Consider the following 211808-nt stretch of genomic DNA (forward strand, 5'->3'; position numbering starts at 1 on the left):
GTGAACACATAACAGTCCCTCCCGCAAAGCATGATGGTTATTACTCAAACCCCACCCACGCCACAATAGTATTATACTTTGTACAAATTCTAATTTTTGTTGTCACATACACAGTCATATACAGTACGATATGCAGTGAAATGCTTACACGACCGCCAGTGACCTTCAAAAATAAAAATGTATTAATAAGAAATAAATATGAATAAAAAATAAAAACAATAGAAAATAAAATTTTGCTAGGTAAAATAAAATAAAAATATTTCTTGTACAAACAAAAATATTCTGTGCAGTATAGAAACTATGGAAATTTTTGTGTAAATAAAGAAAAATAACTGGGGAGATGTGCAAATATGCATGAAAGTGACTTATTAAAGTGACTTGTGTGCAATGATCCAAGAAATGAAATATAAATATGAAGTGTGTATGAATGTGTCCATAAGTGTCTGTGAGTGTCCAGGAAGCCACGGGAGGTTAAAATCATTAAGTTTTTTTTTTTACTTCAAAATAAATTAAGTTCATTCAAAATAATGAAGGTGTTCTTTTTTGTTTTTCTTGTCTTTGATCAAAGTGCCATACTGTTCGAGCTCAACCTTGAAAATGATGAAAGCAGGGTTCCATCTCAGTCGGGGACGTGAAATTTACCTAAAATAATCAGCAATTAAATTATATAGGAAATATTCTTTATCATTCAATTCCACTGTCCACCATACAACATTACATCAAATATGTATTTATTTTTCTTCTAATAAAAGTCTGTATATCTGTCCAGAACACATTACAATACACAGGGGGAAAACAGGTGAGCATTATAACTCCTGTCACAAAAATGACATAACTCATTTACAACAATCATAAAAGTAATGTATGTTTAAAGTATAAATCTCTGCAATACTTCTTTCTTTCTTCGGCAAGGTAACACTTTACAACATACATGTTAAACCTTCTTTAAATTGACGCAGTGTTTATGTTGGATAGATGAGATTGCAAGGTCGACGCGGTGACGTCAGAGTAAGCTCGCCCCTGATTGGCTGCTCCCTGAAGTTGTGGAGCTGTAAGGAGGAATCCAATTGGCTGAAGTTGGTAGACGTTACTGTGCCGTGTGTTGCTCGCAGATGTTTCATCGTAAACATAAACACCGCCATCGGTGGTCTTTAATCATTTAAAGTCTGTGCGGGGTGATTTGATATTTTGTAACGTTTATGTAGGTTTAGTTGTCTGTGGGGTAAGTATTTGGGTACTACACAGGACTCACACTTGGAACGAAATGATTGAAAAACGTTTGGAAATGCTTTGTTAAAACCATCACATTTTAAATAGATATATATATTTTTTTTTAATTAAAAAAAAAAAAAAAGGTTGACACTTTATGTCAAAATACCCTGTGTTTTTGTTTCCTCGCTATTGTTACAATGTTAGTTGGTTATTTTTTAGAACTGACCCAGCAGTTCCAGAACTTTCCACCCTAGAGCTGAGTTTGGTTTAATAGTCTCACTTGTTAAATACCTTTAAATTAGCAGCTCTTGATTGAGAGAACTATTGGCCACAGACTGAACCAATGGCTGATAATCAGCATGTCTCTTTCTCTCTCTCACACACACACGAGATCTTCTTTCTCATTACTCCTGAGCACAGAGTGGATGTTGAGATGAGAGTGACCTTTGCAATTAGAGGAGTTGGTAGTTGCACGTTTGCAGTAGTTTGCACTGAAGTGGAGTGTTTGATCACCAGCTCCCTCTTCATGCAATTTCATCCTGCATAGACTGCATCGTTAACTCCGATCTCTTCTCTCCCAAAGCATCCTGACACCTTTCACCACAATGGAGCTGGAGGGCCAGTGGTGGAAAGGCCAGCTTGCTGGAGATATTTACCATGCTCTACGCTACAAGGTCCTCATTTATTTAAAAACTTTTTTTCCTTTCCAACACTACTGTTGTTGACATCAACCATAAATGTTCATGTCTGTGTTTGAAGGAGCTGAGGTTGCCTGTATACAAAGGTCAGTCTCCGCAGCTGAACCTTAGGCGCTACTTTGCAGACCTCATAGCCATAGTGAGCAACCGGTTCAGGCTGTGTCCAGCAGCTAGACACCTGGCCGTGTACCTGCTGGACCTCTTCATGGACCGATATGACATCTCTGTGCAGCAGCTCCACATGGTGGCTCTTTCCTGCCTACTTTTGGCCAGTAAGTCGCTTGCTGTTTGCTTTGCATGTTTTTTAGTGGGTGGGTGAGCAGGCAGGCGGTACGGTGGTTTGGTGGTTAGCATTGTCGCCTTGCACCTTTAGGTTTAAGGTTTGATTCCTGGCCTTGGTCTGTGTGCATCAAGATTGCATATTCTCCCCGTGCTTGGTGGGTTCCTTACAGTCCAAAGACATGCAGATTATGCTAATTGACGTTCCCAGATTGCCTATAGTGTAAGAATGTGTGTGATTTTGTGTGGATGCCTTGTGCCCCAAGTCTCCTGGGATAGGCTCCAGGCAGCACCCCCCAACCCTGTATAAAGGATAAAGCGATATAGACGATGAGTGAGTATTTCGGGTTGTGCATATACTGTATAGAGGGCGGCTGAAAAACTCTGCATAGCAACATCAAGTCTACAGATGTTCAGTCATCAAGTCCAAAATATAAATCACCATATGATGGGTACAACTGATAAAATGGCAAATGCATTAATGCAAGTTAAACTTTGAAACCATTATTTCCCCTAGGTAAATTTGAAGAGAGAGAAGACAGAGTGCCGAAGCTAGAAACTCTCAACAGCCTTGCTTGTATGAGCTCCATGAACCTGGTGTTGACCAAACAGGGCCTGTTGCACATGGAGCTGCTGCTCCTAGAGAACTTCCACTGGAACCTTTATTTACCCACAGCTGCCCACTTCATCGAGTATTACTTGTCGATTGCAGTCAGTGAAACAGATCAACTTGATGGCTGGCCAATGGCATGCTTAGAGAAGACATCGTTGTATATGAACAAATATGCAGATTACTTCCTCGAAGTCTCTTTGCAAGGTACAGTTGATTCACTTCATTTTATATCCTTTCATAGCTGGTTTTGAAGGGAAACATCTTTTTTTTCTTACTAAAAACAAATAACTAAAAGTATAGGTTATAAATAAAAATATTTTTGGAAAAAAATGCTTTTCTATTCCTAGACCATGCATTTCTGCGATTTGTGCCATCATTGGTAGCTGCTGCCTGTGTGGCTTCATCTCGGGTAATCCTGCGTTTGGCTCCGACCTGGCCGCCTCGTCTGCAGCGCCTGTCCGCCTACGCCTGGGAGCAGCTACTGCCCTGTGTGGAGAGACTGCTTCTGTGAGTGACTGCTGTATCTATGCACGTTTTAGTTTGTTGCATTTTTTTTTTTTTTTTCATACAAGATATAATTGTAAAAGTCAAATTAGATTCAACAATATTTCAGCTGGTGCCACTACAATTACATATTTCACTCAATACTTGTGCCTTATTTTCTTCATAGTGCCCATGATAGTGATGTGAAGGAAGCCAACAAGCAAAAAGGTCAGCTACAACAGCCTGGTCCACAGTCAGGACAGGCCACGTATCCAGCGCAAAGCCAGAGTACCACAGTAGCCCAGTACGTCCAAAGGCCAACCTTGCAATACACCCAGCAGAGCTGCCAACCTCTGCTGGTCTCAGGTCACACCTCAAATACGTACCTGTGCCACAATGGTTCACTGCAGACGTCTAGTGGCCCATCACATGGACAAGCACAGCCACAGACTATCTCTGTACCAGTGGATACTACAATTAAGATGCCGAGCATGTCCTACCACATGAACTCTGTTTACACGTGCACAGCACCGTGCTTTAACAGGTGATGGCAGCTGAATGTTGGCTACGCTCTTAGTGGTTACTTAATGAAGGGAATGCCGACCATTGAAGTGCAAGCTGGATAATTTAAACTCCTGATTCCTGTTTTAATTTTAAAAAAGCATTGAAGTGATGGGCATTGTGTTAAGTAATGTAATAGCTGGACAATGAGGCACAAAGTGAGCAAGTAGTGCTATCCCGTGAGACTTGCTTCTTTCCTTCAAATTCCTTCTATGTGAAGTTTGTTTTCATTTCCTTGTGTTTTTGTTTTTTTGGGGGTTTTTTTTGCACTGAGAACAGTATTTTTTTATATTCTTTCTACTTGAATAGAAAAATATGGTGTGATTTTTATCAACACCTGCGAATCTATGCCACTGATAGCCAGATTACCTCGAATGTTGAATGTAGGCTGTTACCCTGTGATGTTGCAAATGCACTTTGGTACCAAACATATTTTTAAATAAATAAAAAATATGTGTACTGTAGCTGTACAACATATTTTCTGTTGCATACGGCTTTATTGATCTGACCCTGCTTTTCATTTATTTTGAAAATATGCTTAAGGCATGAGTTGCATCCCTCACAGTGTCAGTCCTCAGATCCTGAGCTTGGGTTACTGTCATTTTCATCATGATTCCTTTATATCATGAAAAAGGTGCAAATGTTCATATATTTATTACAGGTATCAGATTAAAATGTACTCATTAGGCTAACACTTAATTCATTAATGCATCTGACAAAGATCGACATTGAATGTGCGAGGAAGTTACACTTCGCTAGTAAAATTTTAGCCATCTTTGTTTTCATCACTGTAATTAATTGAATTGGATCCCAACCCCATGTGATCTTTGCTGGAGAATTTGCTGGCATGATTCCAAACTAGAAGGTATGTCACTGGGATAGACTATGAGGAAAAGACACAGTGGGAAACGGTGTTTCATTCATTCATCTTCCATACCACTTATCCTGTACACACACAGACACACAATTTGGGAACATCAGTTACCCAGAGAAAACAGAGCCTGTTCAATAAAAATAAGAATGTACCTCAAAAAACAGGGTACAGGAAGCATCATTCAGTTAAGAAAGCCACCATAATCTGAGGTTTCTACATCATTACTGATTGAAAACCTTCATTTATACATGGAATTTTTTAACCCTTTGGGTATAGTTTTTATAATTTGTGCATTGATAATTCACGGTGTTTAGACGACAGACTATATCCAGTTGTTTGTAGTATCATGGTGTAATGTGGGTGGATGTGGGGGTGGGGGGATTTCTGTCTCATGAATGAGTCATTTTAATCTTAGGGTCATGAACTTTATACTTTAGAAATTCTGCCATTTCAAGTATCAGCATGACGGATCATTAAGAGTAAACACATAAAAATTCAACCTTGGACAGTTTGAATATTTAGTGGAATTTAACTGGGTGTGTTAAATCAGGGCTGCATGGTGGTGTGGCCTCGCACATCCAGAGTTGAAGATGATGCATGGAAGACATGCAGAGTAGGCTAATTGGCATTTGCAGACTGGCCGTAGTGTGTAAGACTGTGCATGTTCTACTTCTGACACTGCAGTGTTTGAATCGCTAGATATAAATATAGCCAATGTAATCGTCAACAAGTCAAACCGCATAGTTGAGATGGGGTATAGCAGCAGGAATAACAGAGGGGTGCGGGTTATTGGGGACGGGGCTTGTAGGATGACTTTCACACACACACACACACACTAACGGTATGACTGCTGTCTGGCCAACGGATTGAATTAATTGTCTGAATAACGGATTACATTTTTAAAACTATAACTAAATAACTGAGTACTCAAATGGCGGACCTAACGCATTAGATTACTCCTTATGTCAAAAAGGTAATCCAAGTACTCTAATGCGTCCTAGTTACCTTGTAACCCGTTACACCCAACACTGGTATTACAATATGTTCTCCTACAATAGCTATATAGCTGATACATGGGCTCATGATCATCAAAGCAAAAGCAGTCAGACAACTTCACACTTCATTGCAAATGCATATCGCTGCCGCCTTTCCTCTCACACCCACAAATACTTCAGTACACAAGAACCAGTAATAGATGCAAAGTGAGCAAACACTCTGTGTCTGCCAACCCCTTTTTTTATTTTACCTTCTAGCCCTAATCTTGAACAGCTGACGAGCTGTCAGACAACCCTCATTACAAAGCATCTATGTCATGAAGGCATGTGATGCCAGTTCATTTATTTCAGCACAGATATTGGCATTTTATTCTACATTACACCATTGAAGACAAACCATGTAGTGGGAGACTACTCTCGGGTACCTGTCCGCATCTGGAGCAGTACCTTTGTATAGATACAGTAGCACCATTTGCTTTTAACAGTTGTTGGAGATTCTGGTCCTATTGACTTGATTATCCCAAAACTGCTGGAGATTCTCAGCTGCTCATCCATGTTATGATTTTCGTAATTCTCCCACCTCTCGAACACTCCCACGTTTTATTTTAATCTAATTACTGTGCGGAGGATGACAATGACCACAATGTTACCACCACCCCCTCAGCCTGAACTGCTGACACAGGTTCATCTTGGTGATGCATTATTCTGCACTCTACCATCTGCAGAGGCCTGTCTTTGGCTAACAGGAGTAGAGCTTGATGTGGCCTTGTGCTTCTGTAGCACACCTAATTCAAATTTGCATCCTGTATATACAGTATAACTCTATAGTCTGTTCCCTGTAAAAATCCCAGAACATCAGCCATTTCTGAAATCCTGAGACAATAATGTTATGCATCACACTGTTATCACACGTTTGGCTATTTGGAAAATTACCTGGATGAGCAGGTTTTTTTAAATAATATACTTACATTTACATTAGGCATTTGGCAGACAGTCTTATCCAGAGCGATTTACAAAAGTGAGAACATGCAAACTCCACATGCACAGACCTGAGGCTGGAATCGAACCCGTACCCTGGAGGTGCAAGGCAACAGTATATATGCAAAAGCTTCACGCTATGTCAAGTGTCACATTTATTCTCTGAACCACCATGATAGTATGATGTAACTCATGTGGAGTTTAATTAGGATTTATTTTCGGATTTATTTAGGCTTGGTGCTTTGGTGAGAAGTTAGTATTTGTCTGATGTGATGACAGGAGAGGAAGAAAATAATAATAATAATAATAAGAAGAAGAAATAATGGGCAACATTTTCAGCAGAATGTCTAACATCACTGTGGGTAATGTAAGGAAAAGGTTAACCAAAGTCTGCCTACGTTATTTTCTAGCAGCCCCTGTGGAGGAATAAAAGGTCTGAAGGATCTGTTGGCCAGAACTATACTAATGACATTTTCATCACTGTGGTAACCAGTCTGTTCTCTGGGTAGCTCGCTCTACAGCACCTCTACCGCACACACGGTCCAGAAGCCTGTCGTGCTCTTGTGTGAGGAACTGTGTGCTGAATTACCCATGACTCATTGCTTCCGCTCATGATTATACAACACAGAATATCCTCTGTGTAAGAATGTCATAGTGAATCGAACATTTTAAAAACGAATTCTATGCAACAGTTTCATGTTTATCACCCACTTTTAGAATACATTGCCCTTCATTTAGAGGGACTCTTTAATGACAACGTGTCCACTTTGAGTGTATGTTCATCTGCACTAACAAAGTGTATAATGAATTCCAAGGTGAGCATAAAGTCCTGATTTTAAACATTTTACCCAAAACGTACTGTATGCTAGAGACAAACATACAGTATGACTTATAAATGCTGTAATGGAAAAATGTTTTATTAATTGGTCTATGTGATGCCACATTATTCAAGTTGCTATGAATATTGTTGCTCGAATATGGTTTGACCTTGAATAAGATACTGTATAATTGTACGTAATCAGGGAAGGACTCTCTAATCACCAATCTTTAGCAAGATGCAACATTAAAACTGACAATACAACCCCTAATTATCGCTTTCTAAATGATAATATTTACAGCCCATTGGCTGATTCATTTAAGGATGGATAAATTTATATTAGATTATCATGATTCTAATCAATTATTCCTTTTTAGACCGAGGAGAGGGAAATTTCGCTGTTTCTGCTGACGTGTTACATAAACAACCAGTTTATTTATCCTATATGTAGGCACTTTACAGCCTGTCAACATTACGACCATCCATCCATCCATCCATCCATCTAGGAACCTCTGTAGTTCGAATAGGGAGCAGAGAGACCAGTGGTGACCATTGTATTTATTCCAATTTTTAGGCTCTCCAGTCAACCTGGGGTACATGGAGGAGAACATTATGACCACCCATCTAATACTGAATGGCTCCTGTCAGCGATGACCAAAACACTGACACCTTTCTATCACAACCAGGATTACCCTTTTCACCAATTTGAGCTACAGTACATCTATAGAACTTCCCATAAGAGCTGCTTTTTTCAAGTTGCCTCTTGTCATAGTACAGTAGCAACATTTACAATATCTCATTACAACGGGACCTGGGAGTACGTGGGATGTCTTAGGCAACAAGAGAACATTATGTTCCTGAAGTTGATGTGCAGGGGAAAAAATGGGCCAGTGTAAGGATTTGATAAGGTAAACATATAAAAAAGTCTCCAGCAATTCAACATCAGAAAACAACAGAATATTAGACTGAATATATGATGCATCTGTCCTCATTTGTGACTGTGATGTAATTCACAAGAATTATTGAACATGCTTAAGTTATACTGTCTTAATCCCAGTGTTCATGGACCAGCTTGCATCTTTTATGGACGCTCAGAAAAAGTTTGCATGTTGAATGTATCATCTGTGAAAAGGCAAACCAGTGACAAACCAAAAGGGGAAGGTTTACATATAATTTCTGCTGCTGGTGGAGTTCTTCTGATGAAATAATGTGAACACATTCATGCCTTTGTAAGAGTTTCTCTGATATAGTCACAAGTATATAATGTTCATCCTCTGTATATAATGATGCTTTGTGCTCCAAGCTGAAATTATGGTCCTCTTGTATGATGGTGGGCTGGTATGTGTGCTGAAATCCTGCGGTTATAATTATGCAATAGATTTCCAGTGAAGAAGAAGAAGAAAAAAAAAGAAAGAAAAAAAAAACAGGAAATTCTGCTGTACTAGCACTAGGGTGTTATATATATATACTCCATTAATGTATATATATATATATATATATATATATATATATATATTATAAACTATATGTATGAACTACCACATGAAATCATCTCTACAGATTACACAAACAAGTCAGACACAACCTCCGTTATCTGGTCAGTGATCTCCTTCCTTCTCCAGCATGTGAGAGCTGCACAGTTCCAAGAAGTGCCTAGTTGAAACAGTGACCACATTGGGACTCTCAAGGTGGCAATGTTATAATATTTTTATATTCAGTGAGCTCCAGTCGTTATTGGTACCCTTTGTAAAGATGAGTATTTTTTTTATTACAATAAATTGATTTAGACTTTTTTTTTAAATGACCTATAACCCATGTTTAACAAATTGTTGTTGCCCTGGTGGTCTGTCCTTTGGTGTGTCGTGCTAGATAAGCTGCCAAACAATTAAAATTCTTGCTTTGAGCTCTGGGTTTTGCCTGTGCAGACTGTATTTTTTTTGCTGAAAAAGAATAAACCACTATAAAAACCAAAGAGCTATCTCTGAAGAAAAAAAGCAAGTCTGAGCGACTTAAAAAAGGAAGACTGATCAGAACTATTACACAAGCATTGGGCGTAGCCAACAAAACATCTTGAAAAAGAATAGAACATTTCAGAAGGGTTAAATTTTTGTGATGCATCAAGCAAAGAGAACAACTAAGGAAATTTGAAATGACTGGAACTGGGTTAAGAAACATCGAACACATAAAAACTGATGAATGGAGTTTTTTGAATGGAAAACTGATGACCTGAACACTTAATAAAGCTGCATGGTAAAAACAAGAGTTAAAAACCGTATCTATGTTTAATAGTAAAATAGTTTAACAGCATTTCCATATACACACACAATGTGATGAGGATTGACAGTATTGGGACTAAACAACTGTGTGGCCATAAGAAAACCACGTGTTAGAGAAACTAATTAAAAAAAGGCATAAAGGTTGGACATTGGAGCGATGGAAAAAGGACACGTGGCATGATGATTTAAGAGGGACCTTATTCCAGAGTGATGGGTGCATCAGGGTGTAAGAAGGGAGGTGATATACCCATCATACAGTACATAGTGCGCAGTGTACAAGCATCTGGAGGGAGTGTTATGATCTGGGGTTGCTTCTTTTGGTCTGGTCTAGCCTGTGCAACCTTATGTGGCAATTAAAACGTCGTCTGACAACATTAAAACGTCGTATGACCAGGGCATCACATTACTGGAGTATTTCTTCTCGGATGGCTCAGACATATTCCTGGATTCAAACTGTGAAAGAGCGCTCCTGGGAGCATGAGGAACATCACATTTTCACGCATAAACCGGCCACCACATTGTGTTAAAGCTAAACGTGATTAAATGGAATCTTAGTGTGTGACATTTTTTTCTCTTTTTTTCATCTGCCAGTTTATTAAATCAGAAAAACTAAACTACAGACCACAATAAAGGCAGTTTAATATTAGGTACTAATCATCTCCTCTCTATACTGTGCAGACTAGTTGCTAGGAGATGATTTAGTCATGTGACTTACGGGTCACACAGGCTGAAGTACTGAAGACCCAAATCCCAACCACTCCATGTAATGTAGTACTTAGATGTTAATGGATGGTGTTTCAGCCTCAAGCAGATCTCCATGGTTCATTTACTGTCTCCCCATTATAGAGCTTCAGCAAAAACACGAATTCTTCAGAAAAGGAACAAATATGCTGCACACATTTTTCATTACTATCTTTCAATAAGAGACAGATTTCAGTTCAGTGGTGTTCTGATGTGACATCCTTTTGGAGCGAGGTTTAACAATGATGTTTTGCTAAACATCTCAATACTTATAATTGTGATACTCTTCATTTTTCTTTTGTTGTTAACAGATATCTGCTCCTGGGACTGGAAGACTCAGAAGCTCCTTCCTAGAATCCATGTCATGTGCTGTTAAAGAACCTGATTGTGAGTGATTTGCTTCTAACTATTGGTCCTGTATATACTTGCATACTACTTTTTTTTTTTTGCTATATGTTTATGTATATAGTGACATATATGATAATATAATATACAGTACATCATACTGTATAAATTCTTTTAGCTGACTCTTTGTATATACATAAAGCTTGGGTAAAGTTAAGTCATGCAACAGGACAATGATCCAAAGCACAGCAGTAAATCTACATTAAAATAAATGAAAAATAAAAGAATCAAAGTTTTGCAAAGCCTATACTTAAAGTGCAGACCTCAATCCAATTGAATATTGTGTGACATGGCCTTAAGAAAGCTGTGCATATGTGAATGCCCAAAAACCTTAATGAACTGAAGCAATGTTGTATGGGTCAATATTCCTCCACAACTATGAGAGACTAATAAAGTCATAGAGGAAATAATAACTTCACGTTATTGCTGCTAAAGGTAGATATACAAGCAATTAACTCAGTATGGTACTTAGTATTGTCCATAGGTTTTATTTTTGTGTTCTTTTTGGCTTTGGCATTTTTGTTAAATAAATAATGGCACTGTGAAAAAGTGATCTGTTAGTGTTTGCCTAGGTGTGCCTACTGGAAGCGTCTGCAAAGCATGTACAGAATATAAAATGCAACATAAATCAGTTGTCATAGCTTAGAGTTTCTGCATTTAACACTCTGTTGAAGTGATTGAACCATCAAAGCCACAGTTGAATTGCCAGTAAGGCTGTCCATTTTTACATTCCTCAGTGTTATGCCTGGATAAGATTCTGCCTTCCTGTCCAGCTGCTTTAAATGAACTGTGTGCTGCATTAATAATGTCTAACATGTAAATATCTTCACTTTCCATAAAAGTGTTGCCTTCGTGAATTGATGGAACAGTTCAGCCAATTCACAATTCTCCCCCGAGCCCAAATATTGTCTACAGCCTATACTTTTTAAAGCTTCATAGGCTGTGCAAATACTAAGTATTAAGTATGAAGTATCCAAGTACTACAAATATCATCTTTGTCTCCGTAGCACCATTTGTAGTGAACCACATTCAGTACACACATTTTATAGCATAAAACTAATAATAATGTGTTTTGCAGAAATGAATGAATGTGTATTGCATATTTAATGCACAATAATGTTTTGGATTTCTACTATAATCTGAAGCATTTCTTTGAGGTCAACCTCTCATCTGATTCAGGAACACACACTTTGTGTGGAAACGAAAAAGGTTTTTTCTAATTTTACATTTTCATTTTACTGTTCATTGCTACACAATGGCGTTATTATAGTTCCTGAATCACCAAGCTAATAAAAATGCTAAAATTAAGTGTACAAAAAGCTTTTTGTTATTCAGAGTACAATCTAGGGTGACTGTAGGTACACTTTTAATTTCAGTGAGGCTTCTTGACCTGTTGGCTAGATTACCCTTGAAGCTTCAGTGCCAAACTATTCAAGCAAAATATCTCCTGGCTGACTGACTATATTTGTACTTAGAAGGAAGCTGTTTAAATTGAGTTTTGGTCTGAATTTCATTTTGGGCTGCTTATTTTAAAGTAAAAAAAATCTTGCAATATCCAGGACAAAAACAAGGCAAATGTTTTATCATAATAACTAGATGGACTTTGCCTAAAAAATGACTATACAGTAGGATGGTTAAGTTCAGAGTCAGAAACGGTGCATTATTTTTGTATAAAAGCAGGTTTGGACAATAATTCCAGCTGTAACACTGTAGAATAATAATTTCATATTACTGCACTTATTCTAATATGTTTGTGTTTCTATGGCAGACGCTCGTACAGAGGGGACTGGTATGACGGATGATCCACATACTGTAACCCACAACTAAAAATACTCTGCACACAGAGAGGAAGTGCGGAGGCTAATGGACTGGTGTAAAGACAAAAACCTGTTTCTGAATGTTGATAAAACAAAAGAGATGGTTGTTGAAACCACATTCTGCCAACAATCAACAGTTCCTCTGTGGAGATCGTCAAGAGCACCAAATTCCCTGATGCCCACCTGGCAGAGAATCTCACCCGGTCCCGCAACACAAGCTCTTTAAACCAAAAAGCCCAGCAATGTCTCTTCTACCTGAAAAGGTTGAAGAAGGCCCAGCTTCCACCATCACTGTAAAAAATAAACTGTTGACTTAACTTAAAATTTCAAGGCAACTTGCTGCAAAACTTTTTTGAGTTAAATTCAAATTCTGCGCGTGACCTAAAATAGAAGACTATGAATAGTAAAGGAAATAAATATGAAAATTAAAATATAGGGTAAATAAAACTAGGAAAGAATAAAATAAAATATAAAAACTAAAGTTAAAAAAAAATAATAATAAAATAAATAAATAAATAACTGTACAACAAAAATACACAATATAGAAAATATTTGAAGAATGTATGAAGAAATATAGAACAATAAGAGCAGCTGAACGGGTAGGTATATATTTATGTAATTTTTGTGTGGATAAATGGTAGAATAAATGGTAATGAAAGAATGGTAATGTTCAACGTTTGTGCAATCCACATATTTAAAGTGTCTAGTGCAGTGCAAAATATGCTTAAAAGTGATTTATTTAAGTTAACTCAACTTTTCTTGACTTAACTCAATTTACTGTGTAAAGTCAGATGTCTCCCAACTTATATTCTTTTATTAAGTTTGAAGTGTGTTGATAGTTTAAAAGACTTATTAATTTAATAAATGTGAACTTGTCATAGGTTTTTACATCCCAGGTTTCAAAGATGTGTTTATATTTACTGAAGCAGGTTTTTTGTTTTTAATTAACAATGTAATGAAAGAGGCTGTAACTGCATGCCTGAAAGATTCTTCCAAATTTTATTTTAAACCAAAAGTAACACATTACAGCTACATTCCTTGACTGTCAAATAAAATTAAACTAAAAGAAACATGACAAAATGCCTTTAATGTTATTTTAATGCGGCAACTTCGGAACCGTCACAGCACGTCACGTATGCTCAAACTTCCAAACCATTTTCTGTGCATGTTATATTGCATTAGCAAATCTGTTCAGTAATTAAACCTTAACTTGAACTATGAAAGTTCACTAGTTTCACTAGTTCAGTCAGCTTTTTCATGTCTTATTGTCCAGATTACTGAGAAATATTCATTATGCCAACATTTTGCCAGTTGGATTTTTTACAGTGCACTGATTCTTACCATTCTCTTTGGAGAGACTATCAAGAGCATCCTGAGCAGCTGCATCACTGTCTAGTTTGGGAATTGTGCCATCTTGGACCGCAAAAACCCCTCCACTCAATACAATGGGACTGGACTGATAAACACACAAACACATACATTCACTAAGATGAACACCATCTAGCAATTTCACACACCCACCTACACAACTGTTTTTTAGCACAATATGTACTGCTGCTATTTAAACATTTGAACTGCATTTACCACCTCATGGGCAATTTATTGGCACTACTGTACCTCTATCCTGCTCTGTGTTCTGGTCGGCGCTACATTGTCATAGAGTACTGCATTGTGTCGTATTTGTTACAGTTTGCACTTTATGGTAGCTTTTTGCCTATTTCTTAGGTAGTTAAATGGTAGTGATTTATTGTCTTAGCTAGTTAGCTAATTAGGTGTCTTAGCTAGTTTTGTTCATTTATGTTGATAATGTTGGTAATCTTTTGTAGCATATTAACATATATAACGATGGCGATGAAAAATGTTTACATATATTTTATGAACTGTACCATCTTGATCCTGGAACAACGTTGTTTTGAACTGTATATGGTTGCGATAACAATAAAAGCTTACTTGACTTGACTTAATTTGACTTAAAACTAATATTAAATTGTAAAAATCATTTAAGAAATTACACAGTACAGTGAAAGGAAATTCTAAGATCTGTGATTTTATCTTGTGTTAGCAGATACATGTTTGTTTCTAGCAATGCTACAAGCAGGCAAAGTAGAGCAAAATAGGTATAACCACATGGTACATATAACCTATAGTAATTTTCCTTAAAAGCTTCTTCAATCCATTAGGTTAATTAGCCTTCTGTGTGTGCTTTCCTGTGTAATTATATTGACCATAAAGTCCCCTTAAAAAGTATTGGAAGGGCAAAGTCAATTATTTATCCCACCTAAGGTCTGGATTGGCACCCAATGCAGGGTGTACCCCACCTACACAAATTGCTCAGTGTTGAATTAATCCTAAAAGCGGCAGTGTTTATATAACTCAAATAAACTGAGTGCTCCGAGTTCACTAGGTTAGGCTCCAGGCCCCCCGTAGAATAGGACAGCAGTGGTAGAGTGGTACAAACTGTTCTTTAATATCATTGGACAACAATTTTTTCAAAAGATTTGAATTTTTTTTCAATTTTTGCTTCAGAGACAAAAGCTGCTAATTATTATATAATCTAATGAGCTAAAATACAGAAACTTCAAACTATTGATTTAAATTTTATGCCCATATAACAGTAATTGTTACCTACTCCCATCACCACAAATCATATTAAACATCATATTGTTTATAAAAAAAAATGCAACAAAATGGTGTGCACACGTTTGAATTATGTTAAGGTATTGTGTATATTTATTTTATTATTATTTTTTTTTAAACATGCCACCTTCTCTAAGAGTTTCTTTTTTCTGGCCTCCTCCTTCTCTTGGGGCTGCTGTTCACATTTGTGGCTGATTACTTTGAGCTCAGAGTCAACTTTCTGCTTCATCTCCTTCTGGCTCTCGTCAGACATCCGCAACTCAGCTTTTTGCTGTGGTAAGAACATGGAGAACTATAAGATGTAACTAAAAGTGAATCCCTATTTTACATATGGTCCATTTAACAAGAAAAAGAAATTGGGGCTGGAACTGAAACTCAAAAAACAAAACACAGTTTAAACTAACTAGATACAGATAATGATCTAGGTCTCATGATTATGGGTGTGGTTTGGAGAACAGGATGCAACACAGCAGTATGGCTTCCTTACATCCTGCAGCTTAACCTCATACATAGGTTTGTTGCATGTGAGACACAAAAACGCCTGTGCCTTTAGTGTCTCCTCATAGGGCTGGAAGGCCTGCATTCTCCAGACATAGTGTTAATTATAATCGAGGGTTTGTTCTGGGAATTAGCCAATCTTTTTAGAAATGCATGAGTTTCACTAGTGTTTAGACACCAACAAGGTAGAAAGTTTTCTCAGTGTGCTGGAGCCATGATCGGACTTCGCATCTAAAATGCTGGCCTCTCTCAATAGCCCAAACTTGGAGCAAGGTCAGAAATTTATGAGCGATATGATAATAACTTCCAGCCAAGTTCCTGTAACGTGCAACTGGTAATTGTGAATAACTGAGTATACAGTTCCCACAGACAAGCATGTCTCTCCCGAAAGTTATCTGTTGATTTATAAGGTTCAAGTGTTTCACTCACTGAATGTTCACAGAAAAGGCGAACTTGGGTGGGATTGTGATTCACAGACGTTCACAGAGTTCGAAATGTTTGCACCATTCAGATGTTTTAGTGCAGTCAAGAGAATCATCACCATACTGTGCTGGAAATATTTATTTCCAAGAGTTTTACTCGAATGTCTCTTATAGATAGATAGATAGATAGATAGACAGACAGACAGACAGACAGACAGATAGATAGATAGATAGATAGATAGATAGATAGATAGATAGATAGATAGACAGACAGACAGACAGACAGACAGATAGATAGATAGATAGATAGATAGATAGATAGATAGATAGATAGATAGATAGATAGCAAGCAAACGCAAACGTGGAATAGGATCCATTCCAATAAATAATCCATTCTGTACTATGAAACATAAAGAGGAATTGTGTCATTTAAAAATTAATAATTTTTTGCGATGTATCACAAATGAGTAGACTCTCTTTCAACAGTCAACATGCCATCAAAATGTACATTCAAACAGATACAAGGACACATGCTGCTGTAGTCATTTTCGATTTTGTGTTGTAACACATGCCATCAAGTCTTTTGATTCTGTAGAAGTCTGTTTTTTATTTAATGCATTTACACATAGAAGAATGTTTTCAAATTCCATTATCTGAATAAATCCCTTTGAATGCATTAGCATTCAGGTAATCAATGAAGCTTATATATTCCTGTGCTCTTGAGCAATGTCAGTTAGTTTATTCTTATTTGTCTGGTGAGCATGAATAAGTTCCCAGTGTGCACCAGAGAATTGTATTTTTGTACACATCCCTTTAGGAGCTGTATAGAAATCTACTTTTAAAAATATTTTTTTAATAAAAACTATTTTTAGTGTTAGTTCTCTCACTTCACTAAACTCATGTTAGACTGTACAAATTGCAAAGACTGTAAAATTTCACTTTTGTTGCATTAGTTGCATTACTCTACACAGAGAGAATTGCAGGGTGTTTAATTGTCCTTTTACATAGTAACGTTCAGAACGTTAACTGTTTACTGTTTACTGTTTCTCCTCCAACTACCTCAGTTCATCACCTTTTACCACAGAGTATTGTAATGTCATGTTTGTCGCATTGTTACTTTGTCGCTCTTGTTTGCACATGCAATTGCATGTGCACTTTATGTTGTTGTTTTTTGTATAAAAAAAATAGACAGTTCCCAGCTAGCCAGCTAATTAGCCAGCTCTAAGTTAGCTAGTTAGTTTTTTTTTTTTTGTTAATTTACGTTGTCATCTGTCTTGTCTCAGCTAGCCAGCTAATTAGGCTTCTTAGTTAGCTAGTTTTCTATTAATTTATGTTGCATGTAGCACCTTGGTCCTGGAGGAACGTTGTTTCGTTTCACTGTACTAACTGTATATGGTTAAAGTAACAATAAAGCCTACTTGACTTGACTTGAGTATTTTGTACATTAAACAATCAGTCAGTCTGCAACTAATTGATATGAAGCATTAAATATACTATGTGATTTTGTACACTTCATAGTTCACTTTACAAGATTTGAAAACGTTCTCTATCATATACACTCACCTAAAGGATTATTAGGAACACCATACTAATAGGTTGTTTGATCCCCTTTCGCCTTCAGAACTGCCTTAATGAATTCAACAAGGTGCTGGAAGCATTCTTTAGAAATGTTGGCCCATATTGATAGGATAGCATCTTGCAGTTGGAGAATTTTGGGATGCACATCCAGGGCACGAAGCTCCCGTTCCACCACATCCCAAAGATGCTCTATTGGGTTAAGATCTGGTGACTGTGGGGGCCATTTTAGTACAGTGAACTCATTGTCATGTTGAAGAAACCAATTTGAAATGATTCGAGCTTTGTGAAATGATGCATTATCCTGCTGGAAGTAGCCATCAGAGGATGGGTACATGGTGGTCATAAAGGGATGGACATGGTCAGAAACAATGCTCAGGTAGCCCGTGGCATTTAAACGATGCCCAATTGGCACTAAGGGGCCTAAAATGTGCCAAGAAAACATCCCCCACACCATTACACCACCACCACCAGCCTGCACAGTGGTAACAAGGCATGATGGATCCATGTTCTCATTCTGTTTACGCCAAATTCTGACTCTACCATTTGAATGTCTCAACAGAAATCGAGACTCATCAGACCAGGCAACATTTTTCCAGTCTTCAACTGTCCAATTTTGGTGAGCTCGTGCAAATTGTAGCCTCTTTTTCCTATTTGTAGTGGAGATGAGTGGTACCCGGTGGGGTCTTCTCCTGTTGTAGCCCATCCGCCTCAAGGTTGTGTGTGTTGTGGCTTCACAAATGCTTTGCTGCATACAGTACCTCGATTGTAACAAGTGGTTATTTCAGTCAAAGTTGCTCTTCTATCAGCTTGAATCAGTCGGCCCATTCTCCTCTGACCTCTAGCATCAACAAGGCATTTTCGCCCACAGGACTGCCACATACTGGATGTTTTTCCCTTTTCACACCATTCTTTGTAAACCCTAGAAATTGTTGTGCGTGAAAATCCCAGTAACTGAGCAGATTGTGAAATACTCAGACTGGCCCGTCTGGCACCAACAACCATGCCACGCTCAAAATTGCTTAAATCACCTTCCTTTCCCATTCTGACATTCAGTTTGGAGTTCAGGAGATTGTCTTGACCAGGACCACACCCCTAAATGCATTGAAGCAACTGCCATGTGATTGGTTGATTAGATAATTGCATTAATAAGAAATTGAACAGGTGTTCCTAATAATCCTTTAGGTGAGTGTAAATCTTCTTATCATATATAAATAATATACGAACCTAATAGTTTAAGTTCAAGTTCAAGTAGGCTTTATTGTCATTACAACCATATACAGTTAGTACACAGTGAAACGAAATAACGTTCCTTCAGGACCAAGGTGCTACATACAACATAAACTTACAACATAAATTAACAGAGAAGCTAAACTAGCTAACTAAGAGGCCTAGTTAGCTGGCTAGCAAAAACAAGACAGATAGTCCTAACATAAATTACAACATAAATTAACAAAAACTAAGGAAGATTATCTGCAGGTTTTACAGACAACATAAAGTGCACGTGCTAATGTGCAAACGAGCAACAACAAAGTGACAGTGCAACACCAATATACGTATATTAAATAAACACTCACATAAACATTAATTATTTAACAAATGCAAAGTCTAAGACTATTTTAGATACTCTGTTTAGAATAGACTGTTATTCACTTTGGGATGCTGTCCACATTTATGCTTTGAAGAAAACTTTGCCATAATTGGTATAAGAAGGATGTGATTTTGCACTTACAGATGGTTTGAGACACCACTGAAAGCTAAAAATGTGCTTCTTTCTGCTGCCTCACTCATCTCCAGCGACTTGACAGGCTTGCTATTTGCAAGCTTTTTGGGGTCAAACTCTAGCTGTTTTATCCACCTCCAGTCAAAGTCTCTTAGCCAAGATCATGCTGGTTTATGACAGAGGACATGAGCCACACGCACAAGCTGTGAAGTATAAAACCGCAGTGTTGTCATGACAACTTTGCCTTCTGATTAAATCCAGTAATTCTTACTGTGAACTAGTTTACTTGAGAATGGTTTGAAGAAACCTCGGGGTCTGTGAGTTGATGCACTAGTGGCAACGGTAATCTACTAGGCTCATCCTTGGCCCAGGACACTGTATACTGTATAGTGTATATTGCATAAACTTCTCTGAAACAGCAAATTCACTTGTCTCCATCCATAGTCTGAGTATACAGAATATGACAGCACTTGGATTGTTAACAGTATTAGCCAATATTCTGTCTATAAGAAAAATGAAACATTTTAAGACTTAGGTTTTTTCAGATTTATCGGTATAGAAATGTTTAGCGCTAATGTGTTAGACGTTTAGAACTATTTTTCCACAATTATGATACTGCTATCATTTTGTCCTGAATGTTTTTAAATGTATTAAGTTGCACATAATAAAATATTAAAATAAGTATAAAACAAAAAAACAAAACAAAAAATCAATATCTGGCATAGTGTATCTGTAGAAGTCATGGAGTATCTGTACCATTAGTCCCGCTTACAAAATTTTCACCAGAACTTCTAGTTTATCTTAGGCCAAATTGCTTTTCTGTCCACTTGATTCCCTTACTTTCGTATTTTTTTTTGTCATTTAAAAATGACACTTAATGATTAAAAATCAACAGGGTGCATCAATGTTGGTAAATTATGTTGTTATGCAAATAAAGGACTTGTGAGGACACTCTCATTTCCACATGGCTATAATGTCGTCTGATAGTTTCAATGGCACTTTTAAGTTTATAACATTACTACTCCACTTACATAATTAAACTGCTTTTTCCGGGTTAATTTCCATTTAAATTCTTCTAAATAAAGTAACCTGCTGAACACCTACTACTGGTGAACCTCTTTGTAATGAGACTAGACATATCTTCCTCTTAGTAATTGGTACATGGACTTTCATTCACTTTCATAGTACATTCATTAATCCATACACATCTAAATCCATAGCGGGATATGAGCAAACAAACTCTATTCAACCTATGTGTTGATTTGGACAGTGTAAAGAAACCAGAGGAACCAAATGAAAGTGGGCACGTGGAGAACTTGCAAACGCTATGCACACAGAACTGAAGGCGGGATTTAAACTTCAGCCCTGTAAGTGGAAGCAGTAACCTACCATGCAGCTAACCAGAAGTGCTAACCAGTAACTTACCATTCTGCATGGTAATAACTTCTTTTGTGGAGGTCAAATCCAAAACCAGTATAAAATGCTTCTGGGTTTAAGTCTGAAATAGCCCTTCAATCATGGAAAAGGTTCACTGACACCTTGTTTAAATATGAAACATATCTTTATCATTATGTTAATGACCTGAACATCTTGAACATAAAAAATTATACCAATAGATTTGGCTATTGGCTTCTCATATCTCTGCATTCTGAGTGTTTTTACTTCACCATCTTTAACTCTGGTTGTATCGGAGGTACTGAATAGATAGACAGACAGACAGATAGATAGATAGATAGATAGATAGATAGATAGATAGATAGATGGATGGATGGATGGATGGATGGATGGATGGAATCCTAGCCACTAATGGACCAGGTATACATATGAACAAACAAGAATTAATGCAACTAATTAACATAAATAAAAATGCAACTGATTAACATAAATAAAAATTATTTAATTGCAGCACTCTTAATTCTTAAATCTGATTGGACAGACGGTGTTGATTCAGCAGCAGCTCTGACGGATGTGCCAGCTGCAAGGCAAATCATAGGTTTACGAAGATTAATGTGCTTATTTTAATACCGTGTTATTTTTCATTGTGAAAGCTAATTAACATTTACATTTATAAAAAGCCTCCCCAGCATCTGCATCAGAGCTAAAGCTGTCATATTTTAAATTGGCAACCTTCCCTGTTTCTCTCTACTATTACAGTCTGTTTTTTTCTCATTAGCTTTAAGACAACCGGCTACTGTAAGTACAACTGCTTTAAATGACTTCATATCTGCCAGGAGAGACCAGGACCTTTCACGTATTTCCTAAAATGTTAAATGTACCTAAACTGATCAAATGTATGGCTTGTCATTCTTTAATTCATGACTAACAGTAATTGCTGGTAAATTGCAGTGACATGAACAGCATTCAAAAATGGGTGTGCTGTTTTAAGCACACCCATTCATGTTTTATTCATTACATACTGTTCATATGATTTGTGGATACATTAAGGAGTTGCTGCTTTGCAGCTGGTGTGCCAATATAGCCAATTGTGTCTCTTTGATGTCATTCAAGATGGCCTCAGTCATAGATATCTCATATAGCTAGATTGGACGTGTTGCACTAGTGGTCAAGCAGCACCACTATAATGGACAGTGGTACATTTACTGCTAGTGAAGCCATACCTAATGCATTAGTAAAGAAATCAAAAGGATTAAAGTGCTAGACTATCAACTGCTGTCACTATAACAACAGTTACGGGCATGGGAAAGACTTTAGGTCTCACAACTAAGTAAAGCATTTATACATAGCTGTCACCAGTTAGTAAGAAGCACCTGCAAATTACTGTAGGTGAGAAAATGCTCTAGTAATACTTTAGTGACCAGCCGTCTCTTATAGCGTTTGTGGCCTATAGCAGAAATCTTTACTGTTTATTCAGTTTTTTGTTTGAAAATGGAGTGGAAATGGAATTGGATTAACAATGTAACTAAAATTCCCAGAGATAATCTACGAATAGTCACTCTGATCATGAGATTCTCATAATAAAATGTGCTTGTGACTAGATAAGATGTGATTGTAATACATTGTGAAATATTCAACATTTTGTGGAAGTGATATTCTAAAGTCCCTAGCCCTATCTGCCCTGTGGATGTTTAGTAAAAGAGACCCATACTGTAGGTGTAGGGTAATAGATTAATTTTAAATTGTGATGTATAATTTGAGAAAAGATAAAAAGGCTAAAAAGGTTGATATTACATAACACATTGATATTACATCACCTATTTGTGAGTTTAGACAGTATATAATAACTAGGTCAGTGCATGCTGCTGACAGTGACACCATGAATCATGTCAGGCAGGAAGGCAGTTTTTGCTTTTGTCCCAGTTTGGTTAATAGTGCTCCTCAAATCTCTGTACCAGAACAGCGCTTGGTTGAAGTTTTGTAGGTTGGTGAACTTCAACATTGCCAGTTTGACACCGGCAAAGCTTCTTGCAGTTTTTGGTGTCACTGAGAGGTACAAGCTAACCAGAGGAAGAACTGAGTTTAGCATAGCAGGAGAGCTACAACAAAGTGTTTTTATATATAAAAAATGGCTTCCTCTAAGTTATTATGAAAGAATCCATCCATCCCTGCTTTTTACCTAAAAACAGTAAAGTAGTAATACTATTAATAAAATCTTCGTAAATGTTAAGAAAAATTCATTAAAAAATAAATAAATAAGCACAACAAATTCCTACCTGATGATGTTGTCACACATACAATGTTGACTATATAATAAAACAGAAATTCTGTTTGCTTGGGCAGTGGCCAGTGGGCACAGCATGGCTGGTGCACAGGTGGTCATAAAATAAAAATAATTTTAAGAGGGACTGAAAAAAAAAAAAAAATTTTTATTCTATATGATTCAGCTTTTTCAGTTGACTATCATCAAAATATGAATTATTTCTGATTTCTTTTTTTTTTTTTTTAGAAAAACACAATATTATGTGCTGGACATGTTTTGTCCCAGTTCTCAAGAATGACTGATATTCCACAATGATATAATTAAAGCATGTTTTTGAAGTGTTTTGTTATATGTATATACAGATCGAAATATCAGATTTACATATGTATTCAGCGTACTAAAAGCACCTTTTCCAACATTAACAGTCTCAAGTCTGCTTGTGAATGAAGCTTGGTACACTTTTCTTTTTGAAGTTTCTTTCATTCTTCTTGTTATTATCATTAACTACGTTGATCAGGCAGGGTGATTGCACAGCCATTTTCAGGTCTCTCCACCTCGAACTTCTGTGTACACCCAACCACACACTCAACTGTTTCCCTTCCTCAAACTGTTTATGCAATGTTGAAAGCATGAGTTTTATTAAATGCCTGTGTATGCTGTAGCATCATAGTTCCCTTTCACCTCTAACTAAGAGACCCAGATATGTTCCAGCATGTTGCAGCACGCACAGCATGCAACAAACCAAGGTCCGTGCAAGACATACTGTAGTTTGCCAAAGTTGGTGTCAAAAACCTTGACTGCCCAGCACAGACCTCTGACCTTAACCCTATGGAATACATTATTGATGGATAACCTGGAACAACAACGATGTTTCAGGCCTCCTTGCCTGAGCTTAACCCCATGATTATGTGGCTGATTGAGCACAAATCCCCAAAGCCATGCTCCAAACTGTAGTTGAAAAACTTCTAAAACCTAAAGCAACCTAGACAAATACCAAACCATCTTAATATAAGGATCTTACAAGGCTGAAGAAAATGTGATGTTTATAGAAAATGTTTATAAAAAATGTAATGTCTATAGAAGCCATGGGGTCTCATGAGACTACAAAAAAACATAAAGTATAAAAACTTGTATAAATAGTTTAATACTAAATATATTGCTATACATTATACTGTATATTAATATACACTCACCTAAAAGATTATTAGGAACACCTGTTCAATTTCTCATTAATGCAATTATCTAATCAACCAATCACATGGCAGTTGCTTCAATGCATTTAGGGGTGTGGTCCTGGTCAAGACAATCCCCTGAACTCCAAACTGAATGTCAGAATGGGAAAGGAAGGTGATTTAAGCAATTTTGAGCGTGGCATGGTTGTTAATGCCAGACGGGCCGGTCTGAGTATTTCACAATCTGCTCAGTTACTGGGATTTTCACGCACAACAATTTCTAGGGTTTACAAAGAATGGTGTGAAAAGGGAAAAACATCCAGTATGCGGCAGTCCTGTGGGCGAAAATGCCTTGTTGATGCTAGAGGTCAGAGGAGAATGGGCTGACTGATTCAAGCTGATAGAAGAGCTACAGCAGAAGACCCCACCGGGTACCACTCATCTCCACTACACATAGGAAAAAGAGGCTACAATTTGCACAAGCTCACCAAAATTGGACAGTTGAAGACTGGAAAAATGTTGCCTGGTCTGATGAGTTTCTGTTGAGACCTTCAAATGGTAAAGTCAGAATTTGGCATAAACAGAATGAGAACATGGATCTATCATGCCTTGTTACCACAATGTAATGGTGTGGGGGATGTTTTCTTGGCACACTTTAGGCCCCTTAGTGCCAATTGGGCATCGTTTAAATGCCACGGGCTACCTGAGCATTGTTTCTGACCATGTCCATCCCTTTATGACCACCATGTACCCATCCTCTGATGACTACTTCCAGCAGGATAATCACGACGTCACAAATTGGTTTCTTGAACATGACAATGAGTTCCCTGTAGTAAAATAACCCTCACAGTCACCAGATCTCAACCCAATAGAGCATCTTTGGGATGTGGTGGAACGGGAGCTTCGTGCCCTAGATGTGCATCCCACAAATCTCCATCAACTGCAAGATGCTATCCTATTAATATGGGCCAACATTTCTAAAGAATGCTTTCAAGGCAGTTCTGAAGGCGAAAGGGGCTCAAACACCGTATTAGTATGGTGTTCCTAATAATCCTCAAGGTGAGTGTACATGATAATATTATAATAATATTATTAATATTACATTAGCTTAATATATATCAAACTGTTTTTCTTTTCCTAAAGTATGTATAAAATTTTTGGCAGATTTATTGTCCAAAACTTTTTACATCATTTGAAATATGAATGCCTTAGTAACTGCATGTCCTAGGCAAACAAGAATAAATAAGCTTCATGTTGATGGACATTATAATACCAACAACCTATTTAAATGAATATAGATTTTATAACAAAAATTATATATATATATATATATATATATATATATATATATATATATATATATGAAATTTTTGTTTAAAAAAACTACATGTGCAAAAAACTACACTATATAATATATTTAAATATAACATAAGTACAATATACAGTAAGTGCTGAGCTGGATTGAAATATTGTGACTCAATTTTTATTCACACCTCCTATGTTGACAACCACATCCTGACATTTTTAGCAAAACGAGACACGAGTTTCTTAACTTACTTTCCTACATATCTCAAAATCCATTATAGTTCATTTATTATAAAGGCAATTAATTGAGAAGATCTGTGCATGTAACTATACATCATTTATTTATATCCACTTATGAGTACACTTTTCACATTAAATGTTCTTAGAAGTGTGGTCTTCTCACGTTCTTTTCATTGTCATAATCTACAGTCAAGCGACAGCTTTATGAAGTTAATACAGATACTTCACAACAAGGTGCAAACCACTGTTAACACTCAAGAACAGAAAGGTCGGAATAGACTTTGCTGGAAACTTGGCAGATTCCTTTGGTTGATGAAACCAAGATTAACGTTTCTTTTTACCAGAATGATGGAAAGAAGAAACATATCATAATCAAAAGCATACCACATCTGTCAAACATGATGAAGGCAGTGTTATGGTGTGGATATGCAAGGCTGCCAATGGAACAGGGTCACTAGTGATTATTGATGATCTGAGTGCTGATGAAAGTAGCAGGATGAATTTTGAAGTGTATAGGGCTATACTATCTGCACAGATTCAGCCAAATGCTGAAAAACAGATAGGATGCCACTTCATATTACAGATGTATAATGACCCAAAACATACAGGGAGTACAAAATGTACAAAATAAAGTACAGACTATTTCAAGTATTTCAAGAAATATTCTTAAGTAGTATAAATAAGTAAGTAGTATATACTGTATATAAATATTGAAATATCCAATTTACAGATGTACTCATACCTATCACTGAGTACTTGGTTAAAGCACCTTTTGCAGCAATGTAGGTCTGAAGTCTGAATCCAAGAGAATCCAAAAACTTATTCAAAACATTTTAAATCAGTGATGTGATGTAAAAATTCCACAACACAAAATTACTTAAGAAGTATTGTATTATTCATTTCCACTGATCTAATACAATTAATAATTGCATTTCCCCGAAAAATCTAAATTAAACTGCATGCCTGGAGTTATGAAGCAGCTGTTGCACATTTACCCACTTCTGGAAACCTCATTAGCTCTTTTGAAGCATTACAGAAATTTGAAAATCAACAAGAACAAAAAATGAGTTATATCTAATACATATATCACAAAATACCCATCACTAGAAAAACATTTTAATAAAACAGATGCAAAATCTGTCTTTAGTTCTTCCTGATGCGTCATACACTGTCAAACAAGCTCAGGATGATTTATTGGATCAGCAGATCCAGGGTTTAGATTGCAGATTAAAAATTAGATACAGGTTACATAGTTATCCAAAACATCTGATTATATGGAGAAAGTTACTTCTTATACAATGCAGTCATATGTGAGTCAGGTATGAGTCAGTTGTAGTTTCCAAAGTAGGCCAGTAGTCTTTGAATTGCACTGATTAGCCGCAACATAAAAAATATTAACATCAGGTTTTGGATTCACATTAACAACTACGATTTAGGTTCCCCTTGTGCCCAAGGGGTGTATCTCTGCAGGGCCTCTAGGGTAATTTGTTGGCAGCAGATCCTTTGGGTGCCCCAGGTTGCGAAGTGGGGCCTCTGTAGATTGGTCTTGTGTCTGGTGTATCCCATGGGTGCTTGATCAGATTGGGATCTGGGAAGTTTGGAGAACAAAGTTTGAAAAAGAGGTGGAGATCACTATAAACCACTGTTTAATTGTAATAGTTGATGTAATAGTTGATATAATAGTTATTATTTAGGTATTACATATATTTATATATATATATATATATATATATATATATATATATATATATATATATATATCATTACCACTTTATACTGTAGATCAACTGGCTTAGCAATAAGAATAGCAGAGACCAGATACTTATGTAGAATTGTACATAGCAGCAGTGACGAGTAATATTGCACGATATTGCTAAATGATTTTACCAAATGTTATTGCTAAATTATATTACATATGATATTGTAAATTGATATTGCACAATATTGCACATGATATTCCTAAACAATATCCCTATAGTAATGATATTGCACACGATGTTGCTAATAGATATTGGACATAATATTACATATTACATAATACGATATTGCACGATACTGTTAATTGATTTTAATTAGCTGAACACAGGCTATTCAGGTGGGTACACCATATGTGATGCGTGATAAGTCATTTTCTGGTATTATTTTTACTTTAATAAATTGATCTATAAATGGCTATTTATTTATTTATTTTCTTAAAAATGTAACATTCACTTATGTCATGGGGGGTCTCCTGGAGCTTGCACGAGGCAGGGTACACCCTGGACAAGATGCCAATCTATTGCAAGGCAAATGCATATGCAAACACACACACACACACACACACACACACAGAGAGAGAGAGAGAGAGAGAAAACCCAGAGTCCTTTAAGGAAACCAGAGTACCTGGGGGAAACCTACCAGTCATGGGGAGAACATGGAAACTCCACATGCACAGACCTGAGGTGGGAATCGAACCCGTGACACCTTCAGGGCCACCTATTCATGTAACAGTAGTTTAGAAATGTTTCCATTTTCCACCAGTTTGCAAAAACAGTCTACCATTTTGAGTAACTTGGCATTTGTTTTGTCAAATGCTAGTTAGACTAAGCAGGCTTTTTCAGCAAGGTGTATATAGACCCTGTGCTAAGCTCTTTAGGTGCATTTGCAACAGAAATGTAAAGAGCTTATGGCAATGGGTGTAACAATTGCATTTGACTTGTGAGGAAAGGAATCCCATATCCTGTCAAGGATTTTTTTTGTCAAGCCGCGTGCTTCCTCTTGACATCTGCGCTCTGATTGGTCAGCGGAAGGCCATGTAACCAATCAGGTCGCAGCTGCTGCGGAGGAAGGAATAAATACAAGATGGCTCCTCATATAAAATCAGCCTCCCGGCTTCTCTTTTGTGCCCAACAAAATTATTTTTCTTTACTTATTCGGTTGAAATATCTTTTTGGGAGAAGTGCCGAGGGTTAAATTGATGTCTGTGGTGTTAAAGTGTGACTCGCTGTTTTTGTGTGTAAGGAGATATTTAAGAGAATCCGCGGCGTCTCTTTTTAAGCTAGTGTGAAGCGGCTGTACCGTCGATACTGTGCTGTTCGGATGGTGCGCGAGGGATATCGGGCCTTTCTGCATGCAGCACGCGCTGGCTAAACATCTAGCTAGCGCTATAGTGCTACACCGGTCAGTTAGCGGACTGATAAAGCTAAGCTAATCCGCTTCCGAGCAATTAATGTTACTGTCCGCTATTCAACATCCCTCCAACGGACCATACTTACATTAGGAAAACATACACTTTACTTTTTCACCATGGCTGTCTCGAGGTGAGTTCATTTTTCTTGTTTATTTTTTTTACTATATCACCCAGGCTAACTCTTAAGCTAGCAAATTAGCAATGTAGCTCCCGTCCCGTTGCTAGCTGAGGTGATCCAGTGCAGCAGGCTAGCCTTGTAGCTGGGACTTAAACAAGGCCACATTTTTATGCTTTTTCAAGTGGATGGTAAAAATAATCGCGAGTCATTATAAGGGGAAAATGTGGATTTAACAAGGACGGTGTTTTTTAACTTCGTGGTGAATATTCTTACAAAAACATGTCGCAGTGTAATGTTTATTGTTGTGCTGGGAAACTTTATAGAGGCCTCGTTATGTTGGAATATGATGCTAGTGCTGATGACCTTATTCACGGTGCATTAGACATCTTATGTGTATAACTTGTATAGTGATGGTGTTAGTAACGATAGAATACTGATACTACATTGTTAGTCGTGCCCTCTGTTATTTCCGATATAACGTTAAGCTTGGCTACATCTTCTCCACCTGACCGCAGGTGATTATAGTCGATTAAACCTCACCCCAACTTGTTAAACGTGTGATCTAGAAGAGCTGTAGCGAAAATGTGTCTCCATGATTCCCCCCCCCCAAGTGTGTGTTCAGGATGTGTGTAATCATGCCTGCATCGCTCCTGTTTGCTGAATTATTTGGTCAGATCCTGGCAAGTGTGGGCAGCCAAGCTGCATCATCTCGTCTATTTTTATACACAATAAAAGCACAGCGTACCTCTTAACCAAATACTTTCTAACGAATCTCAACACTAAGGTGAATCAAATGGTCTTTAAGTGTCTGGAAAGTGAAAGGAAAGATGCTGAGAGCACACTTGGCCGTCATGGACAGGATGGAAATTCCAGTCTTCTCTGAATGACGATGTCTCAGTGGGAGGATGATGCTGTGGTTGTGTTTTTTTTGTTTGTTTTATTGGATTTTTGCAAAATTGTACAACGTTTTGTACAGAGTTCCTTGTATACTTTTTCTTGTCTTGTATTAGGACCCAAGAGCTATGACATCAGCCCTTATACGTCATAATGTGTTCGTCTTGCATGTACACACCAATTTTTGATTTATTGCTGTATGCAGTGCAACGGTTTGTGTATATATAAAGCTCTTTCCAATTGGTATATAGACATCATTGAATTTAAAAGCTTTTTATTTGCAGACCTGTAAATGTATTGCAATGCGCAGAAAAAAAAATTAAATGTTGGTACTACGATCAGCGATTATAATCAAAACTTGATTAGGTGGTGGTGAAAGGCTTGATTTATGAAAAATATTAAGTGTTGATTTGTAATAATTACAAATTTTATTTCATGTGCTTGGGCAACTGCTGTGTAGGGGAAATGCCTATGAATGATTTTAGCAATTTATTCTTTACAAAAGTCAGTAGAATGCACATGCGTATAAAAATGACAGGTCAATGCAAGTTATCGACACCAAATTCCACAACCCTTATTCCAAGGGGGAGGGGTGGGTTCTGGTGAGTCTTGTATAAATCTTCTGTCTCACTGAGCTAAATTGAGAATTTAGTACAAATTTACCCCGCTTTTTTTTTTTTTTTTTTTTCTCTCTATCCATTTTTCTTTCTATCCTCCCCCTTTGGAAAAATACTTTCTCTGTGTTGTGCCAAAAAGTGAATGGTTGCCAAAATCCTATCGGGGAGTCCAGTCAGAAAGCGTTCCCACCGAGCCCAATCAGATGTTGGCAGTCATTCAGTTTTTGGCACAAGTCCCTGGAAGTATTTCATGTACTAACTAATGATTATAACGATTATTATCATCATTATTATTAGATGATGTATTGGTGTACTCAAAGTGATGATCGATTATGGCATGGCTGTCGACTCCACTACTAATTATTATAGATTTGGATTTTCTTTTAACAAATTGCCGAGGCAACCAGGCATCCAAATCCATTGTCCCTATGCGCCACGTTAGTCTCTGTACCAAGACAGTCACCCTAATGCATATTCTTAAACATGACCTTTTCAACATTAGCGAAATCACTGAGCATGGAGGACAAGGCTGTGGAAAAATCATTGAGCCTTGTCTGGAAAGTGTAGTAACCCTCTGAACCCCTTTCCTTTTTCCGTTTAAAGCGTCAAAACCATTTCATCACTCAAATGTCCACAGCTATCATGCCCTTGACCCAGCTATCATGAACAGTCTGTATGAATAAATTTCGACTTCTGAGACTTGAGGTGCTGGTTGGTGTGCTCTGAAATGTGCTCTTGTCCACCTACTCTTTATTCCCATCGTTTAAGCTGTATCTTCACCTGATAAGATGCCGTGTAACGCGGTGTTTCCAAGGCTGATTGTAACATGCTCCACTTTTGACATGGTGCACTTAGAAATGTATAAGGTTTGATACAATATTGCAGGTTGTTTTCTTTAGGCTTAGTGCTTTATCGGAGAGAGGGATACCTCTCTGAATGCAGGTGCGCGGAGTTAGTGAAAGTGATGTGGTTACGGCAACCCAGTTTACACATGCTGCAAATATCTTCTGTAGGTGTTTAGGGTTTGTGAATAAGCCTTTGTAGCCCCTCTTTTGACTTTTTTTTTTTTTTTTTTTTTTTTTTTTGTGAAGGGTCAGTTTAACTAGCTAGTTATTATAATTTTGTTCCTTCCGTTAAGTAAAATATAATCTGACAATGAGATGGCGTTAGCTGATCGTCCTGGTTTGGTGTCACAAAACTGAAACAACTCTAGGGTCTTCTCCAGGTCAAATGTCAAAATTCTACTTAAAAAAAAAAAAAAAGATTAACACCAAGCGTTTGATGAGCCGACTTTCAGCACTGTAAGTAACTTTTTTTTTAAATTCTTTTCCCTTAATCTCAGGCTTGAGCGTCTGTTCATCTTGTTGGACACTGGCACGACTCCAGTGACAAGGAAAGCTGCCGCTCAACAGCTGGGAGATGTGGTCAAGCTTCATCCACATGAGCTGAATAATCTGTTATGCAAGGTGATCTTTCCCTTTTCTTTTGACATCTTGCACATCATCTAATGCAGCTTTTTTTTTTTTAAAGGCTTGTTTGTTTTACTTGCAAGCTCTGTTTTTAGTTTTACAGAAATGCAATTTATAGATGTGGAAATGCTAGAGGCTTATCGCTAATCTGAAGGTTACATCAGTGTTTAAATTAGCTATTCTTATTTTGTGTGTGTGTGTAAGTAATGCACAGAAGTAGCCTAGAAATATTACATGCGTAGACACAAGGCGATGCTGCGTGAATATGGTTTATCTTGTTCTATTTTCTTTATAAGGTTTTAATATATTTGAGGAGTCCTAACTGGGACACGCGAATTGCAGCTGGTCAGGCAGTGGAGGCCATAGTAAAAAATATTCCTGCATGGAACCCAGCTCCCAAGCCAAAGGAAGGTAAGCACATCTTCCTGTATTTCTCTGTAGGTTAGCCCCTTCATAGATTGGTCAAGATTCACTGTGTCCTTTACTACAGAGCTTCATACTCATGTTTGTTCGTGACTTTGCTTGTGATGCATGATGTTGTTGCAGCTCTGTAGTCAGTATTGATAACTAGTTAACACGCCAGAGTGAATGCTTCTGCTCAGCAGAGTTCCTTTTGTACAAATATGTAACGCCAAGGACAAAGAGAGAGATTAAACTACCTGGTGACATTTAGGAGAGATTTACCTTGCCAACATTTTAAGAATATTTCTGTAAACTTGTGTAATGAAAAATGACAATGCAGTGTGTCACTAGATCGAATGCATGTTGAAGGTGGAATTAGATTTGTGTGGTGCATAAAATCAGCTGAAAGGTTTATGGGGAAAGTTTTTCTATGAGTGAAACTCCAGTGGGGAAACGGTGAAAGTGAAGTGAGATTACTCAGCTTGAACTATGTACAGCCATCCGCAGTATTTGTCAGCATGTTAAATTAAGTGAACACGTAGGTGTCGGATCACATTCAGGCAAAATTTGTAATCATATTCAGTCCAGTTGCAGTCATTTTTCAACCCCATTGCAAATTGGGGTTTGTTGGAAAAATTCACAAACTGTCAGCTGTTTCACATCAAACAAGAACAGTTTGATTAGCTTAGCACAACTATTACAGGCATTTCTCCAAATTCAACAAAAAATGTAACTTTTAATGACTACTGCAGTTTCAAAATGGTTCAAATCCCATGTATATAACCCGTCATAAGAGCAGACATTTGCAAAACAGGTGTTGTCTCAAGCATATCTGATGCAACTAATTAAGAATTTTGAGAGAACACAAACAGCGAGGGGTTTGTGCAGTGTCACATCGATATTTCTGCATTTTATAAATACGGCTTGGGCAAAAGAATTGGCAAAAAAAAAAGGTAGGAGAAGACATCCTTGCCTTTCACAAACTAGGAAAAAGATACCAAAAGACTGAAGAATTTGACATTGAATGTACCTAGGGACACTGTTGAAAGCATAATTTATAAGTTCAGAGTTGAAAGAACAATGCCTGCACTACATGGACATGGCAGATAAAGGAAGCTGTCAATAGCTGCAATTAGCTTTCTGAAGAAAAACCCTTGAGTGACTGCAAAAGACCTATAGCAAAACTTGTTGGCAACGTTTCAGTTTGCACAGTATGGCGCATATTAAACACTAAAGGTTTTTATGCCAAACCTTGAAGATGTTTACCACCATTGACCCAAAAGCACAAGATTATGCTCAAAACCATATGCATTGGCCACAGAAGATTTGCGATTCTGTTCTGTGGAGTGATGAAACACAAATTTTGAAACATATATACTGTATATATTTTTTGCGGCATTTTTAGTAAAAGAAGAATGATGCATGCACTAAAAAGAACACCCTGCCTACTGTTTGTGATGGCGGTGACTCGTGATGTTCTGCCTTCTCTGGCACTGGAAACCAGCAGCATGCGGAAGGAACTTTATTAGAGAATCAGAGAATCCTAACATCATGCCGTCTATGTAAAGCTTGGATGTCATTGGTTCTTCCAACAGAATAATACCCCCAAGCAAGTCCACAAAGTCTTGCAGAAAGTCCTGGAAGATTGAAGAGTGGCCTGATTTGAATCTCATAGTACATCTCTGGTCTGATTTAAAAAAGATCTTTACAGCACGCAAATCTGAGGCCATTGCCCATAGAATGAGCTAAGATTCTTCTTGAGAGATGTAAAAAAAGCTGTGGTCTGGCTATGCAGCAAGTCATAACAGCAAATGCATGCTCTATAAAGTAATGCAGATTCTTGTTCTGAAGGTGTCAACTAATTGAGTAGTCATCAAAAGTTAAATTTTTGGCTGAATTTGGTGAAACCACATTATTTGTGCTAGCTATTTTAAAGTATTCTGAAATGAATGGTCTTGAGATTACAACGTTACAAAGTATATTCTGTCCTGTGTAGAGTCCCATGTAGAAGACATGTCTCCAGAGGACGGCTCTTCAGACAGACTCAGTTTTTACAGGTTTGACATCTCTCGTTTGCTCAGACATGGAGCGTCACTGCTTGGGTCGGCCGGTGCAGAGTTTGAAGTGCAGGATGACAAGTCGGGTAGGTTATGCATAAGCTTGGACATGCTAATAATGAAGCATAACTGTCAGGTTTTCTTGTTTGTTTTTTTGTTTTTGTTTACCATCCCAGTGTACTTTTTGTTCAGAATTTGTTTAGACTTATTATAAGGTTCTTTTTTTTTTTTTTTTTTTTTTTGCAAATATTACTTGTTAGTGTTCTCTTCTTTCCCCACCTATATGAGTAGTAATGTAGTAAAGCTTTGCAAGTCAGATGGCTTTCTTTGGGTTCTTTTGCATTTGACTAAAGCATAAAATAAACAAAAGCTTCTCTAGTATTGGAGATCAACAGTGCATACAGTTTGTTTACCATTTGTCTGAATTGTGTCCAGCTTCATTGATGATGCAACAAATTTGCGTTGGCAAAACATGTAGATATAGATTTATTTATTTTTTAAAAGCTTTCCTAAGGACTTGTGTAACTCCAACCTATTTAATCATGATCTGTTAATGCTGTAGGTTTTGCCTTAGGTTTCAGTGTCTTTTTATTAAACTTTAAAACTTTAATTCCACTTACTTACTTCCATCACAGGTAATGAACAAGCACCAAATTATTATCCACAGCATTTAGGATGTTTAGATTATCCTGTTTTTGTCTTTTAAACAGCTGAGGTCGACCCCAAGGAACGTCTGGCCCGACAGAGAAAATTGCTCCAGAAGAAACTTGGTCTGGATATGGGTGCGGCTATAGGTATGGATACAGAAGAGCTGTTTAATGATGAAGACTTGGACTATACCTGTTCCTCCAATGTAAATAGATCCCAGACTGGCAAGGTTGTTGGGTTCCAGAGTCTCCGCAGCCATACGGTAAGACTAAATTACTCTTCACGATTAAATTGACAAACAAAATGTATATATTACGTTATATTTGCAGGTGGCATATCTGTTAGCACTGTGGCCTCGCCCCTCCAAGGTCAAGGATTCAATTCCTGCGTCGGGTATCTGTGTTTGTGTGTGAGGTTGGCATGTTCTTCGTGTGCTTGGTGGGATTCTTCTGGGTGCTTCAGTTTCCTCCCACAGTCCAAACACAGAGTTGGCTTACTGGCGTGTTCAAGTTCTGCATAGTTTAATTACCCTCTGAATAGTGAGAAATTCCATGGCTTAAGAATAAATAAATAATTCCATGTCTAGTCATCTTTAATCATTCGGTTTTCACTGTCGAGCTACAGCAGAGGATATGCTACGGAAGGTGTGAGGGTTTTAAAGATGCTGAACCACAGCTATTTCCTCCCTCCATTTGTGTATTAATTCTGCACTTATTTATTTAGGATTTAAAAAGCTTAACAGCATGTAAAAACAACAAAAAAATCAATAGTGAATAATCTTTTGAAAAATACAACATGACTGCAAATAAAAATCGGTGTGAGGCTTTCAAAGCAGCAACAAATCAAATGTTAAATTTTAATCGATCACATTTGTAATACTGTCAGAAGAGAAATTAATTTCTACTTGGATCCTCTTCGTTCACCTCTCTGGAGCCCTCATTTACCTCTTATTGGGTTTCTGCTTGGCTGAGGGCTGTGGCTTTATCTGCTTTCTTTGATAATTAAATTAGAATGGTTGCTTTGTTTCTGTGTGCATTAGACTTTATGGCGTCCCAGGACAAACATGCAATATGCAGCCATGTGATCCAGAACCAAAAGATTCGCCATTTTGTCATGCCCACCACGGCTTATACAGTGAGGTTGCTGGCAACAAGACCCTCTCTAACACTTGTCTTTGCCTCCTTTTGAGGATTTCGTGGCAATGTGACATTGAATTTTCGTTGGAGACTGATCTCCCGCACTGCTACTGTAATTTTTTTTTATTTACAAGGGCAGGTGCTGTAGTACAATTACTAAAAAACAGTCACTACACTTGGACACACAAAAATGCTGAATAGTACACACGCACATGGTTGTGGACAATACAAGTGGCGCACGTAGTATAAGACTGAGCATGGGAGACGGTTACCCACAATCCCGCAGGGAGATAGAGAACCACTGCTCAGGTGTGATCATGTGACATTTGGCAGACAAAGTGGTACTGCTAGTATTGCAAGAACTTGCTCGTTTATCAAGTTCAAATTTGTAAATTTTTGCTTGTCTTGCATAACACTCACAGGCCAAGTTACTCGTAATCCAAGGTTTAACTATACAGGGTTATTTCATGCTCAGACAAAAACTACTGGTGTGCCTGCTGCGTTAAAGAAAATTGTTTTATTTCTTCAAGCTGATCAGAATTTCATTGTGTTGAATTGCATGGTGCATAACTTTTTTTTAATTTATTTCTTTTGAAGAAATTATCTTAAGGACTGCCACTAATGTAGTAGATGTGACCCATCATCCTGTCCATTTACTATTTTATATTGTAGAGAATATTGCCTTGTTGTTGGGTTTCAGCAGTGTCTAAACGAATGTCTCTCCTCCACAGCCCATGCAGGCAGCAGAGTTTATAGATTCAGAATTCCGTCCCGGCATGAGCAATCGTCAGAAGAACAAGGCTAAAAGGATGGCCAAGCTGGTAGCAAAGCAAAGATCTAGAGATTTAGACCCTAATGAAAAAAGGTACCACCATCTTCAGTACCATGAAACATTCCTTCTACTTTTGTATTAAAGTTAACATTTTGAGTCACAGATCAGGCAGACAGCTTCTGCTCTGTTCTCATCCTCAGCAATGACAGCTTTGAAGGAGAGCCTGAAGAGAAACGGAGGAAAACTACAAACGTAGTCATCGAGCAGCCGGCTACTGAGAACAAAGTCTTAATTGATAACATTCCTGACAACTCAAGTTTGTTTGAGGAGGTGTGTTAACCAAAATGCACAGTTGAGGAATCTATACCTTCATGCACTCGCATATAACACACACTTACAGATCTGTACTTGCACTTGCATACATGCTGGGATGCAATCTGTAATAACACCCAGTGTAAGCTGTGCCAAAATATTGTAGTCGTGTTGCTTGTTAAATGTCGGGCTTCTGCTTTTAGCCTTTTAAAACATGCCCTGTTTGGATCATCACTTAGCACTGATTAGCTGAAATGGGTGTCTCTGCAGTAGGGGGAGAATTCCTGCCTACTGATTTTAGAGCGTAGTTTAAAATTTGTAAAAGTTAAGATTTAAAAAGTATGTAGTTCTTTAATTTAATTATTATTTTTGTCTCTGTAAAAGACTCAAGAATGGCCTCTGGAGAGTTTTTGTGAAGAGCTTTGTAATGACCTGTTCAATCCATCGTGGGAGGTACCGTAACTATATATATATTTTTTTATTTTTTTTTAATCCATAACAAGGTAGCTTTTTATGTTACTAATTAATTAAACAGGGTACTAGAAACTTGACTTGAAAAGTGGTGTGTGTAACTACAGGTGAGGCATGGTGCAGGCACAGGCTTGAGAGAGGTGCTGAAGTGTCATGGTGCAGGAGGAGGGAAGATGGTGGGCAGCACTTCAGAGCAGGTAAAAATGAAGTACTTGCATTGCTGTTGCTGTGCATGAGTGTGGGCTTTTGTTTTTTTGTTTGTTAGCATTAGGGGTCATTATTGATGAATTTGGTATCCAGTGTATCCTCTTTATTTTGTTTTGTGGGTTGAATAAACCATACAATTGCTCTGTTTTGAAGAATCTGTATTGATGCATGTTGACCTCCTTCTTCCCAGGCACCGTAGTAACATGTCACGCGTAGTGACTGTTTTTTTTTTTTTTTTTTTTTTTTTTTTTTTTAATGCATTAAAAGAAAATGAATACATTTGTTGATGGCATAACAATCTTATTTATTTATTTTTTTTTGTTTCTTTTTGTTCATATACTTTATTTGGAAAGGGTTTAAAATATATATATTCATTCTCTCTGCAACGTAATATTAATATAATCCTACAGTAGTTTCATTTAATTATACATATGTTGGGATGTCAGTCATGGCTACTTGTCACCAATATCAGGGTGGTGTAAGAAACGGCCATTTTTAGGACAACAATGTGACAGAAAATTATTTTTCAGCATGTGCCCCTGATTACTGCTGCTGACTGTAAGACTGTAACAGTCTTTAAAGTATGGGATAACTGACCTTTTCACACATGACGAGGAATGCATAGGTTTATACGTATGACTTCTGATTAATGATTATAATTCATAATTATAAAAAAATGGCGCTTACTTTTAAAATGGTTTGAAATCTTTACAGGCAAGGTCAATTCTATTATATAAGCTATGATGTCTGTAAGATTTCAATATGTAATTGAAATGTCAGTGTAACTGGTTACATCTGTTTGCTTTTCACTGCAAATCTGGTAGAGGACTTTTTTCCCCACAAATACCAGAAGTTTAGGATGCTAATCAAAGTGTTATTGCTTTTAGACTTGCTCTGTGATAGTGGCTTGTTGCAGCTAAAATTAATGCAGACCCTGATGCAAGCCTGTTGCTTTGGTTTATTTATTTATAGATTTTTTGTTTCATGTGTAGTTGTTAATTGGGGGGGGGGAGGAAATGACAAGAAAATCCAGTTGCTCAGCTAGCAAAAAAAAGCAGAAGGTGAGGGGGGTGGAATGGGGAAAGTACCAGAAAAGCCGCAGAGAGGAACGAAAGGCCGCTTGCTGACGTTCTAAATTTGATTCCACCATCTATGAATGCAGTTTCAGAATTTAGCCAATCTCAAGGTCAAAATACCCTTGATTGCAAATATGTGAAACCAGTTGTAGAGAGGCCATTACAGTACCCATTCCCAAAAGTAAATTAAAAGAAAAGGAACAAATATTATACAGCTTTGCATTAAAAGATTGAATAACTGAGATGTGGCGTGGCAAAGCAAAAGACGAGAGAGAAACAAAGAAAACTTGAGAGGAAGAAGAGTGATCCAAAAAACTTTCCAGTAAAAACAGGTAATTGAGAGACTCACTAATGCAGAAAGAAGATACGGGTATTCTTAATACCTTTTACATTAGCCTTTGATTGTAAAAGTAGCGCTGTGGTGTAACAGGTTTAATGTTTGGTGTAACCAGTAATTTTCACAAATTTGTGAAATTTTATGTGGATTTAATTGTACTATTCTCATTGGAGTGCAATCCTGACTGTCAATTTTTTTACTTTTTTTTTTTTTTACATAATTTGGCAAGTTAACTCATGTGGATTTGGCCCTGCCAATATTTGGAAAAGGGTATAAAAGTTAAATTCAGATTATCCTGCTACAATTCTTTTTGTCTATATTATTTTAAAATATACATTTTATATGTACTTGCATGTATTCTAGGTCATTAAAAATGAAAGCTTTATTCAATTCAATTCAATTCAATTTTATTTGTATAGCGCTTTTAGCAATTTTCATTGCCGCAAAGCAGCTTTACACAGTCAGAAGAATTATTTAAGTTTGTATGAAATGTGATTTTGTATGAATTAAAATGGTCAGTTTGTCCCTGGTGAGCAAGCCGAGGGCGACAGTGGCAAGGAAAAACTCCCTGAGATGATGATAGGAAGAAACCTTGAGAGGAACCAGACTCAACAGGGAACCCATCCTCATTTGGGTGAAACAGAGAGCAGTAAATGATCTGCATTTATACAGTGTGTAGGGTGGGAGGCAGTTCAGCTATAATAGCTGATGTTAATTGATGTTAATATGGAGTACAGGTAGTTATTGAAGACCCAGGTAGACTTGTAAGAAGGTCCAGTCATGAACTATCGAACTGTCAAGTCCCCAGAGAAACAGTTGCCAACACCAGTCAAGGCCAGAACCATTTTCTAGGTAGAGAGAATCATTCCCAGACACCAGACGCATCCCAGAGAGACACACGGGGCATCCATGTGACGAGATCTTCAGCCAGAAGCGGGGCACCAGGATGGGTCAGACATGTGTAGCTCGACAGAGAGAGAGAGAAAGAGTGAAAGGGGGAGACAGGAGGAGACAGGAGGAGAGAGGAAAAAGAAAGAGGGGGGGAAAGAGGAGAGATGGCAGTTAGGTATGGTCACAGTCACACAATGTATAATGTGAATGTATATTAACTGTAGAGTGCAAGCAGAGACTCCGGCAGGACTAACTATGACAGCATAACTAAAAGGGAGAGCCAGAAGGAAACACAAACATGAGGGCTTCCTGACATGTAAAGCAAACAATCACCTCACCGTCAGCAAACCTGAGTGATCAATGAGAGTGAGGAAGACAGCATCCAAACATACCAGTTCACCATAATACTCTACGTCCATGAGTCCCCCAGATCTGCTCCTTTACCTATGGCAAATCTATTTATAAAAATGCTTGGCTAAATAAATAGGTTTTTAGCCTGGACTTAAACACTGAGACTGTGTCTGAGTCCCGAACACTATTTGGAAGACTATTCCATAACTTTGGGGCTTTGTAAGAAAAAGCTGTGCCCCCAGCTGTATTTTTCATAATACGCGGTACTGACAAGCAGCCTGCATCCTTTGATCGAAGTAGGCGTGGCGGATCGTAAGACACTAGCAGTTCGCTCAGGTACTGCGGCGCGAGACCATTTAATGCTTTATATGTCAAGAGTAGTATTTTAAAATCAATGCGAAATTTCACAGGGAGCCAATGGAGTGAAGATAAGATAGGGGTGATGTGCTCATATCTTCTGGTTCTGGTGAGGACTCTCGCTGCTGCATTCTGGACTAGCTGAAGCTTATTTATGCATCTAGCTGAACAACCAGACAGTAAGGCATTACAATAGTCCAACCTAGAGGTGATAAAAGCATGAACTAGTTTTTCTGCGTCGTTTAGCGACAATAAATTTCTTATTCTGGCAATATTTCTGAGGTGAAAGAATGCTATCCTGGTAATATTATCTACATGTGTTTCAAATGAAAGGCTGGAATCAATAATCACACCAAGGTCTTTCACTGTTGCATTTGATGAAACAGAAAGGCCATCTAAAGTTACGGTGTGATCTAAAATTTTACTCCTAGCTGTATGCGGTCCTATGACTAGAACTTCTGTCTTATCCGGATTTAGCAGAAGGAAGTTAATTAGCATCCAATTTCTTATGTCCTGCACACATTGCTCAATTTTAGTAAGCTGTTTTTTCTCATCAGGTTTTGCTGAGACATATAACTGTGTATCGTCAGCATAACAATGAAAACTAATACCATGCTTACGGATTATGTTGCCCAGAGGAAGCATGTAAAGGGAAAAAAGCAGTGGACCTAAAACTGAACCCTGCGGAACGCCAAACTCCACTAGAGAACATGCAGAATAATCACCATTTAAGTCTACATACTGATAACGATGGGTCAGATAGGATCTGAGCCAGGAGAGGGCTGTACCCTTAATTCCCACTACATTTTCTAATCTGTGAAGAAGAATAGCGTGATCAACGGTGTCAAAAGCTGCACTGAGGTCAAGTAGTACAAGCATAGTTACACAACCCTGATCAGAGGCCAATAGAATGTCATTTACTACTTTAACGAGCGCTGTCTCTGTACTGTGATGAGGCCTAAATCCTGACTGATACAGTTCATGTATGCCATTTCTATGTATATATGAGCATAGCTGCTCCGCTACTATCTTTTCCAGAATCTTAGAGATAAAGGGGAGGTTTGATATTGGTCTGTAACTGGACAGCTGACAGGGGTCGAGGTCAGGTTTCTTAATTATTGGTTTGATAACTGCTAATTTAAAAGATTTTGGAACATATCCAATGCTGAGTGAAGAATTAATTATTCTCAACAGGGGTTCTATTATTGCTGGTACTATCTGTTTAAGAAAATGTGTCGGTACAGGATCTAATATACAGGTTGATGAATTTGAAGAAGAGATGAGTGAAATTAGTTCATTCTCTTCAAGGGGAGTAAAGTATTCTAGGTTCTGATCTGACATGGCTAGATTAACATCTGCATCAATTACATTGTTCGGTTTCAAAACCTCAATTTTATGCCTAATATTTACAATTTTATTATTAAAAAAGTTCATGAAGTCCTCACTATTGCATGATGTTGTTGTGGAGATTTCTGCAGTGGTCTTATTTCTGGTTAATTTGGCTACAGCATTAAATAAGAATCTAGGATTATTTTTGTTATTTTCTATAAGAGTGGAGAGATATGTTGATCTAGCTACACTAAGAGCTTTTCTATAGTTCAGGATGCTCTCCTTCCATGCTATTTGAAATACTAGTAATTTAGTTTGACGCCATTTACGTTCTAATTTCCGAGCGGTCTGTTTTAAAGTGCGCGTGTGATCGTTATACCAGGGAGCAAGTTTCTTATCTCTAATAATTTTTCTTTTGACTGGAGCTACATTATCTAAGGTATAGCGAAATGTCGACTCTAAATATTCAGTCGCCTGATCCAGTTCTGTGGGGTCAGACGGTGATCTAATCGAAGTTGGGAACTCTGGGAGATTACTGATAAAACTCTGTTTGGTAGTTGATGTGAATGTACGTTTCATACGGTAGCGCGGCGCTGTGTGTACATTATTATTGTGACACACTTGAATTGAGACAAGATAGTGATCTGAGATAACTTCAGATAGTGGTATTGTGAATAAATTTCTTATACTTAATCCAAATAATATTATTAAATCTAAAGTGTGACCTGCTTTATGAGTGGGTCCTACTACACACTGATTTACTCATACCAGAATCCAGTATAGACATAAATGCAGTTCTCAGAGGGTCTTCTGGGTTTTCAAAATGAATATTAAAATCTCCAGCAATTAACACTTTGTCTACAGAAACGACTAGATTTGAAAGGAAATCTGCAAATTCACTAAGAAATTCCGAGTACGGCCCTGGAGGTCTGTAAATGACAATTAGCGGGATCGACTGAGCTGACTTAATATAGTTAAATACACTTATGTTACTATAAAGAATTTCAAATGAATTAAATTTGTGTCCGTGTTTTTGTACAATAGTCAAATTATCATTGTGAATAACTGCGACACCTCCCCCTCTACCAGTTAACCGAGGCTGGTGTATGTAGCTGTATCCAGGAGGACTAGCTTCATTTAGAGCTACATACTCGTCCTGTTTAATCCAGGTTTCTGTTAAACAGAGTATATCAAACTCCTGATCTGTGATAATTTCATTAACTATAACTGCTTTAGATGCGAGAGATCTAATATTTAACAGTCCTAGCTTCAGATCAGAGGTGCCGGCTGCGCATTCAGTCTGATCCAAGTTTGTGGTCTTTATGTTAATTAAATTACTAAAACAGACTTTCTGAGTCTTTCTAAATTTGATTTTAGCTCGGGGAACAGACACAGTCTCAATAGAGTGAACCCTGAGTGACGACTCTATGCAGCTAGCAGACGGTTGGTTTAGCCTGTCTGTCTGCTCCCTGGCCTGGGCTCTGGATTGTCACCGATTAACTAGGCCTTTTCTAAGACTATGAGCTATACTACAAGAAATGAGAGCAGCACCTTCCCGAGTGGGATAGACACCGTCCCGCCCTAACAGGCCAGCTTTGCCCTCAAAGGTCTTCCAATTATCAATGAAGCCCACGTTGTTTTCGGAGCACCACCTGGACATCCAGCGGTTCAGCGACCATAACCTGCTGTAAGTTATGTCACCACGTCTCATTGGAATGGGACCAGAGCATACTACTCGATCGGACATCGCCTTCGCTAATTTAAACACCTCTATAAAGTTATTCTTACTAACCTCTGACTGACGAAGGCGTATATCATTAGCTCCAGCATGTACCACTATCTTGGAGAACCTATGCTGTCCTAGAGCCCTAAGATTACCTGCTATGTCCGGTGCTCTGGCTCCCGGGATACACCTAACCACTGCCGCTGGCGCCCCTAAAGGTCTAGCTAATTTCACATGTCTCAGTATAGAGTCTCTAGAGGCTTTATTGTTATTGTAAACGTAGTGCCTGACTCTCAAACATCTGAGTTATGGATTTCCGCAGATACAGACTGCAGTTCTACTTCCAGTTCAATCACAGAAGTAGCTCACAAGTATTGTACAAAAAATAGGCACTGCAGTTTGTCAGGTACCAATATTTACAATTTTAGAAAAAAATTTCAGTGTATGAGAATGTCTAAATTCCAGGATATGTAATGTGTTTGCATTATATATTGGGGTTCTGGGAAAAATTAGTCTGTCTCAGCAGTTTCAAAGAATCAATCCGGAAGCACGATGATGAAAATTGGCTGTATTATTGGTGTCGAGGGCGTAAAAGACTCACTTTGTTGGACTTGAGAACAAATCGGACTTACAAACGTGCTCCCATAACGGGAATCGTTTGTAAGTCGGGGACTACCTGTACAAGTTGAGAATAAATTCAATAGAATATAATAACTTGTCATAAGTCATGTGTGTTCAGGCTGAATCTGGTATGGGAGATTGAGGATTTTGAACCTTTTTGGACTTTCTTAGAATTCTGGACAATTTTTGTTTTATTATTAACACAAAAGTGGGTCATGCAAATATCCCATGCAAAAGTGAGGTGCCCTTCTAATATTGTCATAATCATAAAACACTAAGAATTGGAAAGTATTGTTTCTAGGATTTTTTATTTTTTTACCATATACAGTGTGATTACACAGAGATCTGACAGGTTTTTATTTATTTTTGTATCTGGTGACTGCAAAATAGCATTTACAGTATGTAATTTGGAAGACGCCCTTATCCAGAACGACTTGCATGCATTTTGTTATAACCTGAGCAGTTGGGGGCCAACAGTGGCAGCCTAGTGGTGGTGTGTGGGTATTTTATTTTTTTAAATAAACCTGGGAGCTTCTGATCCGTAGTCCACCATGAGCTACCCTGTCCGCATTTTAACCTGTTTTCATGTATTAATTTCTAAACTTGCTTTCTTAGTTAGCCCAGCAGCATCAAGACTGGTTGGAGGACCTGGTCATCAGACTTCTGTGCGTCTTTGCTCTTGACCGCTTTGGAGACTTTGTGTCTGATGAGGTAAAACACCCTTCTTGTGACCTAATGGAATTTTTTTTATTTTATTTTTTTTTTTATCCCAACTGCAACTTTCGGACTTCCTTCCTTTTTTGTGTTAAAGCGGGCTCTTCTGGTTTTTACTATTTTGGTCCCCTATTAGGTTGTTGCTCCAGTCAGAGAAACTTGTGCACAGACACTGGGCGTGGCCTTGAAGCACATGACTGAATGTGGTGTTACCATGACAGTGGACGTTTTGTTGAAGCTGCTTACAGAGGATCAGTGGGAGGTTCGGCACGGCGGGCTGTTGGGCATCAAATATGCCCTCGCTATCCGACAGGTAAGAAGAGCATATATTTCTGGGTGTGGCTTTGTGCGGGTCAGTGGATGTTTTTGTGGAACATTTTTAATAAAACTGTGACTATAATTTCAGTTTTTAACTTGACTGTCAATTCTCATTAACACACAGGATCTTATTTCACAACTGCTTCCTCGAGTACTTCCTGCCATCACAGAGGGTCTCCAGGATCTGGATGACGATGTGCGTGCAGTAGCAGCTGCTGCTCTTATCCCTGTAGTGGAGGGACTGGTGCAGCTTCAGCCTGCTAAGGTCAGACCATAAATGTGTTCATCCCAAAATAATATAATACAAAAATAATACTAAATGCCATGGTAATTCTTGCAGCGTTAAGTGTCTTACCCAGGCTAGCAAATAATGTGTTCTTTCCATCTTTTTGTATATCTTACATTATCTTACACTATGTGGTATAGTATTATGTTTATTAGTAAGACTAGTTCTTTAGTTAATTAGCCCTGTTTAATTATATACTGCCATTTGTTTGAATCTTGCAGGTACCTTTTATAGTGAACACACTGTGGGATGCTCTTCTGGAGCTTGATGACCTCACAGCCTCTACAAACAGCATCATGACTTTACTATCGTCCCTGCTCACATACCCTCAGGTCCTTCAGTGCAGGTAAGACTGCAAGCCCACTTTAGCACTTGTGTGTTTGAACTCTAACAACTTGAATAAAAATTTTGTTAAATGTAGCATCTGTGCATTTATAAGTCTTTGCTCAGATTAATGGTTTAAGTCACCTTGAAGAAATTATGCTATTGATTTTGGCTGTTTATTGAATCACGTTAAAGTTAAGGTAAGGAGTAGAGGGCTTAAGGAGTTGCTCAAGGTCCTAACAGTACTACTACCGGAAAATTTTGCTGAACTTTAACCACTTTCTCTCTTTATTTAAGTGGGCAGATCAGACATGAGCACATTAAATAACAACAGGATATTATTTAGTCTATGGAACTTTTTATATACACTTGCATGACGTGGTACCTTATAATGCTGTGTCTCTGCCAATAGTTCCCAATCCTTTTGTTTGTAATTATGTGCTCTGTCCTCTGCTGTCTACTCAGGGTTTATATTAGATATTTTAAAGTGGTACTGCCTAACAAACTTTTATCACACCCAGCATGCAGCAGTCCCTGACCATTTTGGTTCCTCGAGTGTGGCCATTTCTTAGGCACACTATTGCTTCTGTTCGACGTGCTGCCTTAGAGACGCTTTTCACTTTGCTGTCCAAGGCTGATCAGGTAAGATGAGTGTAAAATGTATAATGTAGCTTCATAAAGAATGCTGAACTCTTTGAAGAGAGGTGCAGTCGACCCCCGGCAAAGTCGCGGTGCAGTCAGTCACGGATTTTTCTTTAGAACCAAACTAATAATTGTTTGTGGGAACCCTTGCAATTTCTTGAAAACTGCAAACATCTATCCTTCCGTGACAATTTGGATTTTCTTTTTCTTTCTGTTTTAACACAATTATTAAAAACAATTACAATATAATTTTGTACAAACACTAACGTAAATTCAGCAAAATTATAATGGTTGTGTGTTTATTTAATTTTATTTTTTTGTAGAGACAACACAAAGCAACCGTAGAGGAAAACGTGGCTTGGAATGATGAAATGTATTTACCCTCCTTATACCAAAGAAAAAGCACTTGCATGCATTACAATTATGGATTACCCTTTAAAATTTTTATATATATATATAATTTTTTTTTATATATATATATATATATATAATTTTTTTTTTAAGGGTGATGTATTGAGCTGAGTTTGAAAGTGTTTTGGGAGCATATTTGGAGCCATATTTAGGGTTTAAACTATAAATATAGGCATTTAGAGGCATATTTTTTTGACACTGTGTTTTTTTGTAAAAATTCATGAAGTTTGCGAATTTCGAGGGTCGACTGTATTAAATTTTGCATTTCAGTCATGCAGAATTATAGAAGCTCATTCTACTTAGCATTTTGCCTTTATTAGACATTGGATATGTAACCTAACTTTTGCCCTTTTATCAATCCATAGAAACTGTCTTTCTTCCATTCAGATATACCTCACTTCTTTGTAAATGTTCCTTTTGCCTTCAGACATACCCATGGACAAATAAAAATTTTTTTGCTATTCTTCAAAAATTTTACAATACTGTTAAGTGGTGTATAATAAAACCTGTCAGATCACATATCCCACATAATCCCAGAAAATATCCCACAAAACAGTGCTTAAAACCCATCACACAAAACTGTTTAGAAATATTCTGGGAAAAAAAATCAAAGCTTGACTTGATGTCATTAAAATGTTAACATTTATGAAAAAGGGTGTATGTTTGAGCTGATTGCATACCACATATTGCAGATTTTCTAAGTTTTCCTCCAGTTTTTTTTTTTATGCAAGTGGAGTTACGTTTGCTTTGTGTACTTCCTCAGAGCTGTGCTATGTGGTTAAACCCCATCCTGCAAGACATGCTCAGGCACATATTTCAGTCGTGCATTCTCGAGAGTAACCAGGAAATCCTCGATCTTATCCAGAAGGTGTGTAATGCAGCGGACACACCCACTCTTGTTTTTGGTAACATGTTTTGTGTCCTATAATATGCTAAATTGATGCCTTTTTTTCAAATTCAAAATTCTAATTTTATTTGTCACGTACACAGTCATACACAGTACGATATGCAGTAAAATGCTTTTTCGACTACCAATGACCTTAAAATAAAAACTTAAACATAAAAATAAATATAAATAAAAGGTAATACGGTAGATAATAAAGTTAACTGGTAAAATATACTGTACAAGTAAAAATAAAGACATATTGCAGTAAAAGAAATATTGCAGATAAATGAAATTACCTAGTAAAAGTAAATTTTACTTTTTGTGGTCAAGGTCTGGGTCGAGCTGTTAAAGCAGGTCCCTCAGCAATATGTTGTAGCAGCCAGCTGTCCATGGATGGGTGCCTGGCTCTGTTTGATGATGCAAGCACCTCACATTCCCATTGACCTCAACATGTTATTGGAGGTTAAGGCTCGATCCAAGGTGAGTTCAAGGCACATCTGATCTGTTTTGTGGTTGATTATTTCATGAACTGCTATTCTCTTGATGATTTTACACCATATAAACCCTTAGGAGTCTGAAGGTGTTTTGGAGTCCTGAAGAGATTCTGACATGTCCTGACATTCATGTATTTTACATTTACTTATAAACATATAAATGTCTAAAGTCTGATATTTTATTCAGCACAAACTGCGCAACAATAATGTATGAGCAGCATGTATGTACATGTTTGCATATTGGAGAAAAAAAATGGTTATGCGTGATTTTTGAAAACAACTAAAAATAAGTCACTGAAATAAGACCACAAAACACATTTCTTTACAAGATTTTTGTGACCTGGATCTTGTAGTGTAGAGGTTTTACTTCAAAATGATGTGACAATCATCTCGCTCACTTATTTACAGAAAACAATACATTCAGTAATGCTGTAATTCACACCAGAGAAGACAAAGACCTGCATAATGAGCTGTATTTACCTCTTTCAGTCAGGTATGGGACAGAGGAAAGTGTTACGAGAAAATAATTTGAGGACAGAAACACATTTCTTTGTTTGTGGTTTATTTAGAATAACTTAAGATTCACTTGCAAAAATTCCAGGAACAGTTTAAATAAAATGCTAAAATAAAAAGTGCAAACAATATTCAGGGTAAATTGGTGCAAACCAAAAACAGTGTAGAAAATAAAATGTGCAAAAACATACATGCAGTGTAAAACTGCAAAAGGCACAGTACAAAATTAAAATACTGAAAAAAAGACTGACATTCAGGGTAAAACAGTGCAAGATAAAAAATAAAAAATGTGCAAAACACACATGTAGGTAAGCGTTGGTGGCAGCAATGTCCAAGAAGTATAGAAAAATCGTTCTGTACCACTTCATTGTTTTGTGCTGTGCAGTGTAGTACTGTAATAGCTGATTACATAGCTGAGATCAACGCCCCCCATGTACTGGTTGTACACAGTCAACAGTGCAGGACATGGAAATGTCTTTGTAGTCCATGTACCTTGTGATTTCACCCTGATCTTCACCATGTCTACTGTATAAGCAGAATGGATGGTAGAACAGACAGATACTTCTCGTGCGTCCATCCACTTCACAAATACAGGTCCATCTGAATGGCGCTTGCGTGTCCTGATGTGAGGTGCTGGTGAAGGCAAGGGTGATGCAGACACATTCCTAAAAACAAACAAATAAAAAAATGTTAGCATGTACTGGGCTCCGTTCTTCGTACGTCGCTAACTCTGTTATCTGGATTTGATTGTTGTGGATTTGTCCTTAACTTGGATTGTTTTGTTCTTCAATGCGCTTTTCGCATTTGTTGTCATAGCAACATGTCTGTAAGCTTGAACCTGCTCGGAAGCAGGTTTATTTCATGTAAACAGGATTTAGGCTGCGCTCCTGGCGGGTTGTGATTAGTTAAAATGGTGCGGTCACATCTGATTGGTTAAAGAGCACGACTGACTCGCGTGGGAAAAGAAAAGTGTGTATCTATCTATCATAAATTCATAGGTTTATTATTATCAAATATATTACTATTATAATAAACAGCTGTCAAGACCATTAATACAAACTCTTGTATAATGTTTATTTTGTGACACATTTTTTTTTTTTTAGGGGTTTGTCATAAATATGCTAATAAATATTTATATATAATATAAATACAAAAAAATTATAATGAAAACTTGGATGAAACTAATTTTATTATAAAATAAACAATATAAAAGTATACATGTATTTGAAAAATATATATATTTCAATTTTTTTTATATACAACATATTTATTTTTATATTGCTTATTTTATTTTATTGTCTAATGTAATTTGTAAACCATGAATTTATGTTCTAATATAATGTTTAATACCGATTATGTTGGGGGGGAGCACTCCATGGCAGTGGGGCATTTCAGCGCATAGCACGTGTTACAAAAAAAAAATTGAGCCGCTCTTTTTCCATTTCGTCAACCAATCGGAGGGCTTGTGATCAGTGTTTCTGCTGTTGATGCATATCGCCTTTTAAATGAACGCGCAGTAATCCTAGACAACTACTGATCATCAACAACAGGTGTGCTTGAAGAACCGACTTAGCCGGATCGTAATTAGCACGATGATCTCATCTCGGATGTGTCAAGCGACGTATAAAGAACTGACCCCCGTTCAGAGTAAATGGAAGTGCAATTAATAGGTATGGACACAATATATACAGAGTTGCCCAAAAAATTTATCCTCACTTCAATATGAAAAATATACACCTCTCTTCTGTAGGTCACGTGACCGCATCAATGATGATACACCTGACATTTTTAAAGGAAAGATAATACTACACACTGCTGCCATTATTCAATCTGAGTTTTAAAAAAGGCCATAGATAACAATTGTGAAAGTGTATATACATTTTTGTGCCCCTCTGTATTTGTTGATGGGCAATAGACTGGACAAATATGTTGGTGGACCATAGACCATGTAGTGACTCTCAAACATTTACACCCGAGACATTAGCAAACACCATCCACTTGGCATGCTTTACACACATTTAACACATTCTAAACATTTTCACTTAAGCAGGTATTTGTAAATAGAAGCTTAACAAAAGGCATTATATACATGTACACCACAGAAATATTCATAAACATCTCTTAGCTACATAAGGCAGTATTTTAGCCAACTGGAGCTACCTTGTTTGTGCTAAATAACATTACCAATAGCAGTGTTATAAGCTAACCAAAACGAAGCCAAATATATATATTAGCAACCATAATCTAAAGCTATCCAAAACAAGGTGAAATACATTAGAACATTTACAAACATCTGTAAATTCCATAAGACATTAGCTTAGCCACCAGGAAAGTTTGCTACATAAGCCAACATGTTGGCAGTGTTATCTACATGCTACACTAAATTATGTAAATGGCATTGAAAGCCAGTGTGCCACATAAGCTAACAAAAGCTAGCTAAAGTGAAGAAAATATTAATAATACTAATATTAGTTTAATATTATCAGAATAGGAGTTGTATAAGACTTAATAACTTACCCACTGTCATAGCAGCTTGCTTGAATGTCTTCTGCTGGATCTATTCTCTCTTCAAAATGCGTCAGTCACACAATCTTCTTCTGAGGAAAATGTAAACCCCCTTCTCACTGTCCCGAACATTTTGAAGCTTCCAGAACATTCTGTAGCGAGCGCCATCTTCCAAACATGCAGAAAAACTCACTGAATCTGTGTTTTCTCCATGTAAATGGCGTGTGGGCGTGTCCTGCCTCGGGTCATTAGCAGATAATGAAGTGCGACAGAAATTCTGTGCTTCTCCTTGGTTTCATACAGATTACATAAACTGATATTAGTTTCCAATGTGACATGCATCATTTAAAAGAAGACCCTTTAAGCTTTCTATAGATATTTCCCATGTGTGTCTGTGCAGTATTTGCAGAGTTTTAGTTCATTTTAGTGATGTGTTTCAAAAAGATTTTCGCGAAGACCGAGGCTAAAAGCGCACCCTGTTTATTTCCTTTATTTCACAAAAGCACAATGTTTTGTGGATATTGTGAGTATACATGAATAAAAGTAGACCCTTTACAGATTCAAATGATGTATTACGCTTGTGTATGATCAAGCATGGCGGAGCATTTTAAACTCCTTTCACGTTACCAGAAAAAAAAATGCACGTGTGCCCGCCACCGGGTCCACCGACTACTAAGGGTTAATTATTTTGATTTATCAGAAAAGCATTAGGGTCCCGATAAAACAATCATGTACAGTGATCGACCATTAAGTGATGCTTGGGCTACAAATGAATAAAATGAATACTAGCTCACGTTAAATTTTAAGTCAAATGAAAATCTGGGGAAAATATAAATACGTAAAATAAATTACTTTTGGCAACCACCACTTTAAATAATTTTTTTTATGCACCTTTCCATCATCAGTAGCATTTCTGTTTAAGCTTTTAAAGCCATATTTGCCAAATTGATCATTAGTCTAATGCTAGTAGAGCTGACTGTGTGTATTTGTGTTAAGGAAAAGGCGAGTGGGAAGTCTCGGCAGGGTGGACAGCAGGTGAAGGAGATTGTGCAAGAGTATATCGGAGGAGCCGACACGATCACTGAAGACCCAGCCTCGAGAGACTATGTAGTGACTCGTGCCAGGCTCATGGCTGCCAAGTATGTTTTTTTGTTTTGTTTTTAGTGCATCTTTTTTCCCCTCTACCTTTTGGCTCTTTATTTCCTTTTTCTGTGGGTTTGGATGAATTTTAAAAAGTTGCTACTTCTTGCCTCATTGTAGCAGTGATTTGTTATTCCAGACTGCTGGGAGCGCTGTGCAACTGTATCTGTGACCCTCGATTAAATAACTCTACTCAAGAAATTCGACCGGCAGAGTCACTGGCTCAGCTTCTCCTCTTCCATCTCAACTCTAAGTCGGCTCTTCAGCGAATTGCTGTGTCCATAGTGCTGTGTGAATGGGCATCCTTACAGAAGGTAAAAGGGGCAATGGTCTTTCCTTGATTAGGAATAATTGACATTTTGGACATTTGAGTGTTTGGATGTAATGTTATTCTACCTCTAAAGATTTCCTCATGGATTTCAGAAGCTTACAACAATCAGTTTAACTACTTGCCTTTTTTTTCTCCCCTTTAAATTCCTAAACTCCCAAATCATTGTTACTTATAGTTTCTAGGCAATATAATACTAATTGTATAAATGTGAGATGCATATGAACTATTAGCCTTGTTTTTCCCCCCACCAATAATTATCTCCATCACAATTCGTTTATCATTTGATAACATTAACAAGAAACGGACAAGATTGCACTGTAGGTTGTGTACGTTTAAATCAGGTTTTTCTGTTTCTTTGTAGGAGTGCGAGATGGTGTCCAGTGTGGTCCAGCCTCGTCTGCTGGCCATTCTGTCCGAACATTTGTACTACGATGAAATCGCCATCCCCTTTACACGCATGCAGAATGAATGCAAACAGCTCATCGCTCTCCTTGCTGACGCACATATCGATGTGAGGGAAAAAATCAACTGCAATGTCTTCACAATCGATCAGGCCAACGACTTGGTTAGTGTTGTCCAGATCATCGGTATGGCTGTAATGCGGCCGTAAGCCAAAAAAAAAAAATCTTTTATCACAGTGCGCCATGTAACGGCCACCATTCACCAATCTCCATTCCTACCAGTAATTAAAATGTCTATAGTAGCAAGTAGACAAAACCGACCCCCCCCAAAAAATAACCCTAATTTTTACGATTTTAAGAATTTGGGATCAATGTCCAGAATGGAATCAATGTCTAAATAAACTGCATGAAGTAAATCCTGATGTTGGAACAAAACTTACATTTCTTTTTAATAATTGTTTGAATCAAGTCATTTATACAAGATGCAGAATAGGAGGACACTAATAAGAAACACACATTTGTACTATCTGGAGAAAATTTACAGTGTAAAACTCTTGTTTGTCAAATGTTATACTTGTACTCTTGTGTGGAAGTTTGTTTTATTCTGTTCATTCAATTTTAGTTTTAAAAGTTCTTTAAAAAATAATCTTATTTAGTGTTAATATTGAATAACAAAAACTGACTTTCAACTTGAATATAGTTGTAGAAGCTGGCATAGTGTAAAGAAAGTCCAGTCGGGCCTTTTTTTGAGATTTTTTTTGAGCCATTCAGTGTGTGTGTATATATGTGTGTGTGTGAGATATATATATATATATATATATATATATATATATATATATATATATATATATATATATATATATATATATATATATATATATATATGTGTATATGTATATGTGTCTTGTGTCTTCTTACACAATTTCTTGATGACCTTGCTTGTCCTTCCCACCCCCTGCCCCCCTTCAGGTGACCACCATCTTTTCTGAGGCCACAGCATCATTAAACTTGAAATCTCGGCAGCTGCAGTCATTGGAGAGTAAGCGGCAGCAGGCGTGCTCTACAGTGGCAGAGACCAGTGCTGAGTGGCAGCAGATGCATCTACGTGTGCATACTTTTGCAGCATGTGCTGTGGTGGGCCTGGCAGCACTGCCTGAAAAGCTAAACCCTTTGGTGCGCCCACTTATGGAGGCTGTTAAGAAGGAGGAGAACACACTGGTGCAGGGGTATGCTGCCTCCAGCATAGCCCGCCTGCTCCAGCTCTGCACAGGCCGCACGCCTTGCCCCAATTCAAAAATTATTAAAAACCTTTGCAGCTCTGTGTGTGTGGACCCCGTTCTCACACCCAATGCAGAGTGCCCTGTTCCGCCACACATGCCTCCAACACAGGATGGCTGTAAAAGTAAGAACAATTAGATTTTTCAACTATAGTGATTTGTATTTTGATTTTTACCTACCTTTTGAAGGACCTGTAAAAAAAAAAACAAAAAAAAAGTTATTTTTGGTTAATTATGGCAATAAATAAAAAAATTAGTTTTTTTTTTGTTTTTTGTTTTTTCTTGTAGCAAATATATCAGAGAAAGATGGCATGCATCACATGGTGAATAAAACAAAGGGCATCATCACCCTTTACCGACATCAGAGAGCAGCTTTTGCCATCACCAGCAAGAGAGGCCCTGCCCCCAAATTGCAAAAAACGTCACCCAATGATCTTTCCCCAGGCACCTCCATCTCCACAGAAACTGATGAGGTTGGTGGGGTTTAATCTTCTGTGCTCTGATATTATGACTACTGTAAATTTTTTGCTGGGTAATATATAGGTTGCAAGGCTTTGATTAAAAAAAATTTTTTTACTTTCCTAGAGCAAGAAGCCAATCCTTGTCCAGAGGAGAGGTGCAGAGTTCTCAATGATGACCATCGCTAGGCACTTTGGGCCTGGTCTCGTCAAGGATTTGCCCTGTCTTTGGGAGTCTATGATTGGTCCGCTGAAGGCTCTGGGAGACATACTAGGTTGTGGTAGGTGTCCTTAATGGCTGGTAAAGTAATAGGGTGTAAGGTAGGGCTGCACGATATATTGAAAAATTATCGTTATCGCGATAATGGTATACGATATCTGTATCGCAAAGAGTTGCGATAAATAAAATTTATGTGCCAAGCATTTGTGTCCAAATTTGACCAATCAGATGGGCCCTTACTATCTTAATACCCACTTATCTTTAAACTTAATAGTATTTTCTTATTTAATTTTTGTTTAATATTTATAAAAAAAAAAAAAAACAGGCAAGCCAAAGGAAATATTTTGTTTAAAAGATGCTCATGGTATGGTTACACGTTAATAAAAATTAATGTTTGAAAGTAATTCATATTGTGTTGGCAGGTCTATGGTAACAGCAAACAAGAAATCAAAATATCTGCTGAGAGTTTTAAGTCATTCATAGTCTTTTAAAGTCTAAATATTTGCAACTTCCTTGACATATAGTTTCTTTTAAGCCTGAATTAGATTTAATTACATCAGACGAATATATATTACCTGTTAATTTTAGTATGATCATTGCATATATAAATGATTTTTTTTAAATGGGCTATAATAAAAAATGCATTTCTCTAAGGAAATGTTATATAGCAAGAAATGTAGTTATCGCAATATTCAACAATATTGCATATCGCATATTTTCCTAATATCATGCAGCCCTAGTGTAAGGTATAACTGTATTTAAACATGCCTTTATTGTAGATTCCAGGCAGCTCTTGGAGAAAGGTGACATGGTAGCTCAGGAGCTGGTCAATTCTCTACAGGTTTTGGAGGTCAGCACAGGAGCCATGGCTCAGGAGCTTATATCTCTGGTAGGTGCACATTCTATACCCATAAACCTGTTTATACTCTAATTCAATAACATAATTAAATCTATACACTAACTCTTGGTTAAATGAAATGTATGTCTTTTTCTAGCTGTTGGAGCAGCTGCCTCTGCTTTGTGCATGTCTCCAGCACCCATACACATCTGTGCGTCACATGGCTGCTCGCTGTTTTGGTGTGTTCAGTAAAATCGCTACTATGGAAACCATGGAATGCTTCCTGGAGCAGGTGCTACCATGGTTGGGGGCGATTGATGACAGCACCAAGCAGGAGGGAGCCATTGAGGCAATGGCCTGTATCCTTCTGTGTGTGCGTGCGTGTGTGTGTAAAACATAAAATTGTGAAGTTGGCGTTTCTGTACGTTTTAAGATCTTTGCAAAAAATTATTTGGGCGACATACAATGAGTAGGGTTGGGTATCGTTTTTTTTTTTGGTTTTTTTTCGATACCGGTGCCAAATCGATACTTTTAAAACGAAAACGGTGCCCGAACCGATACTTTACAAAAGCCACAAAATAATGGTGGATGACTCAAACACAATTTTGTTGAACAAAAAATTTAATGCTTAAAATTGAACAATATCTTAAAAGTTTAAAGTATATATGAATATATAAGTACTGTTGTAGTACTAGCTGGAAAGCCATAATTATAAACAGAATCTATGTTACATTAGTGTTTGACCATTTGTTAGCATGAATGCAAGATTTGCATTTTGTAATTAACATTACATTAGCCTACTACTAACCTGCGAAAAGGCTGCTGTCGTCATCATAATCTGTGGACTTCCTTTTGCTACTGTTGGTATGACTGAGGCTGGGGTCATCCACACCGATAGTGCAAGCTGTCAATCACGGTGCATCCCTCTGCTTTTAAGTTTATTCCGTGTACCCTCCAATGGTTCATTAGATTTAACGTGTTCTTTTAATCTACAAAAATATCTGAATCCAGAGAACAAATATTTCAATCGACAGTTCAGGCATTTAAGTGGCACCGAAATTCGCGTTCTGTTTAGGTCCGGTAGGTACTGGTGCCATATTGGCATCGGTTTTAGGTACCCAACCCTAACAATTAGTAACATTGTATGAATGCAGATCGATCACTGCTATGTTTCACCCAAATGACGATGGTTTTCCTGTTGAGTGTGGTTCCCCTAAAGGTTTCTTCCTATTACCATCTCGGGGAGTTTTTTCCTTGCCGCTGTCGTCCTCGTCTTGCTCATCAGGGGCAGTCTTATTATTTTGATTTATACACGTTTACATCTCGTACAAACTCAAATAATTATTTTGATTTGTGTAAAGCTGCTTTGCGACAATGTCGATTGTTGAAAGCGCCTTACAAATAAAATTGAATTTATATAACCAATCGAGACGGTTTTGGGAATTTTTGTTTGCTCATTTATGCACGCATTACATACAAACTACTGAACAAATTTTAATGGAGTTTTCACAGGTGTATTTGGCTAAGCTTGAGGTAACAAAAAGTTTACCTTGAAAAAAATCATTAGTTCATTTAAAAATTCAACAGATGGTGCTGTACTTGTAAGTCTGAAGCAGTAAATGGTTACTGTATTTCTTCATAATACAGCGTAAGTGTTGTTGGTCCTTCACTATAGCTCTCAGGTGTGATGGAGCAGCTGGATGTGGACATCATACCCTACATTGTGCTGTTGGTCGTTCCTGTGCTGGGCCGCATGAGTGATCCTAGTGACAGTGTGCGCTTCATGGCCACGCAGTGTTTTGCCACGCTCATACGCCTGCTGCCTCTGGAGGTGCGTACTTCTCATTGCATATTCTATGAACAACAGTGCCTACAACCTAGCCCAAGGCAGGGTACAAGCTGGATAGAGTGCCAACCCATTTGAGCGCACAAGCACACTCGCACATCTAATTATATGTACACCATATATGGAATGCTGAAGGAAACCAGATTACCTGAAGAAGGCTTACTAATTGCACGCACGAAGTCTGGAGACAAGATTAGGCGTTAGGTGACAGTGCTTACTCGAGGTGTGCGATTCAATTAGTTTAATCTATCGTTTGTAGTTCGATTCTGTTTGGGTCAGACTTGAGTCAAGATCTTACAACTGTTAAATGGTTTAAAATTGACGGATTCCTTAAAATTGTACCACAGCTTTTTGCAGAAGAATTAAAGAGCTTGAACCGTTTGCAAAGTGCTTGCAAAAATACTCTAATTTTATGAGATTACTTCGTGTTGTGCGTCTTGTTTTTTTTTTTGTTTTTTTTCTTTTTCTTTATGGTTGGTGCAAAACCATTTTGACTTGAGTATAGAACAAAAAATTTATTTATAGGATTAGGAAAAAAAAGATTAGCGCTTTGTAGGAGATGAATGTTTAAACAACACAAGTTACATAGCATTCTTTCAAAACCTTAAAAAAATGTAGCTGCTTGACAATTCGCACAATAAAAAGTGCTATTCAGGCATGATTATATTTTATAGTATGCGCAAAAAAAAAACAAATCATTTTAAAAGAATAAGATTTTAAAAAAGGTACTCGCAGTGTGTACATGATTATCCCTGCCGGCCACCTAAATGAATCAAATCGAAAACTGCAATTTCCCAAACCTATGATTCACCCCAAAATAAATTCTGTATCTCACAAAATAGGTAGGCCATCTGCGATGTCAAACTTTATTATAGTTTTACTATTTTCTTTAGATACAAAAGTTTGGTGCCACTGGCTGACAGAACCAGTATCGAAGTATCAACATTCATGAATCCAGAATCGTCTTCTGATTTTCTCACTTGGTTAAAACATTCGGCCTGTGGTACATTTCTGTCCCTTGCCTCAGCAGTTTGCGTCAACAAAATTACACGTACAGCATGCAAATGCATGTTAGCAGGGTTTTTTCTTTTCCTTTCTTTTTTTTTTCTTTTTTCTTCACTGCAGACAAACTATGCTAGGGTTAATTTGAAACTGGAATGAAACCAATTGAGATAAGCATGGACCATACCACTGAGGGGTAACATATGGCCTACATGCTGCAGATGTGAATTTTTTAAACACAGTAAATATAACTAAAATGCCTGAATCTGACATTTGTTTTTATAAGCGTTATTAACTGTCCACATGAGGCACAGTATGGGCTTGGTTGGAATTTGTGCCTTATATATACAACTCATTTACATTGTTAACCAAATACGCACATTCATGCAGGGAATATGTTTGTATGATGCAAGTGAATAAATGGATGTTATACAACTTTGCAAAAAAAGGCTGTTTTATTCTACTCTGCTTTGCATGCAAAGAGAGTAATGTAGTGCTTATTTTCTTATTGATGTCTCCTTTATAGGCTGGCATCCCTAACCCACCCACCATGTCAGATGAGCTAATTCGTCAGAAGGCGAGAGAGCGTCACTTTTTGGAGCAGTTGTTGGATAGCAGGAAGTTGGAGAATTACACAATCCCTGTCCCTATTAAAGCAGAACTCAGGAAATATCAGCAGGTAGGTGGTTTTGTAATCTTGCCCTTTGCTTTATAAATGTCTGTCTGTTTTCAAATGATAAATATTCAACACAGAATTTAAATTAAAGTGTCATAATGGCGTATTTCAAATTGGGGGGGCCTTTTTATGCATGTATTTGTTGACTTGTTTTGGGGGGGTGGGGGTGTTAATGTAGCCTCTTCTGTATGCATTTGCATATTGCTCAAGTGTACTGAAAGCTCTCCTGTGCTGCACCACTCTGCCTGAGTGCTGGGTGAAGTATGGGCTCTCTGCTCTTTCTGCATTTCAATTAAACCTGTGGCCACTCAGCATTTCATCCCCTTTCCATCCCCACTGTCAATATTACAGATGGCTTTTGCCTTTAAATTAAAGCATGCCAGAAGGGTGTGTGCGTTGATGACAAATTACATTTATACCAAACAAGTGCAAAAGCGTCTCACGTGGCCCTCACTGAAACCATACGTAGAGTAAAGGATCTGCTCGTGGACTAGCTAACTTTGCAGATACTTCTCCCTGCAAAAGTACAGTAACAATTTAGAGAGGATAAGAACAAAGTTTGTTGAACAGGTGACTGAGCAATACACAGTTAAAAAGAAGGAAGACATTTTAAGTGAGAAGCGAGTTCAGGAAGCAGTCTGATTCTATGCTATGTGCCGCCCTTTCGTGGCTTATAATAGGCATGTGACTGGACTGCATTCTTCCTAATTTAGTTACATACTGTATATGCTTGATTACTTGTCAAACTCGGTTATGATTATACAATGATGCCTCGGATTGCGCGTATCGCTGTTCAAAGATTTTTAATAAATTTTGACTTGAAAAACGACTAAGTTTTGGTTTACGAGTACCGAGTATCACGTGTCACGCATGCGCTTCTTGTTTTTCGTGATCACAACTGAGCCAATGGTTTTTCTCTCGCGCACGCTGCGAAATTTTGGGTAACCGTTTCCCCTACTGGTTCTTAGTGTGTGTCTCTTACTGGTATAATTAACATCAGTGCACGCGTGTATTGTTCACTATAACACTGTAACCACGTGTGTATGCGCACGTAGAGCATCTTTTGGGTAAGTGTGTGTACAGGGCGCATGTACGGTAGTGTTTCTTATAACACATTGTGTGCGCGCATGGGCGTAAAGCAAAAGAAACTCTCGTTAGAGAGGTTAAAGATACATTTTCTGTCTCTCCCTCAGCCTGCCTGTGTGTGCAAGCGCATAATTTGACACTGTGCCCCTTCACACATACAGACACACTCGCCTTTACACCCCACTCCCTCCTCCTCTCGCCTTGCACGCACGCACACACACACACACACACTCGCGCTCTCTCTCTGCTCTACACAGAAACACTGCTCTGTCCCGATTCTTTTCAAAGGTAAAGTGCAGGTTCATTTGTTTGTTTTACTTTACAGCAGTGATTCCGTTAGTATGCGCTCACACAGCACCTGCGCGCATTAACTGAAACACTTATCTGTTGGTGTTTTTTTTAAAGGTAAAGTGCAGGTTAATTATTTTTATTTTTACTTTATATTTTGTATTAATTATTTTTGAGTTTCCATTATTTCTTATGGAAAAATTTGCTTTGATTTATGAATGTGAGCCCACTTCTGGAACGAAGTATGCTTGTAATCCAGGTTTCGAGTTCTGTGTCTGTGGATCCCTCAATTACTCTGAAATTGCTTTTAATTGGATTATAATCCACATGTTCTGAACTTTCTATTTATTTATTTTTTTTGCCATTTTATATATACTGTAGTGCTCTGGCTGTAATGTAATACAGGACTGCTTGAATTTTGTTTGGATGTATGTGTGAAATGTATGTCCACACAGTAGAAAATAGTTTTAGTCAGTAAAAGTTTCATCGACCACTGGCTGGAAACTTCAGAACCCTTTTATACTAGTTTACATAGTTCAGTATATAATATCAGTACTACAGATTTGACCATATTTTTTTGAATGACACTAAGGGGGGAAATGATTGCTATAAGTTGCCAGGTAAGACCAAGGAAATTTTTTTTTTTTTTTTTTTTTTTTTGATGTTAGTTTGTTCTATCTTCATCAGGATGGAGTGAACTGGTTGTCCTTCCTAAATAAATACAAGCTGCATGGAATCCTGTGTGATGACATGGGTTTGGGTAAAACCCTTCAATCCATCTGCATTCTCGCTGGTGACCACTACCTCAGGTAATTCTCACTGCTTTTAATTGGTTTGACACATTATGGATTAGGGGTGTAGATTTCTTAGAATATTAGTGATGTGATTTGAGCATAAATAACAGAAGAAAATTATGTTCCTAAGCAACAAAAAAGGCCAGACTTAAAAAGTTTCAGGTAATTTATTACCTTGTCAATTGTTTTGGGGAACACTGTGTAAAATAATTAGTTTTATCATTTGAAATATGAATATCTGAATAACTACATGTCATAGAAAAACAAAATTAAATAGGCTTCATGTTGAAAAAAATTTGTTTATAAAAATACCAACAATGTATATTGACTTTATATTACACAAATGTTCAGTATGCGCACTGCCTCTGACATGACACGCATCAAGTCTGTAGTCCATCTCCTCCCAAACACGCTGTAACATATTATATACAAGTTTGTCGCATAGCAAATCAGAATTAAATGTAATACTATAAACTTAGTTTTTACACATCTCATTAAAATATGAGATCATTAAAGCAAGAACTGGCCTAATGTTGTTAGACTACGAAATGATGTATAAATACAGGGTGTCCCAAAAAATTTACATTTATTTTAGTTTCAGTCATGGCCCTTTTTCTTAAATGTTCCTGTTTTTTTTTTTTTTTTTTTTTTTTTATATGTCCATTCCTTTATTTGTTTTTGGTGCAGAGCACAAGAGTATGCCAGGACTAAGGCTGCCGACTGTTGTCCTCTGCCCTCCATAGTTGTGTGCCCCCCTACTTTAACAGGCCACTGGGTGGATGAAGTGGGCAAGTTCTGCTCTAAGGAGTACCTGAACCCTTTGCACTATACAGGTCCTCCTACAGAGAGAGCACGGTAGGATTCCTCACCATCTACTGCAGGATTGTTGTTGTGGACAGTCATTAGCAATTTCTTACAGCAGAGGTCTGCTAAAAAAAATTTATTTAGTTGACTCATCTCTTTTACTGTTTCAGATTACAGCACCAAGTAAAAAAGCACAACCTTGTGGTAGCATCATACGATGTAGTACGAAACGACATCGACTTTTTTAGGTAAATACCTTTGCATGCTGTATGTATTGATTTCAAAGAATCAGCTTTTTCTTCTATTAAGCCCAGTGTTTTTTCTCATCCTAACAGGAATATTAAATTTAATTACTGTATCCTTGATGAGGGTCATGTTATTAAAAACGGGAAGACCAAACTATCCAAAGCTATCAAGCAGCTGTCTGCCAACTACAGAGTTATCCTCTCAGGAACTCCCATCCAGGTCAGTGTAAAACAAATAAATGCTTATTTTGGTGTACATTTTCGCTAGAAATCATAGAAGGCTCTCCGACAAGGAGCACAAACCTGGGGATCCTTTTAAGAAACAATCATGCTGCCATATTTAGGATCTACACATGGTTTCATATTTCTATATATTCAATACGTAATTTGTGGTGTGTGTGCATATTATCAAGCGGGCAAACTTCATCTGAAGGACACATCTAAATATCTATATTTGCAGAGACACAAGCAGTATAAATAGAAAACTGTAACATACAAGAAAACCAACCTTTGCTTATTGTACATTAAGAAATAAATACATTTGAAATTGAATGTAACTTGCAGTCAAAGGAAGGTTTTCTGAAAAAGTGTTTAGGATAGAAAGTAAAAAACTCTTGTCCTTTCTCTCTCATCCTTTCTCCTCTTTAGAATAATGTTTTGGAGCTGTGGTCTCTCTTTGACTTCCTTATGCCAGGCTTTCTGGGTACAGAGCGCCAGTTTGCTGCTCGGTACGGGAAGCCCATCCTCGCTAGTCGAGACGCCAAGAGCTCTTCCCGTGAGCAGGAAGCAGGTAGGGGTTTTTTACTATTTCCTCTGTTTTCAACAGCGTGTCATTAATCTTTTAGCCAAGACCTCATATGTTTGTTTGGTTGTTCTGTAGACTGGGGCTATGTTTAGGTGATGGTTGATGTCTTTGATAGATTCTAACTGTTAAACTGCTGTTCTTTTAGAGCATTTTTTACACTTTGCTTAAATGATTGTTTATTTTTCTAGAATTGATTTATTTGGAAGAGAGCATCATTGTGGGTTGCGTAATTTTGAACATTGATTTTTCTTGTGCTCTCAGTTGTTTGCCAAAAAGAAAAAAAATTATAGGTATTTTGTCATGTTATAAAATGGCATTATAGTACCAGTAATTATGTAACAGTCTGTCGTCTGTTTGTGTATGTATGTATAAATGTGCATATAAAATGCGCCTTATTGCATAATGTACCAAACTTTTGGGGCAGATGGTATCAGGTCTGTTAAATGTCTTGGACTGTTTGTAAGAGCCTTTAGTGCTGGTGGTATATAGTAGCATATTTTGTGTCCCTTAGGGGTTTTGGCTATGGAGGCTCTGCATCGGCAGGTGCTACCCTTTCTCCTAAGGAGGATGAAGGAGGATGTCCTTCAAGATCTGCCACCCAAGATTATACAAGACTATTACTGCAACCTGAGTCCCCTACAGGTATTGTCATTTGCATGTACACTTACTTATGCAAGTAACTTTTACTCTCTTATGGCCTGCAAAGAGTAAAAACGCAATTTTATAAGTGAGTACATTACAATGTATGATCAAGTGTTGCTTACTTTTTTTCCCTTCAGTTCCTTTCTCCCCTCTCCCCCCTCATTCTCTTTTGTAATCTTTTCCTTCCCCTTTTCTCTGCCTTTAGGTTCAGTTGTATGAGGACTTTGCCAAATCTCGGGCAAAGGTGAACGTGGACGATGTCCTCTCCCCAACAGCCCAAGAGGATGAGGACAAACCCAAGCTGAAGGCCACTGGACATGTGTTCCAGGTGAAATATAAGTGTTATATAAGGCTGTTAAACATTATATGCACTTTCTGCTGGAATGTTTAAAACGAATTCTGCTTTGTTTTTTGAAAGAAACTTAGCTAGGCTTGCTAGTCACTTATGTGCAACAGTGACATGATGTCAGAAATTAAAGATATGAGTCTTTGTCTTATTTTTGTCACTATATTATGTAAATTTTATTAGACATTACATTAAATACAGCTACTGAGTTTGTACTAAATTACTTTATATATTGTGTAGGCTCTTCAATACCTGAGGAAGCTTTGTAACCATCCAGCACTGGTCTTGACACCTCAGCATCCTGAGCACAAGCGCATCAGCGAGCAGCTCACCTCCCAGAATTCCAGTCTCCGGGACATCCAGCATGCACCAAAACTCTCTGCACTTAAACAGGTAAAAGCATGAAGATCTAAAGAGCTTTCTTTTTTTAGTTCATGTAATTGCCTCTCAATGCGCAGAAATATTCTGGTGAGCATTGTGCTGGCAAAATTTAAAATGCATTTTAGCAATAGAAACCGACCAAAAGCAGGTAGTTAAGTTGTAAGTGGAAACCCAGGACATCTGTAGATTGCCCTGAGAAACTGTTAGTTATAAGGTGACCGTAGTTAGATTGATGGGTTTAATTTAACATTTGACAAGACCAGCTATTGCAGTACAAAAACCCTAAAATGTCAAATAACACATACTCCAAGACAATCACTTACTTCATTTGAAACAAGTAAAAATTAACTGTGCACGCATTAAATTAATATACAGGCAAAATATATGTAGAGAATATGTAGATGTTGCAGCCATAGGCAGAAAACAATGCAGCGGTGAACTGTTCCTGAATATTTTAGTTAAAATACGTGTGATGGCTACATCATGCCTCTCGCTCAGTGTTGATAGAGTTGAAGTCGGAATGCCTATTATCTGTCTGCATCGCTTTTGGATTCCCCTTAACTCCTCAGAGAGACCTTTAGGTAGACCACCCCACACTGGATAGTAAAAATAGTAAAGATAGTATATTCTGGGGCGCACCTTTGAAATTATATACTTAATGTGGGCATCCCATGACAAGTCGGAGGATATTTTAGCACCAAGCTAATTGAAAGGTGGGAACTCTACTAATTGCAGGTCCTGAGATAACAGGAGAGGGAGGGGAGGGAATGTTAAAGATTTGAATATTATTTTTTACTGATCTGCATCATTTAGTAAAAAAAACAAAGGCAATTATTCTAGTTGTTTAATGACAAATTACTTATCACTGACATCAGAGTTGAACTCTTGAATTAATTTTCAACATGCTATCTCATCATGTAGTTGCTGCTAGACTGTGGTCTGGGCTCGTCCGGCTCCTCGGATGTCAGTACAGAGGCAGTGGTGGCTCAGCACCGTGTGCTGATCTTCTGCCAGCTAAAGAGCATGTTGGACATCGTGGAGCATGACCTTCTAAAGCCTCAGCTGCCTACAGTCACCTACATGCGTCTGGACGGCAGTGTGCCTGCAGGCCTGCGCCATTCCATTGTCTCCAGGTGACAAGTTTTTATGAATGCGAGTTTATACATCGATGTGTACACGCAATGTGTATCTTTATCGTCCAAGATTTCTACCTAGTATTAAGATTTTAGACGAACCAGAATCCATGTTTATTTTCCATTTCCATTCTTTGTGTCTTTACAAAGGAATAATTCATTTAAGCCGGTCATAGTTGAGCCAAATTCCAGATGTCTGACGTTTAAATATGTTACACGGGTGTAACCTAAGAGCATAGTTAAACTAACAGTACGTCATTTTCTCAATATAATGGCTTCTGCGATTTGGTCACAAAGATATTGAAAGCACTTGTTTTTCATATCTAATTAGAAAATGTGTGTTGGAAGGAAAAATCGGAATTCAAAAGCCAATTGATTAATACTATATTGTCTATAAGGTGGCCCACGGGTGATTCGGCAATTTTGCAGGACAACAGCTCACCTTTTGCATTTCATTTTTTTTTTTTTTTTTTTGTCTTGCAGGTTTAACAACGACCCATCAATAGATGTGCTGCTCCTGACGACACACGTAGGTGGTCTGGGCTTGAACCTCACAGGAGCTGATACTGTGGTGTTTGTGGAACATGACTGGAACCCAATGAGAGACCTGCAGGCTATGGACCGTGCTCACCGAATAGGGCAGGTTAGTCTGTGTGTATGTGGTGCAGTTATTATTAACAAATGTCACTGGTATTGATAAGAAAAAATAACCTTGGGTACGTTTGGATTTCAGAAACGTGTGGTGAACGTGTACCGTCTGATCACTCGTGGCACTTTGGAGGAGAAGATCATGGGTCTGCAAAAGTTTAAGATGAGTATAGCTAACACCGTGATCAGCCAGGAGAATGCCAGTCTACAGAGCATGGGCACAGACCAGCTGTTGAACCTTTTTACTCTGGACAAGGTAAGGGTGCCTCTCGTCATTGTCTTTTCTGTTTTATTAATCTGTATTATATTCCACTAATAATGAGAATAATGGGCCAGTGGGAATAAAAATTTGCATTATATAAACACCGTTATTATATAAAATTAGATTCTGATTAAATGTTTTGTGCATGGGTGATTCAATCTCTTGTGGTTATGGAGATATTTCTGAAAAACCATTTTTTGGGAGTACCCCTTTTTGACCCCCCAGAACCCAAGGTCTGCATTTATATGTCACTCAAAAAAATAGGGGTAACTTTACATCACCTCATCTTGAAAATAAATAAAAACCAGAGTTATGCCCTGTTTTATAGAAATCTTTAAAAATAAATTGTCCAGGTTTTGCAACATTTTATGATTTGACATACAGAAATGTACTGCAATATCTGTAGAATACTTAATGCATACCCATAAAATCTGCTCCTTTCAAAGTAAAAGTAACCTTAAATTCTTCTGTAATGCATATCTAGTCAAAGACTGTTTCTCTTGGAGTTCTTTTAAATAAACAGCTTGGGCCTTGGCTGTATAGTGATGAGCTGTGCAGGAGTCACATTTTTCACAAAGTCTCATAATAAAATCAGACACAAAGACATGTCAGAAATTTTGCCATGGCTTTCATGATTCCACTGCTTGAACTGAACAGTGTCATCTGGGTCCAAATCAGCATTTTCAAATATACCATCAAGATTAGGGCTGGGCCATATTATACCTTTCACGGTAATACCAGTACAATGTTAGGCAATGATAAGAAAATGAAATATCGCGATTGAATAGGGGTAAAACGCGCAGTGCCTTTGTTTTCGTACATTTTTATGGGGGAAAAAGCATGGCGGCGGCGGAGAATGAGAAGGGCGAAAGCGGATCGTTGATGAACCAGAATTGGTTTGTAAAAATGGTGCAACTTCAGTAGTGTGGAACTGGTTTGGTTTTCACCCGTCAGATACCCAACAAAGCACAATTTTTTGTAGAACATAACATGCAAGCGGGTCGTCGTGGCGAAGGGAGGAAACACCACAAACCTTTTTTATAATTTAAAGCAGAAGCACTTGTTTGAGTACAACAAAGCTGTTAAAGTACGTGAAAAACTTCCATGAGCCGTAGCATAATTTATCCATGTTTTTTGTTTGCTTGTTTTGTTTATACTCAAGAGTTTTGAGTTTTATTATTTGACCTATTTATTTACCACACTGCAGTTTTATGTTGCAAAGCAACTCTTTTTAAGTTTTGTGTATATTATACATGGTTATGCTCAGGATATGTCCCCATGTGCCCATTTCCACTGGAAATGCCTTTTGGTTAAATTGTCATCAAGGAATTTGCATTTGCACTGTTAAAATTTTATATAGCTTTAATGTACATACAAACAGCTGCTAGTTAATAGAAAATAAGTTGATGGTTTTTTTTTTGCACTAATAAAGTTTTGGAATTGTAAAGTATTTTGACTGGTGTCAATCATATCGTCAATTATATCATTATCGCAAATGTTCAAATATATATCATGATAAATATTTTTTGGCCATATTGCCATTCCCTAATTAAGATAATCAGATACTTTTGATTGGGGGCCACTGCTCACGCCTGTGCAACATATAGTCACGAGAATCCAAAGAACAGACAAGTTTTGCCATCAAGTCTTTGTAATCAGATTGTGATTAAGACAACAAACTACATTGGAAAGATTCAGTAAAAGAATTAACATAAATGAAACACACTCAATTAGTACGAAGAAAAAGATGATGCAATCATCAAGTTCCTTGAGTGCGAGGTCACTCATGGAGTTGGTTGGAGATGATTCAACTTTCTGATCAGTATGAACCTGAATTGTTCAGTTACAGGATACTGTTTGACAGTGATACATGTATCTTACATGTACCACCATAAAATAACACATTTACTGGTAGATAAGGCCTATTGTGTAGATCCATGTACATTCTCTGTATATAAAATGTGTATCAAATCGTAAAACATTTGCAAAACCTGGACAATTAATTTTTGATGATTTCTATAAAACAGGGCATAACACACCTCTGGTTTTTATTTATTTTCAAGATAAGGTGATGTGAAGTAACCCCTATTTTTTTGAGTAACATATATACATGCAGACCTTGGGTTCTGGGGGGTCGAAAAGAGGTACCCCCAAAAAATGGTTTTTCAAAAATATCTCCATAACCACAGGAGATAGCCAAATTCTGATTATGGAATCTGAATCTACATACAAAAGTACATAAATATACCCAGTTTCATCTCCATATGACATATAGCAAGTGAGTTATCTAGGAAAAGAGGATTTCAAAAAGGGGCGTGGCACGTCTTAAAGCGCGTCGAGGCCAAAAATCAAGATGGCTTTTTAACAAGCGGGAGTTGGGACAAAAAAAAAATTGGGGGGTTTTATTTTCATGCCAATACCAACAATTGGTGAAAAAATCAGCAAAATCTGAGAAGTGATGGTGGAAAATTTCTCTTCCACTGGTTCATTTGAGATGGAATCACCCGCATGTAAACCTCAACTTAAGGTTGAAATCTCTAACTAGTGATTTTAGTCAGATGAAAGAAATCTTGTCCATGTAAATGCAGCTATTGCCGCTGTATCAACACTGTACAGTATAAACTCTTCACATAACCACAAGCATAAGGGTCACCGTTTATAAGGGTCGCCATCATCTTAGTTAGGGCATGTATGTGCCCAAAACTTTCCTCCTCATGTCAGTGTGGGTACAAATGAGCCCTCTCATGTTTCATACAGTGGGACTTTGTGAGGGGTTTCCTCTGTGGGAGTGGGAAGGATTTATTAAACACTAGTGCTTATGTCTGTACACAATAGTGTTAAGTTTTATACGCCTTACCATATGTACATGTGAATCAATAACCCCAGAAACCGGGCAAGGATCATTTGGGCTAGACGGCACAGGGTTGTCTGCATAGCACGGTTTTAATAATACATAAGTATATATTGAAGGGGAAGTCCACATTTTAAATTTGTTTTTGGGTGTTAATAAAATAGCTTAACATAGATTTTTTTACATCCTGTGAATCTGTCCAAGTATTACATTTTATAGACCGCTACAAAGGAACTAATATTGCGTTGTTAAATTCAAAGGAATTTTATGGCCTCCCATGCATTATTTTATACAGACTCACTCACATGTCATAGACTAGCTGATTGGGTGTCAAACAGAAAACTTTGCAATTAAATGAAGATTCTCATAATGTGAAATGTGCATATTTTGTCTAGAATGTAACTACTTTTATTGTTTCTAGGACAATAAAGTTGACAAGAGCGAAATGGCGTCATCCTCCTCCTCCTCCTCCTCAGGGAAGGGCAGTATAAAGTCTGTACTGGACGGCCTGGGGGAATTGTGGGACCAGCAGCAGTATGAGGCAGAGTATGATCTGGACAATTTCATGCTCTCGCTGCACTAACCCAGCACACCCTACTCGCAGAGCCACCCTCTTGGGATCGACCACTTCTATTTGTTACAGACAATAATGAGTAATCATCGCCCTGAAGAGAATGAAACACCGTCTGGATTTAAAACATTTGGCCATGGTACCTTTTTACGAAACACTTGATCCGTTATGTCAGTCTGGACTTCAGTAGAATAGAATTTGCTGTTCAAAACCTCACACTCCATATACACGCTATCGGACCCCACACTGCCAAGCTGAGGAGGAACGCACTGGGATTGACTCATTTCCCCTCCAGTCTTGGTCCACTGATTTTATTCTCTCACATGCTGTGGGATCTCCCTTGTATTCTTGATCATGAACAATATCCTCGACTAGTCCTCCTGCACTTATACAGTCTTAAAGCTTACCTCGAAAGGCCAAACACCTGTCAGTATTGGATCTTAATAGGCATATAAGCCAATATACAAAACATAGGATTTTGTATATATTGTTTATTTTTGTAGACTGCACAGCCATCTTAACCAAAAAGGCTTCTGGAGCCTTGTATCTTGAACACCAGGGGACACTGTACACATACATTAAACAAGAAGAAATGAACTGGAATGAAGAACATTAATCATCTTTTCCACTAGGGGGTGATATTTCCCCCCTTCCTTTCTGATGCACAGTGCCTGTCAGTTCTCATCCATGTCTGTAGCTCAGTTCAGAGCATCACCCCCGGCCTACCATGACACACACTCGCACCCAGAGTAAATGTGAAAAGTCTGGCATGTGCAAGGACACCGTGCTGGCTGGAATCTTCGGTCCTGTTCACCTGGCAGATATAGGATGCTCGTGGAACCTTGTCGGATAGTTTTAAAAAGAAAAACAAGGACTTTGTAAATATGTCTGTAATTTGCCTTCTTTGCTTAAGCCAATAGAATTTTAATAAATTCTAATGAGCTTTCTTTGATGACTGTCTGTTCTTTAAAAAAAACATTTAAATTCAAATTTTCACATACACAGTATATGAAGTGAAATGCTTATGACCTAAAAAAAAAAAAAATCCTTATGAAATTACTGAATTATATCAAATTATAAATATGAAAAAACTTTAGTTGTAAAAAGACTTTTATTTCCATATTTCTCTACATTTCTAATTTGTAAAATGTTGTGCACAATAAAGCAAAAAGGGTGCACCGTGGGATTTTTTAAAACTATTTTATTTGTTTTGTAGGTTTTTGGTAAAATCTTGATATGCAAACAGGAGTATTTCCTGTAACTGATGAAATCCTGACATCTTCACACTGAGACAGCATTCCAAACATGGACATGATTGTGATGGCTGTCCGCTTAAGGCAGTTTGCGTTGTAGCATCAGCGCATCTTGCACTGTTCCTGTAACAGCACGCCTCTTCATGTTGTATTGCTTACTTACAGCGTTTCCCTTATTGCATGTGCAGCATATAAAATTTGGAATGGCTTCTGACGGTTACCGTATGTGATGAAGGATGTTCTTCTGTGAGCCATGGTTCAGTTTACAGCAGGTCATACTCTCTTTTCTAGTAAGACACAGCTGCATACCTTCCATACATTGGAAATGATTATGATTATTGGGCTGATCGTCAGCTCTAAACTGAATACCAGCCTTAAACCTAAAGTTTAGAAGCACAATAAAAAAAGTGCTTTTTATGCTCTAGCTGTATGATTTCCCTTTACTGTAACTAATCACCATGGACATGTTTTGGTATGATAATGCTTCTGCGCACAAAGGGAGCTCCTTGAAGACCTTCATTTCACAGCTGCATTGGTTTAGTTTTGTATCTAACTAGTGCCTTTATGATTCATCAAACCTTATAATTGCATTTAATTACAAATGTCAGATTAGACACATGGACATAGTACATATAATAGTATGTTGTAGGTGGATCTGTAGATTAGTTGTAAACCAAGTTCTCGGTGTGTGTGTATATGAGGGAGAGAGCTGTGCCTCCACTTAGGCCTTCTTTTAGCATTGCTGTCTCAGCTCCTGGCTCCTTACACCATAACCCTTAGCAAGAGATTTATCCCTACAAACATTTAATGCTCCACTCACCATATTGGACTTAAGAAAGAAAAGTGTTTTTTTGGCACAGCTGCTGATGATTCTTCATGTTTTAAAATGTATATATACTTTAAATGCACATTGAGCACTGAAGAGGTTAATCAGTGGTTAGGGTGTGGGTCAGCCTGCTCGGAGTTTCATTAAATACACAGGCACTGACATTATTTTTATAAAAGTAAACAAAAAAAAGATGCATGTAAATATTAAAAGTTATGGTGTATGCTCATGCAATAAGGAGTTACAGGAAAAACACAGAGGCCATGCAAAAGACGACCACACTTCACAGCATCATACAACCATGTTTAATAAGATCTGCTTATTAGTACAGAAAAGGGGGAAATAATGAAGGTGGGAACTACAAACTTGAAGCAAGTTGTAAGCAATAGCAGCACTGCCCTCCATGTATTTTTGTTTAGTTTTTTTCTTTTTTTATATCACAGTTTAACTACGTCAGACAAGCACAGGTCCAAATCAACAATTTCAAGATAGAACCTGTCATTAGTTATAAATTAAAACAGGAAACGTAGAAAAAGAAATCAATCCTTCATGTAGATAGTTATCTTTTTTATATATATTTCACATGACTGATACAAAGTGGGCTGCAGATCCACCCACAGAGAATGAGCATGAAGCACAGGTGAATAAATAACTACCCGAATCTAGAACAGGAAATATATAGGCATCTACAGAGTGTGTGAAACAGTCACCAGGACGCGGCATCTCTTTTGTCTTCTCCTCTTCAGCAGCTCTTTAGTGACATTATTATTATTAGATTCCTTTAGGAACGAAGGGGAACAAAATGAGTGCAGTGAGCAAATGATGAAATGACCAACAGTTACCAGTGAAGGCAAATTAAACATTCCAGGAGGACACTAAGAGGTTAGTTGGCAAGCCTGGGATTAGGGAACGAAAAAAAAAAAAAAAAAATGGATAGAAAAAGGCAAGCTAGAGAGGACATCCGGTCTCGTTTTAAACTTAGCGCTGAAGAGCCGACCACAACACCACAGCTGGAGCATTCCCTCTAAAAAGATAAGGGTGGCGTCTTTAAAGATTTTTTTTTTTTTTTTTTTTTAAGTGAGCAAACATGAGTTTAACTTAAACAAACTAGAAAACGTGATGAATCAGTTGCATATCTATGTGCTGACCGAGATACAGTACAGTGGATTCCAGGACAATGAAAACCAATATATAGCAAATATTTACCCGGGTTTAGTTAGAACGCCGTGGTCCAATCGCAGGGTCGCTGATTAGGTAAGAGCATCAAAAGGCTTGCTCAAGAGTTCTACGATCTTTCCGGCACTCACGCCGGGTTCAGACGACATTATTTATACAACCCTAATGTTAATGTCACCCAGTGCCAGATTAGGATTTTTTTCGATGGTATGACTCCAGCACTAAATCTAATTTGGGACAACTAAACCCAGTTGTCCCATGTTACTGATGGTGACGCAGCCCACCTGTGGGCATCTGCGAGCTCATGTATGTAGAAGAGGGCAAGACATCAGGTTCATTGGAATGTGTTGCACTTCAATCTGTTGCTACAGATGGAAGGTTTGGGAGTGAATGCTCTCAGAAAGGTGTTGTGATTCTCTTCAGCTCAGCACATCCTGGGCGTTTCAGTGGCAGTGACTGGAGTGGTAGTAGTTAAATCACTGTGTAGCTTCCACTGCATCACAACATTCACCTCAAATCCGCTCCTTTCCGTCATGTCGTTTTATTGCCCATTCAGTCCATACATTACCAATCAATCATTCTCCATTACCCAAAGACATCAATTCCCACTCATGAAAATCCCCCCCCCCCTTTATAACTTGAGATCATCGTCACACTAACGTAAGCAACATCAGCGAGTTAACACAAAAGCATCGCATTTCAAAAATCTAGACATTTTAGTAACGTTACAAATGTTTTCAGCTTCATCAAATAAAATAAAAACAAAAAGATTTTTTCTTAAAGAATTAGCATCATAAAATTAATTTATTCCAAGTAAAAATACAAAATAATATTAACGACATTGACCAGGTATGAAAGTCTCCCCCAGAAATAGCCAATATTAATGGTTGAGAAATAAATCTGTAAAGAAATATGAAATTAAAAAAAGAAGAAAAAAAATATGTAAATGTTTTAATTCCTTTCTTTTTTCTTTTTTTTTTTGCAAAAAATCTCTAAAAATAATGAAAAATTTCTCAGTATAAAGGCTACATTACCACTGGAAGGTACTAGCGTGTAGAGTAGGTAAATACACAGTAGAAAATGATTTTAGTGAATCACAATGCTTGCAATGAAAATAAATCTGCAATAAAGATTTACGCGTGTTTTTTTTTTCTTTTTTCTTTTTTACAAACAGTACAAACAGTATTGCACATTACAACAAAGAATCGAGGTTATAGCCTTAAAAAAATGGGACTAATTCAAGTCTTAGGTGAATAGAAGGCCACCGCGCTGCTGACGCACCTCGGGGGCTTTCGATCAAGTTACAGCTGAAACTGTTCGGATCTTTGTGTGTGTTTTTTTTTTTTATTTATTAACAAAAAAAAAAAAAAAAAAGAACGTTCTTTCTCTCCATTTTTTCTTCTTCTCCATTTAGTCAAGAACCCTCGAAGATCAGTTTAGCTTAAATTAGATCAGGTTAACAAAGTAGGGCAAATTCGCTTTTACAAAACAAATGGGCTACATTTAAGAAACATAAAAAAGCTTTTTGTTTAAAAAAAAATTATAATAAATCAAATCACAAACCAAAAAAAAAAAAAAATTATTAGTTTCACTGGTCAGTAAATGACTGATTATAAACATACAAAACCAAGGGAAGTATCGTCAGTTGGCTTTTCAAGCACCTAATGGATGTCGACTCCACGTATTTTGTTTTTTTTCCTTTTCTTTTTCTGGAGTAGGATTTTATATGAACTCTTTCTTTTTAACACTGTGGCGTTGGGTGGCGGTTCTCCCTCTCCGTTTTTTTTACGCCGTGTTAATGTCGTCTCTCTACTTCAGCTGATTAAAGTTATAAAGCTCTAGCTCCTTCAGTTGCTTTTTTTAATTTTTTTATTTTTTTTTATCTTTTTTTCCTCAAAAAAATAAAATTAAACATAAAAGCAAAAACATGACAAAAATAAAATTAACCATCTGTTAAATCATTTTCTTGCTAATTTAAATTAATATATTTTGTATTTGAATAAACTTACTTAGAAAATATTGATTTCTCTCCTATTATATTTCAAAATTGAGGTATTGCAAAAGATCACGTCAGTCAGAAAGCACACAATTTCTATTTCTCTCTCTCTCGCTCGCTCGCTCTCTCTCAACAAAAAAATAGCTGACTGATAGCTAACTATCTAGATACAAAGAGTAGTGCATAACAAATGTCTATTACAGAAAAGGAACAGATCTAGAAAACCCTTCTGGGTTGGGAAGGAAATATCACAAACCCCCCAGAATTCACGTCCATAAGGATCTTCATTGCTATTCATGATTAGTTTTCCTTTTTTTTTTCTCCATCAGTAAAAAAGTAGCTCTTGTTTTACATCTTTTTTTTTTCTTTTTTCTTTTTCAAAAGCGAACAAAGTGTTCCATCCTAAAGATGATGATTTAGGATTTAAAAACCCGATCCACGGTTGCTCCGGCTTCTTCCAGCCAGACAAACTAGTCACTGCTGGAAGAAGGGATGGGACGATTTTACGCTTCGCTCCATGCAACATCGCCCCCCTTCACCCCCCTCCCGCTCCCCCGCCGAGCTCGGGACTGTCGCAGGCTCGTGAAACCTCTCTCTCACTCTTAAACGCATCACATCAGCAGCCAATACTTGTTTGTGTTCTCCTAAACTCCCACTCGTCCTCTCTCAAGCCCATGCCATAGTCTTAAAAAAATATCCACCATCATTATTAGCAGGTTGGTTCTATTCTTCAAGCTTTGCAGGAAAATCTGTGTATATATATATATATATATATTTAGATATATATATAGAGATGTATATATAAATGCAGCGAGCACACAATGTTCTTGTGACATTAATCGAAAGTGCTGCAGTCACACTGTCTGAACTCTTTATGTGGGTCTTTAAGGGGAAAAAAAAACCACACACACACACACGCACGCATCACTGCAGTATTTTCTTTTTGTCTACTAATCACTTCCCTAGTCAGGCAGAAGCGACGAGGCCTGACGTGGTGTTAGTTCTACTGAATGGTGTCGGTAGTTTGTGTGGGGGGATTGGGGGGGGGGGGGGGTTGAGTTGTTACACATCCTGTATGAGAACTATCAAAAGTGTGTGTGTGTGTGTCAGTGTATACGGAATAGAAGGACAGGGAAGACTGTGGTGTGGTGTGTGTGTGTGTGTGTGTGTGTGTGTACTGTATACTCTGGTTATGAAGTTTTCACAGGACTTGTTAGACATCAAGAACAGTTAAAGCGAATCACAGTTCTAGGCATATATACTCAAACCTAACTACACACTGTATAAAAAATTGCACAATTATATTAACAATCACTGAAAAAGAAAAATGTTCTTCACCACCTAGACAGAGTTTTGTTTGAAGGCTTATCCTACATCTAGGCCTTTTTAAATCAGAGTTGCGGTTTAGTTTTCTGCTCACGCTTTTTTAGCTTTTGACATATGATATGGTTAGCGAGACAGAAACGAGCCAACGAGCGAGAGCTCTCGCGGCGTCACCACCTCCTGTCCACTTTCCTGCTCTTTTTCTTCGTCTACAATGTGCAAAGTGGGCCAAGATGAATAAAAAGACTCGATACTGAAAATTCTATTGCATGCAGCGACCTGATTCGGATAAACATGCAGTTCAGGGGCGAATGCTGACTCCGCGGCCCGCCGAGGCCGACGCTCGCTCTCACGCCCGCCTGTTCACTTCCCAACCAGGCGCCCTAACCGATTCTCATCCACTCCCCAGCCTGAATAAAGTACTATGGTATACATCTATATACCATGGATTTAGCAGCAAAAGCTATTGCAGCATTACATGTACATAACACTAAAAAAAAAAAAAAAAGAATTAAAAAAATAAAGGCCTAAAAAATATATATATATATATAAGCGAAAGAAACTAAATCTGATTGTGCACGAGTTATTAACTGAACTGTTTCCAAAATGAAGAGCAAAATAGATGTGTGCCAATTTAAGATTAATTTAAGATCTTTTTTTTTTCTTCTTTTGCCCTTATTTATGTTTGTCAATTTTATGATTTTCACCTTTGGTAATTTTTGTTCCGTTACATTTTGTACTCAGGGCAATGATGCAGGTTTTTAGAAAACAAGTGCATGGTCTGTTAAAAAAATAAATTAAATAAAAAACTAAAAAAGAAATTTTAAATACATGCTGTGTGTATACATGTATGCATGTATGTAATATAAATACATGCACACATACATGCATCACATATACATACATATATATATATATATATATATATATATATATATATATATAGTCTCACTCTTGTCTAATAATGTCCTATTGGAAAACACTGAAAGACTAAATCAAGACGAAATCTGTGTAAGCTAGAAAAAAAAGAAAGAAAAAATAAAGAAAACAATGATGTCATGACCTAGCTAATATCAAGTGTGTACATGTGTGCCAAAGTGCAAATTTCTGAGCAGAAAGACTCAAAATTCTTATTCAACTGAATGTTCCTTAGCAGAAAGTACGGTGGACAAAGACTTTAAGAACTGTGATTTTTTTTTTTTTTTTAAAGAAAAGATAAAAGAAGACCCATGTTATTGTCGGTTGTAGTCATGGTGATGGTGATGGCGGTGGTTAGTTGGTTGGAGGGGATGATGGAAGTGAAGAAGTGAGGGGAGGAGGACTGACTCCTCCATCAGCTCCAGCGGAAGGAGACGTGGCGTGGTCGGTCTCCTCCCTCCTTCACCAGCGGTTTGTGGAACTCGCGGCCGGCGCGCGAGTGGATGCTGGCCCAGCAGTACTCGCAGTAGTACTGCAGGCATGTGACGTTGGCACAGAAGAACGGGGCGAACTTGCCTCCGCAGCGAGCGCCCTGGCACTCGTCACACATCTGATCGTCCAGCACGTACGGCTTCACCTCCACCTACAGCCAGACACATGAGATTTGAATCAGCAGTGAGCGGGTGGAAAGGAAATGGGTATGTAAAGTGTTGTGAAGAAAAAACTAAATAAATATGCATAGGTGACATTTTCCAGCCAGGCTGGGTGCTCCACAGTACCAGGGGGTTATCAAGCAAATTCATGAAAATTCCAGTAAGTTATGATTTGGCATAAATGTTGGCACTGGCGTACAGATGATGTAAAACTACATACTGTAGAGTAAAACCTTGGATTGCGAGTAACTTGGTCTGCAAGTGTTTTGCAAATTTTTTAAATTAATTTTACCTTGATAAATGAGCAAGGTCTTGAAATACGGGTAGCATGTATAAGCTTTAGCTCCTGAGCGTCACATGATCGCAACTGAGCCAATGGTTCTTCTCTCGCTCATGCTGCTGGATCGTGGGTAATCGTCTCCCATGCTCGGTCTCGGCTCAATTTTATATTAATAATTTTTTAATTAATATTTTGGAGGTTGTGGAACTGTCTTCAATGTTTAACTGTGCACTCTTTGCTGTTTTGAGGACTGTTTATCATAATTATGTGTTAATCAATACATAACTGTTTGTTATTATTTTTGTGTAGCTGCTTGAAGACAATGACCATTGTTAAAAGCGCTATATAAATAAAATTTGATTGAATTAAATTATTATTATAAAATATAATAATGGCCAAAAAAAAAAAGTTTTTGTTTATTTAATTCAAAATGGCTAAGAGCCTTTGATGGGGTGATTAATTCATTACTACAGCGATTAATGTCTCAGAAGACATACTGTGTGGTCATGGAAAAGATTTTACTCTGTTGTAGAAGAATCATATTATTGTCCTGCATCAAGAAAACAATTCAGTACTAAGAAAATTTTCTGATTCGGATTTGTCATGTGGTAGGATGAGTTCAGATCGACCCTATTCCAGAGCGATGGGTTCATCAGGGTAGGAAGGGAAGTGCATATACCCATCATGCATAGTGGCCACTGTACAAGCCTCTGGAGGCAGTGTTGTGATCTGGTGTTGCTTCAGTTGATCAGGTCAGTAAAATGAAGTCAGCTGACAACCTGAATGTACTGAATGACCAGGTTATCACAACTATGGAGCTTCTCTGCCATGATGGCACGGGACTACTCCAGGACTCAAATTGTCAAAGAAGAGTGCTTCTGGAAGCGTCCAGTCCTGACCTGACCTCAACCCCACTGAAAGTCTTGGAAATGTGTAGAGAAAACTTTATAGAGTGATTGGACTCTCCCATCATCAATACAAGACCTTCCACAAAATCTAATGCAACTATGGACGAATATAAATATTATACGGTTACATAAGTTCGTTAAAACAATGCTATGCCGTGAACAGACTGTAATTAAAGCTAAAGGTGATCAAAAGAAATATTACATGTGCAATGTTTATATTGGCCAGAAAGTGTATTAAAATAATACTCTATAATAATAAGTATTAAAATAATTATATTCTTTGATCAGTCAAATCAAATCGATAAAAAAAAAGTAGGTGTTTGTAGTCGAAATGCCGAGACAGCACACGGCATGATAAAAAGACAATTACAAAAAACTCTAACCAATAGAAAATAACATCCAGTATGTAACTTGTTATAATAATAATTATAATAAAAATAATTATTATAATACATGAATCATTATACAGTTCATCCTAATTGTTTATGACAAAGATGATCATTTTAAGCTCCATGAGAGCACATGCCCATGTTAAAGAAAAGGCACGTGTGCTACACCGCTTTTTTAAATCCTAAGAAAACACAAAAGTAAGACTTTTTAACATTTGCAGAAAGCTATTAACGTGTGTATCTTAAGCCCTATAAGTTAAGCACTTAAGCACTATAATTACAGGCTTAGACACCAAAAATGTATTAGTACCAAAACTGATCCGAGATATAAACCCGAAACCTTGCCTCTGTGTCACATCGCTTGGCCGAATGAAATGTCACGCTCACCTTTGTGACACGCAGCTGCAAAAGTAATTACGCCTAGCCTTTTCTTAAATATCACACCTCAAAGCACAAATCCAGCTTCCTTACTGACTCATCAAAACCACCAAACAGAAAGAAATGAGGAGGGAGGAAAAAAAAAGAGGAGATGCAGACACCGAAGCGAGGCCGGTCTGATGCTCTCAGCAGGAACCGCAAATGAAACACATGTAAGTGCTGCAGGATGAAAACACCTTGTTTTTGGTGGAAAGCCAGAATTCAGTGGAAGTGAATACAATAGCATTTAATACAAGAGACTGCTAGGCGCACACACACACACACACACACACACACACACACACACACACACACACACACACACACACACACACACACACACACACATGCATATATGCAACTCGAGGCATTCTGTTGGGCCAGGAAGACCTTCAGTCTTCATCTGCACAGCGTCAGCTTTGTCCTACAGGATGACGCACTTAAAATAGAAAGCAGCTCGACTGCATACGCATGCGAAAGCAAAAGCAAAACTATCATTAATTCGAGTGTGCATCTCTCTCTCTCTCTCTCTCTGTGTCTGAGTGTGTGTGCTCTCTCTGTGTGAGCGTGTGTCTTCAAGGGTTTATCAGTTGTCCAAAAGCGGATGGTCAAACTGATTACCTCCTGCTTCATGCTTTCCATTCGTAATGCTGGAATAGGAATTGACTGTGAGGTGATGAGAGTCTAAAAGAAATCCGAACAACTGCCTGGAACTACATTGTTTTGTCTGGATCATCGATAAACTCCAAACATGCATGCAATGTGAACTGCCAGGATTAGAGTCCAAGGCCACGACCCTCAGTTGTCCTCCTGCATAACACTATCGTTAAGTTAAAATGTTGCCTTAAATTTATTCCCGCTGATGATCAGCACTCGTACATGAAAAAAAAAAAAAATCAATTTGGTCCTTTGAGGAAACAAAGGGTTCTGAGTTTGTTACACTGAAGTTTGAGAGCTTGTTTGCGTTCGGGGAGCGAAGTTTTAGAAAGAAAACAACATTTACTGAGAAGCATGGAGTTTAGCACAATAACCAGGGGGAGGACAGGATGGGATGGAAAGGAAAAAAAGAAACTTCGAGAGTTAGAGGGGGAAAGAAATAAAAAAAAGGAAATAAAAGGTAAGAGGTAATGAAGGAGAATTGAAATTAAAAAGGTAAAAAAAAAAAAAAGAGGAGAATGAATGTAGTATGGCAAAAATATATTAAAAAAGAAGAAAGGAATAAAGAAGGGAAGAAAAAGACAATGATGGACAAAGAAAGAAAAAGCAAAATAGGGTTAAAGAAGAAAGAGGAGTTAATAAGGAAAATAAACAAAAAGAAAAAGAAGGGAATGAAAAGGTTAAGGATAAAAGAGGAGTTAATACGGAAAAGAAAGAAAGAAAGAAAACATAAGGAGGAAAGTATGAAGGCAATAAATCATAAAAAAGGAGGTGAAGAAGAAAGAAAGACAGAAAAGAGAGGAAGGATGAAGAGGAGGAATGAACGAACATTAAGGAGAAAAAGAAATAGGATGTAAAGAAAGTAAGAACAGGTTGCAGGTGTGTGTGTGTGTGTGTAGATGGTGGAATGTGGGGGTCAGGTGTGTAAGAATGAGAGCACAGAGACTGGGGTGAAACAGATAGAAGACTCCATTACACACACTGCTGAGATCATGAGTATGGATTCCACTCTCTCAGTCTGAACATGATCTCTCGGTTTGGAGAGATAAAAATCATTTTTAACATACAATACCCTGCCTGAGCCCGCTGGAGCCCTGACCACACGTTGGAAGTGTGCGAAATTTAATTAAAGAATGTTAAGAGCAGAGAAGAGGCACGCAGCGCCGGTGCGCTCACCCGCTTGTCGATGTCGTTGTGCTGCAACTGGACGAATCGAGCGCTGATGGCAGCGATGTAGCTCTGCTGGTTAGAGAAGGCCACTCGACCTGCTCCTTTAGGATACTTCAGCTCAGGGTCAGTATCAATGCCGGCATAGCACACACCTCCATACAGTCGGTCCATTATCATCGCCAACTCCACTACACACACAAACACAGAGAGAGAGAGAGATTGTGTGTGTGTGTATTATATTACAAAATATTTTCAAAGATCACAGAACACAGACACACATCTAAAGAAAATCTGACCTTGCCCCCTTACCTGCACGCAGAGGTCGAGGGACTCCCCCTACAAAGATGGTCTTGCGAGGGTCCAGAGGCTGAGAGCCGTCCATCACAAAGTCACTGTCGCTCAGATTCCACGGGCGGATCTGGACCTGAACAACACAAGATCATGTCAAGATCATGAAGTCTCAACTTCAAAAAACATTAAGGAGAGTCACTGCAAATGTGCCATCAGTTCACTGTCTCATGATCAGACATTATATACATGAGAGAGAACCTAAGAGGAACGGTGAGGCTACAGGGAGCGGAGGTAAAGAAGGTGCAGGACTTTAAGTACTTAGGGTCAACGGTCCAGAGCAACGGAGAGTGTGGAAAGGAGGTGAAGAGGCGGGTACAGGCAGGTTGGAATGTGTGGAGAAAAGTCTCAGGTGTGTTGTGTGACAAAAGAGTATCAGCGAGAATAAAAGGAAAGGTGTACAGGACAGTGGTGAGACCAGCAATGCTTCACGGCTTAGAGACAGTGGCGCTGAAGAAAAGACAGGAGGCAGAGTTGGAGGTAGCAGAGATGAAGATGTTGAGGTTCTCCTTGGTGGTGACAAGGATGGATAGGATCAAGAATGAGTTCATCAGAGGGACAACCCATGTTAGATGTTTTGGAGATAAAGTCAGAGAGGCCAGATTGCCACAACAACATCATGCAATAGTGAGGACTTCATGAACTTTTTTAATAATAAAATTGTAAATATTAGGCATAAAATTGAGGTTTTGAAACCGAACAATGTAATTGATGCAGATGTTAATCTAGCCATGTCAGATCAGAACCTAGAATACTTTACTCCCCTTGAAGAGAATGAACTAATTTCACTCATCTCTTCTTCTAATTCATCAACCTGTATATTAGATCCTGTACCGACACATTTTCTTAAACAGATAGTACCAGCAATAATAGAACCCCTGTTGAGAATAATTAATTCTTCACTCAGCATTGGATATGTTCCAAAATCTTTTAAATTAGCAGTTATCAAACCAATAATTAAGAAACCTGACCTCGACCCCTGTCAGCTGTCCAGTTACAGACCAATATCAAACCTCCCCTTTATCTCTAAGATCCTGGAAAAGATAGTAGCGGAGCAGCTATGCTCATATATACATAGAAATGGCATACATGAACTGTATCAGTCAGGATTTAGGCCTCATCACAGTACAGAGACAGCGCTCGTTAAAGTAGTAAATGACATTCTATTGGCCTCTGATCAGGGTTGTATAACTATGCTTGTATTACTTGACCTCAGTGCAGCTTTTGACACTGTTGATCACGCTATTCTTCTTCACAGATTAGAAAATGTAGTGGGAATTAAGGGTACAGCCCTCTCCTGGCTCAGATCCTATCTGACCCATCGTTATCAGTATGTAGACTTAAATGGTGATTATTCTGCATGTTCTCTAGTGGAGTTTGGCGTTCCGCAGGGTTCAGTTTTAGGTCCACTGCTTTTTTCCCTTTACATGCTTCCTCTGGGCAACATAATCCGTAAGCATGGTATTAGTTTTCATTGTTATGCTGACGATACACAGTTATATGTCTCAGCAAAACCTGATGAGAAAAAACAGCTTACTAAAATTGAGCAATGTGTGCAGGACATAAGAAATTGGATGCTAATTAACTTCCTTCTGCTAAATCCGGATAAGACAGAAGTTCTAGTCATAGGACCGCATACAGCTAGGAGTAAAATTTTGGATCACACCGTAACTTTAGATGGCCTTTCTGTTCCATCAAATGCAACAGTGAAAGACCTTGGTGTGATTATTGATTCCAGCCTTTCATTTGAAGCACATGTAGATAATATTACCAGGATAGCATTCTTTCACCTCAGAAATATTGCCAGAATAAGAAATTTATTGTCGCCAAACGACGCAGAAAAACTAGTTCATGCTTTTATCACCTCTAGGTTGGACTATTGTAATGCCTTACTGTCTGGTTGTTCAGCTAGATGCATAAATAAGCTTCAGCTAGTCCAGAATGCAGCAGCGAGAGTCCTCACCAGAACCAGAAGATATGAGCACATCACCCCTATCTTATCTTCACTCCATTGGCTCCCTGTGAAATTTCGCATTGATTTTAAAATACTACTCTTGACATATAAAGCATTAAATGGTCTCGCGCCGCAGTACCTGAGCGAAATGCTAGTGTCTTACGATCCGCCACGCCTACTTCGATCAAAGGATGCAGGCTGCTTGTCAGTACCGCGTATTATGAAAAATACAGCTGGGGGCAGAGCTTTTTCTTATAAAGCCCCAAAGTTATGGAATAGTCTTCCAAATAGTGTTCGGGACTCAGACACAGTCTCAGTGTTTAAGTCCAGGCTAAAAACCTATTTATTTAGCCAAGCATTTTTATAAATAGATTTGCCATAGGTAAAGGAGCAGATCTGGGGGACTCATGGACGTAGAGTATTATGGTGAACTGGTATGTTTGGATGCTGTCTTCCTCACTCTCATTGATCACTCAGGTTTGCTGACGGTGAGGTGATTGTTTGCTTTACATGTCAGGAAGCCCTCATGTTTGTGTTTCCTTCTGGCTCTCCCTTTTAGTTATGCTGTCATAGTTAGTCCTGCCGGAGTCTCTGCTTGCACTCTACAGTTAATATACATTCACATTATACATTGTGTGACTGTGACCATACCTAACTGCCATCTCTCCTCTTCTTCTCTTTCCCCCCCTCTTTCTTTTTCCTCTCTCCTCCTGTCCCCCCCTTTCACTCTTTCTCTCTCTCTCTGTCGAGCTACACATGTCGTTCCTGAGCTGCCAGTGATCCAGACTCCCTCTGCCCTCCGGACCTGTCTGACCCATCCTGGTGCCCCGCTTCTGGCTGAAGATCTCGTCACATGGATGCCCCGTGTGTCTCTCTGGGATGCGTCTGGTGTCTGGGAATGATTCTCTCCACCTAGAAAATGGTTCTGGCCTTGACTGGTGTTGGCAACTGTTTCTCTGGGGACTTGACAGTTCGATAGTTCATGACTGGAACTTCTTACAAGTCTACCTGGGTCTTCAATAACTACCTGGACTCCATATTAACATCAATTAACATCAGCTATTATAGCTGAACTGCCTCCCACCCTACACACTGTATAAATGCAGATCATTTACTGCTTTCTGCTTCACCCAAATGAGGATGGGTTCCCTGTTGAGTCTGGTTCCTCTCAAGGTTTCTTCCTATTACCATCTCAGGGAGTTTTTCCTTGCCACTGTCGCCCTCGGCTTGCTCACCAGGGACAAACTGACCATTTTGATTCATACAAATTCACATTTCATACAAACTTAAATAATTCTTTTGACTATGTAAAGCTGCTTTGCGGCAATGAAAATTGCTAAAAGCGCTATACAAATAAAATTGAATTGAATTGAATTGAGGTGGTTTGGACATGTTCAGAGGAGAGATTGTGGATATATCGGTAGAAGGATGCTGAGGTTGGAACTGCCAGGCAGGAGGTCTAGAGGAAGACCAAAGAGGAGATTTATGGATGCAGTGAGAGAGGACAGGAAGTTAGTTGGTGTGAGAGAAGAGAATGCAGAGGATAGGGTTAGATGGAGGCAGATGATTCGCTGTGTCGACCCCTGAAATGGAACAGCTGAAAGATAAAGAAGAGAGAGAGTATACACTGATCAGCCATAACTTTCAAACTAGGTTCCGGTTTTTGCCACTTGGGAAGCTCCGACTCCTCACGGTCTGGCTCCATGGGACCTCTGGGGGTGTGCTGTAGTGTCTAGCACCGGGACGTTATCGGCGGATGCTACGGGCTTTTTGAAAAGGGTGGAGCCTCTGCAGATCAGATTTGTCTGGATCACTCAGATCGGATTGAGGTCTGGAGAATATGAAGGACGGGTCGACCTTGAACTCGGCACGGCAAGCTGTTAGTGTTGCTGTGATAACGTTCTCTCGTAGCCAGGCTTGAGGTCTTATTTGTCGGAGATGAGCCTTGGTTGCCCAGGGATCCTGTCACCAGTTTACTGGTATATAATTGCTAATCAATGTTATTGAATTCACCTGGTGGTGGTGGGAATGTTATGGACTGATCTCAACACTCACTCTCACACACTACTTTATTCAACTCACTGGTTTGTCTTTAATGGTGGGACTGGAGACGCACAAGTAGAGTTTCCCATCTTCCTCAATGCAGGCATCAATGAGAGCCTGAACTGAACTCTCTTCCTGGAAAAGCAGGAAGGCATAACCTGTATAAGAGAGAGAGAGAGAGAGAGAGAGAGAGAGAGAGAGAGAGAGAGCTGCATTTACAACATGAAAACAATCAACTTTGACATTTAATCCAAATGTAACATAATAAACAGAACTAATGATTTCTTTAAACCACAACTATACACCATGGATCCTTCTGTTTAACCATTAAAGCTAAAAACATCACGAGATATACGAGGCGACGGCTCCAAACTCCGTCAATTTTACTGAAATGGTAACAAATCGTCCGAATGAAGTGTTGTACGGACTAAAAGCACTAACAGAAACAGCGGACTTTGTGGCGACGTTGCAAGTTTTGGGGAGTTTGTGTTCAATCGGGACACGCTAGTAGAGGAATGCACAGCCGTCATGTTTTACCCTCCACATTCCACAGTAGAACTACGAGCCATGCAGGATCATCAGGAGAGGCGAGGGAGAACAACACCGAGTCAGTCGAGAAGTAGCTGTGCAAAGAAAGAGCTGTGTGTGTGTAAGTATTTCAACAGATAAGGGAGGGTTTTTTTTCCTTAAGAGGAAAGAAAGGGAGAAACATCAGGTCATGACATTTTCCTAATGAGATGAGAGCCACCAGCTGTAGTATGTTACCTTTTCTATAATAAGAAGAAATTAAAATGATATATGCACCAATAAAATTATGGAACAGCTTTCTGTTAGAAGACGGTTTCTTATTCCCACAACAAGCTGTGCTTTTCTGTCATATACGTAAGGTCAATAGTTTATAAAAAATAATTAGAGAAAGGGACGATCATGGATTAACTGTTTAGCGCTGCTAACGTCGTTCCTCCGCGTAAAGTAGGTTATATAAAAATATATAGGTTTAATGAAAGTCATTATTATTCTCACTCGTGTTTATTTATTAAATCTCCCGATGTTCAGTTCTGTTCAGTCTTTATTCGTCACGTATACATGCATGTGATAATGCACGGCTAACTTTGCTAACATGCTAAATTTCATGAACAATAATTAAGCATCATCATACGACAGGGAGTGCTGTTGTGCTTAAATATCAGTCCAAACCCCAAACAGCTATACAAACACCATTTATTATCATCAGATAATGATTTGTTTATGTAATCAGCTATTTTGCGCCGCCAATACATATTGGATTCACAATACATATCACAGATTCACAATGACTTGCAAGCAGAAACTAAGGATACAAAGTGTTGCTAAGATGACATAACATCATCAGTCTTGTTTTCTCTCTTCCTTCTGGTACTCCGGACAGTACCGACTGACTTTCACCCATGCTGCGACCGTCAGTTAGTGTAAATAACAACTGGTGGAACACCCATGACCCCGAGTGATACATACTGTACAGTATAGTTAAACATCCCAGTGCCGTTATGCTCTATATCATCACTCATTGGAAAGCCTCTCGTCCAATCAGATTACTCGGTCGGAACTTACCGTTGTATAATAAACATTACAATGCAAGCATTGGGAAATTAAATTGTTGGCAAAGTGCTGTGGCATAAGAGGAACGCAACACCGCAGGACAAGTAGCAATAGGAAAGTCCCTGTGCCATGGATTATTTTTCTATAACGGCATGTCCAGTAATGTTTTATTCCCTAATGAAATGGACTGAGCTACAAACATGAATCATGTATTTTTATACTTGTGGCACAATTTCACCACAACTCTGTCAAAACAAAATCAACCTCATTGTAACCGGATTATAACTTGGGTACCGACACGTCCACGGACAGCGATAGAGAGCGAAAGCAAATCTTTGGGTCCATGCAAGCAAACGTCCTCTGAAAGCCTGAGAACGGGGATCAGGGCCAAGGCAGCAGGGAACTGCTATGGCAGAAAGGAACACCATGTTCTGTCCGAAAGAGGAAGGGGACAGGAAAAAAGAAACGAAAAAAATGAACACAAAATACAAGCAAGAGTTTAATAAGGCTTTAACGGAGTGACACGGATCTTAAAATCTGCTCAAAAGCTCAACAGATTCTGAGGTGAAACAAAGTGCAAAGTAAAGAAGACGACAGGTATAAGAATAGAAACTGCTGAAAGCGTGCGTTGTGTATTTTGGGGTGGTGAGGCTAGACACGGTTTGGTCAAATACTCCCAAGCGGCACGGATTGTGAGACGCCACCAGCACAGGCCTGCAAGCCCCGTGAGTCCGGAGAGCAAAACTGATCTCTCTCTCTCTCTCTCTCTCTCTCTCGAGGAGGAGGAACTGAATGACAATCCCTGTCAATCAAAGTGACACTGACCAATCACAGGCTTCTGTGATGTCACAGATGCAAAAGGGGGCGGGGTCAGTGATCGCTCCAAGCACGCACTGGCAGCTGCCCTGTGAGCAGATCAATAGATGCTCGTGTTAAAAAAAAGGATAACAAAGAAGCTGCAAGTTTTACTATAATGAGCGACGGGAGAATTAACTGGCAATGACCAAATTTTGGGGAAAAAAAAAAAAAAAAAAAGGTTAAACACACTAACATGTACACACACAAAAAAAACCATGAAGCCTTCAGCCTGCCAAGTCAGCAGAGTTGCACATGATCAGTCAAGCATCGGAGTGACCCTGTGTGTTTGTGCATGTGTTTTGAGACTGTGCGTGTGTGAGTTTAAGGTTATGCTAAAGTTTCTAAAAGTGTGAACATGAAACTCACAGGCTATTTGGAGAGAACAGCTGTGCTACTGTGTGTGTGCAGGATTATTCACAGGGTTTTCTCTCCCTCCCTCTCTTTACACACACACACAGAGTGCAGTAGCTTGCGATGAGATTTATAGCTTCACCACTCAAGTGTATACATGTTGATACACAGTAGGACCATGACGGATTTCACCGCTCTTGGATTTTCATAATGCTTCAAATGTCCCCCCAAAAAAATCTGCTTCCTTAAGTTTTCTTAAACAAACTAAAGAAGCATCATATAAAATCATTACATAAAAAAAACAGTTCATTCTTAAAACCTGGGGTTACACTTTTTCTGTGCATAAAGCTCTCATTCCAATAGAAATATGACGCACTTATGCACAATATACTGTAATGAGCAAACGCTGTGAATGGGAAGCAGTTCGCGATTCATCGTAACTGTGGGAATGATTACAGTGATGACGGAAGTGCTCTCATCCACTCATCTGTGCTTAGATTTATAGCACGGAGGAGGAAGTGGAATTAATGCTCAAACAGCACAAAGCAAAAAGCCCTGGATGTCAATACACTGTAGCAGACAGTCCGATCAGACGACGGTTATAAAACACACAGCCACGTTGACAAAGTACAGAGCGAGCGTGAGTGAGGGAGTGAGGGAGTGAGGGAGCGAGCATGGCTTGACTACACAAACAGGTTGATAATGAAAACATGGCTTCTAAAAGAGGACAGACAGCCAGCGCTGGAGGAGGGACGCCGTCAGACAGAGCTGTACTGTCTGGCAGAAAAAAAAAAAAAGGGCAAGATTTAGTGTGAGAAGCAGTTTTACAACCTGAAATGACGTTGAAGAGTCTTGGAGAATACGCTACAGCTCTTAAGCTGACTTGCTCAGGGGAAGCTACAGATACTTTAAAGGACTTTTTTTTTTTTTAAATAGGTGAAATGGTCTATTACTTCAATTAATGACATGTAAAAAAAAAAAAAAAAAAGACCAAGTATTTGCCGGCGCTTCAGGAACTGGACCACTTGCCATGATTGATAAAAGCATGAATTCTGCGCTCTACCTGAAATTCCTGAAGGAGAATGTCCTCAAGCTCAAGCGCACTTGGGTTATGCAGTAGGACGATGTTCTGAAATACACCAGCAAGTCTGCTTCCAAATGGTCGTTAGTTTATGCGTGAAAACCGCCCAAATGTGGCGGAATTACAACAATTCTACAAGAAAGAAATGAGCCAAAATTCCACCACAGCGATGTGAAAGACTGATGGCCAGTTATCGTAAAAGCTTCATTGCTGTTGTCGCTATTAAGGATGGCACAAGCAGTTATGAGATTTAGGGGTCAATTGCTTTTTCACATGGCTCCAGGCAGCTGTGGACAGCTTTTTCCCTCTAATGAAATGAAATCATTTTAAAAACTGGACTTTTATGTTTACTCGGGTTATCTTTGTGTAATATTAAAATTTGTTGGAGGATGAATTGTTTAAGGGTGACCAAAAAAAAAACGAGAAGGAGCAAAAAAATGCTACACAGCATGGTAGAGAGTATCTACTGTATCCATCCATCTGTCCATCCATCCATCTACAGCCTCTGTAGTCCAACTAGGAACCGTGGAGGCCAATGGAGACTATTGTATTGTGTATATGTGCATGTGTGCATTTAACACCATTGTAATTGTAATTTGGGCAAAACTTCAAAATCAGTCGGTAATAAATTCCAACATAAAATATTTTAAATATAAACTATTTTTATGAATATATTTATTATTATTATTTTTTTTTTAAGTTTTGCTTTTAACCTCTTATACAGAATGACTAAGAAAACAGAATACAGAAAAGTCGGACTCCATAAGCGAAAAAGCAAAGGCTGAAAAAGTACATAATAACGAGTTCCATTTCATCTTAGATTGTTAACTTTGATGCCGTCTTAAGTGTAAAATGAACAGAAAGGCCTATAGATCCACATTTTTGGTCCATGATATACTTTAATGGTTTTATTATTTTATTTATTGAGCACAATGTATACTTGCAATAATCTAGAGAGAGAATTAAGATGTTTAACACTGGAAACCCAAAGACAAATATGTACGATGAGAATGACAGCTGAAAGAAAGTTCTAAAAACACTGCCATCTGTTCCAGTGCCTTCAGGTGCAACATACTGAGTTACACCATGATGTAGCCTGTCCTTATTCTCACTCTATTCCATTTAAAGTGAGGAAGTCGGTTACGTTATTACTGAACACTGCGATCTGTTCGAGAGTGATTCAAAATACACACGCGCATAGCTGAGAACCACATGGTACAAGTTGGGTATTGCTTCTTGCCCGCAAGTGGTGCAGAGCCACAGTATGAGTCAGTGAGTTGCACCGGGAGCAGTTGCAGAGCAGTTACGGGCCCAAAGACACATGGGATCGTTTTACACAGTATGTCACGGAGAAGTGTGCGGGATCTTCCATTCGCTAAGCCTGAACTTTTTACAAAGAGATAAGATTAAATGACTACTCCCAAATCTGCAAGGGTCAGACTACTGCAAGATACAAAGTAAACGCTATTCTAGAATGTATACACTTCTTTTTTTTTATTGTTAATTTTATTTATATTAATAAAAAAAATGCTTTATGAATAGCCAATCTAGTACATAAGTATTCAGGCCCTTTGTTATGATGCATGCAGTTGAGCTCTGGTACATCCTACTCCTACTTAGTGGTGCTTGAGATGCTCCTACAACTTGCCTGGAGACCACCTGTGTCTGACTGAATTCATTGGACATCATTAGCGAAGGCATGCACCTGTCTATATAAAAGGTCTCACAGTGAAAACAAAGCTGTGAGGTTGGGGAAATTATCTTTAAATAGGGGATTGTGTCAAGACACAGATCTGGCCCAAAACTGAAAGAACCCAATAGCACGATAGCCTCATTCATTCTTAAATGGAAGGTATACTGAACCTCCAATCCTCCCATATCCAGCCCAATCAGGGTGAACGACCTCAGTCGGAGAGGTCACCAAAACCCGAAGTGTCACTAAAAATAAGATCCTCAGTTCACATGTATAGATGGGAAAGACTTGCGGCACTCTACAATTCAGGTCTCTATGGTACTGTAGACTGGTCAGATAGAAGCCATTTCTCACTGAAAGGGACATTGAGACCATGCTAACAACAAACATCAAAAACATGCCTCTCAAGGCATCTAGTCTGACAAAACAAATATTGAACTATTTGGAATCAGGAAATCAATCAGGCACTGTGCATCACCTTGTTTATATCATGTCTACCGTTAAACATGGTGGTGGCAGCATCATGCGGTGGGGAGTTTTTTTCTGCTACAGAGACGGAAAGACTTGTCCGTATAGAGGGACAAATGGATGCAGATAAATAAAGAGCTATCCCGAGTGAAAACCTTCTCCAGATTCCCTGGGATCTTAGGCATTACTGCCAAAGATGCTTCAACCAAGTACTAAGAGATGGGTCTTAATACCTATTTAAATAGAATATTTCAGTCTTTATTTATTTGGGGTTCTTTACATAAATTAACAAAACATACCAAACACCTGCTTTTATAGGGAAAAAAAGGGTTTGAATCTGTTTTACACAAATAAGCATGAAAAATTACAAATGTGGAAAACTTGAAAGGGTTTGACATTTTTCCTTAAGCACTGTATAAAATACACACGCATAAGCAGTAAGATAAAATTTAATTAGTCACACAAAGTAAACACTGTACATCACTATGAGCAGAGCTGAAGGGAAAACATTTTTTAGGAGAGTAGGTTTAGAAGATGAGGTACGACTCCATCACACTGCTAATCTCAGGAGAGGGAACCCTTTCCTCTCATACACTTCCAGATCACATGACTCCCGTACAAGGTCACTGCTTTCTTCTCAGCTCCCAATACAAAGCTATTTTAGCCGCATGTTTTCTAATTCCCTAAAAAGGATCAAGTGATGGAAAAGGGAGATGGAAAGAAACAGGAATTCTTTTCAGGCCTTCCCCAGATGAAGCACATTAGCCTCAGGCTGAGGAATGTGAGTCACATCCAGCACAGTGTTAATAGTTTCCTTGATATGACACATGGAGTGTTATGGAGGAGCTTCCTCCGAGATGACGCAGGTTCTGGCTCATGTGCTGAGCTCTGATCACCTGGCCAAGCCAAACTCTCTCCCACTGAACCGATCACTCAAGGTACTGAGCACAAACAGTCCTCCCTACCAGCTACACCTGCGGGAAGGGTGTATTATGTGTGTGCCTGGGAGACAGACGGGCTCTGTTGTGCTGTCTGAGCAAGCATGCTTGCCTAAAAGTGTCTGTGCATGTCACCGCCACAGTGCAAACTGGATGAGTTTAATTCACAGAAGATACACAAAGTGCATTACATAATTGTAAAAACATAATGTCTTTCAGTTTAAAAAATGAGCTACAATGCGCTGTAGAATGCAAAAAGCCTTATTTCCATTGAAACAAGGGTTCCATATTCAGCAACACTGAAGTTGAACTCAATATTCAATTCAGTTTTATTTATAATGTGACCTGAGGAAGAAAACTTAAGAGGAACCAGACTCAAAGAGAAGACATCCTGTTCCGAGTGACGCTGTATAACGCAATTACAAGTCATTATTCTCCTTCAACCGTACATCATCGGGACAGGCACTTCAATACAAGTATAATCATTTTACATTTTATTAGATCTTAGTACAATTGCACTAAAATTATTTTTTAATAGGGGTGGTTAACCCCAGGCACTTGCTGCACAGTTTTAAATTCTCCCCACTGGTGACACACCTAATCAGATAATTAAGCCCTTAATGAGCTCGGTCAGGTGAGTTGAAGGCAGGACAAACAGTAAACAAGATATAGGGAACATAAGCTGACATTCAATTCTTATTGTGTAAGACTTATCAGACTATATGATGTGGGGGTAACAACAACAACAGGTGTCTAGCTCTGTTTAAGTAACCATGTAAGGGAAGTGTTGCCAGAGGTGAAGTACTTCTTTAATGCCCTTAAGTAAAAGTAAATGAGCATATTTTACCTATATGTACTTAATACTTAAGTAAATTTGAAGGTAACTACTATTGCTCAAGCAGACATGTAAATGGGGGACTTAAGTACTAATTGCCCTAGGGAATCTTTACTTTTCTTAAGTACATGATTTGCGTAGTTTGCCCTGATGAGTAAAGATTTTGTGAGATGGAAATCCCTGGTAGGTAAGGATGTTGTGGTATAATGGACTGTGACCGGTAAGGTTGTAAAGGAACATTAACCATGGTTGAGGAGGTTGGGGGACGGTAACCCCACTTGGGTGAGGACGTTGGGGGACGGTAACCCCACTTGGGTGAGGACGTTGGGGGACGGTAACCCCACTTGGGTGAGGACGTTGGGGGACGGTAACCCCACTTGGGTGAGGACGTTGGGGGACGGTAACCCCACTTGGGTGAGGACGTTGGGGGATGGTGTGCTTTGGTGGGTAAGGATGTAGAGGGGCAGTTACTTTTTGTGGGTGAAGATATAAAGGGAAGGTAGGCTCCAGAGAGTAAAGATATAAATGGATGGTATATTCTGTGAATATGAATGTAGAAAAATAGAAGGTTCTGATGAATAAAGATGTACAGAGATGGTAGGCTCTGATGGGGAGGGATATAAGGGGATAGCGTAGTCTGTTGGGAATGTAAATGATTTGGAGGCACTGATGACAAAACATGTAGAAAGATGATATTCTCAGGTGTGTAAGCTATAAAGGGGATGCTAATCCATAGGGGGAAGGATGTAAATTGATGGCATGCTCTGGTGAAGGACAATAGACTAAAAGAACAATAGACTCTGTTGGGTAAGAGTGTTGAAATATAGTATGTTAAACTAGTGGCCAACTGTGTTTGGGGCTAAAATGCTAAAATGGGTAAAAACTTAGAGGGATGGTAAGCTGTGATTGATAACAGTGAATTGGTATAATAGATAGAGATGGGTAAAGATAAAGAGGGGTGGCAGGGCAGATGACCAATAGCCATGGTGGATAATGGTTGTAGGTTCCAAAATCCTGGTCTTAAAGAACCCCTTGCCAACATATCCCAGAGTTGGTACCAAAAGATTCCCAACTCTGGGGTCAGGTTCCTAATCATGGTCTCAGAGAACCCCTTTCCAACATATTCCAGAGTTGGTACCAAAAGATTCCCAACTCTGGGCTCAGGTTCCAAATCCTGGTCTCAGAGAACCTCTTTCCAACATATTTGCCAACATATTCCAGAGTTGGGAACCTTTTGGTATCGCAGAATGACAGGCAGCGGTGGATAACATTAATGGGTGACTTTGCAAAGATCTGGTGGATAGCAGTATGCAGGATAGGTGAGAAATAATGTCTATGGTCCAACATAATTACTGGACTTGAGCATCTGGTGGACATTAAGAAATTAAGCTCTGGTAAGCGTTCTTAAAGAAAGTGAAAGAGCAGTAGACTTTAGTAAATGCACCACTGTTCTTACCTTTAGGAGGAAAGTAGGACTTGCTTTCCGCTTTATGAGGCCAGTCCACCACCAGGTGTCCATAGCGACGAAAACTATTGGTGATCTCATCTATTTGGAGGGGGGTGGGGAGAATAATAGGAGAATTCAGCACAAAGCCCATGATGATGACATCATAAAACAAAGTAGCTATGGTTTCTATGTTGGCATGCTTTAGGCCTGTTTTTAGTCACTCTGACCAAAGTTCAACATGCAGGGAGCAAGTTTATTAAAAACCTAATTTCTCTGAAAAAGGCTCTCGCAGCTCAGTTGCATGTCTCCCTATTCACACTGCTTGAGTGAAAAGTATCACAACCTCTACATGAAATTCAAAGTCTACTCAGTGCAGCTGAAATGGTCAAGCGCCAACACACACAAGATTAGCTAGGAATAAAAATGCTATAAACACTGACTGTGAAATCTTTCCAATAAAGAGGAAGAAATTAAAAAAATAAACATTTTCTAATCCACATTGGACTGATATTATGTGCTAACATAATACGCACACATCTGCTGATGACCCAGTTGTGTAAAAATGCATATTTATCAATGTTAACCAGTTTAGTATGTTACAGTTTCAACATTAAAAAAAACCCAAAAAACAGAAAAGGCACATACTGTATGCAAGTGTGTGTTATTTGGGTTATAAACTGGATTATCCATACGATAAGGAATCTAACTGGAAAGGTGAGCGGAGATGACTGGTACAGACTTTGTACAGCACCTTATTTGGAGATTTTACCCCAGGGGGCCAAACCTACATGAGATTTACACTAACATGGGTGCCAAGTTACTATTGCTTTAGGACAGCAGATCTACTTGGAACGAGAGCTGCCATGGTGTTACGACCACTAGTGCAAAACAATGTCTTGCTGCCAGCTTGGGCACTTAGCTGTCGGCGTATTTGCTGAATACACTAGGCAATGTGGAAAAAACTAGCAGGAAGCAAATAATACAGTAGGTATGGAAAAGGTGAATGTAAGGAATCACTCCTGCCTCAGTGTTCAGGTGATTTTTATCCAGCTATTACATCACTTTGTTGTAACATCTCTGCATATCTCAAGATGATATTAATATCCCCTGCTGGTTGGGGGGCATAAAACAATCTAATTCCAGTTTCTATTGTGCTTTAACCATAGGGAAAAACTTCTCCATGACGTGACCAGAGGAAGAACTCTTGAGATAATCCAGACTCAGAAAGGCCGACATGGACAGTACAATTATCTTGTTATAAGATCTGTGGATTTTCTTAAATAATAGTAATGTAAAAGCCTAGTCATTACCAGTCAGCTGGGTCCATAAGTGTTTTTCCTGTCTAGGCACACTTTTGGCAGCTTGCCGCGTTGAGATTATCTTTCTTTTTTCCTTGATACGTTTTACAGTGTTTACAGAGCAATTAAGTGAAAAGGACTCGAACGACTTTATATTGAACTACTTCAATTTGTCCCTAAAAAGGATCTAGCTATCCTACAAAGAGAAACAGATGGTCTAATGCGAGATGATGACTTGGTACCTGAGAAGACCTTCTTGAGATATAAAACTAACCTTTGTAGGAAGAATTCATCGTTTTTTATTTTAAATAGGGGGAAATAAAAGTGCATATTCCTAATGGAGTACCTCATTTTACATGACATAACAGTAATTTGTACAGCGTCGAATACCTTCGTCGATGTCTGGAGGCAGTCCACCAACAAAGACCTTCCTGGAATAACGCTCAATCCTCTCACCATTCTGACAGCGAGTGGGGGAGTTCAGCCCTGAAGTGAGAGATTGATCTCCGTGAGCGTCGTCCAAAAATCCATCCTCGAAAGGAAACAGTGATGAGCGACCTACACATACATACACGCAGAGAAAGGGAGACAAAGAGAGAGAGAAGGAAGGACAGAGGGCACAAAAAGGAATGAAAGAACATAAGGTTGAAAGAAAGGTAGGAAAAAAGGGAAAGGGCAATATTGTGGTTAGTCATCTTACTTGTACATTAAAGAAGCAACCAGGAAGAAAACTGCTGAAGAGCAAACGTCCTTCCACCTTAAACAACCCTGCTGTACCTAGGTGCTGAAATAATTTGGGTTCTTTTTATTTGCTTCTTATCTAGGACTGCTTGATTTCACATTCGGAGCACAACGTCGGCGCTCTCCGCAGGAACAGCACGGCAGCGAAAAGGGCCAGTCCGCCGAGGTTCAGTGCGAGCGGGAAAATTACACCGCAGATTTGAGACCTGGCTTATGCCAGGAGTTAATTAATACTGCAGTGCTGGTTAAAAGCAAATCTTTACACAAATCCAATCTAATTAAATCACAGCTAGAAACGGAAACAAAAATACACAGACACACAGTGTAGTAGAGATAGGGGGAGGAGATCGATTGAGTTTAATATCGTGATTTTTTTTTTGTGTGTGTGGCAATTCATGTATATATACTATATATAAATATATACATCGCATTTGAGGCTATCCTGCAGGTAGCATGTGCTAAACTATACACAGTTTTGGTAAGAGCAAATTATGTGCAAAAAAAATCGGAATAAAAAGTTAATATCGAATCGGGTTATTTATAAAATCGTGATTTGATCGTGAATTGCGATACAAATCGAATCGAGGTATTCTGACAATATCTGTAATAGTGTGTATGTGTCTGTATATATATATAATAAAATGTTATACACACACACGTATCATTACGATGATTCTAGACTAAATAGAAGACATTCAGCATCCAAATAATTTCAGCATTTTACTGTGAAAATCTGTAAATAGCCGAGACAAAGACATGACTATCTCAACATAGATAACCAAGGTCAGCATGTGACCCATTTTGTGTGCATGTGTAGATGATAAATATGACATTCTTTTGATGGGCTAAAAATGGTAGCAACACAGTAGATTCAAGCTACAGGATTTTGAAAATAAAACCGATAGTGTTGATTAGGGCTGTACAATGCATTATTCAATGACCTTTGAAATATTGCCATGTGCAAATAATAACGATTACAAACCACAACATCAAAATCCAAACATAATTTCTGATTAAAGTAAAATAATAAACTTTAAGATAAATTGTGGATTTATATGAAGGCATATTCCGGTAAATAAAGCTGAAACGAAAGTCTTTGGTGAAACAATGGAAAATAAAATAACCTCAAACTAGTGACTACACAGTCAAATTAACAACTTACAGTGGGCCTCATTTATCAAGCTGGATAAGGGCATTTATACAAGAAACTTTATATTCAGGAAAATCCTATAATTTCAGAAAACAGTCCGTATTAGTGCTGCATAATCAATCACATAAAAATCTAAATCACAGTAAGTACGTGTGCAATTATTTAAATCGCAAAAATATTACATAATCGCAGTTTATTACACGTAATATACACATAGTCACATAGTAGAGTTTGGCAATGATTTAAATAATGGCTTTTTTTCCTAATACTATTGAGGTAATAAATAAATATTGGCTTATCTCCTCTTTAGATCATTTGCTCCATTCATTATTATTGGAATACAAAATGGTACATGTAATCATTTAATATCACAGTTTAAATTGCAATCGCACTACATGTCAAAATAATCACAATGTCTCGTCTCGTCTCATTGTCTATATCCCTTTATCCTGTAGACAGGGTCACAGAGGGCCTGGAGCCTATCCCAGGAGAATTAGGGCATGAGGCGGGGTTACACGCTGGACGTGTTGTCAATCCATTGCAGGCCACACACACATACACACACTCAATCACACACTACGGGGAGTTTGGAAAAACCAATTAGCCTAACCTGTACGTCCTTGGACTTTGGAAGGAAACTGGAGTACCTGGAGGAAACCCCAGCAAGCACGGGGAGAACATGCAAACTTCATGCACACAGAGGCGGGAATCGAACCTGGACCCTTTAAGGTGCAAGGTGACAGTGCTGGGATTTATTGTTTTTTTAGGTGAATCGTGTAGCCCTAGTTTGTATTCTGTTAAATTAGAGCACAGCACTCAAGCCACACAAATCTATAAAGCCAAATATGAAATAAGGTCGTGGTGCAATGGCTCGGCCATGATTTCTAATGATACCCAGCCTGCTTTTAAAAACATGGCACCGGTGTGGGAGAGAGAGAGAGAGAGAGAGAGAGAGAGAGAGAGGGATTCCTGGCTGAGAGTCACTCGACATTTTGGTGAAGTCCTAAACCTGCTGCAGCATGACACTGCACACAGCGAGCTCCATAAACACACGGTGTGGCAGTGTGAGTCGAGTGGATCTGGAATGGATGTTCGAAACGCACATATCGTTTGCTTTTCACTTATCGTTTCAGCTCTGTGAGCTTCGCCTTTTATGGAGTTCTATGGGCGTCAACAAATGCAGCTATGTAGAGAATGCACCTGGGTATTTACAGGCGACTGGCGTTCATCGTCATACGCACGTGAATATGAAAACCAGATTCTTTTTAAAACTCTTGGCATTTTCACACATCACATTTCTAAAAGATTGATAAACGAGGGCCAGTGTCCATGATACTGCAACAACATGATTTATCGAGTGGATACTACTCAGCCCTGTGTGTGCGTGTGTGTGCGCGTGTGTGTGCGCGTGTGTGTGTGTGAGGCAAATCACAAAGCACTTTGTTAAGCATGAAAAACACAATGACTAAGGCAGAAAAGTACGATCATGGTGTGTTGTTCTTACAAAGTAAAAACAAAACCACAAAAACAGGAAATTTAACACTCAAGCCCCATGTTAGCGAATGATCGGGTAAAGTTTCCTTCCCGCATGATTAAACATGATTAAACATGATTATATTATATGCACTGATGATATTATAATCTATAATCCAGAGGAGAAGAGCAGGAATGAAATCAGAATAAAATCATCCAACCACAGCAAGATGAGACAGACATTCAGCATAAGCTCCTTCACCCTCCACCCGTATCCCCAACCCCCCCCCCCATAAACACTTCCACCCTTAACACAGACAGCTTAACCTGAGCAAACACAGATACAAAGAGGAGAGAAGGCAGAGTGTTACCTCTTCTGCGACCATAACTCCTGGCTGTTCGGGGGGCACAGAGGAGGGAGAGAGAGGGAAAAACATACAGGGGACGGGGAGGAGAGAAAGAGGGATGAGAGAGAAGGAACAACGGAAGGAAAGAGACAGACAGACAGACAGACAGACAGACAGAGAGAAAAGAGAGGGAGAGAAACAGAGACATGGGTTTTGTGGGCAGACATTGAGAACAGTCACTTAGGCAACAGTGTGAGAGCACAGGCCCTAACACAGCTCAGCTGTACACACACACACACACACACACACACACACACACACACAGGTTTGGGATACGCTCAGGCTCAGTCTCAGCTGGGCAAATGCAAGATTGGATAATGATCATAATGATCTATAATTATCTAATGAGCTGAAATGCCATCTCAGGAATGTGCCATCTCCCCTCTTCCGCATCCAGGAGCATCCAAAGCGCAGGCCACACCGCCTCTCTCTCGGACTCCCGGAGTCAAAGGGCTGCGGGATTCGAATGCACGTTTCCAGGGTGACCGTGTGAACGCTTTTCTTCTACTCCGCTTAAGAGAACGAACCGGTGCATAAAACAAAACACTACTCCCGCTTATTCTCCCCGACCAGAACGCTTCACCATGTGCACAGAGAGTTTATATAAGGAAAAAAAATTAATACGTACTTGTAGTGAGCAGGAACAGATCTCCCATGAATAAAATTGTTTAATAAAACCAATGTACCATATAAGCGAAAAATTATTAAAGCAACACAAATAACGCACTATACATACATAACAATATGTACATGCATAACAACGTGACATAACTTTGCAGGTTTTTTCCTGAACGTGAAAAAACGTAGACGTCTAGATAGAAAAGAGCAAGAGACTTTTTATCCAGGGTTGGGACTGGCACTGCATCCAGTGTCTGGGGTTTGGGCAGTGGGTGGGAATCGAACCCGGGCCTTCCGCATGGCAGAAGAGAAACCTACCAGTATATTATACGGAATCTGCTCTCAGAAACTGAGGCCGTCCTATTACACAGAAGTCACCGAATTAGAATGATGAGTGATGGCTAACACATGCTTTCCGTCACACAGACAGATCCATGTAGTTCATGGCTTCATTAACCAACACAGAAGTAATGAAGGATCTATTTAAACTCTTGGGCGCTGTCATGACGCTAGGGCATCGCTAGCTTTGAACTTGTGGTTTCCTCCCGATCAGGCAAAACCGAGAACACACTCCCAGAGGTTGATTTGCAATGCAGAAAATTGTGCAAATTCTGTGAAAATGCTGCCGGTTTAGCCGTTGTGCTCTGGGCAAAGTTAAAACTTTTTAGGCTGTTTATTGTGCTCATTCATGTGCCGAGCGTGTACATTAAAAAGTCACTCTGACAGAATATCGAACCTTGTTTTAATTGGAACCACGACGCTAGGTAGTATTCGGCTAGTTAGCTTTTCTAACTCTTTCCCTTACAACCTCATACTCCCTATTAGCAACGTCGCTAATGCACAGGCTTTAATCCACAAAGGAGCAGAATAGTCTGGATCACATCATCTTGTTTAGAGTCTGGTAGGAAGGGCGCTAGGCTCGAATAAAGCTCACGCTGAGTCTCGTAGAACAGAGCGTCCAATGAGCTAAACAGTCCCTCAGCAGGCTTCTTTATAACACTCCCTCCTCAAAGCAAGAACTCCAACATCACCCGACTGTGTGGCATTCTCACTGCGGGAGGACAATATTTACTCCAGGCTGACTGGATGGAGCATCCCACATTTCGGCCTTTTTCATTTAAAGCGTCTCTGTGTGTTTAGCTGCTAAGAGCAGACCTAAGTCGCATGATGAGATGAGGTCAGGAAGTCTAGAGTGCCTAGCAACAAGAGCGAGACGGGTGCGAGAAAGAAAGAGAAAGAGAGAGAGAGAGATAGAGAGAAATACGAAACGTCTTGTGAAACAATACTAGCCAAGCCAATGAGTGTGAGTGACTGCGGGGGGGGGGGGGAGGGGGATGTGTTCCAAAGTTTAAGTGTTTCATAAAGTGGAATTTGCTTTGGGGCAATTGGTAGAAGGTTAAGGCAACCAACGAGTGAGCTTATCTTTGTGACTGCTGTCACAATTTAAGAGGAAAGATTGATCTTGGCACAGCTTGAACAACAATGACGGTGCAAGTCATGCTGTAATTATGTTTTTTGTATTTAGAAAAAGAAAAAAAAATCACCACCCCGAGAGTCCTTTGATTGTTTTGCGGCTTGCTGATAACCCAGACCCCAATAAAAAGCGAGCATGCTGATAATATCGCACCAGTATTATGGCGGAGTATCCACCTGATTAATTATTTCCTCCAAAACAAGGCTGTTCAGCTCAGAGACGGACAGTTTGACCGATTGACATGATCAATTTGGATATACCAAGTATTAAATATTAGACACTGTCTGGCCAAAAAAAGCCAGCATTTCAGAATGGTTGACTTATCGGACTAGAACTGGGTTAAAAATGATCAGGGACGTTATTGGAACCTGGAAGGACAGTGCTGAACCATCAACGTCATAGGAATAAAATTTGGTTAAATAAATAAATAAATAAATAAATAAAAAAGTCGTGAAGAAAAAAAAAAAAAAGGAACAAAAAAAGGCAGTAAAAATCACAGCTATGCTTAAATAGTGGAAGAGAGCATTTCAACAACACGATGTAATGCGAACTCGCAGGATTGGGATTAAACAGCTGTGTAGCCATAAGAAAACCATTTATTTGTGAGACTTATCTTAAATGTTTTCATTTGCTCAAAAGCATAAAGTTTGGATTTTGAAGCAATGGGAAAACATCATGTGGTCTGATGAGTCCAGATTGACCCTATTTCAGAGGAAAGCACAAGTCAACCATCATGCCTCACTATACAAGCCTCCAGAGGCAGTGTTATGATCTGGGATTGCTTTAGTTGCTCAGGTCTAGAATCAGCAACGTTATATGTGGCAGTAAAATGAAGTCAGCTAATGACCTCAATGTATAGAACGACTAGGTTATCACATCGATGGAGTTTTTCTTCACTGATCGCATCAAGATCAATTTAATTCTAGCATGCATTTCCTTATTTATATCTTATATATATTTTCTGAATATCTCTTGGTATTAATACACAGAAAATGCAGCATGCTAGAGGGAAACCTATCCCACCAGTAGAGAAAAGTACTTGGATAGATATTACGAAGTGTTCAGACTTAAAAATGTGCCCCAGACTTTTGCAAATACTTTAGAAAATAAATAAAGAAATAAATAAAAAGATTATTTATTCACCAATAAGAAACCCATCAGACCATTACATAGGTAGATTTGATACAAGTGTATAAATACTGCTAAAATATCTGACACTAGGAATACTTTAGTCGGTAAGGTCCTAAATTATATGTCCCTTCACGAGCGGTCCTAAAGCAACCAGTGGTCCACATGCGGCGTGTCCATGAGACAATTTTCCCACTGAAATCTTCAGTAAGGGGCCTTCTGAAGGCATGGCGGTGGGAGGAACAGAGTTGGCTCTGTGCTCACCCACTAAACATTGCCCCTAAACTAAACGCATGCAGCACCAGGCCACAAAAATGTCCTCCATCCACTCTGCCTGACTGAGACAGACGCATACACACAACGCCAACTGACAGAAAACAGCAGACACCTACTGGGTGCCTCGAGCACTGCCATACATTCCAAATTCCAACCCCCGGAACTAAAATGTGTCGGGCATACATGGATATGCTAAACGAAACCAGCCATTCTCTTGGAATCGTCCCAAAAGCTTAGGGCAGTGTCCCTCCCTGGATGCCCCCTGTGGCTATCGTGCACCTGCTGAAGGGGACAGAACGGATATATAGGGTTTCAAGGCTGTTATTTTAGTGCTCATGTGTGCCGGCTCCAGGCTCAGTGCGTCAAACAGAGCCACGAGGCAGCATTGTGAACTATGAGACACACAGCCAGGAGTTCAGGCTGTGTAAAGGTCAAACAGACAGGAAAAATGAGCCAGGCTTAGAGCCAGCTGTTCTAAAGAACAGCTCCATGAAACTAAACAGGGAGACGGGCAACACCGATATTTATAGACAGACATTTTTAAATAGTCCGTTTATATGTATTATATGTATCTGGAGCGGATTCGGCATTAGGAAGGCATCGCATAACTGTAATCACAGACATAATACATGAATGCAATCAACGTGGATTACGAGGACAGCACACATGCATAATTAGGAATAAGGAAAATAAACAACAACAAAAAAATCACTTACTCAGTGGCATTATATGTTCTGCTGCTGGGTGATGAAAGTTCAGACCCATGCGTCCTGGGGAAACACAAGAACAAGAAAAAGAAAAGACAAAATTGGTCAGTAATTACATAAAACAAAGCAATATAGCAAATAACAGGCTACTCGGAAGCTGCCATATAGAGTAGTTTAACACTTACCTGACTCCTAGCTCTAAAGATCGTACGTTCGAAGTAAACAAAGTGGTTGAAATTAAAGTTAAAATATCTAATCTTACTCAGACAAAACCACACCAGTCTTTTTTTTTTAAATATGGAGTAGGAATTCCTTTAATATTTGCAGTCGCGGAGGACATGAAGGTGCATGTGTTAGCTCGAAAGCAACGGGCTTATGGGAAAAATCGCAGAGACATGCACATCTCTGGAACCGCATCCTCACGTGGGGATGCGCACGAGGCCAATACTGACTGGTGTTGTGCAAGGAGCTACAACCGATAGCTGTGGGGGTTGGATCGAGATCCGAGCAGATTTCACGAAACACAGTACATGCTGCATACACGAGACGACAGAACAAAGGACTAGAAACCGTTCCAAACGCAGGCGTGTTAAAAGAACAGCTAGTGAAAAGCTGTGGAAGATGCCTGCGCATTCGGAGAGGCATAAGTTGAGTACAAGTGAGCCTTTTAGTGTAATCCAGCTGAGGCGACGGCACAGGACTGCGCTGCATAAAGAGAGCTTCATAGCTCAGACAATGGAGAGGGGAATGCTGGGAATCTGACAGAGAATGCATTCTGTGCCTGGCTGAGCCACCCCAACCCCATCCGAGTCAGCCAGAGAGATGTGCCATCTATAGAGAGAATCAAGTCGACACACACACACACACACACGCTCCAACATCTTACTGACTCTTCTCAAAGCTTGGTGTTCTTGCCTTGCAATTATTGTCCCGACCAAGTGACAGTTTTCAACACACCCTGTAGTGTCCTGAAGGGGACACCTGCAGCTTCAACAGGCTCCGACTGGCTTGTATGCAAACACAACGATGCCGATAAGGTACTGGTGTGAATTTGCACAGTGGGGCCACTGCGACTCACAGGCACTCCGGCAGAACAAGCCTCCAGCCTTCGAGCTCTTAGCGTGCCACTTGTGCCACTTAAAACTTTCTCGTGAAACATACCGACTCTGCATTTCAACTGATGGTGAAAATGTAATGAAACAAAACCCTTCCCTGACCGGATCTGGATTTCTATATAGCCTATAAAAAATAATCACTGTAGCAGGGCTGCATTACAGTACTTCACTTCCCTCTCGCTATTAGTCTGAACGATCCTAGGTTCCCCCTGAAACAGGCCTACGGAAACATACGGCAGAAATATTTTTATGTTAATAAAAAAATAAAAAAAATTCACAGCCTTAGCCGGCAAGCTGCAGATCACTACGAGTCACCCTGACACCCCCTGGCAGGCCACCATCTTGTTGTACGACTACCCATGGCTTATCACAGTTGGCGAATTCGTAGCATGACTCATGAAAGTGGGAACGGGGTTTAACTGCTTACGATCATGATGAACAGGAAAGCAGTTCAGAATGCAAAAGACTTTGCACGACCTTGACGAAAGCGAGCTTCAACAGACCAGGCAATGTACATCATCATAACTGGGACATACTGTACATATATGTACGCCTGAAGTAGAACGTGTGTACTGCGGAATACTACAATACTACAAACACTCACTTACTCATTGTCTATACCGCTTTATCCTGTATTCAGGGCCGCGAGGGGTCTGGAGCCTATCCCACGAGGCTAAGGGCAGGAGGCGGGGTACACCAATCCATCACAGGGCACACACACACACACACACACACACTATGGGCAATTTGGGGCCACAAATTAGCATAATCTGCAGGTCTTTGGACTGTGGGAGGAAACTGGAGTACCCGGAGGAAACCCACCAAGCACGCGGAGAACATGCGAACTCCATGCACACAGAGACGGGAATCAAACCCGGACCCTGGAGATGCAAGGCGACAGTGCGAAAATGATTCACCTGATTTTCCAGCACATCTCCAGTAAGTTATGTAAGCAGTTGGTATTGCTCTGTTTTGTCTCATGGAGTTCGCCCGGTTTCTCACTGGGTCATTATGAAGATGTTCTGAAACCCTGTCGTGAAGCTTAGTTCATTACTTCAGGGCTGCAGCGCAAATGAATAACACGAAGCCTAAAACTAAACTTGACACTAGCTGTATTATTTCATATTTAGGTGTTGAGTAATTTTCTATAGCTTAGTTGAAGATTTATACAGATTAAAACCCTGAAATTGTTGAAATATGGGGGTTTTCTTTGAGATGTTTATTTATAATTGTTGAAATTATTTTCCTGCTTAATAACTTTAAGAGGGAAATGAACAACCAACTGTTGCTACAATGCTCAGTGTAAACTTGGCCAACCCTGGTCCTGGTGGACCCCCTGCCCTGCCCTGCCCTATATTTTAGTGTTTTCCCCGCTCTAATAGATCCTTGCCTATTCAAGGGCTGGTCATTAGTAGTAGATTACGTGTGAAGCAGGGCAGAGCAAACTGAAAAAGTTCCCAGGGTTGGGAACCACTGATGCAAATGATAGCAGGAATAAACATGTTTCGTGGATTTTCCATGAAATTAAATGCAACTACAAATGCATAAGAAATATAATGCATACGTTGAGATACAAGTTTGGAATTATTTCCTACATACTAGAACAATACTGGAATTTTTCAAAACTATGGAATAACGTGGCATTCTGTCATTAAGTAACAACAACAACAACAGGCAGTTGTTATTTTAAGAACATTAAGATAAGAACAGTATTATCAAGGGCATTTGTAAAAACCCATCAAGCACCATTATAAAACTGGCTCTCATGAAGACCATCACAGGAAAGCAAGACCAAGAAAACCACTTGTTAGTAAGAATAATCAGGAGAAAAAACAGAGAAATGTGTTAGGAATCATAAAGATTGGACTTTGGAGCAATGGAAAAAGGTCATGTTGTCTGATGAGTTTAGACTGACCCAATTCCAGAGCGATGTGTGCGTCAGGGTAAGAAGGGAAGAGCGTGCAGTAATGCACCCCATCATGCATAGTGGCCAAGGTACAAGCCCTTAGAGGCAGTGCTGTGATCCGGGCTTGCTTCAGTTGGTCAGGTCTACACTCAGTAACGTTCTGTGCCAATAAAATGAAGTCAGCTGATGAACCGAGTGTACTGAATGACCAGGTTATCAGTTCAGTGCACTTTCTTTCCCCCTCCCCTACTGTACATGCACAGGCATGTTCCAAGACTCAAATTGGTAAAGAGTGGTTCTGGGAGCATGAATCATTTTGAGACATTAACTGGCCACCACACTGTGCGTCGTAATCAAAGCTAAAGGCCGTCACTGAAGTCTTGGAATGTGTGACTTTTTTTTTTTTGTTGTAATTACTCTGGGATGCAGTAACTCTGATTCATTGCACCCACATTACTGATTATTTATCCTATAACACTATGACATCACGATCCATCATACTTTACTAGTTGCTTAAATGAACTAAGTTTTAAAATATAGTATAACACAGCAAATTACATTAACTGTCATTTTATTGATGTGCTATAAATTACTGTAGTATTCTCTTATTTAAAAAACAAGTTGAGAAATGAAGAGATTTGATTGGTTCTCAAACAAGGAACACTGGACAATACATACTTTTGCAACTCAAATGTATACAAGATGGTTCCTCTTCCAGAACAACCCAATATCAACAGTAATAAATAATTTAGAATGACCGGATTTAATAGATTTCCAAAAAATAGAGAATAAGGCAATGATTCTCCAAAGTGTTTAGCTATATATTCAATTCTTGTCCATATACAGTACATGGGCAACTTGCCAGACCAATCAAGATCAGACACTTGGACTTCTTGCCAAAGACTGAAATTCCACCCGAAATCTATATATAAAATACAAGAACTTTTTAAAAATTTCCCTGAAATGGATCTAGGTACGTCTTGAACACTGGCATGTCAGTTATATTTCCTCTTTACAGCTCTGGTACTATACTGGTTTCCTTTTCCGATCTTCCTATTTGGTCAGATTGCAACAGAGAGGCATAAACAGCAACCCTTTTTCCAGTTTGCATAATGCCGTGTCAGGAATAATGACCTTCCCGAAAATATTCCTGGATGTGAAAACCATAGTTAATGGATAACCTTTGAGGACTAAGTGCCTGTGCCTCTGTTTGCTAGCCGTGTATGAAAACACACTTGGTGGTTTGAAAGGGCATGTACATATATATATAGAAAGTAAGATCCCTTTACACATCGTGGACTTGAACCAAATGAGTGGTTAAGCAGTAGTGCAAGCAGGCAGACCAAACAAACCTGCTGATTCGGGAGATGCCAAACCAGTAATGGAGGGGTGACATGTTAAATGGGACCTGAACTACAGAGATGGTGTCAGACCCACATTAACTTAAAGACTATGAATTATTGCCGAGTAAATATGTGGTAGATTTCAGCTAGTTCAACAATAAGCATTACTTAGTATGCACTGCACTCAGCACTTAAGTTAATACTCATTTCGGATTCGTCCACCGATGCTCACACATCCACATTTCTGTCTCATTAACTCAACTAATCCTCTCCAAAGAAAAATACAGAAGTTACTAATCCACCGAGCGGAAAGGTATGCAATGCCAAACCCGGCAAAGGAATGCCAGAGAATGACATTAACAGTGCTAATGGAATGGAGGAACTGACTCTCCAGATTTTTCCGACTCACCTCTAAAGTGCAGCTGTTATTCCTGAGTTTTCTGCCAATAAGCAAAGAGCACTTCATGGTTCTTACTACATCTGAGCCGTGATGATGTTCTTAAATCTTGCTGAAAAGCCAAGTCTGATTCATGTAATTCACTCAAGATCCACTTTTAAACACGTCATATGTATGATGAGGGGAAAATTCAGATCTCGCATTTTTCTAGGTTCTATAGTAAATCTAGCATAGCATTTAAAAAAGTAAATAAATACAAGGTAAGGGTTTACTGCTTCACGTGCTAATCATTATACAACTGCACAGATGTGTAATGAGATAAAAGTCTAAGTCGCTCTGGATAAGGGTGTCTGCCAAATGCCTACATGTAAATGTAATTTTACGTACTGTATTTAATGTTAATATATTGCCAAGCTGGAAGGGAGTACCGCGTCTGTTCATTAAAAAAAACAACAACAACAGACAAACATGCGTGCATGGGCACAAGGGAGTACAATAGTGACTTTCCCCGAGGGTCAGGACAACCTGAACCAAATGTTCGTGTATGACGGTCAAGCTTCTTTCCAAGAGCTGAGCTAAACAGTTTTAGGGACGCAGAGTTACCCTTCGAGCATTTTCACCTGGACACACCCTGCATGGTTAGACAGTCGAGCTTTGGTTTAGATCAGTTCATACCGTTGTTATTGACTGATTAGTTTTATGGTGAACTCACCCCACCCAGTGTCCTTTGCTTTCTCATTTCAGCGCACACACACCCCGACAGCTCGGCTCACAGAACAGGCCAGAGATGAGCAATGTGTTTGACAAGCACTTGCACTAAATAGTCCCAAAACTCCTACTCTTCCAAATCCTTCAAGTTATTGTTCAACAGAATTGAAAAAATGTCAACCGCTAGATTTAGTACGTTCATGGGACTTGACTGCTGATCTCCTGCACCACTTCTGTTTGTCGCTGTAGTTTTTCTTAGACACCTCCCCATTCTGATTTAGTACCACGATGGGGGAAAACAAATCACAGCCTTTCCGAAGGCTTGGCCTGAGATATATATTTCTAAACTGCTGAAGCTCACTTTCCACATGTCTATGACTTCGGTCCAAGACCGAACACTGGGTTACTCCTCAAAATATTAGGAAGCGTTATATCAAAGTCGTCTTGAGAAGTGTTATGTAAATGAGTGCGTATTCATTGAAAACGAATTCCAATTACTGTTCCTTGGATAACTTTTGCTCTGGTCAACAACTAACTGGGAAAAACTAAAATCTCTGCTTAGAACCTAAAGAATTTCATAAAGAATTCAACAAGTCAGAGCTTATTTTCAAAGGAAGCACTGTGTAAGAAATAACTGTTCCAGTTAAACTCTTTAGCCCTGGGGCAGAAGGTGGATCATGTGAGAGGCCAGCGTGTGTGAGAAAGAGAGAAATTGTGCGAGAGTGTGTGTGTGTGTGTGTGTGTGTGTGTGTGTGTGTGTACACGTGTAAGTGCAAGTGTGTTGTCATTGTGTGTGAACGCACAAGGCTGTGCGCATGTAAACACATGAGCCCCTAGCACAAGGCGTCTTTGTGTTTGGTAGTGGAATCTTTCGCATATGCGTCCCTGTTTGTGGCGACAGTGGGACTTTATGTCTCACCTTGTTGAGAACAGACCATTGCCACAAGCGGTTTAGGGGGGGATTTAGGGGCTATGTTTGTTCAGGAATCCCTCTTCAGCCATTCCCCTACTTCTCCTCCTCCTCGTCCTTGCCAGCCCAAGCTGCCATTCAGAACATGAAATCCGTGCACGTTCTATTTCAATCAGATTAATGTGCATTTACGAATGAAAGCTTGATCGTGGGATGAAGTGAGAACGCATCATGCATAAAGGCCACTGTACGAGCCTTACGAGTGGCGTCGCTTCAGTTGGTCATGTCTAGGATCAGCAGTGCCAACAAACAAAGTCAGCTGATGACCTGAAATGTACTGAATGACCAAATATAGAGTTTTTCCTTCCCTGATGGCACAGACGTATTCCAGGACTCAAGTTGTGATTCTGGGAGCATGAGGAATCATTTTCACACAAACTGCCCACCACATTGCACAATATAAATCAGAGCTAAATCTGACTGAATGAAATCTTAGAGGTGTTACGTTGTTTTTGGCCAGGCAGTGCGTCTGTCTTCAGGCTTTAAAAACCAACACGGATTTTTACTATCGATTACAATCTGTCTGTTTTTTCTTCTTCGTACCAGCTCATAACATACCATAACAGAGACAAATCAGTCATTAATACCACAGTGACCCTGAGAAGAATAAAGCATGAAATCAGGATTACAGAACGGATGTGTCATGCAGCACCACACAGTGACTACATCATGACCATTTCACACCCGTGGCCTTTCTATTCCGTGACTCAATCTTTTATATTTAACTGCCCACTCAAGACTTTCACTGGAGCTGTTCTGTGATTTATTATTTTGACTTGTTAGACAACTAGCCAACTAACATAAGCTAACCTAATAAGATCTCTACAAGGTATTTTAAGTCTTATTTATAAAATGTTACTGTTATCTATCGAGTAAACGTGACCGAGTCGGTCAGACATTTTAGGTCAATGCCCCGCCTCACAAACTTTTACCTTAAAACATGAAATTTTGAAAGAAATTTGCCTTGGTATACGAGGCATTTTTGGCATACGAGCGAACAAAGTTGCGTGTACATCCAGGAGCTGTTTAAAACTTGTTTGCGTCAATGGAAAGCCAAGCAAAGAGAGTTTACATATCCTTTGCGGGGTTTTTTGCATTTTGTGTAAGATTTAGTAAAGCATGGCATCATGGGTCCCAGGAAGGTTAGCACAAACAGTAGCAAGAAAAAAAAAAAAAAAAGAGGCACTTTCAGTTTTGTTTTTAAAGCAGCCTGCACCAAAAGAAAATTTTAAATGTACTTAATTTACATGTCTTTTCTTAATGTTTTGAATGTTTTTATATTTTATTTTCGGCCTTAATTTGTTTGCCGAGTTACCACTGTATTTGTATTTTGCTGCTTGATTTGATCAGCTAGCCTGATGAGCTAGCCAGCTAAACATGACCTAACTTTCGCAGTCATATTTACAAAAGTCCTATTTACAAAATGCTCCTGAAATAAAAAATATTTAATATTGAGCCAGTAAGCAAACCTGAGCTAGTCTGACAGGATTTTGCAGTTACTTTAATAAAATATTTATCACTTTACCTTTAATGTTAGCTTTATCATGCATGAGCTAACATGATTTATAAGAGGATTTATAAAATATTCAAAATGTTTGCTACCTGACAGTAAGGGATTATTTAGGTTACATTAAAAAAAAAGTTCAAACATTTATGATATCTATTGTAATACTGGCAAGATGGTTAATATTTGTCTGTCTGAAACCGTTGAGTACAGTCATAAAGCTATGATTATACGGTATATCAGGTAAAAGAAAACACACAGATCCTTCTTGACTAAGGGTGTGAATGGGTACTCAAATAACTGTAAAGCCAGCATGAAATACTACACGTGTATTTGTTATGCTCTTATACATGATGCACAAGGCAGCAGTATGATTCAGAGGCACCGTCATGGTATGCAAGTCAAAGGTGTGCACTAAAAATACACCTCTGATGCATCTTTTCTTTCCTCTCGCAGATATATGGTCAGATATAACTGTGGATTTAAAATCAGGCACCTTGGGAGAGTGGAGCATTCATCTCCTTACACAGCTGTAGAGTCACAGACTGATATTTATCCAACAAAACTGATGCATGTTTATAATTTCTATTTATTACTAGGACTTTTAATATAGTAAAAGGTAGTGGGAGGAAACAGTACCTTTAATTCTCTATATAATCTCCATAATATCCCAGCCTTTCATACCATCAATGTAGAAATATTTCCCAGTATGCCAGAGCCATGATTGGACTGCCTGCTTTACGTCTGAAACGCTGGCCTCCCAGGACAGCCCAAACAAGTGGAAATGGCTTGGAGTGAGATCAAGACTGTACAGGGGATATGGCGATAATGTATTGTAAAAGTGCTGTTTGTTAATGATTCTGTATACAGTTCAGAATACACCGACATGAGTCTCTTCAACAAGTTGGCAGAAGCTCTGGATTTTAAGACGTTTAACTCACTGAATGTTCAATGGAACGACTGTAGAGGACTCTGAGCCTCCTTGGGCAGGATCGTCATTCATGGCCTACAGCATTTTCAAAATTTTTTGCAAACATTCAAATGTACTACTGCGGCTAAGAGTCTCATCACTGGACCGTGCTTAAAATCTTCTGTACTGTAAATGTCAATTGGTATTACGCCTTCATTCACCAAAACCTGGTTTGACTTGAGCAGCGCTCGTATTTTTCTGTATTACTTTTATAAAACAAAAAACCCCATGCGCAGACCCTACAGACAAAATGAAAATTTAATTACAGTGGAGTAATTGATTGCATACTTGGGGGGGAAAAAAGGTCTGACCTTTGCCTTCCATGCCCTTTTCACACCACTTCCTCACATACAACCTGTTCATTAATGACCAGAAGGTGACAAATACTTTCAGTGGCACTTGCTAAACATGGAGAGTTGGTGGTAACAGAAACTCCAGTTGAGTTTCCCCTGTAGGGAATTTATAACTTTTTAAACATGTGGGGTTTTAAGCCTAAAAGAGGCTTTCAATGCAATTCTATATTAATTGTATAGTACTTTAAACAATAAGCTTTTTCTCAAAGGTGGTTGACAGAAACCCAACAGTAGATCCCTAATGAGAAAACCAGAGGTGACTGTGGCAAAGAAAAAAGTCCCTGAGAAATCATGAGGAACAAAGCATGTGAGAAACCAGAACTAATCTGTTCCTGGGTTTACCGGAATTATACATTATAAATCACCAGATTATAATTTATTCATTATATATCTTAGTACAGTATAAATCACAATACAGGATCATGTAGGGGAATTGAAAACAGTACCAATATGTTGAATTAATAATCAGTATTAATATATTGTTAACTTTGAACTAGGAAAAGCACATGACAGTGTCCGGGTGAGATTATGCACGTAGAAATCTTACCCATCCAGAGAAGTAAAAGAGCGACAGAAATGAGGAAAAATAAAAGCTACTGACAGCCTGACAGGCATTACCTTTTAGGTCCCCGTCTTGTTCCCAGGGTGACACGCCCCGAGGCTTACATGCATGAGAATTAAAGTAGTATAAACAAATCAGATAGTTTTTAGACATTTATACCTGTTTTTTTGCGTACTTTGGACTAATTTTATTAATTGTATTAACCTCATTTGAACCCATGGAAAGAGAATCAAGAGAATTAGGATGACACTTTTCTATTTTGGAACCAGTAACAGTGACTAGCTGACTATTTATAGCTGGATATTAAAAGCTCTAACTGTCCTGATACAGTGATGTCCTTGCATACTGTATGGCACCTCCACCTAAGTGGATTTCTCAGCTTTTTCACAATTCTACTAAAATTCTTCAGAAATCATTGAATCTCCCAGCCAAAAATAAACCCAGCCACAGCTGTATTAGAAGGACTGGAAAAACAGCTCCGTGGAACAGAAACTGCTTGTATGGAAAAACCAACAGGAAGTAAGAAGACGAGGCACCACAAGCCAACAGAACAGCTTCAATGCACCTTGAGATAAAGTTTCTGGAACTGTACTGGATAATAAACTCGCTTTTAAAAGATATTCCATCAAGTGGGGGCGGACAGCGTTTTCTAACAGGCAACTCCAAAATCTCCAGCTACATGACGGATATCATTCAGTTCCCTCTGGATGTGAAAAATGTTCTCCTGGAAGAAAACACTGTCATCAGAAATGTCTTATCCCAGGTTAAAATGATCAGACTTTGTTTTGATTTGTAGTGAATCCTCCATCCAAGAGGCCAAAGGAACCAAAGCATGCAAAGAGAATGTACAGTGTCCTCAGGTTTGCTTTAATGACAGTGTGGACTAAAGCCGATATGGGCTCCAGAAGTCCAAATCTTATCATCCATTTTAGATCAAATGCATTGGCGTGTCGTCCGAACACACGGTTCAGTTAAAGAGATTAGGCATGAGGAAAAGCCGAGCTTTTGTATAAAGCAGTTGACATAGTCCGTGTCAAAAATTTGCTTACATTTAAATAGGGGCATAGAAATGTAGAATCTTTTATGTTGAATGTTTAAGATTATTTTTAAATATTTAAAAATTCTTAAAACATTGTCGTGTTAAAAAACAAGGTTCTCAACGCATATAGATGCCAAGTCAGTTAGCATATCAGTAAGTTTATCTAATAGGGTGATTAAGGAACTAATCATCAATAACTAAAAACCAAATAAGTGGTTTAACAATAATATTTCGTTGGTCTGCCTTTTGCTTTTATTACAGCTGTGACAGCATTTCAATAAGCTTATGCAAGGTCACAATATTTATTTCCATCCATTACATTCTCTCCAAGATCCCGAGTTGATGATGGGAGACATGGACCACTACGTAAAAGTCCCAAATTTTCTCAATGGTGTTAAGCTGTGGACTTTAAGTTGTGGCAATTCATGCAAATGATGTCTCATGCTCCCTGAACCACTTTTTCACAACTTAAGTTTAATGAATTCTTGGCGTCGTCATCATTGAATATGCTCAGGCCAGCGGGGAAGAAAACATTTCCGAGCCTAGACCTGACCTGACGAAGCAACCCCAGATCACATCTCATAGGCATGTTGGGTGCATCGGGGTCAGAAGAAGACCCAGATGAAATAATGCACCATCACTCTGAAACAGGGTAAATCTGGAATCATGAACTCCACAGCTCTCCCTCCACAGTCCAGTTTTTTTAAGTTATCCTCAACGATAAGTGTTTTTCTTAAACTTCTCCACAGCTGTTTATTCCCATTCATTATATCCCACTCCATTCCCTGGAGTTCTCTTTGCACTGTGCATACGGAAATGCTCTTACTTTCATTATTAAACATAGCCTACTGAGTTCCTAGAGTTCTACTGTTGTTGTTGTTTTTTTTTAACAGTTTGATTTAACAAGGCATTTAATGATCTAACATCAAAGCTAATTCATTATGTTTTTTTTCCGAGCACATTTTTTTTTCCAAGATGATGGTTCAGCACTGTCCAAGGTTATAATAATAATGCGTTATTTAGTTCTCAACCCAATAGTAGTAATTTCAGCAATCTCCTTAGTTTCTTCGCTTGAAGCATGGCAAGAACCACAGGATCTGTTTTCTGACATGGTTGTTTAAGTAATGAGGAGCTACTCAACATATTAATCACTGCAATGATTATTCAATGGAAGGTTCTTACCCATTTGCTTAGTTAAATCCAGGTGGTGATTTTTTTAAATTTGTATTTCTTTTTTTGGCCAGGCAGTGTGTACATGTGTGTATATATATATATATATATATGCACACACGAACAGACATATGTAACATGCCACGCACGTTATGCATGAGTGCGCGCACAAAAACAGCTTTGACGGATTGAAACCCAACAGGAGTGTGTGTGTGTGTGTGTGTGTGAGAGAGAGAGTGATGTGACTAGCAGCTGAAAAGCAAGTTTATGAGCACAAACATTTTCTTGACAAACATTTTGCCTCAAAATCTACTTCATCAAGAGCTCTCAGTGAGCCAAGAAAGCAGCAATAAGAACATCACGAGGCTCATGAATGCCCATGTTGTTTCACAATGTTTCTCCTTCAAACATGTGAAAGCAGCTTGCACAAGATTTTGGCTTCACGCTCAACAGTTTTGCCTTTTATTTGCATGAAAAGCCAAAAAAAAAAAAAAAAAAAAAAAAAAGTCTTCTCGCTCACCAAAGTGCTAATTCACAGCCACACTCCGATTCATACTTCCAAGTTATTCTGGACGCTACTGAGCATCAGTGTTTACATCACAGTCCTGGAGTTATTTTCTGTAACACCACAGCTCTGACATGAGCACCTGCTATAATTCAAATGATATTTTTGTGTTAATATAATCATTCTGATGGTTTCTTAAGTGACCTCGCTTTGACAGATGCTTGTACGGTGCTTTATCCACGTAATCTATGGCTAAAAACCTAATAAACAAGAAAGAAGGGCTGTTATTTAACCAACAAAAACATATGGCCGTGTTCTGTTACGTGACATTTATGTGGATCTCTCAATCTCAGCCTGGGGAAAACCGACACAGCAATGCACCAATATAGTACTACTGATGCATGCTTTAATTCCCTAGGCTGCGCCTAAATCACACCAAGTCACCAGATTGATAATCAGCTCACGCCGAATAACACAGTCAGAGATTTTGGCTTTGTGAAAACAAAGGCGGTCATTAAAACTGAATGAAATGAACAAAAACAACAGGTGGACACACACAACACAAACGGAACGAATATAAATATTCCAACATACAGCTGATTTTGCAGGTAAGGTCGTGGGTAGTGTACAAAATAAAGTCATGTCAAACAAAACCATGTCAATCTGGGACGATCTGCCTGAAGCTTTAAAAAAGAAGCAAAGAAAGCATGGATGTATGAATATTCCTAACCTGCAAAATGATTCCTCCATACAATATCAGCGATAGTCATTGGTGGGCCCCCGACAGGGTGGTGTTTACCTTTGTCGTGGTCAGTCCTTATCATATCCATTAAGGAATTCTCCAAAGTTTGCAAGTTAAATGGATCAAAGGGCCGATTCCGGTCCTGAAAGACAAAAAAGAAAAAAGGAGATGGTTAGAACTCACAAACTAAAACATTAGTATTACTTTCTGATTTTAAATGCGCTGCTGTCGAACACATCATCTTAAATAAAAAGGGGGGAGGGGGGGGCAAAATGGGGGACTGGGCAAGACAAGACATTTGAAGCACACAAACCAGATCTGAAGCATGTGTAAGCAGTGAGAAGTGGCAATAGCGCTAAGAGCAAAATAAATCAATTGTCTTTAATGGCATGAGACCAAGAACAAACACTCATCTCTCAGAAAAGGCAAGATTGCTGACATTTAAGACATCAGCTCACACAATCAAGTATGCCTTCAAGGAAATATGCGACACTGTTGCTTGGTCATGACTTGCCTGATCAGATAAACATCCTCGTAGTCATGCCAAAGACTTGACATGTACTGTAACCCATATCGCATCCAAACTCATGTAGAAAGCCATACACAGCATATAGATTATATAAATCAGCTAAGACTTATTTTGATGACTATGATGTTCATGTTGTTAACAAATAAAAATGGTGTTTAATGGCTCTGCTTGAACACTCTAAAAACGTCCAGCATGAAATAACCACAGGCGTTCCAAGTTTTCAAAGATTTGTGAATAAACTATATTAATAGTGTTTCTTTTTAACCAATCCGAGTCGAGATTGCAATAGTGCTGTGGTCAAATTAACACAGATTCATACACTCCTAACATATTTCTGCAAAAACGTAAGACAAGGAGTCATCTGACCGCCACTGGCAGTGTATCATGGCTCTCTTTCATTACGAAAATGTCACCGTGCAGTATTTTTCCGTTTCAGTGCTGAAAATGAAAAATTAGTTGTTGGGGGTGTTTTTTTTTCCACCCTCAACTCATACGGTGTTGGTTTCAGTAGGTGTAAAGCAATTGGGGGCAAATTTAAGTTTAATTAAATCTAAAAGCATGACCCCTCGATTGCTACAAAAATGGTGTGTTGGGGAAAAAAAACAAAAAAAAAAACCGCGATATCGTCAATCGTCGACAATGTAGGCTGTGAAACCGAGTGTGTAGCGCTTGTAGTGGCATAAATGCAGCTTGTTAAGCTCACCAAATATTACATTCGAACGTGGAATGCAATGGCATGCTCTGGCTGTAGGAATACTGCATCGCTACACTTAACGTTATTAATGGCATTCATGTGCATGTGGATGGCAGTTCCAATATTTGAATATTATTTAAATAATGCCTTGAAAAATTCAAATAGTCATTTTGCCTGAAATGGACATGCCTAATAATGATACTTTGTGCTGGATCAGTCCATCCATAACTGTAATCAGGGGCATGAGATAAATCTTAACCTGCAGTGAAAGAGGATTCAAATTTGAGATGGACGAGCAGGTACAAACCTGGGTACGGCAGTGGCGAGAAAGAGTGTGTGTGTGTGTGTGTGTGTGTGTGTGAGAGAAAGAGAGGTAGCTGAAGCCTCCCATGCTCAGCAACCCAGTTTGCTCACCACCACAGCTATTGTCATGTAACTGACGAAGCCTTTCAAAAAGTGTTATTTCCCCTCTCTGAGCACAGATAGGAATCTGCCCACTTTGTACTAATCATGAGCGTTCAAAACGCTGAGCTTCTCACTTCAGTCAGGCGCTACACCACGCACACACACACACACACACACACACACACACACATCCTGCCGGTACATGCTGCAGTCACAATGTCAGAAAGCCACAATTAACAACTGATCATGTTCTCTTGGCCTATAAATGACTGACAATTTCTTAAATATTTCAGTCAGATTTTATGGAATTATTTCTAATTATACTAACACTCACGCCAGCAGTAAAGTGATACCCGACCCATGTCGAACTCACAGCATGATAATAGTTTCAGGCTTTTTAAAAAAAAAATATATATATATGGTGCGTGTGTGTGAATGACAAGAGGATTGTCAATGACAAGAAAGGTAGCTTAAATTCACATGTCTTTTAAAAACAAAGTATTCACACCCCTGGTGGATTTGCATCTCCAGCACATTTCCATAGCCACCCTGCTCGGTTTGACTGCAGAAGATCAGACAAGCACCCGAATGCAAACACCCAGTATGTCGCGAGGTGAGCGTGTGACTGGGGGGCTTGAAAATGGTATTTCCCACGATTTCGCTTAAAGCCGTTAAAAAAAAAAAAAAAAAAAACACAAGCAGGCCTAATCCATGTTTCATAACTTGAGTCATGGAGTATTGCTCTCTTACACCATAGCGCTGTTGAATTTTTAAAGCTGTCTGTTCTGAAAGCGAGAATAAATTTTTGTGCCTGACAGTTTGATGTATTTATTTGAATATTTTATACATTAATCTATAGCAATAACCATGCATGGTCAAAAACATTACATTCAATTAGAAACTCATAAAAACTATCACGTGTGTTGTATTTAATTTATACTGTTGGCAGATTGCTGCGGGATTCGGGTAATTAAACGTTTTTGGACTGTGCTCTACTGGAATAGTCAAATTAATTAAATAACCAGTTGGCTTGGTACCAATTTAATTCAGTTTTATTCAGCAAAGCCCAATCAGATAGAAAATATTCTTAAATGATTGCCTATTTTCCTGGATCAGACGTTGTTTGAAAACCTTGCTGTAAACTACAGCTGTTAACTATGATTGTCTTTTGGTAAGCAGCACCTGACTATGTGTTAAACCACAAAATCGTGAAAAACCAGCTTAGTTTCATTAATACCGATTAAACTATAAGAATGGAGCAACCTGATTATATCCCTGAACCCTAATGCTTCCCCTTTTAATCAGAATAACAGCCCAATCAGAATAATAACGCACTGTGTAATCTCATCAATCAGAACAGCCTGAACCAATCCAGCCTGATTGGAATGAATAGTCACTCGGAATGAGGAGGGGTGGGATGAAGCTTAGAAGTATGCAGGTGGGAAATGTAGCATTTTTGATGAGCTATAAAAGGTCATTTTACACTCCCCTCCTGTTTAAGAACTGAGTGAGGAGCATGTGCATTTGAAATCGCTGTGGAATTATAAACAACGGTAGAAACCCAAATATTGCCCCCATGACACAATGTGGCTCCATCATAATCATCACCTTGAACTGAATTTTCTCAAAGTTGGGGGAAAAAAAAAAAACTACTACTTCCGTTAGATTTCCGACAGATTAAGCTTTGCACAGCCGACATAACCAGTTTCTGCATGTCAAGTTAGAATCTGATTAAATGTCTTAAGCATGTAAACAAACATCTTATTGGGTCAGCGTCCATGTAAAGTGTTAATTTGATCGAATTGAATAAAATATAACCTTAAAATGAATATTCTACTAAATGATAAATCTAGAATAGATTAAAGAAGACAAATCCTCTTCGTTCTTTGTTAACTGTTCAATAACGTGGCAACAATGAGCATTTCATTTGTAAGGTAAAAACACTTCCTGTTTATACATGTAAAGGTTCTTTATTGGCTTAAATAAGGCACCTGGTTATTCAAACCTAAATCTGCAGAGCCATACTGTTATGCGTTTATGTGGAAATTCCTTTTCACAGGCTAATGCATAGAATTAATGGAGGACACAGTTCCATGGAAGTGACATGCAACAGGGTTGGTGGTTGTCTGCTTGGTGATCTGGCCCAATAGCTGGGTTGGGATTCTAACCGCTCTCTGGCTGTCCTCCCTCAACCTTTCCTCCTTTTCCTCCCCTCATTTCATCATACCAGACCTGCTGAAACAGTTGCTAGAACCAGTTTATTACCACCATTGGCGCGAATAGAAAAAGGTATGATTTACTAATAATTTAACAGGAAAATAAACCTGTTTAAAGATGTATTAACCTCATATTTTACCTTAAAGAGGTATTTTACTGGCTTTAACAATGATTAAATGATTTATTTAGCTAAAACAATCTGCATAAAATGAAAAATTCCCCAAAAATAAATGCACTGAAGTAGAGTTAATAACATACATGCAAGTAAACAGTAACATATTCTGCAAAGAGTAGGCGTAAAGTGGCACCGAACACTTTTTAATCATCGTAGAGTTCACACAGGACGCCAGTTTGACAGATGCCGATCGTGTGATTGTTTTTTTCCACACTTCACTAAATGTATATAAATTAATCTTCAGTGATACTTCCCGTTTCAAGCAATGCACATTTGTGAAACAAAAAAGTACCCTTTAATATGTTTATTGATAAGATAAGATTAATATGTATTTAAACCTAGACAGCTGGGGAAGAGTGGTCTAATGCATTATCAAAGCATGATATGAATTCAATGCTTGTACATTTCAATTAAAACCATTCAGAATAAACTTTTAAAAAAAACTTTAAGATGTTTTATGATCTGAATAACTATTCTTCATTACTAAAAAAATATATATTTAAATTAAACAATGTAAGTTTCCCAGACATAAGTATAAATCACACTCAACCAATCAAAAGATTGAATTTAATCTCCAAATTCAACCATATTTAATGAAAGCTTAAATAGTTGCACAATAAACGTTAATATTAAAAGTGAGGAAATTATCACATTAAAACTAATAGGCATGTCCGCTGTTTGTTTTCACCGAAGACTGCACACACCCAGGCGTTGCCCGATGCGCCAAGATGGATCCTTTCTAAGAGCAGTGTCTTAGTATAAGTGCTGGCGTTTCATGCATCCCAGTCTGTCCTTTAAGCATACACGCAAGATGATCTCATAGCGTGATGAGACAGGAAAAGATGCAGTTAACCTTTATCAGCTGTATCTTTTTCTGAGAAATGCAACGTAAATATTCTTCCTTTTTCTTAATTTCACTGTGTTCAAATGACGCCGGTTCTGCCATTTCAATTTATATCTAAAACAACAACCAGTGGTGAAGAAGTCACACAACCCGCACTGGAGACACAAGGTAGAACCTGTCACTTGGTGGATCACCACCTACATGACTCATCAGATTTCTCTCTGCCGCAGTGCTGACCTTTTTCCACTGGTGTAAAAAAAAAATGCAGTTACACTGGGGATAATCCCTATACGGAAGAAGTGCACAACACAGCATGAACGTATAATAGCAAGGATTAGATAGGGGTCTGAAACAAACAGACAAACAAAAACAGGCTTTGGATTAAAAATAATGGGGAAATATCTATAAACTATGGGAACATTTCTGCGCCATGAGGAAAATGCATTTGTCTTTACAAACAACTGCAACTGTTAAAAAAAAAAAGTTATCAGTCGAAATTAACTTGAAACAGGAACTTTAAATGAACCGATCTATATTTAACTTTATTTGAGGAAAAACAAGGCCAGGCAGATCAGTGAGGCCCTGTGTTTCCATTCATGACAGCAGTGGCAAACAGCTCTGACAGGACCTGTGGGCGGGGTCTGTTCGTCCCGCCCTGTTTGGAATCCACCAATCAAATCCGCTCCCTGGTCCCTTTAAACGCCCCTGCGTGAGCTGGCAGAACGACTTGATCTCAATTAACCATTTACACTCAACCGGTACAGGCTGTTTTTTCCACAATAAACCGTCACAGAAATATATGAATGTAGCGTAAGTTATGAAGGGTGTGACGGGGTGGAAAGGAGGATATACGATCGACGGCATTTGTGAACACGATTTGCGTGTGTGACGTGCATTCAAATACGTGTTGAAAAAGGTGCAAATGTTGTAGGGAGAGAACTGGGGCGACAGGCGTCCACTGAGACGCAGTGGCGAATTTTAATGACATGCATGGAAAAAACAGGGAGAGAGAGAGAGACTGGTGTGTGTGTGTGTGTGTGTGTGTGTGTGTGTTTGACCTTCGTGTAAAGGTTAGCTAGGCATTAGACGTTTTAGACAACACTCTGAAGGTCATACTCCAGCCTATAACACACTCCTTTCCTTATCAACACACACAGCAATGATCACACACCACACGTATAAACGTGAAGAAATAATCTTGACAGCCCCGAAACCAAACCTGTTTGTGAAACAAACCCCATATCCGCTCTGATAACACCCTACCAATTACCAGACGTACAGTCTACCTTACTGTATATATAAATAACAGCATAATCAATAAATAATACAGGTTATTGTCTTATAAAAGTGTTTAATAAGTGAATATAATGGGGGAAACTTCTCTCACCTGAAAAGGTAACATGTTGTTGCCGTTGTCGGTCCTGAAGGCGTTGTCCTCCAGCCAGGGTTTTTGGTTAAGCGGGACGACTCGGGGAAACTTCGGCGGCGCGATGACATTAGTCGGGTACGGCTTCTTCATCGGAGAGATAGGGTTAAGACCCGAGGGCAAGCCGACTCCTACACCGACCCCGACGGCTCTCCGCGGGTCCCGGCCGGCCGGCAGCCCGCTCCAGGGGTTTGATCCGGAGCTCCAGACGGCGCTGTGCTGAGCGCTCCACGCCGACGAAGAGGAGGAGGAGGAGGACGGCGAGGCCTTGGTGTTCACCACGGCCTGGTGGCTGTACGCGTTCCGCTGAGGAAAAGCAGCCTGGTTAGGGCTGACCGGAGATCTCCTCTGCTGCTGTTGCTGCTGTACTTGCTGCTGCTGCTGCTGCTGCTGCGACTGTGCCAAGCCGATCTGCGGCGAAAAGCCTCCGCCGCCGAAAACCGGGTTGACGTGGTGCGGGAAGTTCTGGAAAAGCATGGTGCCGTTGACCGGGGGGATTCCTTGGAAAAAACTATCGTCCACCGCGTTCGCCGTCCCCGAGGACCAAGTGCTGGCGAACGACGGAGACAACGAGTTGCCGCCGGTCTCCGGGAAGCCCAGGTTCGGCAGGATCGGGGACTCCATCGCTACTTTCTCTTGGTTGCTTTGGATCGAAGGCGCTTGGCTGCTGCTGCTGCTGCTGCTCCCGCTCGACGGGCTGCTGTCCTCGCAGATCGCCGGCTCGGACGGTGAGGGAGTCGGCGTGGAAGGAGACTCGATGCTCGTTGGGTCTTGCTGCTGCTGGTGTTGGTGTTGGTGAGGAGGCTGAGAGGCTTTGCTTTTGTCCATCAGTAAATCATCCTGCATGGTTTGCTGAGCTGCAAGGGGGAGAAACAGAGACGAGTTATTATTGAGGATATCGTACACCACATTCGTCGGACTGCTACGGTGCTTGGACGGCGCAAACGGAGCGAGAGGGAGAGCGTTATAGCTGCCGCTACTGCTGAGGAGAGCCGACTGTAAGGCGAACCCGTAATCACCCATTTAGCGCAAACTGGTGGCGTTACTGCGCAACCTGGGTCTCCTTACACACACACAGCCACTGCTCCGAATCTGAATTAAGGAGAAAAGAGCTTTGAAGGCACCGATATTCACCGATTCTTTTTTTCGCCACGTCTCTTTTTTTCCCCCTCTCACCGGAACTCCAGACTGCAATGTGAAAGTGATTCTTGTTCCTGTTTTTTCCCCCCGTAACTCCGCCCCCTCTTATAAATTTGCATACGTCAATAAATAGACTCACGTCCTTCAGGAAGGTTAAAGGAGACGCGCAGTATTGTTACTGCTGAATCAAACACCAAACCGCTACATATTAACCCAATAAATTCTATTTTATAGCCTATATAATAGTATGGGTTTTTCTTAACCCCTAAATTCGTTCATCTTCTATACCACTTATCCTGTGTACAGGGTCGTAGGGGGCCTGGGATCCTATCCCAGGACACCTACACAAACACTATGGACAATTTGGAAACAACAAATAAATCAACACCAAATAATCCTACCTAGAGAAGGTACCTAGAGGAAAACCACCAAACAAACTCTACGCACACAGAATCAAGGCTGGAATCGAACCCTCGTCCCTGGACATGCAAGGCCACAGTGCTAACCACTAAGCCTACATACTAAAGTTTTATCATACTATTCATTCAAGCCTGTGCGCTCTTAAAAATGCCTGTACCATGAAAAAAAGCTTCACACATGACCTCAATAAATCATTTAAAATAAACGATTAAACATTTTCCTGGACTAAAATGGGAGGGTTGCGTCAGGAAGGGCATCCGGCGTAAAACCTGTGCCAAGTTGTGTACTCTGTTATATTTCTGGTTTGTTTTAAGGCAGAGGTCTGTAACTTAATTGCCTCATATGAGAGACATGACACTGGTCAACACAACTCTTGTGAAATACATTTAGTGCTGTTTTAATAAACAATGAATATACACTCTCAGGAAATACTAAGCTGCAGTGTACCCTTGAATTGTATTCTCTAATCAGAAACATGGTTAAAGTGTCCTTTAGAGGTACATAAATGGCCTGCATTGTTATATAATATGGTCTGGGAATTATGTCTAGCGATGAAAACTCAAAGCATTTTAGCTTTTATTTGTTTTGCAGTTTTTCTCTTTAAAATATACATACAAATAGCTCAGGATTGTACAGTATAAAGTGAGACATTTTTTTTCAGCAGAAAAAAAGGCAATAGGATGAATCATTTTAACCAACTATACAAACATGACTGAGCAAAAAAAAACAAACAAAAAAAACAAACATTTGAATAATGGGTCACATAGGCATGGAAATAGCACAGACAGAAATGATCACACATTTCCATTACAAAGTCATAATAATAATAATATGTTAATTTTTACAGGTTCTACATATTTGCCATGTCATTCCCATATTACTGTAGTGGTAAAACACACACATTTTAAAAGTAATGATAACTTTTATTCCACTTGATATATCCGGAATTGATATCTGAAGCCTCCCCATCGACAAACATCGGCAGGACTTCCATCTAAGCACATACAGTATATATATTTTTTATCATCATTGAACCATCTGTGCTGTCGGCACAGATCTATGCCAATTGAGTATAAGGAATTTATTAAAACATACCATAGTCCACTGTGGGACTAGATAATGTCATAGTGTGTTATAGTCTGATAACCTTAATCCTTCAACTATTTATTCCTGTATTTATCTTTCTTATTTTATCATTGACTCAAAGAGCTTCTGCACACAAAAAAAATCCAATGCACTCATCCTGTTGATATGTACAAATAAAATATTGAATCTTTAAGAATCTTTAAGTTTCTTAAAAAGAAGGAGATATTATATATATAGTTTTGTATATATATTTTTCCCCTGGGAGAAAATAATGAAAGGGTTTAAGTTCCTCATATGATACTGCTGCAGCAGATGGCTGACCAAAATAACCTGACGCACTAGGCTAAGCCAAAATAGAAAAGCACCCTATCGATTATTATGTGATATTAATGTGTAGGTTAAAATATGACTGTAAAAAGATCTTCAAGTAGGCCGAGCTATGCGACATTTTTAGATCTAGCCCAAAGAGACACAAGCTGCTGCACCTCTCAGGGCAGGCTGGACTTTTAATATAAAAAAAAAAAAAAGCAAAGGCTACTTTTTAAGTAAAAACGTTTTATTTCCATGAAACAGACGGATCTACGAGGCGGATCCTGATAATCCTTGTATTCACGTTGCTGCATAAGAACCGCCCATTCAAGGTCAACAGAATGATCGATAACACACTTGGCACTTGGGCCACAGCCTACACACACGCACTTTCTGATCCTGGCCTATGCGTCAAAGCTTCTACTTCTCCATATGTTTTTTTTTTCATGAGCCACGCATATAACCACGTACTGTAGCCATGCATCCTGTTTCACTAATCCTCTCCTGCAAGCCACAGACATATGCTACACATACATGCATGCCTTTTTTCTTTTACTGCGCTTGTAAACTTTAAAAAGACTTTACCTTGTCGTTCACCTTTTTTGATTCTGTAAATAGTGCTATTTATGTTTGCCTGGTTTAGTAACAAACCAGCAACCTTTCTACTACAACGAGGTCGAGTCAGCAGCAGTTGCCTTAACAGCTGATTGACTGCGGCGCATGGACGGCGCACAGAGGGTGCATGGGAAATGTAGTTTTTTCACTCATGCGCTTGTAAATTAACCAAAAGGAAGAAATACTTTTAAGAATTTAACAATGACTCTAAATTAGATACACTCCTTCAGATCAACGCGTTCCCCATTATGACGATTTTACAAAAATATTAGTTTACATGCAATTAAACAGCATTGTCTCTTATTGAATGGAATTTATAAATGATAATGTGAATCTAAAGATCAATTAAACTGTGCCCTCCCCCCCAAAAAAAAAAAAAAACCCGAAGAGTTTCTTACCGCAATACGATGTGTTTTGTAACCATCTGTGTATCTTCATGCTTCCTCTCTTTGATAAACTCAGAGGTACACGAGAACAGCACGAATGCAGACTCCATATCCCAGAACACCTAAGTGGCGGCGTGTCTCCCACACGCTGGTGTTATGATCTGTCAGCGCATGCGCAGTGCGCCTCCCTGTTAGCGCGTTGTCAGGAGCCGTAAATGGAGTCAAGCGGTCACAGTGGCGCGAGAACGTACGAAGTATTAGTGGTGTGGTGCAAGAAAACTAATACGCGTAGTGTTAGTACGAGTTACTAGATTGTTAGGTAATAGCCTAACCTAGTGTTGGGTTTTTATGTCGTAACTGGTTAGAGCTAGCATCAACTGCTACAGTGCAGCGAGGTGGGCTCGCGCTCTCTTGGCGGTTCCCCTGAAGGCCTGGTTTTAGCCTAGCCTAGCCTAGCCGAGCTTAGCTTAGCATCCCGCTAACTACCGAGAAGTTAATCATATCTAGCGGATCCTTTGTGCATTTCTGAAGGCCACAAAGGCATGACAGACGATACCGCCGTTGCAATGCAGCAAATGATGGACAGGTAAGTGAATTAAGTGAATCATTTATTCAATTAAACCAAAAACAGTTAACGTCAATTAAGAATTTAGCTAACGTCACCTGTTAGGTTAGCTTGCTAAGCTAGCATGATCCCCTCAGCATCAGAGTTAGTTAAAGCAAGTGTTATTGGTTTCATTATTTTACTCATGTACAAATGGATTAATCATTCATTTAGTTTAGTTTCTTTTATTAGTTTTTTGTCAGGGCAGATATAACTAAAATGTTTTGCTTTATTTATATTCTACCGTTATTTTTTTGCTTCTTAACTGGACTGTTATGTACATTATTTACACAGTCACTGCATACAGTCGTGGCCAAAAGTTTTGAGAGACACACACACACATATATATATATATATATATATATATATATTTAAAAAAAATAATAATGATAATTATATTATTATAAAAAATTTTTTTCTACAAAGTCTGCTGCTTCAGTGTTTTTAGATCTTTTTGTCAGTTGTTCGATGCTCCAAATGTGTCAGAATTTGAGAGGTTTTGTTTGTTCACAGGCCTCTTGACGGCTGATCACATGTACACAATGGAATTAAGGTCCGGGCAGTTTTCTGGCCATTGACCCAAAATTTTGATCTCTTGTTAAATGGTTGGGAGAAGTTGCTCGCTCAGGATGTTTTTGTACCATTTTTTTTTTAAATTCATGGCTGTGTTCTTAGGCAAAATTGAGAGTGAGCCCAATCCCTTGGCTGAGAAGCAATCGCAAACTCGGGATGCTTTATCGTTTTCATGACAGGACTGATGGTACAAACTTAAAAAAATGGTTAATAAAAACCTTTGACACTTTTGAAATGCTTGTAATTATACTTCAGTATTACCACAGTAACAGATCTAAAAACACTTTGCTGTATGTACAAGGCTTTGCAGAATCGTTAATAAAAACTTGTAAACTTGTAAAGTGCATGGTAAGGATCACAAAATTTATTATTAAAATATCGGTTCAGAAGTTTGTGTTAAAATTGCAGCAGTTTTTATGTCTGAATGTTGTGAGTAAAAAATATAGTCAAGACAGTTTGTCAGGTGTCAACATACCTTTAAATCGGTAGGGGCAAGGAAAAACAGTGACTTCTAGTTTTATACCAGTGTTGTTCAAGACAGACTGGGGCATTTCATTGTGCAGAATAAGAAAGCACAGTTAGGAGGAGTAAATACATTTATTTCTTTGTAACTGTTTGAAATGCTGGCCTCCCAGGAACTCCTTTAATGGCCCAAACATGTGGATGTTGCTTGGAGCCAAAATCCTGTAATGTGAAGTGGTGTTAGGTAATGGTTGTGTGTACAGTTCCAACAGACAGATGCGTCTCTTCTGCAAATTGGTGAAAAGTTATCTGTCGATTTTTAAGGATGAGGTGTCCCACTCCCTGAATGTTTACGAATTCAACGACTGCATTAGGCTTCGAGCCATTTCGGGCATAATTGTCATTCACGGATGTATGGTCTTTTTTAAAAACATTTGCATCATTTAAGTGTTTTCCCGCGGTTAAAGTCCCATCAATGTACTGTGGTTCAAGTCTGTACAAATCAATCAGTTTTACAATCCTGCTTTGACTGGAACGCCCCTTCTAAATTTCCCAATAATGAATGCAAGCTGTTTATTTACACAGGCTTTTTTTTCATTACGGAAAACTACATTAAAATGAATTTTTTTAACAACTCTTCAGCTAATTTTAGCTAAACATAACTATTATTATGCTGTACAGTATAAGACAAATAACCTTTGAAACAGTTGTATTTTAATAAACTCTCTCATGGCCTGGGGAAAGTGAACAAAACACATGTTTTAAGATGTTCGACTCTTTCAAGGCATGGTGTGCGTTGTGACCTATTTAGGCAAAGGTATATTAAAATGTCTATTGCTTATCCAAACTGTTTTTATGTAAATATTTTAATCTTCAGAAATATAAAAGCATGAACAGTTTCCCAGTTGGTCTTTCCCATAATTTAAAAAAATATATTGAAATTTGTTGCATATGAAACATCATCGTACATCTTATATTGGAGAGTGTATTAATATTTTAAGATCCACACTTATGTGGATTTTGTATTGTCTTGTAAAAACATCTCACATGAGATCAGAAAGATAAGGGCATTACTAAAAGAAATGTTTACAAAAAGTAATGTTTTACACCGCTAATAGGAACCTGGTGTCTATGAACCTATCTAGGTTCTTGTGCTTTTCCTTTCACATCACTCACTTCCAGCCCTCCTCCAGGGCTCTCTGCTGCTTATATAACCTCTCTTCTAGAAAAGTCTTGTCCCCATTTTACCTTAAGATGCACCTGTTTCACTATTTTTAAATAGCTTTTTTTTGTGGGCTAGGTCAGTCTGTTTGTAGTCTTCAGGGAGACATTACTTCTTTCTATAGTTTTGGGCTGTGAAAAAGTATTTGTCACACGAGGCAATTAACAAGTTACCGTAAATTAAGCACACAGATATTTATTACAGCAATAAGCTTGTACACCAGGTATTGTCAACAGTCCTAGAGAGGGCCAGTGTTCAACACAGTTTGGTGATTCTTCTGCTCAAACACGTCTGATTCACTCGCACTCGCTCATCTTCTTTATCCTTTATTCAGGTTCGCAGGGGGCCTGGAGCCTATTCCAGGAACCTTAGGGCATGAGGCGGGGTACACCCTGGACAGGGCACACACACACACACACACACACACACACACACACACACACACACACACACACTCATTCACACACTACGGGCACAAGAATGTCAATTAGCCTAACCTGCACCTAAACTGTGGGTGGATACCGGAGTACCCGGTGGAAACCCCTTCAAGCACGGGGAAAACATGCAAACTCCATGCACACGGAGACCGGAAACGAACCCGGACACTGGAGGTGCAAGGCGATAGTGCTAACCATTACACCACCATGCTGCCTACGGCTGATTCAATCAATGTTAATTTGTATGTTCAGTGGGTGTGTTTAGGTCTGGGTGAGTTACAAACTGTTCTGGACATTGGCCCTTCTGGACTAGAGCTGACGAGCCATGCTATACTGCCTAAACACGGCCTGCTTTTTCTTAGACGTAGGTTTAATGTTGTGGGCAAAACAGATTAAGGTCACCTTTACTAGAAACTACCTCCATCAAACAAACAAGGGCACCTTAACACAACTGCCTGCTTTTGATAAGGCATGTGGCTCAATTGCTGGCACCACAGTTGTAAATAAAAAATAAAAAAACTATTCTGCATGTCCTATAAAAAGTGGTTTATTCCTTTTATAACAGCAATTTGCCCACAGTTGAATTTTTCTTTTTTATGAATTAATAATGAACAATTTTGTTCCTGTTACTTTTATAGCAGGTGTCGCAATGGTTTCCTTACCAACCTCTCTCTTTCACTCTATGACCAAAAAATAAAAAAGAACAAAGCAATTTGTCTTTAGGACTTCCTATAGTGGACGGTTACACTGGAGACCATGAATGTTGGTACTTTGTAATTCTTTCATAAATGTTGCTTCCTGTGTTATCTCTTTAAGAAAAGTGTCACAGTATAAATATATCCCCATCTGTCATAAACCTTTTATTACATTGCACATGAAAGTTAATAACATTGCAACAGCTGACACAATAGTCAGAGCTGCTGTCTTAGATATTTTGTCAGCACCTTCAGACCAATTAGATTTAAGAATGCATAAACCCTCATTTTATTATAGTTTTTTAAAAGATTTTTTCTTTCCCTTTTTAATTTGTTTTATAACATTGTATTTATTGATCAGTTTGCACTCTGCATTTTCTTTTTTCTATGTCACACCTGCCTAATATATCACCTCAATTGTAGATTATTTGGTTATAAATTACACAATTAACTCTTCCCTAAAATCAAAATACAACCAATAAAATGAGTTGATATGACACATTTTTTTCCTTTTTTTTCTTTTTTACCCCCTCCCTTCTCTCTCTCTCTCTCTCTCTCTCTCTCTCTCTCTCTCTCTCTCTCTGCTTTCCGAGACTGCAACTGATTGCATTTGCATTCATCTAATTTGGCTGATGATTTTATCCAAAGTGGCTTAAAATGGAGAGAGGAAGTGAGCATTGGCAGTACTGGGATTTAAACTCTCAGCTTTCTGATCAGTAGTCTAGTGTTTTATGATTTTCCAACCTTGATATATAATAACATAAAGTCAGCATGGCTGCTTACAGCATGTAGTGGACATGAAAAAGGTTAATGTGTTTTGTTTCTGTCACATGTTCGCTACGGAGAGTCACGAGTTATGTGTTTTAAGAATATTAATGACCTGTGCAATTAGGGCCAGGTGGAGGGGGGGGGGGGTGAGCAAGGACGATGTATTCTTTGTTGACCAACATAAGACAACAAAACTTGATACTATCAGTCTGTACAATAAATAAAACCATCTAAAGAGAAGTTTTGCCCCACGGATGTTTTATTGTTGCGTAGCAAATGCACTGAGTTCTTGTTTTAGCCTCTCAGCGGCGTTTGGTATCTTTAGAGTAGCCGCTACACAGCATAAACGGTAAACAAAAAAAGGAAGTCGTAGCTTTTTTCTTCAAAAAATTGCTATATATCTAAGTGTTTTAACGAACAGATATCATTATAAATAAATAAATAACAGTATCATTCAGATATGTCTGCTTGTTGAACCTATGCAAATGTACATTATTTGTCCAAAAGTATGTGAACACTCAGACAACTATGTTTTTAGGCTTATGCCCCGAAGTTATCTACAGATAACACAAGGTTGATTATGATTTTTTTTTTCCTTCACTGAATTTAAGAAACCCAGACGTTCTATGAAGACAGTCTTGCTGTGTGCACAGCGTTACATAGCTTGGCTAGATTGCAGCAAACTCAAGAGGCCTGCACGATGCCCTGACTGTAACCTTACCGAATATCTGTGCAATAAATTGGAGCACCGAGTCTTCATGTCCAACATCAGTGGCTGAACTCACTAATTCTCCTGCAGCTGAATGAACACAAGTCAGGTGTCCACACCCTTTCGCCCATGTTATCTCATATACATCACAGTTAACTGACTCGATTGTTGACGATAAAATAGACCATAGAGACGTTTAGGGTTTTTCCTCACTTTATAGATAGTGAATACACACACGTAAGCCTTGAGTGATGAGTTTTAGCTTACCTGTTGTGAGGTAAATTAAAATGCAGCATGAGGCACACCCTGTTCTTGCCATTTTTAAAGCCCTGCAAGATAAATCGTAGTGCCTGCTTGCGATACAGGTTATCCCTGTATACAGCAAATGTTTGTGACGCACAATCTTTTTGAAGTAAGGCCAGCAAACTGATAAATCTCACTCACCGAATGCTATAGCAGCTCTAGAACTAGGTTGTTGCTGCAAAAGTGAGAGGGTTGTTTGTTCTAGCCTTGTTCCAGTTCAAGCCTGTTTAAGTTTAGACCTAATAAGTATATAAGCTAAAATCTATATCAGTGGTGCATCCTTAGTTTAGATAAACCTGCTTCATAATCAGTGTTGTTCGGGTATAAAATATTAAAGTGAAGCAAACCTTTTAAGGGTTGCGGATAAGTTTCCATGTTTAAACTTGATCTGAAGTCATTAGCGTATCAGTGTTTACGCAGGATGTCATAAATCAATCTTCTAGCGCATGTTAAACATTTTTGTTTTGAGAATGAAAGTCTGACACAAATCCTGTTTCCGAAGGCGTGACTGGTGGTAAATATTTTTTCATTGTAAGTGGACAGGCTTAAATGCAGCACCACTTTAGCCATCCTGAAGCTGCGTTGTTATTAAATTATCTGACTTTGACTTCATGTTTGTGATCTTGGGTCATTTAAATATAGCAGACTTTTAGCATGGGCTATGGGTCATGTTGCAGCAGAGAGTTATCGATTTGTTGTGTGTCTTCCCTTGTGCTGCAAGGTTTTTTCTGCATCTTGACCTTGTGTTTTTAATTTAAATTTTTTTCTTCCTTTTTCAATGAGTAAACCATTTGCCACATGCACACTGTTCACATCTGTGCTAAATAGCTAAACTGTGGACTAGACCAAATGCATAAGGAGCCAAATTTGCTGCTCTACTTGGAAAGCACTTTTTTTTTAATACCACAAGGGTATTTCTCCTTCTCTCTCTCTCTCTTTAGTTGTGATTGGCAGAGGATAAATAGAATTTTTATTTTGTCCTCAGTTTTAGTTTACTGTTATGTTATACTTTTTTGTATAATCGTTTTTTGGTCAAATGAGCCTTCAGCCTTTCCTTTTTACCATGACTTGGAAGCTCTTGTGCACAGAATTTTTATTTTGTAAAAAAAAAAAAAAAAAAGTGAAGTGTGCCTGAGCTGCAGAATGGTCATCCTAAAAATCCTGTAATGGGCTTTGCATTAATTCTCATTCATTACTTAACAAGAATTCATTGTAAATGCATCATATTTCAGATCGGATGCATCACCCTAGGTTGAAAAAGGAAAGAACTCTACCTAATAAGGAGTCTATTAGTATAATGTTTTTTTTTAACAAACAGATGTATACTTAATCAGCTTGTATAAGGAAATCTGCTAAATCCTGTAAATGTAGATTGTGATGTGAGAGAAGAAAGAAATAAGGACAAAGAGTTTTATAAGGTATTTTATCAGTTTGAAGCTAGTGATTGATTTAGTGAATTTAATCTTGTTTTTGTTATCCAGTTTAATAAAATCTGCTGTAAGACGTTGTATCTTACTTTGCATTGCAGTAATATCATCAGTACAACCAGAGAGCGAACGCTCCATCTCACCTATGGTATCCTTTAACGCAGACAGTCTGGCATCAATGGCGACCTTGTCATTAGCCAGTTGTGTGTTTACAGTATGTAATTCCGATTTAATTGTGGACAAGTCATCACCCAATGCAGCATGCCGTTCCGCCTTACAAATATCCGCGATTTCTCAATGAGGACAATATCTCGAGCTTCAGCGCACCCGTGGCAATCACAGAGACTGCCTGGTGAACCGTGGGGTCAGCGCGCGGCGGCGAATCCGCAAAGGATTAGTGGATTAGGCCTCAGTTGTGACTGCGTTGTACTACGGGTTTTAGTGTTTTTAGCGGACATTGTAACCACCTTTAGAGACAAATGTATAAATAAAACTGTTAACGGGGAAGAATGACAGTAAAATTAAATGACAGAGTCCTACTCCATCACGAGCTCAACAGCGTCCCCCTTAATCTTGTTTTTGGAGTTTGTGTCATTTAGCCAGTCGCAAGTCCGTGTTACCTGGAGAGCTCATGATAGCCAGCTGGTTATGTTTTTTGCTTTACATAATTTGTTTATCTAGGCAAGGCCAATCAAGATTAGATCAATCAGATTTCTGCCACTGGTGCATTTGACTTGAACTGGACAGTGTATGTTTATCCTCTGATGTGTGTTAGCTAGCACGCTAATATAGATTAGAACAGACATTAAAATGCTTATTAAAATAATTTCTCTCATATAAAGCTTTTTTTAACCATGTTACTGCGAAAAAACATCAAACATCCTCTTGTTTACTAACGTTTATAAGGACAAAATACACGAAAACATTCCCTCATGTTAAACTTCCACATATCGATTTATAAATTTTTATAAATTTTTCTTTATTCAGTAACGTCAGCTAATCCTCTGCCCCTGCACCAGTGCAGCAGTTAGTTCTAGCTGTACTATCTCATTGCTAACCCCTGCCACGTGCAGCGACAGATAACAGCATGATGCTATATATCATTGGCAGTGAGTGAGAGGTTAATGTGAGATGGACTCTATCAGCTTAGGGCAGAAGGTTGAGAAGAGCTTTTATCAAGGATGCCACCCCCAGCTGCTACCCTCTGCAATGCAGTCTTTCACTTTCAGGAAAGTGAGAGCCACGCTTAAATCCTCTCTGACCTTTCATAGACGCTCTCCTCCCTTACAGTCTTTCATTTTAATTTAGAAAGCTGTTTGGCATTTTTTTCCCTCTAGTTTCGCTTTCTGTCCACACACCCTCTTCATTACACTAAACTTGCATTTTGTTTTCAGACATCGGAATTTGTCTTCAAGCGTTATTGTTCCAGAGTAGAAAATAAACTAAGGACATGTTTTAGAAGGAATTTAAGCGTACCATGTGCTGCTTAAATTTTAAACAGCTCAATTTTTTGTTTTGTTTTTCGGGGAATGTCCCGGAATAGGTCATATGCATTTGTTTAGTTCTATATAATGGCAAGAACAATATGTCTAATATTAACATATGTAGAATGTGTTTTTAATGAAAGAAGATGGGTATGACCATAAATATTCCTCTGTATCACTAAACCATTTATATTCGACTAGTCTTTGATAATCAGTTCAGGATCTAAAAGGCATACTGGATATAATAAAGGAGCAGGATGCTATTCATGCCCAGGTGTGTCACCAACGGCCCTGTGAAACCAGTCAGTTTCATCCTGCTATAAATAAGAGCCAGATAAACACAAGAAGAATTGTAAGCGGTTAGAACACAGGCAAAGCACTGAGTAATGATTTAAACAAAACTTGATATTATTTAGCATCTAGGTTTTCATGTCCAGCTACATTGAATGAAAGTGAGCGAAATTGGCTTTAACAATCAGTGGATTGTTAAATCACATAAACTTCATTTGCTTTTGTCATACATCTCAACTCCTGTTGGATAGTAGATTTATTTTGGCTCGGACTGTGCACCATAAGCTGTTAAACATTTGTGTGTGTGTGGTTTTTTTTTTTTTTTTTTTTTTTTTTGAGAGAGAGCACATTTTTAGATTCAGCACTTTGTAGAGGAAAGAAAACATCAGTTAGAAGGTGATTGAACCTTTTCCTCCTTAGCTCGGCATATTGCAGATTCTTCTGACAGATCAACGTTTGCAGGTGGAACGTGATATTTTGCGGGGCTTGCGACATCCTTATGGGGTCGTGTGCATGAGTTTTGGGGGTTGGGCTGTTCAGGAGAACACAGCTGTTTCTCCAAGTCAAATGTAGCCAAATACCCAAGTTCAGATTTGCTTGTGGTACTTCAAATGAAAGTCCCATACCACACCTTTTAAAATTAACTTATACAATCTCACACGGTGCACCAGTCATGGATCTGCAGTGTAGTCAGCCCTACGAGGGTTGTACACGCCCAAGAATACCCAGATTGAAATTACGCATGATTATATATATTTTTTTGCATGCATTATATTTTATAATTATAAATCTGTTCAGCCTCGAGGGAACTGTCCGTGTAGTTTGCATTTTCTCCCCATGCTTGTTGGGTTTCCTCCATATACTTAGGTTTTCTCCCACACGCCCACGACTTGCAGAGTAGGGTAACTGGCATTTCCAAATTGTTCGCTCACCTCTGAGTGTTTTACATCACCTTATAACCGTGCATGATTAGCAGTTCAGAAAGGTCTGGTTATCTGGCATGTCATGTCTCAAAGGAAGCAGGTTTACCCATACCAATTGCCAAGCAGGATGTTTGCCTCACTATCAGATAGATTTTATTGAGGGGCTCTGTTCGGAGTCTTTTTATTTTTATTTTTATTATTATTACTACTGATATTAGATTGAGTGAAGGCGTCCTGTAACCTTGTGCAGTTACAGAAAATACAGAAAATGTTAATTATTTAATAGTAACAGAAAAGCTTTGCGGGCACTGTCAATTATCGTTCTTAGAAAGAAAATCAGAATTGGAAGGCCAGAAAAATAAAATAGTAAGTAAATTGAATTGGCCAAGAAAACTGAAGTCGGTGCATATCTTAGCAAAAAAAAAAAAGCAAGGACGGGGATGAAAATAAGTGTCACAGGTCCTACAGCAGTCGTACAAAGTGGAAACAAATACAGTGGCCTCCACGGTCCTACGTTGGACTACAGAGGTTCCTAAATGGATGGATGGTTGTGCTTGATATTAACCCTTCAGCTGTCAAAATGTATTGGACAGGGAATAAAGTCCACAAGAAAAGACACTTTTAATTTTGGTATTTTTGGTATATTATATTAAGTTTTTACCACAATGGAAAAATATTATGTGGCCTTATGAATTATAATATCATAATATACATCATGCTATATTTATATTCCTGAAGTGTGTATAAATTTTTTGGCTGCATTTGTATATATAAAAGAAGCATTACATATTAACTATAAAGATAAATAGTTCAAATTTGAGATGTGATTTTCTCATACATATGAATTTGACTTTACCCTTAAACACCTGCTATAGAAGCTAAAGTTTGTTTTACCTGTGAATATCATTCTTCTGTGGGAGATGATCAAGCAAATGCTGTAACTGAATTTAATGTGTCTGAGTATGGAGCGTTTAAAATTATTATTATTTTTTTTTAAGTCAATCAAAGTACAGATATATATATATATATATATATATATATATATATATATAGGGCTTGCATGGGTGATGGCTGAGGGATACATAGGTTATAGTCTTTTTTTTTTATCTTTTTTTTTTTTTTTACTGCTTTAATATTCCACTGTTTCAGGCTTTTAGGAGAATACAGAAAATCTTAATAACCAGGTGTTTGTGAACTGCTTGCAGGCAGCTGGATAATAGATTTAGGGTGATTCTAATATATTTACTATATAATTATTATTTTACAAATTAGTTGTCTAATGTTCATGCTGTCAACATTTTTCGCTTTTAATCTTTGCTTGCCCTGGTACAGAGGTGCACAATAATGTATGATACAACGTATGTATCGTTTGTTAGTGTATATTTTATTTGTTAGTGTTTTTTTTTGTTTTGTTTTTTTTCCTCTAGTAAACGTTCTACTTTTTCTGTTTTGGCCAAAATGAGTGGGAGCGATGGTAAGATGTTTCAATTTAAGTAAATAAATAATTATTTTGCTTGAAGTGTAAATTTCTCCCCTTTGTTTGGAGACTTTTGAGACGCCTGTTATTTAAAATGTGTTTAATATATGCCGGTGGACTTATATGTGCCGGCTGGGAGTTTTGGTTCTCATTGTTCCTAATAAAACACTGTCTAATGATGAATTGTAGGACAGCTGTGTTTAGATTTTCATCAAGAATTAAATCCTGCTTTTTTTTTTTCTTTTTTTTTTTTTTAAAGAAGTAAGTAGCTTTATAGGACCTTAGAGCACAAGACCCGAGAAACTGTTCTGATTTTAGTGATATTGAGTGATATTCAGTGACTAGCGATGAAAATGAATTTGTTTCCTGTGGTGTCACAGCAGCATTGTATCGAACATGCACCAGGTTCCCACAGTCATGTGACTTCAGCCGTGTGAGAGAAGCCTTTGTTTAGGTGACTTGAATCCCTCTTTAGGCGCTACATCTAAATGGCCTTTGGTACAAAAAAACATAGCAAGGCATCAGTAGCATACATAATGACATGTCTGGTGCTTCCTGGATGCCTGCTTTCTGTATATGATTTGTTTTAGTTTCAGCACATGATGAAATGTGTGAGGAATTTCACATGCACATTCCAGTGGATGGCTAAAGGTATTTGGGTGGTTGCCCTTTTTTGTTTGTTTAGCAAGTTCTTTAAATATGCAAAACACATGAAAAAGTTTAGAGCTGACTGCATCGTTGCCCAGGTCAAGTTCAGACCAGACTTCAGATATAAATGCTTGTGGATATTTTTTTTTTTTTTACTGGGGGGGAATCATAAAGAGCAAGATATTTATTAAAGCCCTCTTGATTAGGTTATTTGGTGATACAGGATAAGAATAAGAAATGGTTTTATTTATAGGTTGTGAGTACAAGTCCCAAAGTTGACAAAGAGCCATTGTTAAGCTCTAGGAAAAGGTCCATGAAGCTCAACTGCTTAGTTCTGTGTGCATCCTCAGATTTAAATCATAATTAAAGGCTGACACAGTGTTCCCATGTTTCTAGCATCATAACGCGCATAAGATGAGCTTTTAATTCCATAGGGTTATTTCGTTCTGGTGTAGGTCCTTATGCTGTCTGTCTGTGTAGTGTAACATGTCTGCAATTGGACGAAGAAAAAGGTGAGCAGGATCACTTTTCTTGCCAGCAGATTCTATCTAAAAGACCCTTCGGGTTATAATCCTGCACACACTGAAATGTTAATGGTAATCTAGAGGTCTGGGACTTTAATTTAGAGTGTGATTGCTCTTCTCAGTAACATTGCTGATCGGAATGAGGTTTAGTGCCACAATCGAAAGTAGAACTGTTCTCCAGTGGGAACCAACACGCATGCTATAACACACAAGTCTGTAGGCACAGGGTTTATTTTAGAGGCTGTGGTTTTTAGTTCTTGGCACCTGATCCAAGACCGATCCGAGAATGGATATTTATAAATGACACAGTTTTTTATTTCTTGCTTAAAGTAAACCGAAGTGGAAAGAAAAAACATGACCGTCAGAATTTTTTTTAATCCAATCGATGTAATTTAGGAAACTCCTATCAGAATGTTTTTGATATTCTTTGGTACAGAATTATTGACTCCCTGTTGTTGAGAGCCTCTCTCGTCTACCTAAGGGCATTACTCTGTTATGAACCCTTGTTGCTTTGATAATGTGGTGTAATAAATGCACTCTGTGTTCTGCCTGTGGGGGAATAAAGTGCTTGAAGTAGGATAGAATCGAAGCTCTTGAGGTTTTTGTTGCTGTCATCCAGGAGTAACTAAAACCACTCCGAAAAGGACTAGAGTTCAGCACAGTTTGGAGTTTTTTTTTTCCGTTTAAGGCTCTCAAGAAACCTGCTAATTACCTGCCGAGTTGAATCAAGTATATTTAAGCAGTGAAATCACCCAATACTGCGGGACTGCTTACTTCAGTTTGAGAGAGGCAGTCACTTTTGAATTCCCAAAGTAGAAAAAAACCCTGAAAAGGCCGCTTTGAAAAGTTGAAGTTTAAAAGGGTATCAAATGATTTGGGTACCAAAAGAGTACTTTGACAGAAGAGCCAAACCCCCCCCCCGCCCCCCCATTTTTTTTTTCCTTTTTTCAGTGTCAACTCTCTGTACACTCTTTATATACTGTACATGTTACATTATGATAGCATTTTCTATAAATTGGCAAATATTTATCCGAATAATTTATTTATTCATATTTTTCTAAAGGAAATTTATCAAACAAATAAATTAACAAAATATCTACAAATGACAGCCTTTTTTCCTTTTAATCAAAACTTTTATTCATATCAGTCAGGGTATAAAAGCAAATGTGTACTGTCTGTACATGCATGCCTAGTCATGTTCAAAAGTTTATACCCTCTCTTTTAATTGTGGTTTTTTTTAGTTTTGTTTTTAAATTTGTTTATTTTAGGCCAAAATTCTTCCACAACGATGTGAGGGACTGAATCATCCAGGGAACGATTACTTTAAGTTATTGCTATAATCTGTTGAATCTTTTGGGGTACATAGCAATTGCCCAAATTTAATTATTGTTCTTTTTGGCTCTATTTTTGTTAAAAAAAAAAATGGCATGGTTGAAAAAAAAAAAAAAGTTTGTCTGAGGTTGTAGACTTAATATGATCACATCATTTTTCATTATAATTGTAGACAAAACCACACAATGGCTGTACCAAGTCTTAGACTTATAATAAAGTAGGTGCGTTTGCGGACTATCTAAAAAAGTGCCAGTCAAGTCCCAATTAATAAAAAAAAAGTTAGAAATTGTTCTAAAGGTCTGTTACAGTTCCACTTTTTTTTGTCTTCTAACAAAAATCTCTAAAGTTATATGACCCCCAAACAGTCTTTAGAGCTAATGAAACAGTGCAAAAATGTCCTTTAATACAAAAAAGCAGAGACACCTGACTGGTTTGTTCCAACAGGAAATTAATGATGCGCTAGGGCTGGGCGATATGGCTGAAAACTGTATCACAATATCAGTGTTTCATATCGGTCGATATCGATAATTATTGATATTTTTTATGACCCATTTAAAATAAGGACCAGGAGAAAAATATATTACATTTAAACATTTTTATTTTAAACTTAACCTTCCTCTGATCATAGTCCCCTCAGTTATTAACACAGAAATGTCTAACCATGGAAAACTCAAATAATTAAAATGTAAACATAAGTCTAAAGTCACAATGTTAACAATTATCACAATGTGGTTTTAAGGTGCAAAATGAAAGAAAATGTAAAAAATGCTTAATAAAGTGTAATAAAATAGTGCAAAGTCACGGGTAGAGATGCTCCGATCAGCATTTTTGGGGCCGATTACCGATCACCAAGATCATGAACTGCCGATCACTGCCGATTGCCGATCACTGCCGATCACATATAGAATAGAAATTAAACTAACTTTAAATTAACTATATTGAAAAAAGAAAACTGTAGAAATAGGCTACAGTCAAGATCTTGAAGAACCACCAAGTGTTTATTTTAGAAAATAAGAACTTAAAGCTACTGTAGACCATCTTTCCCAAATAAGGCAGAGTAACTTAAAATTATTCCAAAAAAAGATGGGGTCAGGCAGACCAACACACATCAGATCAGCTTAATGGGATGTAGCCTCTTAATACACAGATTACATTTTATAATCGGCAGCAAAATGTAAAACTTGTTACACCAAAACTGGCTACTGCCACAAAGGACAAAACTATGGCACGTGTTTTTTGTTCTGTTATTATTATGAACGTCTGATGTATAGAGTGCTTTGTCTGCTCTTGGAGCGTGGACATTAAACCGAAACGCGGAAATAGGAAAAACGCGAACAGGCAGGATAACCAAAAGAGTTATTTTAAGAACTCTCACGACGAGAGCAAGAGTTTACACAATTCCGCGTTCTAGCAACTCCCACTCAATCAGGAATTGGACCCAAAATTGTGAGTACTCTCAGATTCGGCGAATCGTCAGAAACGGCAAGGGCAGACTGAGCGATGTGAAGCGCCATCTTGTCTCCTCCTTGGGTGCTAGTGCCGATCACGGAGCGAGTGCGTATGACAGCAACCAAACTAGCTTAGCCACCTCTGTTTTCTTCCGACAAAAAAATAAAAATTATCAAACGTTTTATCGAACACATTTTTTATTGATATCGATCATGTGTCTATCACGATACATATCGTTATCGTTTTATCGCCCAGGCCAATGATGCGCTCTTTTAAACGCCCAGTAAATCAGATTTTGTGTTTTGCTAATGATTTGATGTGCTTCACTTGCTCCAAAGCATAGACAGATACTCAGCAGGCCGTATATTGGTGGATACAGATCCCTTCTATTTTCGAGCTTAAAGACTGTGATTTTAAAAATCGAGGTCCACTAATAGCCCGTTGACAAACTGGCTAACCAACACACATTGCTCTGTACCTTCCTATAAGTGGATTCTAATTAATATCAGTAATTATGAAAACCTGCTTTTTCAATCAAATACGGGACCAGAACAAACCGTTGTACAAAGTTGTCTATAAACATAGTGACTTATGGAATTTTATGTAGAATTTGTTTACGGTAAAACAAACGCCACACCCTATTTTTTTTCAAAGCCTTTATTTTTTTACAAATGAATGCAGAAACTGAAGGCCTGAGGTTTTAATGCACTATTTAGTGAAATTGTTTTTGTTTCCAGAAACAATGAGGCAAATTTAGATTTTAAAAATATGATTTTTATTCTATGCACTTGTTTGCCATGAAGTAATGTTTAATTGAATCGTAACAACTTTAATATTTTCTAGTATAACAGTGTTTTAATAAGTTCTCATTGCTTGGAACACAGTAGAGCATCACCTCTCTCTCCTCTCCTTTTTTATTATAATTATGTGGTAACAGATCCGGCCCTTGGGTAGAACACTGTGTGCTGATCTGCTGCAGTAAAAGCCAGGCTCTGATCCAGAGTGAAACACTGACATTACCCTTTGCTTCTGATCTACTTGACTCTAGGCTTGTGTCGAAATTGATAAAGGCTCAGTTTTCAGACCCATGCTGATTTGAGAAGAAGGTAGAGATTTAGTTGCTCGTCTAGTCTTTAAATCATACTGTTCAGACTTTAGTTTGTACTGAGTGGAAACCAGAGGACAAGTGACTAATCTGTCCTGCTGTTTGACATTCTGCAGAAATTGATTTCTTCCTACAAGTTATTACGATTGCAATTTCTTATTTAGGCACAGTGACACTGGCTTTGAGTGTAATATGATGAGGAGTGAGCTAAAGGATCAGTTTCAGTTTTGTCTGAGGATTTTTCAGTTCCTTTTTTTCTGAGGCAAGTCACATTGTGTCGCAGCCTTTGTGACGTGTTCCAAGTACATAATATGCCTCTGAGGCTTTTTTTCTTTTTCTTTTTCTTTTTTCTTTCTTTTACTGACAGAAGGTTGTCAGACAGCAGTATGAAATGTAAATGATACTGATGATGTATAAAATACTTTGTGCTATTATGGCCAATGTTTAAGATTACTATTTTACACACTGTACAAGATTGTCCTATTAGAATCTTCATAAACTGCCTTCATGTCAGGTTATGTGGTGAACATTGTTTAACGATGCATTTGTGATTAAAGGAAACAATTGTGCTGAATTAAAAAACTTGATCTGTCATGATCATCTGGGCATTAAAAACATTTTGCATAGGGGCCTCCGAGTGGCGCAGTGGTAAAGTGCTCGCCCTATCATCCGGGGATCCGGCTGTTACCTCTCACAGCCGGAGGTCTAGAGAGAGATGATTGGCCTCTCAGAGGGAAGGGATGAGAGGTACTTTGTGTTTCCACATTAATCACGGCTCTACAGCCAATCAAGGGCGTCTGTGAGCTCGCGCACGCGGAAGGAGCGGCTAGCGCTGTCCTCCGAGTATGTTACTCCGCCCCTAACAGTGTGTGAGCAAGCAGTTCGAAAAGATGCGGTTGGCTGGCGTCACGCGGTTCGGAGGAAACACGTGATAGTCTTCGTCTTTTTTAATGCTAAAAAAAATACTATACCAGGAATTGCAGTGGTACTAGTAGTTTCGTTGTGTTTGACATTCTGCAGAAATTTATTTCTTCCTACAAGTTATTACGATTGCAATTTCTTATTTAGGCACAGTGACACTGGCTTTGAGTGTAATATGATGAGGAGTGAGCTAAAGGATCAGTTTCAGTTTTAGTCTTTACCATTTACCACCCTACTAAAAAAAATACTTTACCATTTGAATAAAATAAAAAATAAAGAATTTCAGATTGCATGAGCCAATATTTTATTTACAATAGAAAATAGAGAACATAAGAAATGTTTAAACACAGAAATTTTAAAATTTTATGCACAAATAAACTTATTTTAAATTTGATCCCTTCTACAGGTCTCAAAATAGTTGGGACGGGGGCATGTTTATCATGGGGTAGCATCTCCTCTTCTTTTTAAAACAGTTTGAAGACGTCTGGGCATTGAGGTTAAAGTTTTGGTGTTGGATTTGTTTTCCTGATTCTTGCTTGATATAGGTTTCTAGCTGCTGAAGAGTTGTGATCGTCTGTGACATATTTTCAGTTTAATGATGCTCCAATTTTTTTTCAAAGTGTAAAATTTAGTTTAAAGTCCTTAAACTTTATTTTATCATCCAAACATTTTCGGAATTGGGTTCTAATATATATAATAAAAAAAAATCAGGTTATTATTATACTTTTATTAGTCTTCATTTGATTTTAGATTTTTTTAAGCCATGTTTACACCAAACCAGAGCCGTGCTGCGATAGCCGAGCTAGTCATAATGTAAAATTGACTTTACACTTTAGTGTTTTACAGGAAAATATTGTGTGAAATCCAATATGGAAATGGGAATTCTAGAGAATTTTGAGCCCTTGCAAAGTGGTCAATGGACCAAGAAGCTGAGAACCTCTCGAATAGTTTGAAGTAAATGTCTTTTCTCTGTATGTTGTGTTCGTATTACATGTTGTCTGTGCGTTATCGGACAGAGGTTTGCGTTTCACAGAGTGGATTGCGTTTCTGCTCTTCTCTATCAGCGGTCGTCATGAAGGAGGCAGAGTTACAGTAACAAAAGTAAGAGAAGCTTTGGGGGGGCAGGAACTCATTGTGTACCTCACTCGGTGTCTGTTAAAATTCACTTTTAACTGATATGTTAATATCTGTTCATTTGAGAGAGATCTTCTGTCCGGAGGCATTTTATGTCGTTAACCCCAGTGCTTTTACAGTCAGGCAAAGTAATTAAACACAGATCGCAGAAGATATTCTCACCAGTGTTTTTGCTTGTTTTTTTTTTGTTTTTTTTTCTTTTTACGTGCTGACTCCATTTCCCATTTGAGAGAAACATTAGAACGTAGATGTGTTTATTTATGGCTTCACTTGATGATCTAACATTCTGGAGAACATATTTATGATCACTCAGTGTGTGCTAGCTCCTAGTCAGATGATGACGCTCGCGTTATTTGGTCTCATGGTGTCACCTCATGGCCTTTGGACCCAGCAGTAGTAAAGGTTAATAGTTTGTCAGATAAGACTAAGGGTTGTTCTCCTAAGTCATTCGAGCAGCCCTGCCGTTCATGTTTAATTCAGAAGCATTGGATGGAAAGAATCACCTGAGAGAATGAGTCGAGTGAGATGTGACTATCCTGCTGCACATGCTGGGGCGGACAAAAGCAGAGATTTCACCTCTGCATTATTTATAGTTTTGAATTATAAATGGAGTAGCATGCGATTGGGCTGCGGCATGTCCGACTCTTCACTAACATCCTGTAGCAGGCTGTTGAAACCTCAGCCCGGTGTGGGTGGAGATTAGGGAGAGAAAGGAGACTTCCCACTGAGGCATGACCTGAGAGTGACTTTTATGGTTAAAATGAAAAGCATGTTGGTGTAGATTTTTGGAGGGCTTTTCCTGCGTCACTTTCCTCGGCATTAGTTGGACTTTCCGTTCTTTTGAATAGAAGAAGAAGTCAAAGTTTCCCTGATGAAATCATTACAGCTCATTACAACATGTATTTACATTGGTGTTTCTGATCCTGTGCAGTCACACTTTTTTTTAAAATTTATTTATTTATTTAACCTGTCCAACCGCATGTAATTCATTAATCGAGTCTTTAATAGAGCTGGCCTGCAGATTTGATACGTTGTCCTTTTTAATTGAAATCATATGGTCTCCATCCGTACAAGAGCTCAAAATAGCGTCAGCCTTACTGCCTGTCATCAGATGACGCGTCATTTACTTGGATTCAAGTTTTCTGCTCTCACGTTCTCCAGTAATTATTGTTTGGGTGGGGATTGTTATTCACAATGGAGATTAATCACTGTTTCTATGACCTAGTGAAATACCAAATGCTCAAGGTTCAGTGCATTTAGAAAATGTAGATGTGATGATGCGAGAATTAAAAATAAACTGGGCTTGGTAAACTGGCCTGACGGCACACAACAGGGACGGGGTGGATTGAAACAGGGGCATTTGTTAATAAGTTGTTATTATGGTACAAACACTGTTGTTCAGAATTTATAATGCAAATGTAGTGGTTTTGGTTAGCCCTGTTGAGTCTATAGACACAAATACAAATTTTGATCCTCCTTTATAAAAAACCAGGGCACTTATAAAATCACAATGTATTTTTTTTTTCTTTTATATAATTTTTTATGAATTAAGAGTTGATGTGAGCAGTAGTAATGTTGTGGTATGACCCGTGTGTATGTGGTATAATGTTTGGATTAAAATATCGGCTGATCAGGCAGTGACCAAAATTGGCTGGTTTTCAGTTTAATTCGCCTCGATCGTGATCAGCCTTAGATACAAATGGTTTTAGTACCGAGCGCAGTCGCTTCAGAGTGGCTCAATATAGACGTATTTTTTATGGCTTTTTCTCCAAACTCTGTGAGCAAATTTGTCTCAAACCCACTCGTTACACACACTTGCACCAGTCTCCCTGAGCACTAATTCAAAAATCGCATGCGTCAGAAGCCCCATGTGTTCGCAGCCACTCAACCCGCGAGGTCACTGTCAAGTTAAGTTTTGAGACTTTTGGCGTTTGAAAAAGTAAAACGATACCATTTCTTTATAATCCTTCAGGTGTTACATGTTTTAATTTTCATCCAATGTGGTAGGAGTGAATCGATTGCTAAGTTTGTTTAGAAAATTTAATGTAATTGCTTTAAAATGTTAAATGTTCAACTCTTGTATTTAAGGGTTTATTTGTTTAGATGCTTTTTTTAAGGCTAAAAATTTTAACAAAATCGGGGGGAAAATGTAATATCGAAACATTTATAAAAATTATAATACCTATAGAATCGCAATTTTAATCTAATTGGCACCTAGGTATCATGATATTTTATCAGATGGTCACTGGTGATCTCCATCCCTTTTATATAGTATAATCTGTCTGATGTCAGTATAACTCTAACAATATAACCTAAATGAAAAAGTGAATACAAGGAAAGGCCTTGAGCCAAAATATATAAATATACTAAACTAGCATGACGGGTCCCCGGTTCAGTGCTCTGTGGCCCAAATCTGACACATGCTTACATGCTGCACTCCACACATTAACGTGACGAAGAAAGAGATGGCTGAGAAACCGCACAAGTGTAAGAAAGATTTTTAGAGGTCATATGAGCGGGGTGAAGAGATGCGTTATCGTTGGCAGGACATTTCCATGGTAGAGAGACCTCCAAAAGTTAGAAGCATGAAAAACAATGTAGAGGTTTCTCTGTGTCTGCTTGACATTATTTTAGCTGTTTCACATCATCAACATGTCAGTGTTGTTTTGTCCCACTTCCTAAACGTTGTGAAGACTAATCCCAGATGGTACCTGTAACATCAAATTACTTGCCCACAGACATTCAGTTTACTTTCTAGTCTGTCAAGATATGCTCACTATTATGACTGTCTAGTGCTGGTGCCCTGGGGTCTGTGAAACTGTCTTGTTCTCCAGTTTCCTCATGATGTTGTTAGTTGGCTTAATATCATAATGGTTTTTAGTTCAAGAAACATTAAAATGGGTTTATTTGGCTTGATGTATAATTTGAAATGCTATGCCAAATAATTCTACCGTCCTTGTTGCTCCCTGTAGTTTTGGGAGGAAAAAAACAAGCGTGTAATTTGTTTGATGGTTTATAATGATGTTAGTCAACTAACGTCATTGCCTTGGAAATACGCACTACGTGTTTAGGGGAGTTTAATCAAATTCTTTTCCAGAGTTGGTCATGCCCTCTTCTTCTTCATCTTTTTTTATTTTTGAAAGATTTTTGTCCTCCTTTGTTTTGCCAGTCCTTAAATTTGGTGTAGGTTTGTATGTTTAACTTAAAAGCAAATGTAATCAGTAAAATGTTCTTCAGTGAAAAATGAAAGCTATATGGTCCCAGAAAGCTTGTCCAGTCTCTGACTCATCGTTTATTGTTCTGAGCAGACTGCGTTCAGAAAAGGTGTTCATGTCTTCAGTTTACTGGAAATGACGCCTCAGTATGCAAAATGTAATATTGCTGTGCTTCTGTTTCTGGACTGATATTCAACTAGCTTTGTTCAGAAGGCAGGACATTGAGGTTTATGAAGTGACAAGAGAAACAGATTCGCCTTGATGAGCTTAATGCACTTTTCTTTGTTTGTTGTCCCCCCCCATCCCTTCTTTCTTCCAGTATTTCACTTCATCAGGTTTCTTTTGTGTGATGCTGAGTTGAAGATATATTTTTTTCACTTGTGCTTAGTCACTGACAGAATGCCGGGCTGTCCTTCGAGCGTTTCTCTGTAATGATGCTCGCTCTCATTCTGTCTTCTGTTTTCGCCTTTCCTCTCTCCTTCTCTTGCTCTCTTATCTTTTATTTTTAGATTCCTTGTTTTTTTTTTAAGCAGGCAGGTGGCAATGTTAGTCTTCTTTTTTTTTTTTGTGTGTGTTTCAATCAATCATAAAAAAAGAGGCTCTACTCGACTTAGTACTTGAACAACTTCTGGTTTTTCATAAGGTGACTTTGCTTTACTCTGATTTTTCGTGCTTCCTCTCATTCTGATACCAGTACATTGTGCTCAAAAGTGGTAAGAACGGATGACCGCTTCACCAAATTTACATGCAAATGTTCCTAATCCTATTTGAAAAGAGGTCATTTCTAATGAATGGTTTAGTTCTACCAGGTTTTTCAGGGTTGTGGATCTGGATAGGAGCCAAAATACCAACACACCCAGAATGCTACTGTTCTCTCTCTCTCCTCCCAAACTTGGCTGACTCGTGTTACAATTAGCTTGGTTTTATATCTAATAATACACGCCAGTAGTGATTCACAGGCATTAAAACGTTTCCCCTTTAAGTATTCAATTTGTCTAGATCTATTTGAACATCCACAAGCGAAAAACTGTTTAAAAGTACAGGAAAAAAATGACGCACACCTAAATTGCACAGGGGTGCTTGTTCAAGATTGCTGTTATTACCAGGGCAAATGTATCCTTTCTCAGGAGAATTTTTGAGAGATTAATAAAAATCGCACCTGAAAGTAAATTTTAACGTTCTTCTCTACCCTTGTGTTGCGCAGGAGTTGCTGGGTGTGTTTCGCCACAGACGAGGATGACCGCACTGCCGAGTGGGTGCGGCCGTGCCGATGCCGCGGCTCCACCAAGTGGGTGCACCAGACCTGTCTGCAGCGCTGGGTGGACGAGAAGCAGCGGGGCAACAGCACAGCACGCGTGGCCTGTCCTCAGTGCAACGCCGAGTACCTCATTGTCTTCCCAAAGCTGGGTATGTGTCGTACACACTAATACTGAGTTCTAACCTCCAAACGCCAACATTAGGGACATGTTTTGTAGTGCTGGTGGAGCCTTTGTTGACTCTTTCGTAGAGACGTCTTCCTCTAGATGTTTTGTAGAAACCTGAGTGATTGACTGGACAGTGTTTTAGTGTTGTCCAAGGTCATCCCTGCATTGGCTCCCTCTGCAGTTCAAGGGTCACGTTCAAGGTCTTGTTGTTAAAAACCCTGAATAGTGAAACGCCACCGTGTATTTCTGACCTTTTGAAGCCATACATTCCAGCATAGTCTCCCGGATCAGGTGATAAGATTTTAATTACATTTCACAAATCTGGGTTGAGGGCTCGGGGCGATCGTGCCTTTTCAGTATCAGCCCTTAAACCCTGCAGACAGGCCCCTACTTTTCCTATTTTAAATCTTACCTCACGATATACCTCTATATATATATTCATTCATTCATTCATTGGCATTTAATACAATGTGAGAACATGCTTTTTTTTTTCCTTGTTTATATATTTTTTATTTATAATTTATTGTTTTATTTTCATTTTTTTTTTTCTTATTGTTGTTGATTTTATTTTCTTATTATAGTCAGTTTGACGTTTTTTTTTATTGTACAGCATGTTGGTTGTGTTGTGTTAAATGTGGCGTTAAAAATAAATTTTTACTTTGGAACAGTTACCCTGAGAGATGTCTGTGGTTTAAATGAGTGGACTTAAGTGTCGCTAATGATCAGGACACTCGTACTCAGTCATACTCTAAAGTTCTATTATTTATCTTCGATATTGACATTAACGTCTCATTCTAAAAAGAAAAAAATCTTATATATGTATATCTTTTATATAAATTCATTGTCGTATAAATCTTTCCCAGGGCGTATAAAGTTTTGTAAATGGTTGTAGGAGTATGTCGGGTAATAACGCATAATATGCCTGCATGTTGGAGACACAGAGTCAGAGCCTCGAGCCCCTGGTTCAAGGCCAAGGCTAGCTAAACCACAGTATACAGAATACATTACTGGGTGACTAATGCACAGGAATTTGACCTCTGTCTAACCTCATGTTCATAATCCAGCGAAACCTCAGGTCATAAACATACATCAAGATGATTTATTTATTTATTTATTTATTTTTTTACATTGAAATAAATTTACTTCAGTTAAAAATTTTCTTTATTCACAGCAATGCTTATTTGGTTGGAAGGAAGAAGGGGAAAAAAAAACATTTCTTAGGCCCTCATGTTGGCCAAAAAGGTTTAAACTGTCAATTCAGAGTCCCACACAAACTACAGTGAGTAAAGTCAAGTCAAGTCAATGAATTAAAGTCACCTTGTGAATCCTATCACAAGGGCAGGTGAAAAATATCTGAAAGAAGAGTTAACAAGATCTAGGACTCCCAGCTTTTAAAAAATAATTCTAAGTGCTGCTTACAACGCAGCTTACATGGTAATGCAAAACGGGATATCGCTATGTTATGAAGGCCTAATCCATACCACTGTGGGTCCGGGGTTTTTTTTTTCGCAGGGAGGTCCCTTGGTAAGCCTCATTTCCTTATCCTTTGTGAGAAATGCTGCCCGAGCCTGATTGTTTTCATCAGTTTAACTTTAATCAAAATATGCCTTTTCCTTGTTATTCAATTATTATTTTTTTCTGTGTATGCCTTGATTTTCTTCTTGGGCTGATTCCATGATGAGAAATGGGTTTTAAGATCTCAGAAAACAAACACAGCTCCTAGGAAAGAGTGTCCATGATGAAGCTTTACTGGCAAAGCAATCTCCTTAGCCGTCTCTGGTCTGTTTCAAACAACCAATAACTCTGTAAGCACTTTTTAAAAATTCCAGTATGTGTATTTCATGTAGGTGAGCTTTCCTCTAATGGATTATAGTCTACTCGGAGCAGGAAATTATAGCGCGTCAGGCGAGGTTACCTAATCCACCTCTGCTGCTGTTTTGAGGTTATTGAGAGCTCTCCCCGTCAGAGTGAGCCGCGATCAGGAGACGGTCTGCGTCCATCGTGGCAGTAAACAGGCAGCGAGCTATTTATAGAGGGTTTGCTGCACTGCCCGACATGATGTGCTGTATCTGGTGGACACGACTAACACCTGCAGCTAATGTGCAGTCTGTTCATTCTGTCACGCTGTTCAACTCTTATTTATCCGCCTCACTTTACTTCTGTCGGTATCTGTCTTTCTCGCTCTCTATCGCCGTGTCCGTTTTTCTCTTTTTTTTTTGTAATAGGACTGCCTCTCTCTCTCATATTCTGTCTGTTTTTTTTCTCACTCCTCGTCCTCCGTTAAACACAATTAAAAGGCTAATCTTAAGTCGCTCTTAAGGGCCTTACGGTTATCCATGCTTATGTTGCTTCTTTATTGTTATTCTTTCTTTTCTTTTAAACACACATTTTTCAGAAGTATTATTTATATATTGATTGATGTACATCATCCACTAGACAGCTTTGGATAAAAATAGAAATGCTCATTTCCCATGTAGGTTTAAACCCAGACTGGGGGATTTTATTCTGCAGTCAGCAGATGTCGTCTCTGATTAATCCTCCACTCTAGATGAGTGCTTGCCAGTCTCAGTCATTTTTCTCTATCAATTTTTATCCCCATGTGTTGCAGACGGTCTTTGTTCCTCTATGCAAATGGATCAAATAACCTTCAGACTGCTTCACTAAAACCCCCTTTTTGTTCTCTCTCTTTCTCCGTTCCCATTGTTCTTGTCTACTCGTCTGGCTGTGTCGGGCTTGTGTTAGTTTATTTCTGGATCATGCTGTCTGTATCATTTCACCTCCTCATCTGTGGCCAGCTGTGAAATTGCCCTGCATTTGTGCTCCATTCACCTTGTAAAAGAAAGGCAAAAGTGGAAAGATGAGGGAGACAGAATGGGCCAATAAACGGTTCCACAGTGAAGCAGCCTTGCTTAAATGTCTAAGTGAGTATTTGATTTAACGCTTAAGGCAAATTTAAAGAATGAAATGGACATACATAAAACAAAAGGCAACTTCAAGTTTAATGAGAGAAGACGAATGAGATCTGACCATAATTTAGTTGTTCCGTCTTTTGATAAACCAATTCGAAGAAGAGCGACGCTAAACCGACATTCTGACCGGGCTGTTTATTTATTTATTTATTTATTTTAAATGTTGTTTGTTTTTAGTCTTTTAGAAAGTAAAGGCAGTGGGGAAAAATAATGCCATCTCCTGCGCTTAGTCTCTATATGAAACCACTCAAGATCAGATGAACCACTTAAAACTTCTAAAATCTAAAAATAATCAGCAGCACCCATGATGCAGTCAGCAAACACAGCTGACCTTACTGATCCAGAGTGCTGACAGAAAGAGAAAGGGCCGCATCCAGCGCTGTCAGCTTTATACTTTATTACTGCTCCGAGGATACACAGTGCATTAACTCTGTGCTGAGAGAAGTCACTGGCAATGGCGTACATACATGCAGCAGTTACTGCGGCTCTACATTGTACAGTAAACATTTTTTATCTTTTAAACTAGGTATGGGAATCACCAGTGACCATCTGATACGATATCATGATACTGAGATGCCGATTTAATTAATATTATATATTGATTTTTATAAAAATCCCAGTTTTAATTCTTACGTTGGAACATTTAGATTTTGTTACGATTTTAAAAAGTTGATCCTTTAAAAAAGAAATAAAAAGTTGGAAGTTTGAACCTTTCGCTTTATTTATCAGCTTCACAACTGATTCGAACATGATAAATGAAATGTAGCTCGTTCCTTATGACCTTAGTTTTCTCAAACCAAGGTCAGCATTTAAACATAACATAAATTAACCTTAAATAACTTAGAGTTTACTTAAAATTAACTTTAAAAAAAAAAAAGCTACATGCCTGTATCTGTCATCTGGGATTACTATTAAGATTATTATTTCTAACCAAACTTGGTATATATAATTCACTCCTATCTTGTGTGATGCCTGTGTGGAAACACTTTAGAGTGTACCGCCTGTAGTATTATGGGATGTTTTACAGCATCAAACACCGCTTGTGCTGCCAACGTGCGCATTTCGAGACTAATCAGTGGCCGTGGTGTTTTGAGAATCGTGTTACCGTGTTTTAATGAGAGGGAATCGAGACAAATTCTTTTTGCATTTCTGTGGCACCACTCAGAAGCTTGTGCACTCGGCACAGAATCGTTTATCTCTAAGGACGATCAAGCTGAAACCAGCCAGTTATGATCACTGTAATATTGTCTCGATAACGCTCGATGTTGGAGCCCATGTGATGTAGAGTTCTGCGGGGATGTTTCCAGTTTGTCCAGGAGTGTGTACTTAAGGAGTGGAATACCAGTGTACGACACCTCATAGGCAAACACACTACAGGAGAATCCAAATATACATTTGACTACTACATAGCAGTTTACACGCACAACGTGTGGAGTAAAGAAATCATTAAGGTATACTAGGTCACCATTTTTTAAAGTGAGGAGAAGGAAATTTAATTTGAAGGTCTGATTAGTTCTAATAATTATAACGATGCCCAATACTGCACAGAAGTAAAAACATTTAGTGCGTTTAACCGTTCTCTTGAAATATATGGGTTTAATTATCAAAAAATGAATCAGCAGGTATTGTCAGTAGAAAATCCAGTTATGCAAAGCTGTATGACTTTAAGACATGGCCAAGACTACTACTGTGTATACATTTAAACAGTGAGCCTGTTGTGTAAATATGTTTAAGAACCTCTTGCTCTTGGTCTTCTGACTAAATAAATGTACACTTCACCTCAGTGAACAACTGTATCGATTGTCCTGAGTGCTGCTCTATTTAATCGTCTAAAAGCGCATTACTGAAGTTTCACATGGTTCCTGTCTTGCTAATGACTCAGGCCTGAAACATGGGTTAAGCAAGTACACAAGCACAAGTTGCTTGATGATGCATTTGATGAAATTTTGATGAATTTGAATTTGCTTAGCCCAGCTGGTACCAACGCGCGTCTCTGGTAAATATACTAAACATTAGCACTGTTGCTAATTATGAACGATTACCATGAGTGGTCAAATAAAATGTACAAAGAATTAACCGTAAGAAGAAGAGCTAATCAAGCACAGTGCAAATGGTGACAGTATGAGCAACTAAATACTAAAGACCTTTTCCAAAGTTAGGAAAATTAGAACTAGAATTACTAAAGTTTTTTTATATTTGCATAGCTAAGTTTTATTTTATATATATTTTGTTTTTATCTTCTATAGCTACGTATATTGGCCAAAGTTTTTTTTTTAATATACATTTTATTTCATAATTTATTTCTTGTTGATCTCTTTTTTTTTTTTTTTTTTTTAATACTTTTTTTTTTTTTAAGTAATGGGCGGTCGTAAAAGCATTTCACTGAATGTCGTACTGTGGATGCCTGTATATGTGACAAAAAATAAATAAATTGAAAATTTACTGCAAGAAGTAAGGGGTCAGCTTTCTTACATTCTTCCATAATATAGCACCTCTAGTGGTCGTGCTAAGAATGCAGCTCGCAGTTGCATTGTGTTAGGATTTTAACAAAACAGCACACGTTAACCGGCCTTGCTTAGCTCGAAGCATCCTAATGTGCAGATTTCTATGAACCGTGTTTCAGGAATAGGATTTTAACTGGACTACAGAAATTATTTGCTGACATCACCAGTCCGGAAGATGACTTTGGCAGAAGTCTAAATGAAGGTGCTCAGCAATGATTATATATATATATATATATATATATATATATATATATATATATATATATATATATATATATATATATATATATATATATTTGCCTTTTTCAAGTTTAGCTTTCTCATTTATCACTTTTGTTTATTATGTCTTTGGTCAGATTATGCGTAGGCTTTTTGCGAGACCAAAAAAAAAGGCATTGAGGTTCCCTGTAGCTGTCATCAGGTGGCCAATATTGAGGACAAAAAGTTTTTTGTAGACTGCCAGCTGCTGGCACAGAAGGGCTGGAAATACTTTACTTTTTCCATCAGTCCAGGAACTCTGTGGCTCAATATTGCACCTGCTATTAAGAAAATAATTTTAATTATGCAATCTGCGGCCGGCGGGAGAAACAATTGGCTCAGCTTTTTCCTTTTTCTAATAGCCATTAGGACTGACTCCCACCGCACCCCCACCTTCCCACAGTGCCACACTGTAATGCGAGAGAGAGAGAGAAGGAAACAGATTCTAGCACCGTCATCAGAGATGGATGGATCTTCCTGTTTAGGGGTGGGGGGATTGATGAGCTTGGCTCAAAGTGGCTGCATTGGAGATGTCTAAAGGCAAAAGGCCATCCAATACTACAGAAATACTTAGGAGATTAAATTTGACTTCCTCCAAGTGAATTAACATTACAAATGAAAGACGCAGTGTTATCTTTGGGTGTTTTCAAGTGTCCATGTTTCTCACCATTTTCCTGTTTAAATCCTTCTACCTCTTTAAATCCTTATACTAGTTTTCCCGAGTTATAGTGCCAGTACCAATATATTAAGTGACTCATGGAACCGGTAGCTTTATTTGACCGCTCATAATTAGCCACTTAGACAGATGAATATGTTAGTGTTCTCTCTCTCTGTGGCTGTGGCAGTGAGAATAGCCGTCAGTGCAGAACTCTAGACTTGTATACTTGAGGGGAAGAAAAAAAAACAAACACCTATTTTAAACTTGTAAAGTGAACTTGTGCAGGCGGATGGACTCGATGCCGCGGGACTTTTTTGTCACTATTGTGGAAGGAGGATATAAACTGAAAGGGAGGCGCTCACCAGTGTCGGGAATGCTCGGTTCTTTCCTCGGCAGTCTGTAGTGCCATGGCAACAGTGCCACACAATCTGCTTTTTAAGGGAAGGAGCAGCCGGGAGTTTCATTCAAACCAGCCTGCGTAAGATTAACAGCATCATGTCCTTGCTTTTCATTTGGGCTGGGAAATTTCTTTTCTTCCTCCAAAATACATTCAGGTTTTGTTTCAAAAATGGTGCTGCTAGAATAACTTTGTAAAGTTCCTATATTCAGAACTTTTTTTTTTTTTTAATGTATGATGATAAATTATATAAATGTTACAGGATGGACGTGCATGTGTCTTATTGCGCTGCGATGGAATGTGAGGAAAGGTGAAGCTAGGCGTGTTGAGATGGATGCATGCTTTGTTTATAAAGTGCTTGTCGGAGAATGATTTTATCAGTATTGGATTTTTTTACCAGTGGAAGTGTTGGTGACTCTGATTGTGAACATGTCTTTCCTCCGGTATTTATAACTATGCATAAAATGCAAAATAATAATAGACGATCAAGGAGCGGCAGTCAATCAACTTCAGTCTAGTCGCCGTCATTACCAGTAAATTTACATTCCAGTCGAGGCTATTCACTGTCCTTTTGTTTGTGTGTGTGAAGGGAGTTTAGAAGCAGACTACATTTGTTTTCCCATTGCTTTAATATTCAAATCATCACAATGTGTAATCTGTCTGTAATTAACGACGAGACATTTTTCTCTGCGTGTACTTTTACCACACGACATTCACCCAGGAAGGAAATGTAAATCAGTAGTAAAAGTATAAAGAGTGCCTGGTATACACATGATTTGTGAATAAAAATAAATATCATATGACTTAAGGTGTTTTGTTTGACCCCGGTGCTGCAGCGTTAATTTTAAATTCCAATAGTTTTTTCTTGTTTTTTTTTTTCCTTCCCACAGGTTTGGATTATGTTAGAGTCGTGCACTCCTTCTTCTTGCCAGGGCCGATGTTGGTAAAGTGAACAAGTTTAGCATCAGCTAGTAAACCAGGAGAAGGGAATGTATCGTGTACTGAGCATACTCCAGCTGATAAGCACCAGCAAAATCATTTGCTGCCCCCTGCTGGAGAGGCAGACCTTTTTAGGTTCTTTTTGCCTTTTTTTTTTCTTTTTTTTTTTTTTATAAGCAAGTTTCCTTGCACCTTACCTCAGGGGTTAAATCTTGTCGGTATATCGAAGGCATGTGGAATTTTATCTCGAAATCCAAAGCCATGCAGTGAAGTTTGATTAGTTTTCTTATGCGTATGCTTAAGTTTATGATTTTGTGTTCGTGCCACACGTTGATTTAGCATGTCATCTACGTCCTGAGTTCTCTAGGATAGACTTTAACCCTGCATCGACCCGCGACCCTACACAGGCTTAAGTGTTTGACAACAGATGGATTGGTAATCCTTTGTCAGTGGTCGCTCCCATCCCGCTCTGTATAATAAATGCAGCTTTCAAAGTACATTTAAAGCAACTGACATTCTGCTGAAATTCTTGATTAAAATTAAGGCGGAATATCCAATCAAATCTCCTGCCTCCATTTTCAACAACCTGTCTTTGTGAGACGGGGTTGTCTGCAGTGACGGCAACAGAAATACAATCATGGAGCAGACTGGACATGGGGGACAGCGACACGTGAAGTGTATTCCTCATGTCTCCTAGGTGGGAACGTCTCGACACAGGGAAATAAGCTCAGGGCTCATTCAGATGGTGCACTTTCTTATGTTTTGTTGTGATGACCGGTACACAGAAAACTGGTCTGTGGTGCAAAAAAGGTTGGAGTTAGGTTAGAGATTAATTTATGTAATACAGGTGATGTTTAACCTGTCCTTATGTCCTTCCATATTTTAAACACCTTAAAAGTCTCGATTGAGAAAAACTAAAATCCTGCTTTATGTTTTCAATGAATAAAATGCCTTTGCTGCAGAATAAAAAAGTAATAATGATAGTAAAATTAAAATGTTCTGTCTGTGTTTGTCTGCGCAGGACCCATTGTGTACGTGCTGGACCTGGCAGACAGGCTTATCTCCAAGGCATGCCCATTCGCTGCAGCTGGCATCATGGTGGGCTCCATCTACTGGACTGCCGTCACATACGGCGCCGTCACGGTGATGCAGGTGAGAACACGTGCATAAATTCATTGCTGAAATTCACACGCTGTGGCGGAAAAAAACTGCAAAATTGAACAGTTTGTTCCTACAGGTGGTCGGCCATAAGGAGGGTCTGGATGTGATGGAGCGGGCCGATCCACTCTTCCTCCTCATCGGACTGCCCACCATCCCAGTCATGCTTATCCTGGGAAAGATGATACGCTGGGAGGATTACGTGCTGCGACTGTGGAGGAAGTACTCCAACAAGCTGCAGATCCTCAACAGCATCTTCCCAGGTTTGAACCCCATCCACACCTGCTGTTTTGCGTTTTTTTTTTATTATTTTTTTTTTAATCGCTCTAGCTTAACAGAATACACGTGATTGGGAAGGGAAGTAAATCTCGATCGAGTAGAGCAATTAATCTCTCTCTCTTCACAACATCTATCTAATCTAATATCTAAGCGCAGCCTGGAGAAAAAATTCTGTGTGCATTAGTGGTTACTGAATATTTCCAGTAAGTGACGAGCAGATCGGAAAAGTGTTCAACAGGAAACGTCTTCCTGTTCCTCACACGTAATCTAAAAAAACAGCCCGGGTGTTTTTAAAATCAGGAATCAGAGCTGAGCTGTGAAGAAGGTGCTTGTTCAGATGCAGATTAATTATTATTATTATTATTAAAATGTTTGATAAAGAACTTCCATCTCCAAACACATCATGTGACATCATGTATATACTTCCTCTTGCATCGGTAGGGTGTATATACTAATGTCCAAATGTCCATTATAATACTGTTATTAATAATAATAATAATAATAAGAAGAAGAAGAAGAATTAATAATCTAATAAATAACATTTAAAACATGTTAAAGGAAAACGGTCACGCCCAGAGTGGTGTCATGTGACCCGGTGTAAGGTGGAATGAGTGAACAGACGCACCTGCACACTGCTTTATTGCTTTTATGACAAAGTGATTTACAAAATATCACCTAGAAATAAACATCACATTTCGGTTGATTTTATTATGTATTTTAATCTTTTTAATTCTTTTAATTATAGTGATTTTAAATATTCTAAAATGTTAGCGATTTTGTTACGAGTGATCATGAATGTACAGGGTGAGTGAAAATGACACTAAATAGACAGATCGTAAACAGGATTTGTCTATGGTACAGGCGGCGCATGCAGCATAAACAAAGATGGCCATCTGTTCAAAAATGTAAAAAAAAAAAAAAAGTAATGCAAAGCTGATGACCACAGGCTAAGTGAACGATGCAAGAAGTTATCCACATGGATATATCCATATCTCAAATGAGGATTGAGGATCATTAATGAGGATCACCCAAATGAGGATGTGTTTCCCCTGTTGAGTCTGGTTTCTCTCAAGGTTTCTTTCTATTGCCATCTCAGGAAGTTTCTCCTCACCACCGTCGCGCTCGGCTTTCTCATCAGAGACGATCTAATTGTTATCTAAACACAATTTTTGTTACTCATACACTTCCATAAATTTTCTTTTCATTTTGTGAATGAGACAATGACCATTGTTAAAAGTGCTATGTAAATAAAATTGAATTGAATTGGAATTTAAACGTTTGCTTTCATTTTCCTTCGTAATAAAATACATGTACAATGAGTTTTTCAATATATTTATTTTAGAAATATTTGTATTATAACCAATTTTTATTGCCTAGTTACCTGGTCTGTACTGTTGTGTAACTCGTTTTTCATCTTTCCCTGTGAATGAGTTCTCAAGGGAAAAAAAATAACACATTACAGCCGGCGTGTTAATTTAAATGATAGGCAGCACTTAGTGTCCGTGGTGAGCTGTTAGAGGAAATTAATCAACACGTTCTAGTTTGAGACTTATAAGCGTAGTTATAATTGGCCATATCTGTAAATCCTTTCCCCAGCTGCTGATGCCTTATTTATTTTGTAATCTGGGACCACCCGTGTTTTGCAGGCATCGGTTGTCCAGTTCCCAGAATCCCCGCTGAGGCCAGTCCTTTAGCGGATCATGTATCAGCCACTCGGATCTTGTGCGGAGCGCTGGTGTTCCCCACCATCGCCACCATCGTGGGCAAGCTCATGTTCAGCAGAGTCAACTCTAACCTGCAGAGGACCATCCTGGTACGATCGAAACCTTTTATTTTAATTTAAAAAAAGCACCTACATGTGAAAGTAGATAAGAATGATTGGACTTAACTTGATTAGATTGAGTCTCAAAGATCTTCAACACGCCATGTGAATTTATAAAGCATGAACAACATGGTCAATAAAATGACATCATAAGGTACCTAGGGAAATTATAATAAAGCATGATGTTTCAAATTTTGCTTGCAAAAGACAAAAAGGTTGATTTATGTTGTTTGTGTTATGAAAATGGGAGAAAAAACGTTTTGTAAGGGGTTCCCAGCTTGTGGTTTTTAAAAGTAAAGCCGAGATTTTCCGCTTTATATTTTAATTTCTCTTATAACGATATGTTTTTGTTTTTTATTTATAACAAGTGGTAAAACAGGAACTTCTAACATGTTTCACTGATATTTTAAATCAAACATGTACAATTGCATTAAAAATAGCAGTATGGTCTCTGATGCTTTAAAGTAGGGGTCACTAACAGGGGGTTCGGACCAGACGCCATCCTGTACGGACACAGACCTATAACGTGATAATTCGATGAGGCGCTTTTTTATTATTATTTTTTTTTATTTTTATCCAGCATGGCTTTTCTCGTCTTTACGGTACTGGTTTAGCGGACCCGAAACTTGCTGACAAATTGAATATGCATGTATATAATTAGAATTATATATATATATATATATATATATATATATATATATATATATATATACACACACTAACTAAATATGTATATTGTCCTTTTCCTATTTAACGAGGGCTGCATTAAAAAATAGAGAAAATGTATAAAATAGGCTGATTAATTTTTATAAAATTAAAATAAAGTATAGCAGCAACTTGAGTTTCACCCCTTTTAAACCTTTACCTGATAATTAAAATTTATATATATATATATATATATATATAATATTTAATATGTTTTAATATTTTAAAATATTTATTATGTATAATATTTAATTAATTTATATATTAATTATTAATATTAATTAATATCAAACGCAAAGAAGTTTTCCATGAATATTTTATGATAGAATGTTTTAAGGTGCCTGAAACATGCCTTTATATCACAAAAGATATAATGATGTTCTGGGCCTTTGCTTGAGAAAATTTTGACTAAGTGGACTTTTAAATTTTTGTTGACTTACCACAGCTATAAAGTGGCAACAGTACTAACGCTGTGAGTCTTGCGGTATTATACCATCACACTGTAGATCATTTACCTCTAAGTGCACCCTGTTCTGTTTTATTCCTTATATCATCATGTTGCTAAGCTGAAGAATAACCAACTTTGCTGCTAAATAGGACTAGTAAATTATATTAAGTAGATATTTAGACACGACTCCTGAATAAAGAAAAGTGTGATACATTTGTGCTGTAGTGATGAGTCGTTCATGAACGATTCGTTCTTTTTGAATGAGTCTTTAACGTGATTCAGAAGAATGAGTATTCTCAGAGCGATTCTTTCGTTTTCAAAACATCGCAAAACCTCCGTAGGTTATGTACAGGAAACAGAAATGAGTAAGTCACCTTTGAGTCTTTTTGGTATGTTCAGTCGTTCTTTTGTCACATGACTCCCATAGACACTATGCAGTGCAATAGATTGAAAAGAACAAACGATTTGGACTAGACGACTCGTGAGAATTAAAACGGTTCAATTCTGTTTCCAGTGTAATTCACTGCACAGCATCTATGATAGTCATATGACAAAAGAACGAACGATGATATGAGGTGAGCTGCTTATTCTGTTTACATTTACATTTAGGCATTTGGCAGACGCTCTTATCCAGAGCGACTTAAATTTTTATCTCATTACACATCTGAGCAGTTGAGGGTTATGGGCCTTGCTCAAGGGCCCAACAGTGGCAACTTGGTGGTTGTGGGGTTTGAACCTGGGATCTTCTGAACCGTAGTTCAATGCCTTAACCACTGAGCTACCCCTGGCCCCCGTTTATCATAATGTATCATAATATATACTTAGCTGCATTTTAATGTTTTCCTTCACTGGAACTATAGCAAAAATTTGTGTTGGTCTGTTTTTCGAAAATGTAAGATTTTATTTTATTTCTCATCAAAAGAATGAAATGAACTAAATGACTCAAAAAGAAAAAAAAAAGATTAAATCATTTTTATGAACAAGATTCAAAGAATTGAGTCACTAAAATGATCCAAACTCCCCATCACTATTGTGGTCATGTCTCGTCTTTCAGACGTCCTATACAGTTAACATGATGTATCTGGACGGTGTTCTCTTCCTGCAGGGTGGCATCGCGTTTGTGGCCATCAAGGGTGCGTTTAAGGTGTACTTCAAACAGCAGCAGTACCTCCGCCAGGCCCATCGCAAGATCCTCAACTTTCCCGAACAAGAGGAGGCCTGAGTGAACGTCCCCAGCGCTTTACAGACTGAGACTGCCGTGTGTGTGTGTGTGTGGGGTGGCTGCGGTGCGAACGTACATGACTGCTGCTGGAAAAGGCTTTACTCGGGCTGCTACAACTTGAACATGTATGAGAGGAGAGGAGTTGACAGTGATCGATGTTTTAACACACACACACACACACACACACTGACACATTTCTGATTTACGTAAGCTGTTCAGTTTAATCTCTCCCTGAGAATGTGATTTTCTTTACCCCTTTCCTTTCTTCCATGTGTACGAGTAAAGATCCAGGCTTCCTCTCGAGTTATGATCCAAGCTGGGAGACGCTCCTTCTTTTCTGTAATTTTATAGGTTGTAGTAAATTTAAACATTATTTTTAGATAAAGAGTGGGATGTGGAATTCTAAGTTTTATGTGATTAAATGACTTGGTTTTTATAAACACTACTCTTGATGCTGAGACGGATTAATGACCACCTTGCCTTTTGATGACGACTTTGCATGTTCGACAGGACGCGATGTTACTAAATCAGTCACACTGCTGTATAAAGGTATTGTTGTAGCAGCACATGCTCAGCCTGAATTACATTTAAAAGGAGAAACACTGGGTGTATGGAACAACATTGATACTAGTCGGATGAGTTACATTTGTAACCTTTTCAGTTTGGACTAGTCTTAATGCTTGTTCAGAAAATCTGTTGTGGAATGATGAGGTGGAGTATCGCACCTGTACGACATGACTAATGTAATATATATACATATGTCAATTTTAATATTTTAAAGAATGGTGAGAGTGAAAGCTTGAAAAGCTTTATGAAATAAGGAATAATCAATCTGAATGTCAGCTTTAGGATGTTTGGAATTAATTTCCTAGCTGAATAATTTCTGGTGCTTGTTTAAAAGATCTGGAGGGGGGGGGGAATATTAAGCATCTCTTTTCTTAACCTTCACTCATGCATAATCCTGACTACACTGAATTAATTAATCCAGTTCTTGATGGTACTACGCCCTCTCCGTGGTGAAGGGAGTCACGGCTGGACTTTCTCGGGTGTTCTCTGAAGAAATGAATAAACAAATCAGGCACAAGATGCACAAGCTTTTGTGATGTAATGTCACACAACCAGCCTGAGCACATCAATGTACTGATAGTCGAGTGATGGTTGTCATGCCTGATCGATTTAAGTGATGTTCTATCCATGTGATTACTATAAATATTATTGCCATTAATATATGATCAGAATAGTGGGTGTTGCTACAGCTAACAGTGTACTACATATGAATGGAGAGATTCATTTTTTTTTTGGTGGGGGGGGGGACAGAGCATGCCAATAACTGATTTCAGTGTACAGGACCTGATGCAGTTATTTCCTGCTTTGGCAGGTTTTAAATATTATTACCAGTTACAGCACAGCTGATCTAATCCAAAAAGAAACTTTGAAAAGGAATAACTTTGTTCATGCACTTAGGGAAAATAAAAAAGTCACAGGCTTATCCTAACTTAAATGCTTATTGCCATTTCCAGCCAATAGTAATTTAATCACTGTCTAACAGTTTCTTTAAATATGTTAGAAACATTGCTCACCATAATGCCAAAACACAAAGCAGAGCTGTATAATTGTATGACTTGTATATACAGATATTGCTTCTGAAATTCATTTATGAATCACACTTGTGAATAAATGTATTTTTCCAATGCTTGACTGACCATGTGGCCTACCTGATTTTATTTCTTTTTTTAAAACCCAGGATCTTGTGTGTAAAGGTGGTGCAAAATTAATTTATTATTGAAAATTTCTTTTATAAACCTGTGGATAACCGAAACGTAATATTAAATTGTACATAGGAAAATGTTTAACAAGAAGTAACCCGGGATTCATTTTTTATCATTTTTAATTGTACGACAGTCTCACACGTAGCAGTACCATTCATTAAATGTAGATACAAATCCTGTTTAAGGGGTTTCTAAGTGTTGCTTCCTAGCAAATCTTTCACATGCTGATTTGGGGGCTTCATCTCTGATTTCTTCAAGCATTAAGTGCACATGTTTCACCAGCATTAACTACCACTTTTTTTCCATTCCATCTCTAAACAATTGCATGGAGAACTAGATTTGTTAAAAGGAGCCATTCCTAATATTCCACACTTTGTACTGCAAAAAACGTAGCTGTGCTTAAGTGAAGCACTATAGGAGTTAGGATTAAAAAACAAAAACACCAGGTAGTTGAGCTGCCCCAGGTCCTCACTCGTGGTGAATAAATATCGAGCATGGTTATGGGTCCCTGGAGAGAAAACCTCTGTATACCAGTGCACAGTCATTTTGTATTAATAGTCTAGTAAATGCAGCATTACAGTTGCAGGCCTGAGAATAATCAGATCAATAAAAAAAAAATCAGGAATAATCAGGTAAAGCTGGCTTTTGCCACTGACAGAAAAAATGAGTGCAGTGGTTAGGCTTGACAACACAGACCTGAGAGACGCTCATCTACCACCCCATGCAGAGGAAACGCACGGATAGAACGGCTTGGAAATGCTTACTAACATTCCAACCCGGTCGAGACCTCCCAGCACATGCAGCATCGGCGCAGACAGCCTTGTGTGATATTGCTCTTGACATGAGGTGCATATTTTTAGTTCCAGCAAAAAAAAAAAAAAGGTTTAGATTAATTCACACAATGGGCGTGATAAAGAGCTTCTATATTCACAGTCTAGCCTTGTTAATCACGACTCTCTAAACTCAAACCTACAGCCAGTTAGTGATTTTTTTTTCTTTCTCCCCCAAGCCAATATAAATATAATGCAAACATCACACCGACTACAGGTGGAAACCGTGACTTAAACTTAATCTCATCATTTGTCATCATATCACTAAAAAGATAATGCTTTTTTTTTTTCAAAAGAAACGTAACAAAATGAAAAATATATTTAAAAATGATTTATTAAAGTTCTTTAACTTCAAATAAAATAAAAAGCCAGAACAATCACTTTGAGTATGATCCTTAATAATAAAGCAGTCTGATTAAACTGTTTCATGCCCGTCTCTATTCAGTAGCCTAAAACAGCTCCTCCAGAACATTTAACTAGCTAAAATAAAATACCAGTTTTTTTCTTTTTTTAAAACCTCTTCATTAAATTTAAAATAGTTTAGTTTTTCACTTACGGCCAAAATATGTCTGGTACAGAAACTATATATGTGTAGACAGCTTGTTGCATGAGCATTTTCAAACTCAAAGTGATAAGAGTTTTGGGTGAATGGATTGAATAGTTCAACATTCTAGCAACTAAACGTTTTCTCTTTACCCAAAATCTGATAACTACAAAGTCAGCATTTGTATACTTTTCAACCCTAACAAGTGTTTAAAAAAAAATAAAAAATTATCAGGATTTTCCAGTTTTTTGAATTTTTCGATACATAACTGCGAAGCAGAAAATCTCAGAGCGTAGACGATATGCACTGTGTGTAGTGTTTCTAAAGCCGCCTCCTTTAAATGACCATCTCACTCGTTACCCTACGGGGGATGTTAAACGGTTTAAGGGCTGCTGGAGCAACAAAGCAGCGAGAAAAAAAAAAAAAAAACACTGATGAATTCATGTGACGAGATTAAAGTAAGTATAATCTGCACCCTGGCAGAGTAACAATTCAACAATCCCTTAAATCTATTTGTAAAATTAATAAATAGAGTTTAAAAAAAAAAAAAAAACATGTTAAGAAGTAAATCTAAGCAAAGGAAAAAAGTGATGAGGTTTAACATGCACACAAAGGCCAAATAAATCAGTGCATTTCCTAGATTCTGGGTAAACAGGAAGTCTTGATTGCTAAAATGTTGACTCGCTCACTCTTGAAGCGCAAGTAAAGAAAATATTTCCAGCATTTCAAAAATGAAAAGAAAAAAATTTAACCCTTTCCTAATCATCAGGCAAACACACAAAAAAGTAAAACGTCCCTGCGGTCAGCACTCGACACCTACATGAACTATTCCTGATTAACGAAATTATTATTTTCTTTTATATTCTCTAAAACAGCTGCGTGTGTGAGTGAGGGAGTGAAGGAAGGTGATTTTTTTTAAACAGCTCCTCGGTGAACAGGCTGTAGTCAACATGGTGACTCATCACTGCAAACACCTCTGCCAAGTCTCCCTCTCACACACACGCACACACAAATATACACGCACAGAAGATGGAGTTACTGGCTCTAAACTCAGGGGAGCGGTGTGTCTCTGTCCAACCCGGCGATGCTCTGTGTGTAAATGTGGTGATCACAGTTTGGCAGCCATAAAGTTGATGTGAGGTTTAGCGAGAGGGAAGAGAGGCAGACTCCTCTTGAACTCCGTCATGTCCTGGACCACCACAGGCTGAGAACACAACACAAAACAAACAGGGTTTTCACTGTAGAAACAGAACACAGGTTATAAAACACACACATTATGATTGCTGATTACGATGTGAAGCGTGTTTATACCTGAGGCAGGGACGGAGCAGGAGCGAGATTGACGTCGTTCTGAGCTGGGAACTCGCCCACCACTGGACCTGGCATTAGAACAAGCGAGGCGATGTTGAGCAATCGGAGTTGATTATGTGTTGCCCCAAATAGGCAATGAACTACTCTGTGCAAAACTTAGGCGGGTACTTACAGGAGTCCATCTCCCTGGACAGCACATGCACAGAAACCTTGTGCCTCTTATGAGCGTCGATAGACAACAGATCCTGTAGAGCAAGTTGAGGAGTTAGAAACAGAATGCCACTTACGTTCATCAACAAGTCTATTACTTTCTGTTACCAACTTAAAGGTCCCCAATAAACCTAATCTGCATGTCTTTGGACTGTTGGAGGAAACCCATGCATGCCAACTCCATGCAGGAATTCAATCCTCGTCCCTGGAGGTGAAAGGCCACCCTGCTAACCACTACTCCACCGTGATGACCTTAAATATACTTAAAAGCAAGAAAGAGACTCACGAAGGAAATTCACTATAGTGAATAATTCAAAGGATTTCAGACATTCGGCATTGCTGTCACCTTGACCATGATTGCATTAAGTCCAAACCCTAAACCCTCTCAGAAATCTGAAACCAATTTTTTTTTTATATATACACACACATCAACAAACTACATGAAATAAATCCTGACGTTGGAACAAAACGTACATTTCCTTTTAATAATTGTTGGGATCAAACTACACTCAAAAGATGCACACACACACACAGAGAAAATTCACCACAGTGTTCATCATGTAAAACTGGTGTTCATCAAACATTTTATTTTAATTTCCTGTGAGGAACTTTATCTTATTCTGTCGCTTTTGAAAAAGTTTTAAAACAAGTAAAATCTAAATTTTGTTTCATAATGAAAAAAAAAAAAAAACAATAATCTTAAACATCTTATCTAGTTTTAATATTGAATAACAGTATAGCTAGCATAACATAAAAAACTTAAAATCAGGTTATTCTCTGGTTAAGATGATTATTCCATATAACCACATTGTTAACCGTGTGTTTGAGATCTCACAAGGCGAGCAGAAATGTAGCACAAATGTATAATTTCTCCATCACTCTGTGGCTGAGGCATTAATAGATGAGGTGGGACTAAAGACATGTTCTGTCCTGTTCCATATGAATAAAACCATCAACGTTACACAGCTTTCCACCTCTAGGCAAGAATCTCACTATCCTGATGACGTCACAGTCTAAAAGCAAATTTCCTCAGGACAGCGTGGGACATTAACCACTTAGTCTCGTCTATGACTGGTTAGAATTCCACTGCATGAAGGCGGGACTTAAAACATTGTGTACATTTTTTTAGCACAGTTATTTATTTACTAATTATCACGTCATAAAAAACCTCATTAATGGTTATCAGGATCAACAATACACACAAAATACAAGCCAATCATAAAACCTGAAGATGAGACTCATTTTTTGTGAAAGAGTTTAGCCCATGTTGTAAAATAAATATTTATTCAAGATTAAACCAGTCAGTGTACAGTCATGTGAAAAAATTAGAACACCCTATGAAAATCTGGTTATTTTGTAACATTTTTTTATTATATGGATATTTAATCTCAATGTAAACAATACTGAAAGATTGAAGTAACATAATTAAATAAACAATTCACACTAAAGAAAAAAACTAAGATTTAATTCTACAAAACGCATATTCTGCGGAAAAAGTTAAGACACCCTACTCCTTAATAGCTAGTGTTCCCCCTTTGGCTAAAATAACTGCAGTCAGACGCTTCTTATAGCCACCTACCAGTCTCGGACATCGGTCTGAGGAAAGTTTTCCCTAGTCCCCGATTCAGAATTCTTTCAGTTGTGAGATGTTTGCTTGGCTTCTTGCATGTACAGCTTGTTTCAAGTCACCCCACAGCATCTCAATGGAATTAAGATCTGGGCTTTGACTCGGCCATTCCAGGACTCTCTATTTCTTCATTTTCAGCCAGTCCTTGGTTGATTTATTGGTATGCTTTGGGTCATTGTTATGTTGCATGGTCCAGTTCCGCTTTAGCTTTATTTTTTCTCACATCAAGCCTCAAGCACTCTCTGATACACAGTAGAATTCATGGTGATTTCTATAATAGTGAGCTGGCCAGATCCTGCTGCAGCAAAGCAACCCCAAACTATCACACCTTCACCTCCATGCTTCACAGTTGGTATGAGGTTCTTTTCCTGGAAGGCTGTCATTGGTTTACGCCAAAAATGTCCTCGGTTCTGGTGTCCAAATAATTCAATTTTGGACTCATCTGTCCAAAGAACATTATTCCAGAAGTCCTGGTCTTTGTCAACATTCTCTCTAGCAAACTTCAGTCTGGCCTTGATGTTTCTCTTAGAGAGCAAAGGTTTCCTTCGTGCACACCTCCCATGGAAGTTAAACTTGTGCAGTCTCTAACTGTAGAGGGAAGCACTTTCACATCAACAGTAGTCAGAGCCTGCTGTAGGTCCTGTGATGACATAGGGGTTTTGGTGACCTCGTTTAGCATCTTGCGATCTGCTCTTGGGGTGAATTAGCTGGGATGACCAGGTCTGGCCATGTTGGCAGTTGTTTTAAAAGCCCTCCACTTGTAGACTATTTTCCGGACAGTGGAATGACTGATTTTAAAATCTTTTGAGATCTTTTTAAATCCTATACCAGACTCAAAGGCTGCTATAATTTTTTCTCAGGAAGCCTCAGGGAGTTCTTTGGCTCTCACCATGGTGCTCAATCTCACTTCAACAATAAGGAGCACACCAATATAAATGTCTGAGGTTTAACTAGGGCAAGTCTCAATCAAAATGATGAGTAATGGTCTACTAAGCACGGTCACCTGGTGTGATCCACCTGTGTGTGACTTGAGCCATTTTAATTGGGAATAAATGCGAGGATTTGGACCCATCCCGGGGAATCTGGAGATTGTGCCAGCTTCAGTAGACAAAGGCCAACCCTGCGAGGATCCTGAGGCATCCAGAGGAGGACCAGCTCCAGCCGGATTCTGCTTTATGATAGTTGGAGCTACACATGTTGCTCCTGTGCTTCAGACTCCATCTGCCCTCTGCACCTACTGACTCATCCCTATGCTGAACTGGACTTCATGTTAATTTATAGAACTTCTGTTATATTGAACTTTCAGCTGCATAACACACATGATGTTAATATCATCTCTATCTGTTATCACCCAAATGAGGATGGGTTCCCTGATTGAGTCTGGTTCCTCTCAATGTTTCTTCCTATTGCCATCTCAGGGAGTTTGTCCTTGCCAATGTCACCTTAACCCCTGGCTTGCTCATCAGAGACAGTCTCATTATTATCTAGACACACTTTTCTCACACATACACACTTCCATAAATTTTCTTTTCATTTTTGTGAAGCTGCTTTGAGACATTGAAAGTTGTTAAAAGCGCTATATAAATAAAATTGAGAAAAAAATGGAGAATGTTTCCTAACTTTTTCCTCAGTTAGAATATGCATTTTGTAGAATTAAATTTACAGAAAATCTTAAAAAGTCTTTTCTTCAGTTTAAATTGTTTAATTACTTTAATCTCTCAGTATTGTTTACATTGAGATTAAATATCCATATACAAATTTTTTTTACAAAATACTCAGACTTTTCACATGACTGTAGGTTTCAAACACAGTGACATGTCATTAAGTTATTTTCAGATTTTTTGTTACTGATTTCTGCAAAAGGAGATGATTTGCTGGCGTAACGCAGGCACTGTTTTTGGCAGATCTTTACAGTTGAACCGTTAACATTCCACACACAAGTACACATCAGGTGGTGTAAGATCAGGGGAACGGGACAGGCGCAGAAAGGACTGTCTTCTACCACTTTCTAAAACTCTGTCCCCGTTAACAATCGCAACCATATGAGCAGAAATAATACTCTACAATTAATATTTTTCCCCCCTCCGTCGAGAGACTAATTTCCAGCAACAAATGCGCAACACAACTTCCTTTTCACTCCGGGAAAAACAGGTGGAGCTTTGCCCCGTTAATAAACGCAAGTGTGCGAGTTTCAGTACTGTATATATTGTACTGAATGTTGTATGTTATATTTTTTCTGTCATGCCCCTTAGAGACTCTGTAGGTTAAAAACTGGAACTTACAGCTTCTATACACCACTAAGTGACCAAATACACTGTATCTGCTTGGGTTTGGTCTTCACAGATGATGATGTGGGATAAGAGATAATTTATTACTTGTGACTAACACAGGGAGAAGTTTGTGCGTTTGTTATAAATGATCAGAAAAAAAAACTTACCGTGTAGAACTGCATAATGTTGTCTTTCGTTAACGTCTTCAAATAGGCAACTTCAATATTATCTGTGTGGGAGAGTTATGTTAAAACGTGCAAGCTGTTTGCTTAAAGGAGTTTAATTGTTCATTCACCCTGAAGCAGCTTCAAGAGAGAAAAAGGACAAATAAAAAAAACTGTCAAATTTGTGTTACTCACCTCTATCGAAGTTGTACTGCTGGGATATGATCTCGCCCCAGTACTTGGCGCACTCCGCCGCCAGCTTCTTAGGTTTATCAAGGCGGCGGATGGCGAGGGCCTGGATGTGCTTGTGGAAGGCTTCGTCGCTCATCTCCTCCACGTTCTTCTCCATGGTCTTGAGAAAGGCCTCCACCCGAGACTCGAGGTAGTGAGGGGCTTTCTCCGACTGGATGATAAAACGAAGCCCCTGCACGCCATTCGCCCTGCGTGGGCCACTGAACACGATGTAGCCTGAGAGAGAGAGAGAGAGAGAGACTGAGCGCAAAGGGATACTGGAGAACGCAGAGGTAGTGGGATGAAACAGCTGGACGGCGCGGATTGCATCAGTGGACTCGTCATGATGGAGTAAATATATCTACGCAGAGCAAAAATGTGCAGAATTTACACAAGCAGAAATTCCGGATTCCATCTGTGCAAGTACGAGTTTGATTAAGCTGAGAACACCTGGCTTTTATTTCTTAAAGAAGAGACAAAAATAAAAAATTCAACCGTAATTAAAAAGATGATCATTTTTAACTCAGAGAGACTTTGAAACAGTAGTATTCATTATCCAAACAGTAGTAGAAATTGCGCCATCGATATGCAGATATTTAACTTTTCAACTTTCCTAGGCCATTATGATCCGTGCTTCTGGATGCAAGCCGCCAGGAAACACAGACGAAGAAGAAGCGCTTACGTCACCCACAAAGCGGAAGGCGACGTAAACAGTTAGCTGTGTATTGATTTTGATTGATTCGTTTATTTTAATACTTGTTTTGAAATACCTTTTTTTTTTTATTTTTTATAGTTTTTGCATCTGAGAAAAGACTTTAAAGGGGTCATACGGGCCTACATGCACTTTTTTAAGCTGTTTGGACTGAAATGTTTGTTAGGAGAGTGTGTACACAACCACTCTACAATGATAAAGAGCTGCCCAGTGGTTTTCTTTTCATTTATTAAAATAACATGCCCCTTCTGAAATCAGGCCAATCGCAAATGCCTGTCGATGTGACGCCACACCGCAAGAGGCCGCTCCTACTATAGTTGATTGACACTGGTGTTTTAGCAAAGACCCGCCCCGAGTGAGAAGAAGCTGTCAGCCATTGTTTTTCGCGCTAAAGCAAAATGCCGCCTAAGCGAGTGTGGTGTACAGTTGTTGGGTGTAATAGCGAACACAGCAGTCGCCATTCACTACAGACATCTGAGCCGCTGAGGACGCAGTGGCTGAATTTTGTTTTTGAAGCCAACGTCCCCGCCGATCTACCTAAATGCGTTCATGTTTGCGCTAATCATTTTTCACCAGACTGCTTTATAAACGCGGGTCAATATAAAGCAGGTTTTGCTAAAAGCAGCTCCTAAAAAATGGATCTGTACTAACGCTTCGTGTTCCTGCTTCATCTTCACCAGGCTCGGTGAATGCAATTTCTTTTTTTATGAATCTTTGCAGATCGCCTTTTCTAATAATCACGATGAATGCGGAGTGTAAGTTAAGTTAACTTACACTCTCATAGAACATGGTTATGTAGTCTTCTCTATGTACAGCCGTCGAGTCGATCATGTCCATTCTTTTAATTTCTGCGTTGTCAGGCGATATTACAAACTTCCGGGTGGGTTCCATACTTAAATCAAACCAAAAACTACTTAAGAGAACAGGCTCAGGCTCTATATTCCAGCGTTTTCCAGTTTGGACTGCATTACCCGCACTGCTTTGTGGGCAATGCTTTTCCTTTTGGGGGGGGCGTGGGTTTAGCAGAAATCTTAAGCATTTAAAGGAACATGTACTGAGACAGGTTGCTGAGAACAGAGCTAGTTTTTACCAGGTAAAAGTAGTGTTTTTTTTTTACACAACCATTGAGAATTTTTAATTATTACTTTTCATTAGGACCCTAAAGAATAATTTACATTTAATGAAAAATGGAAGGTGTGCGACCTTTAAAATAAGAATATATGGCGCTGTTATGCACTTAATTCATCTCAATCAACTTTAAGCTATTCCTTGTATTGTGTATAATGAAAATAATTTTTTTTTAATAAAATGCTGTATGCATTTAAAAAAATAAAAGTTGATTTTTCTAAAAAGAAAACCAATTAATCTTTGTTTCTCTTATATATGTAACATACATTTAATCAATCTGATTACTTGATTAATCTATAAAAATTTTGGTAAAATACGCGATTACTAAAATATTCGATAGCTACAGCCCTAGTGCTGTTCCGACTCCCAATTTTTCCAGACCCTGTTTTGGATGTGCCTATTTATATAGTTTAAACCCTAAATATGTCCCAAATACGCTGTCATACATGAATTATTTTTTAAAGTGTTTTTAGCCCTCTCTAGGCTTGAAAATAAAATGCAATTAATTATCTTTTTTATGAACCTATTTTTCAGGGAGTTACAAACATGTCCACTTAGGTGGACACCAGTGCCACCTATAGTATATTGAACTGTCAACAAATGAGTCGGTGAGTCAACAAATGTTCTTTCTCCCCTTTGATTTGCCATCATCCTCTCACATTATCATGCCCTTCTCATCTCCATTTACATCCATCTTGTATGGAAATTGGCACAGCATCAAGAGCACACCGCCACGAGACACTGCATGCAAACATACTTTGTTTTTCGTGTGCATGCAGCATTTTCTTGGACCACTACGCATAAAAGTGTTAATTTCATTTCAAACTCAGCTTAATACATTAGTAAAGGCAATAATTTATGTAATTTATACAAGTGCATTTTTTTTGGTACAAATAGGGTGAATACAGTAATAATCCCCAGGCCGCATTTTCCCCACGGTTGCCTTGTGTTCTCTATACAGTACTAAAATATATTGTTCTTAAAAGTTTATCATTAAAATGCATGAAAAATCATATATAAAATCAGAGAACTTGGTATCTTACAACACTCAAAAGAGTCTTATCTTGCAAACAACACAGATCAAATGGTATTCGAACAATAAAATCTGTTCCAACTCTCCCAGTATACGCTGGTTTCTGATGTGTGAGGAGACGTACCCAGCTGTTCTTTGGTGCGCAGGGTGTTGAAGCAGGGCTCGTGAATGATCTGACAGAAGAGCTCCAGCAGCATGTTGTCGTGCGTGGTCTGCATGTCCGTCTGGTAGTAAATCTCTATACCACAGTTATTATGGACCTCGTTCCTCTGCTGGTACACATACCAGCCACCTGATAACCACAGAGAACTGGACTTAGACAAGGAGCCATGACAAACGCACAAAAACATACAGAACAGACACACAAATCATGGACCTGAATCTGAAGCAGGTTTTAAAACAACAACCAGCTTTCTATCTTGTTCCAGAAATAAAATAATCTAATAACTTTTATGCATCACATTTGAAACATAAAACGAGGTTCAAAAAGCATAAGAGCATGTTGAAAAAGCAAAAAGGCCAGTCTGTGTAAAAGACCTTGGGTTGACATTGACGCCTTGTCAGACATTTCGCAAGATAAGAGAGTTGCATTTTTAAAAGCATAGAATACGCCCCGGTTCGCGTGATTTCAGAAATTCTCTAGAGAATTTCAGCTTCCCGCATGTGGGCATGAGCACTTGCAAAAAAACAAAAAAAAAAAAAACATGCGATACAAGCAAAATTAACAGCATCCACAAACAGATTCTGTTTTTATGAAGCATTTCTAATGCACACAAGGTTGGAAACTAATTAAAACATCTTACACCCTCGCACACTCTTCAAATATGGGGAAAGACGACAATTTCAAGTTCCAGCATAGGCACGGTTTGACTATTTTCCCCCCCAAATACAGCACGCGCCAAAATATACAGTACTGAAACTCGTGCATTTGCGTTTGTGAGCGGGGCAACGCTCCACCTGCACATGTTCCCAGTAGTGAAAAGGAATTTGTGTTGTTCAGTCATTGTTGGAAATGGGTCTCTTGATGGAAGAAATTTTTTTTTTATAAATTATGTGTTATCTCCGCTCATACAGAAGTTCCCTCCCATACAGTACCCCTATCTTACACCACCTGATACATACTTGTGGGAAATGTTGAAGTTCAACTGTGAAGGTCCGCTAAGAACCGTACCTGCATTACGGCAGCAAACCGTCTCTTTTTGCAGGAGTCTGCAGCGACCTTTGTTCCAGGATGTGTTTGAGAATCAATTATATGGACACAGCGAGGTCTACAGCGAGGCGGTGCACACACACTTCGAACACTTACATTACGCATACCGTGGTTAATAAAAAGACACTAATAGTGTGCATGTCAGTTGTTTTTTGTTTTTTTAGGAGAGATAAACTCTCATATGACAACATGGTAATATTGTTCATCTTTACATTTCAGTACTGTACATTTTGCTGCATATTTTATTTTCCATCCTTGGTTGATTAAATAGATCACTTTATTATTATTATTATTATTATTAAAACCTGTGGGTTTGTTAATTTGATCAGCCAAACCTGAGTTATATTATGCGTCAGTTACTGTGCTGAGAAGCACTGAGGAACATTTAAAATTACAGTTTTACAGCTGAATGCCAAAAAAGATGTCACCTGCATTGATTGGTTAAGTCAGAAATGTTACATATCCCATGTCTGAAAATGGTTTAAAGTCTATGAGCTGTGCTCAGCTTTTGCCTAGGGAAACATTCCCCAGGTTCACTTCTCCATGTACAACCAGTAACTAGTTTCTACTGCATTTAAGAGTGGGTAAAAACACTATCAGAGAGCGGGATTTGTATATTATAGTAAGTGACCTATTTAGTCACAATAATTTTTATTTTTTGATAATTCTACAGAACACTTTTCTTGACACAAACCACTGCAACACAGTTAAAAAACTGGAAAATACTTAAGAAATATTATTTCAGAATGTATGCGCTAAAGGGAAATAAAAAAAATTAAATAAAAAACTGTGTGTGGTCCAGCTGATGTTGACTTTGGATTGTGAAACTTTCACCTCTAAGAGGGGAAAACACAGCTGCACGATACATTACACAACCATTAGCCGGTAACGCTAGAAAAATTCAGGCAAAGGTTGCGTGTGTGTCCTGCTGCGACGTTATAAAAAGTGTGCGTGATGTGCGTGGGGGGCAGGGAAGAGACTTCCCGGCGCTTACCATCCGGCACCTGCACCTCCCTGTAGCGAATCAGCTGGCTCGGGAGGAGGGGCTTGGTGTGAGCATGCTCAATCAGTGTGTCCTCCAGCATCTGCATCATACTGAGTGCAGACTACAGAAAAAGGCACAGATGGAGAAAATGATTCAGAGGCTGCTCATAAGCTACCGAACATCCAAACATAGTAACTGACCTCAATCAAAGTCAGCTTAAACAAATACACATCTGTTTGTCTTAAATAACCACCCAAATGAAGAACTCAGAAACTAACTACACAAATACTATTTTAAATTTTCCTTCTCTTTAAACCTCAACCTTCTGTTACTTGAGACAGATGTTTATTAAAAACTGCCACTCTATAAATGCTAGATGCCTGGAAAATCAGTTTTTAATATAAAGTATTAAACCTGCTCGAAATAAACCTGGATTGCTATGGAAACAAAGCAGATTTATAATTAGCGACCCTGAAGTTGTTAATTATTTAAACATCCAGGTTGTGCATGCTGGGGTACTTGGATTAAAAGACAGGGCAGTAAAGCCCAACACTAGACGTGCAACGATTAATCGATGTTATCGACTTAAATCGGTCATTAAATTTAATTGACGATTCGTCCATGACGTTATCAAGCTTCAAAAAACGTGAAGGTGTCGGGCTTACAGGAGTAAATGTCAAATATCTTCACAGGCAAAAATCTCACGGCTGTGGAAACATTTCGTTCTTAACCTCAAGCAACACAGGCGCTAGAATCGCAGGGAAAGACTGTGTGCTGGTGGGGGCGTGGCCACAGACAAGTGGGAAAGGATTCACACCTGAAGACAATGTGGATATTAGTGACTGAGTGTTGCTGCAAGTCAGGGTCCGTATTTACAAAGCTTCTTAAGCCTAAAAGTTTGTCCTTGTGATGGGACAAAAAGAAAATTCCAAGACATTTTCTTAGAAATTCCCCCTAAATTTAGGACAAAATCTTAGTAAAGATAAAAATGATTCACAAAACATCTTAGCCCTAAAAACAGCTTCTAAGGTATAAATTGTTAGGAGTAGAGAGGAGGACTGTTAAGAGGCTTAAGAGTTTCTATAGCAAGGACAAAATGTTGCAAAGATAAAATATTCTCCAAATACTGAACATAAAGATAAGGACTTGTTCACACGGGCGGTAAAATTCTAGTGTCTAGTGTTCATGCTATACATAGGGAAATGCGGGGGAAAAAAAAAAAAGCTAAATAAAGTGACAATTTGGTTCGATTTGGTGTTGGCTCTCTTCGGAGATAACACCAAATCGCATATTGGTTGATCGGCGTGCAATGTGACATTGCACCAGCTTGCCGCAGACAATTAAAAGTGGAAACTGACATCCGACAGTAATTGGAAAACCTGCGCGGAAATTTTACCATTTCTTCATAATTCACAAAAAAAAAAAAAAAACTTCTGTTAATCCGATGTTGTGCAGTCAGTCAGAGGGTGACCCCAGTAGCGGCAGCGATTGTTTCTCTCCCTACATTGCCGTATTATGAGAATTTTTAAAACAAGAAGATTTATGTCTAATAAAGCAAAATGGTCCATATTAAAAGAAGGCACCTCAAATAAAACGACAAGGGCTTTCATATCCAGTTTCCGAAACTGCCTCCACAGGTTAACACACAAACTACAATTTGGGCTGCAAGCTGGCGTTAGACAGAGCCAAACGAACGCCAGTGTAGAAGTCAATCGAGCGCCACTACAAAACACAACATAAACGTCTAGAGCGTGTTCGTTTATCCAAATATTTAATGCCCATGTGAACAAGGTCTAGAAGTAAACACTGCTCTTCTTTTCAATTTAGTTTTCTTGTTGTTTTACTTCATTCCATCTCTCCTGGATTGTTGGCTACATACCATCCAAAACTGCAACTTAAACTCTCCTACAATCAAGTAAATTGATAAAAACTGAGCCATTTTGCTCCCATCAATCTAAAATCGATAAAGGAGCCTGTAGTCATGATTATACAATTTCTTTATATACAAACATTATGATTTCACTGTGTTATCTATCATCATGTATTCTATTTTCACAGAGAGTCTATTTTAAGACCTTTGTCGAGGTCGGAGGTCGGAGGTTATTTTTTATCAAACAATCCAACCAAGTTCTTGAGTTGCTGCATCATCCCTAGCAACAGGGTCAACCACACCCCTTCACAAAGATAAAGGTTTTTCCTTACTCAGAGTTGCTCTAAAATGTTTCCTACATCACTTTTAGTCTAGGACTCCCAGCTACGACTTTTTAAGCTAAGATAGGAGCTCTCAGACAATTTTAAGAAGCTTTAAAAATACGGGCCCAGGTTTTTATTTCCAGTTCTCCCCCTAAAAAGTTTTTAAGTGAAATTCACATGCAATTGCTGGCTCTTCATCTGTGCATGTTTTTAAAAATTGTTCTACGTGCCATAAACTTTTTCATAGTTTTATTTCGTTGCTTCTACTTTTCTTTGGTTGTAGATTGTTTTAACATAAAAGGTCATTCAACGACATTTTTTATTGAAGTATCTTCATTGTTCGTTACCACATGCACAAAACCATGTCAAGTTAATTTAAAAGCTGATAACTAGATAAGAGCTGATGGGCCATTTGTTTAATTTTTTATTTGTTTAATCATTTCGATAATCGATTAAGGTCATCTAGTTGATGCTAGAACTGCCGTTGTCAAAACGCAAATGCTGAGGTAAACGGGCAGTCGCTGTGGCTGCCCCAAAACTATCTAATAATCTGACTAATGAGCTCTGATGTGTTCCAGATTTTTTCACTTTTAAAGGTAAACTGAGGACCTATCTTTTCTTGCAGGCCTTTAGAACAGAGTAGCTGGGTTTAACTGTTGTTCGATTTTACTGTTTTGTTTTTTTTGTGCTTAATATGTGCAACGATTTCTTTAAAATTTTTCTTTATGTTTTTTTTATATTGTAAGGCACTTAGGTCAACCTGATGGTTGTTTTCGTGGTGTATAAATAAATTTTATAATAGTCATTAGTTGCAACCCCACATAAGACGTATTTATTTATCTGGATCAGAGGGCGGCTGCATGTCAGGCACATCTCACGAGAGCTTCTGCAATGCAGTAAAAAGCTGCCGCCGCCTTTCTACTTCTTACACACACACGGTCAACCTTTACAGGTTTTAAACCAACCTGTTTGGTAATGTTGCCGTGCAGCAGGGCTTCAATGTGTAACCGTGACAACAGCTGAGGTATGAAGGCCTTGAGTCGGGGCAGAGTGACATCTAAAATACAATACAGGGTGTCATTACTTCACACACACACACATACGTTAACAAATCCTTCAATACATGCTAATCAGCAAACAATATTTTTTTGCTGCACATAATTCACAAGAGCACGTTCGCACAAAAACACACAGTATGGCCCACTCTAAATTCACACAGCATCTGACCCAGATTCAGACAAAGCTGAGTAACTGAAGTAGCACAAGAGACAAGCAGAGATCATATAACCAGAGAAGAAAATGAGGAAATAAAAATAAGAGAAAATAAAAATAGATAGTGGTGTTAACTTGAGGAAAAAACCCTGATAAAAAAATTGACACTGAAGCACAGAAAAGAGGGAGAAACTAGATCTTGACTAAGAGCTACAGACATCATGACAGCCCTTAGCAACAAGAACAGAAGGAAGAAATAAAGAACAATCATACAAAAATCAATGATGGTGTGTAACGTCTGCTTCTAAATTAAAAACAGCCACACTGGCACGTGGCTGCTCAGACTTTGTAAGCTCAATTTTTCTGTCATTATTTAGATCAAATGATTCATACTCGCCAGCATTCTTACACAACAATGATGTGGGTGTGTGTGCATGCGTTTAAGTCACCATCCAGTGCTTCTTTGAGCTCGTCTTTGGTCCAGGCCACCTCGGTCATGAGTAGCCGCAGGTAGTACATGGCATGCTGGTGAGGCTGCTCCGCCCGGAAATTATTCAGAGACCTCATATACTGCGAATGGAACAAATACGATCCCATTAAAAATACAGCAAAACCCGGAACTGCTGCAAATCCAATGTACTCATTTTGTACAAGCTGAAAAGATTAGAAAGGCTTTTCAGTTCACTAACAGTTGTCAGTTTGCTTAACCTGAGGAGTTCTTTTAAGGCAACAGAAAAAAAAATATTTTAATAAATCAAATGGATATATTGAAAATAAAGCTTTTGAAAATCTTGCATGGTGATAATTTCATGAAAAATCCCTAAATGTGGTTTAAGTAAAAAAAGCTCTTTATAGCCAAGGATCTTATTAACTGTAAAATCTACTTTGTTATTTTACAAACATACTAATAAAAATAAAGAAAAATAAATAAAGTGCACATTATCAAAATGTGCACAATAATATTTTGGCTGTTTATTGCATGCAGAAAGATCTTAGTGTTTCTGAACTTTTCTCCCATTTTTTTATTTTAAATAAAACTGTCATTAAGGACATAAATTTTACACAATCACTCTCATCATTAAAAAAAAAAAAACTCAATCAGCCTAAATTCTAGCTGAAATAAATTTCACTATAGTCTACACTTAAATTATCTTATCTTAAATTTTAAAATAGTGTGGTCGATAAAATTATTGAGGTGCGAATTTTATGTTTGTGTAAGGATTCAGATCTTTATATATGCAGTCATTTTAAGTCTATAAAATAAGCAATCTGAAATATCTCTTAATATTTATTTTTCACTTTTTTAGTAACTACATTAAACATGTGAACAATTTGGTCCTGTATATTTCCGTACATTTGTATGGAATACAGACAATAATATTTAACGGATCTTTAGTGAACCATTTGCACAAAGATTCTGGGCTTTATCATCACTACAGTTTCGAAACATGTATGAGAAACTGTAAACTTGCAGGAAGAATAAACATACATTGATCTGTCCATTCACCTTTGAAGGTTTAGTTTTCATAGCCCACTTTTCTTTTTTTTGGAGCCAGTCATGCTGTCACGCTTCTGTTTCTTACCCACACACTGTCTATATATGGAAAACCATCACGTTAATTGGCTTTGTTTAGTGATGTGTATAGCCATGTCCACCTCAAGGGGAAAAGCACTAGATTGCTGGTATATTAATTATTATTTTATCAGAAAAATATCAGGGTTGATAAAACTGTCACTCAGTCTGGATCTACTACACTGACATGGGGACAGAATGTAAGTGGGGAAGGGTGGGTACAAATTATATGGGAGAAACCTGGCTAGCCAATTCAAACTGGGCAATATGTATTCAAAGGAGCTGTTGCATCTTTCTTGCTAATAAGCAGTTCTTCTGTGTAGACCACTTATGTGTGTCTCCCATAAACATTACTCAGATCAGAACACATGCATTTTTGATGTTATGTACCCATTGGAAGGGGTTTTAATTGAGAGGAGGGGAAAGCGAGCCCTTCTTACCGCTTCCTTGATGATGTCGAAACGTTTCTCGTCGATCTCAAACGTGGCCATTTTCTCAATTATCTTCTTCAGCAGGATATGCTGCTTGTCATTGTAGCCCTTTACGGAAAGCTGTAGTAGAGACAGTATGATAGTTAGTGCAGGAATATTTTACACTCAAGGCAAATGTGTGCATGTACTGTACATGTACGAGGAAAAAGTATAAAGGTTCTGCTCAGCATAGCACTGTGAGATGAACACTACTATTGTAAAACTAGCTGTGATGCCCGAGAGCCCACACAAGCCCTTTTCTGGCACACGGTCCAGAAAATAATCATTTCGTTCAGCAAAATGTCAACCGGTCATTATAGGGAGGAACCCAAGAGATATACTCCCACACACAGAGCTAAGAATTGGCATCAACCAACTGCTGAGGAAGTGGGGACGCGTTTATAATTACGAACATGATAAAACTCCGGAGATAATGAATATTCAAGGCAGTGAAAGAAAAGCATGCAAAGCACAAAGTAATGCAACCAGATGGCAAAATGTCACAACACAGACGTCATTCAATTCATTTCCTCTTCAGCTGCACAAAACTCGCTTCCCTTAAATCACACTTCAGCAATTTGACGACAATAAAACTACAAACAATTTACAGATTTATAGCTAAATCATGACATGAAATTACTTGTACTATTAAACTGACAAACTGGGCATGCCATGGCTAAACATTACTGCAACTATATCACAGTAGTCTGCATAATCATACATGCAGAGTTAGTGTGTTAGATTACCACGTTAATCAAAAAGTTACTAGAAGAGAATATTCTACAACTTCTACAATCATGGGTTTAAACCAACGACCATCATGAGCACAAATGGAGCTGTGAGCAGAGCTTCCCTTATTACTAATTACCAATAGAAGCTCTGCTCACATTTCCATTCACTCCATTGTGAGAATAAAATTATCTTTAAGAAATTCTACATCAGCCTGATGAATACCACTATGATGAAAACCCATGAACACCACTGGAAAGCAATGAGCTGACCACAACCGAAATGTAAAGTACATAAGCGCTCTGGTGGCTGTTTCTTAAAAGCTTATCAAAACAGATCTTGGGTGTTATTATTACTGATATATTAATAGAGTATCAGTAGAGTGTACACAAAATGGTGCAAAAAAAAAAAAAAAAAAAAAAAATTCACCAAGCAACTATCATTCGATGAGTGAGGAAAAGAGTTGCTGAGGGAGGTCAGAGGAAAATCGCCAGCCTGGTTTGTCTGACAGGAAGCCTAAAGTAACTCAAATAATCACACTTGGTGACAACTCGTGGTAAAAAGAAAAGTATCTTAAGAAGCACAACATGCCAGTGCTTAAGGCAGATAAGCTGCAGCAAACCAACCACATCTGAGTCTTCAGTGGGCACCAAAACTGGGCAAAAGATTGGGAAAACTGTGGGCTTACACCCAGACAGTGTCAGCCTGCCTGGCATTCCCACTTGCACAAACTAAACTACTATCTCAATGTTGTTTATTGCACCATTTTATGTACACTCTAAAACAGGGCTGTCCACATCCAGTTTGGGGAGGCCAGTGTCCAGCACAGTTTGTAATTCACCAGCACTTGACACACCTACTAAGCCTGGCACTTAAAAGATTAGTTGAATCCGCTGAGCTTGAGCAGAAAAACCTCCAAGCTGTGCTGGACACTGGCCATGCAGACCTGCATTTGAACACCTCTGCTCTAGAGACTCTTATTTAGGTAAATCTCAGGAGCTCAGCAGTTTTTTGAAGCACTCGAACAAGATTATCCAACAGTCACAGAGATCACATTTTTCCCTGTTATAAAGGTTTGATATAAAAATTACCTAAAGATCTTGACATGCATCTGTATGATTGTATGTAATTGGCTGCTCATGAATGAACAAGGGTACAGGTGTTCCTATTAAATTAACTGGTTAGTACATCAGCACTATAAGGATGAACTATTGCTCACTAATAAAATTTGATTATTGTATTTAGGCATGATCACAAATTAAGAGTAATTTTTCAAATAAATATATATATTTTTTGATGAGCCAGTGTGTTCTACAGGTGTTTAGCACAAAAAAAAAAAAAAATTATATATATCATAAACTTAATAGCTTAAGTAACTTAAGTAAAAAAAACTAAACGAGAATATTCGATAAATTTTGGCAAAGCCCAAAAAGTTGATTAGTGTATGCAAAAAAACTTTTAATGAATAATATCGACAGACAACCAACTTGCATCTTGCTTGTTGTAGCCATGAATTAGAATATTAAAGGCCATTGTAAACATTACACAACCACATAATACGTCACTTATTCAAAGGACTCCCTACAGCAGTAAATACAACAATATGGCAGCTGATGTGCAGGTGACAACAACTAGGTAAATGAACATGGTCTGGTTGGAGAGGATTTAGAAAATGAGTATTGAAATGAAAATGGATTCCCCTGCAAGCTGTGTGAAACTAAGATAGATGGTCACGTCATACAATGGAACAGGAGTTTAAGCAAAAAGGGTCACGTTAACTCAGATAGTGCAGACGGTTAGGGTTGCACAACTTACCTTTCACGATCTGACAAGAATATAAGCAAAGGATTTGGAAAACCAGTTTAGCACACTACCAAAGCCTCAAGCATCCCTACACCTTTCCCCTGCCACACATGATGGGTTAGTTGCCGTGCCATACTTACAACGATGGCATTCATTCCTGAAGCTATGCCATAGCTCAGCCCTGCCAGTCGGGCTGCATATGTATACTCTTTTAAATCATCCTTCAACAACCTGAGAAACAGGTACGCCATGTTGCAGTGCAGGGGATCTGTGTATAGGTAGCGACTAACAAGGGGAAAAGAAAAACAAACAAACAAAAAAATGTTTGTTGGAAAAGAAATCTGTCAAAACAAAAAGACACAAATGACAGATAAAACGGACAGGGAAAACAAGAGACGAGACACAAAAGGAGGAAAAAATAAAGTGTTTTTCTCCAAGAGTATGTATATGCAGCCTCAAAACCGGCAGAGCCAACAAGGGCCAATGCAGAAACTACCTTCCACGCCAGCAACAAGGAATGGTTCTGGAGTACTTCCAGTCCGGCATATTTTAATGCTTTGCCTGCCTCAAACACACATGATTCAATTATCAGATTAATAGGTCAAATCATTAAACCTGTTAATAAACCCTTCATAATGTTAAGTGGGTGTGAAACATATATTAATATGCACTTTAGAAAACGCCCTCATGTCCTTCTGCCATTGCAAATAGGTTGCCAGTTTGGTATCTGGTTATAACTTGCACGCCAAAATGAGACAACAGGAACTTTTAGCATCTCCATTTTTCACTCATCAGATTTTTAGACAATAACCAAACCTTTAAAAATAAATAAATAAATAAATAATTTAAAAAAAGGAATGTTTTGCTAATCAGTAAAGTTAGCTAAATTAGCTAGATTAACCCGCACATTAAGTGGTTAACATTGGTCCGATTTTAATACATCAGTGTTAATACGGTATTTTTAATGGAAAAAATGTGACCTCTCCACACTGTGAAATCGGATTAAAACAACTATTTCTATAATCGGATTAAGTCACCCAAGAGCAGTCAACTAAATGGGAATTCCATCAGAGATTCAGATCTCAAACACTGAACAATTCAAGTATGGCTTCACACATGAATACTGACACCTGCTAGCTTCTTAGATATAAACTTCCAAACCACCATCTGGTCTTTCCGGACAGCGCTTTAATGAGAAAAGCAAAGAGGCAGATTGCTTTGCGCAGATGGGTAGCATAACGGTGGTATGGTAGTCATGGAGCGGGATGCACGATGAGAGCGGTTACACGAGGGTGATTCAGATACTTACATACATCCCATAGATGGTATTTTGGAGATCATAGTTCAAGCCAGCTAGCTCGGCTGCATATGCATACTCGTTGAGGGAGTCCTTAAGAAGTTCAAGGTACAAATATGCCATGTTACAGTGCAACGGGTCCACATATGCAAAGGGGCTGTGGAGACAACGGCAGTGATCAATAAAAACATTAGACTTGCATCTAATGTGCATCACTGATAAAAAAAAAAAGGCCAACAACAACTCTGCAGTTCACAAGATTTTTTTTTTTCTGCAGACTCGCATTGATGCCATAACACCTGTAACTAAGAAACTGTACAAAGGGGTAATTAAAAAAAAAGGAGGAAGAAATAACATACAAGCAGATACATATTAGTTGAAGTACTTGATAAAGAGATTAGAAATGAAAATAACAGAGGCCCAGTGCAGTTTTTACCCCCTCAATAGGTAGTTAGGATAATAAAGATAAAACCACAATGACATAGATGTCTCCCCTTTAGAATTAGAAAATACCACAATCCAAATACTTTGGTAAAGCCAAGCAGCACCTCCAGCATGCAACGACAATAGTGCTGCAAATGAATTAACAATAAATGTCTGATGTCTGTAATCCCAACGAATTATTTACTACAAGACCTTACCTAAAGAATTCAAAATTTAGACAGGCCTTGGGCAGGAAGAATTTATCATCCTGCTTGAACCACACTTTACTCATCGCGGTGTCCTATAGAAAGAAAACACATTCACAGATCAGGGTGCTCTGTAGAAGACAGAAGATACTCACTGCACAAGTTACACAGTCAGGATTTAAATGTAAGTGAAACATGTGAAACAGTCGGTTATACAAATCTTTTAAAAAAAGGATTTTGGAAAGCAGAGTAAGGACACACCTTGATCAGCGTGGGATAGGATGGGGAGTCCTTCTCGAGAGGGTAGATTTCAAAGTTGGTGGGGATGAACTCATTCTTCATTGGGAGTTTGAACTTTCCGTTAAGGTCAGCATTTTGCCAGTTCTGAAACAGAATGATAAAATCAATGATATCTGGGAAAAAAAAAAAAAAAACAGTAGGGATGCTATGAAACTATATTAAACATTAAAGTATACCCAATATATGGACCAATGGAAAATGTGAAATATTACAGAAAAAGGTTTAAAAATTTCTACTTAGCCATTTTACATTATGGCATCTTCCATATTCTACTGTTAATACTTATATTGAGCAAAAATATTTTTACAATCTAGATATGGGTGGGGAAAAACACATTTACTCCAAAATAAATTTTTAAATGATTACATTTATTTATTTATTTAATAAATGTGATATTTGTTTGTTTATTTATATTTATTTTGGGGATTATCCCCAGATTTTCTCCCTAATTTAGTCATATCCAATTCCCACCCGTCACTAAGGGGCTCCCACATCAAGGCTACTACTACCAGTAAGAGATGACCGAAGATGATCAGGCGTTTCCTTCAAACCATGTGACGCCAGTCAACCCCATCTTTTCGAACTGCTCATACACTGTTGGGGTCCGTGTGATGCCCTTTCCATTTGCATAAGCTCACATATGCATATGATTGGCTGCAAGTGCCAAGTGCTTCCTATCCCACACCGTTGAGAGAGTTTAGCCAAATCAGCCCTCTAAAGGCCAGAGGGGGTAAAATGTTGCCATGGCTTTATAATCCTACAGGTGGTACACCTTAAAATATCCCTACACTAGAATACCTTGTGGAAAGAAGGAGCGACTAAATGGCCAAGTTTGTTTAGAATCAATAATTATGGTAGATGACATGCATGCAACAAACTCAGCAAAAATGTAGGTTTTAATTTCTTTTAACATTGACTGTTAAACTCAATATTTGCATTTAAAAGCAATTTTGTATTGTTTTAATATCTTTACTAATGCTGTAAGAAATGGGCTACATTTCATTACTCGTTTTCAATTCAGTTGTAAAGCAGTTAAATAAAGATAAAATACAAAACTTTGAGTTATGATTACTTATTTATAAGCTTTACGGTCTTAATGTAATAATGACTCTGGATTTTATAAATTTTTGATACTTGCAATATTAATTGGAACGGCACCTATGTATCGTGATATCGTATCTGGTGGTCACTGGTGATTCCCATCCCTATTATAACCTTTTAGAAGGTACATAAAACACAACCTGGCAGTAATATCAACCCAAGAGTGCCTCACCTTAATGGCCTCGTCAGATATAGATTCCTGCTTGTACTGTGTTCCATACCACTCTTCTGTCTTATCAGTCTGTCCTTCAAATGACTTGGAGACCACTGCGACCCTGAAGAGGAACAGGAATAGACAAAAAAAAAAAAACCTGTGTTACAATCAGCCCACTCTCAGTTTACAGATACTGACACTTCTCATCGCTCACAGCCTCCCTGGAGGAACCAGGCTGCAGAACTCCGCTTTTAGCAAATCTTCTCTATAGTAAGTGGCTCTCAGAATCAGGATTATTACATTACATGTGGGAAGCTTGAGTTTCCGGTGAACCTTCAATCTGGAGTACACCAGGACGGGGATCGATGCTCTATCTAGACAGAAATGCATCAGCAGGGCAATCGGTGTTTCGCTGATCGATGAAGGACTTTCAGAACAATGACCGCTATTCTGAGTCACCAAAATCAATCATTTGAATAACAGAGCCCAAAATAGTCGATGTCTCTAGACCTGAGCAAAGATCACTTTAATCCAAAGACAAGTCTAAAGCCCCCTCTACTGGAAAAATAAAAAGCTTGGAACTCAATCGTTTTCATATTTAAATGACAATATTGATTCATTTCCAATAAGAAACCTGCCTATATGTTTATTTCATGGCTATTAGCATAGGGTTTCTAACACTGTGCAACTTTCACAAGACTTCCAAAAAGACGAGCACAACTCAGTAAAGCCTAGGAAACCATAATCACCAAGGTTGCCTTATAATAAACACGGCTGAAAAACCTGGGGTGAGTCATTTACACACACATAAGTGGCTTTCCAGACAAACTCGCCTTTCTACACGACACTCTGTTTCCATCATAAACCTGGAAGGGGCAATTAAACCATACAGACTACAGTCCGATTGTGTGCAAGTTCATCAACTTTAACTGATGACAAGCTTATGTATAAAAGCATTTCCTGTATAGAGAATGGGCTGAGAAAGGCTGGTTTATAGGGTTGCATCTATATCAACTACAATCTGTGTAGCCTGTAAAAAGCTTAAATTGAGAAAATTGAGATTATTTTTTTATCAAAATAACAATAAAAAAAAAGAAAAAACTTCTGTAATGAATACACTACAATATTTTGATTCTCACCATGGTCAGCTTCATTCTAAAACTTCAGAAGAATTCATAAGGCACATGTCAAGAAAAGTTAGATAAAAAAAGCTTTTCAAAATTCACTGCAGCAAATTCAAGGCAATAACCAGACAGTATTGTTTTGCCCTGAAGCAACAACGCAAGAAGAAAAACAGTTCAATGACATTCAGAATGAAAGAGTTCAAACATGAAGGATCTTCTTTGATGCAAGGCAAGTCGTTTGTCCAAAGTCTGGGCAAACTCAAATTGTTCCCTAAGAGGCAAAAGCAATTTTGCCTGACCCAGTTCTCAGGACATGAATTGTGTCCCAGAAATAAATCTCATATTTTTCACATATAGCGTATCAGGCTTACTTCCACAAGATGGGCTGAAGGAAGTAATGATGTGGTCGAGTTTAGCTAAGGACTGCTGTTCAGCCAAGACCGCCATAGAAGAAGAATTCTACCAGAATATATGTGTTTTTTTTTTTGTTCTGTTTTTACATGCTGCATTGTTAGTTTTTTATAGTTGGAGCATTGCTATGTCACACATTAAAGCAATCTTTACACTCTCACCTTCAATAATATTCTTGAGAGAAGTGCCCCGAATGTCAGCCTCAAACTTGTCAAATGTAAAAAAATATATATTTTATATATATATATATATATATATATATATATATATATATATATATATATATATATATATTTTTTTTTTTTTTTTGCAGGAGATGCTGTAAAACTCCACAAAATTTAAACTTATATGTCAATAAGTTAGTGAAATATACTCATTTTTACAAACTGTTTTCTTTTTTTTTAAACTTATTTTTATAATACATGTTCAGTATGAGGACTAAACTAAGAGGTACGAACATGTATTTGAAATACATGAACACAGGCATTTTGGAACCGATGAACAGCCGGACAAATCATCCTCCTGGCCGATGTGCGTTACTGATGGAACATCTCGAGGGCTGTGTAGCAGTACCGCATCTAAACATCGCTGTTTATAGGAGGACACTTTTATTTTATTTGTGCACGCAGAGAGAGAGAGAGAGAGAGACACAATACTGCAGTAATAAAAGAACAAAAAATAAAACCCTATGGATTAGGAGCTAATGTAGCATGGGATAAGGCAGGAGAAGAAATCTCGTATGCTCGCGACATCACAGTACATGACAAACACGATAGTAGCATGCACACACAACCTAGATCACTATGGCATGCCACATGATGTATAAGCATATGTTAAATCTTTAATATCATGCATAAAACGATGCGCAATGGCTTTTTGGTGCTTTTGTTGGAAACACATGCAGGTAGTTCCCGACCTACAAATGAGAATCCCGAGTGCGCATTTGTAAGTCCAATTTGTTCTTAAGTCCAATAAAATAAGACATACACTTTTGACACGAATATACAATGTAAAGCATACCGAGCCACTTGACCAAATCTGTCCCTTTCCCCCCCCACACGTGACCAAAAACTGTAACCACGCCTAAAGAAATAAATCCCACATGCCAAATGGAACAGTGTTTTGTATGAGGAATCCCGGACACCATTTTGTCTCAGAGCTGTTTTCCACTGTATTGGGCTGTAAACTGTGTTTTGTTGAAGATTTTCCAAAATTAGGATTATTCACCATCAGGACAGCTTTACAGGACAGACATTTTCTACCATCGTGCTTCCAAACTGATTCACTGAAACAGATTAGGCCGACTCATTTCTCCCGCAACACACACATCATATAGGACATTTCTTTCATACATATATTTTATACACACTGAAAAGATTGTATAGGATTGTAAATATTGGTATCGGTAAACTTCGTAACTGACGCAAGTCGGCAACTCCCTGTATTTAAGCAATTGCCGCATGTGCGTCGGGGAAAAAAGGTGTTGGAGGTTTTGCTATAAATGTTAAAAGCCGTTTTTTTTTTTATCCCTAAAAAAGGCAATATTCCTTTTTCGTCATGATGCTATTGCCACTTAATTTGAGATATGCAAATGAGATCGCGTATGAGCCGGTGCTCCCACAGATCTTAAAAAATTTATGCTGTCAAGAAAACAATATAAATACACGATTGAGTCACCTGACATTCTCTGGTCTCAGCTTATCAAGCACCATCTCGATAAGGTCTGGTCTGAAATCCTCCAGCATGTACTCTGCTGCAAGTATCTCCTCCAATGGATAATACTGAAAGAAATGTGCAAATATGTATGAATTAACAGCAGTAAGAATGACTGCAATGCTGATTTTCAACAAAATCAATAATTCTCAAACACAGGATTTCACTTAATTATATGATTCCACCAAAATAATCAATCAATACAGTTACGATGGACCATTAATACTATGTTAAAGCACTAAAGTACTGTAGAGGTCACAAGTCATTTTAGAAACTGCATACAGAAACAAGAAATACATTTAACTGCTCTACTTAAAAACAGCTTGTCAACAGGCAATAAGAGAAAAAAAAATAAAGAAAAAAAACAGCAGGTAGTAAAAGTAGACACCATAAGTGGCTGAACATGCCAGTGTTGATCAATTAATTATGGGACAGCTTAAAAGTGGAAGAGGGAACCTACGTGCAAAAGTCCAGCTACTTTAGATGTGTATCCACGTGGGCGTTCCTTATCCTTGAATCTAAAGGCCACAGTGTTCAAATCCTGCACAGACAAAAGTGGAATACATGAAGCCATTTAGGAGACATTTATAAAACTGTATCACTAACCTTACTTTAATCTAAACTTTAATTACTCTACTAGACTGTTAAAAGGTAAAAATAAAAAGGCAATAACTTTTACCACACCAGTCACTAGAACTTAAAAACAAAACAAAAAAAAATCCTTATATTAAGCACACCCACACACTCAGAGAGACCCGGATTTATTTGACGTTTTTTTTTTTTTTAGGAATAATTCATATTAAAAAAAAATTGTATATAAAACGTGAAAACGTGACTTTGTAAAACATTGTCACTGGCTTTTACACTTTTAAAGTGCCTGAAAATAAATCAGTTACTTGTGTAACTACAGTTCAGAACCCTTGTATGATTAAATCTAGGGAAGGTGTACAAGACTAAAAGACACGAATCTTATACAGTGTTCACAGAACAATAGTCACATGCGTAACTACTGTTCTAATTTACCTCAACTTACCACCAACTATAAACAATCACCTGTATAACTTAACCCTCGGTGTCATGAGGAAGTAGGGCTACAGCGACATGTCAACGTAATCGATTGTCAATTAAGTTAATGCTGGCTCTCCATTGCATTCATGCAGCACAAGCATAGTAAAATGTTAATATTTAAAAAAGACAAAATAAAATTAAGAATTTTCTACATAAATTTAATCACTGTATGCACACGCATGGAGACTTGAAAATTTTCCTACATAAAAAAAAAATTGTGCCAAGATTGTTTATTTAAAAAAAATTTTTTAAGAAAATGCTTGACTAAATGTTTAGAAGGTTACAGATCAAATTTATGGTTATTAATTACTGACAAGATGACAGAGTTATTGATCCAACCAAAATAGTTGCTAGACTAATCAGTATTAAAAAAATCATTAGGTCTAGCCCTATTAAATTATAAATGAAATTAAAAAAAAATAAATAATAAAAATAAAGACTAATTGGAGTCAACTGGAAATTCGTTTGGATGAATGTCGAATTTATGTAGAACAGAAGCACACAATGACACCTAACCAATTTACATTTTCTCAATGCTATTCCATGATGTTTAAAATCACTGGCCAACCTTGCATTCCTGGAAAACCCACTCCTGAGGACCCTCTGTGCGTAGCTTTTGAATATACTGGAACATGTGAAAGATGATGTCCTCTACGTGCACTGAAATTAAAGCAAATTACTGATGAGGAAATCAAAGCAGGCACTCTGATCTATGACTAACAAAGGATTGCTGGAAATTAACTGAACATCACCATATTTTATTATGGTTTATTATTTTTTTATTTTAAACATGACTCCTTAAAGTTGACTTCTGACCCTTTATTTCCTTTTCCTCTGTCAGAATATACAGTATATAAATGTATATGTACACCGTCACACACTTCATCAGTAAAATAGAAAAACAATATTTGAAGTATTGCAATAATAATCGCAGTTCTTACACAGTCCTTCTTCAGTTAAATCCACATTAATGATGAAGAACATGAACCCTTTGGCTCCCTCTTTCTGGCCTCCAACTAAAGTATTTACCCAACCTGAAACAAAGACATGAACTCATATGTATAGCATAAACATTTAAAATTTTTAATTGATTAGAAAAGCAAAGTGTCTTTAATAGTCGTATGCTGAATGGGACTGTACGAGTAGTACTTGTATGGCAGTTAGTATTTGCTCGAAGGGGATATTATACAGTATAACACTATACACACCCAGGGAAAAGAAAAATAGTATGCTGTATATTATATTAATATTAAATTATTATAATCTTGTCAAAATATCATAAATAACATAGAAATAAATATATACACATTTTATATCTTGTGTATATAAGTTATATATAGATAGTTTTTTTTTTGCCTGTGTGTGAATGTGTGTAAGTGTGTGTACGTGTGATATATACTGTATATATAAAATCGTGTGTGTGTGTCTTGCCAAACCCTCACCTTTAGCTTTCAGCTCAGAAAGCAGGCTCCCTGGACCTTCATGGCCAATCAAGTGGCCTAGATAATGGCCAGGGTTTGATTTGTAGTACTTTTGCAGGTCAGGGATCGGGAAAGTCACATACAGATTCCGGATGTCCTTAATGGGCACGACCTTGTAAAATTGCTTTAAAAAAAAAATGTTATTATAAAAACACAAAGAGACATTTACAACAAAGCAACAATAAAAAAAATACTTATTGTAATATTGTGTAAATTAATATAATAATATAATATATAATATAATATATAGCTAGTGTCTTGTGCTAAATGCTATTGTCTGTGCTTGCCCTCACCCTAAGATGCTCCTCCTGGAAAGGATGCTGTGGAAATTCTGGAATAGGCACAGACTTGTTCTCCACCTCTCCAAAGAGTTTGATGACCATAGTTGTCAATTCATCAAGAGATTCTGACAAAGAGGAAAAGGTAAAAAAGGGTCCGAAGTCAACTTTTAGGAGTCTAAAATAATTTTTTTTTTTTTTAAAAAACAGGATTTTTGAGTGCAGGGCTATTCTTTCTTCAACTGGTTTGCACTGTTGCACCAAGACTCTATTCACACTTGTCTTTTTACATTCTCACAAAAATATTTCAAACACTAAGATCTTACCTTATTTATATGTTAGCTCACAGGCCTCATTATACCTAGTGTTTTTTTTTTTTATATGGAAATACTGTTTTAACAGCAGTTGCTTTTACTAGAAAAAACAATAATAAAAAAATCTTCATCTTAATATTAAAGTTTGCAGACTAATTACATTATAAGTACTGCTGTCCCCACACAACTAAATCACTGACAAACCCATAAAAATGCCTATAAAAGACTGCTCTTAAAGTTGACAGAACACAAGCAAAGGGTCATTACAGCCTAAAATGTTACCTCTGTCTGTACTCAAGGTTTTTTTTTTTTTTATTGAGGAAGTAAAAAAAAATATATATATTGTACCGCCTCAAAGCAAAGAAAAGTTGTTAGAGGCCTTCACAATGAGATCAAGACATGACAGCAACCAAATTACATCATAACACCGCAAAACACGTCATCACTACAGCATAAACGTGCCAGCATTTCATTTAACAATCCCAAGTTAATTCAGTATTACATTTCTAAGAACGGCTATGACACAAGAAAAAGTTAATATGATGTTTAAAAAAAAAAGATTGCTCATGAAACTGTATCCTAGCTTATTTTAGAAAACTAGTTTGTTTAGCAGCCTGTATAAATGTGAAGCAGCCTTTGGCAGAGATAAGTGTCCATCAGGAAAGTGGACACAAAAGAAAAGAAAAAAAAAAACAAGTACTTTCCACATCAGTGAAGCCAAGCTGCCTCTCTGGAGAAAGGTGAACCATTTCTAAATGTGTGCTTGAAAGCAGCATTTAATTTGTAAAACATAAGGTACAGAAACACCAATGGAGAGGTCATTCAGCACGTAAAAAACAAGGGAAGAATTCCCAAATCATACAGTATAAACACAATTGCTCCAAGCCTTTGCTGTTATAATAACCTCCACTCTCCTGGAAAGACTTACTAAATTTTGGAGCATGGCCTTGGGGGATGTGTACCCATTCACAAGAGCAATAGTGAGATAAGGCACGGATGTCAGGTGCAGTCGGCTCTCTGGTTCATCAGTCAGTGTTCAGTTGGGTTGAGGTCAAGTCAGTAAGAGCAACTCAAGGACTTTAACATGAAGTAACTTACTTTAGGTTAATCTTTGGAAGGAAAGTCAATTTCAATAATAACCCTGAGTAACACTGCTTCAGGAGTTTTGTCTCGTTTTTCGTTTCTTGGCCGCTGGTTCATACGTGGCAGCCGTTTTCACTAAAAATCTATCCAGAGAGATTTTTTTTATTTGCAACTGCACAAAAAGACACGTTATCGTTCATAAGACATAGCATAGTTTTGTTTGGAAGATACTTTTCGGCAAAGGCTTGGATGTCACTGACCTTTCCGCAGTGGGGGGAGAAAGTGTGTGTGTGTGTGAGGGGGACGGGGGGCTCTTAATGGAAACAAGCAAATTGTATTTAAAAAAAAAAAAAAAAAAAAAAAAATAGATAGATAACTAAGTACTTTTGTTTTCTTATTTAAATTTAATGAAACTTGTTAAATCCTTCAGCCTTTAGGCTAGTCACTTTTACTTGCCCAGTTGTTTAACAAAATAGTTCGATTTGTCAAACCTTGAAGTGAATAAATCCATCACATTAAACAGAAGGATGATTCTCTAGCAAGGTGACTGTGTAAACTGATTTACCTCTTCCAAGAACACAAAGTCCCATCAGGTTGGAAGAATAAAATGTGGAGTGAAACTTCAGCAGCTCTTGGCGAATGTCAATGCCTTTTTGGGATGGCCGTGTTTCCAAGGTCAGTTTATTACCTACCGGGAAAAAAAAAAAAATCATGTGTCAACATTTACAGATGGGGCAACCAGGTCAAAAGACAGACAGACAGGCAAGCTGTTTATTGTTTTTGCCATGAGCACAGACAAGGGCAGGACATTCACCTTTCCAACTCATTACTAAAAAACAAAAAAAAAAATCCAATTCAATTTAATTTAATTAAATTCTATTTATAGTATACACCACTTTAAAACAACGTCTCTGTCACAAGGCAGCTTTACAGATTTAAAATAAATATATATATGGAAATAAAAAGCTATTCACATGACGGGTAAAGCTCATGACTGCCACCATATGGCCAATTTAAGTTCTTAACTAAGTTTAATAACATTTCTGGTCTTGAAATGTGCTCGAATTGTTTTTTTACTTTATTTTTTATACATCATACATTTATTTTTTCCAACAAAAACACAAAATGCCCTAAATCTGTATAAAGATCAGTATAAAAGCCAGTTGAGTTCATAAATAATCTTTAAAAAAATTTTAAAGACAAATCTTTAAAAATTTAAGCTTTAAACCAGTGGTCAGGCTGTGGATGATTTTTTTTTTTTTTTACACTTTTGTTATTTCCGTGTTATTAACTATCTAATCAGAGTCTGCAAAGTATTTTATTTTTAAAAAGTATCACAATTATCTCACATTCACTTCCCTCTGTACCTCTTTCCCACACTTGTCTCCATCTCAGTCAACACCCTATAAAAATACAACTAACGATTAAAAAGAGAGAGAAAAAAAATACCTAGCTAAAAAAAAAAGCCTGCTCTGTATAACAGATGAGATCTTAAAAGTATGATTAAATGTTCGGCTCTGCTGACATTCTCCACTAAAATCAAGGAGTAATTCAAGGGCTTGTCTGTAGTGACAGCAACAAAAATTTATTATACAGAAGGCTGGACATAAGGAATAATTTTGGGTGTGATCGTTTCCCATCATTCCGTCTCATCGCAGGGAAACAAGCTCAGGGGTCACACGGATTCTGCATTATGTTGTATTCATAATGTATTTTATTATGCCTTGTTACACACACATGATGGCCGATACGTGGAAAATTATCTTACACACAACTGGTCTGTGGCTTAAAGAGGGTTTCCTTCAAACCACGTGACACCAGCCAATCGCATTTTTTTTTTTTACTGCTCGCTCACGCACCATTAGGAGCGGCGTAACACACTCTGAGGACAGCAATATCCACTCCTTCCGCATGCACGAGCTCACAGGTGCCCCTGATTGGCTGTAGAGCCGTCATTAATGTGGGAGCACCAAGTACCTCTCATCCCTCCCCTGAGAGAGCTCGGCCAATCAGTTCTCTCGAGACCATCCGGAGAACCAGCCTAGTTAATCATATTGTGTTATGGCACATGTGCCACACAAGAGGGAAAAAAAAAAAAAAAAAAAAAAAAAAAAAACAGTAACAGCCTGTAATATACTACTCAAATATCTAGAATCCATAGCAGATCCACAGCATAGCCATGTGAAGGCCAGTTACCACTGTATGCATGTATAATGTTCGTGTGTGTGTGTGTGTGTGTGTATTTGATGCACTCATATTTCTTGCACATTGCTTGACCGTTACCTAAAGCACGAGTTAAAATAAAAGCCAGAGTGCTGCACTAATGCAAATCACACCCATATTTAAAAGCATTCAGAAGCACATTGTGTAAACAAACAAATTTTCAGATAAATGAGAATTTATACTATATATACTCAGCTGTACGATCACGTCATTATTGGCACAATGCCTCTTTTAAGATGTCAATATACAATTACAATACTATACTTGCAGTACTAGTCTCATTTTAGGCTTATATACATTTTCAATACACTGATATCAGGTCCTTTCATTCATTTCATCCTCTCTTTTACTGATAAAATTGTTTAATTCATTTTTAATAAATTTTTTGCTGGTTCACCCTAAGTACAGTTTCTTAAGTTCCCACCGGTATGAATATTTCATCATGCACATGTACAGAGAAATTATACTATATTTTTTTTTTTTTTTTTTTAAACCCTTTTCTTCTTATTGTGTTTTTGCTTGTTGGACATTTTATACATTCACTTTCACACCGAAAATATTGTATATAATTGTAAATATTAGGGATGCACCGAAATGAAAATTCTGGGCCGAAAACGAAACCGAAATTTTTGGATGCACTTGGCCGAAAACCGATACCGAAACCGAAAATGGCTTCATTAAAAAACATGTTTTCTTTTTGTTTGTATTAAAAAAAACTACAAATTAATTAAGCAATCAAACTTTTATTGATAATAAATAACAGTAATAAGGCTGTTTAACAATAACAAAACTTGCTTCCAAGTGCTTCCAAACCGCCGACATACTCCGTGTTTGATGCGTAATGACAGCGCGAACGAGACGGGAGGATGGGAGAGGCGTGGCGACAATTTCGGCTTTTATTTTCGGCGCTTTCTTACGTTTCGGCCGAAACCGATAATGCTATTTCGGCCGAAAATTTTCGGCGGCCGAAATTTCGGTGCATCCCTAGTAAATATTGTGGTCTGGTGCACTGCAGTGTCTATTTTTTGTACAATACACATGAGCTACTTCTGTGATTGAACCAGAAGAAGAACCGCGGTCCATTCATATCTGCGGAAATTTATAACCCGAATGTTCCTAAGTCGGGGACTACCTGTATTGTTTTTTTACATGGTTGTGTGTGCTGTCATTACAAAATAAACGTTGTATTTTATTTCTGTCACTATTTTCCCTAAAGTGTGTACTGGGATAAGTTATGTGAAGTGGGGTTGGTGCATCATCTCATGGCGTCAGGATACCTGTTCCAAATTTGCTAAAAGGATGATTGGGGTTCCCGGTGGCCTTCTCCAGCTGAAATAACCTCCATGCATCGTTCATCAGGTTCTTCTCATGTTCAGAGTCCACGGCATTTACTTCGCGATCCTTACAGCTCTCGTCAAACAGAGGACACAGAAAGAACTGGGCAAACCTAGACAGAAAGACTGTAATGAGCAGATTTACAGAAACACAGACTTTTCAATGTGTAAACAGCTCAGTGATTTATAAAATATTTTAATCACTCATCTATATTTAATCTGATTTATGTTTATTTTTGTGAACTGTGAACATTCTAAAGTTTAGTCAGAAAAGAGTACAATCAATTAAATCTATAGGTGATTATAGGTGAAATAAAATTTTTATTTGTTATTATTATTATAGAGGAACGGTGCTATGCGTTTCTGTATTCTGAATTCCTCAGGAACTATGGAGGCTCCTATGAGACATTGGACTTTACTAAGGACATGGATAGCCTACAAAAGGCATCTGCTACTGCACAGGTTTATATAAAAATGCACTTCACACTTGCAACCCTAGTTTAATAAAACCTTAACATAATATGAGAGAACAAACAAAACTTCATTCTTAGATGTATTTACCTGGGCATTGTGGCTTTAGAACACTCACGTGCTGTTCAAATACATGCAAATTAACTTGGGCAATGCAAAAAGACTGAAAATACTAAAAAACTGCCATGCAAATGAAATAAGAACTGATGAAAGACTTGAGAAAAGCAGGGTATAAAAAACAACAACAAAAAAACAACAATAAACAGATGACGATATGGCAGGTGAATGAATGCAAACAACAGGTGCACACGGTGTGAAGAAATTTTAAAAAATTTTGTGTTTCACTGTGTTTCACATTTTAAAAAAAGACCCTTAATGACCACCAGGGGTAAAATAATTTAATGTGTGAATAAACAGACATTACTGAGGACACTGGTACAAATAGGATCCAAATTAGTTAATATGATCAAAAGTGTTTAACCCCAGCTAAACCTTGATTAATCTCATTTGCTTCTCTCTAAAGAGATCTTAGAGATTAAGTCTCTGTTTAAAATCACAAAAAAATATTGTTAATATGATCGACATAGCAAAATGTGAAAAATTATACTTGTTATATTTACCCAAAATTTGTGTATTTATAAACATAAAAAATAAAAATAAAAAACCTGACTGCAACAGGAAACTGGGTTTTGGCATTATGTAGTCTGACCAGAGGGCAACATGATTCTCCCTAGAATAAGTAATCACACACCATCGGTGAGAGACACCTGATCCCAAAACTCAATTCACACAGAAACAGTTTTACACCTGGGGTCCGTGGATAGCGTGTTCAAGGGAGTTTGAGGCTCAAGTTGATACAAAGGCTATCTGATACATTTTTTTGCTAAACTAAAAGGTAGAATTACATGAGCCGGTGTGAGGTATGCCACTTTTAGTGTACAACATACCACTGTGACAAGATAGGTTTTACTGGAGTAAACTGCCCTACCGATACCGATCTACAGTTGGGAATATGTAAAGCAAGACACAGGTAAACTCCAACACTCCACTATTACCATCACCATCATGGCACAGTGTGCCTACTTCTTTGGTCTTCTATACTCTTACCTATCCAGCGCTCCTTGCAGATGTTCATGGGATACATCGAAGTAGTAGTTGGTGTGCTCGCCACTGGTGAAAGCGTTGGAGCTCCCTGCATGCTCACTCAGGAACTGGCTATACTCATTCTCCTTGGGGTATTTTTTGGTGCCCAAAAACAGCATGTGCTCGCAAAAATGAGCCAGACCAGCAATGTTCGCAGGATCCGACAAAGAGCCTGAGAAAGTTACAGAGGAGAGAGGGAAAAAAAATTAAATTACAGAAAAGCCAGGTAACAGTACTGGGGGGGGGATTTTTTTTTTTTTTTTTAATAATTTTATATAAAACTGTATTTGATTTTAAGGGAAATCGTGTTATTTTTTTCAAATGTTTAAATATAGACAGACAATAAGAAGTGTTTCGTTAAATAGATGTTTAAGAAAGAAAAAAAACCTTCACTGATTAAATGCTTATTATTCTGTAGATTATAAAAGAGAATCACAATAAGAAAAATTCATCTTTAATAGAAGTTTGAATACACAACCTCTGGGTCAGTATCACTGACAATGAGCTAATTTATAATAAAATATCTCTGCCCTGAAAAAGCAAACATTTACAATGTGTTTATAAACAGATAACATGAATAAATTAAGCACAGCTTTGACCTCCTGTAAATGACAGACATTATACAAAGGCTGAATTTGCATATCAGACTGAAAGATCAGATTAAAAGATGATTTTCTTCTTCACCTATGTGCACGTCAAGTGCTGCTGATGACTTGTCTGTAGTGGGATCGCTGATCAGGATTGCTTTGAGGCCGTTCGTGAACTCCAGTCCTCTGTACTCCCGCTTGTCTTCTGGAGAGCGAATGATGTCACTCACCACCCTCCTCACAGCTGGATCACTCATTTTGAGGTTTGAAACTACTCTGAAAAAACAATGCAGTATTCACATTACATATATTAAAAACACTGTTTAAGTTATCAAAAAAAAAACTTATTTAGATTTACAGCATCATCAAATTCCCTGACAAGCAAACAAACACACTTCGAAAGTGCAAGACTATTCCAAGTGCGATTCTATTTTGTTACTGAAGGTTACCCTCGGCTCCACCCGCGTACGTCCACCTAACGATGATCTGGTAATCAAATAAGGATATACTATTACCTCACGAGATGACGAAAAAGTTGATGAGCAAGCTGTCTATGCCTGTGACACACAAAGACCATGAACACCGGTGGCAGACCAAACTGAATTTCTGTTTTTATAGATAAATTATTATAAAACTTTTTTTTTTTTCTGACCAAGCAACCTAACTGAACAAGAGACATTCCACGAATGGTGATTAGTCACTATGATCACAGAGTCACAAAAATGATTCAAACTTCCCATCACTAGTGATAATGCACGTTAACGCCACTGGGACGTTTAACTACACGCATCACTTCGCATCCCAGGTGTTCATTCTACAATCATTAATTACATGAACCTGCAAAATACACTTTTCAGTTAATTACACATGGCTGAAAGTGGGTTGGTATGGAATGCAGTACTAATCACGTGCCAAAACCCACATTACAAACCAGTCTTGGATGCATTTTGCCAAGGAAATACATCTGATAACATTATGTCATTTTAAACAACTACCTGCTTAGAATTTGCTTCTGTGTCGTCCTGAATTGCCGGCGTGTTGTTTTACTATTTATGCTCAAGTCCAGCTAGAAAGCTCGAATCCCAAATCGTTCTCCAACCCCTAATCCAGGCCACTACTTGGTGCGTTGAACAAGTGATTGTACACCCTAGTGGAATAAGTGGAAACATAAGGAGAACCATATGCAATTTACAGAACTGTCGACCACCTACATGGTTTAATCTCCTCACCCTTTGGCTACATAATACCCGCAAGATAAGGCAATAATACCCTACTTTCACTCCTGTTAATTGCACTAACTTCTGGTTGTTAACTGTCACGTTTTCAGCTCTGTTAGGCGTGGTTAGATAGTTCCATCAGTCGTGGGAGGATGTGTGTGGGTAAAAAAAGTTAAAGAAAATAATCTGTTGTTAATAAAATGGCGTTTGTGGATCTGTTGTATAAAAGAAACAGCAGTATCTGAGGTCGTGCCGTTGTGCTGGTCGTCATCGCGGCTGCGATTTCTTCAGGATTCGTGATGATAATCGGCGTGATTGTGTGATGTGATATTTAAATAAGCTTAATCTCAATGTGGTTAGACCGTTTTAATGCAGACATTTTCTAAGAACAGACTTTACTGCTGAACAGTTCTTTTTGACTGATTAGCTCTTCCCAAAACTGTATGCTGATTTCAATACGTAGAAAACAACCTGACACGTGTAACAGGGCATTTAAAGGGTGGCTGTACAACACCCAAACCATAACGAACCCTATCATACAGTATGGTCGGTTGAGCAACATTTCTCTGACGGCACACCTTACTGTTTAATTCTGAGTCAAACTTTTGGATCGCTCTAAAACAAACACTTCAGTCAAGACCTTACTGCATAATGAACTCATTCATTCGTGTCCAAAGTGTCAACTGTACAGAAACTATCCCAACAATACAATTTTATAAGGTTTAAATTGTATTGATGAAATCTTCTGAATCTGATTTTTTTTTTCTTAAACAACATGTTGGTTTAGACCTGAACTACATTTCATAAATTCTTTCATTTATCTCCTCTACCGCTTATAGATGTTCCCCAGCCACTGGATGCAGAAAATAAAATGGGAGGGTTGCGTCAGAAAGGGCATCTGGGGTAAAACCTGTGTCAAATCATGTGCGGATCGGACTGTGGGCTGTGGCGACCCCTTGACAGGAGCAGCCGAAAGACCAACAATGACGTCTTCACGAATACTGCTTATTCTGTGTACAGGGTCACGAGGGCCTGGATCGTATCCCAGGAGACTTTGAGCATGTCCTTCACAAGACGCACAAACACACTACGTTCAATTATGGAACGGCAATTAACATAATCTGTATGTTTTTGGACTGTGGGAGGAAACTGGAGCACCCAAAGGAAACCCAGCAAGCACTGGAAGAACAGGCAGACTCCACGCACACAGACCCCTCCACGGTGGTTCGAGGACATACACCGATAACCATTACGACATCCATAAATAAATAAGGCAAACAAAAATTCTAAACAATATTTTTGTTGAGTTGCTGCCATATTAAGGGAAAACTTAAAGAAAAAAAGTGAAATAACTCAAATTCAATGCCAATGACATTAGTCTGCTACAAGTCGAACATCATAAAAACAATTATTAATACAAACGTCCGCATCAAAATCTTTAATTTGTTTTCTCTCATATATATATATATATATATATATATATATATATATATATATATATAGTCCAGTCTAAAAGTTTTGGCCCCCTTCTTCTCAACCATGATCACTAAACGGCATAATAAACTATTAGCATAATATAAGAAAGTTACATTTCTAACCACACACCGGTGTAGCTAGCGAGCCAACAGCGCTTAAAAGATTGCGGCGTACGAAATAATATGTTTTATTAAACATAATACGTTACCGTAAATCTCAGCGTAGAGCCGTTTCTCGCTCCGTAGCCGAGTGCACGAACTACCGGTACAACGAGTCCGACCTAGCTAGCTTACTTAGCTAACTTAGCTTACGAACAATTAATGTTTTACGGGTAATAATTAAAACAGTGCTGAGTTACTACTTTCTTGTCAGAAGCGTACAGTTTTGTGTATTCCAGAACACTATTAGTCAAACATGTAATCTGAACAAACAACCTAAACCATGTTAACTAACCAGCTAGCAAACAAACAAGCCCGTTAGTGTTAGCGTGCTAGCGGAGTCAGGAGAAAGGCTTAGCCGCCGGCGGCTCGCTACAATGACTGTCACGATCATAATCAAGTTTTAAATACAAACTAATTACACTGCACATTCACACGACTTACCTGACAGTTTGTGAAAATATGAAACGTGCGTTAAAACAGACAGGGGTCTCGTTATCTGGCTCGCCTGGCTAATACATCGCAGCATACTTCAGTGCTCGGTAACAAAAACGCATATGTACCACCGTCAAACCGCCATGGTTCCTGCTCTGTCCCAAATACCTGTCTACTCCCTTCACTGGTGCACTACATAGGGCATGACAACGTGGTTTCAACCACTCAAAGTCTAGGGCCTAACAAGGGCTGATTTGGAAATCGTCCTTAACCAATCAGACCGGCTCAGGTTTCGCCAAGGTGGCTTTAAATAAAGAGCACAGTATAGGATAAAGAGACACATTAATTCAATTATCATTTATTATTAATAAAATAAAAAACGACGTTTACGTGTCGATAAATATGTAGGATTATTAACGTGTTATTTTACTGAAAGTGGTTATAACTGACTGTTTGCTTCTCTTTAATTTGTGTTAAGACGATTCCCAGAACAGACAGACACGTGACCTTCGGGTTATGATGACTCTCCGGAATGACGTCACATGTGTCACCGCCTTACAATATATATATATATATATATATACCTTGGATTGCGAACATAATTCGTTCCGGAAGCGTGTTCGTACTAACGTTGGGAAACTTTGGTCTGTTGGGAAACCTTTTTTAACAAGGAACCTCTCTAATGACACTCACACACACACTAACGCAATCACTACTGTAAAGTAAAAAAAAAATTTACCTGCAGTTTACCTTTGAAAAAGAATTCCGACAGAGAAGTGTTTTTATCAGTGTGTGTGTATGTGTGAAGGCGAGAGCAGAGAAGGAGGGAGGGGGCTACTGTATAGGACAACTTGTACGCACAAACTCACACCAACAGAATCACTTCTTTTTGGCAGAGAGATACTTTTAAAAACTGGATCTTTACAAAGGAACCTCTCTAATGACACTTACTTTTGCTTTACATATGTGCACATACACGTGGTCACAATGTTTTAATAAATAGTGCACGTGCACACGGATGTTGACTATACAAGTGACGCACGTGCACTGAGACTGAGCATGGGAGACGATTACGCATAATCCCGTAGCGCGTGAGAGAGAAAAACCATTGGCACAGTTGTGATCACATGACACTCAGCAGACAAAGCACATGCGTACTACTCGTATATCAAGACCTCGCTTGTTTAGTAAATTAAAATTTATTTGAAATTGTTGCTCGTCTTGCAATTAAAAAAAGATTGTTGGTTTTCCTCTAGGTACTCTGGTTTCCTCACACAGTCTAAAGCATGCAGATTAGGGTTAATTGGTGTTCCCAAATTGCCCATAGTGTGTGTATGTGAGTTGGTGTGTAGCCTGTAACGGATTGGCACCCTGTCCAGGATGTAATACCTTTCTTTTAGTCTGTGTGCATGGAGTATCCTCATGCTTGGTGGGTTTCCTTCCTCAGTCCAAAGACATACAGATTAGGTTAATTAGTGTTCCAAAATTGCTCGTAAAGTGCAAATGTCCATTTGGCCTCCATGGTCCCTATATATATATATATATATATATATATATATATATATATATATATATATATATATATATATACACACACCTGAGTGATTAACAATTTTTAAAAAACCTCACTTCATAATAAACTTTAAAAAATAGACTATTGGAATAGCCCTTACAAAGCAGTACCAATAAAATTATGGCAAATGTACTAAAAAATACCATCTGGACCTGTCTGGAGAAGTCAAGACAAATGTTATGTTTTTTTCACAGAACATATGTGGGTTAACATTAGAATAACATCACCTGCCATGACATTGTTCTGAGCTATAATAGCATGGGCTATTTGACTGACAGGCTGACAAAACTCTTCTCTGTATCATATAGCCAAACTAAACACACTCACAGGTGTGTAAATTGCCAGACAAAGACAGAAGCTTGCTTCTATTTATGTATTAAAAAACGGCTTATAGAACAACAGCATTATGTGCTATGTACAATCAAAACAAAATCCCACACAAACAGTATTCAGAAAAGAGACTATAGAGATGACGTGTCAGGTTATTAAACAGCAACCCTAAAACATAACAGATTGAATGTATCAGCCAGAACATTAAATCCACCTGCCTCCTATTGTGTCATGTAAGTGCCTTTTGTGCCCAAAAAAAAAACAGCCCTTACCTGTAAAGGCGTGGACTCCACAAGACCTGTCAATGCCTGCTGTTGTGTCTGGCACCAAGGTGTTAGCAGCAGATCCTTTAAATCCTGTTAGTTGCAACGTGGCGCCTTGATCAGACTTGTTTTCCCAGCAGATGCTAGATTGGGAATTTGGATGCCAAGTCAACATGTTAAATTCTTCATCGAGTTCTTCAAACCATTCCTGGACAGATTCCATTCCACCTGCTGAAAGAGGACACTGACATTAGGGAAGGGGTTTAATGGGTCAGAATAATATCCACATAAATATATAGTACCAGTCAAAAGTTTGGACACACCTTCTAATTCCATGGTCTTTCCTGATTTCTATTTCTTTCTACATTGTTAAACGATGCTAAAGCCATCCAAAATATGCAACAGTTTCCTCTGGGAAACTCAAGGTTTCCCAGTGCATCACACTCCCTCCGCCAGCTTGGCCTTTTCCCACACTGCATCCTGGTTCCATTTTTTCCAAAGGTGAGCAACACATCCAGTTGTCCACATGATGCAAAATAAACCATTCATTACTCATCAAACCAGGCCACCTTCTCTTGCTCCATGGGTCAGGTCTGATTCTCACATGTCCATTGTAGGTGTGTTCAGGACTTAGCAGAAACATTCTAAAAAGTCTCTGGCTAGCCCCCCCCCGGCCCCATCTGTGACCCTTGGTTGTTCATGACACCATGTCACCGGGTTCAATGGTTGTCCTTCTTTGGACCACTTTTTTTGTAGGTACTAAGCACTGAATACCAGAGACTTATTCAGTTGTCTAGTCATCACAAATCAGCTCATGTCCAAATCAATATGAGTTGAAATATAAACTCAGATGTTATGTTTATAATTTACCACTGCATTCTACTTATGATAGAAACCCCCTGTTACATTTTAACTTTGTACAACTAAAACACTAAACCATCACTGTAACATTGCTGTATGTTTTTTATTTCAATTCAATTTTTAATTCAATTCAATTTTATTTATATAGCGCTTTTAACAATGGTCATTGTCTCAAAGCAGCTTCACAAAGATGAAAGAAATTAAAAAAAAAAAATAATAATAATAATAATAATAATAAAATAATAAAATATTATTAATAATAATAATAATAAATTGTGTATGTGTGAGAAAAATGTGTCTAGATAATAATGAGATGAATGAATGAAATTTCTCTGATGAGCAAGCCAAGGGTGACGGCGACATTGGCAAGGAAAAACTCCCTGAGATGGCAATAGGAAGAAACCTTGAGAAAAACCAGACTCAACAGGGAACCCATCCTCATTTGGGTGATAACAGATAGAGATGATATAACATCATGTGTGTTATGCAGCTGGGAGTACAATATAACAGAAATTCTTTAAATTACCATGAAGTCCAGTTCAGCATAGGGATGAGTCAGTAGGTGCATTTCCTATCCAACCTCTCCACTCAGCCCCCCAAACATTACTGTTATTTATTGTTTTTTTGCTTACTGGTAAACTCAAGCCTATTTTTTTTAATCATTTGAGCCACCACTGCTCCATATTTTGCAACACTCCTTTTAATTTTTTGCTGGACATACAGTGGTGTGAAAAACTATTTGCCCCCTTCCTGATTTCTTATTCTTTTGCATGTTTGTCACACTTAAATGTTTCTGCTCATCAAAAACCGTTAACTATTAGTCAAAGATGACATAATTGAACACAAAATGCAGTTTTT

At 38.3% G+C, this 211808-nt stretch overlaps 5 protein-coding genes across 14 annotated transcripts; 3 read left to right on the forward strand and 2 right to left on the reverse strand.

The window, feature by feature from the left end:
• The first annotated feature begins 1113 nt into the window (after positions 1-1113).
• ccnj (cyclin J) lies at positions 1114-4340 on the forward strand. 2 transcript variants are annotated; one of them, XM_053502533.1, is made up of 6 exons: positions 1114-1222; positions 1796-1886; positions 1972-2182; positions 2707-3006; positions 3150-3309; positions 3473-4340. In XM_053502533.1, the coding sequence occupies exons 2-6, from the start codon at positions 1818-1820 to the stop codon at positions 3831-3833; spliced, it is 1101 nt and encodes a 366-aa protein (XP_053358508.1). In that variant the 5' UTR covers positions 1114-1222; positions 1796-1817; the 3' UTR covers positions 3834-4340. The 2 variants fall into 2 exon arrangements, with proteins under 2 accessions (XP_053358508.1, XP_053358507.1); XM_053502532.1 differs by lacking the exon at positions 1114-1222 and having other exon boundaries at positions 1528-1886.
• A 24482-nt stretch (positions 4341-28822) lies between these two features.
• Positions 28823-72026, forward strand: btaf1 (BTAF1 RNA polymerase II, B-TFIID transcription factor-associated). 2 transcript variants are annotated; one of them, XM_053502059.1, is made up of 38 exons: positions 28823-29278; positions 32120-32243; positions 32543-32657; positions 34645-34791; positions 35416-35615; positions 37221-37354; positions 37462-37591; positions 37958-38026; positions 38152-38241; positions 45552-45647; positions 45787-45963; positions 46093-46233; positions 46476-46600; positions 47100-47220; positions 48395-48499; positions 48848-48997; positions 53026-53168; positions 53309-53483; positions 53862-54065; positions 54871-55303; positions 55467-55651; positions 55764-55917; positions 56636-56745; positions 56852-57053; positions 58377-58525; positions 60069-60221; positions 62280-62401; positions 63074-63241; positions 63361-63438; positions 63526-63655; positions 64084-64225; positions 64752-64882; positions 65088-65210; positions 65469-65621; positions 66531-66742; positions 67226-67385; positions 67476-67646; positions 70925-72026. In XM_053502059.1, the coding sequence occupies exons 1-38, from the start codon at positions 29265-29267 to the stop codon at positions 71084-71086; spliced, it is 5598 nt and encodes a 1865-aa protein (XP_053358034.1). In that variant the 5' UTR covers positions 28823-29264; the 3' UTR covers positions 71087-72026. The 2 variants fall into 2 exon arrangements, with proteins under 2 accessions (XP_053358034.1, XP_053358035.1); XM_053502060.1 differs by having other exon boundaries at positions 53032-53168.
• Positions 72027-73442: 1416 nt separating this feature from the next.
• On the reverse strand, positions 73443-129491 carry cpeb3 (cytoplasmic polyadenylation element binding protein 3). 7 transcript variants are annotated; one of them, XM_053501652.1, is made up of 11 exons: positions 129449-129491; positions 125442-126337; positions 119179-119332; positions 105916-105969; positions 101668-101691; positions 98323-98490; positions 96644-96733; positions 87425-87543; positions 83350-83464; positions 83047-83228; positions 73443-79209 (listed from the first exon to the last, which is right to left on the reverse strand). In XM_053501652.1, exons 1-11 carry the CDS (start codon positions 129486-129488, stop codon positions 78982-78984), a joined length of 2070 nt encoding a protein of 689 aa, XP_053357627.1. In that variant the 5' UTR covers positions 129489-129491; the 3' UTR covers positions 73443-78981. The 7 variants fall into 7 exon arrangements, with proteins under 7 accessions (XP_053357627.1, XP_053357629.1, XP_053357628.1 ...); XM_053501654.1 differs by lacking the exon at positions 129449-129491 and adding an exon at positions 129021-129108; XM_053501653.1 differs by lacking the exon at positions 129449-129491 and adding an exon at positions 126615-126656.
• Positions 129492-129608: 117 nt separating this feature from the next.
• On the forward strand, positions 129609-167625 carry marchf5 (membrane-associated ring finger (C3HC4) 5). The gene is made up of 6 exons (XM_053501274.1): positions 129609-130022; positions 152344-152546; positions 161310-161440; positions 161526-161709; positions 163372-163538; positions 165806-167625. The coding sequence occupies exons 1-6, from the start codon at positions 129979-129981 to the stop codon at positions 165920-165922; spliced, it is 846 nt and encodes a 281-aa protein (XP_053357249.1). The 5' UTR covers positions 129609-129978; the 3' UTR covers positions 165923-167625.
• Positions 167626-168837: 1212 nt separating this feature from the next.
• Positions 168838-208066, reverse strand: ide (insulin-degrading enzyme). Of its 2 annotated transcripts, none has more exons than XM_053501273.1 (25): positions 207933-208066; positions 204735-204913; positions 204015-204222; positions 202380-202549; positions 199445-199567; positions 197498-197610; positions 197166-197328; positions 196665-196757; positions 196292-196383; positions 195116-195196; positions 194620-194723; positions 191426-191528; positions 190114-190236; positions 189865-189947; positions 188067-188211; positions 185365-185475; positions 183801-183921; positions 183105-183196; positions 179956-180067; positions 177876-178043; positions 174843-175115; positions 174651-174712; positions 170549-170621; positions 170377-170444; positions 168838-170269 (listed from the first exon to the last, which is right to left on the reverse strand). In XM_053501273.1, the coding sequence occupies exons 2-25, from the start codon at positions 204892-204894 to the stop codon at positions 170174-170176; spliced, it is 2937 nt and encodes a 978-aa protein (XP_053357248.1). In that variant the 5' UTR covers positions 204895-204913; positions 207933-208066; the 3' UTR covers positions 168838-170173. The 2 variants fall into 2 exon arrangements, with proteins under 2 accessions (XP_053357248.1, XP_053357247.1); XM_053501272.1 differs by lacking the exon at positions 188067-188211 and adding an exon at positions 189236-189380.
• Between the last annotated feature and the right edge of the window lie 3742 nt (positions 208067-211808).

Source organism: Clarias gariepinus, chromosome 8 (assembly GCF_024256425.1).
Source record: "Clarias gariepinus isolate MV-2021 ecotype Netherlands chromosome 8, CGAR_prim_01v2, whole genome shotgun sequence".
Classification (NCBI taxonomy): Eukaryota; Metazoa; Chordata; class Actinopteri; order Siluriformes; family Clariidae; genus Clarias; species Clarias gariepinus.

Bases quoted from the DNA above. Each gene is read 5' to 3' on its own strand.
- ccnj (XM_053502533.1), top strand. From the start codon at position 1,818: ATGGAGCTGGAGGGCCAGTGGTGGAAAGGCCAGCTTGCTGGAGATATT. The intron at 3,007-3,149 runs GTACAGTTGATT...TTCTATTCCTAG, and splicing joins CCTCGAAGTCTCTTTGCAAG to ACCATGCATTTCTGCGATTT. The intron at 3,310-3,472 runs GTGAGTGACTGC...TTTTCTTCATAG, and splicing joins TGTGTGGAGAGACTGCTTCT to TGCCCATGATAGTGATGTGA.
- btaf1 (XM_053502059.1), top strand. The intron at 34,792-35,415 runs GTAGGTTATGCA...TCTTTTAAACAG, and splicing joins AGTGCAGGATGACAAGTCGG to CTGAGGTCGACCCCAAGGAA. The intron at 65,211-65,468 runs GTGAAATATAAG...TATATTGTGTAG, and splicing joins CCACTGGACATGTGTTCCAG to GCTCTTCAATACCTGAGGAA.
- cpeb3 (XM_053501647.1), bottom strand. From the start codon at position 126,503: ATGGGTGATTACGGGTTCGCCTTACAGTCGGCTCTCCTCAGCAGTAGC. The intron at 119,333-125,441 runs GTGAGAGAAGTT...TTTGTCTTTCAG, and splicing joins ACAACATGTTACCTTTTCAG to GACCGGAATCGGCCCTTTGA. The intron at 101,692-105,915 runs GTAAGTGATTTT...CCCCCCGAACAG, and splicing joins AGAACATATAATGCCACTGA to CCAGGAGTTATGGTCGCAGA.
- marchf5 (XM_053501274.1), top strand. From the start codon at position 129,979: ATGACAGACGATACCGCCGTTGCAATGCAGCAAATGATGGACAG. The intron at 161,710-163,371 runs GTTTGAACCCCA...CGTGTTTTGCAG, and splicing joins CCTCAACAGCATCTTCCCAG to GCATCGGTTGTCCAGTTCCC. The intron at 163,539-165,805 runs GTACGATCGAAA...CTCTTCCTGCAG, and splicing joins ACCTGCAGAGGACCATCCTG to GGTGGCATCGCGTTTGTGGC.
- ide (XM_053501273.1), bottom strand. From the start codon at position 204,894: ATGAGTGATCCAGCTGTGAGGAGGGTGGTGAGTGACATCATTCGCTCT. The intron at 196,758-197,165 runs GTGAGGGTTTGG...TCTTTGTTTCAG, and splicing joins TTCTGAGCTGAAAGCTAAAG to GTTGGGTAAATACTTTAGTT. The intron at 195,197-196,291 runs GTTGGCCAGTGA...TTGTCTGTGCAG, and splicing joins GGGTTTTCCAGGAATGCAAG to GATTTGAACACTGTGGCCTT.